Genomic DNA, 288,358 nt, shown 5'->3' on the forward strand with positions numbered 1-288,358 from the left:
CAGGAGACATTTTGTTAACCCACTAGGTTTTGAGAATGTCTGTTGCCATAGCATGGTCTAGTATCCTTTGGCTAATACAGAAAATTGTATTAGTCATTGGGTACTACACAGAAAAACCTAATATATGTCACATTGACGTAGCAAATGGGTGGCAGAGGTAAGAAAATTGACATTCAAGGTTAGGAAATGTTAATTCGTGTTATAAAGAGAAAAAATACTTAGTAAATTTTTTTAGTGTGATTAATGGAGTTTGGTTCTCATGGAAACCACTGACCTAACTTTTAATTTTTTTAGTGTTTGTTTATTTTTGAGTGAGAGAGACAGAGTGTAAGCAGGGGAGGGGCAGAGAGAGAGTGAGACACAGAATCCAGGGTCAGAGCTGTCAGCACAGAGCCTGACACAAGGCTCAAATTCACAGATCATGACCTCAACTGAAGTTGGACGCTTAACCAACTGAGCCACCCAAGCGCCCCTCTCGTGGAAAACATTGAAGGAAAGAAACTTAGTAATATGTGTTGTATATTATTTGGCTACGTTTGGCAAGGAATTAGAAGAGAAGGTGAAATCAGGAAGGGATTAAGCAGAAATGAAAGGGAATAAGTAGCACAAAACTCATGGTCTGGAAGAACTGGAAAAGCCAATTTCTTTTATACCCCAAACAGAAATAGATGGTGTTAAGAAAGTGTTGGAGTGGCAAAGAACCATTACAATTCAGTCTTGTCAGAGATCAGATTAACTGTGAAGCTTTTCCACAGAAATTCAAAAGAGTCTCCATTAAGAGAGTTTGGAGTATAATAAAGGAAAGAAAAAGAGCAGATATATCTTATAAAGTACTGCAGGGTAGGTACAGGTATAAGGAACTGATCAGAATCAAATAGACATGTTTTGGAAAGAAACCAGTAATCAAGGGGTGTCTGAATGGTTCAGTCTATTAAGCATCTGACCCTTGGTTTCAGCTCTGGTCATTGTCTCACAGTGTGTGGGATTGAGTGCCACTTCAGCTTCTGCACTGACAGTGTGGAGCCTGCTTAGGATTCTCTCTTTCCCACTCTCTCTTTCCCTCCCCCCTCAAAATAAATAAATAAACTTTTAAAAAATCAACAGTTGAGAAAAAAAGTTGTGGTTGTTCAAGGCTTAAAAAGACACTTGAATGCCATCTCACAGGAGTAACAACTATGCAGTACTCAAGGAGGGTGCAGTCCTCAATGCACAATTCAGATGTTGCCATAAAGGAAGATGTAAAAGGGAGAAAGGTCCAAGAAGGCAGGAGCTAGGAGCCACAGGTCACAGGGAACTCAGGAGTAGGGCCAGGGCCTCATCAAGGAATCCTACTTACCCCTAGGTCAGAGTTTCTCAGCCTTGTCACTATTGACCTTTGGGCCAGGTAGGTCTTTGTTGTCAGTTATGCATTTTAGGATGTTAATAGTATCCCACTTAAATGCTAGTAGTGTCTTTTCCCCAGTTGTGACAACCAAAAATGTCTCCAAACATTGCTAAATGTCCTCTGTTGCAAAATTGCTCCTCGTTGGAACCACTGTCCTAGGTTGGAAGAACTCCATAAGGTCTGTCAAGCAGAATTTTAGACTTGCCATTGACTGATGATGACTATGTGTTTCTTATTTTCTCCTTTCCAAATGAGAATTATGTTATGATTGTGGTTTCTCCTCTCCAATTTTATAATTGCATATTGGGTGTAGGGTGAAAACACAGATATTTGTCTATTTTTAGTTCATGTGTCTCCAGACCAAGGGAATCCACATTCATACAGAGATCCTGGACTCTTGAGTTTGATGCTCTAACTGGATGGGATGCTGACTTAACTCTCCTGGGGAGTATATTCTGTGTGTGGAAGGAAAAATGAAATGAATATTTGACGACCAGAAGGATCAACTGTGGCAGAGACAATACTATGCATTCAAAAATTCTATTTTACATTTCTTCTTTCTGGGCACATGGTAACTACCTTGCAGCTTGGTGCAACCTTGTGACTAGTTTTGACCTAGGAAATACTACTTGCCAAAAGCAAGAAATAAAATTTTATTGGGTAAAGACACTGGGACATGGGGGCTGTTTATTACTGTAGCATGGCCTACCTAGCTCAGATGTCACTCCCCTTGTGATGCTGCCATGACTCTCCATCCCTGAGACAGGTCCCCTTTTTATATGCTCCATGCTTCTTCTAACATGGTGTTTATCATGCTATATTGTCTTTGCTATTTATGTGCCCCCTTGTTGAGGACAGGGACCATATTTACCTTATTTACCATATGTATCATAGAGTCCGGCACTCAAATATTTGTGGAATGAACCAAAGATGATTACTAATCATAGATGAGGCTGAAATTCATTGAACAGATTATAGAGCCAGCTTTTCATAGTCCATGGAAACAGTAGGAGAGAAAAAGCCTTGGTTGCAGCAAACACTTAACACCTTTAAAGGCTGTGGAAGATGAGACATTTCATTATGTTCTCCATTTATCTCAATAGTCTTCATACCAGAACATGGAGACAAGCAGGAAATAAAATAACTCCCAAATCACTTTCATCCCAAGCACTGTTCTCGAAAATTCCATAAACAGACTTCAGACAGATTTAACTTTGTTGACCTTTCAGTTTCTGAGATGTGAAGGAGAGATTAAAACAAAGTGCTTAGAGCAGCAGCAAGACAATTTTCTCCACAAGAATGTGGTATGGGGTGTGTTCAAGTCAACCTGCACACCATAAAACTAAATGACTCAAGCATTCAAGGGAAGATCTATTGACAATTAATGACCCGAGGAATCATATCAAGAACCGATGTTTAACTGGATCATTACCAAAACCCACAGACCACGGGCCTTCCCATTGTGGTTGTGAGAAAGAAAAAACAGTTGGATGTATGTAGAATACCATGATGTTAATTATGTGATTAATATCAACGACTACACAGCACCCTGTGGTACAAGATGTGCTGGGTTATTTGATAAGAAGCAAGCAGTTCACTGTATTACTATTTCAGAGTAGATACACCAGATGCATATGGGTCTTGAAGATAAGGACAAAAATAGCCTGCATTTTCCTGGAAAGCTTTTATCCATTTAAGAAGGTGTCTGAAGAATTCCAGAGCCCCTCTCAATTTTAATGCTTAATGAAGAAGGTGGTAGATGAAAAATACTACTTGAAGACACACAGAAAGACATTAGACAGGCAAAAGGCCTAAATCACCTGGTTGAAATTTCTTTGAAATTATCCTTGACTTTGAAATTATCCTTGAATTATACTTAAATATATTAAATATAATAGTAGTCCAGGTAAGAGTGGGAACTGTCCCAGAAAAGATTTCCACTATTACCTTCTATCCATGTCATAACTACTATTGATAGTTAAGGCCTCTGTAAAGTTCTAAGAGAGAACTAAAGGGCTCTGTGGAAGTTTAACTCTAAGGAAACTTGTGAGGCAATATTTCAATATTACAAATTTCTCAGATTTCTCAGAAATCTCAGATTTTACTTTTGAAATCTGAGACAGGCATCAGGTCCCAGTAGGATCAATAGTTAGGAAATTAAGTCAGAAATGTTTTCCCTTTTTGGAGGCTAGTAGGAAGAGGAATCTGAGGGCTTTTTATGCTTTGCTTAACTCAGGCTCCAGTGGAGGCATTAGCTGATCTTCACAAGCCTCTCCTTTTTATTTTTTTTAAACTATAGCCAGTAACACTATATTAGGAACATGAAAGAAATAAAATGCCCACGGTTTTACAGGCAGACTTCTGTCAGCATGATACGACACCTCATCTATAGGACAGAATTTTGGCCCCAAAGTGGGGGATCAATTCTCTTCATACATATTCAGTGACAAAATACCCCTTACCTATGTGCTTACTAGTGCCAGCTTGTCACCTCAGACAGGCAGAGAGAAGCCAAAAGTCATCAGGGTGGGAGCAGATCAGGACCCTAAAACTTTAAGCTTCTCTGGGCTCCTCTTTCATGAGACAGGTATATGGCAATAAATTAGGGCAGTTAATCAGCTCATGTGCACTATTAAGGCTAATAACAATGGTGATGGGATGAAATATATAGGTAGTTTTGTATACACTGATCATTTTTTAAAATAAAAGGCCTAAATGTCTCTAAAATATAAAGTCTATTAATATTAAAAAGCTGAAACACTGCCATACCTGTTAAATAGGCATTGCCCATTGCCCAGTAGCTGCCTCCTTTCACCAATCACCTTGGCCCCTCTCCCTCAAAGCTTTTGCCTTTTCTTAAGCAGTAGATAAGAGTCTGATGAACTGAGCAGAGGTGTTAGTAGTTTCATGGGATTGACAAGACAAAAAATGGCGGGTTGGGCAAAATGGGTGAAGGGGAGTGGGAGATACAAGCTTTCCAATTATGAAATGTTTAAGTCACATAAAGATTATAGTCAATGATATTGTAATATAGGTATGTGGGGACAGATGGTAGCTATACTTGTGGTAAACATAGCATAATGTATAAAATTGCTGAATCACTGTGTTGTACACCTGAAACTAACATCGCATGTCACTTATAATCAAAAAAAAAAAAAAAAAAGGAATACCCACACAAAGGGACTTCAGTGCCCATAAAGAAGGAAAGACCCTTGTCTTTTGTTCAAGGATTCTGTGTGGACTCCCAAAAAACATTACTCTAGGAGTGATGATGAACTGAGAATAGACCAGACCTCACAAAGACCAAACTGTCATCGTCAATCAGCTCAAGTCCTGATTGGATTACAGTCATTCTAACCACATGCCAGGAGCAGAAGTAACTCCTCTGTGGGGGAATATAACATTATCCAATGCCTAAAATTAGCTCTATAATTTTTCAGACACACTTTCCGTCATACAATGAAAATAATTAAGCATGCAAAAAATACAAGAATTGACCAAAAATCAAGAGAACAACAGACAGTATAAACAAGCCCCCAGGATATCAAAATATTGTCATTATCAAACTTGAACATTAAAGAGATTGTAATAATGTATGTAAGATATTAAATAACAAGATGAAAAATTTCAGTGGAGAACTGGAAACAATGAACGAAATAAATGAAAATTGGGCAAGTAAAATATAAACTACACTCTGCAAATACTAACCAAAATAAAGGTGAAGCAATACCTATATCAGACAAAGTAGACTCAAAGGAAGGAAATGTTCATGAAGATGAAGGGGTGTATTTCATAATGACAAAAGGGTGAATTTAACAGAAATATATACTATCTATCTTAAATTTGTATACACCTAATAATATAGCCATGTCAAAATAAATGAAGCTAAACCTGACAGAATAAAATTGTCTTTATTCCTTTCAGTGACTGTATACATAGAAATTCCAGAAGAATCTAAAATTAAACCCTAAGAATTAGTGAATGAATTTATCAGAGTTATAAATATAAAATAAAAATACAAAGATCAATTGTATATCTATATAGTATATATACAATTATATATATATATATATATACTATTTAGAAAGTAAAATTTGAAAAATCACCACTTATAACAACATCAGAATGATCAAACATCTAGCAATATAAGCCAATGAAAGATGTGTAACCTCCCAACTGGAAATTATAAAACTTAATTGAGAAACAATAAGAAGATCTAAATAAGTAGAGATATACTAAATTTTTGGTTTGGAATGTTCAATATCATAAAGATATAAATCCTTTCCAAATTAATCTAGAGATTCAAAATAATCCCAATTTAAATTGCAGCAGAGTTATTTTTTGGTAAAAACTGATAAATTCCAAAGTTTATGTGCAAATGCTAGGAATAGCCAACGCAACTTTGAAGAAAAGAAAATTTGAGAACTTATACTGCTAGATACAAGACAGCTTACTATAGATCTAAGTGATGCTGGGGTAAGGATATTCAAAAGGCCAATTGAACAAAATAGAGAATCCAAAAATAGGCCTTCACATACAGAATTACTTGATTTATGGCAGAGGTGCCATTGAAGACAATGAGAAGGAACATTCTTTTAGATAAACTGTTCTAGGACAATTGAATATCGATGAAGATGAAAATTAATCTTAATCTTCTAGTTCATACCATTCATATTAATCAATTCCAAGTAGCTTATAGATTTAGATGTAAGAGTTAAAGCAATCAAGTTAATGGAAGATAACATAAGAAAATTGTCATGATCTTGGGGGTAAGCAAAGATTTCTTAAAGCACAAAAAAACATTGGCTAAAATGGGGGGAAAGGTGATAAATTGGGATACATTAATTTTGGGAATTTTTGGACATTAAAAGACAAAGGCAAATTACAGAATATAAGAAGATTTGCAATGCACAAAACTGACAAAGGACCTATTTCACATAAGAAGCTCTTACAAATCAGTAAAAGAAGGAAACTAATTTTTTTTTTAATTGAGCAATCGGAATGGACACTTTCCAAAAACTGTATGAAAAGGTGCTCCACCACATTCTTTCATTCATGAGTAAAACACAAACTAAAGCCACAGTAGGTTACCCATCATGCATAACCCACCTCTCAGAATGCAGAGGTTAAGAAGACAATAAATACCATTTATTTGCAAGGACGTAGAGCAGCTGGAAAACCCATGTGTGTTGCTATGGGAGTGTAGTTGTTACAAGCAACTATATGTTTGTAAATAACTACTAAAGCTGAGCATATGCAAACCTGTGACCCAGTAATTGGATTCCTAGGCATATTGCCAGCAAAACTGCATGAACATGTGCTTAAAAAATAGTGATGTTGTTCTTATTGCCAGAAACAAAAACTAATCAAGTGTCCATCAACAGTAAATGAATAAACTGGTGTTTTCAAACAATGGAATGTCATATGGCAATAAAAATGAACCCCTGTTACAAACAACATTAATAAATCTCACAATTGTAATGTGGAGTGAAAGAAGCTAGACAAGCATAATTCCATTAATTTAAAATTCAAAAACATGCTAATTGAATCCACAATTTTAGAAGCTAACGTGCGGTTACCTTTGGAGATGACTGAGAGGGTATAAAGGGGTTTCTGTCATTCTGGTAATAGAATATTTCCCCCCACCCCAGGTTGTGTATACAGAGATATGTTTACTTTCTTTGATTTATTGAATTTTGCACTTATAATGTGTGTCCTTTTCTGAATAGATACATACTTCAATGAAATTTTATTTAAAGGATAAATAATGATACACATTTTCATTTCAAATACTAGATGGTCTTTAACTTTTCTCCTAAAATATTCTCCAGTAATAGAACAGAAATACTTAAATAGAACAACTTAACAGATCTGAAAATATTCTCCAGTAACAGAAAATAGTGATTTTCTTTATGAAATGAGAGGTATACAAAGCCCTATGAAAATTTTGTGTCTGTAAAATCATAGAAGTCTATAAAAGATGCCAAGGAGTATGTGTCATTTTTAGCATTTATTTAATATACATACACGCTAAAGCTAGACTTCTAGTGTTGCGGCTACAGAAAACAGTCTTAAAAATGCAAAACTCTACCTATGACCTCTTTCTGAAGAATTCACTACAGAATGAGCTTCTTTCAACCTAAAGATCAATGTAGAAGTTTCAGCAAAAGGACTGATGGTGACCATTGAATGTATTTCATTATAGATCTAAGATCAAAACAAAAAGTGAAAACACCTGTGAAAGAATAATGAGTAAATGTTAAATACTTTGTCAAAGTAGAAATAATACAACTTTCCTAAATGGGAGAAGGCAAAAAATAAAAAGGGTAAAGTATTAACAGATTAAGCCATATGCATTGCTGATAATCAGCCATATTTGACCTACAAAAACAACAGGTTAGTATGGCTCCCTTGAATAAGAAAGACTCATAGATCACTACTTAGGTAATAGGTGAAGACTTACAATGTCATATAAAGCTGGTAAACCATATAATAATAGAAGCCCATATGAACCAAAAGAGGCTAAGAGCATTATAAAAGGTATTAGTATAAGCTAGCTACTGGAAAAACACACACAAAAAATCTTTGTAAGTAACACAGTCATTTTTTAAAGCAAAAAGACCATAAATATAACATATACAATTGCCTACAAATGTAAAAAAATACATGCTCAGGAATATAACATAAAATAATCTAACAGAATTGACTAAACATATCAGTCATATCATTAAATGTGAATAGGTTTAATTCACTTAAAAGAAAATGATTTTTACACTGGCTCATGAAAAGAAACTCAAAACCTATGCTATATGCTACAATATATATGGAGGCACAAATAAAACAAAGTGATTCAGAGAGCTAAAGCTAAAGGCATTGGCAAACAGAGTGACTATATATTAAGCACATAGAACAGTTGTTCCTGGCCCATAGTAAACAATGTTTAAGAGCCAGCTACCCTCTTCCTTCTCACCCTGCTTCCTGTTATTATTATTAATGTTTATTGTTGTTTTGTGTTTGGAAGATTCAGTTTGATGAATCCTAATCTGTTGCTGCCTCCCTGCCTCCCATCATCTTTCTAAGTTCAACCATTGTCAAGCAATTCAATCCAACATGGGTATTGATCATGCACTGTATAGAAGGGACTTATAGCAAATAAATAGTTGAATAATGTGGCTCTTGCCCTCAGAGAACTAACAATCTAATATCCAAGAGATATAATGCACACCAGTTTGTCTTGTAAAAAGATGGCTGAGGACGGGAGCCAGTGGCTAATGGCAATAACTCATGCACACTGTGGAGGAAGATGGGGATGCAGCCACATCAGTGGCTTCAGGAGACCTGAGGACTGACTCATGGGGACCTGAACGTAGCTGCCCTCCCTTTCCCAGCCAATTCCAATGTCCTCTCCAATCAGCCACATGGTTTCAAGCCTTAAGGACAGCTAGACATAAGTGAGTCTTGGGGTAGGGCTCTGTGGGGTTGGGCTAAGAGAACAGTTGAACTGGACTTTGCTGGGAGATCAGCATCTGAACCTGGAGAAAGAGCCAAAACAGAAGAACCTGGATACTCAAATCTGAGAATGGGGGCAGGAATAATTTTTAAAACATTCAGAGGATGGATCTAGGAGACCTAGAATTACAACAATGACAGTCTCCAAAGGAGAAAAAAGGACTGATGGAGAAGAAGTAATAATTACAAAAAAAAAAAAAAAAAAAAATGCTAGCTGAAAATTTCCTTGAGATGAAGAAAGGACTCATCTAGTTTCATGCTGTTTAAAGTAAAAGGCCAACATATTTACAAAACTTGCTTGGGGGCGCCTGGGTGGCTCAGTCGGTTGGGCATCTGACTTCAGCTCAGGTTATTATCTCATGATTCGTGGGTTCGAGCCCTGTGTCGGGCTCTGTGCTGACAGCTAGCTCAGAGCCTGGAGCCTGTTTCAGATTCTATAGTTCCCTCTCTCTTTGACCCTCCCCTGTTCACGCTGTCTCTCTCTTTCTCTCAGAAATAAATAAAAACATGAAAAAAAATTTTTTTTTAAAAATGTGCTTGAAGAGAAGACTGACCCAAGGTACTTGATAAAAACACAAATTGCTGAGTCCTGACCCAGATCAACAAAATGAGATTTTCTGGGGAACATGATAATGTTTACTAAAAAGCAACTCAAGAGATTCTTATTGTTAAGAAATCTGGAAAACAATGGACCTATTTTCAGTTCCTCAAACTTTAATGTGCATACAAATACCTAAGGTCTTACAAAAATGCAGATTATCGTTTAGTAGTTCTGGGCTGGCCCAAGGACTTAAACTTCCTACTAGTTTCTGGGTTATTTGGGGACCAGGACTACTATTTCTTGCCATAGTTAGAGATGAGATGCTTCCCAATCCATTTTTTGATGCATATCACTAATAATATCTTTAAAAAAATCTCTACATCAATCTCTAGAGAAACAGATATAAAAATGTTAAATAAATCATTAGCAAGTTGAATTCAGCAATATATCAAAGAAATAATATAGCCTCAGACCAAGCAGAGTTTATGCCAGGAATGCTAGGGTGAGACCATGTTTACTCTGTGTTGGGAAATCTATTCGTTTAATCCATTATGTCAACAAATTAGTCAAAAAAATTATACAATGATCCTGAAAAAGACATTTAAAATAAAAGAATTTACAAGATATTCCTATTTAAACTTCCAAGAAAAATAAAGTAGAAGGAAACTAAACATAGAAGACTATTTAGCAAATCTTACAACAAATCTTATTCTATTTAAATAGTTAAAGTTCAAAGTCATCTTAATTTAAATTCAGAAACTATACAGAAATATCTGCTATCATCAATTTTAACATTGTTCTAGAAGGTAAAGGAAATTCAGTGAGACAAGAATATGCTAATGATGTGATTGAAAATATAAGGAACTCAAATAAAAAGCACTAGAATAAACAAGAAATTTAGTAAAATGACTAGGATACCTACATACACACAAACACATATACAGAGAAGTCAATGGGTTTTCTTTGATCTAGGATAGAAAAGGAAAAAGTATTTCATTTAAAACAGAAACAAGGGGCGCCTGGGTCGCTCAGTCAGTTAAGTGACAGACTTCGGCTCAGGTCATGATCTCACAGTTCGTGGGTTCGAGCCCCGCGTCGGACTCTTGTGCTGACTGCCAGCTCAGAGTCTGGAGCCTGTTTCAGATTCTGTATCTCCTTCTCTCTCTGACCCTCCCTTGCTCACGCTGCCTCTCTCTCTCTCTCTGAAATAAATAAAACATTTAAAAAAAAAAACAAAAGCTACAGAATATATGGAAAGAAATTTAACCAAAAGATTGGACCTATTTTAACCAAAATTATAATATCTTTTTTGAAAGGCATAAATAGGACTTGAATAAATGGAAAGGCATACCATATTCTTGGATTTAAAAAATTAATATAAAAAAATGTCAGTTTTGTCAAAATTGGATAAATTCCAGACAATTCTAATTAGGATGCTGATGCAGCTTATTCTGTTTAATTTTTAAATTGAATTTAAAATATTAAAATTTAAATGTGATGTTCCAAATGGATTTTAAGCATGAAATGAGCATCCAGATGAACCTGAATTACCAGATATCAGAATATTTTATTCCTATATTATTCAGGATAAGTTAGATCATGGTGAGTAACAAATTAATCCCAAATCCTAGTTCCTTAATACAAGAAAATTTATTTCCTACTCATGCTACATGTCCAAAATGACTGGCCAGTGTCCTGCGTTATAGTCACTTGGGAATTCAAGGTAATCAAGACTTGTCTTCTTGTGGCTGCATCATTTGGGACTTGGCAGAAGAGACTACATGGAGAAATCTCTTACTCTGACTCTCTATCTCTCTCTCCTATGCTTCAGCCTAGAAGCGACACATCATTTCCACTCACAATCTATTGGCTAAATTGGTTTTCTCTTCGGGTTTAGGGGTGCCTGGAGGACCAGGCAGTGCAAGGTGTGGTTCATATAAACGCTGACATTCTAGGCTTCAACAAAATCAACGTGAACTAGCAGATTCCTCCACATCGCTCGCCGCCCCCCCCCCCCCCCCCCCCCCCCCCCCCCCCCCCCCCCCCCCCCCCCCCCCCCCCCCCCGCCAACCTCGCCCCGTGAATGGATCCGACTTCAGCCCGGCATAAATCGCTACAATAAATTTCCAAGCCTTAAAAACGCTTCTTGCCAAATACTTTGCTCGCTCGAAGGTGAGGCGCGCAACCGGGCAGGACTAGTGCGTAAAGGCCGCTCCCGGGAGAGTGCAGGCTTGCGCCATCCCGAGCCTCTACGCGGAGCACCGCTACCCATCCTCAGAAGCGTCGCAGGGTTCTGAGTGCCCCGCAGGAAAAGGGGGAGGGAGCGACGGTAGGCGGAGGGGTAGTAGCCCCCAGAAAGCCTCGAAAGATTCGATTCCCCGCGGAACCGTGTCTCCTAGGCACTCTGGCTGGACCGCGCTCCGAACCTCATGCCATCTCGGCTTCTTCAAATGATTTCGCACTCCCTGGAGAGTCTCTCCCACCTCTTCCCAACGCCTGACTCCAGCTCAGTCTTTTGAAATGGCCTTGGACTGACAGATGAAGCCTTGAAGCCCGCCGAAGGCAGGCTGGAGGTGGGGAGAGAGGGAAGACAGACGTGTCCCTCCAGTCCCTTTGCAAACCTGAGGGGGGTAAGGGAAGGAGCCCCCCCCCCCCCCGACGCCACCCGGTTCGGCTCTGGCCAGCAGGCCGGGGAGGCGCTGAGACAGAGGCTGCTAGGCGATGGATGCGAGGCCGCAGTGGGTGCTGGCCGAGAGCCCAGAGAGGCGCGTCTTGGACGACACACTGCTTATAGGTGGCTCCTGGGCTCACTAAGCTTCGCAGGGAGCCCAGCCCAGTCCCTGTTGCCTGTGCTGGGGCTCATCTGTAGAACTCAGCTGGAGCTTTTCATGGACCGAGGGGCCAAACCACCAGAGAGCCGGGGAAGGTGTCCCCAAAGCGTAAAGTCTATCACTGCTTCCTCAGGGGAAGCGGCCTACCCAGAGAAAGGAACTAGGTTATTTGGGGATATTTCCTAAACACGTTCTCAGAAAAGTTGTTTTCCCGGACACCTGGAACTGGGCATCGTTGCCTCTTCCTTCTAGGTAGCCGACAGAGAGAGCCCTGGTGCACTCGGGCTGGAGGGAGGCCCGGAGCGCAGCGCTGGCACGCCGCCACCACACTCGCCCGACTCCGACAGCCACAGGCAGGCGCCTCTGCAGAGCTGTCGCAGCGCTCCGGGCTGCTCTCCCTGGAAGTTGTTTGTCCATCACTACAGCTCTTTCGCAAATCCTTCTTTTCTCTAGTTCCAGCTGCAGACTCCGTTTGGCGCAATTACTCCGAGGCTACCTAGCGCCCCCTCGCGGAGTGCGTCCCCCCACCCACCTCCGGCTTAAAGACTCCCACAGCAGGTAGCAGCAAGAGGCGTGGTGGCTGCGTTGGTGGAGTGAGACAGTTGCCAACAGCTGGCTCAGCTGCTGCGCTGCGCACCGGGACTGGCGAGTACGCAGCCCAGGTACTGCCCCTTGCCGGTGACGTCTCTGCAGAGGGTTATAAAAACCTTGCACGCAGCCTGCCGAGGTTCTGCTAACTCCCGAGCCGAGCAGGACCCGAGCCAAAGAGGCGCCTGTGAAGCTGCGGACCGCCGCTGCGGCGGCGGCGGCGGCGGCGGCGCCAGCGCCAGCAGCAGCAGCAGCGCAGCGAAAGCAAAGGAAAAATCTCCAGCCAGATACGGGGCCCCAGAATCCTCAGAACTTTTACACGTCGCGTTGTGACGAACACCCCCTTTTGACCCCAGTCCTCCTGCAGAACAGGGCTTTGCATTTCCAGCTGCAAGCAGGGGAACAGGAGTTGCAAATAGCAGCAGGTGCAGAAAGGCGAGGGTCTCCTGCTTCCTGGAACAGTGGTCCGTGGGATTTCTTTCCTTTTCCTAGTCCCACGCAGGAGAGGCGCTATCTCCGGATTTTTGAACTCAAATGCTTCCTGAAGCTTGAAAGTGGAGGAATTCAGAGCTACGAGGAGCAGACAGACAGCGCATCGGAAAGCGTTTATCCTCTGAGTGCCAACTCTTCTGCTTGCAAGGAAAGAGTTCTGCCCAGAAAGAGCTTGCAGGCCTCCTGTCTTGGTTAAGCAGGACCCTGACCCCAGGCGTCAGCCTCAGGGCCTGCTGCAAAGACAGGGTGTGTGCAAAGAAGAGGGCTTAACCGCCTAGCAGAGGAATGGATAACGTTCTCCAGGTTGACTCAGATCTCTTCCCAAACATCTCCACCAACACTTCGGAGCCCAACCAGTTCGTGCAGCCGGCCTGGCAAATTGTCCTTTGGGCAGCTGCCTATACGGTCATCGTTGTGACCTCCGTTGTGGGCAACGTGGTGGTGATGTGGATCATCCTGGCCCACAAGCGAATGAGGACAGTGACGAACTATTTCCTGGTGAACCTGGCTTTCGCAGAGGCATCTATGGCTGCGTTCAACACGGTGGTGAACTTCACCTATGCTGTCCACAACGAATGGTATTATGGCCTGTTCTACTGCAAGTTCCACAACTTCTTCCCCATCGCTGCTGTCTTCGCCAGCATCTACTCCATGACGGCTGTGGCCTTCGATAGGTGAGCTTGCCCTTTTTGGAAAAGGGAGAAATTGTCCATACCAGTTGGCATTGCTGTGAGCTTCTGGGTTGCACTGTGCCTGGTTCAGTGGAGACTGGTCACCTGGACCCTGCGGTTATTATTGACAGCTAGTTGAATCAGTTGTTGATCTTATCTCATCATTTTCTTTTCTATATTCTCTTTCCTTTTGTCCCTCTTTTCACTCATTGTGAGTCTTCCTTTCTTCATACATCTCCTTTTTCCTTCATTTAATCCTATTTTCTTCATCCCTTTGGCACTCATCTTCTTGATAGGTTCCTTTCAACTACTGCTTTGTTTCTTTCTGTATATTCTTCCTCTCATTTACCCTGAAAGCCTGAAGAGTCTACCCTGGCCTTGACCAAGTGCTGGCCCTTGCCTAGGGCTTTGTAAATCCCTGCAAGCCTACTATTCTCCTGGGCAGCCTCTTGGTCTCTTCCAGTTTTAAGTGTGCCTAGGTAAAATTTCTCATTTTTCACTTTTTCCTGAAGATTCAGGGACTTTCTGCTCCCACCTCAGCTCTCCAATATTATATCTATGGGAAGAACATTTCATTAGAATCATAAAATACTCAGGATTCTAATTCAGCTCCATCTATGCTGCTTGGAGCTCTCATTCAGCAATGAGATGCAGCTAGACTGTTCGTCAGGAACTCCACAAATAAGGACCCAGGGAGCTTACCCAGGAGTTTTTCTAAATTTCTCTTGTCATGTAAGGTCAATGTTTTTAACCTGTATCCACAGAGAAACGTGCTTGGCAAAGGCAATTGAAAACTCTTTCCTGCACCCAACTAGGGTTTCAGAAGCTGATTGAAAAGGAAAATGTTGGCATTTTCAAACACTAGGGCTAGCGTTCTGGAACGAATGGCTCCTCAGGTGGCAGGATGGAAAATCCATTAGTAGAGCACATCTTCCTCTGTAGTGACATTTTTGTGAGTGTTATAGGCCTGTAATGTGTTTACCTATGTGTGCACAAATATTCAATGCTTATCTGGGATGGGGAAGTATATTTAAAACACCTGCCATTATGACTTTAAAATGGGTTCTTTGGATGGCCTTACTGAGATCAATGAATTATGAGAAACCGAAAGAAGGACCTAGGAGATAAATCCCCCCTAAAATTCCCAAACCACTAAATTATTTTAGCATAAAGATTGTTCATGATTTGCAATTGATTTGAGGTCTTTTTCAGCTTCTGTAGTCAATGAACACTTTAAAATCAGAGAAATGTAAGAAATCAGCTTTTGAAGTGGTGTCCAAATGCTGGTTTCTAAGTTCCATGTACATCTCCTTTATGCAACTCTGTGTGTTTGGTACATTGTGTGTAAGACAGGTTGTGATGAATCAATTTATATTCTAAATGTAGAAGGTAAACCAATTACTCAAAGTGGCAGTGAAATGAGCTCTTTTGTAAATTTATCTTTTATGCTACTTTAGTGTTCAGATACTAAGTTTGTTGAAAGTGAAGTATGCCCATAAATCTTTCTGCACTGACTTGCTCCTTTAACTGCCCAGCAGACCTCTTAAATTTAGAAAACCCATAGCATGACATATGAATGAATATAGGTGCAGTGAAGCCTCGTGTGATTTCATTCAGCCTTGATGAACTTTAAATTAGAGGGAAAGTTGGTATTTTAAATGCACTTGGGCCTTGTGTGAGCTCAAGGAAGATCTGTCAGTCAGTGAGCTCCTGAGCATTCAGTAGCTGATGGAGCATCAGCAGACAGCTCTCTTGCTTCGGCTTACCGAGAAATGACATGTTCCACAGCTGTGTTCTTTCCCCATGAACTTAGAAGTCTAGGGGCAGAAGTCAGATTGGGTAGGAAGACAGATTTTAGCTGCCTTGACCTTGGCATCTCAGGCTCCATTGTTCTTTTGAGGCAAACCATAGACAGGACCCTGCCACTGCATGACAGCTGCTTAATGAGGTCAAAGGAGCCCTGGTAACTGAGCTGAGGAAAATGACAGGAGCAAGAAATGCCCCCAAGTCCCTAATGTTCAGATTCAGCCCAGGGAGATTATCAACATCATACTCAAGGTTAGAATTCAAGGTAGAGTTTGGGATTATGCTCCAGGGCTCTGTCCCCAAGCCCTTCAAGTGCTTGTTCTAATTTTCTTTGCTCAGCCTCATGAGTACAGTGAAGGTAGGTCCACTGCATGCATGGTCATCCATTCTCTCCCAAAAATGTTTTAGAAAGGAAAGGGTCTGTAAGCTGTCAGCATATTAATTATCTCTCCTTTCTCCACCAAGGCAGTGCAAACTTTAATTATCTTTTTGTATGTTCCTTGAGTTTTTAACAGATAATTTGAGTCAAGTCTTAAAAAACAAAAGCAATATGGGTTTCCTTATTATAGAATTAAACCTTTTCATTGCAAAACCTCGGGAAATATGAAGAACACATACACAAAAGTACAAATCAACCATTACATCACCATACAAAAATAACACCTATTAACATTTTAATTTCTCTTTTATGACTATTACACTACATAACTGAGGTCAGATTCTGTATAATTTTGCAGCTTACTTTTTTCCATTGATAGTAATGGAAAACATTAATAACATTTTCCCATATTATTAAAAAGTTTTCAGTAACATAATCTTATACCAATATATGAATGTGCTATTATTACTTTAACCATCCTCCTACTGTTGGGTGTTTAGGTGATTTCTAAATATTTTTGCTTTATGGTTAATACACTAATAAACATTTCTGTATGATTATTTTGTTTTGCTTTCTTGATTATTTCCTTAGGATAGATTCCCAGAAGTGGAATTACTGGGTCAAATGAAATGAATTAAGAAAAAAAAACAAAACAAAACCCTTTCCTCCTACTTTGAAGGGATTATAAACTCTACGCAAAGCAAGGAACAGGTCTGTTCTGTCTTGTTTACTTTATCTCCTCGTGACAAGGCAGAGTGCTATGCACTGAACCGTCACTACACATTTGTTAAGTGAATGAATGAACAAAATAATACATCTTCCCAAAAGAACATTTAGAAAATACATAAAATTGTAAAGAAAATGTAAAAATTATCTACCATCCCACTACTGATAATAAACCTGTTAAAATTCTAGAATGCTAGCTTACACTGGCTTTTTCTATCTGTGTTATTTATGCCACATAAATTTTTATCCATTTTTAAGGATAAAATTTTGGATCATAATAAAAAGAGTTTCAGTAGTTGCTCTTTTTGTTTCATTCCTTAACATCATCTCATGTGCATTTTCCATTTCATGAAATAGTTTGCAAAATAGGATTTTTAATCTATTAAAAATGGATGCATTATATTGAATGGCTATAATCATTTATTTTACCATTTCCCTATTTTAAGATGTACATTGTTTCCATTTTTAATAATTACAAGTATCCTAGACTTAAATCTTTGAGAGCATTCCTTGTTCTCTCCTCAAAATAAACTCCTTCATATGGAATTGCTAGTTCACTGTCTCGGTAAACTTTGCCAAATTTCCTTCTAGAACCAAAATGTATATAGAGAGGGGAAAAAACTCTTTAGCTATAGATTGTAGTACTAATTTATTTTCTGATATCTTTCCATAGAATGGGGTATAAGACAGAGAGGGAAGGGAGGAAGGAGAGAAGAGGGAGAGGGAAGGAGAGAAAGAGAGAGAGAGAGAGAGAGAGTTTTCTTCTGAAGAAGGAATACTTATTAATTGAAGGCAATGATTATATAGAATAAAAGAGTTGCAGAGACAAATATACCTAAATAAGATCAGGCCTAATGCTAATTAAACTCCAAAACACATCAGGGATTTTACTTTTTGAAACTATACTTTTCCCACTTAAAATGAAATTTAAAAAATTTTCCCTATTACTGACTTATTCCACTTAGCATAATAAACTCTAGTTCCATCCACGTTGTTGCAAATGGCAAGATGTCATTCTTTTTGATCACCAAGTAATATTCTATTGTATATAAATATACTACATCTTTTTTATCCATTCATCAGTCAATGGACATTTGGGTTCTTTCCGTAATTTGACTATTGTTGACAGTTTTGCCTGAATTTAAATAAAAATTTAAAAAAAAGAAAAAAGTTTCCCTATAGAAAAATTAAAAGGAATGTGTGATATTTCATAAAATTGGAACTTGGGGGACACTGAGAAGGGACACCATCATTTTGCAGAAACCCATGATGTTTGTTGGTTCAGGTACTACAGCACAGCATTAAGAAGGGAGGAGGGAGGCCAGTTCCTAAGCCCCACAAGAGAGACTGTAGAGGCAAAAGGCAACCTGACTGGGAAATAAACACACAGTAACAGGAAGCTCACCAAAGCACTGGGCTGGTAACACTGCTTCTCTATCTGCAAGGGGCAGGTGTAATTTCAGCGAGTTGAAAGGAAAAGGTTTCTCACTCCTCAGACTGGTTCTGGATGTTGTGTTTGAGTGAAAGGAAGCATCTAAATTATGATGGTCTCTGAACAATATGACATATGATCAGGACCAAAAATACAGTTGCCCAGATAGGGGAAATGGTTGAAGGCAAAAGAAGGCATGAGCACTCTGCAGAGTAAAAGATGAATCAAAAGCAAAGACATGCATAAAAACTTGTGATGGTTCTGTGGTGTCTGTCCTACTCTTCCAGTCACACTCAGCTACAAGTTTAAATAGCCTGCTTCCCAGGTCTCTACCAGACCTGTAGTCTGTCCTTGAACCCCACCTTGTTGGCTAGACTTGGACCCCATTGTATATCTCAGGTCAATTCTTCACTGCCCAGAGGTCAGACATAGATTTTAGAATCCTTTGCACTAATTCAGATGAACCTTACAACCCATGACCAAGCGTTACTGAGAATGGTCATTCACTAGAAGCTTATCCATCACAACTGACCCTATCTCTTCAATTCCAGGACCTCAAATATCTGAGTTGACATGGATCAAAACTGACCTTGTTAACATCTTGGATGAGTTAATTAGGCTAAAGGATCTTTTCTGGAGAAATTCAATGCCCATCTACTCTCTGGAGCTGTCCTGCCACACTTGTCACATCCTGTCCCTACTCATGGGAGCTCCCAAGATCCTAAATGGTCAAGGACTTTGGTTTAAAAAAAAAAACTGGCAGAAATATAGGTTTAATTGAAGGAAAATGAAGAGTAATTCTCAATGTAAATGCACAAGACTTGGTTACTATTACTGATGTCAAATTAGTAAATGAATGATGATCCTGAGGTAGAAACACTCAGTTAAATCTGGACAAAGATCTTCAGTCCTTTGAAGGATAATGCCACCAGGTGCGGTGATGTTTCCTAACTCAAGGTCTCATGTCTTCCTTCAAGGGCCTTATGCTACATGTTGAGGCAAACAGAACTGATTTAGAGATAGCTACAACATAAGGTGTTAGAATGTTTTATATGATTGCACAGACAAATTCAATATGAGAGAAGAGGGAGACATTATGGCCAGCAGTGATGATTAAGGAAGACTTCAAAAAGTGGTCATTGACTTGCACCTTGAAGATTAGATAGAATTTTTTAGAGAGGATGATAAAGAAAGGTGACCTTCCAGGTAAAAGAAACTGTTTGGCAAAAGTATAGAGGCAAAAAGTTGCAAAATATTTGGGGAGACAGACTGCCTGACTTAATTGAAGTGAGTTCACAAGTAAATCAGAGAATGAATGGAGAGGTTAGCAGGAAGAAGATGAATACAATTTTTGTTGGATTTGATGTGAAAATGTAACAATTAGTTGGAAATGCCCAACAAGCAACTTCAGATATGGGACTACAGACTCAGAAGCCAGGGATGGAAATGTGGATTTAGGACTTTTCCAAACAGATGGCTTATTGGAATTTGAAAGTAAGAACATCTCTTTTATTTATACACATTTCCAGAGAAGAGACAAAGAGGCCAAAGATTCATGAGAATCAAGCATGGGGGTGGGGCGAGGGAGAGAGTGGTGATGGAAGAAGCAGAGAGGTAGTGGAGAAATCAGGATATGTGGAGTGACAAAGCTTAAGAGAGGTGACTTGTGGTTGGTTCTGTTCATCAGTGTCATTAGAATCCAAGGCTGATGAGGACATTGGTTTTGGTCATTAAAGAACATTGGTAGCTATGAAAATAGTATTAGCAGAATATGATAAGGAGAATAAAATTAGATGGCAATGAGGGGAATGCCCTCTTTCTCATCCATCCATCCATCCATCCATTACTGAACACCTACCATATACCAAGTTCTGAGGCAGTAAAACTTACATTTGCCCTTGTGCTCTCAGTCTTTGGGGATGATAAAGTCATGAATACCATTATAACCCAATGTAATTAATACCATGCTGAGGGAGTCTGGAGACAGAGGGAAGAACTGTCCTTGGGAATATTTGAAAGACTTACTTGTAAAATAAAGAAAAGGCAGAGAAGGAAGGAGTGGAATAAGGAGGACAGAAGGAGAAAAGAAACAACAAAGTACAGAACAAACAATGTGGAGTTTGTATTTTTTAAATTAATTTCAAGAATACTTGACTGGGAATTATAATGATTTATAAGTGTTTGTCACTTGGACACTAGAAAAGAGATTTCGTGTTAATAAAATTCATAATGATACTTTATGGTTCCATGCTCTCTAATCCATTGTCTCATCTAATCCATTGTCTCATCTAATCCTCAATAGCAATGGAGATTCTATTTCTGCCTTTGAAATTTTTTTAATGTTTTATTTATTTCTGAGAGAGAGACACAGAGCATGAGCAGGGGAGGGTCAGAGAGAGAGGAAGACACAATCCGAAGCAGGCTCCAGGCTTTGAGCTAGCTGTCAGCACAGAGCCCAACGCGAGGCTCAAACCAATGAACCATGAGATAATGACCTTGACCTGAGCTGAAGTCCAATACTTAACCAACTGAGTCACTCAGGCGCCCCTATTTCTGCCTTTGAAAGAGTATTAGAAACTATTTATTTTAGCATTGTCCTCTCACTCTTTACTCCCTCCTGGCTTGGAGACCCATGCAATTTGCATTCCTGTGCCTTAGACATCTGCCTACATACTCGCACTCAAGGTGGCTTTTGGAGGATATATCATCAAAAGAAAGCTGTCATTGAAGGCTGAAAAGCAACATAAGGGTCCTACTGTTCCAGAGAGGATGTTAGAGACTTTTGATAATTTTATTCTGAAACAAAAATTCAACCCCACAACCTTCTAGACAGGGCCATTATGAGAATATCAAATTCTGCTTAAATATTTTACTCAATCTGTCTCATTTGTTAAACACATCCCATTTTGATTCATTACAAAATTATTCCTTTTGTTTAACTGAAATCTGCTTTTGATTATGGGCTGCTCCTACTAATATAATGCCTCTTCTATGTGGCAGTCTTTTAGATATATCTCTCCTGAAGCTTTTCCATCCCTGGTTAACTGCCCTTCATCTCTCCATCCTTCTTAGTCTCTACTGGCTATTCCCATTTGTTGCTGGGCCTCTTAACTAACAGGTTAACTAATAACCAGAACTGCGCACTCCCCTATTAACATTACTCTGTCTGGTTTCACCTGTTATAGGGCTGGCATCCTACCTGGTTACTTTGTCCTCTTAGACTTAGCACAAGTACCAACTGCACTCTGCCTGAAAGTCTCAATGAAGTATCCTTCTTACCTATTCCCATGTTATTTATACAATTGTCTGTAACGTGTTGGTCTCTCCTATACCTCCCTGCCTGCTAGATTACAAGCATCATGAAAACAGGGACACTTTATACCTGTTCCCAGCAGCTATCCCATTCCAGGATACAGAGTAGGTATTCATTACAGTGTGTGAATAGTGGTTGACTTGACTGTATCTCTATTCTACACACATCAGCCAAAATCTGGAAACCAGACCAAATGCATCAGGCAGACCTCAAACACACCTACGATTCTGTTCCTTGAAGGAAAATAAAAATTGGGTCAATTGTATGCCTACAATGAAATTTTGCTACACTATAGAATGCTTGGTTCAGAACACCTGTTCGAACCTATTCTAGAATAACTAAGTATTCTAATTCACACTTGCCTCATCCACATTTCACTTGACTGGGCCCCATTGGATTCCTAACCCATACCCTGTCCCCAGTAGATACTGCACCCCAGGAGAACACCAAGGGAGGTATTTATCATTTCTATCTTACCTCCAGTGTATCCAGGAATACTGGAAACTCAGATTATTTCATGGACCCTTCTGAGAGCCAACTGTTGTCAGCCCCTTAGCTTTTTCTCTAATACCCCTATTAGCAACAGGAAGTGTACTCTCTGCTTTACCTGTCCTCTCTGAGTCAGAACAAGCAGAAGCCTAACCTCCAGTTAGCACTCCAAGTCCTAGATCCATAGCAGTTATCTGAACAGCTAGTCCCTACTATATTAAGTACCACGGACACAGGAAAATTCCAGTAGAGAGCCTGATAAAGTCATAGACCTGGAGGACAGACTGAGGAACTGGCTTATATTACCAAAACTTCTTCTCTTGCTACCTTGAGAAACTATTATTCCAACTCATTGGGAGGGGAGATATGAGGCTCCATAGATGAGGAATCCCCAGGGATGAAGAGATACTTTAGTGATGTCCTAAGACATAAATCTCAGCTTGAGTACTAATGAAGTGTATGAAGCTCTAGGAATTCTATCTAAGCAGACCTGAGCCTGATGCCTTCCTCCTCGCTTTTATAATTCTTTACTTGATCTACTTTCCAATTCAGTTTTATCACTATATTTAATATTTGTGACACTCTACATAATGGCCTTGTATGTGTTTTGTATAAGAATGTCCTTTAACAACATTACATCTAACCTTTGATAATGCAGTTTAGTAAAGAGCACAGGCTATGGTCCCCAGCCATGCTATGTGAATGTAGGCAAGACACTTAACCTCTCTGGGCCTCAGTTTTCCCATCTGACAAAAGGGATATAATAAAAGTTACCTTGTAGAGTATTGTTTCAGGGAGAGAGGGGGAAAGGGAAAGTATGGAAATGCATGGAAAGTTCCTGATCCATTGTCTGAAATCCAGTAAGAGCTCAGTTAATGGTTATATTGTGATCTATTATAAACCCTGACATGCCATTGGGTATGTAGAACTCCTTCTACATCAGGAATAACAGTAACAGGGTGAAGCATTTATATCCCTGCCTAAATTATAGTTTAAAATCCTCCTAATCCTACCAGAAGCCTAACATGTGGATATTGTATATCACAGTTCAGAAAAACTAAATCATTTTCATTTATACCATCTCCAAAACCACACATTCACTTCCCACATCCTGTGTGTCACAGAGTCATGACCCTCACATAGAGCAACATTTGACCGTGTAATGTCTGAGGGAAAAATGTCTATTGTCATAGTTAAAAACAAACAAACAAACAAACAAAACCCCAAAAACCAAAACCAAAACCAGAAAAAACCCTCCTACAGCTGCATGTGTTTTAGTTGATATTCAATTTCTTAAAATTGTGTTTCTTTAGCCTTTGAACACATCTTACAAATCTTGGAGGTTTTGCTATAAATCTAGTTAAAGTGTTAAACATTCATTTTCCCTTGTATTTTGACTAATATTCAGTTAGCTCTTAAACATGAGATGGAGTACTTCCTCCTAAATATTTTAACATTTTCTAATTTAATCAAATAATCTTACATATTTCCAATTAGTCAAAAATTTTTGCAAACTTAAAAATCAAATAATCTTAAAAATGTAAACTGTACTTATAAAGTTGATTATTAAGTTCTCTTAAATATTTCAAATGTAACACACAAATTTAATACATCCCATTTTCTTAGAACTTCAAATCCCTAACAGGATGACTTATAAGTAGGAGAAACAAAATCTTTCTCAGCACTCACATAGTTCTGGTAAATCTAATAAATCAAAACTTCTAAATTTAGTGTATTAAATTCTCTTAAAGCATTTCAACCTCCTAAGAATTGAACTTACAAGCTCAATAAATGAGGTTCTTATGAGCCTCTAAATATTGACTACAAAATTAATTAGTTAAATCCTCCTAAGTATTTCAATTAAAATTATAAATCTGGTGAGTCAAATTCTCTAATATATTAGATTCTCATTTCTAACATAGTAACAACAAATCACACACAACTAACATTCCAATCAGAAAATTCACTACCACACATACACTTCTTATATAGAAACACCATTTCTTCATTGTCAATTTGATTTTACAAAATGCCTTTCCTGGGTTACAAAGTTACACAAGCAGCAGTGGCAGAATCATCTTCTCCATTAGGGGCCTCGGAAGCGATGGAGATCAGAATCCAGGTGTGTCTTTCAGGAGCCCAAACCCTGAGCCCTTCTCATGGTGGAGCTCTGCCTTCTCAGTGCCCTAAGAAGCCACCCACACCTTACCACTGCAATCGAATAGTTCAATGTGCCCTGCATCTCCTTGGCTTCCTTCAAGTGTTACCCTTCTCCAATTTTCATGTTAACATTTTATCATCTGAATTACATACATAGAATCGTGCAGAACTTCATCCCACCCCAAATTTGCATTCAGTCACTTTGCTACCTGAGTAGAATTAGCTACATTCCATACCCTCTTATGTTTTTACCTTCTTAATAGACCGCCATTCATTCCAGACTGGCTCATTGCCATGGATAAAGTAACCAAAAAATCACCACCTGTCCTGGGTCTTCCAGTTTCTTTTTTGAGACTTTGAGATCATGAAAAGTGTGTGCCAGAATTCTTCTGGGTGTATCCTGTTTCTTCATAAATCATGAATCATCAAAAACTGTGGGCGCCTGGGTGGCTTAGTTGGTTAAGTGTCCAACTTCAGCTCAGGTCATGATCTCACGGTTTGTGAGTTCAAGCCCTCTGTTGGGCTCTGTGCTGACAGCTAGGAGCCTGGAGCCTGCTTCGGATTCTGTGTCCCCCTCTCTCTCTGCTCCTTCGCCACTCGCATTCTGTCTCTCTCTGTCTCTCAAAAATGAATGCAAAAAAAAAAAAAAACGTTAAAATTTTTTTAAAAATGAGTAGACCTATCTTAAAAAAAAAAAAAAAAAAAGGAAGAGTAGTGCCTGTTAGTTTTGACAAACTCAGGCTGTCAGCAAGCTTCAGATCTCTGGCCAGAGACATAGTGTTCATCCTATATAGAAGGTCAACATAGCAGCTTCCATTCCTCTTGGCATGAAGTCTTCGGTGGTAAGGCCTTTCTTCTTGGAGCCTGGAAGAGAACTGGCACCCTTGAATCCTCCAATTGGATCATGAGATGTTCTTTCTTCACATGGGTTTTCCCTCTGAGGACAGACTCTCATGACTTTTTTATAGCTCTGGAAGTGCTGAGTTCCTTTCTCTTCTCCTCCTTCTTCGTGCCCTAGATTTCAGATCATAAAAAATAAGTGGTGCTCTGTTCTTATAGCTTAACTCAGTGCCCTAAGCCATATATGGACTAATAAGTATCCGCCTTCATAAATCACACTTCTGCCTGAGCTCATGCAGGAAGGGTGAGCAGTTGTGCTAGCCAGCCCTCTGCTCTGTCTTAGAGTATAGTTGAGACACTAATTTTGAAAAGTCTCATGTGCCCATTTAGCGGCATTTGAGGATATAAGGAGCATAAGCTTAAATACTCACCTTGTACGATTTATTAATTTTATTTTACTGTGGAGAAATGTCCTCTTGAGTAATTAATATGCTCTCATAAGAGGATTGTTTTGACTCTGAAAATGTTTAAACAAAAGAAAGCCCCACACAGAGCTGCAATACTCTCCTAAATAGCCCCAGGGTGTTAGGGAGGGCCTAAAAATGCCTGAATTCGTGATGGGAATTAAAGGGAAGCAGTCCTGAGGGTGAAATGCAACTAGTTACCCCACAACTTAACTGAACTCTTCAAAGAGGAACTCTTGACAATAACCGAAACACCCTGTATCCAAATCCTTAAGACCAGGTCCTTTCTCTTTCCACCTGGAATGATGAAGGGGTCTGCAAGTTAATATGTTAAATAAAGACTCAGCTAGAATATGAGCCATATCACAGTCATCAGGAGTTTTCAGTGGCCCAATTAAGGCACTGCCAACCTAAAACTAGGCAAAATGCAAAGAAGGCAAAGATATTATCCTCTTCCCTTTCTGGCCATTTCCTTCAATAATGCTCTAAGTCTGCATGAAGACACTCCCAGAGCCCGCCTCACCAATGCATGGTTCCAAATTACTGCTCCGTTCTCTTCACAGCCCAATCCAGTTTAGTAAATTCAGTTGAATCAAGAGAAGAGTAGCCAATTAAAATCATACTAAAGTGGGAATGGCCCGGGTTTCTACCTTCCAGGTCCCATTTGTTTTTGTTTTTGTTTTGTTATTTTGGTTTTTTAAAATTTTTTAATGTTTTATTTATTTCTGAGAGAGAGGGCGATACAGAATCCGAAACAGGCTCCAGGCTCTGAGCTGGCTGTCAGTACAGAGCCCGAAGCAGGGCTCGAACCCACGAACCGTGAGATCATGACCTGAGCCAAAGTAGGACACTTAACCGACTGAGCCACCCAGGCGCCCCCCATTTGTTATGTAAAATGAGACTGCATCCATTCTAATTGCATACTCCTTTCCAGCTACCTCCTCATGAGCAGGAAAGAGTATAAAGAACCAAGACAAACAGTCTTGAGGACTGAGTCATATGTGCAAGGATTGCTGGGATTTAGGTACTTCAGGGTGTCCAGAGTTTGGCTTTTACAACATGGCCCCATGTGTCTACCAAGAAGACTGCTGGGAAGCACAAGGAACTGTTGTCATGAGCCCAGATTGCTGTTGAAAGACCTTCTCCTGCCACAACTGGAACTGTCTCAGTCCAGCGATCCCTGTGAACTCTGCATTTGTGTTTAGGTGGTGAAACAAGAGTAAATTTGCTTTGTTCTTCATACTTCTTTGCAAGTAACTAATTCTCTTTAATAAATATGTAGTATCTTTGCAGCTTGGATACTGTCATCAGAAGGGTCATGGTCTGAGCCAGTCCTAAGGGTCTGGTAAGTTGGGGTTAAGGGCAGCAGGGCAGTGAAGTCCTGTTTAGATGACCAAGATGATTCTTTACCTCTCCAGCATCTTCAGTGGATTTGTGTTGTTTATAATCCTGGGGTAGGGCCAGGCTTCCAAGAGCTGAGCTTTCTGCTAGCATCTGTCTGGACCCACACTTGATCTAAAGCTTGTATCCCTTTTTCTTTGTTTGTCTGTCCTTTCTTCCTTTCTCTCTACACCTGGATAAATAATCCCTTGCTTATATCCACTCAACTCCTCTTCAACAGTTTGGAAATTGCATAATTTCAATAAACGTCATGGTCTGAAAAATGAAGTTGGAGCAGAAAAAAAAAGCCATTGTGCATAAAACAATTGAAGAGTAGATTTACACAGCAATATTAAAAATGCAAAGTACTGGGGTGCCTGAGTGGCTCAGTTGGTTAAGTGTCCAACTTTGGCTCAGGTCATGATCTCACGGTTTATGAGTTTGAGCCCCGTGTCGGGCTCTGGGCTGACAGCTTGGAGCCTGGAGCCTGCTTCTGATTCTGTGTTTCCCTCTCTCTTCCCCTCTCCTGCTCATGTTCTGTCTCTCTCTCTCCCTCTCTCAAAAATAAACATTAAAAAATTTAAAAATGCAAATTACTATGATTCTGATTAAGCAAATGAGTCCAGAAGAGCTCTGAACATATTCTTTAAGGCTATTTATTTAGGTTTAAGTTTAAGCCACTTTTAAAAAATGGAATGTATTTGACATATAACACTGTGTAAAATTAAGGTATACTTATGCTGCTTTTTAAAGAAAAAGAACTGTTGAATATTATCTACACAACTGTAAATTCTCTTTTGATAACATTTAATATATATATTTCTGACACTGTAAACGATTATGTATTCACAAAGGAGAATTAGCACCTTACAGAAAATATAGTATGATGAAGAACAAAAGCAAAATCAGCCCTCATGTCACTATTGTCAATTCTTAGAAATTATTTCAGTACAGGATTTTCCCCTATGCATAGGATATTTTACATAATTATACTCCTATGGCATATTTTAAATTATTTTTAACATAATAAAGAACATTTCATGTTATTAAATGTTCTTCTAAAAGACCATGCTTCATGGCTACAAAGTATCATAATTTAAATAATCTCTCATTCTGAGGCTTTGTACTTGTTTCTAGCTTTTGCTACAATATATAATTTGTGTGATCAATATGTTCTAGCTATGCTCATATGTGTGTGTGAGTGTGTGACTATGAGGATAAATTCTTAGAAGAAAAGTTTGCTCAGAGTGCTAGACATTTAAGCTTTGGCTTCATTCTGCTTGCTTACTTCAGAAAGCTTTAGCAATTTAGTAACATGAATCAGAATATACAGACCATTACATAAAAGCAATTTCAGAAATATCCTTTCCTGTTTAAAAGATTTAAAATGTTATTTATGTTTGCATTTTTTACTAGGGAGGCTGAATATCTTTGTATATTTGTTATTCTTTTACATTTTACTTTTTTATGAGTAACCTATTCATAAAATAGCAAAATTGGAAAATTTTAAAGCTAAATCTTTATTTTTAAGTTACATAACGAATTGCAGGAACTGTGTTAAGGATTCAACCTTTTTTTTTATTGCCTAATTTCCTAGTTTTCAGCTGTTGTAGAACTCCTAGACTAGAGAATATTCTGTCGTATGCTTTGTTCTATTAGTACACTGCTAGATTTGCTTACTAATATTTTATTTATATTTTTTTACTCTTTATTTATTTATTTTGAGAGAGGGGGAGCATGAGTGTAAGCGGGGAGAGGAGCAGAGAGAGGGGGAGAGAGAGAATCCCAAGCTGACAGCACAGAGCCCTGCATCTGGCTTGATCTCACAAACTGTGGGATCATGACCTGAGCCAAAATCAAGAGGCAGACACTTAATTGGCTGAGCCTCCCAGGCACCCCTTATTTATATTTTTGAATCTTTGCTCTAAAGTGCAACTGTCATTTCATTTTTTGGTGCTGTCTTTGCAAGTTTTGGTTTCAGGGATATAAGGAAATAAACATTTTCTGAAATTTATTATGTTTTCTGAAATAAATGAACTTGGTGGCATGAAGTCTCCTTGGAAGATAATACTCTTTCTCTGTATAGCCATCACACAGTAGTACAGGGCATTCTCCAGGGCCTCCATGAGCAGCAAAAGAAAGAAGAAATAACCAATAGGTTATTAATTCAGAAAAACAGTCTACACAGTAGTTAACAGCTTTTACCCTCTCGGGTTAGGAGTCCCACCAGCCAATGATATAATAGCAGGGAAAGAACCCTAGCCACACACACACTTTTTGTGAGGACGATCAATGCAAAAGCCAGCCCCAGGGAGCAGGAAAGAGCCCAGCAGTGGAGCTCTGTGGCTAGGGCGAGACGCTGAGCCTCAAAGCTCATCTTTTTTTCTGACACAACACACAGCATCCCAAGAGAGATATATCCTTGTGGGCAGACACAGATTTTACAAAATCCAGAAAAATATACAGATAAGCCAAATAAAGCAGCACAGACTTTTTCAGTTTGGGTATGCATTCTATAAGATTTTTAACAAGACTGTGATTAATAAAATGGCTTATTTAAGGACCTCAATAATAAGCATTTAGCATATTAGAGGGAGAAATAAAAATTGCAATTTAAAAGAATTAAGCTTTATCTTTAAAATATCCAGTTTTAGAGGTGCCTGAGTGGCTTGTTTGGTTAAGTGTCTGACTTCAGCTCAGGTCATGCTCTCACGGTTTGTGAGTTCAAGCACCACGTTGGGCTCTGTGCTGACAGCTCAGAGCCTGGAGCCTGTTTCAGATTCTGTGTCTCCCTCTTTTTGCTCCTCCCCCACTCACACTCCGTCTCACTCTCTGTCTCTCAAAAATAAATGTTTTAAAAAATAAAGAAAATATACACAGTTTTATTTTTTTGCCAGATTCTCCCTTCCTATAAACAATATGAATAAGGCAAACAAGGAGATACTATCAAAGAAGTAACATAAATCTTATTTGGGGCTTAAAAATCATTATATAAACAGTTTATTGGTTTCTAACATGTTATTATTAATGTAAATTGATTGGGGGCACATTTCATTTCATCAGATATCAAACATAACAAAACAATCATTGTTATGTTCCATTAACACTGAACTCTCTCATGCTGTGTAGATGTAGATCTAAATATTTTATAGAGAGCCAGTACCATACATACTTATTTTTAAAGTTTTTATTTGAACTCCAGTTAGTTTACATACAGTGTAATATTATTTTAGGTTACAATATAGTGATTAAACACTTCCATACAACACCCAGTGCTCATCACAAGTGTGCCCCTTAGTCCCCATCACCTATTTCACCCATCTCCCCCCCCTCCTTCTGGTAACCATCAGTTTGTTCCCTATGGTTAAGAGTCTGTTTCTTGGTTTGCCTCTATCTCTCATTTTTTCCCCTTTGCTTGCTTGTTTGTTTTGTTTCTTAAATTCCACCTATAAGTGAGATATGCTATTGTCTTTCTTTGACTGACTTATTTTGCTTAGCATAATACTCTCAAAAGCTTCTGCATAGCTAAGGAAGCAATCAGCAAAACTGAAAGGCAACAAATGTAATGGGAAAAGATATTTGCAAATAACATAGCTGATAAAAAGTTAGTTTCCAAAATATATCAAGAAGTTATAAAACTCAACACCTAAAAAACAAATAATCCAATTAAAAAATTGACAGAAGACATGAATAGACATTTTTCCAGAAAAGAAATACAGAGGACCAAAGGGACATAAAACGATGCTCAACATCACTGGATATCAGGAAAAGGCAAGTCAAAACTACAATATGAGATATCACCTCACACCAGTCAGAATGGCTAAAATCAACAGCACAAGAAACAACAGGAGTTAGCGAGGATGTGGAGAAAGGGGAATCCTCTTTCACTGTTGGTAAGAATGCAAACTGATGCAGCCACTCTAGAAAACAGCATAGAGGTTCCTCAGAAAGTTAAAAATAGAACTACCTTACAATTCAACAATTGCACCACTAGGTATTTACCCAAAGAACACAAAAATAATAAATCAAAGGGACATATACACCCCAGTGTTTATAGCGGCATTATGTATAATAGCCAAATTACATAAATAGCCCATGTCCATCGACAGATGAAAGAAGAAGATATTATCTATATCTACAACTATATTTATATCCATATCTATATATATTGGAGTATTACACTCAGCCACAAAAAATCCTGCCATTTGCAATGACATGAATGGAGCTAGAGTATTATGCTAAGTGAAATACTATGCATTCTTTGGCTCCAGGGATACAATGGTCAGCAAGAATCAAACCTGATCTCTGCCCTCGAACAGATATTAATAAGGCATTAATCCACTGATTATTCAAATCAGTGTGCAATTACAAACTGTCCTAACAGCTATTAAAGAATATTAATATTATGAGAGAAGGAGCCAAGATGGAAGAACAGCATGGAAGTTTTTGGGTCTCGCGTCCATAAAGTACAGCCAGATCAACACTAAACCATCCTGCACACCTAGAAAACTGACCTGAGGATTAACACAACAATCTGCACAACCTGAACCACAGAACTCAGCAGGTACCCAGCATGGAGAGATGAATGGGGGAGAGAGAAGCTGTGAAGGGCAGGGAGCTATTTTTGCTTGCAGAAAGAGGACAGAGATGGGGGGAGAGTACTGGAAAAGCGCCCCCAAAAGCAGTTGGAGAGAAAGTGGAAAAGCGGAAACAGCAGCAGGGACTGAACTAAAAAGGGATAAAGGAGAACGGAGAGGGTTTAAATTCCATTAAGACTCTATAAACAGGGGGAGCACAGAGTCTGAAACTCGGCATGCAGCTCCATACCTGGCGGTGCTCTGGTGAGAAGGCGAATCCCCAGCAGAGTGAAGTCCCGGGGTCCTTGGGCCACACGAGGAGAGGCAGTTCCCCTGCTGGGAGGACTCCCCACAGGCAAAGGTCCCAGCAGATCCTGGAGAACAACCACATTCACAGGTGCTGGAACAAGGCTGTTAAGTATGAAGCCTGGTGCCAGATGTGTGTTGTGGTTTTCCATAATCCCTGAAACGCTGCTGCTACACGATCATGTGAAAATTTTCTGGGGTGGGCTGGCACCCAGCTGCAGTCTCTGGGCTTCGGCAGCAGCACCATCCCATTAACGTTCGTGGGTGCAGTCGGCTGGGGCCATTGCTCGATAACACCCTCCCACAGAGGGTCAGAAGTGTCAAAGCTGCAGGCCCTCTGAAGTAAGGGGTCAGGAAAAACAGCCGCATCTGAGATAAAACTCAGGAGGGAGGTGCCGCCTGGCAACCTGATGGCTTGGTCATGGACAGTGTAAAAGCGGGAATTGGATGGAAACCAGAGACAAAGGACGGGTGTGTGATTGCTGAGGAGGGAGAATAGATCTCGATACTAGAGACTGGGGTTCTGGGTGGCGCCATTTTCACGTCTCCTGCACATGCGCATACACACCTACAAGCACCACAGCAATCCACAGGATAAACTAAGCAACGCCATCTAGTGGAGAACGGAGCCATTACACTAAGCCCCGCCCAACGGGACTAACCTCGCTCTTCAGGAACACATGTTTCTTTGGCTGCTTCGTTTACAGCCTATAAAGTGCTTCACAGTTTGACTTCTAGGGGAAAATGATATAATTTCAAACGTATTTCAGTCTGTTTGCTGGTCCATCTATTCAATTTTCTTTTTTTTCTTTTTCATTTCTTTTTGTTTTCTGGAATGCAGAAAGAAAATTCTTATTTTCAACTTTTATTAACAATATTTCTTTAATTTTTTGTAGTATATTTTTTACTTTTTTATAAAATTTTCATTTTGTAAATTTTACTTCCATCATCTCATTTTATTCTATTTCATTGTATTAAGTTTTTCAAATTTTCAAATATTTTCCTTCCCCCACTTTCTTCTTGAATCTATCAAGCCCCTTTTAACACCCAAACCAAAATACAGCTAGGATCTATCATCATTTATTTGATTTGTGTGTGTGTGTTGTTTTTAATTTTTTAATTTTTACTTTTTTCATTTTAATTTTTTTACATTATTAATTTCTTTTCTTCCTTCAAAATGACAAAATGAAGGAATTCACCCCAAAATAAAGAGCAGGAAAAAATGAAAGCCAGGGACTTAACCAACACAGGTACACATGCAAGATGTCTGAACCAGATTTGAATCATGAAAATAAGAATATTAGCTGGAGTTGAAAATAGATTAGAATCCCTTTCTGTGGAGATAAAAGAAGTAAAAGCTAGTCAGTATGAAATAAAAAATGCTATAACTGAGTTGCAATCTCGAGTGGATGACACAGCACAAACTTGAGAAGAATAATGAAGGAGAAAAAAAGGCGGAGACTAAGGCAAAAGAGCATGATTTTAGAATTAGAGAAATCAGTGACTCATTAAAAAAGGAACACCATAATCACAGGGATCTTAGAAGATGAAGAGAGAGAAAAAGGGATAGAAGGGTTATGTGAGCAAATCATAGCAGAAAACTTTCCTAAGTTTCTGCTTTCCTGGGAAAAGACACAGACTTCAAAATCCAGGAAGCACAGAGAACTCCCATTATATTCAACAAAAACCAGCCATCAAAAAGGCATATCATAGTCAAATTCATAAAATACTCAGGCAAGGAAAGAATCATGAAAGCAGCAAGGGAAAAAAAAGTCCTTGACCTACAAAGGAAGACAGATCAGGTTTGCAGGAGACCTATCCACAGAAATTTGGCAGGCCAGAAAGGAGTGGCAGGATATATTCAATGTGCTGAACTGGAAGAATATGTAGCCAAGAATTTTTTATCCAGCAAGGCTGTCATTCAAAATAGAAGGAGAGATAAAAAGTGTCCCAGACAAACAAAAACTAAAGTAGTTCATGACCACTAAACCAGTCCTGCAAGAAATTTTAAAGGGGACCCTGAGAAAAGACGGACAGACAGACAGACAGATAGATAGATAAAGACCAAAAGCAACAAAAACTAGAAAGGACCAGAAAACACCACCAGACACTCCAATTCTACAAGAAATATAATGGCAATAAATTCATATCTTTCAGTACTCACTCTAAACATCCATGAACTAAATGCTCCAATCAAAAGACATAGGGTACCAGAATGGATGAGAAAACAAGATCCATCTATATGGTGTTTACAAGAGACCCACTTTAGACCTAAAGATACCTTCAGATTGAAAGTAAGGGGATGGAGAACCATCTATCATATTAATGGTAGACAAGAGAAAAACGGAGTAGCCATACTTATATCAATCAATCTAGGATTTAAAATAAAAACTGTCTTAAAATAAAGACTGTAACAAGAGACCTGCTTCAGATTCTATCTCCATCTATTTCTCTCTGCCCCTCCTCTGTTCATGTGCTGTCTCTCTCTCTCTCAAATATATATAAACTTAAAAAAAAAAAGACTGTAACAAGAGATGAAGGGTATTATATCACAATTAAGGGGTCTGTTCACAAGAGGACCTAACAATTAAACATTTATGCTCCAAATGTAGAAGCACCCAAATATATAAATCAATTAATCACAAACATAAGAAACTTATTGATAATGATACCATAATAGTAGGGGACTTCAACACCCCAGTTACAGCAATGGACAGATCGTCTAATCAGAAAATCAACAAGGAAACAATGGCTTTCAATGACACACTGGATCAGATGGACCTAACAGATATATTCAGAACATTTCATCCTAAAGCAACGGAATATACATTCTTCTCCAGTGCACATGGAACATTCTCCAGAAGCGACCACATACTGGAACACAAATCAGCCCTCAACAAGTATAAAAAGATGGAGATCATACCTTACATATTTTCAGACCACAATGATATGAAACCTAAAATAAACCACAAGAAAAAATTTGGAAAGGCAACAAATACTTGGAGACTAAAGAACATCTTACTAAAAAACAAATGGGCTAACCAAGAAATTAAAAAGGAAATTAAAAAGGACATGGAAGCCAATGAAAATGATAACACTACAGCCAAAAACCTCTGGGACTCAGCAAAGGCAGTCATAAGAGGAAAGTATATAGCGATCCAGGCCTTCCCAAAGAAGGAAGAAAGGTCTCAGATACACAACCTAACCTTACACCCTGAAGAGCTGTAAACAGGAAAACAAATAAAACCCCAAACCAGCAGAAGACAGGAAATAGTAAAAATTAGATCAGAAATCAATGCTATTGAAACAAACAAACAACAATAACAACAAAAAAACAAACAGTAGAACAAATCAATGAAACCAGAAGCTGGTTCTCTGAAAGAATAAACAAAATTGATAACCCCCTAGCCAGTATGATGAAAAAGAAAAAAGAAAGGACCCAAATAAATAAAATCAAGAATGAAAGAGGAGAGATCTCAACCAACACAGCAGAAATACAAACAATAATAAGAGAATATTAAGAGCAACTATATACCAATAAAATGGGCAATATGGAAGAAATGGACAAATTTCTAGAAACATATAAACTACCAAAACTGGAACAGGAAAAAATAGAAAATTTGAACAGACCTATAACTAGTAAAGAAATTGAATTAGTAATAAAAAATCTCCCAAAAAACAAGGCCAGATGGCTTTCCAGGGGAATCCTACCAAACATTTAAGGAAGAATTAACACTTATTCTCCCGAAGCTGTTCCAAAAACTAGAAATGGACGGAAAACTTCCAAGCTCTTTCTATGAAGCCAGCATTACCTTGATTCCAAAACCAGACAAAAACCCAACTAAAAAGGAGACCTATAGACCTATATCCCTGATGAACATTGATGCAAAAATCCTCAAACAAGCTATTAGCCAACCATATCCAACAAAACATTAAAAGAATTATTCACCATAACCAAGTGGGATTTATACCTGGGATTCAGGTCTGGTTCAATATCTGCAAAACAATCAATGTGACTCATCACATCAATAAAATAAAAGACAAGAACCACATGATCCTCTCAATAGATGCAAAGAAAGCATTTGACAAAATATAGCATTGTTTCTTGATAAAAACCTTCAAGAAAGTAGAGAAAGAAGGATCATATCTTGAGATCATAAAGTCCATATATGAAAGACCCACCACTAATATCAATGGGGAAAACTGAGAGCTTTCCCCCTAAGCTCAGGAACACGCAGGGATGTCCACTCTCGCCACTGTTATTCAACATAGTATTAGAAGTCTTAGCCTCAGAAATCAGACAACACAAAGGAATAAAAGGCATCCAAATCAGCCAGGAGGAGGTCAAACTTTCACCCTTCGCAGATGACATGAAACTCTATAAGGAAAACCCAAAAGATTCTACCAAAAAAACTTCTAGAATTGATCCATGAATTCAGCAAAGTCACAGGATATAAAATCAATACACAGAAATCAGATGCATTCCTAGACACCAACAATGAAACAACAGAAAGAGAAATCATGGAATCAATCCTATTTACAATTGCACCAAAAACCATTAAATACCTAGGAATAAATCTAACCAAAGAGGTGAAAAATCTATACACTGAAAACTACAGAAAGCTTCTGAAAGAAATGGAAGAAGTCACAAAAAAAATGGAAAAATATTCCATGCTCCTGGATGGGAAGAACAAATATTCTTAAAATGTCAATACTACCCAAAGCAATCTACATAGTCAAGGCAATCCTTATCAAAATAACACCAGCATTCTTCACAGAGCTAGAACAAACAGTTCTAAAATTTACATGGAACCAGAAAAGACCCCAGATAGCAAAAGCAATTTTGAAAAAGAAAACCAAAGCAGAAGGCATCATAATCCCGGACTTCAGGCTGTATTACAAAGCTGTAATCATGAAGACAGTGTGGTACTGGCTCAAAAATTGACACTCAGATCAATGGAACAAAATAGAGAACCCAGAAACGGACCCACAAATGTATGGCCAACTAACCTTTGACAAAGCAGGAAAGAATATCCAATGCAATAAAGATAGTCTCTTCAGCAAGTGGTGCTGGGAAAACTCAACTGCAACATGCAGAAAAATGAACCTGGACCACTTTCTTACACCATACACATAAATAAACTCAAAATGGATGAAAGACCTAAATGTAAGACAGGAAGCCATCAAAATCCTTGAGGAGAAAGAAGGCAAAAACCTCTTTGGCCTTGGCCACAGCAACTTCTTACTCAACATTTCTCCAGAGGCAAGGGGAAAAAAAGCAAAACTGAACTATTGGGATCTAATCAAAATAAAAAGCTTCTGAACAGCGAAGGAAACAAGCATCAAAACTAAAATGCAACAGATGGAATGGGAGAAGATATTTACTAACGACATATCAGATAAAGGGTTAGTATCCAAAATCTATGAAGAACTTCTCAAACTCAACACCCAAAAAACAAAGAATCCAGTGAAGAAATGGGCAAGACATGAATAGACACGTCTCCAAAGAAGACAACCAGATGGCCAACTGACACATGAAAAAATGCTCAACGTCACCATCATCAGGGAAATACAAATCAATACCACAATGAGATACCACTCACACCAGTCAGAATGGCTAACATTAACAACTCAGGCAACAACAGATGTTGGCAAGGATGCGAAGAAAGAGGCTCTTTTGCACTGCTGGTGGGAATGCAAACTGGTGCAGCTACTCTGGAAAACAGTATGGAGGTTCCTCAAAAAATTAAAAATAGAACTACTCTAAGACCCAGCAATTGCACTACTACTACTTAGCCAAAGGATACAAGTGCACTGTTTCAAAGGGACATATTATAGCAGCACTATCAAGAATAGCCAAAGTATGGAAAGAGCCCAAATGTCCATCGGTAGATGAATGGTATATATATATACATACATACACGATGGAGTATTACTTGGCAATCAAAAAGAATGAAATCTTGCCACTTGCAACTACATGGATGGAACTAGAGGGTATTATGCTAAGCAAAATTAGTCAGAGAAAGACAAATATCATATGACTTCACTCATATGCGGACTTTAAGATACAAAACATATGAACATAAGGGAAGGGAAGCAAAAATAATATAAAAACAAGAAGGGAGATAAAACATAAGAGACTCTCCAATACAGAGAACAGAGGGTTATTGGAGCGGCTTTGGGAGGGGGTATGGGCTAAATGGGTAGGAGGAATTAAGGATATCACTGAAATATTTGTTGTACTTATATGCTAACTAACTTGGATATAAATTAAAAGAATAAATTAAATAAGAAAATTTTCAAAAGAATATTAATGTTATGAAGTATATAAAAATTCACTTAGTCTGAATGTTTTGGGGCTGAGATCTAAAGGATGAGTAGGATTTAGGAAAAGCAGAATGGCAGACACTGGGTTGGTTACACAAAAGCCATTTATAGCCCCCTATCCTCTACTAGAGATATTGTCAATGTCACAGTCTTTCTTGCAGGGAGCATTGACCATATGACAAAGTTTTGGCCAGTGGGGTACAGGAGAAAGTCTCTAGATTGAGCTTCTCTGCTTGAATTAAAAGGCAATGTCTACATGGAAAAACACTTTATTTTTTTAAAACTCTTTGCTTTTTCCCCTTCTTCCTCTTTAGAACAGGGGCAAGAAACCTGGCTGTTAGCAGCACAATTTACCTATGAGAACAACCCTTACACACTGAGGATTGTGGTTAAGAAAGTTAGAAAGAACCGGGAGCCCTGGGCATATCACTGACCCACATACCAGCCCTAAACTACCTTACCTGGATTTTGTCTTCTTGTTATGAAAAACAATGATATCTTTATTTCTTTAATCCCATGGTAAACAGAGGGAGGTTGTGTGGAGGGTAAAGAGTTTAGAAATGTCAAATGCATTTATGAAGATGCTGGGCAGGAGGAAGTATGATGCATTAGAAAAACCAATGCTTTCCATTTACACTTTCCATTTTTCATATTACAAATTTATCCATGGATAAAATGAAAAGAAAATGGAAGGAACATAAAATTGTAATTCTTGAGCACTATGGTAATTTATTACCACTACAACTATTAATGGAGTCTCAGTAATAAAAGAAGCTGACTGCAGGCTGTGGGGCAGACAAAATAGGCAGAGAGTTGTTGGAAATGCTCACTATGAGTCTATCCTTTATTTCCTACTCAGCAGAGCAAGTGAGTGAGTGGCATTAACATAGGGATAATGTTGCATCCATTTCTGTTTACTTTCCATAATCTCAATATTTGATATTATATGAGGAATAAAAAAATTGATTATTCAATCAGTTAAGAAACAATGGGCTGGAGTATGTTTGTCTTTGTTGTTATTCTTAATTTTTTCCCCTTATTGAATTTGGTCAGGTTATATTTATTTCTTTTTTATTTTTAAAAATTCTTTCCTAGGCATTTTTCTTTTTTTTTATTTAATGTTTTTTTTTTTACTTATTTCTAGGAGAGAGAGAGAGAAAGCGTGAGCAGGGGAGGGTCAGAGAGAGAGGGAGTCACAGACTGAAACAGGCTCCAGGCTCTGAGCTGGCAGTCAGCACAGAGCCTGAAGCGGGGCTCGAACCCATGAACAGCGAGATCATGACCTAAGCGAAAGTCGGACGCTTAACCGACTAAGCCACCCAGGCGCCCCTCCTAGGCATTTTTCTAAGGAATTTGGGAAAGAAGTATTTCAAAGTGATCCCTCAATCTCGTATATAACTATAAATCCATATTTCTTTTTGAGGTCAATAAAATTAATGGCCGTATGGAGGATGTTCTAGAATGAAAAAAAAAACTGTTGGTAGGAATACCAAATAGCAAGTTATTATTATAATATTGAGGTAAAATATTATTAGAACTATGGGACTGGAGAAATCAGATTCCAGATATTTTAGGGTGGCATTGTAAAATGTTGGAGGCTCTTCAATGTTTGAAAGGGAGTTGGAGTTGGAAATGAAGGACAGAAAGGAATTGAGGCTTCTCTCAGTTTGTTACCTTGGGAGAACACATAGACGGATAGTCAAATCAGGAACAGAGGAGGGAGAGCAGGTTAGGAAAGAGTATCTACATACCAACTGTAGAACATCTACATATCCACTGCAGACATTTAATAACTATTTATTGAGTCTCTGTTGTAGCAGTTATCCATTGTCATAGTAGTAGTGTGTAACAAACAACTATAAGATCCCAGGGGTATAAAACGATAAGCAATTGCCTAGTTCATTAGTCTGCAACATTAAGTGATTTGGCCTAGGCTTGTCTGAATTTCGGATGTGTTCATTCACATGTCTGGGGCCAGTGAGCTGCCAACTGATTAAGCTGGCCTCAGCAGAAATGATGGGCAGCTCAGCTCTGCCCCATGTGTCTTTCATCCTTCCATAAACTAGCCAAGGTATGTCTTCATGGCAATGACAAAGATGCAAAAGATAAACAGACATATGCAAACACTTTTTCCAGTCTGTTTTTTGTGTCACATCCACTAATGCCCCACTGGGCAAAACAAGCCCTCAGAATTGATGAGATTCATGCTTAAGGAACCAAATTCCATCTGTTTAGGACAAAGATATAGCAAGGAATAAATAATTGATACCATTAGTGAAGTTAATCTGCATGTGAACTGTGTGCCAGACACTGTTCTGGACTCTAAAGATACAACAGAGAACAACAACAACAACAAAAGTCTTTATTCTCTATTTAGAGATATATACAACAAACAAACTAAAAAGTATGTAATTTTGAATACCATTAAGTTCTACAATGAAAAGGGTAAGAGGATGGAGAGTGGTGATAAGTAGTGTGGTATGATGATCTTGAAAGTAGAATTTCTAGGTACAAGGGCAGCGAGACTAAATAGCCCTGAGGCAAGAATGGGCTTGGCAATAAAACCTGGGTGAGATTGGATGGGAGTGAGTTGGGGTGGGGGGAAGGCCAATGAAATTAGATAAGAAGGCCATGTATATCACATGTATTAGTCAGGGTAGGCTGTGATGGGCTGCAGTAACAAGCAACCCTGCAAATCACAATGGCTTAATACACAGTTTATTTATCACTCACTCTAAGTCTACTACGGGTTCAATTTCTTTCCTGGGAAGCTCCCTGAAAACATTAATTGATCATAGGCTGTTTCCATCTTGTGACTCAGCCATCCCAAACTGAGCAGCTCAGTTGTTACATTAAAGGAAGAAAGAGGTGAGAGCCACATGAGATTTTAACCTGCCCCAGTCCAGAGGTGATATGGATCACCTGCCCTCAAAATCCATTAGCAATAACTAGTCATATGGTCAGGTCCAGCTGCATGTGCTCAGGAAAATATGGGAGAGCAAATGAATGTTCAGTGAGCATTAAAAGTTTATGCCACAGCAAGGTAAGTTTGTTTTTCATTCTATGTGTGATAATAAGTCATTAGAAGATAACAAGCAGGGAAGGAGCATGATCTTATCTGTACTTATCTATACTGGCAGTTATGTGGAGAATAGAGAGTAGAGAGGCAAATGTGGCAGAAGGGTGACCAGTTAGGAGCTCTCCTATAGTGACCACAGGAAGGAGATGATGGTGACTTAACCTAAGGTATAATGATAGGGGTGGTAAGTGATCAGATTTGGGATATATTTTGAAAGTAGGACAAACGATATATAGGTGGAATAGATGTGGGATAAAAGAGAAAGACAATTGAGAATCACTCCTGGGCTTGAGACTAAGCAACTTGGAGAATGGTGATTCCATTTACTAAGATGGGGGAAGAATGGAGAAGAAATAAGTTCAGAAGAAGAAATCAGGAGTGACTTTGGCCCTGAGAAGTTTGAAAAAGGTAGCAGACAGACAAGTGGAAATATTGAGTGAACTGACAGGTGATTTTTTTTTTTTACTTTATTTTACTTTCTTTTTAACTATGATATAATTGACATATAACATCATATTAGTTTCAGGTGTATAACACAATGATTTAATATTTTTATATATTGCAAAATGATCACCACAATAAATCTAGTGATATCTATTACCATTCGTAGTTACAAAACAATGTTTTTCTTGTGGTAAGAACTTTTAAGATCTACTCTCTTAGCAACTTTCAAATATTCAATACAGTATTAACTATAGTCACCAGCCTATATATTACATCCCTGTGCTTTATTTATTTTATAGGTGGAAGTCTGTACCTTTTGACTTCCTTCACTCATTTTGCCTATCCCTCATACCCTACCTCTGGCAACCACCAATCTGTTCTATGTATCTATGAGTTTGGATATCAGTTTTGTTTTTGTTTTAGTTCCACATATAAGTGAGAATATATGGTATTGGTCTTTCCCTGTCTGGCTAGTTTCAACTAGTATAATGCCCTTGAGGTCTGTCCATGTTGTCACAAATGACAATATTTCATTTTTTTTATTGCTGAATAAAATGTGTGTGTGTGTGTGTGTGTGTGTGTGTGTCCTCTATATCTATTCATCCACTGATGGACACTTAGGTTGTTTCCACATCTTGGCTATTCTAGATAATCCTGCAATTAACATGCGGGTACATATATCTTTCCAAATTAATGTGTTCATTTTCTTTGTATAAACGCCCAGAAGAAGCTGAGTCATATGTAGTTCTATTTTTAATTATTTTGAGGTATCTCTGCATTGTTTTCCATTGTGGCTGCACCAATTTACATTTCCACCAACAGTGCATCAGGGTTCCTTTTTCTCCACATCCTCACCAATATTTGTTATGTATTGTCTTTTTGATAACAGCAATTCTAACAGGTACAAGATGATATGGTGCTTTTGATTTGCATTTTCCTGATGGTAAGTGATGTTGAGTATCTTTTCATGTACGAGTTGGCCACCTGTAGGTCTTCCTTAGACTAACAGTTGATTTTTAAATATGAACTTCAGAAAGAGAGGTAAGGGCTGGGATACAAATGTGGGAGTCATTAGCATATACTTTGGGGCTGTATACAAACACCTAGTGGAAAGAGTGCCAGAGAAGACTGCCACTGATTGAGCCCTAGGGAACTCCAAATTTAGAAAAGCAAGAAAGAAGAGTAGGAAGTAGCAAATATGACCAAGAAGCAATAGCTAGTGAGTTAGGAGAACTAGTAAGTGAGGTATTTTGGATAAGAAAGCTTTTCAGGAAGGAAAAAGTACCTCCAGTGTCATAAATTGCCGAGAGGTTAAGCAAGATGAGGGTCAAGGATTTGACAAGATGAGATCAGCGTTGACCTTGATGAAAGCAGCTTTAGTAAAGTGGTGGAGATTGACTGGGATAGGCTGACAGAAGACTATGAAGGGAAAATAGAGTTATAAATGGGAGAAGAGGAAAAGCTTCATAAGCAGAAGGGACATAAGTTTAAGGAAGGATTTTTTTAAGGGGAAAGAAATTACAGCATATGTGTATTGTGATAAGAATGGGGGCAATTTAAAGAGAAATTTATGATAGTCATGAGTGGAGAACAAAGGAGCAAAGTTTTTGAATGTGCAAATAGGGATGTGTCCAGGTTTGGCCTTCAAAAGAAGGTGAGACCATATACAGTGGCCAAAAGATAAATGGACCTATGGGTAGAGGAAAAGACAGCATGGTAGATCTAATGATAAAACCACATAGTTCATTTTTATTGCTTCTATGTTCCACAGAAAATAAAAATCAAGGTCATCAGCTGACAGATGGAGGAAGTGTTAGGGGTAGAGAAGAGGGGAGAAGCTCTGAAATAGTCTTGTTGCAGAGCTGACGAGTGAGGTAACTATAAAATACTTTATAACTGTTGAGCAATATGGAAAGGCCACTAGAGATTTGTAAGTTGACAGAAAGTTTAAAGATAAGCCAACATAATGTATGTTTTTCTATAATGTAGGCTTAGAGATTATTAGCATTAGGTTTTGTCATATGGATGAAATGGAAAGAGGAGGAAAATGGAGTCAAGGGTATATGCAAGGAGAGACCACGGGAGTGAACCATGGGTCCTAGCTAGAGGAATAGAGAAGCAAGGATAGGAGGGGTGATAGATAATAAAAAGTGGTAAGGTCAAGGGGCTGGAGATCCTAATAAGTACTAACAATTGTTGGACTTGGAGTACAAGAGGGCATGAACTGAAAGGTTCACTAGGAGGTGATAGAGAGTAAGAGATTTGAAGAAGAAATTATGAAAATTATATAGTTGCTGGTGATGACGAAGTCCAGGTAATGATTCACCATGAGAGTGGAAGGTTGGAGGAAAGTGGAGGAAAACATAACAGGAAGTGAAGAAGTCAAGGAAGTGAGTCAGGGAGTTGGATTGATCATGTTTGTGTATATCACAGTCACCAAACTGAAGACAGGGACAGTAATGGGAACACAGTGAGCTAAAATTTCCTATGGATGAAGGGGAATGAGCAGTAGATGAGTCAGGGAGTGGCTGCAACATGTGTAGTCCATTGGCATGTATCAAAGATGCATGGGGCTTAAAAGATGAAGAAGGAATAATGGTCTGGAAGTGGAGTGATGACAGTGTGTATATCTGTTCCTGGTCTGGCTCTGTGGTGCGTGGACTCTGGAGGAAGTACAACCCACTTAAGACCACGACAGTAATGGAAGTGATATTCTGAAACAGCCAAGTTGCAAGTAGCAAAAGGTGAAAGGAACCTTTGAAGAAGAGGTGAGGATTTTGTTGATGACAGACTATGTGTTCCATGGGGATGGCAGAGTGGGAGGGTGCATCGGACTAGGAAAATGTTTTGAACCATATTGGAGATAAGAGCCAGGGTGGTAGCACTTAACTAGAGAAGCTCAGACCTCCGATGGTGGTTAGACACAAAGAAGTAGAGAGCGACGGGATTGGTCATGGCATCATTATGAGGAAGGTGCACAGTGTTCCTAATTAGAGCTTTCCCCTTGGTACTGAACACTGAGACATCTTGTAGTGGGCTCTTGAAAGTCTAGGGGCTTTTAGAGATTTTTCCCAGAAATTTCATGTTCTTGGGAGTAGAGTGTTTACCAGAACTATAGAATATGTTACGGGGGGCTTGCTTGATGCCCTTAGTAAGAACAGGTCCAGCGGGGTTTTGAAGGAGATTGAAGGGAGTAAAATCCAATGCATAGATGATAGCATTGGCCTGCAGAAAAGAGACTTCTTCAAATGAAAGGGGCAGCAGAATCTGACATGCGCACATCGGACTCAATGCTCTACTTTTTTACAATAAATATTTTGTAATGTCCCCTTTACAATATAGAAATAAAATTCATAGATATTATAATCTATATATATACACATTTTCAAGGAAAAAAATCAATACAATGTCCTAAGTGTATTACAAAAGAGAAATAAGAAAAGAGGCAGTTTATAATAAATTAATATGTATTTCAATACAGAAATTCTCAGGCATACAATATGAGGATACAAGATGAGTATGGTAGGCTTACGCCTTTATTTGAAGTAAAGAAAATGTGACAGCAACAGATGCAGGCAGATGCAGCAGTGGGTTTCTTTTTTAAATTTTTGTTTGTTTGTTTTGGCAATTCAAATATGGTGAGCCACACTTCTGTCAGTGTCACAATGTTTTAAATGGGAAAAGGGGATCAATTCTTGGTAATGAACAAAGATAAAGACAATCTTCCCTAATTTATATGGCAGTTTCCTAGAAAATCCAGGATATCTTTTTAAGTTCAAAAATACTCTCTATGTTATAGGCACAATAAAAGTCCCCCAAAGAAGTCCACATCCTAATCCCTGGAACCTGTGAATAAGTCACCTTCCATGGCATCAGTGATTTTGCAGTGCGATTAAGTTAAGGATCTTGAGCTCAGGAGTTTGTCCAGGGCAATGTGGTTGTAGTCAGAAGAGTCTTACAAAGAAAAAGGGAGGTTACAAAGAACCTTCTTACAAAGAAGATAGGTTGAGAGAGCTGAAGATGCTACAGTACTAGTTTTGAAACTGGAGGAATAAGCTGTGAGGCAAGGAATGCAGGCAGCGCCTAGAAGCTGGACCGGACAAGGGAATGAATCCTTCCCTGGAGTCCCCAGGAGGAACAGCCCTGCTGACATCCTGATTTTAGCACAGCAAATCCCACTTCAGACGTCTGATCTCTAGAACTGTAAAATAATAAATTTGTATCGCTTTAAGTAATAGGAAATTAATTTACTTTATATAAAACTCAAAGCTAGGTTCTGGATTTGGGTAATTATAAATAGGTTTTTTACCTGCATGATTGTCTGGAAAGGCAGTCAATAATCATTTGGAGTGTGGGACAGTATTCCTTTATGCAGGACCAGACCACCCACTGTAGGACAGCCAACATTCCTAGCCCCCACATCTAAATGCCAGCAGCATTATGGAGTCATTGGGACACCCAAAACAAATACTCAGTTTGCAAAAGAAAGTACCCATTATCTAGAACAAGGAAAGTTGGGCATTCATATCTGAGGACTTCTTTGAACTAGAAACACAGTTTCAAAGATCCTTTCAGGGGCGCCTGGGTGGCTTAGTTGGTTAAGCGTCCGACTTTCGCTTAGGTCATGATCTCGCGGTTCGTGGGTTCGGGCCCCGCGTCGGGCTCTGTGCTGACTGCCAGCTCAGAGCCTGGAGCCTGTTTCAGTCTGTGTCTCCCTCTCTCTCTGACCCTGCCCTGCTCACGCTGTCTCTCTCTCTCTCTCTCCTAGAAATAAATAAAACATTAAAAAAAAAAAAAGATACTTTCATGGACTTTTAGTTACTTGGCACACAGTCACCTCAAAGCAGACACTGTTTCAGAGTAAAGGTCAACAAACTGTCAGAATCCTGACTGATCAATAAAGACTCTTTAATGATTTCTTAAAAGACTTAAAAGTCCCTCCTCCTCCCCTGCCCTTGAAATGGTCTGAGAACAGAACTTCCACTGGATGACAGATGCCATCCCAACCCAGAACTTCTAGTTTCCCAGGGAAGTGTCTTTAATGGAATCCCTAACCATTTATAAAAATTCACACGTGGGGAGAATTAATTCAGTTTAAATGGAAAAGAGTCATTCTTCTTTCAGTCTCCATTGCTATGGATTATGGAGAAAAAAAGGAATCTTCTTTTATATAATACCTCTTCCTCCCTCAACAGCATTTGTTATCTTGCAAAGATGATGCATAGTTAGCAACTGTTTGCAGAAGAAAAATGTTATCAAAAAATACATGATAGACCTCGGTGTTACATGGATGCAACAGCATCAATGCCTCTCAAAGGTCCATTGGGGGATTCTCAGCATAACTCGGAAAGAAAGAATCACAGAATTCAGAAGGGGTGATCTACATGTTGGAAGCCAAGACACGGAAGTCTTTGGGTTGGTAGTGTAGCACGAGAGTGGGTGAGGAGTCAAGACAAGAGAGTGATAGCTTTGTTCCTGAGTTCCTGAGCCATAGTGCTGTAATTAGCCCTCACCAGAGAGACTAGGCACCAGCATATTGTTTAGCACATCAGGCGTCTGTCCTGCTGGAAGGTCACATGGCTCCAAAGAATGGAGCAGGTGAAGACAGCTCATTACAGAACTGTTCTTTGCATAAGAACAGGAAGGTCTAATTTCTGCCTTTCTCTCTACTTAAGAATATAGTTTGATCATTACCAAGTCAGAGGATGTTCAATTTGGTGAAGGAGAAGTATGATGAATATTTCTTCAAATTAAAAGAGTAGATAATTATTGTATAATTAGACAAGACTTCACTTTATGATTTCCTCCGTGCTCACCCCTATGCAAAGGTTAGAAAAATAATTGTTTTCTGCTGGTTTTGCCTGGCTCATTATGGAGACGTCAGCTGCTAAATCAACCTCTAAGTCATCCCCATCCCTCCTTCATTTTTCACACTCCTTGAGTTCAACTAAATCAGAAGCCAGCTTCCTAAGTGAAAAGTGACCTTTACTTATTATTCATGATTTAATAAATAACCCAAAGAGAGCAGTAAAACAACTCAGAACAATAAAGCATAGTAGATAACAACAAAAGCAAAAATAAACAAGTGGAACTATATCATACTAACAAGCTTTTGCACCAAAATGAAACCATCAACAAAATAAAAAGGCAACCTCCTGGATGGGAGAAAATATTTGCAAACCATATAATATGAGCTAATATCCAAAATGTATTTTTAAAACTCATTCAACTCAATAGCAAAAACAAAAACAATCTGATTTAAAAATAGAAAATCTGAAGACATTCAGATGGCCAACAGGCACATGAAAAGATGCTCAACATCACTAATCATCAAGGAAATACAAATCAAAGCCACCATGAGATATTACCTCACACCAGTCAGAATGACTAGTATCAAAAAGATAAATAGCAAGTGTTGGCAAGGATGTGGAAAGAAAGAGAAATTCACGTGCTGTTGGTGGGAATGTAAATTGGTGCAGGCAGTATGTAAAACAGTATGGAGGTTCCTCGACAAATTTAAAATGGAGCTACATATGATCTAGCAATTCCACTTCTGGGTATTTATCTGAAGAAAATAAAAACACTAATTTGAAAAGATATGTGCACCCTCATGTTCATTGTAGCATTGTTACTCTTGCCAAGATATGGACCTAAGTTTCCTCAACTGATGAATGGATAAAGAAAATATGGTATACATACACAATGCAGTATTATTTAGTCCTAAAGAAGAATGAAATATTGCCATTTGCAACAATGAGGATGGATCTTGAGGGCACTAGGCTAAGTGAAATAAGTCAGACAGGGAAAGACAAATACCATATGATCTCTCTTATATGTGAAATCTAAAAAACAAAACAAAAAAAACCCAAGCTCATGGGTCCAGAGAATAGATATTGGTTGCCAGAGGCTGGGAATAGGGGATAGAAGAAATGGGTGAACTGTTTTTTTTTTTTTTTAGTTTACCAATTATTTAATTTTTTAAAAAATGTGCTTATTGATTAAAGGCGGGTTTCATATACCAGATTTCTTTTTATCAAGACATTTCAAGAAAGCAATGGGCTCTACATCAAACCTGAAGGTATAGAACCAGACTTTTTTCCACCCAAGCAAAGCTGCTATCTTTTAGTTGTGGCTGGTTCATTGATTGCTAATGCTTTACGAATGAGATCAAATAAGACCCAAGGTCTTTATTACACCAAGATATATGCCCCTGTGCATTTCAGTGATTTGGTGATCTTAATAAATAAAATAAAATAAAATTTTTATAAAATAATAAAATAGAAAGTAAAAGTGTGGTGGAAGTACAGTGGGACAGACTCCAGAATCATTCATTATCAACTTTGTCAACAGATATTTGGTGGCTGTAACTTCACAATTAATCTAGCAGACAGTCAATAACTCCTTTTTCAGACTCTGTGCTGACAATATAATATTCAGCAAAGTAGACAAAATTACAGAAATTTGCAATAGTATTGGATACTAATGGTAACAGCTGAGTATATGCCAGTGTATGAGGGCAGATTTCACTGGATTTTGAAGATGTTTCTAAAAACATACCAGAAAGACAATTTCAGCACAGTGTTATTTTAGTGAAGAGAAGTGAATCCCATTCTGTTATGTTTCTACTGAAATGCCTAAGACTAGGATCTAGGTAGGGTGAGGAAGATGTCATTGAAGTAAAGCCATTGTAGATTCTTATTGTTGATTAAATAATTACAGAAATATAAATTAAAGAGTATTTTACTTCACACTTATATATATGTTTTCCTGGTTACAAAGGAGAGCTATTTTAGAAAATCTGGAAAACATATAACCAAGGAAAAGTCTCATAATTATAGCACCCAGGAATAACCATGCTACTCTATTTACATTTCATCATTGGAACTCAGCTATCATACTTTCAATTTTATAATCTGCTTTTTACTTTAACTAAATAAATTCTTAACCAATATGATTTTTAATTCCTGATCACAAAGCACCTCATTTGTATTAGTTTTCATTTGCTACAGTAATAAATTACCACAACCTTAATGGCTTGAAACAATACAAAAGTATTCTCTTACAGTTCTGAGGGTTAGAAATGGGATATGGCCTAAAATCAAGGCATTGGCAGGGCTCAGTTCTTTTCTGGTACCCTAGCGAAGAATCTTTCTCCTTGCCTTTTCCAGCTTCTACAAATCAACTGTATTCCTTGGCTTATTGCCCCTCCTCCATCTTCAAAGCTAGTATCACTCAGTCTCTGACTGTTCTGTTGTCCTGCCTCCTAGGGACCACAGCTAAAAAAAGACTCTGCTTTTAAGAGCCCATGTGATTAAGTGGAGCCCATCTGATAATCCAGGATAATCTTCCTCATTTTAAGGTCCTTAATTTAATCACATCTGCATAGTCCCTTTATCATGTAAGACAATGAATTCATTCACAGGCTTCTGGGATTATAACTCGGACATCTTAAGGGCAGAGAGAGCATTTTTCTGCCTGCCACACTATTTATGGTCATAATTCATTAAACCAATTCCCTTTTGTTGGACATCGATTTCAAGATTTTTAAAAATAATAAAAAACAACTATTCTTCCACATAAGTCTGGGCAAACTGTGTATTTCCATAGGGCAAATTTCTAAAATTGGAATTTCAAGTCAAAGGTTATTTTTCCAAATGCCAAAGCTCTTGACATGCTGTTGAATTTACTTCTTAAGAGTAGTCTAAATTCATCTCTCTCCAGTGCCATATGAAATGCCTGATTTTGCACTTTGGCAATCGGAGACTATGTAGGTAAACTTTAATTTTTGACAAATTGATGAGTGAAAGATTGTACCACATTATTGTACCAACTGCATTTCTTTGCTTACTAATAAGCCTAACTTTTTTTCCATATTTCTGTTGGCCATTTGTATTTCTTACAAAATGAAACTAGCCTAATTAACTAGCCTAATTAACTTGTTTGCCCATTTTTATATTGTGACTTATTTCTTAAATTGGTGCTCTATGTTAATGATATTAACTATTTTTAATATAACATACAAACATATTTCAACTTTGGTATTTACTTCTTAATATCTTTAAAAACACTTTTTGACATTTAGAAGTTTTACATAATCTATTAATCATTTTTTGTCACTAGTTTTAAGTTTAGGAAGTTCTCTATCACTTCAAGATTAGGTATTTATTCATATTTCCTTTCAGTTTTCTTAAGGGATGCGTTAATAAAATTTTTTTTCCAGATAGCTTATCAATTATGCCTAAAGGATTTGTTTTTCCATACATGTATAATGTCATAAGTATTTGATACTAAATTCTTATATGTAGTAGAATCTGTTTCTAGGCAGTTTGTTATAGTTATTTGACCTATATTTTAATCCTTGTGTTGACACCACTGTTTTAACTAGGAGGACTTGATTCTAATATCTGATTGGGCAAGAAGATGCCTCCTACCACCAACTACTTTATACAGGCCATGCTCCTCTCTGTTTCTGATTTGTTGCACTTTTTTGCCAGTTTAGTCTCCCAGATGAACTTTAGAATACTAAGTCATGGTCCGAGAAACATTTCACTGTAAATTTTGTTGGAATTGAATTAAAATAGAAAATGATTGACAGCTAATTCATTCCCTTTACCTCTGTTAAGTATTCAATGAATTCATTATACAAATGCCCTGCACATTTAACTGGATTGTTCCTATAGTTTATCTTTTTGTTGCTACTATGGAAAAATGTTTTTATCACATATATGCTTATTTATAAGTGTGAATATATGAGAATCTGTTATCTCATATCTATTTCATAACCGCATTACCTCAACTCAAACTACCACAAGCGAAAAGCATATTTTGTTATAAGAACACTAAGGCATCTCACATAACCCAAAGCCAGGACTGCAGCTTCATCTCAGAATGAACTAAAACTGGGCTTTCCTGTCTCTTGGCTCTGGACCTCACCATATGCCTGTTTCATCTTTCATTCTATCTCCCAGCAAATAGCATACCTCAACTTGAACCAAATAAAAGAGGATATAACCTCCAAAAGCATTCAAATGTTACATTTTGCAACTGCAACCACTCATAATCTCTAGCTCACTGCCTTGGTGTGCTCTTATTCCCTCACTCTTGCTCTGTCTCTTCCAAAATGCCTTGCGAAGAGACTATCAGTCAGATTGGTTGCAGTTTCTTTTCCTGGAAGAGTCAGTGATGCCCCAGAGGCCAAAGGCCAATGACAGAATATGTTGGTGCAGGGGAGGGGCGCCTGGGTGGCTTAGTCGATTAAGCGTCCGACTTTCGCTTAGGTCATGATCTCGCGGTTCGTGGGTTCGAGCCCCGTGTCGGGCTCTGTGCTGACTGCCAGCTCAGAGCCTGGAGCCTGTTTCAGTCTGTGACTCCCTCTCTCAACAGTCAAGTAAGTGCTCATTGCAATCCTCTTGAATTCTCAAGTTATGTAATAATGTTATCGTATTGAATTGCTTAAAACACATATAATATTAAACTATAGTAGTAATAGTGGGCATCTGAACCAAAATAAAAACACCTTTATAACTTTATCATTCTATATTTTATTTGTTGATTTGTGATGCTTTTTTGTCATGTAAAGGAAAGATCTACTCTAGTTTCTAAGATTGCCTCAAAAACGGATGTTGAGGGGTGCCTGACTGGCTCATTCAGGAGCATGTGACTCTTGATCCTGGGGTTGTAAGTTCAAGCCCCATATTGGATGTAGAGATTACTTAAAAAAATGGATGTTGAATTTTACTGAATCCATTTCTGGTCTTTAACCTGATGGCCACACGTTTTTCTCCCATAACCTAATGATGTGACATTTTCTTATTAATAAAGCAGTGTGCTTATGATTACATGTTTTGGATTGTCCAACCGTCCCTACTCCCAGTGTTGGGAAAAATATCCCTTTAGAGAATGCTCATTTGTATGACTTTTTAATTAAGGGGTAAAGATGAAAGGGATACTTGGGTCCTCCATAATAGATGTTAACTGTGTGAATTGGCTCATTAAAGTATCGAGTTTTTCTTCTTGTTAAAAAGTCATTCAGAGAGGTATGAGCTTGATGGAGAGTTCACTATATAACAGAGGGACAAGGAGCTGGGGAGGAGACCTTGACAGATGTGGACTATCTTCCTGATTCCACTGGTGGTCACTTGTGATATTAGGAGCAGAAGACTAAGGGACAGAGATCAGGAGGCAAAAAAATTCAATGGTGAGTGGCAGAGTTAGCCTGGGCATACCTTGTGTCATAAGAACTCATTTTCTAGGGACAGAGAAATCAAAGGCCCCTCCCAGCCTACCCAAGCATCCTGATATTCCATTCCAGAGAACGGACTATAGGACACCAGCCTCAAGTGAGGATCATCCCTTGATTCTCTATCTATAGTTTGTAGTAAGCAGATAGATCCTTGTTCCCCTTGCCCTTTCAGGATCTTTTATTCAAAAAGGACAAGAAGGGGTACTTATGGCCAATTTATGCTGAGACATTTCTTAGTAGTTTTCCTTATGGAAATCTAGGGAATTGGAACCCTAGTCTAGCTTCTGACAAGTCACTTTGGAAGATAATAAGACGAATATTAGTTCTCATGCAGTTCATCCAGCGTTCCTGCTGGTGCTAGGTCCACTGCATCCACCGCTCCAATTCAACACACCTACCATAACAGGAAGAGCCATGAAATCTCTGAACAGGATTGGTGCTAGTTCAGTATCAGATTGTCATGGTCCCAGCCTCATGCCTTGGCTTTAGTCTACCCACTAATTAGTTCTATAAAGTATTGATGGAGCTTAAGACTAAGCATTGTCAAGAGCCTCTGCAGAGGCCAAGTCCAGGCATGAGCTAGACCAATGGGAGTGGGTTCGGTGGACCAGGAGCCCAACAGACAAGGCCTTCCTGAAACCCTAGGAGCCACATCAACTACGGTCAGAGATAATTCTGCTTAGACCATGATATGTTATCTACCATTGTACTTGTGAATCGGTATTGCAGATATTTTATGTAGCTCTTTTGAGTTGAAGGAAAGCCCATGAGGGCAGACTGACGATTCATTAAGATTGTACCTCATGAAATGAATTTGGAGGTTGGCCTCTTTTTCTTTGTGTTTATATATCGTAGGAATCATATAATCTTTTTTAAAATAAAAGTTTACCTATTAAACGCCCAGTTTTTCCACAAATAATTTCCAAGATTATTGCCCTTTTTAGATCACCAGTTTATGCCTGATCTGTCTTTCTACATCCATTTTTTAATTTTTTATGGGTATGTGTTTTTAGCGAAAGGTAAGAGGACAGTTGTTTACACCACTTCGTGAAGCACTCCAAAGAAACAGAAGAACAATCATTTGTACAAAGTATAAACTGATTAACCTACATGGAGAGACTTAAATGATTCGCTTTATTTTTTTAAGTTTATCTATTTATTTTTGAGAAAGAGCATGGAAAGGGCAGAGAGCAGGGCGGGAAGGAGTAAAAGAAACTCAAGCAGGCTGCACACTGTCAGCACAGAGCCTGACACAGGGCTCGAACTCACGAACTGTGAGATTGTAACCAAAGCCGAAATCAAGAGTCAGACACTTAACTGAGTGATTCCCCCAGGTGTCCCTTAAATTATTCATTTTAAATCTCATTGAATAGAATAAATAAGGTCATGAAGAGTAATAGCACAATACTGGGATAAGAATCTCTCTTTCTCTCTGTCTCACTTCCCTTGTTATTAAGACATCTACATTTTATATTAAATCAACAATCTTCTTCAAAATAAATCATAAAATACTTTGAGTGAAAGCAAAGTTGAATATCATACTTTTAACATACCTGTGCACCAGCTTTCTGAGAATAAGTCATTAGGAAGTTCACTGTTCTGGTCTCCACGTTTCTTTTTCCTGGTTATTGATAAAGATTTAAGTAAAAATTATGAGGACTGATGGATGTGGGGGGGAGGGGGGGATGGGCACGGAGGAGGGCACTTTGGGGATGAGCACTGAGTGTTATGTAGAAACTAATTTGACAATAAACTATTTGTAAAAAAAAAAAAAAAAAAAGATTTAAGTAAAAATTAAATAAATAAATAAACCTGGCAATATTTTCCCTAGCAAGCAATCAATGTAGAATTACATTTAATAGAATACATGTAAATGAAACATTAAATTGATTATTAGGGATATATAACTGCCTTTATTTTAGAATTTGTACGTTTTATCTGCTAGAAGCTGATTCACATTTTCATTCATATAAAATATTTATAGGTCCTAAAGAACGCGAGCTTAAAGGAAGCACAAAAAAGTCTCATGTTAGGACAAGGAATCAATAGCAGCTGCAACAGACAAATCCTGAATTCTCAGTAGTTCAGCACAATGGTTATTGCTTGCTCTCCCAAAGTCTGATGTTTTATCAGTAGAGGCTCTCCTCCATCTGATGACTCAGGAATCAAATCTTTCTCCATCTGTGACACTGCCATTTTAACATATGAATTCCAAGGTTACCAGACAGGTTAAGAGGGAAAGTAGAAGTGGTATACCAGCAATTAACTGTCTTCTCTTAGAAATAACACATGTTGCTTCCACTCCCATTCTGTTGGCCAGACTTAACCACACAAACTTGCCTAGCTGCAGTGGGACTGAGAATTATAATCTCTAAGAGAACTAGGACAGAGAAAATAACTGGATATGGGAGGGCATCAGCAGTGTCTCCTACAAGTGAAAAATACATAGTGCTTCATATTCAGATGTAAATTTAATCCTAGCATGAAACTTTAACAACCTTGAAATATCAACAAAATTTCTCTGAGTCATCCATCTTTAAAGGAAATGGTAACATAACATTGAGGCACACACAAAAAAAGAAGGCCATAGGGGAAGGGAAGGGTAAAAAATAGTTTCAAACAGAGAGTGAGGCAAAGCATGAGACTCTTAAATACAGACAACAAACTGAAGGTTGGTGGAGGGGTGGGGGAAAGGGGAAAATAGGTGATGGGCATTGAGGAGGGCCCTTGTTGGGATGAGCACTGGGTGTTATAGGTAAGCAATAACCCATGGGAATCTATTCCTGAGACCAAGAGAACACTGTACACACTGTATGTTAGCCAACTTGACAATAAATTATATTAAGGGAAAAAAAAGTCAGCACCCTGAGTGTCACCCAGACATAAATAGTGCACACATAAAAATATGCTAAACATATAATCATATTGACCTTCAATTACAGGAAACTGTCTCCTTAACCAAGAAAGTCATGAAATGTAATTAAATATGTCTGAGATAAAACAGAGCTCAAACAAACCTACTCCCTTTGATATAGCCTCCACTTCTAGCTGAAGTTCTCCTTTCCATGGGTATGTTTCATTGTTCTCATCCCATGGCTTTCTTCCCTAAAATAAGAGAACTAAATATTTTCATCTGAAGGCACAGGCTTTCTTCTGGTATTATTTGGAAATCCAGGACCATGGGTCATCGGCTTGAATTAGTTAAGGTATGTTGTATGTGTGCTTCTACCACACCTAAAACTTCTGTCAATTTTTCTTAAAGACATATTTAGGTGGGGTCATGAAAACATATAATACTTTGAAATGACTTTGACCTTCATGAATCCGATTACTTAAACTTTTTATAGCATGACTGTCTTCCGCATTTGTAGATGTCACAAAAGAATATTTTATTCTAAAAGGCACTTTCAGAAGAACATTGTTTGGCTCATTTTCTGCAAATAGATTTCCAATATGTTCCTAAGTGATATTAATGGGAAGATTTCCAACATTCCTTTTTTTTTTTTTTTAAAGGATAATATATACTTACTAGAGTCTTGGTTGGGCTTCTCTGCTTCAGTTTTGACAAATTCATCTAATATTCACTCAGGATTAGTGATTACCTGATTCATCTACTTGTTCCTTTTTTTTTTTAATTTTTTAATGTTTTATTTATTTCTGAGAGAGAGAGAGAGACAGCGTGAGCAGGGGAGGGTAATAGACAGAGAGAGGCACAGAATCTCAAACAGGCTCCAAGCTCTGAGCTAGCTGTCAGCACAGAGCCCGATGCCGGGCTTCAACCCACAAACCGTGAGATCATGACCTGAGCCAAAGTCGGACACCTAACGGACTGAGCCACCCAGGCGCCCCATCACCCACTTGTTCTTGACCCAATACTGCCAATGTTTTTCTCTACAGCTGGTGAGAAGATATGCCTCAATTCCAAAAGCTGAATTTATACAGAGTGTCCATCATTTTATTTGAAAATTTTTCCCAGATTATAGTTTTTTAAGGAAGTCTATATAGTTGTTTATATGCTGCTAATCTTTTAGGTTTATTTTCTTTTAGTAAAAGTGTTTTATACATTAACTCTTCTTGTCCCAATGAATATGCTTCTGTTTTTCATGATTTTTTGTTGTTGGCTCTTTACTGTTTTACTGTTTTTTTTAACCCCCATCCTTTATTATATGGACTAAATTTTCTTTAACTTTGTTTTCTCTAGTGATTTGAAAGTTTTATGCTCTGTTGTTATTTTTCTAGTAGTTAATTTTACATTTTTTAAAAAAACATTCTTGAAACTATTTTTATTGATGTCAATGCCAGAACCAAAGCTGTATTTATTGGCTAAGTCTATGGACTTTTTTAAGTTGCATTTTTGATTTCCTTTTGTCTTTATCCCACTCTCTCAGCTTTTGTTATTATTATTATACGGAATTTTTTCTGGGTTCAAACCATGTTACTGAGGACCTCAGTAGGGGTAGGGGTCAAGCGGCTGGGAGGAGAGTGAGATCCAATGTCCTCAGCCTGGTTAGGATCTCTCCAGCCCCGCTGTAGTAGTTAAAAGCTATATATGGAATTTTATTTCATATTTTATGTTGTATTTTATGCTGTATATTTTGTCCTTTAAGAGCTATTTTTAACATTTGTGTTAAGCCTTATAATAATATCACAACTATTATTAAGCTTAATTTCCTATTTAAGTTGTTGCGGTATTAACCATAACTCTTTTAGTGAACAACTTCTCTTTTTTATGCTAATCTGAGCTGTTTCTCTCCACTTGAATAATATCTCTGAGTGGTGTTCAAGGGTTTATTGTTGTTATTATCTCAAGGGATGGTATGGCTGGTATGATTTCTCAACTTGTTATATTTCTGATTTTGGTTCTTTTGGCTTAACAAATAAATACCACCTTAGGTAGACAATTCTTTGACTATAAGATTTCTCCTCCCCTAGTTTTATAAATGTGGCCCCTTTATTTTCTGGCATTATAGTAGGGGAGAATTATGAGGTCAGCATGATTTTTTCCTCTATAGGCAAAATATTTATCTTCTTGATGGACTGGTGGAATTCTTTCTTTACTCTTGAAATAAGAAAAAAATATCAGAATATCTCTAGGTAGAGAATATATGAATATTCTCTAAGTAAAATATCTCACATCCATTGATTCTGCCAAGTATAAGCAGCCCCAGATCTTTACTCAATTCAGAAACATTTTTCTTCTATTACATCTTAAATCATTATTTCTGTTCAAATTGTTTAGCTCTCCTGTTCAAGATTCCCAATTTCTTCATACTTTCTATCTTCTCCTTTTCTGTTTCATTCCAGAACAATGTCTAAAGCTGGCTTATATATTGCTAACTTGCTTTTCTGAAATTTATTTATTCTAATGTTGAGTTTAATTCTATAGTTGCATTTAAAAAAATATTTTAATGTTTTATTTATTTCTGAGAGAGACAGCGTGAGCAGGGAAGGGTCAGAGAAAGAGAGGGAGACACAGAATCTGAAACAGGCTCCATGCTCTGAGCTAACTGTCAGCATAGAGCCCGATGCAGGGCTCGAACCCACAAGCCGTGAGATCATGACCTGAGCCGAAGTAAAAGTCTGATGCTTAACCGACTGAGCCACCCAGGTGCCCCTGTAGCTGCATTTTTAACTCCTTCGAAACTGCTTCTCCTCCAGCAGGCAGCTCTAAAGAAAAAAATACATATTTTTTAAGGGCTAATAAAAAGATATTCTAGGTTTCTTTTTTTTAACCTTGATCTGAGAACAGTTTAATCTAATTTTAAGGTTAAGATGCCACTAATATAGTCCCTAAGTTTTCTTGATAACTTTGTTTTTATAAAGCTAACAGTCTATATGACCTTAATTTCTTTACTAGGATATTGGTCCAGTATGTATTTTATAATTATATATTTGTTCATATAGAACAATATATTTTATTACTAGTGACATATTATTTAAATCCAGACCCTAAATATGATATTTGTAATACTTTGTTTCATCAAATCTAAGATAATATTGATTATAAGGCAAATTATTTTATATACCGCTAAAGAAAAAAACACTGCTGTAAAACATAATTCAGTTTTTTATCTTTTAGCATTTTATATTATCCTTAAAAAAAAGTACTATTTTGGATGTATTTGTACTTGACTTTTAAATAATATATCACTGTTATGCCTATATGAAGAGATGACTATGAGCAAAATAATGTTTAAAGTATTTCTAAAATTTCTTCTCACTATTTGATTCTTCTGAATCACATTTTACCTCAGAAAAATGAAAAATGGTTTCTCATGTCAATCAACTCTTTTATCATTCCTGCCTCCCCTACCTCCCGCCCCTAACCCAGCTATACCTTTTCTTATCTCAGCTGTAATTTCTCTGGTCTCATCCTTAATCTGCTCCATAGAGTTCATGTTATCTTGAATAGTTTTTAAAAGCCCAAAGCAGTTGTACTATAAAATTTGTTTCTGTGTGGCTCAGTCAAGTGAGTATCCAACTCTTAATATCGGCTCAGGGTTGTGGGATCGAGCTCCGCATCAGGCTCCACACTGAGTGGAGAAAAATGTTTCTGCACTCAAATGCTCTATCACTGAAAAGAATTTGTTTTGGAACCTGTAGTAAATTGCTATTTCAAACTGTGTTCCTCTCCTGCCTTTTAAGTGTTATGTTCTCTTCCTCTTATAATAGGCACTTGTAAGTCATTAGTTCTAAGTTTGATTATTTTCTTCTATTTATTCATCCTTTTTTAAAAAAAATGTTTTATTTATTTCTGAGAGAGAGAGAGAGAGAGACAGAGAGCAAGGGGTAGGGCAGAGAGAGAGGGAGACACAGAATCCAAAGCAGGCTTCAGGCTCTGAGCTGTCAGCACAGAGCCCAATGCGGGCTTGAGCCCAAAACTCAAAAACTGTGAGATGATGACCTGAGCCAGAGCCAGAGCTTAACTGACTGAGCCACTCAGGCACCCCTTCATTCATCCTATAATATAGAGAGGTCTTCTAAGATTAGGTTTTACTGTAAACTCCATATGTATGTACATTGTTGCTGTTGTTGTTGTTTTTAATGTTTATGTATTTTGAGAGAGAGAGAGCGCTTGTGCTCATGGGAGCCCGTGAGGGAAGGGCAGAGAGAAAGGGAGACAGAGAATCGAAGCAGGCTCCAGGCTGTGAGCACAGAGCCTGAAGCAGAGCTCCAACTCAGTAACAGTGAGATCATGATCTGAGCCAAAGGCAGAGGCTTAACCAACTGAGCCACCCAGGCGTCAGCCCTAGTGTTGTAGTTTTTTAACTTGGTTCCCCTCACTGTCCACATAATTGCTGACAGAAGTCTCATTTCAGATAATAAGGTCAAGTTTCATTTGATACTCATATTTTCTAGCCAATTTTTTACTGTTTTGAGGTCTTTTATTTAGTGCAAATGTATTGCCAGGAGGCGACATCCAGTCTCACTGCCTGTTTTATCTTTTCATGAGCAGCAATGATTCCTGCATAGTCAGACATTCTTTCTAATTTTTTACTTACCTACCATAGTGAATGGTATGTTTCTTTGGCATATAGTAAATGCTCAATATATAGTTCTACCAGTATTCAGTAGAATTCCCAGAATGCACCACAACTCTGTCAGGCTTAGCTCCTAACAGTTGCCAACCTGACCTTCTTAGATATAAGCACTCCCAGTCACACAGCTTTGTGGGTAATTACAGTCCCAGAATTCATGCAAGAAAACAGTAATTAATGCCACGGAAAATGTACTTAAAATGGCTCCAGTTATTCTAGAAGTCAAATCTAGGTTGTCTTCCCTTTTTCTGGTAGTAAGACTCCATGTTTGAAAGGAAAAGATCTGCAGTAGACGTAGCTTTAGAGAGTCTCCTACCACCCTTCCCCTTTCCCCTGCCTGTAAGCTTCCTCAGAACCTTGACTTTTAGAAATTCTTTGTTTCCTGGCATTGAGGAATACTCAGAGTTTCCAGTTTTATAAACTAGTTCCTTTCTCTTTTCTCTCCTGAATTACTTCTCAGTAAGTTGGAGGAGACAAAAATCACAATTCATTTAATTTTTTAAATAAAAAATACCACAACAGTTAACAATTATCTAAACCTAACTGGGTTCAGTACTTACCAGTTGACCTTTTATTGACATGCCCTCCCCATCTGAGTTCCTTACTTTGCTCTGTGTCTCAGTTGGCAGGAGTACTTAATACTTTAAATAATGCAAACGGGGAAGGCATGTTTTGGAATCTGCTTTCGGAGGCCTTGAAGATCTAGAATTAATCACCAAGCTGGACTAGAAATCAGGTCTCCTATTCCTTGGCCTTTCCAACCAAATTAGGTACTTTACTTCTTCCTCTCCATCAAAAAGTACCAATAAAAAGTTACTTATCACAGCTGGTGGTTGGAAGAATTAAGTGCGATAATACATCTAAAGCGCTCAGTACAACACCATTAGAAGATGGTGAAATTACTATCTCAGTTTTACAAATGAAGAAGCCGAGGCTCCGAGATTGAGATAACTTGTTGATAGCTGATCCCAGGCAGAGCCAGAGCTGGGATACGGGACCATCTGAGTTCAAAGCAGAGCCTCAACTCTAATAACCACACAGCAAGCATCTCACTGACCAGGTTCCTCTCTGGAGTTCTGCTTCCTCTGCTATCCTGGGCATGTTAATTTGAGTAATACTCAGCTTTCAGGGCCCAGCTGCCAAATTAGATTATGATGCCAACAGTCAGCTGACTCTCTGTGCTCCACCACATACTCAGCAGGCATTTCAACAAAAATTAATTGGTGAAAATATATGGCAATTGCCCAAAGCTGACAAAAACAACTTCTAACCCTGCTGTTAAAACTAATGGATTCTAAGGTTCAAATTTTGCTTGAGGCCTGGGATAGAGCCCCTCTTAGGGCCGTTTCTATTTTTGCCATTTATCTAACTAAGTATATATCTTATCTTGGAAAATAGCTGTCTTGTTGCTGCCTCTTATAGTAATCCCTTTTATTAAATCAGACCCTGGGAATACACAATATGCATGCTCTGCCTATGAAGAAGACACAGGACAAGAGGCAGTTAGTAAATCTTGGAAATCTCTCCATGCTCACTTTGCTTAACAGAAACTATACTGATCAGTTATCTGGAATAATGCCTTCCCCAGGCCTTTGCCCATCTGAAGCTCTCTGAGATATTAACCTGAAATGAATTGGATCCCAAAGTGGTGAGGAGTGTTGGAAAACCAACTTGGGTCACAGGTGGACCCTCATATTCTCCCTGTCCTCAACTATCTCTATGATCTTAGATAAATTCTCAACATAGCTAGGCTCCATTTTTCCCAATATCAAATACGGTTTAGAGCTGACCTATGAGATTATGATGAGAATTGCACAAATCCACGTGTCTATATACAAGTTCTTTGAGAAGCAAGGTCTGACTAAAGATCATTTCCACGGGGACTTGGACTCAGAATGTTCTCACCTCCCTGTCTCTAGGTAGAAGGGCTATAAATTGCTTCACTGCTGTGAATTTTTTCTCAGTAATGAGAAGATTTTCATTCAGGTTTCTTCCCACATCTTCCTAATAATGTCCAGTAGCCAAAACTGAAAGAACAGAATAAGATATTTAAATTGCTTAAGACCCGCCTCTTCCTGAGTAAAAGAAATACAGACGGTACACTTATCATTTTTTCCTTTTTCTGTTTTTTGTCTTTGTTTTTTTGTTTTGTTTGTTTGTTTGTTTTGAGGCACAAGTCCAGCAAGGTGTGAGGGCAGTGTACCCGTGTGCCTAGCCTCTGCCCTGGGGCAGGGGTGGGGTTTCCATTGATGCTGTTGTCATGGAGCTGGCCCGGGGCTATCTGGGAGCTGCCTGTGCTATTTATCTGCCCTTCTTTAGCACATTGTATGTAAACAGTGGGGAACCAGGTGGATTCAGTTCTCCCTTTTCTGTTCTTTCCAATCCATTCTCTGATCCCACTAAGTCCAAGCCTTGTCTGTAAGTCTTTACCTTGCCTGTGAAATGTTTATCTGTGGGACCTGAGTCTCTGGGGAGTGTAGGAAAAGAGACGTGTGGGTACCTTATCTGGTGGTTTAGTGGCCCTTGCTTCCACAAGTGGATGAGGAGGACTGCAGGGGGCAGGTGGTGCAAAGGAAAATGGAAGGAAAGGTGATTTGTTCAGGCTTGGAGTGGAGTCTAGTTTCAGTTACCACTTTGCTCCAAGAAGTATTCTTTCCTAGTTATCCCTCCCCAAACTTCATCCTGCCACTACCACAAACTGGAGTAAAAGCGGAGAAGATTATCCTTCCCAGCCTCAGTTTCCAACCACCATTGATTCAGGGCAGTGCTGAGAAGCATTAGAGAGATGAGTCCTTTGGAGAGATGAATGAAGCATCCGGTCCGCCATCCCACCGCCACCATGGGAAAGCAGGAGGTATCAGCCGGACCCACAGCCAGCTTTCACAGTTTCTTGTTCATCTTAAGTTCATAGAAAAACAATGTTTCCTCTAAATCCTTTAGGAATAAAGTAAACTTGAATGGGCTTAACAAGACACAATGTAGAAATATAAGTAGGAACAGAGGTTGGCAAACTTTCTGGAAAAGGTCAACGTGTCAGGTTCCTAAGGCTTTTTTAACAAGTTGCCACAGACTGGGTGGCTTAAAACAACAGAACATTATTTTCTCACAGGCCAGAAGTCAGAAACCAGAGGTCAGAAGTCTAAAATCAAAGTGTTACCAGGGTTATATTCCCTGCAAAGGCTCCAGAAGAGAATCCTTATTTGTCCCTTCCAGTTTCGAGTTACTCCAAGTAGTCCTTGGCTTGCAGCTGTATACTGTCAATCTCTGCTTCCTGGGGATAATGCCTTCTCCTCCATTTCTGTGCCTTCTCTTCTGTCTCTTCTATAAACCCTTGAAATTGGATTTGATGCCCACCCCAGTAATCCAGAATGAACTTATCTTAATATCCTTAATCTCATCTGCAGACTCTTTTTCCAAAAAAGGTAACATGCAGAAGATCTGGGTATCAGGGCATGGATATATGTTTGGGGGGGCGGGGGGGGGCGCTACCTTTCAACCTACTAAAGTCAGACAGTAAATATTTTAGGGTTTATGGGCTCTAATTGTTGTAACTACTTTATGTCTCAATGTTATCAGACTAAAGTGATTCCACTTCTTGGTGAGTTACAGAGACTACACCAGGTGGAGTTGCCACACAAAGTTATCTTTATTTGTCAAGTAAGGAGATCACTGGGAATAACGTCCAAAGCCATCACTCCCTGGGAAGGGGTCAGAAGGCTCCTTTTATTAAGGCTTGGGATGCATATTCAGAGGGGGATGGGATTTTAACATTATAATGAAGCCTAGGTAACTATCAGGTACTTTCTGACTCATCTGCACCAGTATCTTCCTCAGTGTTTCTTCTCCTGTTCCAGCAATTAGTTAGTTTCTAGAAGATGAAATTGACAGTCAGGCAGATGCCTCTATAAATTTCCTAAGTTCAAGGGGTCAATCCTTAGTTCAGAGGGTCTATGGGTCTTGCCGGTGACACCAACTACTAGGCTCTTGCCATTGTAGCTAGAATGAAAGCAGCCACAGATAATACATAAATAAACAAGTGTGGCTGTTTTAGAGGAAATTTTAATTTATGGACACTGAAATTCAAATTTCATAGACTTTTCACACACTATGAAATGTTCCCCTTTTTATTTTTTATCAGCCATCTAAAAATGTAAAACCTGTTTTTCACCCATAGGTCATATAAAAAATGGGCCAGATTTGGCCCATGGACTATAATTTGCCCATCTTAGGTTACTGCAATTGAATATATTTTAAATCAACTGGATTTCTTTTCAAAGTTCTCTAGTAACCTTCTAATAAGGCCAACTATCTTTTCTGTCTTTGTTATTCTTAAGATTTCTATGTCTTTTGACACATGTTGTGACCCTCTCCTTTCCAAAACTCTCCCTCCAGCCATGTGGATATGATAAAATGTAAATGTGGTTTCATGAGAAATACAGGGGAGAGTAATACGGTGACTTCCCATGGCAGGAAGGTGATGGTCTTGACCTTGACTATGTGTATCTGAGCTCTGTGACCTGTCAGAACAGGATATTGTAACCTCTGTGGAAGGAATAGAACCTTCCACAGATAAGTGGGGTCAGATGAGCTAGAGATGGGGTGAAATGAATTGGGCTGTTGACAGGAGCTAATGACATTAGTGAGGGAGATGGAGGCAGAGAGAGGGGAGAAACCAGGTAGAGGGGATGTAAGCAAAGAGAAGGGAGATGGGAAAAGGAAGAGCAAGAAGAGATATAGAAAGATGAAATGAGGTTGCTTATGGCAAGAGAGGAAATTAAACCTAGAGGATGCTAAGTGAGCTTGAGGCTTACGAGGCCATACCTGGAAAGAGGGCAATTAGAGCTGAAGAGAATTCAGACATATTAGGAGCTGAAATCCCAAGAATGAAAAGAGCATCCCTGAAGGATGAGAATGAGGCAGGCAAGGAGGCTTGGGGAAAGTTCCTGAGTGTTTTTGGTTTTGTTTTTATTATTTTTTAAATGGAAGTCAAGGTGTAACAACTTTCTAAAATAAATAAAGTTGTATTTACCCTGTATCTTCCTTTGGTATGGAGAAGTGGGGTCAGAGATGACCTTGCTCTGTGTGAATTTGGGCGATCCAAGGAATGGGGAGAGCCCAGAGCACTGAGGAGGAGGGAGACTTCCCCAGGCTGCCCGCCATGACTGAGGTGCTAAGTGGACTGGATGCAGCCTCTGAAGCCGGCAGCGCACAGTGAGCCAGAAGGAGTGATGGGTATAGAACAGGAGCTGCACAAGGCTTTGAAGAGTGCTTTAGGGGACTCCTCTGACAGCAGCTGGAATGCAGGGCAGGTGGACAGGGAGAGACTGGGGCAAGAAGACCAGAGAACACAGGACAATTAGGGGCCTCTGGCCACTGTCCAGGCAGGATGCACGAGCACCTGTCCTACAGTGGTGATGAAAGGGAAGAGACAAATGGGAAACTCTTGTCAGAGAGAGGCACCATAGCTGGGTGGCTGACAATCTGGCATTTCTCACTCAGCTATGTTGGGTTTGGTCCTGAATCCCCAATGTTTTTTGCTTGGCTGATTATCTCCCTGGGGCCAAACTTCCAATTAGAAATCTCCTGGAGCGAGTGGCTTCAGTAATGCAATCTTCCCTTGTGACATGCTCAGTCTGAAAGGTCTAACTACTCCCTTGTGGTCCCCCTCAGGGGTGTTGTTATTTGGAGGTTTTCAGGAACAGGATGTTCCTGCCTCAGCAGTGATAGTGTGACCCTGATCATTGGGATCCGAGGGGAAGCCAGGGGCCTGGGAGAGAGGCAGCACTGGGCTCAGCCATCCATGGGGCCAGAGACTGCTCTGGGCACTAGCAGGGGGCACCTGAGCGAGCACCTGAGGGATCATAGCAAGTCCCCCACCCCTGCCCTTCAATTAACCCATTAGCCAACAGGCTCAGCCTTTCTTGAAATCTTATAGGGAGGCCAGCTTCTTACCAAGGCTGATGATGTCCTTATAGAGCAGGGACATCCCAGTGGCTTTCTTTGTATGAAACCCTGAATGAAGCTGAATAGTGCTGTCCACAGCCAGCAACTCCAGTAAAAGACGAAATGGGTCTGGTTATACTATTTACAGGACACTGACAACCTGGAATTAAAGTGAGGAGGGAGAGACGATGTGCAAGAAGTCAAATTCTTGCACCTAAGAGTTAAAATTGTCTCCTCCATTTTGTTTCCTAGGCTGTTCTACCTGGATCTTTGGCTCTGACAAGCTAAAAGAGTTAGCAGCCATGTGGGAGGAAATGGGAAGTGTGTTGGGTGGATTTCAGGCATCTTGGTGTTGCTTCTTCCCCTATGGTCACCACTACTCTAAGAATTAAGAGATTCGTTTTAATTTTTTTTTTCCTCATTCAAACAATGAATCCTAGTTTCTTAGATTTGGAAGAGACATCTGAGCATAGCCAGGCAGCACTGGTATGTGACATATGGGGGTCAGCGACCCTCAAGGGGGACAAGCACTTGTCCTGGGTGAGTTACCCCATTTCAGTGTCAGGAGGGCTATCGTCCTAGCAGCGATCTTTCATAATGTCCCACTGAGGTATGGATGACTTCAGAAGATTCCTGTTGACCTCTGCTTCCATCCTGTGCCATGGCGTCTTTTAGATTCAGTCAGGGCGATCATGACTGTGGTGCCATTCCCGGCCTGCTTTCCTGCTGAACTTTTGCCAAAAACAAACAAACAAACAAACAAACTCTTACAAGGGGTTTTGGCCCCATCTTTCTTTGGGATTAACGGTCATTGACCCACCTACTGAGGATGGTAGAGTGTGGTATTTAGGCTCTTCTCTGAGGGAGCACCAGTCACTATCCCCTTAGAAAGCAACTACCCTAATGGGAATAGATGTGAGGTGATTAGGAGAGCTGTGGTTGATAGGTGTGTTTAGTGGTATTCATCAATCATTTACTGAGCATTAATTGAACACCTACTATGTACCAACTGCTGAGCTTGCTGTTTTCAGAATTAGAAGGAGTCAGACCTCTGACACTTCAACTCTTGGACTTTTGTCTGAACTGGCAGGCGGGATGCCTTTCCAAGCTTCCCATAGCACTTCAGACATGCATTTATTAAAGTTTTTATTTCACTGTATTGTAATGAAGTGCTACCATGCTTCTCTTTTTCACTAAAAAACAAACTCTTTAAGGGCAACTCAGTGTTGGGGCGCCTGGGTGGCTTAGTCGATTAAGCGTCCGACTTTCGCTTAGGTCATGATCTCGCGGTTCGTGGGTTCGAGCCCCGCGTCGGGCTCTGTGCTGACTGCCAGCTCAGAGCCTGGAGCCTGTTTCAGTCTGTGACTCCCTCTCTCTCTGACCCTCCTCTGCTCACGCTGTCTCTCTCTCTCTCTCTCCTAGAAATAAATAAAAAAAAAAAAAAAAAAAAAAAAAAGGGCAACTCAGTGTCATTCATCTTTGTGAATCTTATCCCTGGTGAAATGCCTGGCATTTCATAGATGCTTAGCAAATGTACTTTGTAGGGATAGATGAAGAAAGGAATGAAAGTGGGTCTAAGCCCATTGTGATATGATCACTTGATAGTTGTCACTGAAATGTTCTCACTGAGGGTCTAGAGAAATATCAGCCCTGTGGCCATTTGAGATCCCAACAATGCTGGGAAGGACAATTGAAATGTCAGCTGGTTTGGGCCATGTGCCAAGCATCTCAGGGTTATGTTTGGTGGGAGTGCTTTCCAGCTAAGTTCTGGGAAGGAACATGGTATTTATTTAAGTGTTGGCACCTACTTAGACAAACAGGAACACGTTCTGCCACCTCACTTCATTTGGAACTGGAATTCTGTTCTCTTTTCGATGGATGAAACAATGCATGGCATTGCAAAACATTTCAGATTCGTTGGCTTCCCCAGCAGCTTAGTCTGCATCAGTGCAGAAGCACACAGCAGATCATGTTTCTGTGTTAACAAGCCTGCAGAACCTGCCTTGGGATGAAAAATTGAGACTACAAAGGAAGTGATAGGGAAATTTTTCAGGGCCATTATCTCAGTGCCATCACCTTTAACACATTTCATGTTAAAATATTGCCTGGAAGGTCATCAGAACTAAAAATAACACTGTCTGTTTGTATAGTGGTTTATAGTTTAAAAAATACTATACAGTAATCATCATACTTTTTTTTTCCTGCAACCAGAACTCCACTTTATAGATGAGGAAAATGTCAGCGTTTAGTGACTTCCCACATGAACCAGTAGAGTTCATGGGGTTATTAGCATCAAAAAATTAAAAAATCCTCACCTCAAATTTGACATCACCCAATTCCACTGAAACTACCTCGCCACTGTGATCAGTAATCTCCTAAAAGCCAAATATCACAGATTTTTCCATTTTTATCTTGCAAGATCCCTCTGTAGCAAATGACCATGTAGACTGCTCCCTACTTCTTAAGGCTGTCTCCTTTAGTTTCTGTGATGGTCCTCCCTCCTGGATTTTCTCCTTCATCCCAATGTCCACCATCTAATCTCATTTACTGGCTTCTCTGTCCCTGTGTACCCTGTGAATGCTGATGTTCTCCAAAATTTGGTCTTTGGTCCTTTTCTCTTTGTATTCCACACACCTAGGGGATTCATCCAGCTTATGGCTACAATCATCCACCCTATAATGTTAGCTCCCAAATCTCTGTTGCCAACCCAGGTCTCCCATCTGAATTCAAAATATATATCCTACATGCTTTCTCTATTCCTCCACCTGGGCATGCAATAAGAACTTCAAATTCCACAAAATAGATTGTTATAATGTTGCAGGATTGGATCCATGCATTCAGCAGGAAATCCTTCTTCATTTATTCAAGTTTCCATTATTTCCTACAGTAAAGGGATATTTAGTAGTTTTCTTTATGGAGTATCTATATATTTCAATAAGTGTTTATTTCTTAGTGTTGTATATTTTTATGGCCCTTGTGATGTGATCTTATTTCCATTATGGTTTATAAATCGTTATGCTGGTACATAGGAAAGCTGTTGATATTTACGCATTTGTTTTGAAACCACCTCCTGAAATCCCTAATTTACGTCTGTTTTCTGTTGATTTTCCTTGATTTTGTAGACGGACTGTCATCTGCACATCATGATAGTTTTCTCTTATTTTACATCATTTTATGCCTTATTCCTTTTTCTTATCTTAATTGCATTGGGTAACATGCTTAGAACAATGTTACTACTGCTAATAATGGTCATTTGTGTGGTTTCCGACTTTAACAGACCACTTCTATTTTTCATCAGTCAGTTAAATGTCCTTTCATCATTAAATTAAATATATACGCTTTATATTACTAATGGCATATTATTCTGTTGCTATTTCACATTAGAAAATGATATTAAATTTTTATTAAATATCTTTTAGTTATCCAAAGAAATTATTATATGTTTTCTCTCCTTTGATCTAGTTATATGATAAGCAATATTAATAGAGTTCTTAGTATCGAATTTATCTTTGTAGTATATTTTTTCTAGAAAAAGCCCATTTCAGTTAAGAACTTAAACTTTTATTCAGCTCAGAGGACTACATTATAAATTTATTAATTACTGCTTCTCCTTCTATAATTCCCATTATATTATATTTTATCTCCTAAACCTACACCCTCACATCTCTTACATTTTTGCATATTATAGTCATCTCTGTATTTTCCCTCTGGGTTTTTGGAGAATTTCTCAAACTAGACTTTTGAGTCGTTGATATGATTTTTGGTACTATCAAATCTGTTATTCACAGCTACCACTTGCAAATAAAAATTTGAAACTTATACTATATCTCACTAAAAATATGAATCCATTTTGTTTTGCTTCTCATTCTATCTCACTTTTTGGAGTGAGATAGCAGCTTCCTTCAGAGGACAGCATTTGCTCTGAGTCTTGAGATTCATTTCCTTCTTTCAAATTGCTGAACTTTTCACATATCTGCTAATGTTTCTATTTTCCCAACTCTCCTGAGAAAGTACTATTCAGGGTTGTGAGTTATAGTGGTTTTGTTGGAAATGCTTATTTAAAATCTCAAGTCCAAGGAGAAGAGAAAAGAGAAGTCTGCAGCCAGAGACATCCAGATAAGAGAAATGCATGTGGCACTGAGGGATTCCTTCCAGTGCATAGTGAAGCCCATGGTGGTCTCAGAACCCCACAGGCTATGCCCACACTTTAGTAATCATATCACCTCCCAAGACTGGGAGGGCTCTATCTAGCAGCTCCCACTGTATTTTCTTAACACTATGAAGGACCATTCCCTTTGTTCCAGTAATGGCTCCATGGAGTCCTGGTCCTGCTGCTCAAAAAGTTAGGAGCATTTGTGCCAAGTTCGATTTCCCCTTGACCATGGAAACTAGTAGAGTAATTATGACTGCAGGCGCTTCATTGTTGAACAGTTGGAGAATATTCCTCTTCTCCTGTTGTCATAGGTTCTGGCCTTATAATACTCCCTCTACACCCTGCTCATGGCCTCACCTGTTTGAAGGCCCCTTGAACTTGGAAATTAGTGGGATTGTTCTCTTTGCTTCATGCACCTACCACCTGGATCAGCTTCTCCATCATATGTACAGAAGTCAAAGAAGAAATTAGCACAATATTTTTATAATATCTTAAGCAGTATAATGCTGTGACTAAGTGTTTGGTCTCTAGAGGCAGACCCCGTGGGTTCAAATACCAGCTATGCCATGAGCTGTGGGACTGATGGAGTTGCTGTTGTTTTTTCATCTGTAGTAGAAGATAATAATAGCCCATCAGCGTGGATAATGATAGCACCTCCCTCATGGAGTACTATGATGCTAAGCATTCCAGACAATGCTCACACTCAGTAATTCTGAGTCAATGTTAACTAATACAAAAAGTGTCAACACTTGGAATTTGAGGAAGGCATCCTTCCCTGATTGCTCTCCTTTTTATATTTGTTTGTATATTTCCATGAAAACTTTAGAAAGAGAAGAGTTAAATGTGTAGGCTCAAAATTCCATCTTGTACCAGAAATTCTAAAGTAATTGTTCTGAAATGAAAAGTGATCAGTTCACTCACTGATTGAAATTTTAAAGGGTTGTCCATATCAAAGAGGGTAAAATTAAAGTTTGTTGGTGGAATTCACAAGGTTACCTGAGATCTAGACCACATTCTGGCCTTTTCTCTAACCTAGTCCTTTCTTGCAACCCAGGCTCCAGCCCAACCAAACCTCCTAGCTTATCATGGTATTTCACTGCAGTGCCTTTGCTCTTACAGGGCTTTCTACCTGGAAGCCCTCCACCCTTCCCCTTCTCCACACCCCTGTGCACCTTATTTACTCTATTGCAATTCTGAAGGCTCACTGCAGATATCTTCTCTGTGAAGTGCAGAATTGCAGCAACGGACTCCTCCTGGGAATCCACACTGTACCCAGTGCAGGTTTTTCTACAATATGCCTGTGAGGTTTTGCTCTCAACTGCCATGATTATTGGAATCAACTTGGGAGCTTATTAAAAAATGCAAATGATGGTCCTGGAAGATTCTAATTCTTTAGATTAGGAGTGGGGCCCAGGAATCCATATGTTTATAAAACAACTGAGGACCAGCCAAATTTGGGTTATAATACATCCTCTCTGTTAACATGCTTTCTCTCTGATGAATCTACCCTCCTTCGTAGTTAGCATGCCTTCCTCTCTGCAATTGGCCATGAATTCCATTACAGCAGGCACCATGTCCTACCTGTCTTGTGTCCCCAGCCCCTTACACAGCTCCAGGCCTTCAGAAAAGGGTTGGTTGCATGAATGAATAAGTGAATTGCCTCTTCCCTAAATGCTTGAGCTGCCAGCCTCTTAGGTGTTTCCATTCTTTGTTGTTCATTGCTTTTACCCACCCCTATTTGACTTTCAAGGGCTTAGGAGCTTAAAAGTAAGACAGGAATCATTGTTTTTAGTTTGGCAACATATACCAGACTTGTTTGCCAAACTTACTGTGAACCCTCTCTCTTCTTGAGAAAGGAGGCCCAGGAGATCAGAAAGGCTATATTATAACAGCCATCTCCTGAGACCTAAATGTCTGGCAACTTCAAGGTTGGAGGACTGGCATGAAAAATGAAAAAACTGAACAGCCAGAAAGCATGAGCCAGCACTTTGAATGGGCTTAACAGTGTGCTCGACAGGACATGGGAAAAAGATGAGGACGCTGATATCGAGCCCATCTCCCCTCCAGTAGCCTCCACCTCCTGTGTTACTTTAGGCAAGTCATAAACCACTCTGAACCTCAGTGTCCTCATCCATAAAAGAGGGATAAAAATGGGTTATAAAAGTGCTGTTATGAGAATAAAATGAAGCAGTATATATGGAAGCACCAAGTATAATATACTAAATGTTGCAGCAGAACAATGGAGAGCAGCCACGGGCCTGGGCTTGGACTTCTGCGGTGAGACTAGCAGACGGTGCAGTATGCAGCTGCAAGAAACTATGGAGTCCGGTCTAGCAAGCAGACCACAGCTGCAGAAGATATGAAACCAAACCATTGAGATAGACCAAGCAAGCTGCCTTCTCTGGATATCCAAGAATACTCATGGAGAGATGGTAGAACACATTTCCATTACATATAAGTGCTCTTCAGGGAAAGGCCCATACTTCATTCATCTGTGTTGTCCCAATGTCTAGGAAAGTGCTTGATAGAGGACCAAAAAGTATTTGTACACTGAACAGTGGGAGGGCAAAGGCACAGCTTGACACCATTTCTCCCTTGTTCTTTCCTATTTCTTTGGTCCTTCAGACTATGTGTGGATGGGAATAAGTTGTTTACTGAAGATGGTACAAGCCATTTAGTCCCTGCCCTGGCCTCCATGCCAGGATGTGGTTAAGCCATCCCAGACAAAGCTCTGTCTCCTCTGATAATTTCTAAGGTATCCAGAATCCACACATTCCTTGCCCGCTAGCATTGAGACTTTGAGCTTCCTGCTTTCAAATAAAATCATCAGTGTTGCAAAGTACTTCTATTAAGGAGGGAGTCTTGTTAGAGAGGCAAGTCCTGTTTAATGTAGCAAGGAAAGGTTATCATTTAAAGCTCTCACTGTTTTCTAAGGAGGATGCGTTAGCTTTGTTCTGCTGGACCCAGTAGATGTGGATTTGCAACCTAGGGCACAGGAGGAGGGGGAATTCATATATTAAAGGGAGAATGACTTGAGACTTCTAGGGTAATCCAAGAGGAAATGAGAGAAAGAGAGGGCCACCAAGATGATGTGAGTTACCCAGAGTCCCTCTTGTGATCTCTAAATCCCTGTTCTCAGTAGACTCACCAACCAGAAAAGAGAGAATTTGGCATCCAGCTGACTGAGGAGAAGAAAAGAGATAGTCTATGTGCTGAAGAACTAGTCACAACAGGAACCGTGAGAAGAAAGACTATGAGAATCTCCAAGTATCATGCATGGATAGGGCTGAGATTGTAAAACTGACAGGTTGATCCAAATTAATCTGGACCACAGAAGAGCAGAGCAGGGTCTTCTCAAGTGACTCCTGAGTCCTCTGAATTTGCCATCCTTCTTGCCAACCCCATGAAGAAGGCATAATTAACATGCAATGTGGCCCTGTCCTCAAAGAGCTTCCTGTCTTATTGTGCAGACAAGACATAAAGCCATCGGACAACAGGCCTTCAGGCTCCATTTGACTTTCAGTAAAGAGTGATAGAGGTGATTAGAGAAAGGCCTTGGGAAGGGCTTCTTGAGGGTCACCCTGAGTTGCCGTCTTACAAGGGAGATGCCTGATGGGTTTGGCAGAATACGGGAACGCCCTTTTCCGGAGCTCCCTGTGAGAACCTCCTAAAACAGACCAGCCAGGAAGTACCCAGGCAGACAAAAGCAGCTCTGTCCACTGCCCATGTAAAGCACACGCCTCACAGAATCTGCCTGTAACCTTTGCAAGCAAATCTGTCTTCCTTTTTCTTTATGATGACTTTTTAAAATCATTTCTCCAAACGGACATTTACCTGCCTCTGCTCTTTTCCCAAAACAAAATAAAAACAAGCAACAACAAAGCAAAACCCTTTTATGCCACTTCTTGCATCCGACTGCCACTTTCCTTTGCCCTCAGCCTTTCTGAATTACCATGAGTGGGAGGAAGGCATGCCTTGACCACCCACACAGCCCCTGCTCCTAATAAATAGATGTCTACACACAATACTGAGGAAAGCAGGCTACTTTAGACAAACCAAGTGTTGCTGGAGGGGAGCTGGGTGAGGGGATGGGCCAAAAGTGTGATGGGCATTAAGGAGGGCATTTGCTGGGATGAGCACTGGGTATTATATGTAAGTGATGAATCACTGGATCCTACTCCTGAAACCAGTACTACACTGTATGTTAACCAATGTGAATTTAAATAAATTATAATTTAAAAATAATAAATAAAATACAACAAAATTTTAAAAAAGGAAAGAAAGAAATTCAAAGTTGTAACCTCCAACTTTCCTTTTCCACTGTGGCCTGGAAAGGTAGAGATAATCTTACGGTATCCAAAGAATAACCCTCCGTATTATAGGACTTCAATTTTCGTTTTAATGGAAACATGTTGATTTAAAAGGAATAGAAACAGATTTCTGAACTATATGTTTTCTCTCCCCATTAACAACCTGGACTTGCATCTAGAATTAATAAGCCACATTTTAATTCTTGCTTGTTGGGGGGTGTTGATGAGGAATGTTGTGTTACCTGATGTCTGAAAGTATTTACCTCTCGACGTCACTGTTTTCCCCTTCTGAATGAGATGTTAGTATCTTGGCTGTGTCTCAAATAAACTTACAATTAAGGCTCCTATTTCTCCCCCAGTGGAGCCTCTCAAATCCCTTATCTTCAGCTCAACAGGAAGGAGATTACTTTGTTACCAGAATATTGAACACTGATGCTTTACTTGTTTATATATGGGAGGAATAAAGCTCTGAAATATTCGGTTTCATGTACAATAGTTCCTGATTCTCTGTGGGCAGGGGGTGGGGGCACCGAATGTGGCCAAAGTGCGTTGGAAGATGATGCTTTACACAACTTCCCTGAGCAAGGAGGAAAGGACACCTAAGCCCTTGGGTCAGACAGAAGTAACTGGACCCATAGCTACACCTGCGTGACCTCAGTGGGGAAGCCAGCTGCACAGATTCTCCTTTGCGGTTCTCATTTTAGCAGAAAAATTACAGAAGCTGGCATCAGGCAACCCAGATTTGAATCTTGCCAGATCCCTGCCTCCAGCCTAATAGGCCAATCCAGACACTCCCTTTGCCCTTGTGACCTTGGACAAATAATTTAATTGCGTTGTGCCTCAGTTTCCTAATGAGTAAAATATGGACAGTAGCACCTGGGTGACAAAGCCATCTATAGGAAATAAAAGCCATGAAGAGTCCAGCATGATGCTGGGTAGCCCATTTGTTAGACATCCCCTACAAAATGTTTTAAAAAATGCTCATTTCATTTCTCTTTCCTTAAGAAGGCTAAATTAATACTTTAACTGTTTAGCACAGGGGTGGGCGAACGACAGCTGATGGGCCTAACCCATCCAGCCATCTGCTTTTATATATGAAGGATCACTGAGACACAGCCCTGCACACGCATTTACATGTTGCCTGTAGCTGCTGTCAGTCTGTGAAGGCAGAGCTGAGTAGTTACAATAAAGACCATGTGGCCAGCAAAGTCAAACATCTTGATTGTTTGACCCTTTAAGAAAACATTTGCCCCCACCACCTTACCTGGGTATTAGAAAAACAGTGGCTCTGGTGTTTATCAAGTGTGAGGCATGAAATGGGAAGTAAACATCCTGAACCGGTCTCCCCATCCATCCAGGGATGATGGTATTGCCAGCCTCAGAGGGCTGGGGTGAGCATTCAGCAATAGAAAATACATAAAGCGTCCTAGCACTGTGTCTCATTTTTCCTATTCCTCTTTCAATTGATAAATGTAGAGGAAGACAAAAATCATCATTGTGAAGCAAGAAGAGGCCTTAGAAGCAATTTGCTTCAGCCTGGGAGCTCTTCAAAATACTGATTTCTGGGCCTCCTCCCAGAAATTCTGATTTAGTAGACCTAAAGAGGGGTGATGGCATCTAACTTTTGTTTACAGTTCCTTGGGCCACTGATGAGCCGTCTGGTGTGGGAAGCAGTGATCTAGTCCACTGTGACACTCTGCAGGTGGGGAGGCCAGTCAGCAAGCACGGAGCCACTGTAGCCTCCAAGGCCCCTGGTCCTGGGTGAGAGGGTGTCACAGTGGCTTGGAGAAAAGGGACATCCTGCCCTCTGCTCATCCCTCCCATTGGAGCAAGAAGGCACAGTGAATGGACTTCGCAATGCCTGCAGAGGTTTCATTCAGACTCTTAGCAGCTTCTGTTCTTCTTAAGGCCTGAGCTATAGGACCCTGAGGACATAGAATGCAAGGGACTGTGGTTTTTATTACTTAGCATCATTCTTCTGCCTATCACGACTGAGAACATGTCCTGGGAGGTCGTGAAGACTGGAGGCAGAAGGTCTAAGATGATCCCACCCATAGCTGTCATGTACCAAGAGTGGACTGGACCCTTCAAAGTGTACCCCTGGTCACCCTGCTTCTTACCTTAAGAACATACAATGGCTTCCCATTCCCATCTGGGTAAAGACACCTCCCCACCCCGCTCACAGCTCTGCTCACTTGCTACCTGGAGATTCAAAGTGCTTAGTAACAATATGAAATTGGGTGCATTACTTAATCTCTCTGTGACTCAGTTTCCTCATATGTGAAATGTGGGTCATAATAGTATCTATCTGTTTGGGTTGTTATGAAGATTAAATGAGTTCATAGATGTAAAGCTCTTAAAAATAGTACCTGGTACAGAGTACGCACCCAGTGGTATTAGCCATTATCATTCTCTTGCACCCCTCCCTCTCACTCCCTGTGCTCCTGTACCTTGAACATACCAGTCATTTTCCCACCACAGGGCCTTTGAATGTGCTATTCTCCATGCCTCTCTAGAATGGCTCAACTCCCATGTCCTTCTTCACCTACCAAATCCAACTCATCTTATAGGTCTCAGTTGAAATGTTACTTCCTCAGGGAGTAACCTGACCCCCAAGGCTGTCCCTATCTCCCTTGTTACATAATATTACCACCCTCTTCTTACTACAGCTATAATTGAATATTTATTCATAGGTTTAGTGGTTTACCATCTTTCACCCTCATAAGACTAGAGCTCCCTAAAGCCAGAGGTTGTATTTATGATCCCTGCCTCTGCACCCCCAACCCCCTGCCATAAGGCCTGGCTTATTCTAGTTTCTGTTACTTACAAGTGCCAAGTTCTGGTATCAGTTGGAATTCACATCAGCTAAGAGTAACTGAGGCCTGATTGCTATGTTTAAACACACAAAGGTTTATTCTATTACATAAAATAATCCCAGAGGGAGGCAGGCTGACATTCTAAGGATGCCAGAGGCAGGCAAATGCTAAAAAGTCAGTAGCCACAGGATAGGGACAATGGCTCTGTGAAACCATCAGACACTACTCTTTTTGCTCTCCCACACATGGCTTCCATGCTTATGCCACCTCATGGTCCGAAGTGACGCTGAGGTGCCAATCACTGCACCCGTGTGTAAGGCAGCAAGGAGGAAGAAAGGAGAATGGGGAAAAGCACTCTGTCCTAGAACTCTTACACAACCTGCCACTTACATCTGTTTGGCCAGAACTTACGTGACTCAAATTAAGGTTTTGTTACTGAGGAAGAGAGAGAGAACAAAGTTTGGGTTGGCCCACCAGCTGGCTCTGCTCTAGATAATGAGCAGGAATCTCATTGGATGATTGACCCAGAGGATGATGACCTGGATATCTGATATAAAAGGCACTGTGCTCAGAGAGACTCTGAAGACGGCACAACCTTCCCAGAGGAGGAGTGGATGGTCTCTGACCCAATGGATACCCAGAAGTAAACAGCTATAAATGAATGAGACTTGACAGCAAAGACATGTTGGTACTAGTAGAAATCAAACCATTATTATCCCAGGTGTTTTAATGGACTCCTCCATCCCTTCCTGGACCTCATCCCATCTCAGCCTCACATCCTCACCAACCCTCCCTTAAAGATGGAGCCTAAGAGAGATAAGCAAGAGTGCGGGGAGGGGGGAGGTTTGAGGATGGAGAAGTAATTTTCTGCACATTATCTGATATCAGAACATTTCTACATGTTGCCCCCACCATGTTAAAACAACAACAACAACATATCAAATCTGCTGAAGCAAAGTGTCCCATTTTATTTCAGGTGGGGAACAAGGCTTGACAGTGAGATTCTAGGAGCTACTTAAAATATAAACCATCCACTTCCTTTTAAGACAATAGCTCCTGGAGTGGCCCATGGCCATAGCTGTCAGTTAGTCAGTCACTCAAGGGGATTGCAACCACTCAGATTGAATAGTCAAAAAAAAAAAAAAAAAAAAAAGGAAAAAAAGAAAAGAAGAAAGAAGCAAGTAAGCAAATGTTGGGAAGAGAGACCTCAAAGGCTGTCTGGGTAGTCATGAAACAAACAAAGCCATTAAAGCTGTTTAAACAAATGTCTTTAATCTGTTTGAGACACCTGTCGCCTAGGCACAGAAAAGGTCCCAGAAGGTCAGAGCCCTTCAAGCTCAGTGGGAGGGAGAGAATCCTTTCACACACACACCTCCCCAGGGCATTGCAAAACTGGGCATAAGTCATTGTCTTTTCTGTTTGCAGTTAATATTATCAGGAAAATCCCATTTTAGTGAATTTCATCAGCCCTCCAAATTGCTTTTGGGTAATAGAGGTTGGTACTAATGAGTCTGTTGCTAGAAATCACTTTCCTGATCTTCTAAATCTGGGCATGAGATGGAAGTGCCAGTGTCTCCTCCCTACAGTGAACATCCATTGCCAAGGCTGGACCCCAGTCTGCTCCTCACAAGTGCTTCCCTGTGACCCCGGCAGGTGCGGGGGGGGGGGCTAGTCTAGACGGTGGACACAGGAGGACCTGTCTGTCCTCTTTCCCTTTCACCTAAAAATGTTCAGGTGGCCACCTCTAGTGGAGAAGAGCAGGGGCAGAGTTCTTGGGCATGAAGCCGTGTTGGTACCCAAGAGCAGCTTTAGTTCTCTCCATGCTGCACTAGCTCCTTCCTCCTATTTGCTGACCTGGACAGGTGACACTTTTCTAATTTTATGTAGTCTTGCATAAAAGCAGCTTCAAGATAGCCCCCCACCTTCCCTCAACCCAATTTCTTCCTCTTAGCCCTTCTAGTACAGAAATTCCAGAGCTACCACTTAGCCTTCATTTTTCATGCCACCTCTCTGGGCCTCTAATCCTCCCTGCCCTACTAGCCCTACATAGTCACTGAGGTCCCATGTGCCAGCAGCATGCAAGAAACATGGACATGTCACCTGATCCATGGCCTGAGTTGCTTCTCATAATGAGTTGTGGTTGACCTAACCATTTCTCCTAAGGGACCATAGAAACTGGCAGTTAGGACATCCTTATCTGTTGAGGTCCCTGCCTGAGCCAGTGTGGGCACCACAGGTTCAGCCAGGCATTCCCTTCTGCTGTCATCCACCCCTATTTGTCCATGATCTCACTAAAGCTCTGAAGGTGACATAACACACCTGGATGAGCTGCCTTTTTTCCTGTCTTACCGGGGCCTATTTGGGGGGCCTGATTGGGGAGTCTTCCTAACTATGCCTCTGTAATGATTACTAGCCCTTAATGTTTTATTTTCTTATTTTCTCTTCGCCATGAGCATATGAGATGAAAAAACTAAATCCTTGTTATGAATTTGACCCTTGGTGATGGGAGTGAGGGGACTCTGAGAGCCGCTGGCTGAGAGGTCCTGTGAGGTGGGACGGGGGGAAGGGGGGAAGCCCTTCGGGAGCTGGGAGCAGCAGCCCTGCTCCACCTTCAGGGCCAAGACTCACAGCCAAACTTGCACTCAGACCTCACAGAACATCTACAGAAACTGCTCACCAATAAGGTACCACGACTCAGAGAGGAGATGGTTTGCCAGAAACTTACACCAGTTAGTGCAGAAAAATTTATAAAACTAGAATTCAGTTCTTTCTGACTCCTAGTCCAAGGAGATTTTGTTTTTGTTGCTCTGAAGCACCAGTAAGTGAAATGCCGAGTCCTCCGCTGTGGGCTGTATGGAAAGGAGTGGGGGCCAAGCCCCTTGGAGTCAGATCCACACATCCCAAGGGAACAACCACCACTCAGAAGGCCAGAGAGGAAGGCTGGGCTGAGCATTCTGGAAATGCAAGGTGGTGGGCTGTGCCCTGTCAGATGGTGTGCCTGGGCCCCTCTCCACAAGCCCCTGTCCTGCCCACTCCTACCTTCTCCACACGCCTCGTTCTTGCTTGAGAAGGTGCTTCTTCCCGTGCAGTCCCCACATTCACAGCCTGTGCTCTGTCCTCTGACAGTACCCGGCTACTTCCTGCTATTACGGTAGCTCTCTGGTGGGCCTCTAATGACCATTCTCAGAAATGACAATTGTTTAAAAAAAAAAAAAAAGCAGTGACACAGGATGATGCTGCTTGGAGGGGAAGGCTGGGGGGCAGGGAGAGTGTGAATAGGGCTCCCCTTCCACAGGGAAGGTGGGTCTTGGGGTCCCCTGCAGGGGAGACGGTTCATTCCAGCAAACCCTAGAGAAGGTCTGATGTGTAGTTGGCTGAAGTGTAGTGCCCCTTGTCAGTCTGTGACGTCATGTTTCAGCAATTGTCATGCTTAAATGTCTCAGAGGAATTCACACATGGGAACTGTGGGGAATGAATAATACTGCTCCCCTTTATATTTTTCCCATGAAATACTACTTAAGTTGTAAATTGAGCACTTCCATTCTACACAACAGCTAGTAAGCTGATGCCACTGCCTCATCAGTCTTTTGCCGTTTGAATACCTGTGGGTACCTGACCCTGGATCCAGGCAGTCATGCTGACCCCAGGACAGTGTATGCAGTGTGTCTATTGTACCTGGTAGCTGGATTTAAGCTGGGCACTGAGTCTCTGACAAGATGCTATGTTGCCTCTGGGAATGTGCGTCAACAAAGATGGCCTTACTTCACAAGGAGAAAGCTGACACTGAGAAATCACTTTGAGAGAGATTAAAGAGCTGAAAAGAAGTAAGAGCAAGCAAGGGGGCGAGGAAAAGAGGTATGTTCTGTACTGAGAACTCCTTGAGAAGAAGGAAGTCTTAATTCAGGCGGCAGGGTTTCCAGAATCTGGCACTGCAGACCAAGGAAGCCCACCATCCCAGCAGGACAGGCCACGGGGTGGTCTGTAAACACCAGCCCGAGGAATATTTGTTTTCTGGAAAGCATGTTTCTCTCTCTTGGGTCCTTGCTCTGTTTGACAGCCTTGGTCTCAGCATCCTCCATATGTTCCTTTGGAGGCTAGCATTCTCTCTGGGCACTTTCATCAACAGAGACTACAGGACCATGTACTTCCTCACTCAATCCTCTTTCCTTATTTTCCCGTCAACATCTGGAGGGACCAAACTCAGAGGCCAACATTTGCTTGTTTAATTGTGGGGGGGAGGGGGCTTAAGTCAATTAATGGGTGATCACTACAGGCATATATTGTGCCCAGCCAGGGATTCATAAGAATACAAGATGTATTACCTGCTCCTTCCTGAGAAGCATCTAATAAAATGTTAAAAGTGATTATAAACAAGCCATCTCTTTTCAGGTCAGCAGACTTTTGTATACGCTGTTGCCTCCTCCTAGAAAGTATGTTGCATACAGCTCTCTGTAGATGTACACACCAACTCATTCTTCAGGGTCAAATTTAAATACCACCTCCACTGAGAAACTTCCCTGGCCTCATTGCCCAGGCCAAAATGGCAGCCTGGCTGCCCCATGCTTTCTACACATTGTAACTTTCCTTCAGCACACAGGCATTGTGTCTTCACTATAATATAACTGTGTGCCTCTCCCACCAGACAGACTTTTTCAAAACAGGGACACACTGAACCCTTACCTGACACATAGAAAGGACTCCATGTGTTTATTGAATGAATGTATAAAAAAGCAATCAGGAAAAAGTATGAATATATAGGTTTATATATGCAGAGAAAAGAAGACTTACATCCATTATTAGCAGGAGGTATGAGAGTCTTGGATAGTGCCATGATATAAAGCAAAGCAGAGGCACGTGGGTGGCTCAGTTGGTTAAGTATCCAACTTCAGCTCAGGTCATGATCTCACCATTTGTGGGTTCGAGCCCCATGTCAGGCTCTGTGCTGACGGCTCAGAGCCTGGAGCCTGCTTAAGATTCTGTGTCTTCCTCTCTCTCTGCCCCTCCCTCATGCTCTGTCTCTCTGTCTATCTCAAAAAATAAACATTAAAAAAATTTTAATAAAAGAAAATAAAAACAAAGCAAAAGGCAAGGCTGGGAGGGGCACAAAGCAATACAAAGGCTCTGAAGCAAGACTGCCAAGTTCAAACCCAGCTCCACTACTTGGTGGATGAGTTACCTGACCTCTCTGAGGCTGTTTACTTATTTGGAAAATGAGGGTCATAACAGTGGCCTGCCTTGAGTTGGTGAAAGATAAAATGAGTTAATACACAGAAAGCACATAGAATGGAGCCTGGCACTTCTCAAGTACTCAGTATGTTAGCTAGGTGTTTCTCTCACAGAACAGAAGTGGGAGAGAGGTTTTCCCTTTATCTCCTCCTGCAGTGTTTGAAATTTTACACCAAATAATTTGACAATAAAAATAAAATAAAATAAAAACAAGACATCAGAACGTCCGCTTTCAGCTAAATGACAGACTAGATACCTTGATTGGATGATCTTTAAAAAATTCTGGATACAATACCACATGTGCGTGCATACACACACACACACACACACACACACACAAACTTCTTAAATCCATTCATTATCTTGCAAGAAAATCAGGAATACTGAGGTTAAAATTTAAATGAGGGCAGCCATTCTAATTATTGGACAAAGTAGTAAAGCTAGCTTTTGTCTTGAGGGTATTTGATCTTGACTTTGACTCACAAGGTAAGGTACAGGGACAAGACTCAAACCCTAAGACCAGACCATCGTGGGTTGTCTAACAGGGTAACTTTGCTTAAAGTTGAGATGCAAAGGGCTACACTCTCAGTGTAAAAAAGACCTGCAAATAAATGCCTACCCTGCCAAGGACTCCAAGAAAAATTGTTCATTTCTAACTGTGGTGCAGAGTAAACAGAAAAAAAAATATTTTGAAAGTTTGCAGCAGAAAAGGAGTCCACACATGGAATGCAGGCCAAATTCAGATCAGTCAGTTGATCTAAAAAAAAAAATCTCACACAGAAATCTAATTCTCAGTGGTCCCAGCCTGGAAATGTTCCCAAGTTCTTCGCAGAAACTATTGCAAATCTGTGACGGAAACTACCTTCAACCCAAGCATCAATGAATTCTCACAGATAAAGTTCCACGGAAAATAATGAAGTCAAAATGAGACAGATAATGAAACAAATCAATGTGAGTGAGAACCTTTAGAAGCAGACCCACAGAGACTTTAGTCATGGGAGTTAATAGAGACAGAATATAAACTATGTGTATAATGTATAAAGAAATAAAAAAGAAGCTTTAAAAAAAAGTTTGAAAATATGAAGACCAAGGTAATAATATAAAGAATGACCAAGAAATATCACTTTCATTAAAATGTACATATGTTCCTTACCATGGAATACTACATGGCAATGAGAAACAATGAAATCTGGCCATGTGTAGCAACATGGATGGGCCTTGAGGGTGTTATGCTGAGCGAAATAAGTCAGGCAAAGAAGGACAAATAACATATGTATGCACATATAGGAGGATTAGGAGGAACTTAACAGAGGAACAAGGGGGAGAAGAAGGGAGGAAATGGTGGAGAAAAGGGAGAGAGGCAAACTATGAGAGACTCTTGAATGCTGACAAAAACTGAGGACTGATGGATGTGGGGGGGAGGAGGGATGGGCATGGAGGAGGACACTTGTGGGGATGAGCACTGGGTGTTATGTGGAAACTAATTTGACAATAAACTATTTGTAAAAAAAAAAAAAATGTACATATGTTCCTTACAAGAGCAAATACTTCTTCTTGATCAAGAGAGCAGGTATAGTGTTTGTTTATTTTGTATTAGGTATGGAAGAAAAAAATTGGACTGTTACATGCACTTTCTTGGAAAGTTGAAAGGAAAGGAGGATGCCCAATTTCTTTTAACATTTAATACTTACTAACAACAGAGATACTATAATTTTACTCAAGTAATCAAATACATTTTTTGTAACAGAAAAAAAAAAAAAAGAATGACCAAGCATGTTGAAATATAAGCAAGTCTTATTATTAAGAAAAATAATAAGAGTTGAATATAAATTAATCAACAGGTCTAACAGCAGATTATAGATGCTGAAGAAAGAATCAGTGAACTGGAAGATTGATCCAAACTATCCAGAATGCAGCACAAAGACACGAAAAGATAGATTTAAGAGACAAAACTAAGTTGTCTTAAGTTAGTAAATTAGTTGTGTCTGTTTCTTTTTAATGATTTACCAAATTTAGATACTGAAAAATTGCAGTCCATCCCAATTTCATACCAGCCCATTTTGAGACAAAGTACAAATTATTTACTAAAAAAGTAGAGATCTATCAAGAGAGTCTTCCCACAAGTCAAAATATTTCTAAAGGCAATTCAAGAATTCCAAAATTAAATTGTGAACACTTTAGAGCTTCTATTGCTTACTTTATGCAGTACCTCTCCTGCCCCTATAGGGAAAACTTTCAATGTTTTTTTGTTTACTATATTTATATTCAAAAATTACAAATTTCTAAAAGTTTCAGAAGCTTGTATTTTGGGATACCCCATTATATTTGCATTATGGGTGCCTGGGTGGCACAGTCAGTTGAGCAGCAGCCTCCTGAATTGGCTCATGTCATGATCTCATGGCCATTCATGAGATCAAGCCCTGCCTTGAGCTCCATGATGATAGTGCAGAGCCTGATTAGGACCCTCTCTCTCCCTCTCTCTGCCCCTCCCCAGCTTGTGCACATGTACCCACGTGCCCATGTTCTTTCTCTGTCTCTACCAAAAATAAACATTTAAAAAATATATTTAGAGTTGAAGATATTCAACTAATCTTAAACAAAATGCAGCCCAAACTGAGAGGACTCAGGTGCAAAAAGTTTAGTACTGTTACATAGGTTAATTCACTAAACAGTTTGTCAAAGGCTTAAACACTTCCAAAACCCTATTGAAGTATATTTTTATATTCATCATCAAATTTACCACCAAAAGAAGAAAAATAACTATTCAGTTACTCTGCACCTGCAACAATATTTGTAAATTTCAACAATGTCAGCTTTGATTTCAGTTGATAAAGTATCGGACCTTGTTTGACAAATTATATATCTCATAATCTATTCCAAGTACATTTCTGTTCGATATGTTTCTTAATTTAGTAAGGACATTATGTTTGCCACATTGTATTCATATTTGTATAAAAACAAAACAATTTATCTTCACTGTTGAAATTTGAAATAAACTTATGATAATATTCACAATGCCAGTTATTTCTACTTCCAAAAACTTTGACTCCATGAATTAGATTACAAAAGAACCATAATTGAGATTACCTGATTTCCTATTTGAAAAATCTGATGACAGTCATATAAAATTAGAATCATTTAGCTATTTGCCAAGTTCTTCTGCCAACTGAGCCAAGATTCTAATAGCTACCACTTGAACTTTCGTACATGCACAAGAAAAATTAGAACTGAAAATGAGTGGAATTAATTTAGAACACTTATTTATTCTAAATGAAAAGTCATGCTTTACAGAGTAATGGGCAAAGACACCATTTTCACTGCATATGTTAAATCAACATCTTTGGACACATTGGCTTAAAATAACTAAGTTCTTGGTGGAGATGCTGCTGCTTCTTCAGCAGATTTATGTCCTCAGATTTTCATATGATAGAAGGTAAATGTCTACAATCCCTTTGTGCAGGTTATATATTCATCATAAATTTCAATGAAAAGCAGAAATCAACCCTATAATTTGTCATGAAACATACACTTGTTTGTTTACAAATTATTGTTGCTATCAAAGAATTTTTTTAACTAAGAAAGCACTATCAGCCAATCAGTCAATAAAATAAATGGTTGTGGACTTGCACGTACAACAAAAGGTAAAATCACTGTAGCAAGAGTGTCCAAATTACTCTATACGGTAGAATTATTTAGCCTCCATTCTGCTTATGTTAGTGATAATTTTCCAGGCCTCATATCAGCCCTGCCACCCATGGTCTGATGACCTGGGCATTACAAGGCTGCAGGCAGAAGACACAGCATAACTGACTGTTTAACAGGTAGTTGATGGGACCAGCAACATCGAACAATAGTCCCACCACTACCTAAGTCCAAGTACACTTCACTTCACCAATGATTGTCCTGCCTGATGTACTTGAGTGGGAGATATTATCAGGGCTGGGATTAGGTAAGGCAGGGGAAGCACTCACCTTGGGTGCAAAATTTAACTTTGGCACAAATGATTCAGCAATCAAAATAAAATATTCTAATGCAATATTTTAAAATATAAAAAATTAATGCAAAAAATGTATGCTGAGAAAAATATCAAAAAAGAGCCAGCTCTGTATTTATACAAGTCTGGCAATGACTGCCTCACTCAACATGATCCTGCCTTTATCTAGTGAAGAAAGGATGCCTGTGGGAGAAGAGGGGGTACCCTGGGGGAGGAGGAGATGGGAACATGACATTCTCCGAATCCCCTCCCCTCACTCTCCTTCTGTCTCAGGTACTCCTGCTTTAAGTTTTCATGCAAATCTGGCCCAACTCTACAGGAAGAAGCCTTCAGGATATTGTACTTGGTTTGGATCTTTACTGCTTTTTTCCCCACAGTTCACTTCAGGCCTTAGTCATACATACTTTTATGGTAGCCCTAACTGGAGACTATATCTGAATCACCTTTGGACCACAGGAACCCTTTGGTCAAACATGGGGCAGGACAGCTCGGACATCAGTTAGCTACATTCCCCCCTTCAGTTAACTCTAAATTTTTCCAGGCTCTCAGTTCCAATTGTTTTTGCATCTGTTTATTATGGTTTTATTGACTGTGCCATTGCTGTCAGCTAACCCTTTTTGAAATGAGTCCAGCAACAGTGATGTGAATCTATGTTGGGTTTGGAAGCCAAAAATTCATGCTGCTTAGAATTGTGCATAACATAGCAGTGAGGACTCAAGGGGCTTTGTCATTAACAAAAATGCTTTGGTAGTATGTGAACTCCAGGTCACCTCTGTTGGCTGTTCAAAGGCCTTTTTGATTATAGTTGTGTGAAGCTTGAGCTCAGTTGAATGGACAAAGTTGGTGGTCAAGTGATCTGGCTAAATGAGGATTTTGATGATTAAAGAAATGTCCTAGAAGAGAACCCCAACTGATGCCCTAACAGGTGCTTCCTGAGATGTAAGGGGGTGAGAAGTAGGAGGGGAAAGGACAGAGCAACCTCTTGTTCAGAGGAAGAGCTGGACAGTGACACCATGTAGAAAGACTGAATTCTCTACATAGTAGTCAATGTGGAAGTTAGTCAACAAATACTTACTGATAATTTTCCTAAGGATTTAATGTCAAGAGATAGGAAATTCTGAAGACCTAGGTCCAGTGAGTCCTTCCTGCAAGATGATCCTGGATGTCTGCATGACAGAAAACACTGGAATAATTATGCCCACATAATAGTCTCACATATGTTCAGACTGGGAAGAATGAAGGTATAGTAAGAATATAGTTCCCCTATTACATTTATTTCTATTCAATAGCCATTTATCGAGCCCCTGCTATGTACCAAGAAATTTGTATATTCATTTATTCAATTAAGCTTTCCCTGAATATTTACTATGTCCTAAACACTAAGGTAAGCCAAGGAAACAAGCTTAAATAAGTCACAGCAGCTGCCATCTCCAAAGAATCTGTCAAGGATGAATTGAGACAAGGTAGATAGGCAAATAAATTGAAATGTGGTCCATACAAGGTTAGAAATCTTCATAGCAGGAAAGGCAGGGCACCTAAACCCAGTCATAGGACATAATAAATGGGCCAACCCATGAAAATAAGTAGGAGCCATCCAGGAGGAGATTAAGGAGCAAAACCATCACGGGTTAGTGATGATTGTTCTCTGACAAGGGGCTGGATTCTGGGTCATGAATGGTAGCTGACCACTTTACTGACTCCTTGTGGGCATTAACATCTATCCATCCAGTTTCAGTCTTACAGTCCACAGTCTGCCAAAGGTAAAGAGTTTTTCTGAAGAGTACACCAGGTTTTCCTATGGTTCTAATTCCTCCTGCTCTTCACTTCCCATAAACCAGTCCAAAGGTCAGCAAACGACGGCCCGGGCTCAAGCCCGGCCACCACCAGTTTTGTAAGTTATGTCTTATTGGCACACAGTCATGCCCTATAGTTGCCTTGTCTGTTTTCACACTACAAAGGTAGAGGTGAGTAGTTATGACAGAAACTATATGGGCCACAAGGCTTAGAATATTTACCATCTGGCCCTTTTACAGAAAAAAGTTGCCAACCTTTGAACAAGACAATAGCAGCCATGCTCAAAGCTGCCACTATTCCTCATCATTGGAACCCAGGAAGATGTAGTCCCTTGACAGAAGCTTGTACCATCCCAGGAGGGAGGGAGTGGGGGTAAGGCATGGCAGGGACTGGACCTGGAGGAAGGGCCTTGGAGGTCTGATATCTTGGCAGAGGAAAGACATCCTCCCTGCCAGGTGATTTAGGGCTGGTATAAGAGGACATTATGTGGATCCTGGGGCTTGTCAGAAGATTGGAATTCTTTTTCACAATATTATTTCACTCTGCCTTTTAAAAAAAAATGTGCAGTCTTATATTTTGCCAGGTTTCAGGGACTCTACAGAGAGTTCTTTCCATAAAGCATGATCATACAAGAGAAAGATAGCACCTCAAGTGTTTCAGCTCGGAGGCCACATACAATTCAAATCAGAGCCGCTGGCCCTCCATGGGACTGGAGCAACCTGATGTGGAAAACATAATCCACACCCCACACAGCCTCCGGACCCCTGTCTCTGGCAGCCTAATGATTAATGCGTAAACCAGGAAGATGTTTCATTGACTGCCTTCCGGTCTCTTGAGCACAGTGCAGTCAATAAATATTTATTGAATGCATTTTCCTAAGGCTTGGAGCACTTGCTCAATGATAACTCATAACTGAATAAGCAAGAGTTGTTCAGGGGGTTTACAAACAACTATATTAGTGTATGTTAATGGAGTCTAAGCTCGGAATGGTCAGCAGGAAAGAAAATATGCATTGATGAGCAGACAAGTTACCTGAGTGGTACTAGATTTGGGGTAAGAAAGAAGCATGTCTCTTAAGCCCCAGAAGTAAGTATTGCCAAAGAAAGAAAGAAGGAAGGGGAGAAAAAATGAAAGGAAAGACATTTCTAAATGGCTCTATTTTGAACAAATGAAAATACATACATTTTTTAAGGCCAATCTTTTGTAATCTCTGGCTTTATATGGGTAATGCTTTCATCTGTCACTGAAATGGCTCCTACACTCAAGAAATGGCAGAGTTAACTGAAATGGGCTCCCAAGTTGTAACTTTTGCAATAAAGATAAAATATGACTTTCTGCAACCCATTTGGAGCTATAGCACCAATATGCTGATGCAGTTCCCCTTAAGCCCCAGTCACATTAGATTCTGAATGGTGTATCGCCAATGCGGGGTCGGGGATGGGTCATAAGGTATATTTATTTAAGACTGAATGTTTATACTGAGTTAAATGCAAATTAAAATCTTGCGTTTGAGATCATATTAAAAAGGGGACAATGTAATTAGCACACTGTCCTCTGTGGAGCCTCCTCAAGCCCCTGTGAGGCCTGAGAAAGGCAAAGCTACAGTGAGAGCAGGAGCCTGGATGGTGCTGGAAAGGAAAGACATCTTCATGGCTACGTGTCCAGCTTTGTAGGAGAAAGATCTTGCCTCTGGGAAGTGATCCAATGGGAAATCCTAAATTAATGCAAACACTCAAAAGAGATTCTGGCCTTGACTATCCAGGTCCAGCCCTTCACCAAATTGGAAAGGATAATAGTGGTTGTACAGTTCACCTCCGTTGGCTCTGTTTCTGGGTTCCCTATCCACTATCACCCCATGACCAAAGAGAAAACCAATGCGTCATTGCCTTCAGGCAGCAAGAAAGTCCTTCAGGACAGAAATCAAGACTTCTCAGGGTTCTTTTCTGGAGACCACCTCGAGGATGGAAAGTCATCAGGTCTACTATGCAGTGGGCCTCACTTGGAAGCAGTTGTGGCCTCTTGGGGTCACCTAAAGAAGACAGACAATGCTTGATTCACAGTTTAAGAGTCGTCTTTGCCCCTTTGGTGCTCTAGACAACAGCTGAATGATTAGCTTGACAGCCATCAACCCAACTGAGGAAACTTGCCCAAAGATTTATAGATTATTACTCACCCCCACCAAAATATCTAGTCCAAGTCTCCTCCTATTCTCCTCTCACCTGACTTCTGGACTGCCTGCCCACTTTCCAAAAGAGGCAGAAGGAAAATATCCTGGGGGTTTCCTTCCTGAAGGTTATCACTTTTCTGATCATATGTGTAAAGGTTGACAAGAGGTACCCTAATATCCAGCCTCTGCACACTGAACACCTTCAGGGGGCATTACTATAAAAGACCAAAGAAGAAAGCCTAGGTCCCTAGCAAGAAAATGTGGAGAAAAGTATTTTATCTTATTTTTTAAATTAAAAAAAAAATTTTATTTATTTATTTATTTATTTTTGAGAGTAAGAGAGACAGAGCATGAGCAGGGGAGGGGCAGAGAGAGAGGGAGACACAGAATCTGAAACAGGCTCCGGGCTCTGAGCTGTCAGCACAGAGCCTGATGTGGGGCTCAAACTCACCAACTGTGAGATCATGACGCTTAACCAACTGAGCCACCCAGGCGCCCCAGAAAAGGTGCCTTCACATGACTGTTAAGTCAGACGCTTAACCAGTTGTGCCACCCAGGCTCCCCAGTAAAGTTTAGGATTATGGGGCACCTGGGTTAAGCGTCCAACTCTCGGTTTCAGCTCAGGTCATGATCTCCAGTTTTGTGGATTCAAGCCCAGCATTGGGCTTAGTGCTGGCAGTGTGGAGCCCACTTGGGATTCTCTCTCTCTGCCCCTCACTTACTCACACATTCTCTGTCTCTCTCAAAATAAATAAATAAACTTAGAAAAAAGTTTAGAATTATGTTGGACACTCAAAAAAGCCTTCACAAAAACTGAGCCATCAAGCTTCCGGGACAGGGAGTCAGATTTATAATCATAACAGAGAAGAGAGGAAGGCTCTGAGTGTTTCTGGCCCTTTAAGCTGGATGCTCAGCAGACTTGTCCCAAATCCAGCAAGCACATCTCTTTAAGCCCCTCCAACAGTCCCGCTGCCATACCAACTTGATTACCTCCTCACCCTCCATAAGGCTCTAAGGTATTTATCAGATTACCACTTAAGGTCACATATCCCACTGTCATGTTTTGTGGCTGCTTATTTATGCGCCTACTCTCCCTGGAGAAATCAGAAGCATGGAGCCAAGAAGGAAAAGCTGTGTTCCACATGCAGCAGGTGCCCAGTGTGAATTTGTAGAGCACATACTGAATGAAATTGCTTTACTTATAACCGTGGCCCCAGTTCTGGCCTACAGATCCTAGGAGTTCAGAGAGTATAGAAAAAGAATTATGTGGAATTATGTGCAGACAGCTGACAGCTGCGATTCCATTTGTCTGCTAATTTCTGAAGTTTCCATTGACCATTCTGTCCCACAGCAGCTAGAAATACCTGCATGTCAAAAAATCATATGTGAGGCTTTGTCAGATAATATTTAAGACCCAAAGGCAGTGTGAGATATAACTTCTACTTTGACAAAAATAATTTAAGGGATGGATCCATAAATTTTGCAAGAAAAACGCACAGGGCAAGATGCCTTTTAAAATGGAAGATGCAGAATTGATGTGATTGTAATTGGTATGAAATGATGATTGGAATATTTATTACTCCTAAGATCTCTGCTACATTTCAGAGGTGGCACAAATTCAAACATGTGGACACATTCATTCAACTGGCACCATTCAGTGCTCCATCCCAGATGAGAGGAGATGGAGGGGTGACTCCAAGTCCTGAGTCACCGTTCACTTTGCTTCCCTTCTTCCTGCAGATGACACTTCATCTACCCTGGACTATATAACATGCTTACGTGTGTCTGTTTCAGCAGATGGAAACTTTGTCCTCATGAAGCATATATTGCAAGCCACACATTGACTTGTAGATGTTCAAAGAACTTGAACTTGAAGATTTCTCCAGGGGCTGATGTTTTGCTGTTAGGCTACTGCTTTCTCACATACACATTCATTTCCCTTCAAATAGTAGACACCAATATGAGGTTGCTAGCCTTTTAAATTGCCCCATAAAGACTTTAAAAACCATTATTTCTGTCAACATTATTTCTTACTCCAAAAAGGATTGAAGGTAGTCATATTGAATACATTTACAACACTGTTCTTGTCCTTCTAATTCTACTGTATGCCACTGATATATACTTGGGTATAGACCATGAGCATTCTATGATGAAAACTTCTCTTCTGGAATGTTGCTAGATAGGCTCTAAAATACTTAAGAACCTGGTTGACTTTTCTTATGGATTTTAAAGTTTTATGTCCTAAGAGTCACAAAACTGAAGGATAGAATATGCCAAAAGGGATCAGAAAATAGTTATAAAAATCATCAGAAGTCAAAGGTTTCCCTGGAATCTTTCATTGATAGAACAATGCTAATCGCTAATGCAAATTTTGGTGACCAAATCAAAAATTTGTCCTTTCTTCTCTGTTCCAGGTACATGGCCATCATTCATCCCCTCCAGCCCCGGCTGTCAGCCACAGCCACCAAGGTGGTCATCTGTGTCATCTGGGTCCTGGCTCTCCTGCTGGCCTTCCCTCAGGGCTACTACTCAACCACGGAGACCATGCCCAACAGAGTGGTGTGCATGATTGAATGGCCGGAGCATCCCAACAAGATTTATGAGAAAGTGTGAGTAGGGGTGACTCCCCAGTATCTCCTTTGCCTTTTTGTATTTCTTTTTTCTTTCCATGTTCTTTTGTTGGTTAGGATTTAGTGTCCATCTATAAGCATTTCTCATAATTACTCTTGATGTCAAGTTGATGTATCCATAAGTATCAAGGGACTATTATGTCCCAAATACTACTGTGGACTTTGAATGAAAATTAGAAAAATGTTAAGACCTGGATCCTGTTATAGCCTACCCTCCAGGTGTTCTTCCATGTCCTCCTGCCGTTTACCAGCAACCCTGCCCTGCCAGTATCTGCATTGCTTTGCCTGAGAGCTTTTTCCCTCACCTATAGAACACTACTCTACCCTCCTGCTCAGCATGCCAGAAGGTGGGGGAATTATCCCCCGTGCCCAGCAGCTCCTAACAATTGATAGGAGTTGGTATGTGAACACCCCAGCTCCCTCATTCCACAGGTGGGATGTCTCTGAGGTGTGTGTTTTACACAATATCCAAGGTTTTGTCTTGGGATTCAGCTCCAGTCACCGGCAGCTGGCTCAGTGACACACCTTTCCCTATATCACCACCCCACTCCCTACTAGTATCTCTTTCTCCTCCTAAGCAAGTCACTTGCACTTGAATCTTTATCTCAGGATATGCCTCTGGGGAAAACCAAGCCAAACCACCTATCTTCTAGGGTTTCCTAGGTAGAAAAATTTCCAGGTGCATTCAAATGCATGGGAAGGCAAGGCCAGTGCACTGAGACCTTATGAATTACAAGTTTCCTACAAGGCAGGTGAGGGGCAATGTGACATTTATATTACTATCAGTTTTCTGTACTCAGAGCACATGGATAATGTGGGTCCTTTTGAAAGTTCTCTATAATCTTCTCATCTTGGGTTTATTATGTGAATCATAAAAGAACACTGGTGTTAATAATCAGATGATCTATGTTTTAATAACAAGATTGTCATTACCAGCTATATGACTCTGGGCAAAAGTCACAGTTTTCCCTCATTGTTAAAATGGTTTATGATAAAACACTGCTTCCCACAAACAACGATTGTGAAGAGCAAACAAGATAATGTATCCTCACCTTGTAAGCATATAAATGCCATACAAAAAGCCAGATACTATTATCAAGCCAAATTCATCAGGGAGCAATATAATCATTATAGGCCTTTAATCTCATTAGATGGTAACATAAGATACTACCTGTTGGCCCTCAAGATTTGAGGGTCCAAAAGCCTGTTGCATAGAGTTAGACTGCTGCAACTGTCCTGGGGAGCATGGAAATGTGGCTTGCCAGAAAGCAATACATAAAGCTCAGACTTCGCCTTCCAGACACAGGCAGTGGGATTTAATCGATCAAGCAGTGGGGGGATTAATGCTCAGCCTAGAAGGAGACATTGAAAATTATTCTTTCAAGTGAAACTACAAGCCTGAGCAGGGTCTCAGCAGGAGAAAGAACATAGCTTTGCAAGCTGTACAGGGTCTGTGAATGTGTTCAAACCAGAAGGTTCCCTGAAAAGGGAAAAATAAAGCCCTCTGAATTAAAGCCCATTAGAAAATGCTTAGAAACTCCCTTCGACTGTGTGGACTGTCGCTCGGCTCTTGATTCTCATGGTCTTTTCCAAGTCTGGTCACCTTTCTAAAGTTTTGTTTCAAAATATAGTTCATTTATCTTCCAAAAAATTCAAAGTTAATGTGGAAATAAAGGTTTATTTTTCCACAGATCTCTGGTGTTTTGTCCAAGAAACAGTAGAGTTTACAGTTTTGCTTTTGAACATTTTGCTGTTTTATGCTTATTAATGACTAGAAAGCCTTTTGAGGCTCAACAAAGTGTGCCAGATTGTCTTATTTCCTTGCTTTGAGAATTAAGGGTAGTGTGTGGTTAGATTTGCCATCATTGTTTATTTACTGCATGATTTTTAAACTTCTTTTCTATTTATTTATTCTATTAAGTTTAAAATTTTAATTCCAGTATAGTTAACATATAGTGTTATGTTAGTTTCAGGTATACACAGCATAACACTCAACAATTATATATGTTACTCAGTGCTCATCATGATAAGTGCTCACATATTTCACCCATCTGCCCAGCCACCTCCCCTCACCTACCCTCAGTTTGTTCACTCTAGTTAAGAGTCTGCTCCTTGGTTTGTCCCCCTCTCTTTTTTTTCACTTTGCTCATTTGTTTTGTTTCTTAAATTCCATATATGAGTAAAGGTGAATGGATAAAGATGTGAAGTACACACACACACACACACACAGGAAAATTATCTGGCCACTAGAAATAATGAAATCTTGCCATTTGCAACAGCACAGATGGAGCTAAAGAGTATAATCCTAAGTGAAATAAGTCAGAGAAAGACAATACCATATGTTTAATTCATGATTTTAACCTTAAAAAAATGAGTCTGGAGAAAAGCATCAGATTTTATCTATTCAAGATGTGTAAAATGTTTATGGAAGCAGTAGTAAGTTGAAAGAATCCGTATTTGCCATCCACGTACAGGCTATGAGGTAAAGTGAACATATCTCAAGTGCATAGTATGCTTTATGTAAGCCAATTTTCTTTTTGTCAATATCCTTCACAATGCATTATGATATATTTTTAGGGAATTTAAGTTTTACTAGCTCTAAATTAAGTACTCCCTTATATTCTCTTCTACTAGAGCTGATTGCCATTTCCAAAGCACACAATAATCCCAAATTTGAAACCAGAAAGAAACTTCGTTTAAGGAAGTGTAATAATTAGGATAAGAACACGGGCTCTGGAGTAAAATGAAGGATCAACTCCCAGCCATATCGCTCTCTAGTTGAGTCATCACAGTCAAGTTATTTAAGCCTCTAAGCCTAATGGAACATTCCACATACCAGCTATGGTGAGAAGTAAATAAGGCACATGCTTAGCCCAGTGCCAGGCACATGAGAAGAGTCTGGTGAGTGTTAACTATTGCCATCAGCATCATTCATTGATCTGGATGCATGGACAGATGACTGGCAGCAGACAGTCCAGTGGGCAGATGCCTAGGCCCAAATTGCCTGATGAAAAATCTGTGCCAGCTAATCACATAAAAGGGTTTTGTGAAAAATTTTAAATTGCCTGATTTGCCTTCTGGCTGCATGGTGAAACCCCAGTCCTGATCATTGGTCATTCAGATTCTTTATTAATACATGTATTAAATTAAGCACTATTAAAGAAAGGCAATCCAATAAAGGAAAGGCAAAACTTTTGAACATGCACTTCACAAAAAGAAATGTCCAAATGACCAATAATATGTGAGGAGGCACACAACTTCATTCATCACCAATGAAATACAAACTAAAACCATAGTGACATTGTACTGCATATCTATTAGACCACCAAGTGTTAAGAAGTCAGACTCAACTAAGAATTTAGAAGTTTTGGTGAAATTAGAAAACAATGAGAACCTTTGTAGACTGCTAGAGGAAATATACATTGATAAAGCCATGCTCGAAAATGTTTTGTAGTATCTAGAAAAGCAGAAGCTATCCATATACTATAACCCCATAGTTTCACTCAGGGGCATTGCCCTAGAGAAATTCATGCATGTATGCACCCAGACACATCTAGCATATAGAGCATATCAGCATTGTTCTTAATTCCTGGAATTGGAGATATTCCAAATGTCCATCAACAGGATGGGTAAAAATTGTGGTACAAGCATGTACAGGATATTTCTTAATTAATGAACAAAATGTAGCTCCATGCAACTTACAAACAAAGTTTTAAAACAAACAAAATTAAAGTACATCTTCAAGGGCACATCAATAGGTGTAAAACTATAAATGCAAACAAAGACGTAGTTAACATAAAAGTAAAGACAAGTTTATCTCTCATGGGAGGAAAGGGGTGTGATCAAGAGGAGACACTTAGAGGGGAGGAGCCAAGATGGCAGAACATCATGGAAGGTTTTTTTGTGTCTCAAGCCCATGAAATACAGACAGATCAACACTAACCTATCCTGCACACCTAGGAAACTGATTTAAGGATTAACACAACAATCTGCACAATCTGAACCACGGAACTCAGCAGGTACACAGTGCAGAGAGGTGGAACTGAGGGAGAGAGTAGCCATGAAGGGCAGAAAGCTGTTTTTGCTTGCAGAGAGAGGATGGAGACAGGGGAGAGAGTATGGGAAAAGCATCCCCCACCCCCAAAGCAGCTGGAGAGAAAGTTGAAAAGTGGCAACAACCACAGGGACTGAACTAAAAGGGGAGAAAGAAAAAGGAGAGGGTTTAAATTCCACTAAGACTCTATCAACAGGGGGAGCGCATAGTCTGAAACTCCACAGCTCGATACCTGGCAGTGCTCTAGTGAGAAGGGCGAATCCTCAGGAGCAGAGTAAAGTCTGGGGGTCCTTGGGCCACACAAGGAGAGGCCATTCCCCTGCTGGGAGGACTTCCCACAGGCAAGGGTCCCAGGAAATCCTGGAGAACAACTACACTCATGGGTACTGGAACAAGGTCATTTAGGGTGAAGCCTAGTGCCAGATGTGTGTTGATTTTCCATAATCCCTGAAATCCTGCTTCTACATGATCTTATGAACTTTCTCTGGGACAGGCTGGCACCTAGCTGCAGTCTCTGGGCATCAGCAGCAGCATGGTCTTGCAAACGTTCCTGGGAGCGGCCAAACCCAGCTATTGCTCGGTAAGACCCTCCTGCAGAGGGGCAGAATGCGTCAAAGCCACAGTTCCTCTGAAGTAAGGGGTCAGGAAAAACAGCTGCATCTGAGATAAAACTCAGGAGGGAGGTGCTGCCTGGCAACCTGAGGCTTGGTCACAGACTATAAAAGCAGGGAGTGGATGGAAGCCGAAGACAAAGGATGGGTATGCGATTGCTGGTCAGGGAGAACAGAGTTCCAATACTAAAGGCCACATATCTGGGTGACGCCATTTTCACCCCTCCTGCGCATGCACATACAAACCTACAAGCGCCACAACAATCCACCCCCGTAAGCTAAGCAGCACCATCTAGTGGAAAACAGAGCCATTATACTAGCCCCGCTTAACTGGGCCAAACTTCCTCTTTAGGAACACAAGTCTCTCTGCCTTCTTAGTTGACAGACGATAAAGTGCTTCACAGTTTGACTTCTAGAAGAAAACGGTGTAATTTCAATTGTATTTCAGTCTGTTCGCTGGTCCATCTATTCAATTTTCTTTGTTTTTTTCTTTTTTGTTTGCTTTCTTTTTCTTGAATACAGAAAGAGAAAAAAATTTTTTTTATTTTCAAGTTTTATTAAAACAATTTTTCTTAAATTTTTTACTATATTTTTTATTTTTTGTAAATTTTTAAAATTCTATTTTACTTCCATTATTTCATTTTATTCTATTTCATTGTATTCATTTTTTTCAAATTTCCAAAGTTTTCCTTTTTTTGTCTTTTTTCCCTTTTTTCTCTAATCTATCAAGCTCCTTTCAACATCCAGATGAAAACACACCTAGGATCTAGCATTGTTTATTTGATTTGTCTGTGTTTGTTGTTTCTAATTTTTTAATTTTAATTTTTTTACCTCATTAATTCCTTTTCTTCTTTCAAAATGAAAAAACGAAGGAATTCACCCCAAAAGAAAGAGCAGGAAGAAACAATGGCTAGGGACTTAACCAACACAGATGCAGGGAAGATCTTTCAACCAGAATTTAGAATTATGATAATAAGAATACTAGCTGGGGTAGAAAATAGATTAGAATCCCTTTCTGTGGAGATAAAAGAAGTAAAACCTAGTCAGGATGAAATAAAAAATGCTATAACTGAGCTACAATCTTGAATGGATGCCACAGCGGCAAGGATGGATGAGGCAGAGCCACAAAGTGATATAGAGGACAAACTTGTAGAGAATAATGAAGCAGGAAAAAAGAGGGAGACTAAGGCCAAAGAGCACAATATAAGGATTAGAGAAATCAGAGACTCATTAAAAAGGAACAACATCAGAATCACACGAGTCCCAGAAGATGAAGAGAGAGAGAAAGGGGTAGAAGAGTTATGGGAGCAAATCATAGCAGAAAACTTTCCTAACCTGGGGAAAGACACAGACATCAAAATTCAGGAAGCACAGGGGACCCTCATTAGATTCAACAAAAACCAACCATCAACAAAGCATATCATAGTCAAACTCACAAAATACTCAGGCAAGGAAAGAATCATGAAACCAGCAAGGGAAGACAGATTAGGTTTGCAGCAGACCTAGCCACAGAAACTTGGCAGGCCAGCAAGGAGTGGCAGGATATATTCAATGTGCTGAATTGGAAAAAGATGCAGCCAAGAATTCTTTATCCAGCAAGGCTGTCATTCAAAATAGAAGGAGAGGTTAAAAGTTTCCCAGACAAACAAAAACTAAAGGAGTCATGACCACTAAACCAGCCCTGCAAGAAACTTTAAGGGGGACTCTCTGAGGGGAGAAAAGATGAAATACATACATACATACATACATACATACATACATACATACATACCAAAAGCAATAAAGACTAGAAAGGACCAGAGAACACCACCAGACACTCCACTTCTACTAGAAAAATAATGGCAATAAACTCATATCTTTCAGTACTCACTCCAAATGTCAATGGACTAAATGCTCCAATCAAAAGACATAGAGTAACAGAATGGATATGAAGAGACACTTAGAGGTGCTTCTGAGGGGCAGGCACTATTATATTTCTTGAGCTAGGTAGTAGTAGCATGAGTGTTTGCTTATAAAAATTACTCATAACACCAGGTAATTTTGTTCATCCACTTTTTCTGGAATGTATGTTCATATTTTTTTAACTTAAAATTAAATGCTATTCAAAGGATTTTGCTTTCATGAGCTCTCAAGAAACTGCTCTCATTGGGATAAGCCCAAGAGTTCCTTCATAAGAAACTACCTTTTGAGGTGTGGGACTTTGCCTGGAATGATATTATTCATAAGCATTTACCTTTGAATAAGCCAAAGTGTGGATGGACCCTACTTCATTCTCATGTTTACTTGACCTTGTGAATTTTGTCTTGCTGACTTTTATGCTTCAATCCACCTGGAATTTTCCTAATTCATTCAAGAGAATATAGGACAAATGCTGTCCCTGGTGGGAGTGACTAATTTTCACCAGAAAATAAGCCTCAGACAGTCTCCACAGCCTTCATCCCTTCCTGCTATGTTCATAAGCATGTACCTTTGGGCTACAAAATGTTACAGATAGACTTGGTCAATTTCCTGGAAAATCATTTAAAACTTTATTTTGCATTTTAAAATACAAATAAATCATGGAGTATACTGAAAAGTCTTATAATTTCTTTAATCACCCATATGCCCATCATTTATGAAAGGCTCTAACATTTTGATGAATATTCTTCCAGTCTTTTATTCAATCTCTAGGGAACTACTGTTCTTAGTTTCTTTTGAAGTGTTTTACATACACACAAGTCAACACAAATATAGATCGTTTCCTCCCTATAACACAAAATGTAGCTTATTATGCACATTGTTCTATACCTTATTTTTTAAAATTTATTTATTTTGAGAGAGAGACAGAGAACGTGCGTAGAGGAGGGACAGAGAGACAGGCACAGAATCTGAAGTCAGATCCAGGCTCCAAGCTGTCAGCACAGAGCCTGACATGGGGTTTGAACCCATAAACCGTGAGATCATGACCTGAGCTGAAGTCGGACACTTAACCAAATGAGCCACCCAGATGCCCCTGTACCCTATTTTCTAAATTTAATACATCTTAGAGATATTTCCATATCAGTTCATGAAGAGGTTAATATTCTTTTTCTCAGCCACATAGTACTCCATGCTACAAATGTACAGTGTTATTTAAGCCATCATTTTTGGTGGACTTTGGATTTTCTCCAGCCTTTTGCTGGTACAGAGTGCTGCCATGAATAACTTCATATATATCATGTAAGGTTATCCATAGCCAAAAAAATCCCAAAAATGGAACTGCTGAGTCAAAGATACATAACATTTTAATTTTGACATTTGCTCTCTGCATGGGATTATACTAATTTACATTCTCACCAGTAGTGTAGGAGAGTCCCTGTTTCTCTACAGCACTACCAACAGAGTACTATATTTTCAAGCATTTAGATTTTTCCCCATTATAGTTAAAATTTGCATTTCTCTTATTATGAGTAGGGTTGAATATCTTTTCATAACATGGGGGAATTTACATATACATCTTAATATCTACTTATTTCACTTACCATATTATAAATGATTTCCTGTGTCATTAAACATGTATCTAGAAACTTATATAAAAATATATACCCACATGTTTAAATGTGTGCATGTGTGCATAAATAATAATTTTGTTAACTAATCTGCTCTTTGGAAATTAATTATTCCAGTGGGTTCTTTTGTCTGGCTTAAGATAAAACACCTAGTTTTATTTTGTTTAAGTTTATTAACTTATTTTGAGAAAGAGAGCACATGTAGGGGAGGGGCAGAGAGAGAGGGTGAGAGAAATTTCCCACTGCCAGTGCAGAGCCCAATGCAGGACTAGAACTCACAAACCATGAAATCATGACCTGAGCTGAAGTCAGACACTTAACAGACTGAGCCACCCAGGTACCCCCAAAACCCTAAGTTTTAAAACAAGCTGATTCTAGCTACATTCCTAGATCCTTTCAGGGACTACTTCAGTGTTGTCTGCCATTCTGCTTATTTCTACAGTGCATGGTTATAGAAAATATCCTTATGTTGAAACATTTATGAAAGTGAAGATATGGGCTCATTATTAATGCAATAATATCATCATTGGTAATGGAATCCTGCCATAATTTGCAAGCTGGCAGCTTTGCTGCGGCTGTTCTGGTGAACTGTGACACTGCCCAGAAAGTCCTATGAAGGGGGAGTGGATTGACTGGCTTCATGGATGACCAAAAGTGACTCCTTCTGGTCAAGAAAAATGCACATGAAAGGACAATAAAGTATAAAAGAGAACCAATTGGCTTTGCAAAATGCATCAACTTTCCCATTCTATTAAAAGGCAGAGGAGTTGGGGTGCCTGGGTGGCTCAGTCGGTTAAGCATCCTACTTTGGCTCAGGTCATGATCTCACAGTTTGTGAGTTCAAGGCCTGCGTTGGGCTCTGTGCTGACAGTTCCGAGCCTGGAGCCTGCTTCAGATCCTGTGTCTCATTCTCTCTCTTCCCCTCCCCCACTTGCACTCTGTTTCTCTCTTTCAAAATAAATAAATGTAAAAAAAAATTTTTTTAACACAGAGGAATGTGCCATAGCTTTCAAAGTCATTCAGAGCCAAACCCATACTTGAGGATGCTATACAGGCTGTCAGTTTGCAGCGGTCCCAGAAGGTTGCAGGGCAATACCCCTGAGGACAAGAAAGATGAATGAGCCAACATTTCTTTATCAGAAGGCCCACCACCACAGCCAAGAAAAAGTCGGTAATGAGGATGAAAAATGAGAAAGACATCCAAAAGAATGAGATTGAGACAGCCAGGGGAATTTCAGTTTTCCTGAATCATTGATTAATATCGGTTATGTATCATTTTCTATTAATTAAACTTGTATGTACCTAACTTTGCAGTAGAGTGCTAGTAAGAAGTAAGACATGCCTATCTGAACTCCAAATATTACCAGTAGTGCTGGGAAAGGAAGTTATACCAGAAAATAGCATCATTCATGACTCTAATTACTTAGGAAATTTGTGGAAGTGGACATGAATGTGTATATATTAATTCTATTATAATTCTCTATAAGTACTTCTTGTAACAAAGACAATATGTGCTGTTACTTTTTGCAGCATTTTGTCTTTTATAAGCCCATCATCAAAAATTAGCTGAAATTTTTATGTTTACACAGATCTTTAATTTCATCAACAATACTGAAAACTGAAAATCAACTAATTGACAGAATAAGAGTGGGGAAAGGGAATATCAGAAAACGTACCTGCAGCATTACTTCTCAATTTTTCCACCTCTTTGATTATTTCACAAATAAACGAAAGAAAAGAAATGGGGATCCTTTGCCAAGCTCCTCCAGGTCTTGGCCAAAGGAGTGTGAGCATATTTGTGTTTCCAGGACTGATTGTTTATGCTAGCTGTTATGATTAATCTCATCCCCTGACACCTGCTACATTTATAGATACAGCTGAGGGCCCCTGGTATTGTCTCAGCTATTGATGAAAAGCAGCTAAACCAAGAATGAAAAGTACATTGACACTTCAGGGGAAGATGGTAGCATGAAAACAATCCCTCAACCTTGACTTCATAAAGAAATTAGAGTGAGCAAAGTAAGGAAGAAGGGGGCAGGGGGAAAGACTGCATTAATGCAGAAACTAGGAAGGTTGCCATACAAATGCCAGAAATTTCACTCAGTTTCTGGTAGATACTGTGCAGAAAGAGCCAAAGAGGAGGCAGCCACCAAGGATTGTCATGGGCAAGACATAAAATAGCAGCCCCTAATTAGGAGAGGAAAGTGTAAGCCTGAGAAAGATGGAAACATCCCTCCCCTTCCTGAGTTTGAGATTCCTTTGGGCTGCCACCATCAGCTTCCAGAAGCAGCTGCTCTTAGAGAACAAGCACACACAGGCCAGAGAGTGTAATTGACAGTAAGATAAAAATGGATGATTTCCTACAAAACTGTAAATATCAAATTGATGCAGCTTGAATGGAGAGGAATGAAAATACCACTCAAGAATTACATTTATAAAAGGCACTGGGACCAAAAGTTTTGCAAAGACATTCTTTAAAATACCCTATAAGCTCTTTAAGAGTTCAGAACCATATGGAGAACTTGGTAATTTGCTATATGCATTTGGCACAATGTAATTGTAAAAACTGACAGAGAACTTCAAAAACAAACCTTCAGGCCAATTCCATTTACAAACATAAATGCAAACAACCTAATTAAAAGTCACCCCAAATATTCAAAATTTTATTAAAATAACAATAGTTTGGTTTTGAGCATGACTTTTTTCCAGCAAATAAGGTTAGAAGTTATCAGGAACGCTATTACATTTCATTCAATTAATTGGTCAAAGGAAAATATATATCAGTTTCAAATATCAAAATAAATTTGTTAAAATGTAATGTCTACTAAAGAAAAAAAAGTAGTTTATATCAGCAAGAATTCTTGAGAAAATAAATGAATAGCAGATTTCCTTTACAACAGAAATAAAATAAAAACACTTTGAATATGTAAGAAATAGGAGTTATATGAAGAAATGAAAAACATCATGCTATTTTAGACTTTACTGATTGGCATAGGAGAATATTTGAGAAATACATTTCACTTGATTCAAACCCTAGAAAGTATCTAAGGGCGTATAGGAAACAGTCTCCTTTCTATCTTTTTTATCCTATTTGTACACCAGTATTCATCACAGCATTACTCACAATAGTCAAAAGGTGGAAACACCCTTCTGTCTTTAATTCCATAAAACTATCAGCTTTCCACAAACTTCCCACAAGCATATTTAGGTAACTGATAAAGCAAATCATTTGAAAGAATAAATGGGTAAAATTAATTCAAGAAAAAATTGGGAGGGGGTGCCTGGGTGGCTCAGTTGGTTAAGCATCTGACTCTTGGTTTCAGCTCAGGTCATGATATCATGGCTTTGTGGGTTCAAGCCCCACATTGGGCTCTCTGCTGGCAGTGCAGAGCCTTCTTGGGATTCTCTCTCTCTCACTCTCTCTCTAGCTGCTGTTCCCCTACTCATGCTGTCTCTTTCTCTCTCAAAATAAATAGATAAAACTTAAAAAAATTAAAAGAAAAAGATTGAACAAGAAGAATTCATTTTTATATCAGCGAGGTAATGAAAAACAATAAGAAGTGACCAGCTCTCCCAGATATGAAAATACTCATTTCTGGGGATAGAACTAATCAATAGAAAAACAGAACAGAAATCACATACCCATACATATACACAGAAACCCAAGACCATAAAATGTTGTGTTTACTATATGCTACAGATGACATGTCCTATCTGTAAGGATTATTCCATAAATTTGGAGGGAAACCTGATCAACCAAAATTCTGTGGCATTCTCTAACTCAAATGATTTTATAGGCAACTATGTAACCCACCCCTACCTACAACTTGGAGACAGTCACAATATATATTAGCATATTGAAGCCTTTGAGACACTTTCCATTCAAAAACATTTTAAATTTATCTTTATAGGAAATACATTCAGGTGGTTAAAAAAAAAAACAGTTGATGTAAAAGGGTAATCAGGAAAAGATTTCTCCTTCTAGCTACTGGTCTTACTTTCTTGTGAGCTTTCTAAAGTTTCTTTATGCTTATCATTAAAAGTTTGTGTATATAATCTTGTTTTGTTTCTTGCACAAATATATAATATACCTTAATCTTGCTTTTTTGATTAACAATTTATCTCAGATATCCTTTTTCACCATATGGAGCAAGCATTCTCATTTTCTATGGCTGCATAGTATTCCTCCATGTGGATAAAACATCAATTATTTATCTGCTATGATTTTCATGTATATTTGGACTGCTCCTAGTGTTTAACTATTTCAAGTTATATTGTAATAAACTGGCTCCACCCTGATTAAGTATTGCAGTAAAGAAAACTGACAGTTTTGCTTAAACCTTGTTGCCCAAGTTTATTTGAAGACAGAATCCATTTTTTGATTAATCCCATTAATATCTCACAGAAATATTGTCCATAAAACATATTGTGGGGAAACTCTGGGCTAATCATAAAGCTGTATTCCTGTCTCACAACTTAAGACCAGTGTAAATTCCATGTAAGTTGGAATGGAGAAGGGCCTTTCCTAACACCAAAGGCAAATCCAAAATGAAAGAGATTGCTAGTTTGAATACAGATATAGATATATTTCTTAAATACTATATATCAAGAAACTCCATGAGGAAGTTCTGCAAATGACAAATTAAGAGAAAAATATATGAGATAAACCATTAACATAATTAACATAAAGAAGCTCTGACTAATCAAGAAGAATAAGGTTTTTTAAATAAAAAAATTAGTAACTCATAAAAGGATATGAAAAACTGTATTCCAAATTTCTCTTTATTTGATTGGCCCAGATTAAATTTAAAGAAAATGCTAAATATTAACAAGGTTATGGAGAAGATGAGCACTATCTTCAGGAGGACAGTCTGACAATACCAATCAAGGTTTTTAAATATACACTTGAGAGTGAAACTATATAGTATTTGACTCTGACTGAATTATTTCACTTAGCATTATACTCTCTAGCTCCATCCATGTTGCAAATGACAAGATTTCATTCTTTTTATGGCTGAATAATATTCATTGTATATATATTTATATGTACTACATTTTCTTTATCCATTCATCAAATGATGGACATTTGAAAGCAGAGGGAAAAACAGAGAGAGAGAGAGAGAGAGAGAGAGAGACCAAAAAACAGATTCTTAACTAGAGAGAACAAACTGAGGGGAAGGCAATGAGGGGATGAGCTAAATAGGTGATGGGGATTAAGGAGTGCACTTGTCATGATGAGCATCAGATGATGTATGGAATGTGGAATCACTATATTGTACACCTGAAACTAATATAATACTTTATGTTAACTAACTGAAATTAAAATTAAAAACTTTTAAAAAATTAAATATACACTTGATTTGAATCAGCGATTATACTCAGAAAGTCAGAAGGGCATGAATGTACATGCAAGATATTGATATCACCATGGTTTATAAGTTTGTAAAATTAGAAACAAATGCCCAGTCATAGAGGACTAATTAAATCATAAACAGATCATCCACACAAAGAAAAACTGTGCAGCCATTAAAAGTAACATTGCACAAGGTTGCCATCTGTTTTCTCTTCTAGGATTTTGATGGTTTCCTGTCTGACATGCCAGTCCTTCATCCATTTTGAATTTATTTTTGTGTATGGCATAAGAAAGTGCTCCAGTTTCATTCTTCTGCATGTCACTATCCAATTTTCCCAGCACCATTTGCTGAAGAGGTTGTCTTTTTTTCCATTGGATGTTCTTTCCTGCTTTGTCAAAGATTAGTTGGCCATATATTTGTGGGTCCATTTCTGGGTTCTGTATTTTGATCCATTGATTTATGTGACATCTCTTTTTGTGACAATACCATACTGTCCTCATGAATACTGCTTTGTAATACAGCTTGAAGTCTGGGATTGTGATGTCTCCAGGTTTGGTTTTCTTTGTCAGCATTACTTTGACTGTTCGGGGTCTTTTGTGACTCCATACAAATCATAGAATTGTTTGTACTAGTTCTGGTGTTATTTTGATAGGAATTGCATTGAGGAAGTTCCATACTCTTCCACAGTGGCTGCACCAGTTTGCATTCCCACCAACAGTGCAAGAGAGCTCCTTTTTTCCACATCCTCACCAACAATTGTTGTTTCTTGTGTTTTTTGAGTCTAGCTATTATGACAGGTGCGAGATGATATCTCATTGTGGTTTTCATTTCCATTTCCCCAATGATGAGGGATGTTGAACATCTTTTCATGTGTCTCTTGGCTATCTGTATGTCTTGGAGAAATGTCTGTTTATGTCTTCTGCCCATTTTTAAATTAGATTATTTGTTTTCTTGGTGTTGAGTTGCGTAAATTCCTTATATATTTTGGATACTACCCCCTACCAGATATGTCAGTATCTTCTCCCATTCAGTAGTTGTCTTTTAGCTTTGTTGATTGTTCCTCTGTTGTACAGAAGATTTCTATTTTTATATAGTCCCAATACTTTATTATTGTTTTTGTTTCCCTTGCCTCAGGAGACACAACTAGAAAAAGTTGCTACAGCTGAGCCGATGTCACAGAAATTACTGCCTGTGCTCTCTTCCAGGATTTCTAATGGTTTCAAGTCTCACATTGAGGTCTTTAATTCATTCTGAATTTATTTTTGTGTATTGTGTAAGAAAGTGGTCCAGTTTCTTTCTTTTATTTTATTTTTATTTTTTATTTTTTCATGTAGCTGTCAAGTTTTCCCAACACCATTTATTGAAGAGATTATTTTTTCATACTTCATTTTCTTCTTGCCTTCTTTGTGGAAGATTAATTACCATATCATTGTCTATTTCTGGGTTCTCTATTCTGGGTTTATTTCTGGGCTGTCTATTCTGTTCCACTGACCTCTCTATTTTTATACTGGGAACACACTGTTTTGATTACTACAGCTTTATAGTATATCTTGAAATCCAGAATTGTGATACCTCTAGTTCTGTTCCTCTTTCTCAAGATTGCTTTGGATATTTGGGGTCTTTTTTGGTTCCATACAAATGTTAGGAATAAATAATCCAGTTCGGTGAAAAATGCTGCTGGTATTTTCATAAAGATTGCACTGTATCTGTAAATTGCTTTGGGCAGTATGGCCATTTTAGCAATATTTGTTCTTCCAGTCCATGAGCATGGAATATCTTTCCATTCATTTGTGTCATCTTCAATTTCTTTCATCAGTATTTTACAGTTTTCAGAGTACAGGTCTTTCACCTCTTTTGTTAAGTTTATTCCTAATTATTTTATCATTTTTGGTGCAATTGTAAATGGGATTGTTTTTCTTAACATCTCTTTCTGCAACTTCATTATTAGTGCATAGAAAAACAATGGATTTCTGTACCTTGATCTTGTATCCTACAACCTTACTGAATTCATTTATCAGTTCTAGTAATTTTTTGGTGGACTCTTCAGCGTTTTTCTATACATAATATCATGTCATTGGCAAAGAGTGAAAGTTTTTCTTCGTCCTTACCAATTTGATTTGAATGCCTTTTATTTTTTTCTTGTCTGATTGCTGTGACTAACATCTACCACTATGTTGAATAAAAGTGGTGATAGTGGACACCCTTGTCCTGTTCCTGACCTTAGGGGAAAAACTCTGTTTTTTATTATTGAGTATGATGTTAGCTATAGGCTTTTCATACTTGGCATTTACTATGTTGACATATGTTCTCTCTAAACATACTTTGTTGAGAGTTTTTATCATGAATAGATGTACTCTGTCAAATGCTTTTTCTGCATCTATTTAGATGATCATGTGATTTTTATCCTTTCTCTTGTGGATGTGATGTACCACATTGATTGATTTGTGAATACTGAACCACCTTTGCATCCCGGGAATAAATCCCTTTTGATCATGGTGAAGGATAATTTTGATATATTGTTGGAATTGGTTTGCTAATATTTTATTGAGAATTCTTGCAACTATGTTCATCAGAGACGTTGGCCTCTAGGTCTCTCTCTCTCTCTCTCTCTCTCTGTAGTGCCTTTATTTGGTTTTGCTACCAGGAAAATGTTGGCCTCATAGAATGAATTTGGAAGTTTTCCTTATTCTTCTATTTTTTTTGGAATAGTTTGAGAAGCATAGATATCAACTCTTCTTAAACGTTGATAGAATTCACCTGTGAAGCCATCTGGTCCTGGACTTTTGTTTGTTGGGAGTCTTTTTTATTACTAATGCAATTTCATTTTTGGTAACTGGTCTGTTCAAATTTTCTATTTCTTCCTGATTCAGTTTGGGGAAGTTATGTTTCTAGGAACTTATCCATTTCTTCCAGGTTATACAATTTGTTGGCATATAATTTTCATAATATTCTCTTACAATGCTTTGTATTTCTCTAGTGTTAGTTGTTATTTTCCCTCTTTCATTTCTAATTTTGTTTATCTGAGTTCTCTTTCTTTTTTACTTGATGAGTCTAGCTAAAGGTTTATCAATTTTATTGATTTTTTCAAAGAATAAGCTCGTTGTTTCATTGATTTAGGGTTTGTTTTTGTTTTTTATTTTATTTCTGCCCTAATCTTCATTATTCCTTCTTTATTGGTTTTGGATTTTGTTTGTTCTTTTTCTAACTCCTTCAGGTATAAAGTTTGGCTATTTATTTGATATTTTTCTTGTTTCTTGAAGTAGTCCTATATTGCTATAAGCTTCCCCTCTTAGAAAAAACCTTTGCTGAATCCCAAAGATTTTGGGCTACTATGTTTTCATTTGCTCTTGTCTCCATGCATTTTTTATGTCTTCTTTGATTTCTTGGTTGACCTATTCATTGTTTAGTATTGTGTTGTTTAACCTCCATGTGTTTCTAGATTTCTATGTGTTCTTTCCAGATTTTTTTCTTGTAATTGATTTCCAGTTTCATAGCATAGTGTTTGGGAAAGATGCATGGTATGCCTTCAATCTTTTAAAATTTGTTGGCACTTCTTTTGTGGCCTAATATGTGATCTATTATGGAGGATATTCCATATACACTTGAAAAGAATGCATATTCTGATGTTTTAGGATGGAATGTTCTGAATATATATGTTAGATCCAACTGGTCCAATGTGTCATTCAAAGGCATTGTTTCCTTGATACTTTTCTAGATAATCGGATGATCTATCCATTGGTGTAAGTTGAGTGTTAAAGTTCCCTACTATTACTGTATTATTATCAATTACTTTCTTCCTTTATGTTTGTTATAAGCTGCTTTATATATTTGGGTGCTCCCATATTGGGTGAGTAAATATTTAGGATTGTTGTATCTTCTTGTTGAATTATTCCCTTTATGATTATATAGTGTCCTTCTTTGTCACTTTGCCTTTGTTTTAAAGTTTATTTGGTTCAATATAAGTGTTGCTACCTAGGCTTTCTTTTCACCTCCATTTGCATGATAAATGCCTTCCCCCCTTCACTACCAATCTGCATGTATCTTTAGGTTTGAAATGGGTCTCTTTTTTTTTTTTTTTTTACAAATAGTTTATTGTCAAATTAGTTTCTACATAACACTCAGTGCTCATCCCCAAAGTGCCCTCCTCCNCCCCAACATCCATCAGTCCTCAGTTTTTGTCAGCATTCAAGAGTCTCTCATGGTTTGCCTCTCTCCCTTTCCCCCACCATTTCCGCCCTTCTTCTCCCCCTTGTTCCTCCGTCAAGTTCCTCTAATCCTCCTATACGTGCAAACATATGATATTTGTCCATGAAATGGGTCTCTTATAGGCAGTATATAATGGGTCTTGCACTTTTACCTATTCTGTCACTCTATGTCTTTTGATTGGTGTGTTTAGTCCACTTACATTCAAAGTAATTTTTGATAGGTGTGTACTTACTGCCACTTTGTTACTATTTTACAGTTGTTTTTGTAGTTCTTCTCTTTTCCTTTCTTCTCTTGCTCTCTTTTCTCACTGCTGGCTTTCTTTAGTGATATACTTGGATTCCTTTCTCTATTTTTTGCATATTATGGGTTTTTGATTTGTGGTTACTAGCTGAGAAATATAAAGGGAATCATTTCTAACTTTGGATGTAATACCCTACTTTAAGCCCAATATAGTTAATTACTTATCCTTAAATCATCCCTAGAATTGTCAAAGAAATGTAAAAACCCATTTCAGCTCCAGAAATGAGTGCAGGGTGTTACCCAATGGACAGGGTTGAAGTTTTTCAGGTAGCTGAGGACCTGAGACCTGACAGAGGGAAGGTACAGCCAGATGGAAGAAGAACAACCCACATGGGAAAACAAGTGTCAGAAAGCTGCCCCAGTGCAGAAGGCTGCATGGTGATGCTAAGAAAGAGCTTTAGAGAATGGAGAAGGCTGGACCTTGAACTTTGCAATTCTGGAATGTGCAGTAGGCCTCAGGGTAAGAAACTGCCAGCTCAGGGGCCAGTGCCCAGCTTCCCAATGGCTTCAACAGTTGGGGTCATGAACCCTGATGACCAGAGAAGGACAAGGCTCTGAGTATCTCTAATCTGCCATCTACAATGGAGAGGGAGCAGGGAAGAAAAAAATCATAGCAAACCAAACTTCCTTCTCCTTTCATCTGTCATGGGAGAATGGTATTAGAAACCAAGTTCTAGGCTTTAGATGTGTAACTGTTATTTTTAAATGATTTAAAAAACATTTGGGGCGCCTGGGTGGCTCAGTCGGTTGAGCATCTGGCTTTGGCTCAGGTCATGATCTCACGGTTCATGGGTTGGAGCCCCGTGTTGGGCTCTGTGCTGACAGCCAGCTCAGAGCCTGGAGCCTATTTTGGATTCTGTGTCTCCTTCTCTCTCTGACCCTCCCCTGTTCATGCTGTCTCTCTCTCAGAAATAAATAAAACATAAAAAACTTTTTTAAAAAATTCAAATTTTCTCAGATTTTGTTTCTCATGCTGTAACTATTGATAGGTAGAACCCACATGAACAAAGCCTCTTTGGGATCCTCAGTAATTTTTTGAGTGTAAAATGGTCCTAAGACCAAAGAGGTTGAGAACAACTGATATAGTGTTTTCTTAAAAGTGTTTTCTCTTCCATTTTATAACTATGGTTTATAAACAATGATTTACAATCATCTCTATATACTTGTGTTTTGTTAATCATCACCAGTTTATTAGCTCTAGGGCTTCCTGATTTTGAATTCTTATTTTGATTCATCTTTCATTGTCCTAGGGCATGTCTTTTGGTATTTTCTTTGCAGAAAAGAGTACTTTCCTGCATATTTGAAAGTACCTTTCTCTTGCATATACACACAAATAGCAGCTTGACTGGGTGTATATTGGTAGAATATCCTTTGTCTTTTTAACTTTTGCAAAGGTCACTCTTTTGTTGTTGGAAGTCAAAATGGTTTCTTCTTTTGGGACTAGCCTGAAATGTATTCCAAGATATTTATCAGATTATATATTAATATAGGAAATCCAAACAGGATTGAAACTATATTTGCCCATAACAGAATTGTCACTGTAAAGTTTCTGGCCAACATATATTTTAGATATACATTTTTTAAACTTTATTATAATTATAATTACAATTATAATTAGTACTCTTTTGACTGCAAATAATAGAAGCTGACTTTGCATAGTGTATCAATTAGACCTTAAAACAAACTATTCCAAAACTTAGTGATTTAAAGTAACAACTATTCATGTAGGTCATGATTTTGTGAATTGGTTGCCCGATCTGGTTTGTGTCAACTCATCTGAACTCTGTAGGACTCTATCATATGTCTTCAGGCAGCTGTGGGTCATCTGGCTGCTGGATAACCCAGAAACCCTTACTTACATATTTGGCACTTAGAAGATTGCCAGCCAAGGTGACAGAGGTGACTGAACCATGAGTTTCTCATCATCCAGCAGGAACACTAAGGTTTATTCACATGGTGGCTGGATTCCAAAAACAGCAAAAGAGGATAAGCCCCACTGCACCAGTGCTTTTCAAATCTCTGCTTGCCCTGCATTTGTTAACATGCTGTTGGCCAAACCATATGGCAGAAAATATGCTCATGTCTTTACTTTTAGTTGCTGAAGAGAGCCTGGCATTTATTTCTAAGGTAAACTTGCAGAATTATGATGATGATTTACCCAACATGGGCCAAGAGCTCACTCCCAAAGTAATGCACAGTAGAACCAATATTTACCAGCTATGTGACTTTGGGACAATTGCTTCATTATGCTTCTGAGCCTCATTTTTGCCATATGAAAGTTGGGAATAATAATAGTACGTACATCATGAGTTATTGGAGGATTGGATGATATACTGCATGTAAAGCCCTTAGCACAGTGTCTGCCAACTAGTAATCATCCAATAAATGCAGATGACCACTATTTCTTAAGTTGCTTTATTTAATTATTATTACAAATATGAAAATCTTACAGCAACATTGCTGGGAAAACTTGTAGAAAAAAGATACAACATCTTTCTTTATTCCTTTATCTTTAACATTCTGATCTCTTTCATTCAAAAAACCTTTTTTTTTAGTAACTAGGATCTCTTGCAATCTCACTTCTATTCCTAATATATGTGATACCTTTATTTTCACCTTGTTTTCCTTTTTCCAAGTTATTCTCAGAAAATAATCAAGTTGTCCTCTGCCAAATTCAATTCTCTACCTTGTCCAATATGTTGTTTACTGTTTTTTTTTTTTTTTTTTTAATTCAGCAACCATGATTCTCATCATGACTGACTGGATTTAACTGTTGGAACTCATTTAATGGAAGTTTCCTTTTGTTTCTTAAAGATGGCATCTTATTAAATATTTCTGAGTACAAAAATTAGCTATTTAACCAGTATCCTTTTTTCCCTTGTAGTTATCCATTTCAGGGAATACTTACTCATATCACCAAGGATGTTTAGTGAATTAGGGCTTGCATCTCTGAATCACAAAATTACTTCATTGTTCCCATAAACTTTCTTTTCTGATTTATTCTTCTTAAAAGAGGAGAGCTATGGTTACTCGGCGTGATTTACCTTTCATTCATTCACTTAAAAAATATTTACGAACACTTAGTTTATGGCAGAAACTATGCTGGAAATAAAACAATGGCCAAGATGCACTCCCTGCCCTCAATGCTCTTAGAGTCTACTAGGAAATCAGAGAGGTAAAGGAGCGTGTAAATACCATGGTGGGTGGTAGGTGTTACAGGAAAAAGTCTACAGTGCTAGGAGAGAAAAAAGAAGGGTATTTTTAATCTGGGGTCATGAAATGTTCAACAGACCAAGAAGGTAACTGGTTGAGTCCTGGAGGTTGAGTCTGAGTTAGTCAGACAGCATGTGGTGGGGATGGGGTGGGGCTGAAAGTATTCAAGGTTCAGTGGAAGAAAGAATTCCAGGTTGAAACAATAAAATGCTGTAAAAGAGAGATCATATGTTATGCTGAAAAAACTGAACTTAAAAAATGATAATCGCTAACATTCTTTAAGCACTTATGGTATTCCAGGCACTCTACTAAGAATTTTACATGCCTCATCTCATTTCATCCTCATAGCAGCTCAATAAGGTAGGTAAATTGTCCAAGATTTGCCACATAGTGAGTGGCATAACTAGGATTTGAACCAAGGAATTCTAGCTGTGGAACTTACTCAGTAGCTAGTATATATTATCCTGCCTCTCTGAAGAAATTCAGTGTATTTGAGTGAAGTGTGTGTGTGTGTTTGTGTGTGTCTATGGTGTGGGTGCAGCAGGATGAGGAATAAATGAAGAAATACCGGCTAGAGATCATGTAGACCCACTGAGGAACTTAGACTTTACCCTGACAACAGTGGGGAGTAAATTCTGGAACAGTAAAGCCTGAAGCAAGAGGTGGTTATGAGACATCTTGTGAGATGCATCCCAGTGGGCATATGAGTCTAACTCATGAGTGAAGTCTGAGTTATAAATATAAAACTGTGAACCATGAGCTCATAGATGGTTCTACAATCTTTGAGATACATGAGTCACCTGGGGAGAGCTAATCAGGGAAGTTCAGGACAAAAGAGAAAGTCAGTAGAATAGGAAGACCCAGCCTAGGGGACTGTGAATCAGTGGCCAGCAGGGTAGGAAAGGAACTCAGGATGTCGAATCACGGTATCATGGAATGAAAGAAACCTGTGAACTGAAAATCAAGTCAGTCTGGTTCTGCTAACCTCTCCAGTGTTCAGCATCTGGAGAAGCATCAGATAAGAATATGAGTGGTTTGGGGCGCCTGGGTGGCTTAGTCGGTTAAGCGTCCGAGTTTTGCTTAGGTCATGATCTCGCGGTTTGTGGGTTTGAGCCCCGCGTCGGGCTCTGTGCTGACTGCCAGCTCAGAGCCTGTGCCTCCCTCTCTCTCTGACCCTCCCCTGCTCACGCTGTCTCTCTCTCTCTCTCTCCTAGAAATAAATAAAAATATTTAAAAAAAAAAAAAGAATATGAGTGGTTCATTCATCCAGGGCCAAAATGCTATCCAGTGAATATCGTACAGGATGGAAAGGGTAAGGGAATTAGTGGCAGCTGAAAAGGAGTGATTATAATTGATGGACAAGGAAGGGAATAAAAGTTGAAGAGGCTGAAGGATAGGAAGAAAGTGACAGGCTCAATTTATTTGAGTTCCCATTGTGATGGAACCGTGACAGTGGAGCTTCTTTGGCAAGTGAGGCAGGAGGATGCACACGGTGTGTATGAAGGAGATATTTGAAATCCATATCTCAAAAGAGGTGCACACATTTGTACAGGTGTGACCAGGAAGCCAATAACCAATAACTGAAATTGAGGACACAGATAAGGAACCTGAGAGCTGAAATGCCTCAGTGCTGGGCAGTCTTCCTCAGGAGAAAGAAGTCACCACAATGAGACAGAGGCAAGATAGAAGAGAAAGCCTCCAGCTAGAGCCCTGTCCTCAGTGACAAGGGAAGTGTGACCTGGAGATTGGAGGATGACAGCAAAGTTTGTGGCTGGATACATGTCCCTACTATCAAAGAGATAGTATTTGATAGGACAGAAGAGGAAGTAGTCTGGAAGTGGCAGTGAGGAGCAGGAGAACCCTCACCCACCTCCTGGCTCTGAGGGGAACAAATGTGAGAATGAGAAGAAAAACAGAGAACAGAGGTACAGAGAGCACATGTTCTCAGGGGCCAGCCAGGGTTCTAGTGAGGCTGGATGTGAAGGAACATTCCTAAAACTATGAGGCTAGATGGGAGTTTACTTGCCACAAAGGAGGAGTTCAAAGGCAGAGCAGGAGAGTTTCATAGGGAAGTGAGAGAGACTAGATTAGCTAATGGGATGTACCCAGAAGTAGGGAGACGAGAGCCAACTCACAGAGCGACCTTAATGGTTGGGAGCAAGGTCGACAGGGATGTGGTTCAGGGACAATGCTTGGAGTCTTTTACCAGATGAGAATCCCTCAGTTCAGGCCTTGTGATCCCCCAAAGTTTGGCCAATATGGAGGTAGTTATTTCCAGAGGTTTCCCTTCATATTACTCATAGGACAGCTGCTCCCTTGGGTTCCTCAGAAGTATTTCTAGAAGATTTAAGGATGTTTATTATGGTAAACAAAAACAACTTCAATGTCCCATAACAGGTAATGGTGTGCTCATGTATTGGAATACTCAGCAGCTGCTAAAATGTTTAGGACAGCGGCACCTGGGTGGCTCAGTTGGTTGGGCATCTGACCCTTAATCTCAGCTCAGTGAGATCACAATTTATGAGATTATGACCCGCATCTGGCTCCGTGCTGACAGCAAGAAGCCTGCTTGGGATTCTCTCTTCCCCTCTCTCTCTGCTCCACCTCCACTCATTCTCTCTCTCTCAAAATCAATAAACTTTATAAAAGTCTTTTAAAAAATAAATGAATTATTTAAGACAAATTTGTAATAACATAGTGCAATGCTCATGTTACAGTAACATAAAATGGAAACCGAACTGCAGGATGATGATGACAAATATGCAGAACTAAACACTGGAAGCAATCTATGCATAGTTTTGCTTTTTGAAAATGGAATATGTCAAACTATATTTTTGGGGGGTAATAAAGATCCTAGCACTTCTTTCTCTCTGCAAACTTCCCTGCATTTCCATGATTTTCACATTTTCTATGGTATGTTTACTACCTAGTTAACAGAACATGTGGCATATTCAGTAGTGTGCTCCCAGCTTCCAACTGTGCACATCTCTTCCCAGTTCCATGTTCAGTGACATCATGGTGTGGCTTGAAATTGGCCACGGCAAATATATTTACACCATAGAGTGCTACCAATTAAGGATTTTTCTTTACAGAGAGCTAAGTGTTACCAACATACCACTAGCTGTCATCACCAACCAGGGACACCTGATGAAAATTTGGTTAGACCAAGGAGCAGGCAAAGATTTGAGAAACTGAATGCTCCATGTCTCTAACCTGATGCAGATCCCTAGAGAGGAGAGAAACAACTTGTTCATGTCCTAGCTGAGCAATAGGAAGAAATGCAATCTGTCTCTCAGATTTAGTAGGTACATAATGGCCTCTAAATCAAATGCCTCCCACCCAGGGCATAAATAGTAGTTGGCTGCTTGTCCCAAATTGGGAGTGAGAAAGGCTACTTACAACTGGCTTGGCCCCCCATAAACTTGACTCTTGCCCCCATGTGATGATCTATCACTGCCCTTGCTTTTCTCATGTTGAGTTTCATGATTTTGTCATTTACTCTAAAAGATCCAGGTTAGCTCTTATCCTGGGTGTGCTATTTATTAGGTGAGGGGATGTTTGTGTCAAATCTCCAAATACTCATATACTCATACACTTCAAAGAACAGAAATAGTTTCATCACCTACAGTAAAAAAAAAATCAATGAAGCAGTGGCATTGCTGAAAACCCAGAGTGCAAAGAAAAGTTACAGAATTATTTCATCTAGTTCTCTGGCTGTGAAACGTTTTCTGTTGGTGATACCATGTACCTACTCAGAACAAAAGATTCTAAAGAACCACCTCCCTCTCCTTACTTGCCCACATTCATCACACCCACGAAAAGTTAGCTGGCTTTTTAATTGTGGTCAGAAAGTATCTAGTTCCATTTTTCCTGCTCCAAGTGGGCATGGGAGTGGAAGTGGAGAACGTGAGCTATTCTTTCAGAAGTATATGTGGTAAAGAGAAGGAGAGAAGATAAGACAGCCTTATGAGGCAACATGGCAAGGGGATATTTTTAGGGTACAAGACTTGAACACATTATCTGATTGACAGGACAGAAGTGTTGTAAGATAGAAGTAGATGTTGATGGATGAAGCAGTTATGAAGGTGTGCTAAAATGGGGCTCTGAGCCCAAGTGGAGGTTTGGCCCTGGAGCATAGAGGAACACTATCTTCCTCTGAAATGGGAGAGAACAATAAGAGAATGTACGAAGGTATGGAGAGAAGTTGGAAGTTCTTGGTTGGAAGTTCTTGATATTCTCTGTAAAGTGGAAGGCAAAGTCATCTACACTACACAAAGAAGTGAGAAGGTTCTGGAATGTATAACATAAACAATGTAAGACAGATTAATGAGGCCCCAACTGAAACAGCTTTGCACCCAAGCATGCAGGATAATGAACGAACCACACATATTTTGCAGTGTCCTACACAGTACAAAGCATCATTCAAACAAAATAGCCTGTACAATAGGAGGTGCAGTTACTGTATCCAATTTCATATGAAGAACACAGCCCAGAGAGATGAAGAAATTTACCCACATGCATGCAGTTAGTAACTGGTCAAGCCAGGAGTCAAATCCAGATCTAAATCCAATTCCTGTGGACTTTCATGCTACCAAGGTATTTTCAAACTGGATTCTCAGATGCACTGGGAGTTCTGAAGAGCCTCCATTGACTGGATGATATTTGGAGAGAAATAAAGGGTCTTGCCTCCTAAAACCTCACTTCAACTAGAGTATCACACTTCCTTTCAAGTATCTCACTCTCCACATCAACCCTGCTGTTCCAAGGTGTTCAAGAGCAGCACAGAGAAAGGGATGGTGCCTAGCGAAAAGGAGAGGCATTTGGGATTTAAAATCAACTGCTCTCCCCAGGGCCCAGAAGAATAACGTGCCATCTGATTGCACATAAGAGGAAGCTTCATAGATGAAGAGGATGTGACCTTGTACATATCCCTTCACCCACCCACAACTCCCAACTCTGCTTGACCCCAAGCCTTAGAAACTATCAGGTAGCTGCCCCAATAAATTAATGCCAAACCTAAGGCACTTATCACAACAAAATCTTATTTCTCACACACAGCATGTGTCCTGGATCCTGCTCTTCACAGTCCTAGGTCCTGGGTAATGAAGGTTCTGGCATCTTGTAGCTGCACCACGTGGAGCATTTCCAAAGGCACCAGAGAAGAGTCAGAGGGGTCAGACAAGGTGACCTGAGTGGAAGTGATGTGCCACTTCTGCTCATATTCCTGTTTGCCAGAGCACACTCACAGGGCCCCAGGTGACTACAAAGGAGTTCAACATGAAGGGGAACCCACAGATATTGAATGAGCACCAATTGTCCTGACTCAGAAGCCCCTGCCCTAAGAGAGAGCCCAGCTTTTTAACCTGAGCATTCAAGGTCTCCCCCAGTGTGACCAGAGTGAATCTATCCAACAGACCTCATGTGCCTCCATTTCTGCAAAACGGATCCACTCATTCCAATGCCTAAACCTCAGTCCCTGGTTTCTTACCCATGAAACACCCTCCCTTTCTGCTTATCTAAACTCTATCCTCTCTCAAGACTCAGATCAAATATCACCTCTTCCATGAAGTTATCTCAGATTCCTCACCCTTTGTTAAGTTCCCTCCTCAAATAGCTGAGATGTTACAAATCAAACAGAAAATGGAAGCCATAACTGCACAAAGACTTAGAATTACCAACTACCAAATGCAAGGCATCTGGTGCTACAGATGGGTACTGAATGGCTGCAAGACTCCTACCTATTCTTCCCAGATGTTAAGGTCTTTCGTCTCTAATACCTGCACCATAGCCTTTTGTCAGTGCCTTTAGCCAGCTCAGTCTTGAATTTGTTGAGAATTCCACGGGGAGATTAAGAGTAGATCAGATTCACTCTGCTCCAAGTTTAATTATGGAGAAAATCTAGCTAAGAGAGCAAAGCTTACAGCTGTCACTGACAAACCTTCTGGTCCCTTCCATTGCCTAATCTCCAACTCCTAAGATCTGTGAGATCTACAGTGCATAGATAGTGCATAAAAATAGAAAATAAAATCTTCAGTATTCAGGTAAATCCTTTTTCTGCTCTGTGGAAAGTTATACAAGAGGAAATGGGGGATTAATTTGTGAGGGAGAAGAAAGTCAGAATTAAACATCTGTAGGTTGTTGTGAATTGTAAATATGAAATTGCAACACATTCACCCTTTCTTTTGTCCTCTCCTCCTGTGCACTTTTAAGGGACCCCATGCCCAGATACACAGTCTAATTCTGTTGTTGCATACCACCCATTGTTGGTGTGATTTGTTGCTCACTAAGGTATTAAAAACAAATTTAGCTTACTACACACAAAAAAATAACTTGGCCTGTAGATGACAAGGACTAGTTGAAGACTCCTGATCAGGAATTTTCTCATTTTGATAGCTTTAATTCCATTTCTCCATTTATGAGCAACTCTAGATAGCTTTAATGTAAAACTATCAAGATAAATTTGGTTTCCACTTAATTCTTGGAAGGAATCCTCCAGACAGAGGTAGTCACACTGACATGGCAGTTTCTGGCAGACAGTCGGTGATAGGGAGTGTTGCTCTGTGAGATTAGTCTCATGAACCATGTTATGGAGGACCTTATATATTAGCCCAGGGAGGAGGGCTCTGATCTTCCTGGTCAGACAGTGCCAAATGGTCTTTGGAGACCTCCTCACCCCACCCAGGAGTTGGGGTAGGTGCGGGATAGGTGTACTCAACCAGTGTGGAGTGATAGATGAGCTTCAGTGGCTGGATGTAGTTGGTTCAGTCTTTCTGAGTTTAAGAGGCTGTGTTTCAGAGCTACTTGATCCAGCATTGGATTCTATTGGTCTCTTGGTTTTCTGTAACTCTTTTGAAAATTGATTAAACTGTCCTGTCTCTTTTTGAAACATTCCTCCAACTTACCAACAAGAGATCTTTAAAAAAACAAACAAGCACTTAAAATTCTTTTTAAATGTTTTTATCTTATTATTGAGAGAAGGAGAGAGAGTGTGAGTAGGGGAGAGGCAGAGAGAGAGGGAGACACAGAGTCCAAAGCAGGCTCTAGGCTCTGAGCTGTTGGCACAGAGCCCAATGCGGGGCTTGAACTCATGGACCATGAGACCATGACCCGAGCTAAAGTCAGATGCTTAACTGACTGAGCCACCCAGGTGTCTCCCAACAAGAGTTTTTGATGATGAAGATGATGATGATAACGCATAAGGAAAATAATCTTTTTTATTTATAACCCCTAATTACTGTCCAAAGAGAGTGAATCCTGTTAACCTTTAGGGACCTTGTTTTCTGAGCACCATAATCAGTTGCAAACATGAGTCTGGATATTAAAGCTGGTGGTATTGCATTCAGCATAATCAAAGGTGGGGTGGTATTTTAAGTTGGGAAGGAACAGAAGAGTTGGGAACCAGTTAGGCCTGGGGGAAGGTACTGCACATGTGGACATTTAGTGTTTGCTACAATGCGTGTGACTTAAATACTCTTCTATCACCTTGTAAGATCAGGGAGGTCTTTGCCACTGTGTGTATGTGTGTGTGTGCATACGTGTGTGTGTGTGCGCACGCGTGCTTTTGAGAGAACTAGAAAGTGTGCTTAGTTCTGCATCTACATTCAGTTGGAACAAAAACAAATGTCATGGGTAAAGTTTCAGTTTTGCAAGATTAGAAGAGTTCTGGAGATAGATGTTGGTGATGGTTGAATAAGATGATAAATATTATGTTGTGTATATTTTACCACAATTTAAAAAAAAAATTAAAACACCACATGCTGATGCTACACTCCATCTCCATGTTTAAATTTCTCCTAATAATCCTAAGAGGTAGATGATATTGTCCTTACTTAATAGATGAAAATAATTTGTAAATTGTGGCTTATAAAACTTATGTAACCTGTCCACAGTCATACATTAGTGAGTGAAACAATGACTTCTTCCCCATGTGTCTTCCTTCTGCACAACTGCCAACATCAAGGAGCTCCTGGAGGGGACAGCGCAGCCCATGCAGCAGTCAGGTGTCAGAGCCAAGCAAGAAAAGGCAAATGGATTCTTCTCTTTTGGAATACAATTCAAAATTCACCTCAGATTATGAACTGTGCCCAAGTCTTCCATTCATCACCAAAAGTAATATAAAAGAAATATAATACAAGAGACCATGTCAAAATAGAAAATGGACACGGGCTTAGAACTTACACAGACTTAAGATAGACTCTTGACCCTGTCTCACTAATAGTCACTTTAGCAAGTTTGATTTTTTTTTTAAGTTCTAAGTATTACTTTCCTTGTTTGTAAAGTGGGAATAATAATATTTCCTTTAATGGATAATTGAGAGGATTGGAAATGAGGTAGTTTAAGCGTCCAGCAGACAATTGTGAATGGGAGCTGTTGTTGTTGTTGTTGTTGTTGTTGTCCTTGTCATTCATGGACCCTGCTATCAAATTGCTTATGATCTCTTAGAATATGAAATCTGGGGAGGACTGGAATATCATCTAATTCAGCTTCTTATAAAATGGAGAGATTGAAGTTCAGAGTGGTTGGATAATTTCCCAAGGTCACCATTGAGTAATGGCACAGTTAGGACTGGAAGCCCAGTGGGAAATTATTTTTCTACCTCCAAGCACAAAAGAAATGGAAGATTACAATAAGTAATTCTATCAAACACTGAAATGTGTGAAAAATCAGAAGGAGGAAGAATTGATGCAAACTAGAGCCAGGAAAGAAGGTTGGGCCTTCATCGGAACTTGCAGGAAGAGTGGAATGCTAACAGACAGAGGGGATGCACATGCTGAGTTTACATTCTAGCAGAGGGGAGCAAAAAGAATAACAACAAATAAGTAAATTATAAAACATGTTAGAAGGTGAAAAGCGCTATGGGAAAAACAAAGCAGAGTGGAGTGAATGGAATGAGAGAACAGGGGAGGGGAAAGTAGGGTCCCACTTTGCAGTAGGATGGTCGTATCATTGAAAAGTGAACTTTGAGCAGAACTGAAGGAGGTGGGGAGTACATTTGTTTTAGCAAATCCATACGATAAGTCCTCACACTGTCCCTCTAGATAAAGAGGTGCAATGCAGACAATTAGATGAACAATAATGATGAAGATTTGATGGAGGTGAGGGTGGTGATAAGCTGCTGTATTTGGTGTATTCATTTTAAGCCAGACTTTGTAAGTCATTTAATGCTATGCTTTCTAGAAATGTCTTTTTTATATATATATATATATTCATAAAACCCTTAGAATGCACTATGGTTGGGGGACGGGATGGGACATGCAGTGGTGGTGACAAATCCAAGGCCTCCAACCCTAGTCTCCCTTCACCAAGGCCTCAATTTCCAGCTCCTAAATTAAGAATTTAACTTCTTTGGGCTTGGCCTCACATTCTTAATCTGTCAGTTAAGACAGTGACAGCTTCTGTTCCTAGCAGTGTGTTCATGTGGTCATACAGTTCATTTCTCTAAAACTTGCCAAAGTAAGATCTTCAACATATGGTTTCATTTGATGAAAGGGTTCTACTTATTTTTTTTTAAGTTTAAACCCATTGCCGTAGTGTCTGTGGTCTCTTACCAATCTGCAGATGCCCTCAAGCAGGAACAACTGATTTTCTGAAGGAGGCTCTGAACCAGCCAATGTTTCACCATAATCTCAACAGTGTGCCTGTTTTCAGAGAGATAAGACAAGGGGAGACAAGTAAAGGGTTAGGGCAAAGAAACAGGGTCTGCACATTGATATGATCACATTTGAGCAGAGTCCTGGAGGAGATGAGAAAGAACTGTGTGTACACTGAAGAGATGGCATTCCACACAGAGGACACAGCAAGTGCATAGAGCAGAGGAAGGGAAATTTTTGGCATAGTCCAGGAACCAGAAGAAAGTCAGCATTTGCAGGAGTGGAATGAGCAATAGGAGTAGTAAGGCAGGTTGGAGGGAGCAACTGCATGGACTCCACCTTCCTCCCAATTTTATTGAGATACAATTAACATGTACCATTGTATTAGTTTAAGATGTACAACATAATGATTTGATATATACTTATTTTGCCAAATGATCACCACAGAAAGTTTAGTTAATGTCTATCACCTCACATAGTTATAATTTTGTATGTGTGTGTGATGAGAACATTTAAGATTTTACTCTCTTGGCAACTTTCAAACACACAAAACAGTATTGTTAACTAAAGTCATCATGCTGTACATGACATCCCAAGGGTTAATTTATCTTACAACAGAAAGTCTGTACCTTTGGACCACCTTCATCTATTTCTCCCACTCCCAGCTCCCCTGTCTCTAGCAACCACTGATCTATACTCTGTTTCTATGGGTTAAATTTGTTTAGATTCCTTGGGGTATTTGGGTGGCTCAGTCAGTTGAGCATCCGACGTCAGCTCAGGTCATGATCTCACATCTTGTGGGTTCAAGCCCCACATCCAGGTCTGTGTTGACAGCTCAGAGCCTGGAGCCTGCCTCAGACTCTGTCTGTGTGTCTGTCTGTCTGTCTGTCTGTCTCTCTCTCTGCTCCTCCCCCATTTGTACTCTCTCTCTCTCTCAAAAATAAACAAAACTTAAAATTTTTTTAATTTATAAATTTGTTTAGATTCTACATGTGAGATCATATGCTCTGTGTCTTTCTCTGATTTACTTCACTTAGCACAATGCCTTCATAGTCCATCTACATTGTTGTTTCAAATGGCAGCACTGCCTTCTATTAGAGGGTCTTAGCAGAGAAATGGCATGGATGAATTACATTTCATTAAGATCATGCAGAATGCAGTGCTGAACTAGGGACTCAAAGGCAGAAGCAAGAAGAACATGACAGTCATTCTGGAGAAGGATAGCAGTGGCTTGGGCCAAGATGCTGCCTTTGGAGATGGTGAGCAATGATCTGATTCCTGATATATTTTTCAAGAGAGAACTAGCATATGAAAAATCTTACATCTATGCATTAGGTGAGCCATGATGTGTCTGCTGTATAAAGTGGTGGTGGATGTGATCTTTGGAAGAGCTCTAACCAGTGGCCTCATCTAAAACTTGGTACCAAGCCCCCGGCCTTGTGTGCTAGGCCAAAGAGAGAACCATGTGATGAGCCTCTAAGATAGCTCACTGAGCCTGTGCCGCCTTATGTGGGTGCATTAAAACTGGAAACCACTAAAATCAGATGGAAAATTGCCCCTATATGCCCTGAGAGCTCAATGCTCTTGGTGGGAAACTGCTAGACTAGCTTAAAGATGGGAGTAGCACATGCAAAGAGAGGGAGAAAGCTGAAAGCAGCTGGAGCAGACAATTACAGGGAAAGGAGAGAAGATGTGAAATGCAAAGAGAAGGAAATCTCAGAAAAGGAAGGAAAGTAGCCTGGACAAGGGATTGAAAGGGGGCAGTGAAGTTTGAGGGGTGCAGGTTATACCAGAAATCCTATCTTTTCAATGTGTCTGCTGGGAACTGACCCAGCTACCCCACCATTGACCCACACATGGCAACTAAGGTCTACAGCCCAGGAGTCTTCTGATGGAAGAAGGAAGGAACAGATGTCTCTCCACCCCCACATCCCAGCCTCATGGTCAGTACCCCCACTAGGACTGTTTCAGTCAGTCAGCAGGGGGAACAGAATGAACACACTTATAAATCTATTCAACAAATAGCTATTAAGCATCTACCCTGGAGATGCAACAGTGAACAAAACAAAAATTATCCCCATCCTCCAGGTGCTTAAAATCAAGTGGCAAAGACATCAAATAAGCACACAGCTACAGAAACAATAGGTCATCAACTGTGATGAGCACTTTGAAAGACGAGCCCAGGCCTCCATGAGAGCAAATTAAAAGGCTGGAGGTTTCAAGAAAGATGCCAGAGGGGCTGTTTTGGAAAGGAGTTGGTGCCTGAAGAGGGCGGAAAGAGGACCTCATTCCAAGCTGGGAGCACTGCAAGGAAAGGCATTAAGGCTGGAGGCAGTAAGACAGGGACAAGATCCAGTGCCAGCAAGGGTGGCTGGAGCGGGGTGCAGGGGAGAGTGGCCTGGGGTGGCACTCCCCAGCATTGATAGTCACTTTGAGGGTTTGGGTTTCACCTGTCCACCTGTCACCAGAGGGGTAGGTTGGAGCCTCACACCGCAGGACCACGTTCCAAGGCACAGGTCAGCTAGAGAAGCAAGGACCCAGATGAGGCAGGACTGCAGATGAGAGAAGCTCATTCCACCACAGAAGAGAATTTTCCTTGGAAGGATTTCAAAAACAATCCCGGGATGCCTGTCACTGGGGGGTGGGGGGTGGGGGGGGGTCAAGTTCCTTAGAGGTTCTCTATGTAACTCAGTAGCAAAGTGCTACATGAAAATACCACAAACAGCAAGTAGGCGATTGGAATCCTAAATCTGCTAGTACTGGTGACAGATATTTAAGTAACATCCTCCAGAGGAATAAGACTAGTTTAAAGAACCAGGTCTCAGCAGGGGAGAAGCGCTAAGGAAGGGCAAGGAGATGAGCAGAAGTCCAATTATTTACTGTTTAAAATGGCAAGGGGTGGAGAAACAGGCACCCTCCTACACTGTTGGTGGGAATGTAAACTGGTACAGCCCCTCTGGAAAACAGTGTGGAGGTTTCTCAGGAAACTAACAATAGAACTCCCCTATGACCCAGCAATAGCACTGCTAGGAATTTACCCAAGGGATACAGAAGTGCTGATGCATAGGAGCACATGGACCCCAATGTTCATAGCAGCACTCTCCACAATAGCCAAAACATGGAAAGAGCCTAAGCGTCCATCAACGGACGAATGGATCAAGAAGATATTGTTTATCTATACCATGGAATACTACATGGCAATGAGAAACAATGAAATCTGGCCATGTGTAGCAACATGGATGGACCTTGAGGGGGTTATGCTGAGTGAAATAAGTCAGGCAGAGAAGGACAAATATCATATGTTTGCACGTTTAGGAGGATTAGGAGGAACTTAACTGAGGAACAAGGGGGAGAAGAAGGGGGGAAATGGTGGGGAAAAGGGAGAGAGGCAAACCATGAGAGACTCTTGAATGCTGACAAAAACTGAGGACTGATGGATGTGGGGGTAAGGGGGGATGGGCATGGAGGAGGACACTTGTGGGGATAAGCACTGGGTGTTATGTGGAAACTAATTTGACAATAAACTATTTGTAAAAAATAATAATAATAATAAAATAAAAGCAGTGTGAAGTTAAAAAAAAAGAATAAAAAAATAAATAAAATGGCAAGGGGTGGAAGAGTCCATGACAACCTGGAGATACAGCTGGGGAAGTGTTGACTAACACAAAAGAGAGTTTAATCACATGTCTTTGTTTGAAGTTGTTTGTGACTGATAGGGCGTCTTCAGGCAAAGGTTTTAATTAGTTTCAATTCAAATTTACACTTCTGCAGCTCTTCTCAATAGTAAACCCTATCAAATGTGTGTGCTGAATGATGATCATTCTCTGCAACCATCTATTAACAGTGTATTCCAAATACACCAGAGAGATAAGCATTGTTTTGCAGAGGCAAGTTTGCAAAGGCTTGTCCTTGGTAGTCCTTAGGGAAGAATTACTGGTATCTTTTTTTTCCTGGATCTGTGACCAAGCTGTCTTACTTTCTCAGTCTAGACCAGCACTGCCCAATAGAAACATAATGTTAACTTAAATTCAAGACACATATACCATTAAAAAATTTTCCAGTAGTCACATTTTTTTAAGTAAAAAGAAACAGGTGAAGTTAATTTTAATAGTATATGTTTTGAACCTAATGTATCCATAGTATTACCATTTCCACATGAAATCAATTTAAAATGTATTAATGGACTATTTTATATTCTTTGAATGTGGATATGGATGTGTGTGTGTGTGTGTGTGTGTGTGTGTGTTCCTCAAAATCCAGTGTATATTTTACTCTTACACTATAGCTCAATCCAACTAACTGGTCCCGTGTGGCCAATGGCTACCATATTGGACAAGATGGGTCTAGACAGTGATGGTTTCTTCTATCAGATTGAAGATTTTCATATTTTACATGTTACAGTGACAATGACTCTGCCTCTTGCATGTTGCATGCTGAATTGATGATTTCTTCTGCCTGGAAAAGATGATCCTAGAGTATCTGAATCTGCCATGATCATCACAAACTCAAATGAACAAAGTTGAATGAAACATTCCTTTCCTTTTGAAAATTCCCCATTTCTGATCCTCTTCCTTCTTTTTAGCCTCCATTTTCATTCAGTGTTTTAGTCCTGTTTATTCTTCCTATGAAGCATCTCTCATATCTGTCCTTCCCCTATACTTCCAGTACAGAATAGGGCTGAAATACTCTCACACATGGTTCCCTTCTCTCACACATGGACCACTGAAACAGTGATGTAATCTCCATGCTTCCTCCTGGGAATTCAGTGAAACGAACTGGGCACATGAGACTCCCCAGTGTGGTTTCTCATTTATTCATTCACCAAATATTTACTGAATGTCCACCATGTACCAAGTGCTGTGTTTAGTCTGAGAATAATTCACACTTTTTAAAACTGGCATGGTAATCTTCCAAGAGTCAGTGATAACTAATTTAAAAACTTATTTTAACAGATACAAACTGTATCATGGAGTAGAATATGAAATATACATGAAATTTTGAGATAAAACAAGAGGCTTCACATAAATGTCTAGGCTTGACATGCATAGCTTTGGGCTATGCCCTCAGAATCCCAGGAGGTTACAAGTTCCCAGTTCCTGTGCTGCAAGAAGCAACTTTGATTAAAAGTCTAAGACCAGTAATTGTTCTTCCTTCTCCATTTGCCCTCTCCTCAACCCAAACAACACAGAACTGTCAGAATGAGCTAGCCACAGACCAGTTTTGTAATCATTCTGTGTTTAACTAAAGGGCTCTTGATCCCCAGAAGTTTGAGTTTTAGGGAGACAAATCTAACATCTCTGAAACTATTAGTTCACAATTAAATTCTCAACTGGGTAGTACCAACTAGTAGTGCCCATGTACATGGTATGTTCTCTGAAAAAATGTTGTGCATGTTGATGGTGTGGACAGAATATTCTAAAAGGATCAGAAAAGTGATTTTATGGGATGAAAAAAATCTATGAAGTCTTCATAGAGGAGGTGGCACTTCAGTAAGATATAAAGAAACGGTCAGGAATTTAGCCACCTGGGGAGTAGTGACAGTGGTAGAGGCCAGAAAGACTGACTCCAACAATGACTGACTCCAGCCAGGTCACTTCATCACCTCCATGAATTGCCTCAATCATTCATGTGCCTTGGAATTCTTTCACAAGAATTGCCCAGATTGTACCCATCAAGGCAAAATTCAAATCCCACCTCCTAGAGGAGGTCCTCCCAGATGCTTGCAGTTAATTCCAGTAAGAATTAGCTGACTCCCAATCTTAGTGTCCTACAGTATAAGTAATAGACATATTACAACCTTTTTTGCAATAATGGGGAATAATGACTTCCTCCCATTCTGTGATCTGTGGGCATCAGCTTAATTACTTCAACCCCAGATTCTGACAATCTTCTCTGCACTTTGTGATGCAGCAGCCTGCCTGAGGTGATGCAGATGCTTAGGAAAGGTTTCTCTCTCCCTCTGGAACTACCATAGCACTAAGATCTGCCACTAACATTTGCAGGCCAAAATTAAGAGTGCAGCCTCTGTATCATGTCTAAATACTAACAAGTTATAAATCAAGCTAATAAAACATTAATTAAAATCTCTATCCTCTTATCTTAAAAAGTTCTACCTTAATACGGACCTGGAAGCCAAGTTTGAACCTTTTAATCCTTGAAGTTCTTTGTGGGACCACGGTCTCTCAGGACAACCCAACCTCTAGCTTTCAGCCTGGTCCACTTCCCCTCGCACTCTTGCCTCTGCCCCCTACCCACATGACACCCCAGTCTCTGCCTCCAAGTTCTGTCCACCCCCAGGCTCCATGAGCAGCTGCTCCTTGGCCACCCCAGACAACACAAGCAGCATTGTCCATCCTTGGGGAGACTGTCCCAAAGCAAGAGGCCCACACAGGTCCTAGAAGTAGGCTCTAGGGAATTCCAGGGTCCCAAGTACATCAGCATGACAAGGGTAAAGAGGTCTTCTGTGGGCATGTGTTCTTGACCCCAAGAAAGGCATAGACTCTTCAATCTGTGCAGCTGGGCCTGGTCACACAAGGGCCTAAGTGTCCTAAAGCATAGGGCACAAGATGGTGACCCCCTCTTGCCTGGGCATAAGGGTGGAACCAGCAGCACTAATGTGCTTTCCCTTTATACAATTTCACATCATTTATTATACAGTCTTATCCTGTTTCCTGAGTGTACATCATATTTCTCTACTCAGTGATAATTTCCTCTAGGGCAGGCTTGGCGCTTCTTTTGTATTCCTCCCAGCACCTGTGGTGAGATGGGTTGAGGGACTGATGCATTGATTGACATGCCATTGTTCTCTCAAGCAGTCTGCCAGTGGCCTGGAATCAGGGCACTTTCCCAGTTGGCTTTGTGAAGAGGATTCCTCCCTGAATCTTCCTGACTAATCCATCCATTCTCATGGCACATCTCCTGTTTTCTTATTCAGCCCTACCCACAGGTTCCCTCTTCAGGTATTACACTTTAGGAAGTGTTTCTTCTGTGAGTGCTAATCCATCAGCTAATTGGGTTAGGTAATAATTACATCAACAACAATAACACCCGGGTGCCTTATTCCTTATTCTAACTTTCCTAAGTACTTCACATTGGTTATTTCTACCTATCCTCCCCAAAGCTTCAAAGGGAGAGATGCTTCTATTAGTCCTGTCTGAAGTATGAAAGAAGAAAACACTCAAGTTCACAGGATTGGTGAGGAAAAAAGCCAGAACTGAAGTTCTGGTCTTCTGTCCTCCAGAATAAACTGTTTTCTTCTCTAAATCAAGTGATGACTCTAGACACCACATCAGTTTCCTGAGCCACCTAATAATGTTCTTGTATGGTGGGTAATGCAACATATTTGTAACGTTCTGAGTTAAAAAGACTACAAAATGTAGCTATAACTGGCCAAATGGGCCCAGTGATTGTGTGAATATTAAAAGTCAAAATGAATAGCTGTTTCTGAGCATACCAATGGTGACAGGTGCTCAAGGAAAGAGATGATTGTTGTATGTTTGGGAGTGTGTTTTCATGTATGTGCTCTGTGTGTGTTCAGCCTTTTGGAGATCCAATCCAGGGACTGGTGACTGAGCACTATATTTTTCCTCCTCAGAACATTCAAAGAGACATTCAGAGTTACAGCCATTTGAAATGTGCCTTATACTCTTATAAATATTTATAACAACTTAATTAGTAAGTTCTAATTGCATTTCGATTTCTAATTTCAGTAAGAATTATCTCTGTCACAATCTTAATATCCTGAAGTGTAAGTAATAGACATGTAACAATCTTTTGCAAGATTGGAGAGTAGCTACTTCCTTCTGTGCTGTGAGCTGTCAGCATCAGCCTAATTACTTCAAATCCTGCTTCTGGCAACCTTCTCTGCACCTTGTGATGGTAGCAGCCTGCCCGAGATGACACGGCTGCTTAGGAAATGAAGTGGTTTCTCCACTTTCAGTCTTCTTCCCTCCAGATAACCCGAGACAACCATTGTATCCATCTTCCAGAAGGTTGCTACAACTGGGACATCTCCCTGAAGAATAATCTCTCAGGGATGGATAGAAATGATTTACTCTATAATGAACAAAAATGTGTTAGGTCTAGAAGCACAGTCTGCACTTCTCCTGAGTTATAAATAAATCTCATTTGAACATAGAGGGAGAGCCAGGGTAACATTCCAAAGAGAAAATGAGTACGGAATGTGTGAAAACAAAGAAGAAAAAAATCACAAGGCATTCTTGGCAATAAGTTGTCCACAGTGACTAGAGATACTACTGGTACCACTGGTGGAAATGGTCAATGAGGGATGAGGCAGGAAAGGCTGGCTGGACAGCTGGGGACCAGCAGTGGAGGACAGGAAGTACAGGGCAGGTGGTAGCACTGGCTCAAGGGACAAGTTCAACATTTGAACTTTAGCCAGGAGAAAAGTAATCCAGGTTAGGAAAGAGACATCTGGAAAGAATAGGGAAGATAGGTTGGAGGGGGAGAGACTAGACACAAAGATACATGCTAAGGAGACTTATTACAATAGCCCTTCAACTATGATGGACAACCTACAGCAGTAATCATGTGTTGAGACAGAAAGGGAGAAAGGGAGTAAAAAGCTATCACATGGAGGAGGTGTGGGACTCACTTGGGTCACTCTGGAGAGCAAACTAGGATCAATGAATGCAAGTGACCTGAAGGCATGTGATGTGGCTTCCATGTAAAGATAACTTCAGGAATAATTACTACTGAGAAGGAATGGTACAGGCTGCCTTGTGAAGTGGTGAGTTCCCTGCCATTGGTGGGGCCTCAAGCACAAACAGGATTTTGATGCTTTGATAGATTTGCCAGAGAGCTTGTAGATGTATGGTTCAACATCTATGTTCACTTCGTGTGAACTTTAGAATTATTTTGTCATATTTTTTCCCTTACAATTCTGAGAATCTTCAGGATTTATGATGAAATAGATTAAAAAGATGGTGGGAAGGGAAAGTAAAACTAGGGATAAAGAGCTCTCAATTACAAGAAGGAAGTCATGGTGCTGAGCATTGTGCACACAGCATAATTATCAGAAAAGAACAAATGAGTTATAATTTGCTTTTCTGATGTCCAAAGAAGATCTTTAGTTCCCCTGAATACATTCCTACCAGGGTCCTGGTTACACCTCTGTGCTGTCTCCATGAGGTTGGAAATGGTATGGATGTTGTGACTGAAACAGGCTGGGGTAGAACATGAGAAGGCAAACCAAGATGACATTGGATATTTTGCCTGGACGAAGAGGATCTTAATATAAAGGAGAAATAATAAAACAGGCAAGGGGGAACTAACAGAAATTAATTTTTTTATTTTAAATTATATTAGGTTTTTGTCAAGCCCTTATGTGAGCCCAGTATTATGCTAGGCACTTTATTTTTTATGTATTTAGTTATTTTTTAAATTACTTTAATTTATTTACTTAAATTCAAGTTAGTTAACATACAGTGTAGTGTTGGTTTCAGGAATAGAACCCAGGGATTCATCTCTTACATATAATATCCAGTGCTCATCCCAACAAGTGCCCTCCTTAATGTCCATCACCCTTTTAGCCCATTCCCCCACCCATCTCCCCTCCAGCAAGCCTAAATTTGTTCTCTGTATTTAAGAGTCTCTTATGGTCTACCTCCCTCTTTGTTTTTATCTTACTTTCCCATTCCCTATGTTAATCTATTTGTTTCTTATATTACACATATGAGTGAAATTATATGATATTTGTCTTTTTCTGACTGACTTATTTCACTTAGCATAATATATTCTAGTTCCATCCACATCGTTGCAAGTGGCAAGATTTCATTTTTGATCTCTGAGATCTCTGAGATATATATATCACATCTTCTTTATCCATCCACAAGTCAATGGGCATTTGGACTCTTTCCATAATTTGGCTATTGTTGATAGCACTGCTATAAATATTGGGGGTACATATGCCCCTTTGAATCAGCATTTCTGTATCCTTTGGATAAATACCTAGTAGATAAGTGAATTCAGCAAAGTCACAGGATATAAAATCAACATACAGGAATCAGTTGCATTCCTATACACCAAGAATGAAGCAGTGTAAAGAGAAATCAAAGAATTGATCTCATTTACAATTTACCAAAAACCACAAGATATGTAGGAATAAATCTAACCAAAGAGGTAAAATATCTGTACACTGAAAACTATAGACCGCTTATGAATGAAAATTCAGAAGACACAAAGAAATGGAAAAATATTCCATGCTCATGGATTGGAAGAACAAATATTGTTAAAATGTCTGTACTACCCAAAGCAATCTACACATTCAATGAAACCCCTATCAAATTAACACAAGCATTCTTTTGTTCACAGAGCTAGAACAAACAATTCTAAAATTTGTATGCAACCCAAACAGCCAAAGTACTGTTGAAAAAGAAAACCAAAGCTGGAGGCATCACAATTCTGGACTTCAAGCTCTATTACAAAACTGTAATCACCATGACAGGATGGTACTGGCACAAAAACAGATACTCAGATCAATGGAACAGAAATGGACCTACAACTGTACGGCCAACTAATCTTTGACAAATCAGGAAAGAGTATCCAATGGAAAAAAGACAGTCACTTCAGCAAATGGTGCTGGGAAAACTGAACAGCGACATGTAGAAGAATGAAACCAGACCACTTTTTTATACCACACACAAAAATAAATTTAAAATGTATGAAAGACCTAAATGTGAATCAGGAAACCATCAAAATCCTAGAAAAGAAAATATTCCAGGCACTTTAAATGAGCAATCTCATTCACCTCTCAGAAACTCCTGTGAGGAGAACTATAACATAATCTGCATTTTATAGATACATAAACAGATTTGGAAACTTTAGAGATTTACTCAAGGTCACACCACTTGCAAATTCATGCAAAATCCATTACCCTCAACCTAAATGAGACAATAACCAAGAATCCAAATGGCACCTGGACAGGGACACTGAATTTAACTCTGGGCTCCTAATTTAATTATTGAGTTTTGTATTCATGATCATCATAACTTGACAGCGTTGAGCCACCGTTCTTCCCTCCATGATTCCTCTGAATTTTCAGTGGACTCAGGCTGCCAAGAATTTAGCAGGTGAATAAACAGAGCAGGGACTGAGTCTGCATTGTTCATCGCTGTACCCCCAGTATTCCAAACCTGTTCCACAGTAAATGCACAGAAAATGGCAAATGGGTGAAGGAATGAACGAATGCACATGCTCACCTATTGACTAGAGGGCTCTGCCTTGAGATGACCTCTTAAGATCCCTGGCTGAGTTGCTTGTGTATTTGTTGTTGCCATGTCAATCATTGGATATTTGTGGATTTTTGTAGCACTGTGTCAGCCATTTACCAACAGTCTCTTCTTCCTTCTAGCCCCTTCTGAAAGAGATTCATCTTATAGGAAGAAAAATTCATAGCAGAACCATCTGACCTCTCAGGGGAGATGTCCTAGTCACTGTAATTTGGTTGGCAGAAAAAGCAGTCTCTGGTGTCAAAAGACCTGAGTTTGAATCCTGTCAGTATTACTTCCCAAAGTCTTCCCTCAGAGCCTCAGTCTATCAGTAAAACTGAAATAATAACAGGTGTGTGGTGAGAACTATGTGAAATTACTTGTATAAAGCATCTGGAATCTAGTAGGCACCTTGTATATGCTAGTTCTCTCTCCTCTTCCTATTGAGGAAAATAGTCAATAAACAAAAGAGTTACCTTTCCAAGACTTAAAGTTTTCTATGAGAGCTGGGGAGGCCTCAGAGGTGACAACCCAACCCATCACTGTAGAGATAAGGAAGAGATGCAGAGACAAGCCACAGCTAGCCCAGTGTTGGACCAGTGATCATCAAGGCCAGCAAAGCAAGCCCTTATCACCACACTAGTCATGCCCAGTTAGTCCCTTTAGCTGCACTTGGAATTGCCACTTAGGGAGGCTGGACTCTCAGTTTTCACAGATGGCCTCTCCCATGTTTGGAGAAGCGTTTGCTCTGTATTAATGCCAGCCTTCCAGCGGAGGCAGCTTAGATGGCCTTCCTCATTCTATCACCTTCTAATTGACTTCAAGAGGCAAACCAGACATGGAGCTCCCAGAAGCCGGATCGACCAGGCTGTGCTTTTACTCCATTAGCCTTTCAGCAGACAAAGAGCTTTATAATATGTGTAAGGCTGCCTGGGATGGGGGTGGGGGACATTTGGAAGGTGAAACTATCAGGGAAAACTGCAGGTAATAGATTCTCCCAGGACGTTCTGAGTAAAGAGCACCAGCTGCCACTGGGCTCAGAAGCATCCATCATGTGACAAGGTCTCTTCCCAGACACTGCCTGGCAGGGGAGTATGAGTATTTCATGGAATCCAACCCAAATGGTCCAGTCCCTTCTTTTCAGATATGAGAAACTGAGGTCTAGCAAGAAGAGACTGCTCAAAGTTACATAGGAAATTAGGAGGGACAGAACAGCAGAGCAGATACAAGCACAAAGCTGCATCTGCCACTCACTTGCTGTGTTAAAATCTCCTTCCCACCATGTTTGTGCATTTATCCATTTATCCTAGTAATTATGTTGGCTTTTGCTTTATACCCATAGTATAACATAGTGGAGCTATGTTGTACAGATACAAATAGTGACAACTTTCTGGTAGTTTTATTGAGACTCTCTTGCTTCCTAATGTTGGGCTTTAGAATATTAGATATTCCTAATTTGTGCCTCAATGTCTTTGTCTAATGTTAACATAGTGCCTCTTATTGGGATATTTTCTTCTGTCCTTTTCCTTTCAGTCTTTCTGTATTCTTAAGTTTTATGTGTATTTTTATGAAGAGCATTTAGCTGAAATCATTGTTGTTGTTATTGTTGTTGTTATTGCTGTTTTAAAAATATAATCTTACCATCCCAACCTTTCAGCCAGTGAATTTAGTCTCTTTACATTTATCATGATCAGTGACAAATTTTTATTTATTTCTACCTTTTTATTTTCCTAGAACATTTATTACATATATTTTTATTTTTATAAATTAATGTATATGGTATATATATAAGTAATGGGACATATTAATAATTTGAAACATGAGAATCTAGCACTCATCTTATAAATTAGAGCATTATTAAGCCACAGAAATCCTCCTTCCTCCCCTCCCATACATGGTCTGTATGCACTCCTAAACAACAGATTGCTTAGTTTTGCTTGATTTTCACCTTAATAAAAATGGTGTCCTACTTCATATAGTTTTCATGATTAGCTTAAAATTTTTGCTTACCCTTTTGTTTCTGAGATTCATCTGTTACTGTATGTAGCTGTGGTTCATTAGTTTTAACTGCTGCATACTATTCCATGTGTAAGGACTCCGTAATTTATTTATCCATTCTTTTACTTGTCATCACTTGGGTGGTTACTCATTTTTTGTATGATTCCTGAGTTGCAAGTAGAAGGGTTTCTCTAGGGCACGAATCTTAAAGTGAAATCAACTGGGGTTTGTACTGGGTTTGTACGTGTTCAACTTTATAAGATAACACCCATAAGATCATTGTTTTCCAAAGTGACTGCCAATGCACATTCACCAGCAGTGAATAAGAGCTCCTATCGTTCCATGTCCTTGCTAACATTTGGTATTGTTGGACTTCTTTATTTTTGCTTATCTAGTAAATGTGAAATGCAATCTTTTTGTGGTCTTAATTTGCATTTTCCTGAGGAAGGACATAGTTGTTTCAGGAGCAGGGAGTGATCAGGAACAGGGAGTGATCAGCTGCATAGAATGCTTTTTCTAGATGTAATGGTTTAATGGGTCACCCCTCTCAAAGATGTCTGCATTTTAATGTGGGACAATGTCTGCACTCAAAGGAATGGATCTTAAGTAGTGTATAAACAGCCCTATCACAGGCCAGTAAGAGAAGGGACAACTAGGAAGAGGAGCAGATTCACAGTACCCTCACATCTAGGGTGACCAACCATTCTGATTTGCCTAGAACTTAAGGGTTTCCTCGGATGCAGGACTTTTTGTTTTTAAACCAGAAAAATCCCAAGCAAGTCAAGACAAGCTTGTCATGTACCCATACTATATGTAGATGTTTTCCAACCCTATTCATCCTAAAACATTTTATTCCATGCAAGGAGCCTAACTGTCACACACACACACACACACACACACACACACACACACACACACTCACAAAACAGGCCTGGCCTCCATATGTCAGATGGCAGCATATAGGCTGCAATCTGAAGCTACCTTCTCATCTAAAAACATTGCTCCAAGGGACTGTCCCTGTTCTCAGTGAATAAGGTGAGTGAAGGAATTTTATTTCTCACTTCAAAAGAAAAATCTGGATCACACTGCATTTTATGCCAGTGCGTTTCTTAGTAGCTGTTTTTCCAAAAATCCCTGTTTCCCCCAGCTGGGAAAATGTGATATCTCGAAAACACATCTCAAAAATGATACAGACCCCAGGGCCAGTCTTCTGGAAGAATCAGCCACATGCTAGGGAGCCACGTTATACAGACATATAGTCCAAATTCTGCCTCCCCCACAAGGCCTGGGTACACCCAGGAGCTCCTGATGGATGCCTGTGTCTCAAAGCAGGCTAAAGGGGCTCTTGCTAGAGGTGGAGTTTCAGGGAATAAAGATGACAGGAACCACCACTGTCAGTTTTTCTCCCTTGCAGCAAGTTATGACAGCACAAGTTAACACCTGTGTTAACGGTTTCTCATCTTGCAGATAGGGTTGGTGCTTCTTGTGAGCCGGGCTGGTGTTGCAGGAGGGCATGCGCACAATTGCCCTTGTTGTGAAAGTAGTTTGATACTTCCGTCCATTCGGTAAATAGTGTAGCATGATAAATGGTTTTAAAAAATAGTAATTAATTAGTGATCTAAATTCTAATATGTGTGGTTTATCTCAGACATTGTATGTGCAATATAATTCAAGAAATTTGTTGTTGTGGGCAGCTGGGTGGCTCAGTTAGCTAAGCATCCAACTTCGGCTCAGGTCATGATCTCACAGTTCATGAGTTCGAGTCCCAGGTTGGGCTCTGTGCTGGCAGCTCAGAGCCTGGATCCTGTTTCACATTCTGTGTCTCCCTCTTTCTCTGCCCTTCTGCTCATGCTCTGTCTCAAAAATAAATAAGCATTTAAAAAAAGAAAAAGAAAGAAATTTGTTGTTGTTGTTTGCTCTGTAGAGCACAGAAAGGCAAGAGGCCACTGTAAATATCCCTTATTTACTTCAGGGCTTGTGAAGTTGCCTTCAGGTTCAAAGCCCTAGGAATAGAAAGGGCTTCCCAGGTGGGTCCAGAAGAACTTATTCTGCAATTGTCTCCCCCCACCACCCCCCCCCTCCCTGCCTGGCAGAAAACAGTCCTTCGGGTGGGTTTGGGAGACTTGCTTTATTTGGTCTGTGTCTCTTAGTCTGATATGAGGCCATAGAAAAGAGATCTGCCCAGAATCCCATTAAATGGCTGAGTGTCTTAAATGAAGAATGAGTGTCTCAGGAAGTGGCAGGGGGATTCCCTTCTCTGTCCTACCTCTCCCTGAGTGGTCTCCAGACAGAGAAGCCTATGCCCACCTGCCCTCCCCACAGGCTGACCGCTCTCTCCCCGCGAGACCAGTTTGGTGGGTGCCCACCTAACTCTGGGCAAGGAAAGCCCCTGGAGCACCCTCACCTATGAGCAACCACCATGCCCTCATTCTTCAGTCCCTCTTGTTTCTTTCTCACTTTGGCCTTCATCCCATTTAGTAACGGGGCTCACACCAGTTGCTGCCCTTCTGGCCAGCAACAACATCAGGTGCACCCCCTTGTTGCATGCACTCCTTGGAGGTGGTCAGACAGAAGATGCAGGGATCCAGCCTGGTGGAGGCACCAGGCCTCCCACGCCCTCTCAGAAATAAAGTCACCCTCTGACTTTAGGTACCAGTGGGCACTTCCACACACAGGATACAAGCCAGGCTGCCAGGATGGAGGTCACCTCAACACCCAGACAGGGTCATCTGAGAGCAGGGCTGCAATGCCCTGGGAGCCTGGAGGGGGAAATGAAATCAATGGATGGTAGTTCATCTGGATGGTGAGTATAGGCAACAGCACAGAATGATGGTCCTTGATGGTCCTTGGCCAGATTCTCAGCGATTTCCAGACACCCAGTATAAATGCCGGTGGCTAGTGAAGTTTTCTCTTTTAATGTAGTGAGGGATTTTAATTTAAAGGTCTGCCTCTTCTGTAGAAATTATGCCCTTACATCTTTCCATAGTTAAAATGTAACGTACTGAATATAGTAATGATGCCAGGAGTCAGCAGATTAGCTGAGTTTCCTTTGAGTTAGCTTAGATTGGCTTACCTTAGGTTAGTATTTTAATGTCCTTACTTGACACAACAGGAGACTGGGGGGGAAAAAAACTACATCAGTCCCTAAGTTTTGTTTAAATTTTTTCCATGAGATGTAGATGTCTGTGAGCCACAGATCTTGAGAACTTGGGCAAAAGTGTCCTGAAGTCGACCTCACCTTGCTAAACCCTCTTCAGGACAATAGCTGTGTGCCAGGCACTTACAAGCTGCGGGTGTCCTGAGGGCAGGCACATTCATACCCCTGACAGATCCCCACTGTGAAGGACATTGCACAGCATTTCAGCCTCTCGGAGTGTGATGCCAACAGGCCCTGCTCAGCCAACAACTCTCACAGCACCCCATCTGATTATGTGATCGGCAGCCTGTCGATTTGGTCAGCACTAGCATCCAGTCTGCTGACCAGTCATCCTCTCCCAGGAAGTGGCTTACAAATCAGATTCCTGAGAGCATGGTTAGCATGCCCAAGCCTCTGAGGCTGTTTATGCTGACAAACGAGGGTTCTGGGTCCCAAAGCCTGGGGCCAGCCCCTGCGCTGGAGAGCCCTCATCAAGGTGAATGCCTCTTGTGGGTCTCTTGCAGCCAACAAGCCAGCAGTCCCCAGAGACACCTTAGTGTGCCACAGGCACCCATTTTCTTTCAAACTGCAGTAAAGTTCACTGCAAATCTGTCTAGGGAAGAATTTGGACAACTGCTCTAAGCTAGACTTAAATTAGGATTTATACTGTTTTAAGCAGATGGCTTTGGGTTCCCTCTTTGAGCACGGTTCTCTTCACGTGTAGGTGGGGCCACCTGCCTCAGAACACTGAGGCACTTGTTAAAACTCAGGTCCCAGGCCCTCCCTCAGAATCTCTGCAGTGGGGCCCAGGAATCAGCTTTTTTTTTTTTTTTTTTTTAATTTTTATTTATTTCTAGGAGAGAGAGAGACAGCGTGAGCAGGGGAGGGTCAGAGAGAGAGGGAGATACAGAATCTGAAACAGGCTCCAGGCTCTGAGCTGGCAGTCAGCACAGAGCCCGACGCGGGGCTCGAACCCACGAACCGCGAGATCATGACCTAAGCGAAAGTCGGACGCTTAACCAACTAAGCCACCCAGGCGCCCCTGGAATCAGCTTTTTAGAAACAAGCTGTGATTTTTTTGTTTTATACAATATCTGAGAACAGCGACCATAGAGATGGAAGGCAGCCAATGGGATTTCACATGGTAGGAAAAAATCTCTAGGCTTTCTCCTTCTAGATCCAGGAAGCCAACTTATTTCCTATCTTTAAAAACACTTTTTGTTATTGTCCAGTTAGCACCAAAACAGGTTTTGACCCAAAAAAAAACAGGTTTTGACCCAAGGACTGAACTCAGAGAGAGTCTGGAATAAACCTGGGTTGTCTCAGGGCTCCCACAACAGAATACCATATACTGGGCAGCTACAACCACCAACACTTATTTCTCACAGTTCTAAAGGCTGGGAAGTAGAATCTCAAATTGCCCACCAATTCTGTTCCTGGCGAGAACCAGGAGAGCTGCTTTCTTGCTGTATCCATGCTTGGTGCAGAGAGATAGATCATCTCTCTTCTTAGAAGGTCACTAATCCTATCATGAGGGCTCTACTCTCAGGACCTAATTACCTCCCAAAGATTCTGCCAAACATCCCATCCCATTGGGGGTTAGGGTTCTAATGTGTGAATTTGGGGGACAGAAACATTCAGTTCACGGCAGGGGTCTTGCTGAAGAGCCATAGTGAAAAGCAAAGAGGTTTTGAGGTTGGATTCCCCTTCCCACTCCTGATTTTCTGGGACTAGAGAGGGAGGAATGCAGTGAGTGGCCTCCTCCATCCACCTGCCTGTGGTTCCCCCAGGTGGACAGTGGTAGTCTCAGGGTTCTGCTTTTCACTGAAAAAGTCAGCAGAACACACGTGACATCTATGTGACTCGGTGAACCAGGAGGGGTCCCGTGAATTGCATCACTATGAGGAGGGACACAGAATGGGATAGCCATGAGGGTGTTAAAGAGTCTCTTAACCCTTCAAGGTCTCACCAAGTCCTTTAATCTGTGGTACCCTGGAGCTTCTTGGGACCCCATTTCCACAGTGTGAGGGAAGAATGGTAGAGTGGAAAAAGAGAAAGGGAGATTAAAATCCCTGCTCAAACTGCATGTTAGTACTGTGATATCAGTCCACCTCAAATTTAAGTGGAAAACTGAGGTAATGAAACTCCATCTTAACAGAATTGGTGCGGTCATTAAACAGGGTAATGTGGTAACTTGCTGGCCTGCAGTAGGTGCTAAACCAAGGGGAGCTCAAAAAATGAGTTCACCAAGGCATTCCTCTCAACGCTTTCCACAGTGTCCATGGCCCATCTGCAGCCTCTGCACTCCCAGCTCATATTTTTACATTTTCTCCCCTAACATACCTGCACATCCCAGGAAAGCCAGCAAAAATCAGGAAACCTGGCTAAACATATTGATGTCACAAGCTGCCTTCCTGTGGCTGCCCTCCTCAGGTCTCTGTTCCTTTCCTGCACCTTGACTCAGCAGATGATTCATGTCAACCCCATTGAGAAGACATAAACTGGACCCTTCCTTCCTCCCTTCCCTCTCTCCCCTCCACTTGAGTCCTAGTCCTGCTCCTTCTGAGCTATCCCCAGCTAACCCCCTCTTTATAGTACCATTGACTCCTGTCCTCACTCACAAATCCATACAGTGCTTTCCCCAGACTAAACATTGGCCTCCTGGCTGCCACACCGCTCCCACCTCTCAGCACAAACATCTATGCAATGCTTATTTTATTTTTAATTGTAATTATATTTTTCATTGACATATTCCTTTGTTCCTGCTATCTGCTTTTGTCCCCGTACTGACACTGAACTTGCTCATGAGCAACCTCATGATTGTCAAATCCAGTGGTCTATTCTCATTTCTTTTCCACTGTGGGAAGAGCATAAGAGACAACAAGGTGGGTGAGAACAGGAGGGAACATTTCCTGAGCAGCCACTAGAGTCCAAGCACTGATCTGGGCACCAGTTAACAAGTAAGAGCGGAAGTTGCAGATTATGTTAGAGAGAGCTTTAAGGATCCCGCTAAGGAGTTCATGCTTACTAGTAGGCAACGACCAGTTGGACGATAAAGCTCGTGTCTATGGAATGAAGAACTGTACAAGGCATCAAGTAATCAAAAACTAAGTTAAGGGAAAGTGGTCTGGAAGATCAGAGGAATGGGAGGAGTTACGAAGACCAGAGAAGCTACCCTTGAAGAAGGCTAGGACTCAGGTTGGTGCCAAAAGGAGCACATCCCAGGAGCATAAATGAGATCAGTGAAGGTACCCCGTGGGGCACTGCTTTCCTCTGCATGTGGCTGTGACCCAACTCCTTCTCTTCACAGTGCCGTGGAGCAGGGGCCATGGATTTTAAGAGGCCGGTAGTAAATACTGCAGGCTTTGCAAGACCTGGGGTCTCTGTCAAAGCCCCTCCCTTCAGCCACTGCAGCACAAAAGTTACTAACATATTTAAAGCAATGGGCATGGCTGTGTTCCAAGAGAATTTTAGGGTCCCTGAAATCTGAATTTCATATAATTTTCACATGACATGAAATAATCTTCTTTTGATCTTTTAAATCATTTACAAATGTAAAAATCTTTCTTAACTCACAAACCCTATGAAAACAGGTGGTGACCTGACTTGACTGGTGGGCAGTAGTTTGTGGCCTGTGCCATGGAGGACTAAAGCATGGGGCCCGTGGCGTCAGGGGACCTGGGTTCATGCCTGACCATTCCCCTCCACCACCACGACTCACCACTTATGCAGAAGCTAACTCCTTGTGTCTCAGCTTCCTCACCTGCAGAGTAGAGATAAAGATAGGAGCATCTAATTCCTCTGGTGCCTGTGCAAAGTAAGTGAGCAGGAAGTCTTGAACCCATGAAACTTCCCCAGAGGCACAGAGGAGGACCAGAGTGCAGAGCATAGGTGTGGTTGGAAAAAAACTTGAGACTCAGAGTCATGAGTTTTAGGGTCTAGTTTGAGATCTGCTGCATGATCTTTCAAGGCCAGTTTCTTAGTTTCTTTTTATGTAGAATTGCAATGATTTTACCCACTCTGGTGGGGATTGGTTGGGGGCGAGAGGGTGGGAAGTAGGCGAGGGGAAAATGACAAAATAAATATGGTTGCACTTGGAAAAGTTAAGGAGGCTTTGTAGTACCCAGTACCCAGATCTCAGTTTCGAATTTTGTTCTTTAACGAAAAGGAACCAACACACACACATACACACACACAAACAATGTTGGAGGTCAGGAGACATGGAGGGGCAATCCGAAGAGCTCACAATGGCTGAAGATGGAGCAATCGGAACAACAAAAAAAAAGTAGCATCAGATTATAATCCAAGGTATAGAGTACATATACATGGGTTCACATTGATATAAAGGATTGAATAAACAAGTAGGTGAGGAAGAATAGACAAATATTCTATTGGTCCCATATTATCCCATGAAGAAAAATTCCAAATAATTTATGGAGATACTCCACTGTCAAGGAGGGGAAACATAACTGCCTATCCTCAAGGGTGGGCTATGCATAGTGGCTTTCTTCCAAAGAGTGTAGTATGGAAAGGGACAGGGAGTAGCTTTAGGGTGGATAAGCCTGACAAATGCTGCCTCAGTCAAGTGACCCAAGCCAACATCAATAGTGATAAGCCATACTGATAGCATGTACCCTTGATATCATGTGATGAGAATGGCACCTTACCTCTGGGGTCTTCCTCCAAAAAACCCATATCCCCCATCTTGTAATGAGAAAAACATTAGACAAATTCTAGCTAAGGGACACTCTACAAAATACCTAACCAGTATCCTCAAAACTGTCAAAGTCATCAAAAACAAGCAGTCTTGAACTTTGTTTAATAACAAAGCACTGGTCTTAGTAGGAAGCCTAGTTTAATAGGCAAAAGTAATAAAAATAGGAACTCTATTAAAAAGTAGCCAAAAATGGTTGTCCACAGCAATAATCACAAACAAGTCTTCATCTTCTCTCACCTCTGCTCTCATACCCGTCACTGCCCCCCTCAAGCCCTCCCCAATCAGAATCTCCTTCCCACATCAAGTCCACACAGACTTTCTGTCTCCATGACACAGATCAGCTTAGCTTTTATTCCAGCAATAAAGACCCCTTTTTTGTAAGAGGAAAAGACTACATAAAAGATGGTGCAGAAATTACTAAATTCTCTTTGGCCGGCTTGGAGAGGCATGAAAATCTGTCAATACTCCCACACTAAAAATGTTTGTTCTTTCACATACAATCCACAGCCGACTTCAAATTGATTAATGTAATCTCCTTGACTATTTCTTGTGAGACACATAAATTGCATTACTCAATTTGTTAATGGAAACTACAAACTGGCGGCCTGTGTGGCTCATGGTGTAATGGTCTATTGTCTATGCTAAGAGACTTTTGGCCGAGGAACAGAAAGTAGAGTGTTTGTATTTCCCACATGTTTCAGCCAACTGAGACCCTCTTTGGGCTCAGGGTTCAAGACAAGAAAAGGCAGTGGAAATACGAGAATGAATTCAGGTATAAACCAGAATCCAAGACTTGTCCACATTCCAACTTACTCATGTAGACAAAATTGAATGCTAGGTCTGATGTTCTTAGCTATGCTATTTTTCAATAAATCACCTGCCATTATGAAATGCTGTGGATAATTTTTGTGTTTGATGTATGTGTTCATTCTTTAAAAACTATGGTTTCCCTGTTCTGCGTGGCATTTATCCATTCTTCTTCTGAGCTCATCTGAGCAGAAAGAGGAAAAAATGCAAAGGGTTGCAAATAAAAAAGGACAGATCTGTTTTCTATTCCCATTTCAACGCTGAGTGACTTGAACAAGGCAATTACCTTCCCTGTACCTTAATTTTTCGATTTAAAATGGGGTTAGGGGTGCCTGGGTGGCTTAGTCGGTTAAGCGTCCGACTTTCGCTTAGGTCATGATCTCGTGGTTCGTGGGTTCGAGCCCCGCGTCGGGCTCTGTGCTGACTGCCAGCTCAGAGCCTGAAGCCTGTTTCAGTCTGTGACTCCCTGTCTCTCTGACCCTCCCCTGCTCATGCTGTCTCTCTCTCTCTCTCTCCTAGAAATAAATTTAAAAAAAAAATTTTTAAATAAAAAAATAAAAAAAATAAAATGGGGTTAGCAATCACTGTGTCTTGCCCCAAGTCCCAGAGGTAATGACACAAAGACATATCCACTTGGCAGAAACACCTTTACAATGAAGCTACTGCACACAGATAATGTGAAATTTCTACATCTTTTACAAACCAACAGCTGTTCACACTGCACCACACTTGTTACTAGATTTTATTTATTTATTAATTTATTTTTTCTTGCTTGAAAGTGGAAATTTATTTTTTTTTTACAAATAGTTTATTGTCAAATTTGTTTCCATATAACACCCAGTGCTCATCCCCACAAGTTCCCTCCTCCATGCCCATCTCCTCCCTCCCCCTCAAATTTTATCAGAAGATTTCACCCAAAGAAAAGGAAAATGATCACTAACTGGTTATTTGTTAGCAGGTGTTATTGCTAAGATTTGCCTTGTGAAGAGGAGATACTTTACAGACACAGCATGAGGGCCATGAGACTGGGAACTTAGTCCAGACAGGGTGGACAAGCTATTATGACTAGGACTGTTTTCATTATTTTAAGTGTTCCTCAGATCCCAGGGACTAGAAGGAGTGTAAAAACTGGCCAACACCCATATTTATGGTGCAACTTACTTCTATCAGGAAATGTTTACTGATACCAGTTGGCACTGATTGAAGCCGTTTTAAAACAATGCCCCACTAAATAAATAAATAAATAAATGCTCAACAGAATGATAAAGTACAAGCATCAGTTCTGCTGCATGTATCTAAGTCCCTCTCAACTCTGATTTCATTACAGGCTGCAGTAGCCAGGGCAAAAGAGCATCCCAGATCTGTCCCTGGTTACTCATCCAGCAAGGAGGATTCCACTGCAGTGATAGTCTGCCAACCTCAAGCAGAGCACATTAACTATCTGGAAGGGTTGAGGGTGGGTGTGCTATATCAGCAAAATATCAGTGCCCACTGATACTTGTAAAAAAAATGTCACAGACAAAATGCAGTCTTGTTCTCAATGGGATTGTAATAAACCAAGGAGGCTCGCAAACCTTGTGCTAAATTGGTATACACTGGACTAAGGTACATACTGGAAAATGGCATCAAGACACTGTTATGGATTGGGGGGTGAGGTGTGCCCTGTGCAATGAATACAAGCACATAAAATGCACAATACTTTATCGCCCCTGTTATGAGAAAATGCCAATAACCTCAATGAAATGCTGATTGGTCCAGGTGCTGGTGTCAGTTTGGAGCCACCGGTATGGGATTGTCTGCTCAGATGTCGCTATCTGGGCTGTCTAGCTTGGTTGGCGCTTCCAAAACCATTAAGGGGATTCCAGGGATATATACATGATTTGATGTCATCTGCAAGACCGAGAAGATTGGCCAGGGAATAGAATACAGACTCAGTGGCTCCCTCTCTGTCTCCCTGCCTACTGAGACAGAGTCTCTTTCTCCCCCACATTCCCTACCCCACCAAAGTAAGAACCTTCACCCAACACGGAATCTTCCTGGCCACCACTCTCTCAGACCAGCCCCTTTGGCCCCACTCCAGCAACAACTCTTCCTCCTTCCTTTCCTCAAAGCCCCACTGACATGAAGTTATTGAGGCTGTTTACGGAACATGAGAGGAGTAATTATAGAAACTAGAGAATTACAGCACAAGACAGGATAGTACTTCCTTGAATCTGCCCTCAGATACCACTATTCTTTGTACTCTGTTGAGCAGTCCTCACCACGGGCAAACTCTTGTTGGCTGTGCCCTTTTACTAATCCCTGCTTCCAATCATGGGGCTCAGGAATCCTCACTCTTGCTTTCTCTCTCTTTCCCCTCCACTCCCTCTCATGCTTAATCTCTCATCTTTCTCTTTCTTGTTACTTGTGCTCTTGATATTCTCTTCCATAGAGACAGGTTTAGCATGTGTCTCCCTACCTCAAATTAAACTTTTAGCCTATCTTTTCTTGTCCCCAAACACAGTACGGTCCTCGGCTAAACCAAGGGCAGTCTGATTTATGCTCTTCTTTCAGCATTATGAAGTCTGCAGAGGCTTTGTAGTTCAGGGTTTATTGTGCTCTTTAACATATAACCCAGTGAAATTTTCAGGCAGGAGTATAGTCCTCCTGTCTCTACCCCATTCTCATGAGCAGACTGGAAGGAGGAGGGGGTTGGGTAAGGCAGCTTGGTTTCCTTCTGCTGGAGTCCATTGTTTACACATCTCTTCTTAGAGCATTTCCAAACTCTGGAGCCATTCCTGGCAACACATCCTGTTTGGGGCCTTTCTCTGTGTCTGAGAGAGCTGACCAAGAGAAACTCTGAAACCAAGACATCATGAGAACCTGTGCAGGGATGGGCCAGCGGATTTGCCACATGATCTCTTCTGGGAAGCTGAAAGCCTGGCTGCAAATAACTGAAACTATCCCCTGACCCTCTTCTTAAGAAATTTGCAGGTCTAGAAATATTTTGTATTGGAGACCTGAGTAAAATAATATGAGTTGTGCTGCCATGGATAAATGATGTACTATAAAGCCACAGAAACTGAGATCGTCTGGAGCTGGCACCGGAAAGAAAGATAAAGGAAACCGAAAAAAAGCTCAAAACAGAGCCAAGGATACATGTTAGTGGTATAAGGTATAAATGCAATTTCAAATCAGCAAGGAAAGGACACAATATCTAATAGCTGGGAAAGCTGTAGACAATTACTGAAGAAAACAATGTGGTAGCTTCTATCATAATACTAATCATAATAAATCCCTGATGGACTGAATAGCTGCAATGCAAATAATCAAATAAATAAACTGGAAGAAAACAGGGGAGAATATTTTCATGACTTCAGTATTGAAAAGGTAATTCTAAGTATAATATGATAGACAGAAGCCATAAAGAGTTCTCGCAAATTAGTAAGGACTGTATGAACACTCCCATGTAAAATTGAGCGAATTATACAAGCAGTCAATTTGGAAAAGAAGAAATGACAATGACAAAAAGCATAATTATAAAATTTCAACTTATAATGAATCAACACTATTAAAAGTAAGCTATCGTGTTGTCAAAGACTAACAGACATCCCAATGCCCAGTGCCACCGTGCAGGAAACAGGGAAAGCCCAGAAGAGGCCATGAATTAGCAGATACTTTCTGAAGAGGGACAATATACACCAAACCTTGAAGAATATTTTAATTCTGGCTAATTAATGCTTGGGAAATGAGAATGAGAGTGAAGATATGTATTGAAGATGTTAATTACAGTATCAGTTAAATATCAACAAATTTTTTATATAACTCAAATGTCCCAATTAGAAGACAGGCTGAATACCCATGTACTTCCATAACATAGGGCACCACCACACTTGTTAGAAACACTGTTATAGAATAGATTTATTGACATAAAAAGATGATTATGACACAGTGTTATTTTTGAAGTAATATACTTACGTATGTACAAATAAGAGCATGCATGTCCAGATCAGTATAGGAAGATGCAACTTTATGAGAATTTATTTCTAGGTCATGGGATCACAAGAGCTTCTAAAAGTTTTCCTTTAATGCTTGTCTATATTTTCAAATCCACAATGAATATATAGTGCTTGCAGCAAGAAAACTATTAATTACAAAATCAGGGTGCTTGGGTGGCTCAATCAGTCAGTTAAGCATCTGATTCTTGATTTCAACTCAGGTCATGTTCTTATGGGATCAAACCCCAAGACGGGGCTTAAGATTCTCTCTCTCTCATTCTGGCCCTACCCTGTGTGCTCATTCTCATTCTCTCTCTCTCTCTCTCTCAAAAAAAAAAAAAAAGAAGAAGAAGAAAAGAAAAAGAAAAAAATGAAGAAGTAGGAAATGCTCAGGCCTGGGGCTCTGTGCCTACAGGACATGCATTCAAGCAGATGCTCGACCCCCCTGTAGAGGGTGCCCTCAGGGGGGCTTCTTGCTGGATGTGGGTGTCAGGTGAGAATTCTAATGTCCTTCCAAGCCTGAAATGACATCTTTCTATGAAGCATTTCCTTGGGGCCAGTTCTGCAAGGGTGATTAAAGAGGAACACCACTGGGCTCTGTCTCCAAGGACCATACCATCTAATGAAGCAGATAAAATATAAAAAGGAGCCTGGAGAAGAACACATCAAAATCCTGACTTGTGTGGTTTGGACAGTGACTGCAGAAAAACATACGCTTTATTCCCTGTTTTGTTCACTGGCAGAAGCTGAGCCACTGGGGGTAGGAACTTGGGGGACCTAATTTTTCCATGAATTAAATGAATACACTTGAGCATCTGCCTTGATTAGTCAGCATACCCTGAAAGAGGATGACTCGGGGGCATTTCTGCCCCAAGCTTATGCCTGGATGCAGTTGATGGAAGTATGATCCCAGCCCCTCTCTGAAGGACAGTGAGAAGAACATGTCCTCACATCACTATATCCAAGGGTGGACTGGTCACAAGCAGGGGAGTGTACATGGGGGCTTTGTTATCCCATGCAGATGTCTTCCTCTGGCCTCTGCCTGCTCCCTGCCTTTTGTGACCCAGCAGTTTAGGAATGGAGTCCCCACTTACTGCCTGCACACCTCACTCCCCATCAGCTGGCCCACCTGCTCTAGCCATCGCTGACCACCCCACAAAAATGGAATCTGCCCATGACCTCCTATTTCCAAAACTGCAGAGCAAGTTCCTGTACTCATCCCACCCTCTGCCCTCCCAACACTCCTCCCACAGGTAGGCTCCACCAGCCCCTGGACTCTCTCTCCCCACCCCACCCCCACCCCTCACCCTCCTCCTTCCCTTCTACCCTCATGTGGGCCTCTACCCTCCTCTCTCCTCTCATCTTCTCAGGGTTTGGGAACACCCAAGGGCTCCAAATCTAATCTCCACCCAGGCCTCTTGTCCTAGCTCCAGCCAGATCCAGACACTCAACTGCCTGCTCTGAAGGTCAGCATGTCCAAACATCAACTTGCTGACCTCCCTAACAAGCCTCCTCCTCCTCCCGGAGGCTGCCCTCCTGCCCATACCTGCAACAGTCAGCCTCACTCTCCCCCATTCACACAGGCCATAGATCCAGCTGAACTGCCCAGTGGCAGCCAAGGCCACCAGCTTTTCCTCCCAGCCACAGCATCCCTTGGGGCCTTCCTCTCCTCCCCATCCATCCAGTCTGCCATGGCTCTAGCTCAGGTCACTGTCGCTTCCAGCCTGGAACCTCACACAGCATCCTAAAGGCTGGTGCCTCTAGCCTTGCCTGCCTCCATCCAAGCCCCCCTGTTTAAAACCATTTTGTGGTTTCCCATCAACTTCAGAATTCATTATAAACTCCCCAGTGTGTCATAAAATACACTTCATGATTTGGCCTCTGTCTACCTTTCTGGCCAAGTCTCCTGATACTTCCTCACACAGCCATGTTCCATTCAGTCCGAGTCACAGCATAGCATGGCATCGTGCCAATATCCTCCCTTGGTGACTTTGCACTTGCTGTTTTCACTACTAATAGTGTCCACCTCCTGCACATATATCAGGGCCTGGCCAAGCACACCTCCTCCAGGAAGCTTCCCTAATTGGATTGGTTGAGAGTCTCACTTCTGCACTCCCATTACTCTCCATGCACTTAGTAACGGAATGCCTACTGTGTTCAGGGTAATTTTAAAAATTATTTACATATGTATATATTTTTTATATTTCACATATATTTATAAAGGCCCCTAACACCTGTCTCAGTGTCTCCACTCCACTTAAAGAGGTAACCGCTGTCAGTCACTTCCTTTTTCTTTGGCAGTCACTTCCTATGTCACATTCTTTGGCACTTCTCTGTGTCCCCCCAAGACTGAGCTCCTGGTGATGAGAACAGAGGCTTGGACATTTCACACAGGGCCACAGAATTTATGAATTAGTAGATTACAGTTTCTTTCTGTCTCCAATAGGACTCCAAGGGCTTTGGGATTTGGTCTAACGTCTAGAAGTGAAAGTGAATGAAGAAATAAATGGATTTTTTTTCATTTACTGCAAAGAAACCACATTTATCTGTAAAGAAGACAATTTTTTTGAAGGAAGTGAAAAGTCCAGCAGGAATCTAGCACTGTACTCGAAGAAACAGCCTGAGGGCGGCTCAAGGAAGGGCAGGAAGGGGGTGCTGCTCAGCTCGTGTCTGTTGAGGGGTGGTCCCACAAGTCCGAGATGCCAAGATGGCTCCAGGGACAGGTGTGTTCCTGGTCACCTCAAGTTGGCAGGACCATTCCAGGAGGTGGGTTCAGCTTGTTGCCCATGAGCTAGGATGTAATGAAAGCTACCGGGCCATAGGTTCTCAGTTTAAGGAGGAACGACATCAGTGGCAGCTTCCAGGAGCAGTAGGCTCAACGACGATGACTGTCAGCCCCAGCCACAAGGAGAACCCCCTGGAGAGTTTCTGAAACTCGGACGCCAGGCAGCACTGCAGGCCAGCCTTAAATCAGAAGCTGAGGCTGGAACCCACACATTGGAATTTTTCAGCACTCCCCAGGCGATTCCAGTGTGCAGCCAAGATTGAGAGCTCTGTGCTTCAAACTGGAACTTGCACATGAATCACCAGGAAGTCTTGTTGAAGCGCACATTTTCTGATTTGGTGCATCAGGGGTGAGGTCTGAGAATCTGCGTCTCTGACAATGGAGCTGGCTTTATAGCTAGTGAGCAGCACGTCACAGGGGGTATTCAAGAAGTAAGGGGCTGATTACAGGTGTGGAAATTGTAGAGAAGGTTAGCGCATTGAATGAGGGTGAACGCATGAACACATCAGTGCTTATCCACCTTTCTGTGACAGCTGAAATCTCCCACCACCACCACCTAACAACCTGATCCACAGAAAGCCACGTATAAACCCAGCAAAGCAGAGTTGCTTATTAGAGTGAGAGCAGGAATCCCAGACCTCTGCCCTCTCGGTCCCCATCCTCCCCCACCTCAGGGCGCCTAGAGCCTCCATGAAGTGCATTAGAAGACGCACTGGATACTATTTAATAAAACCAACTATCTGATTTCAAATGCTGAGGATTATTTCAGAGACTGGAGCTGTTGGTGCTTGAACAACGAGCGACTCCAGATAGTAAGACGTTAGTAAACCTGGATTAGTGAGCATTACAGCATTAAGGACAGGCGAATCCGCAGGATTTGGGGTGACAGTCTGTATTCAGCAAGTTTATCCTATAAAGTATGCCCCTTCTAGAGGGGTGACCTGGAGGGAACAAAGATGGGAGACTGTTGCATGCACTTGACTTCTTAGAGTACCGGGAAGTCCACTGGCAGAATTTAATGATCTGAATCCATGGACATAGCTCATCAAGTGGGAACCATGCCACTCCTACTGTCACAGCCTCTTGCTGTCACTCCTGGTCCTTTCTCTGGTTCACTTCAGATGCATCCCTGACCCCTCTTCTGTTCTCCCAAGGAAGAAATTAACTCTTAAGAGCTGATAAAACCCTGCCTGGCAGGAACCTAGGAAATACCAGATTGGAGAGTCAAAACATAGCGTGAAGCTGCACATAGGATTACACGAAGTTCCACTGACTGGTTCTCTAAAATAATGATTTTGGCAAAAATTAAAAAATTACGAAACAGGATTATCTCCAATTAACTACAAGAATATGGTCAAGCTTCTCCAAGAAGGTATCAAGAGGAAGAAACATATTTATTTTCATATTTTCTAATGATGGAATTTCATTCATTTGACCTAGAGTCATTTAGAAATTTAAAAAAAAAATGTTTTAATGGAGAGTCATTTAGAATTTTTAATAATTCGGACATTGTTTGGATTGAGTATCTGCAATTCTTTTTTTAATGTGTTTTTTTTTTAATTTTTGAGAGGAAGAGTACAAGTTGGGGAGGAGCAGAGAAAGAGGGGTACAGAGGGTCAGAAGTGGGCACTGTACTGATAGCAGAGAGTCCGATGCAGGGCTCAAACTCATAAACAGCGATCATGACCTAAGCCAAAGTCAGATGCTTAACCCACTGAGTCACCCAGGCACCCCAAGTATTTGCCATTTCTATGGAAAAGGGATTTATTTGAGCAAGATTTAGGAGGATACATGTAACCTTTGATCCCATCCAAGAATTGAACCTACAGGTTTGGGGATTTTTATGATTTTAGAAGGGGAGATTGTTGAGGGGCTCCTGGAGGGAGCAGAAAACTACTCATCTGGAGATGTTAAGACCCCAGCATCACTAGAATTTTCTCATGAGTTTTTAAAATTTATTGTGATAAAATATATGGAACATAAAATTTACCATTTTATATTTACTGTATTGTTGCAACCATCACCACAATCCATTTCCAGAAATTTTCCATTATCCCAGGTTCTGTACCTATTATCCCAATCCCTCGCCCCAGCCCCTGGTAACATTTATACCACTTTCTGTCTCTATGAATTTGCCTATTCTAGATATTTCATTTAAGTGGAATAATCCAATATTTGTCCTCTCATGTCTGGCTTATCCACTTAACATGTTTGCGAGGTTCATCCATGTTGTGGTATGTATTAGAAATTTATTCCTTTTCATGGCTGAATAATATTCCATTGCAAGTGTACACCATATTTGGTTTATCCACTCAATTTTTGAGGGACATTTGGGTTGCTTCCACCTTTTGGCTATGGTGAATAGTGCTGCTATGAAAATTGGTGTGTAGGTATCTGTTTGAGCCACTGCTTCCAAATCTTCTGGGTATATATCTAGAAGTGGAATTGCTGGGTCATATTTTTTTTTTTTTTATTTCTAGGAGAGAGAGAGAGAGAGACAGTGCGAGCAGGGGAGGGTCAGAGAGAGAGGGAGTCACAGACTGAAACAGGCTCCAGGCTCTGAGCTGGCAGTCAGCACAGAGCCCAACGCGGGGCTTGAACCCACAAACTGCGAGATCATGACCTAAGCGAAAGTCGGACGCTTAACCGACTAAGCCACCCAGGCGCCCCTGCTGGGTCATATTCTTATGTTATTTTTAATTATCTCCGTTCTGGAATGGACAAATTAATGCCCTACCTGACTATAGTACTTTTTAACTGAAATTAATTTCATACTTTTTATTGTTTACAAATAAGTAAGAAAACTGCTTTTCCTTCTTTAAAAAAAAATAGAGGCTGATAATTTACGTTAACTGATTCAGCTTGGCATTTTCCTAATGGTCTGATCTGTGATTTTCCACAGGGTACTTTGTTTTAAAGTGTAGATTTTATATTCTATTCAAGTATGGTGAGGCCAACAGATGAGGACATGATTGCCATTGAAAAGACAGTTTATTACTCATAGTTCCCAGGACAAAGGGACAAATACGCCATGCAGGGCTACAGGCAGAGAGAGAGCATAGGGGACTTCAGGAAAGCTTTTATTGTGTGTTCCAGAGAAGGAATGGGTGAGGCAGGGTAAACAGGCCTAGAATTGGCTAGTTTGAGTCATTTCCATAAGATCTGCGCCCCTGTCTGAAGTGGCTCTGGTGTGATCATGGCAGCTGGATAGCATCCCACAGTGTAGGAGCCCCTGAGAAAACAAATGGGTGGGGAGTAGAGGCCCTGGGTTGGTTAGCTTGTATATGAAAGGCACACCAGCAGAGTTATCTCTAGGAATTAACTAAGGCAAGGCACAGTCCTTTCCAGGTCAACAAGACCCTAGAACTCAAAGCATCAGATACAGAAACTAAAAGATATGGTTACCACACACTTTAGTGAAGTCATAAAATCTCAGACAATGGGGTTCCAACAGGCTTGCAGACTTGGACCTGAAACAGTGCTTCTCAGGGCTAACCATATGCCAGAATAACTCGGGAAATTTTCTCAGCCGTGGTTTCCTGCTTCTACAGTCAGGGTCAATTAAATGTGTCTCTGAGCAATGATCATTTTAAAAGCTCCCCTGGTGATTCTCATGTGATTCTGGGCTTGAGAACCATTGGTTTAGGACAGTGTTTCTCAAAGTCTGAATCTGGACCAGAAGCAGCATGAACTGGGAATTTGTTATAAAAGCAGATTCTCAGGCCCACCTCAGATCTGCTAGGTGGGAAAGTCTAGGTGAGGTCCAGCACTTTGTGTTCGTACAAGCCCCCCAAGTGAGTCTGAAGCTGGCTCAAGTTTGGGAACCACTGGTCCAGCGTTAAGAGCACAGGTGACTGGACTACAGTGTCCTCCCATCAGGTCCCTGACTCCCATATGGATGTTCGGCCCTCTGAGGCACTGGCCCCACAAAGCTCAATTCATGTGTTTTGATCACCAGCCACGTATTTGTTTGCATAAGGCAGGACTATTCTTCCAGGGAAGAGAAGCAGGTGCAGCCTAAAGTTTCCCAGGGTCTCCCTCTCCCCTTATCTCCAAGTGGTAACTACAGCAATCAGGGGGAGAGGCTGAGATCAGGCAGGAAACTCAGTATGCACTCATTGCCATGGTGACTGGAGAACCCAGAGGCTCCCAGAGGAGGTAACAATCAAGGGGAACCTTAACAGCCTGTTGAGGCTATTGGAGTAGCCTGTCTGCCAAAATGTATATGCTCAGCACCCTGCTTGGCTGAAGCTGTTGTGCATTATTTAAGAGCTCTTCAAGTGTCTTCCAAGTTGCAAATTTTAATATTCAGAGGAAGCTGAATAAGTAAAACTGTGGGGCTTTGCAAAGAAATAACTGAAAACACAGTACCGATAAAGAGAAATTAAGTGAATAAGTGGGTTTTCTTTATTGGAAAAAAAATCATTTCAGAGAACAAGCATGAACAGAGTCATCATTGGATGACTTTTCTCCAGTGACAAAAAGCTGGTTCTGGGGTCACAGTCCTGCCTTCTTATCCCAGCTCCTCTTTTTACCAGCTGTGAATTTGGGAAAGTTAACTAAATTCTAAACTTCAGTTTCCTCATCTACAGAATGGGATTATGATAGTACCTGCTGAATAATTTGTTTTGAGGACTAAATAAGAATAATAGTAGTTAAGTGCATGGTACTGTGCTCTTCACTAAATAAAATCTAATGACCATTTAGGCTATTAATACTATCATTAACATTATTATCAACATAGTGATCTAGAGTGAATTCCCTAAAATATTAGCCATTCCCACTATTATTACTACTACTAAGAGACTGAGCTTCTCCATTAAATTCACAACAGGAGAAAAGGGCTGTAACTAGCCAGATGTACGAAGGACTCCCTGAGAAAAATGTCCCTTCTCTAGGGGCGCCTGGGTGGCTTAGTCAGTTAAGCGTCCGACTTTCACTTAGGTCATGATCTCGCGGTTCGTGGGTTCGGGACCCGCGTCGGGCTCTGTGCTGACTGCCAGCTCAGAGCCTGGAGCCTGTTTCAGTCTGTGACTCCCTCTCTCTCTGACCCTCCACTGCTAACGCTCTCTCTCTCTCTCCTAGAAATAAATAAAACATTTAAAAAAAAAATGTCCCTTCTCAAAATTCAAACAATTATTTTAGCATCCTACTTAGAAGGACACTTGCTTTAAACAGAATAGAATAAGTTACATTGTTGCAACAAACATCAAAACCTCAGTAGTTTATCAACAATAGCCAAATTATGGAAAGAGCCCAAATGTCCACTGACTAATGAATGGATAAAGAAGATGTGGTACATATTTACAACTCAGCCATCAAAAAGAATGAAATGTTACCATTTACAATGATGTTAACGGAACAACAGTGTATTATAGTGTATTGTGCTAAGTGAATAAATAAGTGAAATAAGTGAAAAAAGTCCGTCAAAGAAAGAAAAATATCATATGATTTCACTCATATGTGGAATTCAAGAACAAAACAGATGAACATAGGGGAAGGGAAGGAAAAATAAAATAGGATAAAAACAGAGAGGGAGGCAAACTATAAGAGACTCTTAATTACAGAGAACTGAGGGTTGCTGGAGAGAAGAAAGGTTGGGGATGAGCTAAATGGGTGATAGGTACTAAGAAGGGCACTTGTGATGAGCACTGGGTATTGTATGTAAGTGATGAATCACTGAATCCTACACCTGAAACCAATACTACACTATGTGTTAACTTGAATTTATTTTTTTAAATTTTTTTAATGTTTTATTTATTTCTAAGAGAGAGAGAGAGACAGCGTGAGCAGGGGAGGGTCAGAGAGAGAGGGAGTCACAGACCGAAACAGGCTCCAGGCTCTGAGCTGGCAGTCAGCACAGAGCCCGACGCGGGGCTCGAACCCACGAACCGCGAGATCATGACCTGAGCGAAAGTCGGACGCTTAACCGACTAAGCCACCCAGGCGCCCCTGTGTTAACTTGAATTTAGATAGAATCTTGGAGAAAAAATTCTCAGTGGTTTAATACTGCAAAAGCTTATTTCCTGCCCATGTCCCAGTCAAACTCAAATCAGTTGGTACCTGTCTTGCAAGTTGTAACTCAGGGCCCCAGGAAGCTTCCATCTGCAGATATATGTTTAAGGGCCAGACTTAGAACTCGCTTATATTTCGTGGTTTTCACCCACTAATCCTAGGTCTAGGATAAATTTTCTCTCCTCCAAGCTAATTATTCTTATACCTGTGAATCCACTTGGCCTGTAGAATGAATGAGAGCTCACCAACCACCTAGTGGTTCTCACCTGAATGTACAAGTTTGTCTACACTCCTGCACAAAAACCCAGCCTACATATAATCTGACTGGAATGAACCGAGCAGTACAAACACCTCCCTCATTCTAGAGAATATACTTCTATTAATGCAGAGTAAGATTGCCTTTTTCTGGAGACAGAATGTAAGGAATATTGAACTTACCATCAACTAAAATTGTCATAAGTATACAACAGATTCAGTTCCTTTTCATCAATGTTTATTCTTCTCTACAATCTCTCATAACAGGAAGCTCTATTATGGAAAAAGTCCACAAGAAAAACCTAAACTGAAGAGATTTGTCTTCTCTAGTTTATCTATTCATACATCAACCAACCTTCCAATGCAGGTGGCAAGCCTCCCTGCTGTGCTTTATCATCCAAGCTCATTAATGACAAAAGCTGAGAAAGGTAATTGGTAGCCTTGACCACCCCTGTTAGACTTAGACTGACCCCTCCCATCCTTCCTGCTGCAGGTACCACATCTGCGTAACTGTGCTGATCTACTTCCTCCCCTTGCTGGTGATCGGCTATGCGTACACTGTAGTGGGAATCACACTGTGGGCCAGCGAGATCCCTGGGGACTCCTCTGACCGCTACCAGGAGCAGGTCTCTGCCAAGCGCAAGGTAAGCAAAGGGCAAGCCCAGGGCCAGGCTGGCAAACATACAAGCCTCAGGGAGGCAGTAGGCACAAAACATCCCTGGGTCTGTGGGACAGTGGAGGGGAGCGGAGGACATGTGGGACAGAGGAGGGAGGGGATCTTTCTTCGTTGTATTTGTAACCAAGGCCTGCCTGTATAGGCAAGAGCCACTTCTTTCCTGCCTGAAGAGCAATGGCAACCTGTCAAGCCATTAAGACACACACACACACACACACACACACACACACACACACACACACACATTTAACTACAAAAGCCTCGAAGAGTTCTTAAGTCCTCTTTTATTATTAATTTTTGACAAAATAATACACTTATTTGGTTCAAACATCAAAAAGTATTAAAAGGAACAAAATGTGATAGAGAACAGAAACAGTGGGTTACATCACTCACTATTTATAAAAAGCTTTTAAACCCCGTTTAACCATCAGATGCTCCCTAGCTGCAGCTGTCCAGATCCGTCCCTGCCCCTCCCTCCCTGTTACTGCCATGGTCCCTCCTCTCCGCCGCCCCCTACCCCCTGCCCTTGCTGCTTCCTCCTCCTTCCCAGGTCTCCTCCCACTGAACACCCATCCCCCTGGGTCATTGTCTGCTCTCCCTTGGCTGCTCCAGCCACTGCCCAGAGGGATGATATAACACAGAGGTTCTCAAACATGAGTGTGTTTCAGAGTCATCCGAAGGGCTTGTCAAACCAGAATTCTGGGTCTCTCCCCCAGGGTTTCTGATTCGGTAAGTGTGGGATGGGGTCCAAGAATTCTCATTTCTGAAAAGTTCCCCAATGGTGGTTACGAAGCTGGTCCCAGAGCCACACTCTGAGAACTACTGACATAAAGTCCTTCAATACCGCATAGAAATGGTCCTGTCTCCTCCTCGAAGGGGGTTATCAGAGACCCTTCCCACTGCATACTGCACTGTGTGCATTGAGGGCATGGGAGGAGAGAAAAAGTAGCCGTGAGAAAAGGTGGCTGTGGCGCTGACCTCACCTGCCCCACCCTCTTGCCAGGTGGTCAAGATGATGATCGTCGTGGTGTGCACCTTTGCCATCTGCTGGCTGCCGTTCCACATCTTCTTCCTCCTGCCCTACATCAACCCTGATCTCTACCTGGAGAAGTTTATTCAGCAGGTCTATCTGGCCATCATGTGGCTGGCCATGAGCTCCACCATGTACAACCCCATCATCTACTGCTGCCTCAATGACAGGTGAGGACCTCATCCCCACTCTCTCTCCGGGGGCAACAAGATCATCTGTCTCTATAGCGGCCAAGCAGCCAGCCTAAATGAGCAAAACCTTTGTGAGACAAGAGGGGGTGAGAGGGACTATAGCAAAAACTGACCACACTACTCCATCCCTACTAATTACTGCCATGCAGCTTTATGAGCCCAAAGTGGACTTTGTTTTTCTTCTCCAAGAGGAACCAGATATCCATACTTTTGTGTGAAGTCTTCCGACCTTTGAACAATAGCAACTAAGTTAGTGGGGGTGGAGGTGCACATTAAAAAAAAAAAACAAAACTCTGTAATTGATACATATAAACAGGCCTGCAAACTGGATCTGGTTCATGGCCTGCGAGTTTGTTCCCTCTGCCCTAAGGATGCATGCACAGGGGGCTGTGAATGCAGAGAGAGAGCTGGGGGGAGCCAGAGAGAGTACACACAGAGAAGGAAGGATGGCCGTAGAATACCATTCTCCACCAGGCATCTCTTCCCTTCACTAGTCTCTCACTTTCCTCTTCTATCTCATCGTACAATTTGCACAGCTTCACCCAGTTTCTTCCAGCAGGCCAGGGTAAGCAAAGAGGAATAAGGACTGGAAAGGCCCTTACTCAGTCACACCGATCAGGAGAGTTGTTCTGGCAGAAGCAGCCAAACTCAGACAAGCAAGAGAAGAGAGACCCCATCAGGAATGGTGGTCATCAGGGCACCTGGGTGGCTCCGTTGGTTAAGCATTCAACTCTTGATTACAGTTCAGGTCATGATCTCACAGTTCATGAGATCAAGCCCCACATTGGGCTCTGTACTGACAGGGTAGAGCCTGATTGGGATTCTTTCTCTCCCTCTCTCTCTCTGCCCCTCCACTGCTGTGCTCACTCTCTCAAAATAAATAAATAAACATTAAAAATATATTTTATAATAAAAAGGAATGGTGGTCAGCAATAGGGAATTTAGCTCGGTGTCCAGAGTCCTGAGAGACGGGGCTGGGATGCCATGGTGGCAGCCCAGTCTACCACCTGGAGCACCACTGCAAGCTCTGTGTGTGGCGGGGGGGGGGGGGGGAGAGGGGGGAGGAGGAATAAAATGCTTGGCACAGTCTTTATAGCTTTCAATCATCAGCCTATAAAATGCCTTCTGTGAACGATACACTCAGGTACTGTGAATTTAGTGGCAGCCATTCTCTTGAACATTCCACATGCTCTTTGTTAGTTTAACTCTGATTCATTCTCCTTCAAAGAGCCTGATGACCTGCCCAAACACTCTTGTGTTAAATATCCCAGTTTGTCTTTAAGTAAAGGCTGATTCTCCCTGTTTATCACACAGGGAAACTGAGACACATTGAAGGGATGTGATTGAAGTCATCCTCAGTCAGCAGTCTACTTGAGAGAAAGGAGTCCTGACAGGTGCTTTTACTGCCTGGTGACTAGCACAGTACCATACAAAGAGTAAACACTTGGTGAATGCTTTTGTTAATGTTGAATTGATCCAAAGTCAGCTGACCCCGTACCAATGGAGGCAGCATATTTCAGTGGTCACCCTCAGTGAACACATGCATCTCACATGAACCTGGGGTCTAGTCCTGTATTGGACCTTGATGACTGACATTCATTCACATCTTTTTGGCCTTAACATTCCCAGCTGTCAGTATAAAAAATAATAACGAGGCATCTGGGTGCTCAGTCAGTTGAGTGTCTAACTCTTGATTTCAGCTCACAATTCATGGATTTGAGCCCCACATCTAGCTCTGCACTGACAGCATGGAGCCTGCTTGGGATTCTCTCTTTCCTTCTCTCTCTGTCCCTCCTGCGCTAGCGCTTTCTCTCTCTCTCTCTCAAAATAAACTTTAAATAATACTAATAATAATAACAGAGAGTCACACTTGGGCATGTCCATGTGTTAAAACGCTGATACAGTGGGGAGAACACCTTCTGGAATCAGGCTGTCCCCAAGGGTCACCTCTCCCATCTGCTCTCTCTCTCCAGGTTCCGCCTGGGATTCAAGCATGCCTTCCGGTGCTGCCCCTTTATCAGTGCCGGTGACTACGAGGGGCTTGAGATGAAATCCACCCGGTACCTCCAAACCCAGGGCAGCATGTATAAAGTCAGCCGCCTGGAGACCACAGTCTCCACGGTGGTGGGGGCCCACGAGGAGGAGCTGGAAGATGGTCCCAAGACCACACCCTCATCTGTGGACCTGACGTCCAACGGCTCCTCTCGCAGCGACTCCAAGACCATGACAGAGAGCTTCAGCTTCTACTCCAACATGCTCTCCTAGACCGCAGATCTTCAGCAGGGGCAGCCACCACCATCTCTGTCTTGCTTCACTTCATGCATGGATAATGTCTTGATTTAGAAACCATCAGAAATACCCTACCACTGGGGTTTGTAAAAAAGGGCAGAATGTTTTAGGGAAAACATCCTATCCTGAGTTTAAAAAAGAGAAAAACTGGATTCTTCCATGAGTTTGATATCCCCCATGCTGTGTGACCCAAGGCAAATCACTGAACTTCTCTGGGCTTGTAAAATGGCACGGTTGGACTTGATTTTCCCTAAATCTCTTCCATGATTCTAAAATTAACTTTGGTTGTATGTGGGGGTTCACTTAGGGATGAATCCTGCAGCACCTGGATTTACCTGGAGCCCCCGTCTTACTTCAGTGAAGTCCACAGTCGTGCTCAGATTATTCTCCTTTAGCTGGTGGAGCATATCACATCAGCCTTTACTCGTCAGAGTAAACAAAAGAAGGGACCACATAAAATCCAAATGAAAGATTTAACTCCATCTTCTAAGCATCCATGAAAAAGAAGCAAGGATGCCTTCCTTTAAGGACCTCAGTATTTTAGTGCATCAACACCTCTTTAGATTGAGAGCCTCAGGTCCATCTGCATTATATCCCCAGGGACTGTCCTGAGCAACCAGTATGGCAGAATATGTCCACCGACACCAGCTAATGTCTGCTACTGACCAATAGTCAGGAGGCCTATGCCATACTTAATCTATCTGAGCTTCCCCTCCCTTATTTGTAAAATATGGGGCTGAGCTAGATAACCTGAGTATTCCTTTTAACATTCAGTAGTTTAAGGATTGTATGAGTTTTTTTGTTTTAACATGATAGTCTCAAAAAGAATAGTCTCAAACATCTAGTGACTTACTACCCAGTTCCTGGAGAGCAGCAACTGCTAAAACGTGCCAATATCCATATCAAACATTCTCTGATTTATCCTAAAACCATGAGTATTTTTCTTCTTCTGGAATGTTTTGGTCTTTGACAGACCAAAGACATGACAAACCTTGCATCTCTCCATCAGGTGTTAGCAGGCCAAGTTCCACAGGTGGAGATGCCATCAAGGAAGAGAAACATGTGGGCTCCCTGCTCTGGGCTTTTGGGGTATCTGAGGGCAGGGGTGCTAATGCAGTCTTAGCTTTATTCTAGCATGAGGCATGCACTCAGATGTCCAGTGAGAAAGGAGGCTGGACCCTGCAGCTCCACTTGTGGGAAGAGGCCACCTTGTATCTTCCTTTCAGATTCTCTGAATCTCCCTTTCTGCCCCCATGGCTTAACTGGCCTCCTGTCTGAAAGGGGTGGGATAACCCACAAGGCAGTCAGTCTACCAAGAGCCATGAATTCAATCCTTCTGGTCTCAGTAAAGCTTTGAGGTTTCCAGCAGGTGAGCACACAATTTCTTGATGTCTCAGATTGTGCTTTGTCCAGATGTGGCTGAAAGCAGAAGTCTCATGCAACATCTATGAATGTCTTCCTTGTGGTTTGAAGAATGGATGCATGTGTGCTGCATTTGTGGTGTTGATGGAGACCACTGCTGCCTACAGGCTCTATAGCCTTTACTAGCCATGCAGGCTATAACCCTACCAGGACATTAGCAGCCCTGAGAAAGTTGTATAGCAACAGAATATGCCAGAATAACCCATTAGCCATATTCTGCAAAGAAGCATGGGGAGGATTAAATAAATTAAATAAAGCTAGCTCAGGGCAGATATATGAATGAAAGACATAAATTAGGGGCAAAAAAATGATCAATGCCCAAAGCATTAGTCATACTTCCAATAAAATCTGTACCATGTTATTCATTCCAGAGGGGTATATAAGGAACCAACATGATTATGAAAAATACCAAGAAGAAATGTGTCTAGGAGTTGGGAACATCCTCTCTATTGAAGAGGTGAGAGAAGAATTCAACAAGGATTTGTTGATTACCTGCTCTGTGCTTAGCCCTAAGCTGGGGAGCAGGAAACTCCTTCTAATCTTGAGGAACCTACCAGACTGGTTTGTGGCTAGCCCACCTGTCCCCAGCGGGTTGAGACTACCCATCAGGCATGGAGGCAGCTGAGAAGCACATTCTCCCCAGGAGTTAAAAGACCCACCCTCAACGTGGAAAATCAAGCTAAAAGCTGGCACCTTCAGAGAGACTTCTGCAATGAGTTCACTGAGATCATTGCAAAGGGAGCCACCAAGGAAATTGGAAGGATGTGGTTGGACAGCATCAGCACCACACATAATATGAGAGAATATTGGATGGTCCTGACTGGTTCAGATATGGCAGAACATTCTACTGAGAAAGCCCAGCAAGCCTTCCTGTAACCCACTCTCCACTGAACTTATTAAAATGTTGTCAGCTCCCATGTGTGAGAAACACCATGATTTGCACTGTGCATGGGTCTCATTTTTATAGAAATGTGCCACCCTGTGTTTATCTCCAGAGTGTTTTTCCTTGGTGTAGTGTTCAGTAGTAATAGAATATAAGACATCATGGGGCCATCTTTGTTATGTTACTTCCAAAACGTGGGATCCAGTTGCTGTCAATGTGTTATTTGTGCTGTGCCAATCCTCATCCTCTTCATTTCATCACAGAAAGGAGTTGAGACATAGATCACAGACTCAGTCAAATCACAGGATTTGAGGGGTGGGTGGGAGACCTTTCTGGGAGGAACTGAAGGGCAGGAATCCTTGTCCTCCCCACTCCCACCGGGATTTGAAAACACTGGAATGTCCTTTCTTTTGGAAAGACTAAGAGGACTCCTGGGAAAAGGGAACTCAGGAGCTGGCCTCATTGACCTGGTTTTTGAGAAGAGTCTATAAGTAGACAGGGGTTGTTCCTGAAATTTCTGTTATCCAGCCTGGGATCCTAGAAAGAATTTCCATACAGAAATAAAGTATATGTTTGACCATCTCATGCCTCTGTCTCATCGCTGGGGAACCTCAGCACCTTACAGTATGCTGTATGGGGTGGTCTGATTAACCCTACTAACTTGCATAGTCAGAAGGATGGAACCTAATACCCAATAGACTTTTACTGTGACAAAATGGGTTGGCAAATTGTGGGGGCTGTTTGCAGGTAGGGATCTGGGAAGGTAAGGTGGGATTGTGTGAAGTGCCCAACAATGTCACCTGTGAACAGAGCTGTGTCCATGAAGATCCTCCCAGAACAGACACCAAGACAGAGTTAGAAATACAAGAGATTTATTGGAGGGACACCTGGGAAAGATAGAGGGGAGAGGAAGCAAAAGCCTGCAAGAGAAGCCTGAAGCATAGCACAGATCGGACATCTGTGATGAAAGGGGGTGGGAAGGATGGGCAGGTAGAGCCTCAGACCATGGTGCAGCTGTGATGGCTCAGCTGGCCCAACAACACCACAGGTTGCCCATAGAGGGGCACCTGGGTGGCTCAGTTGGTTGAGCATTGGATTCTTGTTGTCAGCTCAGGTCATGAGGTCACAGTTCATGAGATCAAGCTCTATGTGAGGCTCTGTGCTGACAGTACAGAGCCTGCTTGGGATTCTCTCTCTCCTTTCCTCTCTGCCCCTCCCCCACTCATGCTTGCTCCCTCTCTCTCTCTCTCAAAATAAATAAATAAACATTAAAAAAAAAAAGGTGTCCCATGGCATAAATGGACAGGTCTGGCACCCCTGCCACACATGGTCACTGGAAACTCACCTGGGAGAGAGCGGGCTACATCTGAGCCTACAGTAAGTCCTGAGGCACTGCAGTGGGAGGCTGCTAGCTGATTCCCCCCACCCCCAGTTCTTTTTTGAAGGGACATAAGAGCTGGGACTCCCATGATTGCCACCAGAGCTTTGGTCCTGCCCCCTGTGTTTAAAAACACTGCCAGGAAACCAATGGCAGAATTCAAAACCTTAATGGTAATGTCTGTGAACCTTGGCAACCTGTCTCCTACTTCCTGGGGCCACCGTGTACCACCTCACCTCTCAGGCACCTCTCTCAAAAGAGTGAGGGGAGCTGTCAGTGGACTTGCAATGACAAAGGTTGTATAGACGTTGAAAGAGGGACTTTTGAGGAGAATATGGACAGTTACCCAACATATAGAGCATCAGATGCAAATACTAAAAATGTTTCCATTTAAATCAAAACACTTTAAACTGATATTCTTGTAGAAGCTTCTGGGGATCCACAAACCGCTTCAAGATTTCCGCAAGTCATATATAAGACATTGCCTGTGTGTGTTTGTGTGCGTGTATGTAATAAGAGGTGCAAAACCTGAATCCTGCCTAAAGAAATAAGCCGCCCTCTGTTCTCCAGAGAAGGAGAGAAATGATAGTGTTTATAGGACAAGGGATGAGCAGCCTTGAGACCATCAGAGCACAGTGACAGGTATACACCACCCTGGAGAACCAGAGCAGCTCCTGGGAACTGGAAACTGCTTTGGAACAAAGTCATAATTCACCACAGATGCTCAGACGAGTTAAAGCTGTAAAAAATCATTAAAGATGTCCATGGCAGTAAAAACACCAAATTTTATGATTTAGGGGTGTACTCATCCTTCTCTATGGGAAGACGAGTATTTGTTAGGTGAAGAAGGACTAACCTGAGTCATGTGCAAACAAATCACACCAGCTATGGAGTATGGATTTTCCCGTGGAAAGAAAAGATGTTTCATTTAGTCCTGTAGGCACATGTGGCCCCCATACACATTGCAGATGCTTGGCTTTTGGAGCTACAGCTGCCTGTGGTGATACACCCCCCAGGGACTGTCTCAATCCCTTTTACTGAGTATGAGTGTATGTGAGGGTACATGAGTGCACAGATCTCCTCAGCTCTGGAAGCTTAGGGGGGGATTTCAGTCAAGACCCCAGGCAGAGGTGGGTGAGGTGGGGACACACCAGGCATGTTCCCCTCATTCATCTTCAAAGGTGAGGGGGGCATCTGGCTGTAGAAACTGCTTTCCTGACCCCCATAGTATGCTGAGATGCCCTCATTTATCTGTATCCAGTTCAGGAAAACAGGGAGGAAGGGGAATGAGGCCAATTAAAGGGAATATCTCAACTCACCAAATTCAACATAAAGCGGGAGCAACTTTTGATCCTGGCCTCCCTCTCAAGCAGCACAGCCAGGAAGAAGAACAGGCTGTTGATTAGAAGCAAGGCCAACGGGGTATCAGCATTGACATGAGCTTGATGGGAGGCTGCCCCTTCCCTGTCACTCTCACATGGCGTGGTAGCAGTACACATCACACCAGCTCCAGAGATTTTCATGCAGACACATCCAAACCCAGGTGCTCTGCACTGCGTGCACCTGTGTCCTTTCTCTCTTCCTGCCTCTTTTTATTTCCAGTTTCCTTTTGTTCTCCATGCTTTACTCCAACATTGTTCCCATCCGTGGAAGCCCTCTCCTGGCACTCTCCCTGCTGAAATCTCTAGGTTTCTTTTTTAATTTTTTAATGTTTATTTTTGAGAGGAGAGAGAGAGAGAGAGGGAGGGAGGGACAGAGAGTATGAGTGGGGGAGGGGTAGGAAGAGAGGGAGACACAGAATCTAAGGAGGCTCCAGGCTCTGAGCTGCCAGCACAGAGTCCGACACGGAGCTCGAACTCACAAAGCACGATGAAATATCTAGGTTTTAATGCCACTACTCTGGATGCCTTCCTGGTGCACTCATCAATAAAGAGAGGATTTGGTGTGATAGTGAGAATGACCATCCCTCACAAATCCCCTTTCCCATCTCCCCAAATTCCCCTGTGCCCACTCCATGTACCCACCCACCCACACTTTCCTCTCATCCCCTCACCCCACCTCCCACTCATCCACTTTCCTTAATTGAGATGCTCTCAGAAAAGGACTCCTGAATTAGTCCCTATACTTAAAAGAAGCAGCCAACATAATAGACCCAGCCTCCAGGCTGGGAGGGAAGAACAGCAAATTCCAGGGCTGCCTAGTTCCAGTGTCATCATCTAATCATGGCAACATACGGATTTGGAGAACACTGGTGCATGAAGAGACCACCAGACACAGTGAAGAAGAAGGGCAAGGCAGTGCATGCTCACTGCCCACAAAGCTCTTTCTGAACTAGGTTGCTCCTTGCTGATCTATGCCCATTGCCCTCTTGTTCCTTAACCACCACCTGGAGAGGTATTTGTTTTGGCAGAAGAGTCCTATGGGGCAATAACTATTTCTTAAAGATGGCAGCCACCTGAATTGGTCCATATGGTCAAAAACAGATGCCGTGAAGGATGATTATGATCATGGTTCTGCTTTGGTCTCAGAAATTTGAGGACAACCCAAACACTTTCTCAAAGCAGGAAGCAGACCTTTTCAGTTTATTTTATACCTGTCAAGATTTGGCAGCTGATAATTCAACCTCATCCCATTAAACATTTGCCTGGCCCCCCTGACATAGCAAGTGCCCTGCTGGGGATTTGGGAATATAAATTTCAGTAGCACTTGGTCTCTACCCTCGAGTCCAGAGGGACAGACAGATGTTCACCATAGCCCAGTGGGAGGAACAACAAATCAGAGATGCTAGAAAGCACACTTGATGCCACACCTCACCAAATGTCACTAAAAGATCACAAAGTCTTAAGCCCAGTGTATTCCTTGGTGACAGTGCACACAAAATCACACAGGAAATGTTCGCCCGTTGCAATGACTCACTTCCAAAACCCCTCAAGTTTTTAAGGTCGTGAAGTTTCACTCCCTTATCAGATGCATCTTCCTTTCTACTGTTAATTTTAAATCCTCCCAAATCAAACGCCAGTCCCTCAGCAGTCCCAGTAGAATATGACTACCACCACCTCTAGCCCCACCTCTGGCCAGATTCCTCATTGGTGCCACAGGACTGCTCTCTGCTGCCCTCTGGAGCACTCTATTAAAAATGCACAGGTTAAAGATTCAAATGAATGAAGTACCCAACACTAAGGTTTTATGTTTATATATATATCCAGCTTGTAGGGAACTCACTTTGAAGTGGCCTAGGAATCAATGCCATGAGCATGATTTTCCTGTGCTTCCATGATTTTCTTGGTTACAGATTTGAAGAAAGGAAGACACACATTAGAATATATGGGGCCTGGAAAAAGGGACTTGTCATTATGGACATACAGTCACATGTGCTTCTGCTCCCACCAGGACAACTCCCAGTCTTATCGTGGGAGCCAATGGTGGGGCTCCACAATGAAGACCCCACATTCCTAATCATGGTGTATATTCTGCCAACTCCCAGATGCCTCATAAGGGTCCTCATGTTCCAGTGGGAGCTGTCATAGTGGTGGGTGAAGATCAATGGATGGCTATGCCTACCACCCAGAGATATGCAGAAAGCAGGGCACAGTCTCTGAGCAGCCCACCTAGAGATGCCATGCAAGGTCCTCTCTTTAAGAAACAGTAAGGTTCTCTGCTTCTCATGTTGCTGCTGATGCCAAATTGTGGCTGGGCAAGCTCAGATGCCCATCTAGGGCAATACCTGATTGGTAATTAGGAATAAATAGGAAGCATTTCTTTTGCATCAGATACTTTAGGTTTATCAGGGCCACTCTTGGCTTCAATCTACACTGGCGTTGGATTTGGAACTGGATGCCTTGGATCAGAAGCATCAAGCCCCAGCAACTTCTTACCCCTACCAGATTATTGTCATGAATCTTTGCAGATTTCCCACACAGAAGTCAGTTCCCATGTCTCCTAAGGGACTGGGAATAAATTCTCAAAAGGGTGACCAGAGTAGGCAGAATAGGATGACCCACACCCTATTCTGTGTGTTCTGGGAGACATCTCATACTGCACTGGCTTCAGGGTCCAATGGCATGAACAAGACATGATTCTGTAAGCTAATTTTTCAAAAAGAAGAGGACATTGAGCTTTTGCACCAGCATAAACCTACTCTCAACTATCCCGAAGGCAGGATGAGTGAATAGCCCTTGACTTTTTCTATATATCCCCCTAAAGCTTGAGACCCATTGGCTCTGGGTTATTCATGTTACCTGGATTGCATCTGTTTACAAAATAGTGCGGGAGAAGGGGAACAGAATATGATATCCCTGATGTCTTTGTTTGATAGAGGAAAAGGGCATGTGAGTGAAAGTAGAAATGTGTGCTCTAGATAAGTTAGAGGGTTTGAAAAGCAGAACAGAATTGCTTCCTTCCCTCTCCCAACTCAAATGTAATAATAAAGACAATAACAATGATAACAAGTATTACACTCTGGATCTCTTGTGCCAAGTATTTCATGTACATTATCAAGTTTCATCTTCACATGCCATGAAATCAATATTATTATTGGCCTTAATTTAATAGGAGAACAATGAGGCATAGAGAATAACTTACTTGAGATCCCATTGCTAGAACTGACTCTCAGAGCTGCCCAATTACAAAGCCAACAGTCTTTTATTAAATAAAATTTTTTAATGTTTATTTATTTATTTTTAACATTTTATTTATTTTTGAGAGAGAGAGAGACAGCATGAGCAGGGGAGGGTCAGAGAGAGAGGGAGACAGAGAATCCGAAGCAGGCTCCAAGCTCTGAGCTAGTTGTCAGCACAGAGCCCAATGCGGGACTCAAACCCATAAACCGTGAGATCATGACCTGAGCTGAAGTCGGACGCTTAACCGACTGAGCCACCCAGGCGCCCCAATGTTTTATTTTTGAGAGAGAGAGAGAGAAGCAGACTGAAAGCAGAGGAGGGGCAGAGAGAGGGGGAGATACAGAATCGCAAGCAGGTTCCAGGCTCTGAGCTGTCAGCACAGAGCCCAACACAGGGCTCAAACCCACAAACTGTGAGATCATAACTTGAGCCAAAGTTGGTCGCTTAACTGACTGAGCCACCAGGCACACTCCGCCCTAAGCCCACAGTCTTAAGCAAGACCCTCTGCTGTCTGTCATTCACTGTATTCCTAGGCCTCTCTCCTTTAAAAAGTGCCACAGCCCAAGCTGGAAGAAATAGCCCAAATACACGGCCAAAGTGCTAATTCAAGAGATGGTGCTTCTAGGAGCAGCAAACTTCCATAGTCCTATTAAATCATCAGAAAAACATTTCAAAGGGTAAATTGTCCTCATATTCTCTGTAGTCATTCTTACAATTATGTGTGGTATGTGGCCAGGTTCTAACTCTGATTTGAAGACTGCTTATCAAGGATTTCCAGCTGTAATTAATCTTGGCACATTTAGCCTTGGGTGCACAGAATTCCCTAGATATGCATTTCTCTGGAGGATAAAGGGATGAGGAAGGATAACACCTTACGTTTACAACTAACAACTTAAAAATCTGTGTCCTATCAGGCCAGACTATCAGCTAGGTATTGGAGGTAGAGGTAGGGACCACTGGACTGGTCATGAAAATGGTGCACAAGGGGAGGGTTCCCTGGGGCCAGCCTGAACCAGATCGTTGCCCACAGGATTGCTGAGTCATGAAAGAAAGATGAATTCAATACCCAAGTAAAGGAAGTAGAAGTTGGAAACTGGAGGGACGAAGTAAACTGTTTCAAACCCTAAGGGGCATTAAACATCACTTAGGAAATTTATCAAGAGCTAGATTCCTAACTTCATTTCCAGAGATCCTGACTTAGTAGATCCGCATTTTAACAGACATGTCAGTTATTGTGATGCAGGTGGCCCATGGAACCACTGGGCAAGACAAAACTTAAACGGAAAACAGATTGGAAAGTCATTGAGAAGGGGTTTTGACAGGAAAGGATGAATTATAAGCAGGTGAATGGAGGGGGGTCCTAACACACAGTCTTGCCTCACTTAGTCAAAGTAGGCTCTCAAAGAACTGGGATAAAGAAGGAGTTGAGAGCTAGGCTCCAGGGTCAGTGCCACAGAGGGGAGAGGGACAATGGGTAGAGATGTAAGAGGGGGTTACAACTCAATCCACTTTTCACCTTTGGCCCGTCTGAGTCCCCATTCCCAGTGTTTCCTTCTAGCATTCCAAAACTGTCCCTCTAGCACAAAGTAGCTTACTATCCTCCACCAACCTCCTGTCCCTGTTTTGGTCTTCTTTCAGTCAAGTTTGCAAAATCAGAATTAAAGTACAGAATTTTTACTTCCCAGATTTCTAGACATGTGCCATAGCTGCCAACTTCTGGGAGGCCCCAGTGTTGAACTGTGTCCAGCTCAGGATGGAACTGTTTTCCCTGAATTCTAAAACAATTCCCAGACCATTTTATGGGAAAGCACTTTATTTTTATACAATCTCAACATTCATTCCAATTTTATGATTTTTTTCAATTATTTACAACTTTCCCCTTATGTTCAACCCAGATTCATATCCAAGCAAAGGAAGGAGTCTAGATGTCAGAGCAACGTGGTTTATGTGCTCAATGTGTGTGGGGGGGGTGGGGGTGGGGGGAGGTGTTGATATATAAGTAAGACAAAAGCGGCAGATGTTGGATATATTTTCTTTTTACAAGTAAAGATACTATAAACCATAGCTATCTCCAATTTTATCCCTTTTTAGATAATAGACAATGTGATGTGCTCCTGCATTGTGAATGCAGAGGCAGCACCTGGCATGTGGTTGAGAGCTGGGATATAGTATCTCTGGATGCCCTTTCTTGGCTACATAGTCAGAGCAGGGTTAATAGTGAGCTTCCCTGAAACTCACCCTTTCAACAAACATTTACTGAATTCCTAGAAATGTTTCCTCACAGATGATGAGTAATTTCCAAAGAAGCCACACTGGTGCTTTGCTACTAGATGATCCTGTGACAAGCAATATGAAGCTTCCTTCAGGTCTGGCCATGCCTAGTTCTTCATTCATTCCTGGAACTCCCACAACACACCAGACCCTGTGCTGGGCATCAGGGAGGCAATGAGTGAAAAAAGGCATGGGTCCTATTGACAAGCAGCTTTCAGGCTAATGGAAAGACATGCTGATCAAATAATCCCATGAAAGAAGGCATAATTAAAAACTGAGATAAGAGCTATTAGAGAAAGATTCTGTTACATAGTAACTGGACCCAGCACCTAAGAGCATGGGTTCTCTGAGAAAGTGAGGCCCTACGGAGTAAGAGTAACCCAGACAAAGAAGAGAGAAAGAGTATTCCAAGTATGTGAATGGCCTGGAGAAAGGTCTGTGATGGATGGGATTATAGCATATTTGAGGGACTGAAAGCACAAGACCCATGAGCCTGGCTGGAAGAAGAAGACACAGAGGAAGGCAAGGCTGGAAGAGAAGGAGGCAGAGGACCTTGGACACCCTTATGGGCCTTGATAAGCATTATGGTCTTCAGCCTTATAGCAAAGCAAGCCAGCAAAAGATTTAGGAGGTGATAGGATCAATCTGCTTTTGGAAGACCACTCTAGCCGCAGGAAGACCAATTAGGAGGCGATTGCTATGGTTCAAATAAGAAGAGATGGGCACAAGGGGATGGATTTGAGAAATCTGTAGCCTATATGAGAAATATTTATTTATTGATGGGCTTCACTGGTTATGGAGAAAGAAGAGGTCTCGAGGGTGAATTTGGTGATTCTTACTCATGTGATTAGTTTAATGCTAGTGCCATTTACTGAAAGAAGGAACACTGGGATATCAGCTTGGGAAAAGAGGGCAGGCAGAAATATTACATGTTTGATCTTAAACATGTTCAGTGTGAGGTAACTTAGAGACAGCAAAGGAGATATCCAGCAAGCAGTTGGATATGCAGATTTGGAGCTCAGGGAGCAGACTGGGCCAAGGACGTTGATTTCCAAGTCAATTATAGATGAAACTTGATGCCATGAGCATGAATAAGCTTGCCAAGTATTATAGTATTGGGTACTCAACTGCAACATTTAATAGCTGGGGAGAAAAGGAGTTACATTGTGCTGAGAGAAAGAAAACAACAACAGGGCAATATGGTATCTAGGAAGCCAACAATGAAAGAGAATGTTTCAAGGAAAGGATTCTGTGATGTTGAATTCTGTGAACAAATTGAAGAAGAGGGAACATAGAAAATGCCCAGAGGGTTTAGTTGATGAAAAGATCTGTGGTGGCTACAGCAAGAGTTGTTTAAGTGGGGTCCTGAGATGAACAAATCGCAGTGAGCTGAGGAAGAAATGTTTGATGAAGAAATAGAGACCCAGACCTTAAGGCTAGTTTAGAGGAAGAGGAAGAGAAGGTGGTAACTAGAGGGAATGTGGATCCAAGGAAGGTATTTTTAATTTGTATTCGTTGTTTAATAGAAGAGACTTGGACATAATTCAATGCCTACAAGAATGATCTTTTTTTTAATGTTTATTTTTTGAGAGAGAGAGACAGAACGCGAGTGGGGGAGGGTCAGAGAGAGAGAGGGAAACAGAATCCGAGGCAGGCTCCAGGCCCCGATGCGGGGCTCAAACCCACCTGAGATCATGACCTGAGCTGAAGTTGGACGCTCAATCAAATGAGCCACCTAGGGGTCCCAAGAATGATCTTTTTGAGGAGCACTCAATGCATAGGAGAGAGAAGAGAAAATTGGTAGCAAACAATTTCTGGAAAAGCAGGAGGGTGGCATGCAGAGAGCACAGCTGGAAGATGGGGGACAAAGAGAGAGGGTAGGTTAGGAGATTTGAAAGCAGGATATCAGAAAAATTTCTCTAGCTGATTGCTTCAATTTTCTCTAAGAAACAGAAAGCAGGGTCATCACTGGTAATGGGGCAAGAAGTTGGGGAACAGGGTTAAAAGCTAATGGTTGGGGAGGCATATAGAAGATTTCAAATAGTCATTGCAGACTGTCCAGAAACTCTGTTTCAGTCATTCTGGAGTGGGGCCTACAAATCTACAGCTGATTCTGAAACATGTGTTTCAGGGACCAAGCTTTGGGAAACACCAGCCTGGGGACATGTACCCTTTTAAGTTCCCATATGAAGCGCACCATCAAGAATGGAAGAAAGAATGGTTTCCAAGAAGACTGTACGTGACAATCTGTATAATTCTATGTCTTCAGATGGCTCCACTCTCCCAAGAGGGCTATTTGACCAAGGCAGCTCTGAAGCCATTCTTGACCTTATATGAAATTTAATCTTAATTTAGTTCTAAGGCAACTCAACATTAATTTGAACTTGGTCTTCTAATAAACAGGGTTGTAATTCATCTATAAACCATGTCCCATTCTACTTAACCCTCGTGTTCCCAGAATTACTGTAAGTTACAACATAGTCATTATCTAGTTTATGAGAATTCCAAGGTATAAGCCTCATCAAAAGGTAACAATACATGAGTTTGCACACAATCTAAAATCTGAATACCTAACTATAAATTTCAAGCAAAATAGATCAGAACCAGCTTTACCCAATTTAATTTTGGAAGAAGAATAATTGTACAAGTTTTGAAAAAGCATTATAGGGGCACATGAGTGGCTCAGTCGGTTAAGCGTCCAACTTCAGCTCAGGTCATGATCTCATGGTTTGTGGGTTTGAGCCCCACGTCAGGCTCTGTGCTGACAGCTAGCTCAGAGCCTGGAGCCTGTTTCAGATTCTTTATCTCCCTCTCTCTCTGACACGCCTCTGTTCACACTGTCTCTCTCTCTCTCTCTCTCTCAAAAATAAATAAAACATTAAAAAAAATTTTTTTAAAGAAAAAGCATTATAACTATGCAAAGATCATCTTGCCACATAAATCATTTCTGTCCATGATTTCAAGCCTGAGGATGGAGAAGTGACCTCTACAAAGAGGTTTCCAGTCATTAATGAACTGTTCATTCTTTGCTTGGCCAACACCTATTGATCCCTCAAATCTCTGATTAAATGATACTTCTTTGTAAATGTTTCTCCACACCTCCAACATTAATAGGCCTCCCCCTCAAACAGATCTCCATCAGTATTTTCTCTCATACCATCTTGTTCTTTTTCTTCATGACACTATCTCCACTTGCAAATATTTATTATTTATGTGATATTTTTAAGTTTGTATCACTGTTAGACTGTAAGTCCTGTGAGGAGCTCAAGTTCGTTTTATCATATGATGTACACCCATTTCTTAGCACAGTATCAGCACAAAGGGCTGATTTTAGATTACGTGGTTTAGCTCAATAAAGGTCTATTGAATAAATAAATAAATAAATGTACATTAGGAGTCAACCTTACCCTGTCCTTGCTGGTTTCCAGAGCAACATGCAGTGAGTTCAGCTGACAGTGTGACATCCAGGCAAGCGAATCTAACGCAGTAGCTCTCAAACCTTTGTGACTATCACTTAGTCAAAGAAAGCTATGCCAATAAACAAAGAACCATGACGATAACACAAGCATATTTTGAGGGAATCATACAGACATTAACTTTAGCAATACTTTGATGCAAATGTAAGTCATAACACGTTGTAGGATTAACCAAACAGCCTCAAAAAGGATAAATTAATACTTTAAAAATCAAGAAGAGTTGCATTCAATTGCCATCCCATAAACTTGGGATACTGCTAATGATAAACAGGTAACAAGCCACTCCACTCTCTGGTCTTTACAGCATTGTCAGGCACAGTGAAGTAACCAGACTTATTGGCAGAATGCTGAATTAGAATCCTCAGGAAATTCTAGCAAGTATTAACATGAGTTTCTTGAGAAACAAATTTTAGTAACTCTCAATAATACACCTAGTAGTTACTAGTAAACAACTTACTAAGTCTGCATAATTGCCTGCCATTTGCCTATAAGAACCTGGGTTTTTGGATTTATTCCCTGCTCATCTAAAGGCTCCTCAAGGCTTACCGGATGACTAATTATATCTTGAGTACTACTGGTCTAGGAGGCGTGCAATCCAGCCACTTCTCTACTTCTCCTCTGTTCTGTCCTTTGATCCAGTGGGAACATCAGACAGCCGCACACTTGGACCACGTTAGCTGTGGCTCCTGTTGGTCACCTTCACTGAGTCATGTTAATGTCATGCTTTTGGTTAGACTTGTTCTAAGAAACAATTAAATGAAATCCACTTCTGTATTTGCCATAAAAGTCACTGTGAATATTATCTATGTTTTTATTATATAAATTGTATATAATCTATATATAATCATGATTAGGATGACAGAGTTTACTATGTGCCACTCACAGTTCTAAGGGCTTAGTATGTTTTGCTTCATTTAGTCTTCACATATCCCTAAGGAGGAAGGTAGTATCATTAATCCATTTACCCACAATGTCACACCATACTCCGTAATCTCCACTTGAGAATTTCTTTTGGAATTTATTGCCAAAAAAATTTTTATCTTTATTGGGAAACTGGTATACCTCCTACTTCCTGATCATAAATACTATAATATTTATTGCTTCCTTTGATCCCTGGATTCCAAAAATGTTCAGTAGAATTTGGGTCTTCAACACAGGCTGGTATCATCTTATCATAGGTACATTACTTACACTTATTTGTCTGTGTACTGACTTTCTACTTCCATTTTATTTGCTTTGTTGTATATGTCCTTGCTACTAATTGCTTCAGAACTTTTTGGAAACAAGAAAAGTAGAAATCAACCTAGTTAAACAAAAATACATACTTTGAGTTTAACCTGAGAGAATTATGTCTGAGGAATCGGTGAATGCAGATTGAGAACACAACTCCACCGCTAGGGATAAATATGAAACAATTCTGGAAGTCAAATATTTTTTCCCAAACCTCCTACAATATAGTGGCTATTCATATATTTTGAGAAAAATGGAGTTATTAGATACCATCCAGGGAGACCCCTGAATGAAAAACCTTTTGGCCAGAACATCAGAGGCCTTTAGAGAGAATGGGAACACCTGTATTACAGAAACTATGCCAGGAGTAGGTATCTTTGTGAATAATCATCTGTTATGTGCCTCTTACTGTAATATGAATACATTATTAAAAGAAAATATTTATAGAATAACTTGACCTTAAACATGCATGTGTTGCAAGGGATCAGGGTAACTCTCACACTCTGTTTTCTCTGGCAAATAAGTATAACTGTCCATAAAAGCCAACATATGAGAAAACCCTTTAAAAAAAACAATGCAGTCAGAATAAACAAGGCATAGCACTACTCTCTTTTTATCTAAGAAGCGTTTGGTATTGCAGTTTGCCTCAGCAATGGGTCTAGAAATGCCAAGTGTTTATTTTAGCAGCTATGATGACCATGGAAATATGTTCTTCTCCTCCTTAAGACTCTTAAAATTCTTGGGGAGAGATGGTTTAAAGTTTAATAATAAATGTAGTTATTATCCAGATTTCATCAGAAAAAAATAAACACAAAATAATTGAGAGAGAAGGACATCAAAACCTCCTGCACTTCTTTTTGTGACTCCAGTTATATTTTCTTAGCCAGTTCATGCTGCAGTTCAGAGCAAACCTTCTAGAATTCTGGACATCAACTCTATGATCAATGCAATGACTCTAACTGTTCTCAGAAACAGTGCTTGCAATCTGAATTTTGAATGCTCAGAATCTCTAGCTTTATCAGTGTTCCAAAGGAGTTCTGATTCCTCCCTCTGAAAGTTTATGCTTCAGATGATCAGTCTGATTTATCACAAATTTGTATCATTTTTCAAGAACTGATGTGTTCAATTTACTTCCTCTTAAACCTCTGGGCTCAGAATGCTTGACTAGGCTCTGGGAATGTGCATCTGATTTAAAGAATTTCTTATCTAATAGATACTCTATCTTTTTTCCTTCTCCCACAAAGCAAAAAACACCCTTAATTGAATAAAGAGATGTAATAAATGTCTGCATCCAGGAAGAATTACCAAAAGCTTTGTTCATTGCACCTCTTCCCTTTAGACCAGTAGTTCTCAACTGTAATGTGCATATGAATATGTACTGTGCAAGAAGCCTGGGGTGCTGCTTAGAGTGCAGCATCTGAGCCAGCAGGTTTGGAGCAGGGCTGAAATTTGTGACGCTGACGAGCTCCCAGATACTGCTGGTGGTGGTGCTGACCCACAACCCTTGGAGTAGCCAGGACCTGCAGAATCTAGACCAGTGTGCCACAGATGTAATTTAAATATCCTAGTAGCCACATTAAAAAATTTTAAGGTACAAGTGGACATAATCTAACAATATATTTTATTTACCCCAAAATATCCAAATATTATCAGTTCAACAGGTAATCAATATAAAAATTACTAGATATTTTGCACTTTTTTCATTATAAGTCTTCAAAATCATGTATTTTACATTTAGAGCACATCTTAAATTACACTAGCCACATTTTAAGTGTTCAGTGGCCACACATGACTAGTGGCTACTACATTGAACAGCATAGGTCCAGAGAGTCTCCCTGTCTTCTCAGGAGAAATTCTGTCCAGAACTCTTCAGTGTTACAAAATTCTGTGGGTGTCAGGCTGTGAGACCACACCAGATGACAGTCGTTAGGGTGATGGCATCATCTGAGTTGAGAATGGCAGTTCTAATTTGGGAATGAGCTTATTAAAAACCAGCAGAGCCTCCCTAGGCGGTAAGAGCCTCTCCTGTTTAGGGCACAGATAATCCTTAGCATTGTATCCTTTGTCTTGGCACTTCCTGGTTGTGAGTTAATAGACGAGCCTTGAGCCATGTGTGAGCAAGCACCAGACAGCACAGGACCCAGAATCCTCACTTAGGAGACTGAGTTTTATTCTAAGAGCATTGGGGAACCATTACAAGATTTTAAGTAGAGAAATACAGTACAATCAGGTTTTCATCTGGGAAAAATTTTTTAGCAGTAACAGAAAAGTGTTCTGGAGGAAGACAAGATTGAACGCAAGGAAGGTAGTCAGGAAAGTTTTTCAGAAATCCAGGCTAAAGATGATAATGGTCTGAGTTAAGAAACTAGTTCAGTGGCTGGAGGAGGGAAAAGGAATAAAGAGGATTTTATTGATATGTCTTGGTGGTAGACAGGAGAATCCAGGATGATGCCCGGGTGTATCCGGCAAGGCCCCAGGAGGAAAGCACACTCAAATCAGGAGACTGGGAAGAAGACTAATAAGGGCATTGTTTACAGCAGTGCAGGGGGTGTAGCTCTGCAGCTGGAGCTGATGCCGCCCCCAGCCCTGAAGGCACAGGGGAGGGAGCAGTTACTGGACCCAGAAGAGGAGATTGTAGGACCAGGGCCACCAAGACAGCAGCAGTGACCTCAGGTGGGACAACACAGCCAGTCAGAGACAAGCCAGCAAAACCAGTCTAGAGTGAAAGCTATGTGTATTTTAGATTTCTGTAGAAACTGCCAAATGGCTGTTTTGTCTGTTCCTAGTCATTCTATAGACTCTCCCAGCAACAGTATAGAAGAATTTCTCTTTTTCTTACTTCTTAGAAACAATGTATATTATCAATCTTTTAAAAAAAATTGCCTACTCTAAAATGAGCAAATCAGAGAACTCGAGATGCTGGTGAGGATGTGGAGAAATGGGCACGCTCCTACACTGTTGGTGGAAGTGTAAACTGGTACAGCCCCTCTGGAAAACAGTGTGGAGGTTCCTCAGGAAACTAACAATAGAACTCCCCTATGACCCAGCAATAGCACTGCTAGGAATTTACCCAAGAGATACAGAAATGCTGAGGCATAGGAGCACATGTACCCCAATGTTCATAGCAGCACTCTCAACAATAGCTAAAACATGGAAAGAGCCTAAGTGTCCATCAACAGATGAATGGATCAAGAAGATGTGGTTTATCTATACCATGGAATACTCCATGGCAATGAGAAACAATGAAATCTGGCCATGTGTAGCAACATGGATGGACCTTGAGGGTGTTATGCTGAGCGAAATAAGTCAGGCAGAGAAGGACAAATATCATATGTTTGCACGTATAGGAGGATTAGGAGGAATTTGACCCAGGAACAAGGGGGAGAAGAAGGGCAGAAATGGTGGGGGAAAGGGAGAGAGGCAGACCATGAGAGACTCTTGAATGCTGACAAAAACTGAGGACTGATGAATGTGGGGGGAAGGGGGGATGGGCATGGAGGAGGACACTTGTGGGGATGAGCACTGAGTGTTATGTGGAAACTAATTTGACTAAACTATTTGTAAAAAAAAAAAAATTGCCTACTGTAATGGTTAATTTTATGCGTTAATTTGGTGAGGCCATGGTACTCAAATATTTGTTTAAATCCCAGTCTAGGGGCGCCTGGGTGGCTTAGTCGGTTAAGCGTCCAACTTTCGCTGAGGTCATGATCTCGCGGTTCGTGGGTTTGAGCTCCGCGTCGGGCTCTGTGCTGACTGCCAGCTCAGAGCCTGGAGCCTGTTTCAGAGTCTGTGACTCCCTCTCTCTCTGACCCTCCCCTGCTCACACTGTCTCTCTCTCTCTCCTAGAAATAAATAAAACATTAAAAAAAATTTTTTTAAATAAATAAATAAATCCCAGTCTAGATAGATGTTGCTCTAAAAGTATTTTTTTAGATGAAATTGACTTTGAAATCAGTAGATCTTGAGTGCAGCAGATGACCCTTAGTAATGTGAGCAAGACTTCCAATCAGTTGGAGACCTTAGGAGAAAAAGACTGAGGTCTCCCAAGGAAGAGGGAATTCTGCCTTCAGACTGCAGCTGCAACATTAGTTCTTGTCTGGGTCTCCAGCCTGCCCACACGCCCTGCCAGCCTCCACATATCACATGAGCCAATCCCTTAAAGTGATCTATTACACACACACACACACACACACACACACACATATTTACACAGCCTATTGGTTCTCTTTTCCTAGAGAACCTTGACTAACACACCTCTTCAGCTAGAAATTACATCTCAGCATAGTTTCAATCTGCAATTTTCTGATTATTAGTGAAGTTCACATTATTTATAGGTTGGGTTTTTTTTTTTTACCATTTTCATTCCTTTCTCTGTGTTTTTCTTTTCTTTTTTTTTTTTTACAAATAGTTTATTGTCAAGTTGGTTTCCATATAACACCCAGTGCTCTTTTTCTGTGTTTTTCTACTGAGCATTTTGATGTTTTCTTGTAGGAGCTCTCTCTCTATATATATGTTGATTTGTATCTTGATTTTGTAAGTTGCAATTTTTCTCACCATCTGCTCTCTGTCACTGACCTGGTAAACTCTGTTGCCTCTAAGCTTAGAAGTGCTCCAGAGTCCATGAGGAAGAATGGTTCTTACCCCTCTACCCATCCATGCCCAAGACTGTTCAGAGTTGCAATTTTTATCTAGGCTCATTTCTCCATCATTTGATTACATCTACCTTCTGTCTTTTAAAAATGTTCAAAGCCTACAATTTACAGTGCTTTTGTGGATGCATTTCTCATACTTTTTCTGACATTTCAGCCGGATCTGGGGAGGGCGGGAGCTGAGGGGAGTGAGTGGCCAGCTGCCCATATTGAACCAAAAACTGGGGGAATCACTTAACAATAAAAGCAGGCTAAGAGTTTTCAAAGTCTCTAGGACTCAGCTGGTTATATATTTTTAAACCCATTCAATTAACAGAGCCCAAAGCCATACAATTACCCTTAACTTGCCATGAAGAAAGAACAGAACAGTAGCACACTCTTTTAAAAGTGCCAGTAAGTGCCTAATAGGTGGGATGCTATACAAGGAAACTACAGGAATACACCTTTGGAAACCCAAAAGTTTACCACAGAGAGGTAGCAATAGAACCACGAGGGGAGTTAAAATAATATATAATTATGCATACAATTAAGACTATTTTTCTTGGGGCATCTGGGTGGCTCAATTGGTTAAACGGCTGACTTCAGCTCAGGTCATGATCTCACAGTTCATGGGTTCGAGCCCCATGTCGGGCTCTGTGCTGACAGCCAGCTCAGAGCCTGGAGCCTGCTTTGGATTCTGTGTCTCCCTCTCTCTCTGACCCTCCCCTGCTCATGCTGTCTCTCTCTCTCTCAGAAATAAATAAAACATTAAAAAAAAAAGACTATTTTTCTTGTGGTTTTCATGAAACAAAAAAATGAGAAAATACTACTTTTTACATTATACATGATTTACAAACAAGAATTCAACATGCATGAACTCAGAACTCCCTCTTTGAACAACATGGAACAATTGGGAAAACCATTCACAGACACTGAGAGACAAACAGCAGGTTTCCAAACCCTGCCTGGCCTGGGGAAAACAGCATTTATGGGTGACAGTGGATATAGACAAAAGATTTGTTTCCTAAGTTAGAAACAGATGGCCAATTCCACTTTCTCTATCCCCTAACAAACCCAGTATATGACAGAATTCCAGCATGGTTGTTCTATATGCCTACCTCCCATCCCAATCCACCAGCTCCCCTCCATTTTCCTTTAGGAAAACCTTGGGGGAGCTGCCAGGCATATTGCCCTGGCCTTTCTCTAACAAAAGGGTAGGTGCACAACCCAAGCTTGCCCCAGGAATTTACAGTGCAAAATGAAAATGCACTGATATAAGGTTAATATACAAAACTCAATCACTTTCCTATATGCCAGTAATGAACAAGTGAAATTTCATGTTGAGAACACAATACCATTTACATTAGCATCCTCCCAAATTAAATATTTATATATAAATCTAACAAAATATGTATAAGATTTGTATGAGGAAAACTACAAATCTCTAATGACAAAATCAATATTCATGGCAAGGAAGACTCAATATTGTCAAGGTGTAAGTTCTTCCCAACTTAATCTACAGACTTGATGCAGTCCCCATCAAAATTCCAGCAAGTTATTTTGTGAATCCTAAAAATTAATTCTAAAGTTTCTATAGAGAAGTAAAGAACCCATAACAGCCAACACAATATTAAAGAAGAACAAAGTTGAAGGACTGACACTATCCAATTTTAAGACTTACTATAAAGACACAACAATCAAGACAGTGAATTATTGGCAAAAGAATAGACAAATGGATCAATAGAGTGTCCAGATATAGATCTCCCCAAATATAACCAACCTGCCCTTTGACAAAGGAACAAAGACAATATAATGGAGCAAAGATAGTCTTTTGAACAAATAATGCTGGAAAACTGGACATCACATGCAAAAAAATTTAATCTAGACATAGACCTTATCTTCACAAAAATTAACTCAAAATGGATCACAGATTTATCTTTTTTTAGTATTTAATTCAAACCTATATTTGTAGTTTCTAAAATGTGGATCCACAGATCACTTCCTTGTTACACATGTGTACTAATGAAAACAAAAGGCAAAAAGAATCGCTACCATGCCTACAAAAAGAATGACTCCCTTTCTAACATTTTAAAAATGTAAACTGCAAAACCATAAAACTCCTAGAAGATAAAATAGATGACCTTGGGTATGGCAATGACTCTTTTTAGGCACAATCCATGAAAGAAATAATTGATAAGCAGGACTTCATTACAATTAAAAATGTCTGCTCTGCAAAAGGCAATGTCAAAAGAATGAGAAGACAAGCCACAGACTGGTTGAAAATATTTGCAAGACACATCCGATAAAGGACTGTTATCCCAAATAGATGATTAAAACTCAACAACAAGAACTCTATTTAAAAATGAGCCAAACACCAGAGTCGAGACCCTACCATAGAAGATGCACAGGTGGCAAATAAGCAAATGAAATGATGTTCCATATCATACGTCATCAGGGAAATGCAAACCGAAACAAGTGACTAGTACATACCTACTAGAATGGTCAATATCCAGACACTGACAGCACCAAATGCTGAGGAGGATGTGGAGTGACAGGAACTCTCATTCATTGCTGGTGGGAATGCAAAATGAAACACCCACTTTAGAAGTCATTTTGGCAAGGTTTCGGGGGGTTTTTTGTTTATTTATTTATTTTTTTACAAAACTAAACACACTCCTATCATATGATTCAGTACTTACCAAATGGAGTTGAAAACTTCTGTCATACAAAAACCTGTCCATGCATGTTTAGAGCAACATTATTCATAACTGCCCAAACTTGGAAGCAACCAGATGTCTTTCAGTGGATGAAGAGATAAATAAACTGTTGTATATCCAGACAATGAAATATCATTCAGCACTGAAAAGAAATTCAGCACTAGCCCAGCACTAGGGAACCTGGGTGGCTCAGTGACTTAAGCGTACAACTCTTTTCAGCTCAGGTCATGAGGTCAAGCCCCGTGAAGGGCTTCATGCTGACAGTGTGGAGCCTGCTTCAGATTCTCTCTCTCCTTCTCTGAGCTTCCCCCAAGTGCATTCTCTCTCTCTCTCAATAAATAAATATTTAAAAATAAACAAATAAATAGAAATGGGCTATCAAGCCATGAAAAGATAGAAAAGAGGCTAAAATACATATTATTATATAGTGAAAAAGAAGCCAATCAGAAAATACTAAATATTGCATGATTTCACTATATGACTATCTAGAAAGGGCAAAACTATGGAGACAGTAAAATCATCAATGGTTGCCAGGGGTTTGGTGAGAGGACATGTGGAGTGATGAATAGATGGAAGACAGAAAATTTTTAGGGCAGTGAAAATCCTCCATATGATGGCATAATGATGGAGACATGCTGTTATACATTTACACATGTTATACAGAACAAACATCACCAAGAGTGAACCCTAATGTACCCAGGGGAGTTTGGGCAATTATGATGTGTCAGTGTAGGTTTATCAGTTGTAACAAATGCACCACTCCGGTGGGGTATGCTGATAATGGGGGAGGTTATACACATGTGAGGTCAGGGGTATATGAGAAATTGCTGTGCCTTTTATCAATATGGCTATGAACATAAAACTGCTCTAAACAAATTAATGTCTTACTGAAACGAAAATGCAGAGTCCCTTATTCAATGATTATTAAGAATTTCAAGATGGCAACAGCGGAGCATTAAGTAAAGTCAGGACTCTTCAGAACGTTGCATGCCCATGAAGCCAGCCCTCTTTGTCCCACTGGATTCTTGAGAGGAGAGTCACAGTATGAGAAACAGGGAAGCTGAGTCACATCCTCAGCAGAACTGCGTGGGGACGCCCAATCATTCCTGCAAGTAGACCACAGGGACTGCCCTGGTTTCTGCTCTTTGCTTTCCAAGGCTTTGTTGTCCTGTTCTCCAGCGTTGCCTGTAATTCTGTGAACTCTCATTTCCTTCCAATAACTTCTTTGGTTTTGTTTTGCTTTATTTTTCTTTGTAAGTTTCTGTGGCTTGCATTAAGAGAGCCTAATTGACCAGAAAGTTAACAAGTCATTTCCATTTATTCAGCATGGTTTTTGTTTTTTGTGGGGGGGTTTGTTTTGTTTTGGCTTTTTAGGGGTTTTTTTGTGTTTGTTTTTTTTTTTTTTTTTTTTGCTTTTTACGAAGCTCGATTCTAAGCATAGGAAATAAGGCAGTGAAAGTAAGATTCTTGCTCTCACTGAGCCTCCTTAACATAATACAAACAATAAGTAAGTCATAAGTAAATAATTTATTTATTTATTTAGAACCATGTAGGTACTATGGAGAAAATAAGTGGGACAACGTGATACAGCATATGTTAGAAGAGAGTCAGCAGCCTCGTTCAGGGCCTTCACATTTGATACTCCCTCTGCCTGGAGCACTGTTTCCCAGACATTTCCTGCGCTCATTCTCTCACTTTATCCAGCTTCAACTGTCACCTGCTCAAGGAGACTCCCCTAACTTATCTGACCCAAGATGGTGCTTCCTTCTATCCCTCCTTGCCCTGTTTATAATTTTCTTCACAGCCTTTGTCATCACCTCCACATTATATATTTATATATTGACTTACTAACTGTTCTACTCTCCCCCTGTAGATATATGATTCCATTGCTTCCTTTGGTTCATTGCTGTATCACTGCACTGATACAGCGCTGGCAACGAGTGGGTGTTCAACAATATTTGTGGAATGAATTAGTGAAATAATGAATGACTCAGGGTGGTGAGAGAAGGTCTCTGAGGAAGAAACTTGAAGGCTGAAAACCTAAATGAGAAGGAGATGGCTCTGTGTAGAATGTTTTAAACAAAGGTAGCAGCAAGTGTAAAAACACTGAGATGCAAACAAGCTTCCTGTGTTTAAAAAACAGAAAGAAAGGCATCTTGGCACCCAACTCTCCCTCATCTGAGATGAAAAGAAGCTTAAAGATAACTATGGTAGATCAAACCACCTGGACATGGCTAACAGTATAGATCTGTCCATTGTAGTCCTCTGTTCACAAGGCAGAGGGAGGCCATCCACAACTCTCCAGTGGCATTTTCAGGGTCTCCTGACTACCCAGGCTGAGGGGTGGCATCTGGATATAAGGTTAAGGGTCTGGCTGTGGGCTGCCAGTCTGGCAGCTGGAGGCTGGCTGGACACAAGGAAGATGAAATAATGAACACCTGCTATTCAAGCAGTTGCTGCCAGAAACTGACAGCACTTCAAGTATAGAGGATGCTATTTGAGGGGCATGGCAGCAGGGTTTAGAAAGTGGTGGATCATCAAAGAAATCAGAGACAGAGAGATCGACAGAATGTCTGTGGTTCATGATGGAGCTTCTGAAATCTGAAATCAGCTCTAAGTTGGGGCCTGTTTTGTGAGACAGAAATTGTCTTATACCTGACTATACCATCAATGGGACTAGCTAGTACTATGCACACATGCGGCCAATTCTCTCCCCATCAATCATTACATAAGTCTATTTTCAGTCATAGCACACTGCTGCTGCTGAGTCCTGAAACTGACCCCAAACTCCTCTCTGTGCAGTGCTCCAGGCAGCCACCTCTAACTGAGTGGAGTTGACATGTAATATGGGTTTGCCAATCCTGATGTACAGTCTGATGCCCAGAAGTCACCAAGACAGGATTTTAAATACCTGGGCAATAACTTTTAAAAGTGCAGTTTTTTAGGGTATCTGGCTGGCTCAGCTGGTAGAACGTGTGACTCTTGATCTTGGGGTGTGAGTTTGAGCTGCACATTGGGTACAGAGATTACTTAAAAATAACATCTTAAAAAAAAAAGTGGAGTCTTTCAACCTATAGATCTGAAACCTCATGGGGGATTTTAAAGTTTTTTCTTGAAGTATAACAAACATAAAGAAAAGTTGCACAGTTTGTAAGGTTATAGCTAGATGATTTGTCACTAAGTGAACATACCCATGCAACAACTTCACAGGTCAAGAAACAGAGTATGCCAGCACCTAGGACCTCCCCGACACCTCACTCAATCACTTCGTCATTCCCATCTCCAAGGGGCCACTATCCTGAATTCAAGCATAGGTAAGTCCTGCCTGTTTCCAACTTCATATAAATAAAAACATAAAGTATGTATGGTCTTGTACTTGGCTTCTTTCAGTCACCCTTTTTGTGAGATTATCAATGCTACTTTGGGAGGGCAGGAGGTGTTACTGTTAGAACACGTGGGGCCTTCAAGGCCACCCTAAGAACCTGAGATTTCATTCCAAGAAAAATGAAAAGCCAGGATGTTTGTTTTGAGCAGAGACATAACCCTGACTTAAGTTTCTAATCACTTTGGCTGCAGTGTTAAGAACAGCCACTAGGGGTGCATGGTGAACAAGAGGAGACCAGTGGGAAGGTTTCTGCAATAACCCAGAAAGTGAAGAGGGCTGGGACCACAGTGAGATCAGCAGTGGTGGAAAGGAGTGGTCTGCTTTTAGTTATATTTGGCAGGTAGAGCCAATTGAATTTGCTAGTGAATTGGAGGTCGGTGTGAGAGAAAGAGAGGAGACGATAAGAACTCCAAACTTCCTGACCTGAGTAACAAGAATAGAGCTGCCATCCTGTGAGATGGGGAAGGTTGCAGAAAGGGCATATTTGGGTCAGAGAATCAAAAGTTCTGTTTGAGACATGTCAAATTTGAGATGCCTAATAGTCATCCACGTGGAAACATCATATAGGCAGTTAGTTATATGAATATGGAGTTCAAGGGAGAAGTCAGAGCAGAGTTATCAAGTTGAAAAGCATCAGCATAATAGATGCTATTTATAGCCATAGGACTATCTGAGATCACCAAGGAAGTGAGAAAAGACAACCATGAGGCTGGCATTTGAGCTGAGTCCAAAGGCTGACTGCAATCTCATAAGCAGGAAAGAAAAAAAAGACATATTAATGATAAAGTAGCCAATGTTTTTTTAAGTTTATTTATTTTGAGAGGAGGAGAGAGAGAGAGAGAGAGAGAGGTGGAGAGAGAGGGAGAGAGAGAACCCCAAGCAGGCTCCTGGCTGTGCCCCACCCTCAAAGTGGGGCTCAATCTCACAACCATGAGATCATGATCTGAGACAAAGTAAAGAGTCAGACACAACCAACTGAACCACACAGATGCCCCTAAAGTAGCCAATGTTTTTAAAACGAAGCACTTTACATAGATTATTTCACTGTGGTGTCCACAACATACCTTTGAACTCTGACCTCTAATGTCTCAAGTCACATACATAACCCAGCAGCTGAGTTGGCCCAAGCCATCCTACTGGAGGAAACCAAGGAGCTCTGGCTCATACATCAAACACAATGTTTGTTTGAAGGAAAATGAGCAGATTCTTCCAATATGTCTCTCAACTCTTGATTAGAAGTTATCATCATGTGTTCTGAGTAAGTTGAATCCCTGTCTCCTCACACCCTTGCTTCACCCCTTACCTGCTCAGGAAGGTGACACTTGACTACCCAGGAGAAGAGCTGTACCATGATGGCCAGCTGTATATGTCAAGTTGACAAGGCCAAAGTACCCAGTTATGCAATCAAACACTAATCTAGGTGTTGCTGTGAAGGTATTTTGAAGTTGTGGCTAAATCTGTAATCAGTCAATTTAGGGAGATTATTCTTGATTATGTGGATGGCCCTCATTCAATCAGATAAAAGGCCTTAAGAACAAAACGGGGGTTTCCCTGAAGAAGTCATCTCCTTGAAGATGCAGCATTAGCTCCTGCCCAAGAGTTTCCAACCTGCTGGCCAGCCACACAATTCAGACTTGCTAGCCCCGACAATAACATAAGCCAATTTGTTGAAATACATCTCTTTATATATGCATACACACACACACACCCTAGTAGCTCTGTTTCTCTGGAGAACCCTGACTGATAGATACATGTACCCTGCTAGCTCCTGAATTTGTTCAGAAGAATTATCCTGAGCTCTTTACCCATAACCAGGGTGAGCAGGGGCAGGAACTGCCAGCTGCCAGACCAGTTATTTCAAGTATGATCCTTCAGCAGACAAACGCTTCATTAATGAGATGGCTGGATGCAGAGACGCCAGACTGGGTACAACTACTCATCATTGTCTGCGAAGTTTCTCCTCAAACTGCTTGAAATCCTTTCACAATAAGGTCTTAGTGATCTCTTGGGACAGCATGGAGACAGTCCACCATGGCTGGCCTATCTTTAAGACTCCAAATGTTTTAAGGAGGAAAACTATCCTCATTTCCTATTACATGGCTGTGGCTCTATCTCCATGTTATTATGTAGCTTAAGGTTAGAATTCCAAGGATGGAAATTGGTAGATTAGGGGTGCCTGGATGGCTCAGTCAGTTAAGCATGTGACTCTTGATTTAGGCTCAGATCATGACCTCAGTTTGTGGGATCAAGCCTGAGTCAGGCTATGGGCTGACAGCATGAAGCCTTCTTGGGATTCTCTCTCTCTCTCTCTCTCTCTCTCTCTCAAAATAAATAACATTTTAAAAAACAAATAAACATTAAAAAAAAAAAAGAAATTAGTAGATTAGGTTCAATGTTCACTTTAGGAATTTTCCAGAGAGTTGCAGAGCCCTAATGCAGCTTGGCAATTTCCCTCCTAGGAAGGCATCAGATCTCCTGTGGGTGTGTCAACACCCTGCAGTCAGAGACCACCAGAAACATGTCTATAGTTGAATATGTTGGGTTTGCATCACATTGCAGCAAGGGAGAATATATGCCACAGACTATCATGGGGCCTCTTGGTAAGAGAGTGTTAAAAATAACTTATTACAGAATTGGGGCTTTGGTTTGGTGATTTGGGGAGGGTTTAAAGAGACAGAGATTCACTCAGTGTCAGAAAACTGTCAGAAAGCACATTCAATTTTGTGACTGGGTATCTCAATATATCTTATCAACAGGGAGCATGGACTGGAGCAGAGACGCAGCTACGCTGAAGAAAGAGGCAGCAATCACTCATTAGCGGGGCAAGGAGGGGTTTGGTAATATATAGGTGGCCCAGTGGCCTTGTTCTTGTCTGAGCTCATATAAAATTATTAAATGGCCTTGTTTTGTTTCATGGCATCTCAGTCACGGAGTGGCCCTGCCTGATGTCGGTGTTCTGTAAATTGTTTACGTCCAACAGACAAACACAAGCCAGCCATGGATGCCTGGCTACATCCTAATATCAAGGCCAATAGGGTCAGGCCACTTTCCAGATGTCAGGGATGCTTTTTTTCTTCCTTAGGTAAGATGAACACCTTAAAAATACTATAATTCTATAATTGCAGAGTCTCTGGTCTTCAGGAGCCCAAAACATCAAACATTTAAGCGGAAGAAAGATGCCTCTGTACAATGTGAGGAGAACTAATGAAGAGACCTCCATTGTCTCTGTGGTAAACACATACCACGTGAGCACACTGTTGATGTGTCAGGCGCATCCTGCCTGGGATACAGACAATTAGATGGTTGCCCTCCAGAAACTATTTTGTTCTTTTTCAAATGGTGTCATTTTGGGGGCGCTTGGGTGGCTCAGTTGGTTAAGCATCTGACTCTTGATCTTGGCTCAGGTCATGATCTCAAGGTTTGTGAGTTTGAGCCCTACATCGGGTTCTGTGCTGATGGCAGAGAGCCTTCTTGGGATTCTGTCTCTCCTTCTCTCTGCCCCTCCCCAGCTTGTGCACACTCTCTATCACTCTCTCTCAAATAAATAAACTTTAAAAAAATGGTGTCATGGGGCGCCTGGTTGGCTTAGTCAGTTAAGCGTCCGACTTTCGCTTAGGTCATGATCTCGCGGTTCGTGGGTTCGGGCCCCGCGGCGGGCTCTGTGCTGACTGCCAGCTCGGAGCCTGGAGCCTGTTTCAGTCTGTGACTCCCTCTCTCTCTGACCCTCCCCTGCTCACGCTGTCTCTCTCTCTCTCTGTCCTAGAAATAAATAAAACATTAAAAAAAAAAAGAGGTTCTTAGAATCCTTCATCGTTTAAAAAATGGTGTCATTTTGTGATTGATGCCAGAAACTGTTTACTCTGCAGAGACTAAAGTTCTGCAGAATAAATATCCAGTATCACCATCCAGGGCCAAATTACTACAAGTGGAGGTGTTTGCTTCTGTAAAGATGCCCACCAAGTGTTTATAATATTGATGAATGTATTTGTTCACAGAGAGCATGCTAAGGAAGAGGTGTGGCCATTGTGTAGTTGCAAGTGTACAATGTGTGAGACATGAATAGGGCAAGATGAAGGGAAACAGTGGGCTAAAAGAGAGCACCCAGTTCTGCCATAATGCTTTTCAGAAATATGATACTAAAATTAACAATTACAGCAGCAGCAGATGAATGGACCAATTTCACCAAAACCTATAATCATTATTCAGCAAATACTTATCAAGAGTCTATTATGAGCTAGTCATTACTCTATATATAGGAAATATACTAGTGAACAAGACAGAAAACATTCCTCTTCTTAGGAAGCTTTCATATATGATGTATCATGTAGTAAGTGCTATGAAGGAAAGTAAGTTAACCCAAAGGCATAGAGCTGTGCTCTGGTAGCCCCCAAGGCTATATCTTGCCAGCTACCTATTTTCACAAATAAAGTTTTATTGGAGCACAGCCACAGCCATTTATTTTCTATTGTCTGATGTGAGAAACAAAGGCAAAAGAAAAAATTAATTTCCTTACAACTCACAGCCCATTGACAAGTCCTTGAGACAGGCAGAGTGACCTTCCTCTAGGAGCTCAGCTGCCTCAATGATGACACTTTGCTAAGAGCAAAAGGCAATCTTAGCTTAACATTATCTTGATCTCCAAGATCCTGTAAGTCTACTTTAACATATGAAAATTCCTTTGGAAACTTGCTTTATCTCTGCCCCCGCCAAGTATATGTTAGCAATTATCCTCCAAGCATAGAGCCACTAATATACATCTGAAGGGTCTCACGACTAAGTCTTTACTAGACAACAATAAATGACCTTTTCCAAAAATAGCTAGCCCCTCAAGGTCCTGAAAACCTTGCTTCCAAAATTCCTTACAGACTTGTGCTGTCCCTAAACCCTCTCAACTTGAAAGTATATAATTGGTCACCCATCATAACCACAGTGCAGCTCTTTCTACCCACAGATCCTGTCCCCAAGCTGTAATAAAAACACCTTTTTGCACCGAAGCCATCTCAAGAATTCTTTCTTGGCCTTGGGGTCCAAACCCCAACCTTTCCACATCATTGTCTATGACTGCTTTCACTCAACAGTGGCAGAGCTGAGACATTGCAACAGGGAAGATGTGTCCCACAAAGCCCCATGTGTTGGCAGCACACGGTCTCTTAGGGAAGGGAAAGTCCAAAATCTCCTGGGGGGCTGGCTCAATTACTATAGGCTAACTACTGTAACAAGTTAACCCCAAAATGTATGGTGGCACAGATACAACAGAAATTTACTTCTTAATCACATAATAGTAGTGGGCATGTGAATAGATTGGCAGGTCTTTCAGGGACCCAGAATTAATAAGGCTTTTCTTTCTTCAACACGTGTCTTCCAAGGTCATTCTGGGGATTTTCTCCATTCCAACCAGCCAGAAGGAACAAATGCATGGTGTATCTCTTCATGAGAGGTTTTTATGCACCATGCCCAGAAAAGGTTATATCACTTCCACTAACAATCCATTGGCTACAACCCAGCCAATGGCTACACTCAATTGCAAGGGTTACTGAGATTTTGTACTATGTCCCTTCTGTCCATTCTGCACAATGAAGGAATGATTTGGAATGAGTGAGATGACAGCAGACTATCTCTGCCTCAGACAGGAAACAGTTTTCAATTTCCAGCAAGAGTTAGCAATTAATTATTGTTTTATTGTGCATTTATGTGACACTGAAGTTGATGTATATTTTTTATGTTTCTTAGGCACTTATAATCTCTCTTCTTTGAATTTCCTATCTTTGTATTCTTTGTTCATCATTCAGTTGAGGTCATGGAATTTTTAAAATCATTTTTATGAGGACCTAAATGATTACAAACCATAATCTCCAAGGCAACTGGAGGCTCAGTCGGTTAAGTGTCTGACTTCTGCTCAGGTCATGATCTCACGGTCCATGAGTTTGAGTCCCTCATGGGGCTCTATGCTGTCATGACAGCTCAGAGCCTGGAGCCTGCCTCAGATCCCATGTCTTCCTCTCTCTCTGTCCTTCCCCCACCTCAAAAAATAAATAAAAACATTTAAAAAAATTTTTTTAAATCATAATGTCCATTTGTTGTTTTTCTTTTCATCTTTACATAGTTTTTGGAAGGTGGAAGATTTTTAATTTTATGCAACTAAATCTGTGTTTTCCCTTTGTTGTTCATTCTATCATTTCCTACTTGGAAACCTCTTATCTATTCAGAGATTAAATACATATTCACCAGTTTTCTTCAAGTTTTGTAAGGCTTTACATGTACTTTTTTTTCAAATTTTGAGATATGATTGACATTACAGCACTGTAAAGTTAAGGTGTAACCATATACTTGTAAGTCAGGTTCTAAGTGTACTACTTTTGAAAATAACCAATTTTCTCAATGCCAGTTATTAAATAATTAATCTAGTTCTTAATGATTTGTGATGATCTATTTACTACATTTTAAGCTATTTTGTGTTCTAGAGTATGAATGTCTTGAACCAGTACCATAACATTTCAATTGTTTTATTTTTATCGTCTTTTCATATGTTATGTTCATACCTAGTAAGGTAAGTCCTCCCCATATAATTCCTTTTCCAAGTATTTCTGAGCTGTATTTACTCATTTATTTTTTATAGCTGTATTTTTTCTCACTATAAAAATAATAAATATAGATTATTTCAAATATGAAAATAGAAAATCTTTAGCTCACTTTTATAATTATTGTGTCAAATTCTTTATAAATTCCTATATAGTAATTATGTTTATGTTATATCCATAGTTTAATTTGAGAAATTAGTATCTTCAAGCCCTGAAAACGTTCTTCATTTGTTCTTTCTCTGCTTTTCAGGAACACTTTTTAGTTTGCTTCCTATGCATCTAGTACATTTCTTATTAATTTTAATCTGAGGTATTTTAAATATATAATAGTATTTAAATATAATATTTTTCCTATCCTATTTTTAACTGGTTTTGCTGGTATGTTGTAAAACTATTATGTTGTAACTGGTCATATCATTTTTCAATTGATTTTCTTAAATTTTACAGAGAATCATGTCAGCTAAAAATAATGATTTATTTTTGTGAATAAACTTACATTTCTTCTTCTTTTATCTTCCTTTTCAGTCCTTGCCTCACTGTATCCCTAGAACAGTGTTGCCCAGTCCATGGTCCCCAGAACTAAGCATCCCAAGATGCTTGGAAAGTGCTGGTACTTTATCTTCCTCTTACAGGTTCACAACTTACACTTGAGTATTGGGGGCTATGAAAAGTCATATGGTAAAGAAAATTAATTAAACTCATTTAACACTGAGATGCCTGGTGGCTCAGTTGGTTAAGTGTCCAACTCTTCATTTCAGCTCAGTTCAGTATCTCATGGTTTGAGGGATCGAGCCCCGCACTGGGCTCTGCACTGACAGCATGGAGTTTGCTTGGGTTTCTCTCTTCCTCTCTCTCTGCCCCTCCTCCGTTTGTGCTTGCTTGTTCTCTCTCTCTCTCTCTCTCTCTCTCAAAATAAATAAACATTTTTTAAAAATAAAAATAAATAGGGGCGCCTGGGTGGCTTAGTCGGTTAAGCGTCCGACTTTCGCTTAGGTCATGATCTTGCAGTTCGTGGGTTCGGGCCCCGCGTCGGGCTCTGTGCTGACTGCCAGCTCAGAGCCTGGAGCCTGTTTCAGTCTGTGACTCCCTCTCTCTCTGACCCTCCCCTGCTCACGCTGTCTCTCTCTCTCTCTCTCCTAGAAATAAATAAAAAAATATTAAAAAAAAATAAAAATAAAAATAAAAAAATAAAAATAAATAAACTTATTTAACCCTGCATAACTAATGTATCTAGTGCCCCAGAAGATGTCCATTAGTATACCTCAGGACAATGGCAATCAAAGTCTCAAATATCCTCATTCTGCAACTTAACTTTTCCTATCTAGAAATTCTACAATCATCTCTGCTTGTAAACCTGTGTTCGTGGACTGAAGTTAGAGTAATTCTGATAACAACTTCCAAACAATATGGAAAAATGGCTCTGATTAAAACAAAAGGCATTCTTTATTAATGTGATATATTGTAATAGTTAACTCTGTTTATGTTTTCTTTTTTTCTTAGAGACTTGCCAGAAGTTTATGTAATTGATTGTTCTTTTAAGAGAGTCTGCTCTTTGATTTATCAATTCTATGATTTTTGTGGATATTAATTCATTAATTTCCACTTTTATCTTCACTATAGTTTTTCTCCTGCTCTCCTTGAATGTTCTTTGCCATCATTTTTTTCTAATTTGGGGAGTTAGGCCCTTAGTTCATCTGTTTTCATGTTTTCAACTACACATCAAAATGTATGGGATTTAGCTAAATGCCAAAATGCTTCCATTGCTAGAGAAAAGAAAGAGGGAAAAGGATTAACTCACTAGATTTCAGGCTCCTTGCTTTTCCCATAGAATGAAATGCATTAAACTTTGCATCAAAAAAGCTAATATAGATAAGAATAGAGAACGACTGACTTTTGAAAAATTAGGAGGTATGGCGAACCACAATGCCCACGTTCCCTTCAGCTCTGGGCAAGTCAAAGTCCTGTAACAGACAGAGACGAGCTCAGCTGACATGAATATGCATCAGTAAGGGCTCTTTTGGAAATAAAGGTTGGTCTTTCATTCAGCTCAGATTTGTCTTACGATTTTAGAGGCTGTCTTCATTCGGGTTCCTCAAGAAGCCAATCCTGAGGCTAGTAATCCCAAGTGGTTTATTTGGGAAGCAATCCCAGGAAACATTGTAGAGAGCAGTGGAGAGGTGAACCAAGGAAGGGAGGAAGCCAATACAAGGAGGAGCATTTATCAAGCAAGTTACATCTATGGGCCACTGGGGCTTGATTCCACTCTGGGGGGTGGTGTACGTCACATGCCTTAGTTGTCCCAACCCAGTGGGGACAGGGTGGGGTGTTTTTAGATACCTAGCAGTTGGTTAAGAGCTGCTGAGGGTAGGGGCCACTTGCAGCTTACACAGGAAAGCCCATAGGTAAGGAAATACTGATGCTGGCAGTCAGAAGTCAGACCCATGTGGGTTAAGTGATAAGGGTAAGTGGGGGGGGGGGAGGGGGAACAGATGAAGGTGGAGACTGAGGGGACAGGAGTGTCCTGACAGCTGCCACAGGGGCACAAGAGTTCCTTCCGTTCAGGCTGTAATAAATGCCTTCCTGGGCTTGATAACAGTGCAGGCAGTCACTGATGGGCTCATTTGCTTTATGGGAGACATAAACCTTTAAAAGGGATTTGTTTCCAGTCTAGATGAAAGCATGACCTGCTCTCATCAGCAGAGAAGCAGCCTCTGAAATGCAGTTGAGAAGGAACAAGGTTGAGCTCTTCGATGCTGTCCAGGAATGGCAAAGCTGCATGGGTGCTGGGAATGAAGAAAGTCCCTCTTCAAAGTTAGGAGACATCGGAGATCTCTGGAGTTGCTAAAGAGATTCCAACTTCAGGGGGTTGAAAGAACAGATGAGACCAACTACAGAGGAGACCAATTACACCTTCATGACAACCACACTATCTTAATAACTGCTCCACTCTTCCAGAGACCGTTCGTGTTACAAGATCCTAAACCATAGTCCAGGGAAACCATCATCTCTCCTATTTCTAAGTCAATTTAGATGAACTTCAGTCAATTTCTGCACCTATAAATAAGGGTGGAAATAAAAACTGCTACACCCACGGAGTAGTTGTGACAACTGATTAAATGTAGGTAAAACCTTTTGACTAATAAACACTTGCTAACAAAAGCAAGTGGTTCTCACAAGAATTTGCTCAGCGTAATTACTGTGGCACTCCCTCTCCAAAACACAATGCAAATGCAATATAAATAAAAGGGATTTGACCCTATTTTTCATTGCTGATTTCCCAAGAGTGGAGAATAATAAAATCTACACTCTAGTCAGCTCTGTTATACTGATGAATTTACTCTCCACAGTGATATTTTGAAAATTAAAATGTATTCCCATCAACATTGTGCCCTTTTAATAAATACAATTCTCTTCCATTTCATTAGTTGAATTTTGAAAGCTAACTACTACAGCTACAGTAGAACAGTCTCCAGTAGTACTGGCCTTTATTCTGCTGCACGGGACTCTGAATAGACACTATCCAAAATGCTTTTCCTCTGCATGAAGTATTTCACCTAGGTCACCAGCACCTGTCTATTTTTTTGATGAACGGCTTCCTCAATGAGCACCCTCACACACCAATTTGCAATTCTATGTTTTCCTCATTTCTGACTGCAAACAACTATCTTCTCATATAAGTCTTTTCTTGACTTCAGCTTAAATTAAGAGGCCACACAAACATTATACTGGTCTCAGTTTCTGCGCCACTCACATCTGTCCACGTGCCTTGTTCCTGGCCCCACCAACAGCTCAGGTTTTGGAGACAGGTCACTGCTGCTGCCACCACAGACAACAGATTCAGAAGCTCGCCACACAGGACTCCCCCTACAAACCAGCCTGCTGCTTGGAGAAGCCAGTGACACAAGCTAGAAGCATGGTGGAGTGACACTTCATGGGTGTGGGAGACAGGGTGGGAGGCAGAGCTGAGGGATCATTTCTTTTCCCTTTTTCCCCCAGATGGATTATTTGCAGACTGTGTACATAGAAAATAACCTATGAAACCAAGCAATTATCTGTGCTTGTTATGACTCTGTGATCAGCTAAGTAACATACCACCTTGTATTTTTTTCTGTCTTTCTTGCTTTCAAATTGTGATTTTACAAAAAGCACAGAACATAAAATCTACCATTTTAGCTAATTTTAATTGTACAGTGCAATAGTATTGACTATATGCACATTATTGTGCAAAGGAACTCTAGAATTTTTCATTTGCAAAACTGAAACTTTATACCCTTTGAACAACTCCCCTTTTCCCTCCTCCCCGGCCCCTGGCCCCACAACTCTAGTTTCTAAGAATGACTACTTTAGATCCCTCATATAAGTGGAATCATAAAGTATTTGTCATTTTGTGACAGACTTATTTCACCTAGTAAGACAGGATTTTCTTCTTTTTTAAGGCTGAATAATATCCACTGTGTGCATAGATCACAGTTTCTATATTCGTTCATATGTGGATGGACATTAGGTTGTTTCCACCTCCTGGGTATCATGAATCATGCTGCCGTGAACATGGGCTTGCAAATATTCCTTTGAGATAGTGTTTTCAATTCTGGGGAGTATATATCCACACTTCCTTGTATTTGAGCTGCCCCTTTCCCTGCCTTGTTCCCCCTTTTCCCTCACTCCTGATTCCCAGGGTTTGTCCTGTGCTGTGCTGGTAAGTGTTCAACAGCTGGCTCTCCAAGTGTCATCTTGTCATAAATGTTGGCTAATATTTCATTTAAATTAATGAGTAACATGGAAACGGAACTACAAAGCCATATGCCTGCACTCCATTAATTTATCAATGGCAAGAGACACTTCTTTGTTATACTGGATAGTCATTTTTGAATACCAGAAGACCATTTCAATTTCATGCTGTATTCACAATGTACTGGCTACAGATATGACATGCTTTTAAGTTTAATTTGTATTACTAACTTCTTTCTTCCATCTCTTAACTCTAGACTCTGGACAGTCAACAAGACAAATCAAGCCCTGATTTGTACCATTTGCCTATTTATGTAGGGTAAATACTCCCACCATGACTGATTTCAGGCTGCTAATATAATGTCACTGGAAGTGCAACTGGAAGGAGATGCACAGTTAATACACCATTATTTGGTACTCTTACCATTTCAATATAATAAACATAAATAACCTCAAGAATATAGATAATAGGAAAATTCAGTCAAATAATTAGGAAGTGGTGAGTTCAGAGTATTTATTACTATTGTCTTTATATAATTTCTTTAATTGGAAATTTACATAACTTTTCATCATGCCAGTGTTGAACAACAATCCCTGAAAATTAAACAATCAGCTCCTGTGAGACAGTCAGTACGAGCTAGTTTGCACCCCTGAACAAAGTATTAGGCCATAAGCTTTTGCCTCAGCTTCTGCCTTCTAAGAAATGTAGACCATGAAAGATACCCTCAAAACAATTGTGAAGTGTTTAACTGTTTATTAGTTTTGCTGTTTCTTAGCCATTTATGTTCCTCATGAAAAGGAAAAGAGAGAGAAGACAGAAGAGAAAGAAGGAAGAATGAAGGAATTCCTCTAACTACAGCCACAGAAGCCCTGTGAGTAGCAGATATCCAAATGCCAGCCCCAACACAGGGTTATATGCAGGTTCTCCCTGAAGGGCATTTACCCACTTGGTACCCTATTAAGAGGCTCCACATGATCTCTTCCTTCTTGCCTCTTCTCTTACCATCAGTGCTACATTTTGTCACCTGGTAGCATCTTGCTACTGAAACACCTGTTGTAAGGAACATCTTGGGTATGAAACTAGCTAGATGATGCAAAACCAGATAACATCCATGAGATTGACTTGACCAATGGAAAAATCATGAATCTTTGCTCAAATTATGTCCACAAATTCTTTGGTAAGCCTTTGATGAGGTGGAGCCTAATTCTGCTCCCCCTGAACGTGGAATGAGCTTAGTGACTTACTTCTAACTAACAGAATAAACAGAAATGAGGTATGACTTTGGAGACCAAATCATAAAAGACATTGTGGCTTCCATCTTGGCTGGTCTCTTGGGTTGCTCCTTTGGGGGAAGGATGACACCATGTTATGAGGACACTCAAGCAGCCTGTAGAGAAGTGTATATGGCAAGGAACTGAGTCCTCCTACCAAAAACCACTGAGGAACTGAAGCCTTTTACCAATAACCATGTGAATGAGCCACCTTGAAGTTCAATCCTCCACATCCAGTCACACCTTCCTATGACTGCAGCCCCTGCCAATATCTGGACTGCAACCACATGAGAGATCTGAGCCAATGCCACCCAGCTAAGCTGTTCTTGAACTTGACTGTATTAAATTCGTAGATTTTGTAACTAGGACTTCTGCATCTATATTCACAGAGAGCTGCAAACCCCTATGCAGCCCACGTGTTCTAAAGGCCTCCTACCTCTGTCAGTGTCCAAAATCCCACTGCTTGACTTTGCCACCAGTTGCTGGTTGCCTGTTTCCACACCTGCATTCAATAATTTAGCCTACTGCTCACCCTATTGCTCACTCCAGACTGGACAAACCAGCAAACTTTTATGCTACCAGGTGAGCTGAAGCACACCTTCTTCAGAGAGGTCTAAATTCCTTCGAAATTTGTCCTTTCTTGGGTACTCTCTCTCTCAGTTCTAGAGTATCATGTAGTTTTCTTATATCTTATAGTGACTCTTTAATTATAGTCAATAATTCTTATATTAAACTCCCATTTAACCCAGTGTGTGATTTATATCACCTGAAATGTCCTGGATTGCTACACTTGAGAATGTCACTAACATCTCTTCCTTGGACCTGGAGAAGGCTGGGAATTCAGGCCATCACTGAGAGGTGGGTCAGGAGGAAAATCAGTTCTGCCTGCAGCAGGGGTCTTCAAGGCATCCTTCCAAGCCTGCACCTACTGTTGACATGAAGCTTCTGCCACACTACAACCCTCTGACATGGGCACAAATGCAAGGTGGTGTGAATATTGGCCCAGTGCCCCACTGACTCCACATCATTTCTCTTCCATCCTCATACAAAAATCTTGCATCCCGGGGCGCCTGGGTGACTTAGTCGGTTAAGCGTCCGACTTTCGCTTAGGTCATGATCTCGCGGTTCGTGGGTTCGAGCCCCGCGTCGGGCTCTGTGCTGACTGCCAGCTCAGAGCCTGGAGCCTATTTCAGAGTCTGTGTCTCCCTCTCTCTCTGACCCTCCCCTGCTCACGCCGTCTCTCTCTCTCTATCCTAGAAATAAATAAAAATATTAAAAAAAAAATCTTGCATCCCTTCTAGCTCACACCATAGGTTTTTATCTCCCTCTGGATTAGAGGCAATAGGCCATCTTCTTACATCTGTCATCCACTGGTCACCCAAATTTGCCCAGTTGCTCTGGCTGATTACTCCAGTAAATCTTTCTTTCTTCACTTCTCTGTGCACATCCTTTCTTTTCCTCCTGTCTTGTAACATGTCCTATACCATAAAACAGAACAGTGGTTGAGGATGTGAGTTCTATAGCCCAAGTGTGTTATTCAAGTACCAACTCTATGTCTATCTCTGTGACTTTAGATATGCTACTTCACCTCTCTGTGCCTCAATGCCTTTTACATATTGTGGGGATGAAATAGTAGTATCCATGTCATGGAACTGGTAGAGGATTAAATGAGTTACTACATGTAAAGTGCTTAGAAGATTTCTTTGTCCGTAAGCATCTAGTACATTTAGCTAATATTATGATTCATTTTATAATCATCTTTACAGGAATATTTTTCATCCAGATGAATCTCACACATTAGTCTTACAGCTTGACCATCTTAGCTACATAGATCCCTCACCCCACTCTGATTTAGGCACTGTATTAGTCTGCTCACAGGTGTCCATTACAAAATATCATAGAGTAGGTGGCTTAAACTATAGAAATTTATTTTCTCACAGTTCTGAAGGCTGGAAGTCCATGGGATCAAGGTTTCTAATGAGAGCTCTCTTCCTGACTTGTACATAGCCACCTTCTCACTGTTTTCTCACGTGGCTTTTCCTCTGTGTGTATGTGGAGGGACAGAGAGCTCTTCGGTATCTCTTCTTCTTATACGGACTCCAATCCTTAGGACCCTACCACTATGACCTCATTTTGCCTTAATTACCTCTTTAAAGGCCCTATTTCCAAATATAGTCACATCATGGGTTGGAGCTTGAATATATGGATTTGGGGGAATACTACTCAGTCACTAACATGCACATATTTCCAGGGTCACAGTCTGAAAATGTCATCATCTGGAAACTTTAATACAAGCCATAATTTCCTCTCCTGCCAGCTCTCTGATGCCCTTACTCTCACCACATATGTTCTCTGACTTCCCCAGATTCCTCCATTTCTATCATCAGCTCCTCAGCTGTCTGCTACTCATATACTTCTTTTTCCCTCTTCTCTTGGACCCCATAACTGATGCCCCGTAAGCCTCTGATCCGAGTATTTCAAGATGTTTATCAAGTCACCATTTCTAAGCTCTCTCCAAGAAATGTGTTTGAGAATTCAAAGATGTACTTCACAGCCACATCGGTCTCTCCAAGTGTTGAAGGGATGCCCAGCGAAAAGTCAGCCATTCTAGAAGGAGGCCCTCTAGGACAGTCAGAGAGGTGCAGCACTCTGGTAATCTATATGTTCTCTCTTAACTTTCTGCTGGGATAGCAGCACAAGAAAATGAGCCAAAGAGAGAAGTGGTCTTTATCATGTTATATAGCCAGTGAATGTGAATAGAATGGACTAATTCTTGATGCTTCTTAATTGTCTCGTCGCTATGAAAATTATGATCACGCTGTTTATCTGCCCTCCTCCCACCTTCTTTTCATCCTTGATCAGCTTCTATCAGCTTCAGTTTCCTCTCATTAAAAACGTAAAGACAGATACCTCTTAGGAGACAAAAGAAAGTTATATCAGATAATATATATAAAAAAATATTAGCCCAGGCTGAAACATAATAGACCCTCAATGAATGCTAGTTCTTGTCCCACTTCTTAACCATTGCTAGAGCATTTGCATTTCTTGTATTTATTTTATATATTATAAAGAACATATACGAACATTACATTAGATAAGAATATAAAAGGAAAAATCATTAACAATTCCACCTTAACACACCTATGCCCCATTTTATGTATTCCCTTCCACCATTTGATTACATGATTATTTTTAGAGCATTGCAATCAAGAGTATCCATAAAATTTCACATCATTATGTTTCTATGTTGATATTATCTCCATCATTAAAATTTTCATGACTGCATAATATTTCATCAAGGGAATATAGTATGATTTAATTAACCATCATATCATTGAATAGTTAAGTTGGTTCCAATGTTTTATTATAAAGGAATGCAATAAACATTTCTGTGCCTAGTAATTCGTTTCCTTATTTGAGGTTATTTCCTTCTGACTTATTTCTGGAAGTGGAATTTCCATGTGAAAGAATTTAAATAGTTTTAGAGCTCCTGATGCATTTTGCCAAGTTGCCTTCTTAAGCATTTCTGCAGCCTCCACTGTCACTAGTAGTGTATAAGTGGGAGTAGAGACACTTGTTATTCTCCCATTTAAAGTGCTTAGGTACCTTAAGAATTTAGACCAGGAGTGGCCAAATCCTTCAGGCTACTTGATCTGAAGGAGAAGGTAGTGTATATATAGCTTCATTATGATGTAGGATTTTCTCTAAAGTCCTACTCTCCAAAGATATCTCATCTTCTTGCCTCTTTCTATTACTAGAGCCAACTTTTCTGCATCAATCTTGAATTCTCATTATCACCAGATGCAGGCACTCTTGTTGATCATGTAAACATAACAGTTTTGAACATTCAACTTTATGGTTACTCATTAAAAAGGTTCAGTTTTACTAGGCTAAAGTCCAGAGGAAGAGAGATATCAGAATGGGCAGGTAGAAAAAAACCTTCCCATTCAATGGAGCTTCCCACTTTTGTGGGGTCTCCAGAATCCAGGAACAGGTCTTTAACTTGCAAGACCTAAAATTCAATTTTGTCTTATGCCTTGCCTTAGGGGAAGGCCATAAAAATTGATTCACTCAAACCAAATCAAACAATGTGGTGGCTTTTGTTAATGATTACAGCAAGCAAATAATGTACAGATTTGAGATGTTGTTCTCCTAAAAGAAACTGGGACATTCAGTCTGAAGGGATAGAGATGAAGTAGGAGTTACCCATTTGGTAACTTGCTAAGATGGAGAAACCAGGGTGCTAAAGATTGATGAGTAGAAACATGGGATATTTCCAGAACACCAGAACCAGATCACATGGCCATCTGTAGACCAGTCACCAGCAGAGAATAGGATTAACTCATTGGTTTAGACAGCCATTATTTGTTTCTTAGGGATGTGCACAGTACCCTAGGAATAAATTGAAATTCAATCACAAATGAAGAAATAGAGCAACTGGTGGGAGATTACACACACTGTTTGCCACAGCCAAGCACACAAAGCACGGTGATGAACACAATAGACATAGTCTCTGCCCTAATGGAATTTATAGTTTAATGATGGAGGCAGGCAGGAAACAACTCTTAAATATATTACCCCACGTTGCATTAATCACTATGAATGGAAAGTTGGGTTTTATGGGACAAAAACCTCATTGAGATTAGAAGGTAAGGTAACCTCCATCATTCATTACTTCCATCTTCCCATCTCTCATTGCATGGCAGCAGGCTTGGTTTCCCAAGCCACCTGTTTCAGACAAGGTCCCCCTGGTTTGAGTCCAATGTGGTAGAGAGAATAATGCTCCCCCAAAGATGTCCATGCCCTAGTCCCTAGAACCTATGAAATGCTATCTTTACAAAAGAGACTTTGTAGATGTTGATGAAGTTAGGGATCTTGAGATGGAAAGATTATCCTGGATTACCCAGATGGATCCAATGTAATTAAAAGGTTCTTATAAGAGGAAGGCAGAGAAGGAGATGTGATGACAGAAGCAGAGTAATGCGCTACAAGCCAAAGAATGTGGGCAAATCTAAAAGCTGAAAAGGGCCAGGAGCAGATTCTCCCCTACTGTCTCCAGAAAGAACTCAGTTCTGCTGACATCTGATTTTAACCCCATAAGACCCTGTTTCCAACCTCCAGAACTGTAAGATGATAAATGATATTGTTTTAAGCCACTAACGTTGTGGTAGTATGTTACAGCAGCAGTAGGAAACCAATACACCCAATCAGTCCCAAGACTCTTCACACATATGTGCACCTACAATTACCTACAGATGAAAGCCAGAGAAAGCATATCACCTGGGAACTTGGAAGAAGAGGTTCATGTCAATCATTTTGAACAGCTTTTATCTAACAATAGATGACATAAAAAGAATTGCTATAACATTTGTATGAATCCTTCTTTCTCCGTCTAAAGAGATGTAAGGGGAGGCTTGGTGCTTTACAAGTGTTCTCTGAAAACACAATCTGAGGAGACAGTTATATTTGTCCCTCTGCACTGAATTTCCCAAGTGTTCATCCTCTGGTGTACATGACAGAGAAACTGATTTAAGGTCATAATTTTCCTCTCAGAGAAACAGAACAACAGCTAACAGTATTTTTCCAGCAATTCTCTAGAACTGATGCCAGTGCTGGACACAATCCATCTCCAGAGGAGGATTCTGACCTGTAACTCTCCTGTGAATTAATCTTGACACTTCCCTTGTGAACTTAATGAAGATCAAGAGGTGGATGCCAAGAAAGTCCTTGTAGAACTCAGGAAAAAAATCTAGTGAGAAAAAGGCAACCAACCACCAACATTTGGGGACAGAAAGTAGTAGAGCACAAGTCTAAAAGGCAGTAAAATAAATGGAACATTTAAATAAAAAAAATTTTAAACTCCTAGTATGAAGAAGTACAAAATCCCAATGAGCAAACTCTTCTATAGAAGGCCCAAAATGTCATTTTATGGAATTTAAACAGCAAGCAAAAGCTTTTATCTCCTCTCCATCCCTTCTTGCCCAGCCCTATGCCACTGCTTTGGCATGGGCTCTTGAGTTCTCTTGACTCAATGAGGAAATAGCTTTATAACTCATCTCTCTGTCTCATCACTTTCCAGCCTACTTCCCACAGTGTTGCCAGAGTAGATTTCAAAAACATGCATCTTACCAAATCACTTCCCTGCTAAAAACAATTTGTTGACTCCCAATACCAGCACACCTGGCAGGAAATGGCACATATAACCCTGTCTGAGCCAGTCCAGCTCTCATTCAAACTGTTCATTACCTTCAGCCCACAGGTAGGTCAACCATATTGAACTGTCTGAGCACATCATATTGTTTCAAGACTTCACACACTCACACATGCTCTGCCACCTATCAGGAACATCCTTTCTGCCACCCTACCCTAAATCCACCTAGCAAATTCCAATTCACTGGTGCTTACCTCTATGGTAGCAATTATCTGGGTGTATTATTATTTTATTTTCCTTCTGAACCTGACCATGAGCTTCCTGAAGACTCTGGTTTATTCACTGTTTTGCCATGACAGCCAACACAGAGTCAGGTATTCAGTAAATGTTTACTGAAAGCAAACTAGTGAAAAGTTGTTTAGCTGCATGTAATAGACATAAGCAAATATTTGTGGTAATTATTTTTTCCTCACATACTTAAGAAGTCTAGAGGTTGGAATATCAGCTCATGAGAGCAAAACTTTCCAAAGTTTCCAAAGTCTGCTTTCCCAGCAGACTTCTATTTACTTCTCGATGGCCAGAACCATGTCACGTGACCGCCCTTAGCTGCAACTAAGGGCAATGTTTGTTCACTGGTCACATTGTCATTTTGAACAAAATCTGTTTTTTCTTAGAAACAAAGAGTGAGTATTGCACTGAATGTTAACTAATTAGAATTTAAATAAAATTTTGAAAAAAAAGAAAGAATGAATGAATATTGGGCACATAATGAACATAGAATGCATGCATGGGAGCATGCCTGAGAAACTGCACCTTATTAAGCCTCTTAAGACAGTAATTCCTTGGGGCGCCTGGGTGGCTTAGTCGGTTAAGCGTCCGACTTTCGCTTAGGTCATGATCTCGCAGTTCGTGGGTTCAAGCCCCACGTCGGGCTCTGTGCTGACTGCCAGCTCAGAGCCTGGAGCCTGTTTCAGTCTGTGACTCCCTCTCTCTCTGACCCTCCCCTGCTCACGCTGTCTCTCTCTCTCTCTCTCTCTCCTAGAAATAAAACATTAAAAAAATTACTTTAAAAAAAGAAAAAAAAAAAGACAGTAATTCCTTTGCAAAGGGTATACTCAAAGCTTCTTACGGTTATGGTGCCCAATCCGGGAACAAGGACAGAAAACAATTACTCTGATGTCTCTCCCCTTGTTGCAGAACTTTTGAAAATGCAGATGCCCATACCAAACCCTTGTGTCACAGAATCAGAAACTCAGAGGCTGGGCATCTAAAAAGCAGGTCCAGCAGGTATAGCTGTGTACAGCTGATACAACCACATGGAACAGCCCTGATGACATATGTGGCTTTTGAAAACTCTACAAGCATTTTCACTACATGGCCAGTGTTCAACCTCTGCTTTAGACTCTTGCCCTTTGGTTTATGCCACAAAGTCAAACCTCAGATGGGAAGATGGAAGTACAACACAGTGGTTAAGTGCGTGATTTCTGAGGTCAATCTGTCCTAGCTCCTCCCCTCACTAGCTGAGCAATCTTAAGGAAATTACTTGACGTCTCTATGCATTTTCTCATCCTAAAAATGGGATAATGGTAGTATGACCAGGTTGTTCAGAGGATCAAATAAAGATGACACCTAAACAGAAATTGAACTGGGGGCTGACATTCAATTGGTATTAGCTACTGATATAATTACCCTAGATCTGTCAGCAAAGAGTGAAGAACTTTCAATTGTTTTTTAAAGATATCTTTTATAAGGTTAAAGAAGTTTCTTTGTATTTCCTTGTATTAAAAACTGAGAGGTTTTAATCACAAACGAGGGTTGCATTTTTTCAAATGCTTTTCTGCATCTACTGAAATGGCTATTTGATTTTTCTCTTTTATTCTGTGAACATGATTGTTGCACTGACTTTTTTGAATGTTCGATCAAACCTGAATTCTCATAACTAAACCCTACTTGGTCACGAAATATTATCCTTTTTTTATATTGTTGGATTTGATTTCCTAATTGTCAAGAATTTTTGTGGCTCTATTCAGAAGGTTATTAATCTGCATTATTTTTTCTGTAACGTCTGTCTGTCTGGTTTGGGTATCAGAGTAATGCAGACCTCATAAAATGGGTTGGAAAATATTCTCTCCTCTTCTAACTTCTGAGAGAGTTTATACACAATTGACGTTATTTTTCCCTTAAATATTTTCTAGAAATCACCATTTGGCCATACAGCTTCCTTTGTAGAAATATTTATAGTTATATATTTAATTTATTGAGACATATAGGACTAGTTATTTTATTCCATTCAAAATAAAACTCTCGGGGTACCTGGGTGGCTCAGTCAGTTAAGCGTCTGACTTTGGCTCAGGTCATGATCTCGTGGTTTGTGGGTTCAAGCCCCGTGTCGGGCTCTGTGCTGACAGCTAGCTCAGAGCCTGGAGCCTGTCTTCAGATTCTGTGACTCCCTCTCTCTGTCCTTCCCCTGCTCACGCTGTCTCTATCTCTCTCTCAAAAATAAATAAAACATAAATAAATAAACAAACAAACAAACAAACTCTCAGCATCTCTAAAGATACACCACAGTCCTGCTTTCAGTCTTCCTCATAGGGAACACTCACAGTTAGACACAACCACTTGGCTAAGTCTTGCCCCCATGGAGGCACGCTGCCTGCTGCAACAATGCTCATCTAGGTCCTCTGCTTAGAGTCCAGACAAGTTAAGGAGAAACCCCAATCAGGGATGGGCTTTCCCACCTCTTGGCTCATATGGGGAAAAGATTAACATGGACACTGAAAGTAGGTCCACTTGGGCCCCAACTGGGGCCACAGGTGCAACTAAGCATGCTAGATATTGCACAACTCTAGGGACCCCACTTGCATTAGAGGTACCATAATTTGCATATTTGTAACAATGGTTTCCAAGCAGATGTCAGGGAAGCATCTCATCTGACCAGTGAGGCCCATGGCAGCCTTGAAGAGTCTTCTGTGGCTGAGACTACAAACAGGGTCAACCAACGCAATCATACGATCATTCAACAAATACATATTGTGTGCCTCCTATGTGTCAGACACTGTTCTACGAGGTGGAGTTTTCCTGATGCATGTGTTAGGAAAATAATTCCACCTCAGAGTAAACCCAGATATGTTACTGAGTCAAAAGCACAAGTCAAAAAACTTTGAAGATAAAACAGAAGTCTTCAAAAATGGTTATGCTCTCCTACCCCAAACTTGGACCTCCAGACCCTTGCAAGGTAACATAATCCTTCTTTATTTCCTGTAAAGGAAAATTTCCTTAAGAGGATAATCATCTGCAAAAACAATAGCAAAAGTTTATGGAAGTCAGCCATCAATGGTAGCATGAACATTTTTATTCAAGTACATAGGGAACATTTGCCAAAACTGAAAATATACTAGGGCATTATTTTATACTGAAAATGAGTCCCAATCAACTTCAAATGTTTGAAATCATATAGAATATATCCTCTAACCACAGGAAAATAAAATAAAAAGAATTAATAAAAGATAGTGAGAAGAATCACAAATTAAGCCATGTGTTTCTAAAACACAAAAGCATGAGGTCAAAAAAGAAATCAAAACAGAAATTAGAAATTATTCTAAATGAAATGATAATTACAATATAACATATCAAAATATTTAGGATGCAGCTAAAATAGTACTTAATAGAAAATAAAGAGCTTTAAATATTTGCATTTTTAAAAGGCTGACAAAATGATGATCTAAGTATATATTTTAAAAGTTAAAAAATTAGCAAATTAAAATATATACAAAGCAGGATCTGTCTGGTACATTGCAAGTACTATATACATGTTAACTGTTATTATTATTGCCTAGCTTAGAAGGAAAAAAATGGGTGCTACATATGTTACATGGTTTACCAAAACTTACCAGATTCTCTGTTTTGGAATTTGGATTTAAAGCCCTATATAGCAATAAAATAGCATGTATATTTTTTTTTAATTAATTGACGCAAGGAACAATGGTTAAGATATATAACAAAGCTCAACTGTCTGAGGTGGACTCCAGGATCTATGGCTGGAAAACTACATGACTGTTTCAATTATCTGTCACTGCATAACACTCAGCAGTTTAAAACAACACTATTTTATCTGTGTACATTTTGCAGGCTGGGAATTCAGGCAGTACTCAACAAGCAAGAGTCTTGTGGTATTCCCACGGCTCCTGCAAAATGACCTTCCCCACCGGACAGGGCTTAGGTAGGGCTGCGGGCTGGCACATTGTGGTTCTCCTCCTCATGGCCTCTCTCTCCACACAGTCCCTGTTACTATATGACCTCCCTCTCCAGGAGGATACCCTGGACTTCTTTCTTTACATGGGAGTCAAGGTACTAGGAGAATAAAAACAGATACTGCAGGGTGCCTGGGTGGCTCAGTTGGTTAAGCATCTGACTCTTGGATTCGGTTGGGGTCATGATCTCAACGGTTTGTGGGTTCAAGCTCTGCACTGGCAGTGCAGAGCCTTCTTGGGATTCTCTCTCCCTCCCTCTCTCCCCCTCCCCAGCTCATGCTCTCTCTCAGAATAAATAAATAAACTTAAAAAAAAAAACATATACTTAAAGGCATCCTAAGGCCACCATCAGGAGGTACACCATATGCTTCATTGAACTGCATTGGTCAAAGCAGGTCATAGACCAGTTCAATTCAAGAAGAGAAATAGACCCCACTTCTTGCTAGAAGTGACAAAGTCATATCGGAAAAGGAGGAGGGATTGTTGTCAACATCTTTGAAAATAGTACACCTCAGGGACCTTGAACAATTTACTCATTCTTTCTGTGCCTCAGTTCCCTATCTGTAGAGGAGCTGTAGAGGAGCTAATACTAGTTCCTAGGTAAAGGGTTGTTATGAAAATTAAGTGAGAATAAAATACAACACACTTAGATGGTTCTAGTAAGGTGATTCTCAAATTTGCTGTGTATAAGAAGCACTGAGGTGGGGAGGGGACGCTTATTAAAAAGAGATTCCCAGGGTGCCTGGGTGGCTCAGTTGGTTAAGTGTCCAACTTTGGCTCACATCATGATTTTACAGTTTGTGGGTTTGAGCTTTGCATCAGGCTCTGTGCTCACAGCTCAGAGCCTGGAGCCTGAAGCCTACTTCAGATTCTGTGTCTCCCTCTCTCTGTCCCTCCCCCATTCAAGCTCTGTCTTTTTCTCTCTCAAAAATAAATAAACATAAAAAATTTTTAATTTAAATTTAAATTAGAAAAAATAAAAAGAGATTCCTGGACCCTATGTTCCAGAATCTCTGACTGAGCAGGTTCTGAGGAGGGCCCTCAAATTTTCATTTTTTACCAAATTTGCAGGTGATGCTGACGTTGCTGGCATTCAACCACACATTAAATAGCAGTGGGGTAGTATATAATAAGCACTCAATAACTGTCAGCTATTTTTATTTTAAAAGGAAAAAAAGGGGGGAAAAAGTTGTAGACAGTTTTGCTATTTAGGCCCTGAAGGCACTTTTTTTTCTCCCTGCTGAAGAAGATAGTTTACGTGTGAAAACAAACACCGGAACCCAGGACAAGAGGCATAAGGAGACTTGAAGGGCTGTGGTTCGCTGAAGGCGGTCCATAAGGAAGGCCACCCTGAGAGAGTGGGTTGGGAGCTCTGCAGTGAAGGAGGATAGAAACAGACAAGCGGAGTGTCTTCTAGGTAAGGGGAACACGCGATTAGGGGTTCATCAATCACATTCACTGTATGAGCTGTTTAACTGACTGAATTATTTTTTAAAATCAGGCAGTGTGGCAGAACTATACAGGCATAAAAGAATATTCATTTTGACCCAATCTCCAGGCCTCCACAGCCCCATTTTTCTCATCTAGATTCAGGATGCCAAGCTTTGTCAGCTCCATGGTATCATCAGCCAGCCTGGGCCTCTTCAGGTTGCCATGGTAACAGAATACCCTCATCCCTCTGTTTTTTTCCTCACAAAGTATTAAAAAGAATGAAATGCCATGACACCAAGATTACTCCCACTTCCCAGCTGAATTTCTTTAGAACCTGCATGTTCTCAAGAGCAGATTCACAATTCATCGGGGTTGGGCCCTCTTTTTTGGGTATCCCTTTTCAGAAACCCATCCCACTGTGTTCTGAAGTGATATATAACCTCGTATTTCAGGGAGGCATTGACTTTTGTAGACTGAGCCCCATGTTCCCTGTGGCTTTGAGTGTACCTCAGTTTTCTCAATGAGAAAGAAGTGTCCACAGTTTTAATACCAAATTTATTCCAGCCCTATGCCATATCACCCTGCTCAATAAAAAGTCCTAGGCAATGAAAAGGGAAACACAATTTGCCTTCATTTCTGATACTGTAAGGATTGACTGGGTTTTTAAAGAGGCGGTTCTCATGTTTCATTCCATTTTAAGAGAATCCTCAAAGTTGTGTTATTTAGATCACGTATACCAGTGGTTCTCACATTTGAACCTGCATCAGAATCACCTTGAAAGATTGTTGAAACACTGATTGCTGGGATTTCTGATCCAGTAGGTATGGAACAGAGTCTGAGAATTTATACTTCAAACGAGCTCCTAGGCGATGTTGATGCTGCTGGGGTAGGGACCTCACTTTGAGAACCATCGATGGTCCCTGAGGCTGGTAGGTAAGGCTATGAGTGACCAACTATTGGCAAACTCCTGGAATGTACCTCTGGAAAGGTACAGGGTGTGGGGCAGGAGAGGTGTGGGCAGGGAAAGGGCTCTCAAATACTTGCAGATGGAAGATGTCGGCTGCACGATATCTTTTCCTCCCTTACTAAATAATAGGTCACCTGAGGCAAGTCATAAAAGCTCTCTAAGCCTCAATTTGACCTTTAAAAAATAATAGTAATATACCCTTACTTAACCTTGCAAAGTTATTGTTCCAATTAAATATGATAAAGTGTGTGAGGCTGCTCAGTCAGCAGGAACTGCCATACAAATATAAATTGTTAAGAGCTTGGCTGCCAAGACTAATTATTTTTATAAACTCTTAAAGTGAAATTGTATTCATCCTTCAAAGCTATCTCAAAGGTTATCTCCTCAGGGGTATGGTCCCTAATCCCCACAGAGATACCTGATCATTTTCTTACCAAAATGGTCATGTTACCTAATTTATACCTCTCTCTTGACAATTTTTGTCGGGTTTAAATTCGATGTTACATGCCTGTCTCCCCCATAAATTCTGAGCTCCTTGAAGACAGGGTACTTGGTCTTTTTTTGTTTTTACCTTTCTGTGCCCCACACTCCAGCTTCATTCTTAGTACAGTGTCATGCCCTCTTAAGCATTTAATAAATACTTGTTTGAACTAATAAGCAAAGGAATGAAAAGCTTAAGATTACATATCCCTGATTACAGCTAAGATTATAACATATACAGTGTCTACCTATATTCACCCACACGAACTCACTATCCAAATATATATATAAAACACATACGCTATATATAATATATAATATTTAATATGTCATAGTATAAAATATATATAAACACATAAACACACCATATGTGCAAATAATAAAGAGTGAGCTCAAGAAAATTGTGGCCACCATGGCTGGCCTGAGCTAAACTTCCTGATCCAGCATGGCTCTCTCAATTGCCATGGTTCAGGCCCCTGCAAGGTAGACTCTTTGGAAGATGGAAGCAAGCTTGACAGTGAGTAACTCCCATCCCCAAACCAGATGGTTGACCTCTACCAGGACCAGCTTCTAAGAAAAGAAGCAATAGGACAGAGCTATCAGACCTCAGATCTCCCTGATGACTCTCAGTGCTATGCTGTGGGCATTGGCCTTGACCATGTAAGCCTAAGTAGGCTCAGAGAAACTAGAATTCATGAGGATCTGTAGTTTTCAGCTGTCTTAGCCACTAGAATTCTGCAACTGCAGGATCCTACCTCACCTGCCCTTCTTTTTTGAGAAGACCTTTTTGAGGATCCTACCACCGACCCTTCTTATAACTAAGAAGTTATAAGAGAAGACTGAGTGGAAAATAAAGAATAAAACATTGTAGTTATCGTGAAGCCCATCCAGGAATTATTAGATGCCTTCAACTAACCAGAAAGCTCCCACACCTTATTGGCATTTTGGCTGGTAGAGAGGGAAAGCCTGATGAAGCCCTCCCACGAGCAAGTGCAGATGATGAATAACCTTGCCAATAACCTTGGCCTCAAGCTCAGTAGGGAGCACCAGATCAATTACACAGACTTGAACATAACAGGGATTGATTCTTTGTCTCCATATCTGGAAACATCTCCCAGGGAGCATGTCTGTCTGGTTTATCTGGTTTTCTGATGGAAAACCTAGGCAATGCTGGCTAGCTACAGAAGTTTAAGATGAAGTAGAAGAGACAAGTCCTTCAAATGCCCCAGCTAGGAAACTTAGCCAAATGAAGCCACTGGCTGGACCAAGGAAGGGTAGACCAAGGGCAGTAACAGTGGGCAAAAAAGCACCTCTCATCCTTGCCCACAGCCTTATGCAGGGGTGACCTTCAAGGTCTTTCTTCCTACAGAAGTAAGGAGTATACATATGCATAAGTCTTCTGCGGATTTGGTTTTTATGAAACTGTATCCAAATTTCCGACACACAAAGACCTAGCCATGGACAGGATGGCCCAATGCCTCTGGCAACCTGACCTAAGCATCTAGATGGACTTCTTCCCTCTCACCCCCACTGCCATTCTCTTTAATTCTCAGCTATTTCTGAATGTGACCCAGACAAAATAAGACAATAGGAGAGCACTTCGATGGTGACCATGAGAAGGAAGTTTATCCAGCCAAAAATGAACAGAAAATATTTAAACAAAACTTTCAAATCTGATTTACATTTTTAAAATATTTTAATTAACTCCATTTTTTATCACCTAAAGTTGAACACTACTTTGTTATCATGATATAAATATTCCCAGAAATACATTTCCTCATTTAAAGACCTCAGAAAATTGAATACCTAGGAAGGCTGCCATTTGTAACTGTCACTCAACCCTTCTAAGTTCAGCAAGATAAATGAGTTATGGAGAATTTTCTTTATGTTCTCTACCTTCAGTGTCTGCTCACCTAAAATAATTCTTGCTATGTGCTATAAAGTATGAAGAAAGAAAATATTCTGGTTATTTTTTAAAGTGCATTTCTGGTGATATTTAGTATAAAAATCTCTATAAGATTGTCTCCCAAAAATGTGTTGACTGGAGCTCTGAGTGATTTTTTAAATCATCCTCAGTGTCCTGGGTCCTGACACTTATCCAACTTTGGTGGATGTGTTCACTGAAGCTTTGACTGCCATCTTATGTCATTTAAGGAAATAGCCAGCCAGATGCACAAAGCCTTGTGGGTTGTCAGAACCTTGATATTTTCATTGTATGAAGCAATTTGAAAATTGTGTCTTCAAACCAACTAGAAAGCTATTTCTGAATGTGACCCAGACAAAATAAGACAACAGGAGAATACTTCCATGGTGACCATGAGAAGGAAGTTTATCCAGTCCAAGGGACTTTTTGATCAGCTACACCCTACTTGGCCCATAAGAAATAAGGAAGAGAAATAAAATGCATAAAGGATGGATAAAATGAGCAGTATTTACTGGTGGAGTGTCTGAGAGGAAAGCAAGGATTTGATAACTACTTAATACTTTTACTGTTAGAGCATTTGTAACTATTCAAAGTCATTTTACATGTTTTATTTCTTTGTGATTTTCTAGCAGGAGAGCAGGAATGCTTGTTATCATTCATGTTGTTATTGCTATCCTAATTGCTATTTGGGCTTAATAGAGACCAAGGTCAGGGCCAGAAGAATCTGATAAATCACGTAGTGTACCTCAGAGCAAGGGCTTCATCCTTAAAGTCTTTTCTGTTTGATGCTTCCATTTTACACATTATGAAACATGATTTTCCCAAGATCCCTCTTAGTGAGCACAACTAAAGACAGAACATGGTTGGAAAGTGAGGAAGATAAGGGACTGGGTAAGAAGTCGGGCATAAAGTAGGTAGAGCAAATGGCTCAGCATGTGGGCTGTGAACAGAGGTGACCCAAGCATGGTGGAGACCATCACATGAAGCCAAACAGCCCGCTGACCTCACAACCAGCTGGACAGTAGATGACTGGGTTGTCTAGATCTAACCAGAAGATTCTAAGAAACATGGGGTTTACTGGGAAATGAGTGATGTGACACCAGCAAGCACCCTTCTGTGGTACCCAACCCAGACTAGAGTATATTAGGGAAAACTCTTTTGGTGGCAGACAGAAATTTTTCATCACTGTAGAAAGTTATAATAGACAGTGCTAGTCTAGGCCATGTTTGAAATTATCTATGCAATAAACAATAAGAGGGCCTTGAAGACAGTGGTATGGTTGTGAGCTAAGTCCTCACTTTGTGGGGCTAACAGATCTGCTTGCAGGACTCCCCAGGTAGACTTCTAACTGGCCCACAGGGTCAGCACTTGCTCACACAAGGGTAAGCAGCTAAAAAGGAGCCTACCTAGCAAACGCTGGCACTGGCAAAACATCTTTTCCTTTTGCAGACAATGCAATTCTAATTCAAAAGTCTTTTTAGAATCCCTGTATTGCTGCCCACCCCACATCCAACCTCACCCATTCCTAAAAGGTTTTAGAAGGTCAGTAGCAATACCAAGAGGGGTAGAGAAGAGATAAGAAGCTCCTCAAGGAAGATCCTGCTCTTGCACCTACCTTGGGACATGAACCTTTTCTCCCGGAGGCTTGTGTTTTCTTCTCTAAGAATGAGGAAAAATGGTATCAGAGTTCCATTACCCACCTATTTGGAGTCTGGGTTGGGGACCACAAATGGGTGCTTGCTAGCATAGCACCAGCCATTTTTTTCATTAAGCCCTACATTTCTTAGAATCTTCTGGCTAGATCTTTACATCCTGTGGAATATACATCTCTCCTTATATACCAGTCAGCTGCCCCATGTGATTTTATCCAAGTTTTGCAAACTCTTAGGCTTACCAGATCCAAGCGGGTGCTAAGACATCAAAGCCAAAAATAGTTATGGTTTGTGATATTACTATGAAGGCTGGAGTCAGAATGAAGCAAGGTGATATTAGAAGGAAGGAAGGAAGGAAGGAAGGAAGGAAGGAAGGAAGGAAGGAAGGAAGGAAGGAAGGGGGAGGGAGGTAGGAAGGAGGGAGTTGGGGAGAGGGAGAGGGAGGGAGGGAGGACGGAAGGAAGGAAGGAAGGAAGGAAGGAGGGATGGAGGGAGGGAGAGAAGGAGAAAGGAGGGAGGGAGGGAGGGAGGATGGAAGGAAGGAAGGAAGGAAGGAAGGAAGGAAGGAAGGAAGGAAGGATTCAGATGTGAATATTTCAGAAGAGTCAGGTAACAAATCAAGGTCCAGGACAAAGGATGGAGCATGGAAAAAAACTCCAGAGATGAGTGGTCTAAATACCAAGGAGGGCACCAAAACAAAGAGCCAGGGACCCCCACAGAACTGTGTCCTGGATCCAGTCTATCAGGGTGGTCATCTGCACATAGCACCTCTTCTAAGTCTGATGGCCACATCGCCCTTTGGCCATAACAATAGATCACATCCTGGACCCAATATACACAGTTAAGGAGACCAGAAGCTACATCAGGAGCTTTTCTTTGCTCTCCATATCCCCTCTGCCCATTCCACCATAGTCATGTTCCTTCAAGAATATATAGCACAAACCCCCAACCTATAACTAGGTAATTTGGTCACCTCATTTACTTGGAATATAGCTGAAAGCTAAGTTGGAGAAAACATAACACTAAAGGCCTCCAAACAACCAAAATAATGGTGTTAACATTAATGTACTCTACCTACAGGATTAGTCTTCAAGCTCTCATTGAGAATTTATCAATCTTATTTGACACCACACAATAACAAGCTTACCTGTCTGGATCACCAGTCCACAGCAAACAGAATGCAAAAAATAGGATAATTAGGAGAGATCCAACATTATAACAAGCAGTCAGCTCTCAAAGCACAAGCTGAGGCCACTGGTACAGCGTTAAACTGTTCCACTTTAGAACAGTACCTCCTGGTACTGGTAAGTAATGCACAAAATGACTAAGCTGTGTCCAGTTTTTTTCTGCTTAGATCACATATTTGTCATACACAGTAAATCAGAGATTACAGATACTGTTTTATATGCTAAGCTGTATCACTTTTTTTGTTTTGTTTTGGGTTCTTTCTGCTAATCTTGAAGAAAGGAAAATCAAGCTGTTTTCCTCTGTTCTGGAGGAAGCCTGCCCTAAGCTCTTCTCTGGGGAGCAAAAATGGTTCACTCTTGGACTGTGACATTACAGAGAGTGCAGTGGTCACCTGGGGGAACTGTAGCAAGCAGCACTGACCAGCTGCTTTGTGCAAGGGCCAAAACACTGGCTGGGGCTCCAGACCTGGAGGAGGTAGCAGCCCAGCGTCTGGAGAACTCTGAAGCTGATACTGCAAAATGATGACCCCGTCATAGGAGTAGAATACACATCACCAGGGGGCTGTAGGGAAGGGATGTGGGGAGTTATCATTTAATAGGTATAGAATTCTATTCAAGATGATGAAAACATTCTGGAAATGGAGAGTGGTGATGGTTGTACAGATTTAAGAATACAACTGATTCCACTAAATTGTACACTTAAAATGGTCAAAGTGGTAAATTTGATGTTATGTATATTTTACCACAATAAAATGAATGAATGAATGAATGAATGAATGAACGAATGAGTGAATGAATGAAAAATAAAATGGTGGTTCAGCCAAGGGGCTACAGACGGGGGGCAGGGGGGATAGAAATCTCCAGGGAGGAGCTCTGCAAGGTACTTTGGATTTTCCTTTCTGTATTGTAATCACTGCCTCTTCTCACCACATCTGTGAAAGCCTGCCCTAAGCTCTTCTCTGGGGAGCAAAAATGGGTCACTCTTGGACTGTGACATTACAGAGAGTGCAGTGGTCACCTGGGGGAACTGTAACAAGCAGCACTGACCAGCTGCTTTGTGCAAGGGCCAAAACACTGGCTGGGGCTGCAGGTAGGAGGGAAGGGCTGTGGAGGGCATGAGGGATTCCCTGGAGCCTCACAGGAACAGCAAGGAGATTCCTTCATAGACGGGACCCCCATCGGCCCACAGGCTGTGAGCCAGGGACTGAAAGCTGCACCACTGGCCACTATCCTAACCTCTTCCCTGGCCTCACCGAGCCAGGGCTCCACTACCAGCCCCACTAGCAGTCTCTCAGGGGAAACCTTGAACTTGAATCCAACTTTGCCTAGTCCTCCTGCAGCTAAGACATTCTGGTCAGCTTCCCCCTTCTCCCAACCCACCCTCTCCCCCTCATTTCCCAGCTCTTTCTGAGTCCTCACCTCTCTTACTCTTGGGGTCCTCACTGAAGCCAGCTTTGCCAGAGCCCCAGGAAGGGTCACAGTGTTGCACTGTGGCTGTCCCCTCTTCCTCAGACACAGAACGCCTCCTGCTGGTCCAGAGTTCCATTCAGTACAACCTCCTCAGTCTGCTGGTCACCAGGGTCTAAAGCCCTCACTGCCTGGCTGCCATAGCCTTTTTCCACCTAGTCCTGGGTGCTCTATGGGACAGCATGGAGCTACCTGGCCTCTGGTACTACACTCTGTGGCCCCTCCTGGGCATGGCTGAAGGCTCTAACACCACCCATGGGTGCTGCTCAATCACTTCCCTTCTGATAGAGGACCCAATGGATGCAGCTAAACACAAGGTGCCTGCATCAGTTACAGTCCCTAAACAGAAATGACACGTGCAACTTTGGACAATTTGTGTACTAAAGTGACTATTTACAAAGGTGCAGGCAAGGAGCAGGAAACTCAACAAGGAATAGAGTGGTATGGTATCCCAAAATCAGAAATAGCCTCCATCTCACCCCTCAGCAGGAAGGGGTGAGGGAAGGTGTGACTAAAGGAACCCAAAGATGGGTGGCTAAGTAGTGAGGCAGTTGCAAAGAGCTGAGACCTTGGGTCAAGGTACAAAGCAGCCTGTGGCGATCCCGCAGGGAGAAGGGAAACGTACACTGGCCTCCCTCTCCTTCCAATCTCCTGTGGGGCTCCTTACTGACTGAACCCAACCAGCAGCTGGAGGGCAAGCTGCCCAGTGATGTAGGGCTTGCCAGCTGGCTTCCCAGGATACAGGGAAGTGTGGAGGAGGGTCCTGCACAGGGCCCTTCCCTCTGTTGGTAGCACAACATCACTCCCCCGTGTGGTTCTGACTAATGTGCACCCAGAGGGCTTGGTGCCAGGGTAGGAGGGGGAGACAGGACCAGGGTAATCTATGCTTTGCAGAATTTCAAACCCAGATGTCTAGATACAAACATAACGACAGAAGAAAGGAGACAAAGCAGATTAAAGATTCTGGCCAGGGGAGCCTGGGTGGCTTAGTCGGTTAAGCATCCGACTTTCGCTTAGGTCATGATCTCGCGGTTCGTGGGTTCGAGCCCCGTGTCGGGCTCTGTGCTGACTGCCAGCTCAGAGCCTGGAGCCTGTTTCAGTCTGTGACTCCCTCTCTCTCTGACCCTCCCCTGCTCACGCTGTCTCTCTCTCTCTCTCTCCTAGAAATAAATAAAACATTAAAAAAAAAAAAAAGATTCTGGCCATATTCCAATGCCCCCGCATGGGGTTCAGCTCGCTCTGTTGTTCCTTACCCACTCACTCACTGGCTGAGTCAAAAACATAGCTAACAACACAATTTTTAAAAATCAATCTATAAAGACATATATATGCAATTTATAGAAAAAGAAATACAAATGACTTACAAACATATGAAAAGATGCTCAATCTTATTTATTATTTATGAATTACCAAGGTACTATCTTTTTAACCTCTCATAGTGGCAAAGATTAAAACATTTGGTGATACACAATATCTGCATGGTTATGAAGAAACTGTTGGTAGCAATATAAATTGGTACAATTTCTTTGGAGGATCATAAATTTAAACTTTACATACTGGTTAATTTAGCAATCTTACTTCTAGAAAAGTATTCTATCTTCCCACGTACAAGTAAAAAACTGAACAAAAATATTCACTGCAACATTGTTTGAAAAGCAAGGATTGGAAAAATCTAAATTATTTACCAAAAGAAAAATGACTAAATAAAGTACATACAGTGGAATACTGCATAACAGACTTAAAAATAGGTGCCTGTGGGTGCACGTGGGTGGCTCAGTCAGTTGAGCTACTGGCTCTTGGTTTTAGCTCAGGTCATGTTTTCACTGTTCGTGGGATCAGGCCCCTTCTCAGGCTCTGCATTGACACCACAGAGCCTAATTGGGATTCTCTCTCTCTCTCTCTCTCTCTCTCTCTTTCTCTTTCTGTCCCTCCCTGGCTCACATTCACTCTCTCTCACAAAATAAAGATTTTTTAAAAATAGGTGCAGGCATGTGCTGGTAAGAAAACATCTCTAAGATATATTACCATGGAAAAAGCAAGGTACAAAAGTATGGGCACGATATGGCCCTATCTGTGGAGGCTTTCTGGATTTGGAGGTGGGGGTGTTTTGGGGATGGAGTCAGAATCAGCTGGAATAGATGCATGAAGAAAGTAAGTTCATTCTTTCCCACCACTTCTGCTTAAACTTCACTGTGGATTTGTTCTGGCTCTATTCTAGGATGACATTGCTTACAAATCTCATAGCTTTCTAGCCACACCTAGATAATTTTGAAAGCCCATAGTCACATTCACTTATAAGGACTTCCTCATTTTAGTAATTTAACCATTCAGTGTAACAACTAAAACTCCAGTCTTGTCCAGTGTACAATTTCTGCTTCCCTGTGAGTCTAGGCCTGTTGTCTGCAGGTGGGTGCTGCTGGGGAGGAAGGGGGGTAGTGGCATGTGTGGGGGTGGATTTGGTTGTTTTACTCTTCCCCACTCACCTCTCCAAACCACTTGCTGGCCATGGTTTCTTACCCTGCCCCCACCCTGCCTTGAGATGTAGAGGAAGAGGGCCTGGAGAGAGAGGGCGGTTTCTGTGGCTGGCGCAGAGATCACGAAGCTAGTTTCTTAGAGTGGGACAGAGGCAGAGCTTCTAGATGCTTGCCTTACAGAAAGCTGTTATCAGTTCTGACTTTTCTCTTTTTCCCTTCTTTTTGGATCTTCTCCCACCGGGGACCCATGGGTGCAGAGCCCTTACAACAGGAGCCGCCTCTTATCTGGCTATGGACAAACCCTCCCTCAGGCCCACAGGCTCATTGTGGTGGGATCACATGGCTCCACCAGGAAATCCTCTTGGGTGGGACCAAGACAACCCAGGATCCTCCCCAAACCCAACAAAATCCACTTCTGGTACTCCCAAAATATGCACCTTTGCCCCACGGCTACCGAAAACGCATCTCAACTCCAGGGAAGCTACCCGTCTTCACTGAACTCCCTGGCAAACAGTTTCAAAACAGCCATCTCCAGGTAGAAACAGATACTACCTTTATTTCTAACAAACGCCAGGAAACAGTCCAGCTCTCTGGGAGGTGGCCTTGAAGCCCCGCTCACTTGGCCAAGCGCACCGACAACACTCCCCAAAAACATCTCTCAGCTCCTACTGAGTCTCTACTCTCAGTCTCTACTCTTATTGGCCAGAAGAACAGTTGTTAATGTAGCCAATGTTCTCTTACAATCTCAGATTAGTACAACCTACCAAGGCTGTAAAACCAGTGCAGGTAAAAGGCTTCTACAATGTTGTTGCAGGCCTTTGGGCCTCACTCAACAGGGAGAAAGAGTACCATTTCAACATCTTTTGCATATACATATACCCATGGGTATTTTTTTTTAAGTTCTGGAAGGATTATACAATAAATAATCCACAGTAATCAACTGAGGGTAAACTAGGGGACCAGGATGAGAGGGAAATTAACTTTTCATTGTACCTTTTAAATTCTATCCTTTTATATTTCAATCACTTTTATGCTGTTATGCATTACTTTTAAAGCTAAACAGAAGTCTACTTAATACCTTTTTAAAAAAATTTTTTAACATTTATTCATTTTGAGAGAGAGATGGACTGTGAGTGGAGGAGGGGCAGAGAGAGAGGGAGACACAGAATTCAAAGCAGGCTCCAGGCTCTGAGCTGTCAGCACAGAGCCTGACACAGGGCTCCAACCCACAAGTGGTGAGATCATGACCTGAGCCGAAGTTAGACTCAACCGGCTGAACCACCCAGGCGCCCCTAATTAATACCTTTTTAAAATATGAAGGAGATTTGTATACATCAAGATCAAAAAGACCTCATTTGATACAAGGGCAAGTGAAACACCAGTTACAAAGTATATAGAAGAGGGGTGCCTGGGTGGCTCAGTTGGTTAAGCATCCGACTTCAGCTCAGGTCACGATCTCACAGTTTGTGGGTTCGAGTCCTGCGTCAGGCTCTGTGCTGACAGCTCAGAGCCTGGAGCCTGCTGTGGATTCTGTGTCTCCCTCTCTCTCTGCCCCTCCTCTGTTCACACTGCCTCTCTCTCTCTCTCTCTCTCAAAAATAAATAAAACATTTAAAAAAAATTTTTTAAACAAAACAACAACAAAAAGCATATAGAAGAAATTATCTCATTTATAAATAGCAACCAAAGATGGGTACCTGGGTGGCTCAGGAAGTTAAGCATCCGACTTCAGCTCAGGTCATGATCTCGCAGTTCATGGGTTCTAGCCCCACATCGGGCTCTGTGCTGACAGCTCAGAGCCTTAAGACTGCTTCAGATTCTGTGTCTCACTCTCTCTGCATCTCCCCTGTTCATGCTCGCTCTCTCTCTCTCTCTCTCAAAAATAAACATTAAAAAATTAATAGGAAAACAAATAGCAACCAAAGAGAGAAAATACAAGACATGAGTAAAATCTGTAAAAAGTAAACTTTTAAATTCTACTGAGGGATATAAAAGAATAACTGAATAAATGGAAAAGCACATTCTGTTCTCAAAAGAATAATTTAAAGATGTCAGTTCTTCCTAAATTAAACTATAAATTTATACGATCTCAGTTTTAAAAAATGGGTTTTGGGCCTACACAAGCTGACTATAAAGTTCATATAAAAAATAACAATGAAAGATGGGCCAGGAAAACTCTTTTAGATCCTGCAGATAGCAGAATATTTTGTAGTGTTCTTGTAATGAAATCATTTGGGAGACTCCTGAGCAAACACAGCTATTGAAACACCACCAAAAGACAGTGAAATACTAAACAAATATATAAACTGAAAATCCAAAGAAGATAGTCGTAACAAAGAAAACTATAAACTGAGTGCCTTTATCAAGTAGACAGAATTAAAAATGAGAAGGGATTGTCCCTACAATTCCTGACAAAGCCTCAAGACACAGAGGAACAATGTTCTGAGGAAAGTAGAAATCAGGCAAGAGGCTGAAAACATGTGATTGAAAGTCTGTTTACAGGGAAGTTAGTATCCCCTGGGTACCTTCTCCAAGGCTGCCAAGATAATGTCCCCTACTCTCCCACCGGACGCCATTGATTTATTCTCTGGGAAAACAGAAGTTGAAAATTAAACTGATTCTCAACCTAGCATCTAGCCTATACCCAGCCAAACTATCAAGTCAACATGAGGCTATAAATAAATAAAGATACTTTAGGACATGCAAGGACTCAGGGAACATACTGTCCTTAAAAAAGTAAGTGCCTGTGATACTGTGATTTATAATAAGAAAATATGTACTTGGTTTTCATCTCTGTTCCTAGCACAGAGTTTCTAAATCCCTTATTTAGGGATTATTTAGGTGAGAGCAGGATCTAATTCTAATTCTAGTTCTAATAAGGTGATTCATGGTGGGCTCCTGGATGGGGGCTAGTCACCAGAAAGACCAAGCCATGATTAGAAGCTTGAAATTTTCAGTCCCACCCCCATCCTCCAGAGAGGAGAGAGGGACTGAGAATGGAGTTCATAATTGATCAGGCCTATGTGAGGAAGCCTCCATAAAATCTCAATAGTAGGAGTTCTGAGAACTTCCAGGTGGGTGAACATACAGACATACGGGAGGGTGACACACCCCAACTCCATGAAGAGAGAGCTGCTGCACTCAAGACCCTCCCAGACCTGGCCCTCTTCATCTGGCCTTTCATCTGTATACTCTACCATATCCTTTAATAAACTGGCAGACATAACCACTTCCCTGAGTTCTGTGAGCCACTCTAGCAAATTTATCAGTCCAGAGGAGGGGCCGTGGGAACCTCAGATTTGTAGCTGATTGGTCAGAAGCACAAGTGACCACCTGGGCTTGCAATTAGCCTCTGAAGTGAGGGGTAGTCTTGTAGGACTGAACCGCTACCTGTGGGATTTGACGCTATTTCTTGGTAGAGTGTCAGAACTATAGGATGCCCAGCCAGTGTTGGAGAATTGCTTGGTGGGGAAACCCTCTCCACATCAGACATGAAAAGGGCTATAAGTATGATAGTGTGTGAGAATGAAAGAATTACACCAGAGGAAGGACTGAGGATTTTCCTCAAATGGTGTTTCTCAAACTTTTCCTGAGCATAAGAAACACCTGAGGATCTTACTAAACAGTACATTCTGATTCAGATGGTTTGAGAGTCCACATTCCTAACGGATCCTGGTGATATTGCTGCAGCTGGTGCCTGGACCATACTTTGAGTAGCAAAATACCACAACATCAGTTTTCAAAGTGTAGCCAAGGGACTGACCCTGAGGTCCTTTTAGGGATCACTGAGGTCTTTGCTTTTCTAACTACATCTGTTTTGAGACCAGATTTTCTTCATACACTTCAACTAGAACAATGCATTGCAACAGGATGAGCATCTGGCTGTCTTCTACTAAGCCAGACATTAAGTAAATTTGCAAAACAAAAAGTAAAACAATTCCTCTCTTCTCAGTAATGGTTTTGTTTTTTAAAAAAACTATACTTTTGATAAAGAATGTTCTTATGTTAGTATGCTATGTGTTTATTACTATTATTCTGAAATGAAGTATTGAATATTTTAAAGATCTTTCAGCTTTAGTTTCTAATATGGTAAATACTGATAGGTATAACCACATCAACAAATGTTCTTTGGGGTCCCCAGTAAAACGCATAAAAGTCTCCTGAGATCACTATGTTTGAGATCAGCTATGCTAGAGATTATATTCCAGGAGTAAGACAAAAGATCTAGAGAGTGGAGACTAACACAAGAAAGATGAGAGGAAGTCCATGATGACAGCTGTACTAGTTTCTTCTTGCTGATGAAACAAATCACCACATATTTAGCGACTTAGCATGACACAAGTTTATTATGACACAGTTTCTGCAGAAGTCCCAGCACAGCATGGCTTAGCTGGCTCTCTGCTTATCACAGACCAAAATCAAAATGTCACAGCCTGTATTTCTTTCTGGAGGCCCTGGAGAGGACTCTGCTTCCAAGCTTGCTGAGGCTGTTGGCAGAGTACAGTTCTCTTTGGCTGCAGGACTGAAGCCCCTGATCTCTTTGGTTCAATCTCAGTTTCTAGACCACCCTCCAGACCATTCCATACCTCATGGTTTCCTTCCCTCATCTGGAGGGCCTGGAAGGGCAGGTCAAATCCCTGCCACACTTCAAATCTTTCTGACTTCCTCATGCCCCGTCTTTACTGCCATATCTCTTCTTCTGCCTCCCTCTTCTTATTTGAGGGCTTATATGGCTACATTGGGCCCACCAGGATAATCTCCCTATGTTACAGTCAGCCAATTAGTGACCTGAATACACCTACAAAGTCCCCCACAGTAGTACCTTAAGTTATGTTTGCCTGAATAACCTGTGGATGGGAATCTTGGGGACCATCTTTACAATTCTGCCTACCACAACAGCAAAGGGAAAGTTCCAGATGACAGCAGATGGCTGGTCTAGGCCCCAACGGTTCTGCATTGAAACAGGCAGACTGAGGACATAAAATAAAATAAAGAAAACAGAGACGTTTAAGCATATGAAAAATTTTAATGAAAGGCATGATACATAGATGTGAGAGTGTCTGGATAAACTCAGTAAGAAGCTTGTAGAAAGCCAGGCAAATGAAAAAGCAATGTGCTTATTACTACAGAACAAACTGAGGAATTTAAAAAGAAAAGAGGCTTGGGGCACCTGGGTGGCTCAGTTGTTTAAGCATCTGACTCCTGATTTTGGCTCAAGTCATGATTTCAAAGTTTGTGAGATCAAGCCCCGCGTCAGGCTCTGTACTGACAGGGTGGTGCCTGCTTGGGATTCTCTTTCTCCCTCCTTCCGCCCCTAACCCTGCTCGTTTTGTCTCTCTCTCCCTCTCCCTTTCTCTCCCTCAAAATAAATAAATAAGTAAATAAACTTTAAAAAATAAAAGAAAAAGAAAAGAGACTTAAGAATCACAAATGTCTTGGCATAGCAGTGAACAATTTTTGCACACTCATAATATAAGCACTGACTATTGACTTAACAACAAAAATATATAACTATGATGGGAGAGAAATAAGGAGAAAACATAGAAAGGAAGTCAATTGATAATTTTAATTGTTTAAAGATAAAAACTAGAATGGCTGCAGGTGGTTGTCTCTGAAAAACAGGACTGGAAGGGTGTGGAAAGACATGGCTATTTCTCATTATAGGACTATCCCTACCCATCTACTCTTCACTTTGCTTAGCTCCACCCTGAGCCCCAGGAGGCTGGCCTTGGGGTTCCCTTGCCCCTCATTCTGCTTGAACTCAGTCAGTGGAAGGCACTGCAGAGATCAAAGGGTGGAAGGGGGGAGGAGGCTCCTGAAATCTCCCTGCTCCTGGGGGGGGGGGGAACTGGGGTTCTGAGCAAAGGATACAATTTCTCCTTCACATTCTGGCTCTCACCAGCTCTCTCAAAATGTCCCCTCACTTTGTCCCTTTAGGCCCCGGGATGAGAATTGCTTCTCAATGCCCCTTGTGCCCCTTAATCTTGCCCACACCTCTGAAAACTGTCCCTTTACCAAAGTCTCTTCAACTTCCTGAGTGCCTTTGTTTCTGCCAGTAATTGATACAAACTCTATATTATGTGACTTTTTAAAACTTTATACATGACCAAATAATATTCTAAAAAAAATTAATGGTCATTTTCTTAAAAAATGTCAAAATCATGAATAACAAATTGAAGATCTGATGCAGATTAAAGAAGACAAAAAATATATGGATACTAGATAAAAGAAATGATCCTGGATTGCATCTGGACAAGAAAAAAAAAACTATGAAAATTACTTTAAAGGACATTATTGAGACAATTGAGAAAATTTAAATAAATCCATAGATCAGATAATAGCATTGCAGTGATTTTAAATTTCATGATGTTTATCATTGTCTCATGGTTATGTAACTGATTGCCCTTGTTCTTCTTTTTTTTTTTAAGTTTATTTATTTTGAGAGAGACAGAGACAGAGCAATTGGGGAAGGGGCAGAGACAGAGAGAGAGAGAGAGAGAGAGAGAGAGAATCCCAAGCAGGCTCCACACTGACAGTGCAGAGCCCAACGTGAGGCTCGAACTCACAAAACCATGAAATCATAACCTGAGCCGAAACCAAGAGTTGGATGCTCAACCAACTGAGCCACCCAGGCTCCTCTGACCTTTTTATTTTTTTTAAGTTTATTTATTTATTTTGATAGAGAGAACAAGCATGGAAGGGGAAGAGAGAGAGAATTCCAAGCAGGCTCCACACCGTCAGCACAGAGCCTGACTTGGGGCTCGAACTCACGAACTGTGAGATCATGACCTGAGCAGAAACCAAGAGTCCGACGCTCAACCGAGTCACCCAGGCGCCCCATGAATGTCCCTGTTCTTAGAAAATAGTTACTGAAGTATTTAGGAGTAAAGAGGTGTTATGTTTGTAATCTACTTTTTTTTGAGAGAGAGAGAGAGAAAGGCAGAGGGAGAGAAAGAGAGGGAGAGAGAATGTTAAGCAGGCTCCACGCTCAGCACAGAGCTTGACACGGAGCTTGATACCATGACCCTGGAATCATGACCTGAGCCAAAATCAAGAGTTGGACACTCAGCCAGCCAAGCCACCCAGGTGCCCCATGCAACCTACTCTTAAATGGTGCCAAATAAAAATTACAAAATAATAATGTATGTGATAAAGAGAGAGAGAAAGCAAATGTGAATCCAGGTGAAGAGAACATAGTTCTTTGTCCTAGTCTTGCAACTCAAGTTTGAAGTTACTTCAAAATGTAAAGTTTCAAAAAATATATATCGGTTATTTTGACAAAAGCTATAAATACACAACTTGGTACTGATACTATAAATCAGTGGAACAGAACAGAGAATCCATAAATACATATACCCAAACATGTATGAGACTTAATCCATTTACACTGTGGCATTTCAAAACACTGTGTGCTGTGGGCAGGAATGGGGATATATTATTTTTTAAATAGCACATGGAAAACTGAGTAGCCATCCAGACAAGAAGTAATGAAGTCTCCCCATGTCACTTCATGGTCCAAAATAAATGTCAGATGGATCAAAAACTTAAGCATAAAAGAAAATAAAAAATCCTAGAAAAAGAAAAATCATGAGAGGAGCAGACTTAGCGGGAGGCTAAGTGCCTTTGCAGGTGGCTTCCGGGGTTCCTAACAACAGGGCCAGTCCCCTGACAGGGCCTTTGCATGGAGAACAAATGAATCAGAGAGCAAGCAGGGGCGGGGGCAGCAGTGGCAGCTTCTGCTGGTCGGGGCAGCTCCAGCAGCAGTGAGGAGCACCCAACAGAGGCGGTGGGGCCTGGTTCAGGGGTCCTGGCTCAGGGGACAGCCACGGTGTCCTCACCAGACAGCCCTAAGGGGGACCCTGGCTGTGGTGTTGATCACCCAACCTCCCATCCCACTTTCCAGGCCTGCTTCCTCAGCCTGCTGCCAATTCTGGGAGCTAGTCGACATTAAATTCCTTTTCTGTTTAAAATCACCCAGGTTTGTTTCTGTTGCTTACAATTTAGAATATTAACCACACACATGCGTGCACACACATATAAATAGTGTGTGTGTGCTTATATACTTACAATACATATATTATATGATATGGCTTGGTTTTTCCTTTTGCCTTAAAATTATATATGCATGAATATAAGCATGTGTACAAAACTGCCAGGCTAACATGGCAAATGGGCAACAGTGGACACCTATGGGGATATTTCATGGTGGAGATGGACTAAAGGGAATTTCCACTTCTGAATCTATCTTCAATGTTGTTTAGGATTTTTTTATAGTAATCATAGATTTATATACTACTTTCTTAAACTATAAATATTTTAACACAATCTTTTCCAAACAAATCTTTTACTTGACTTGAACCACAGAGTGGGGACACCGAGGCCTTCACAGTGAAGCAGGCAGACACCGTCCTCCCTCACAGAGCAGACAACCTAAAGGGGACACAGACAGGGCAGCAGGCACTGATTCCACAGTGAGAGTACCCTTAAGATGAGGAGAGATGGGCCACCTGGGAGCACAGAGGAAGGGCACCCACCCTCACCTACAGGGCAACCAGGAAAATTTTCCCAGCCTTAGACTTTGGGCCGGCAAACAGGAGAGGAGAGAACGAGCAGCAGGCAGAGGGAACAGCACTTCCCAAGCACAGAGACCATGGCTCTCTCAGGAAATATCGTGGCTGGAGCACCAGGAGGGCAGGGAAGAGAAACAAGCATGGAGAGGCAGGCAAGGTCCGTCACAAAGACCTTGTGAAGAAATATCTTGTAAAGTCTTCTTAAGCAAGTTAGACTTTACCCTGAGGGCCACTAGGTAGTTACAGAGGACTCTGAGCAGAAAAGGCTGGTCAGACCTGGCCTTTGTCATGATCAGTCATCGATGTCTTCCCTCCAGTTTATATCAGCCGTGAAGCAGGGCATTGTTCTGGTCAGCGGAGCACATCCGCAAAGTTTCCTCTTATCTTTCAGAACACTAGGCAGTGTTTTCCCAATGTCAATGGAGAAGCATCCAGCCATCTCTCCCAGCTGGTGACTCCAGGCTGTCAGCCTTAGTAGGTAGGCACCTTCCTCAGGGCTGTTTATAGCATCATTCCTAAACCACTAGCTATATAAACTGATAAGAGTCAAACCCCAGGAAAATCTCAGCCCTTTCCAGAAGTTTAACAAAGAGGAATCCCCTGGAGAAATCCTCTGAGGGCAGGCCCATTCAGCCACCCAAGGCCCCGGAAGCCCCAGGCGACATTCATGAACTTTAAGGCACACCACCTTCAATTCCTCACTCATCCTTGTCAGCACACATACTGATTTGCTGGTACCTGCTGGCATATTTGCTCTCCTCTCCCATCTCCCAGTGCCACCCCAGTTTAGGTTTCCTCTTGTCTTGTTTCCAACTGTCTGGTATAGGCCACAGTCTATGTGTCATGCTCTGAGCTTGAGGGTTTCCCACGACAATGAGCTCTTGGGCATTTTCTTGCCAGTTCGGTTATGTCGACATTTTTATCTATTAGGACACACATTCTGACTTAAAGACCTTTTCATTTTTACAAAGGGCTTCGTGAAATCACTGTGATTCATGTCACTCACAGTTAAGAATGACAATTAGGAGAAAACACAATTTGGCTTCTTGCTTTGAGCTGCACCATATATAGCAACAGGGCATGAGGAGGAAACCTGAAATTATCCCTAAGATTTTCAGCCAACATTCACCACGTGAGTAGTTTCCTATTTCAAAGCCCCAAAGGCACAAAGTTTGTTTTTGCAGGCAAGGCAAATAAGCAATACAATTGCCCATTATTTTGAAATATAGTTTCACAGTTGTTTATTCTGAAAGGACACATTTCTTTAAAATGCACTGAGAGTCTTTAGATTCATTATCTTTGGTATAATTTAAACAATCGAACTTCCATCTCTGCTTTGTGCTCCTCTGGTGTGGCATCCCTGAGGTGAGGACAGAGGATTTCTGCAACTCTCCCTGCCCTGGGGAGCCCTGATCAGTCTCTATTTATCGTCTCTAATAAGGCAGAGATGTGCTAATTAGCAGCTCCTCTAGAAAACACCATAAAATGACGGGCGTAGATACCTTTTTAAAAGCATATCTTTCCCTACTGGCTGGACTAGACTCAATTAGGGGTGGAAAGCAAAAGGGGTTTATTGTCTGTCTTGGGTAAAAGCTCTCTAGCATCTCCAAAGAGGTGCTTCACATTGACATTAATAAGCACAGTGAGTACGTCTCAGGCTAAGAAACCTGGGATTGTCAGCACATCAAGATGAACCTTTTTCTCAGAAGCAGACTCTCACTAATGAAGTTCAATGTCTGATGTGCAGACACATTCCATTTACGGTGTTCCCTTCGTGTGTCTTTGGAAGAGCCCTCATTTCTTATTTAGAGCTTTTGTTACCATAGGTGAGCGATGTTCAGAATAAAAAAGGGCTTCATTGTTCAGTAAGCATTGCTGAAGACTGGTGCTGCAGTTGGCAAAAGTTGTATGTAGTAACAATGCCTTACGTAGGCTTGGTCCTCTGTGCCCCACACAGTGCTGAGAGCTTCATTAGTGGTATTCTATGACCCTCCATATGGTGTAGTGACCGTTACTGTCACTGAGGCTTAGAAATATTATTGTGCCTACAGTTTCACAGTTTAGAGTTCCAAAGAGATGCTGTGGCTATGACTTCTGGTTATTTAAATTTAGATTAAGTAAAATTAAAACTAATTAGAATTTAAATAAAAACTTGAGGGGGCGGAGCTAAGATGACAGAGAAGTAGGGAGACCAGGATTTCCCTCGACCCTCAAACACAACAGTATTGAGGTCAGAGCACTTGGAATAGCAGGAATACCAGCTGCAGAGTAACAGAAAAATCTCCACAGGTGACAGGGACAGCTTGGTGGGACAGAAGTGCATGTATGCAAATTGGGGAAGATAAAACAGGTGATGTAGGTACAGGAGAGGGGACCCCTTCTGTGGAGAGACAAAAGGGAAAGAAAGGCTGTGGAAGTGTGGTATTGTGTCTGGACAAGAGAAAAAACTCTAGACCACAGACTGGGGAAAAAGAAACACAGAGAGTCCCAGTTTCTACTTTGCAAACAACCATAGGTGCTAAAGATCAGAATTTTCAGGAGTGCAGGACATTCTCCAGACTGGAGCCACAGCCATGGTATATGCACCTTAAGGGGGAGGGAAGCCAGTCCCAGGTTTTGGTAGTGATCTTGGGGCGCAATGGGAGACAACAATGCTCCCTCCTCCGGTACTGTAGGAAGAACATTTATTGCACCCCCAAGGACAAAAAGTCCCTGCAGGGGCCAGCCAGAGACCTTTTATCAGCAGGGCAGAGTGGAACTACCCCAGAATCTGGTCCTACCAGTGTGGGATCCCTTATGGCATCAGGGTTTGAATCTCAGCCAAGCACCTAGGAGGCACGGGAGACTGTGAAGCAGGACAAGCCACTTGCACAGGCTACTCTGTGAAGGCTGCCTGAATAGCATGGTTTGAGACACCGGTCGGGGGAGGAGAGATTGGGGTGTGGCCATTTTTCTTCCCAAAACCAACATGGTGGGGCTTCAGGTAACAGAACAGTGGCCAGGAGTGGGCAGGATCTGCTTATACCAAACCCAACCCCTCCGTGTCTGGCAACTGCTTATATACCAGAGTGAGACTGACACTGACCGAACCAGACCGCCTCTCCTCCAGACCAGCACAGCCACTAGTCCCAGGCACCAACAGACAACTGACGTGCGGTTTTGTAAAGTAGTCTGGTGGCTTTTGCTGTTTGTTTTCTCTTTTCTTTCCTTCTCTTTTCCCTTCTTTTTCTTTCTACCCTCTTCTTTCTCCCCCTCCCCTTTGGAATCAGGCTCATAGATGGACTTGATTTTTGGTAAATTCTTATCATATATATCATATATATATATCATATAGAAAGAGAGAGAGAGATCTTTTTTTCTTTCTTTCTCTGATCTGGTTGTTTGTTTAATTAAGCATTTTTACTCTATTCTTTTTATACCTTTTTCTGTATCTCCTTCCTCTTTATTTTCTTCCTTCTGTCTGGAATGAGCCTTATGGTCTCTTTGATTCTCTGCCTGGTCTTTTTTTTCACCCCTTTCATTTTTCTCTTTGTATGGGATGAGGTTCCTCCTCCCTTTTCCTTTTTTCCACGGTTACTTCAATGAACAAATTAAAGCACACCTGATGGAAGTTCCAATCAATCTACCACCATGAGCAGTGGGATAGAACAGCCAAAGATATAACACAGTGCACACAAAACATTCTGAAAACATTTCTGGGAGTGCCAGGCCCTGGACAGCATATGACCCTTTATTAGTATAGTAGTACTTGCAGGTACAGGACACATAACAAACTATTAACACAAGTAAAATACAGAAACCTAGCCAAAGTGACAAAATGGAACAATTCCCCCCAAAAGAAATTCCATTAAAAAATGACAGCCAGAAAACTGCTCAAAACAGATATAAACAATATATCTGAACAAGACTATAGAATAACAGTCATAAGACTAATAGCTGGGCTTGAAAAAAGCATAGAAGACAGCAGAGAATCTGTTACTGCAGAGATCAAAGACCTAAGAAATAGTCATGATGAATTAAGAAATGCTATAAATGAGATGCAAAATAAACTAAATGCAGTGACATCAAGGATGGAAGAAGTACAGGAGAGAATAGTTGAAATAGAAGATAAAATTATGAAAAATGATGAAGCTAAAAAAAAAGACGGAAAGGAAATTAATAGACCACGAAGGGAGAATTAGAGACCTAAGTGAGTCAATGAAACAAAATAATATCCGTATCAATGGAGTTCTAGAAGAAGAAGAGAGAAAGAGGCAGAAGGTTTATTTGAACAAATTATAGCTGAGCACTTCCCTAATCTGGAGAAGGAACCCAAGGCATCCAAGTCCAAGAAGCACAAAGAACTCCCTTCAAAATCAACAAAAACAGGCCTACACCAGGACACACCATAGTGAAATTGGCAAAATACAAAGATAAAGAGAGAAATGTGAAAGCAGCTAGGGACAAATGGGCATTAACCTATAAGGGCAGACACATAAGGGTAGTAGCAGACCTGTCCACTAAAATTTGGCAGGCTAGAAGAGAGTGGCAAGAAATATTCAATGTGCCGAATAGGAAAAATATGGCCAAGAATCCTTTATCCAGCAATGCTGTTATTCAGAATAGAAGGACAGACAAAGGCTTTCCCAGACAAACAAAAACTAAAGGAGTTCATGGCCACTAAACCAGCCCTGCAAGAGATCCTAAGGGAGACTCTGTGAGTGAAAAGCAGCAAAGACTACAAAGGACCAAAGACATCACCACAAGCATGAAACCTACAGATTACCAATGACACAAAATCCATATCTTTCAGTAATAACTCTAAATGTAAATGGACTAAATGTTCCAATCAAAAGACATAGGGTATCAGAATGGATTAAAAAAAAAAATCCATCTTTATGCTGCCTATAAGAAACTCATTTTAGATCTGAGGACACTTGCAGATCATGAGGGAATAGAGAACCATATACCATGCTACTGGACAGCAAAAGAAAGCTGGAGTAGCTATACTTATATCAGACAAACTAGATTTTGAACCAAAGACTATAACAAGAGATGAAGAAGGGCATTATATCATAATTAAGGGGTCTATCCACCAAGAGCTAACGATTGCAAATGTTTATGCCCCCAACATATTAGCACCTTCAAATATATAAACCAATTAATCACAAACATAAAGAAATATATATATAACAATGCCATGTTTATAGGGAAATTTAATACTCCACTTACAGCAATAGACAGATCATCCAAGTGGAAAATCAATAAGGAAAAAATGGATCTGAATGACACATTGGACCAGATGGACTTAACAGATATATGCAGAACTTTTCATCCAAAAGCAGCAGAATACACATTGTTCTCAAATGCACATGGAACATTCTCCAAAGTAGATCACATACTGGGTCACAAAACAGCCCTCAACAAATATAAAAGAATTGAGATCATACCATGTATATTTTCAGATCACAATGCTACAAAACTTGAAGGCAACCATAAGAAAACATTTGGAGAGCCCCAAATACATGGAGATTAAAGAACATCATACTAAAGAATGAATGGGTCAACCAGGAAGTTAAAAAATATATGGAAGCAAATGAAAATGAAAACATGACAGTCCAAATCCTTTGGGATGCAGCAAAGGAAGCCCTGAGAGGAAAATACATTGTAATTCAGGCCTATCTCAAGAAGAAAAGTCCCAAGTACATAATCTCACCTCATATCTAAAAGAACTAGAAAGGCAGCAACAAAGAAAGCCCAAAGCTAGCAGAAGATAAATAATAAAGACTAGAGCCAGAAATAAACAATATATAATCCAAACAAAACAGAATAGATCAATGAATCTAAGAGCTGGTTTTTGAAACAATAAAAAAAAATCGATAAAACCCTAGCCAGACTACTCAAAAAGAAAATAAAGAGAACCCAAATAGATAAAATCACAGATTAAAGAAGAGAGATCACAACCAGCACCACAGAAATACAAACAATTATTATAAAATATTATTAAAAATGTTATACCAACAAACTGGACAATCTGGAAGAAATGGACAAATTCCTAGACACTCACATGCTATCAAAACTCAAAAGGTAAGAAATAGAAAATTTGAACAGACAAAAAAACCAGTCAAGAAATTAAACTGGTTATCAAACTTCCCCAACAAATAAGAGTCCTGGGCCTGAGGGGTTCCCAGGGGACTTCTACCAAACATTTAAAGCAGAATAAATACCTATGCTGTTCAAACTGTTCCAAAAAATAAAAATGGAAGGAAAGCTTCCAGACTCATTCTGTGAAGGCAGCATTACCTTGATTCCCCAAACTAAATACCTCACTAAAAAGGAGAATTATAGGCCAATATCCGTGATAAATATGGATACAAAAATTTTCAACAAGATACAAGCTAAATGAATTCAACAGTACATTAAAAGAATTATTCACCACAATCAAGTGGGAGTCATTCTTTGGCTGTAGGGCTGGTTCAATATTCACATATCAATCAATGTGATATATCAGATTAATAGAAGAAAGAAAAAGAAAGAAAAAGAACCATATCATCCAGTCAATAGATGCAGAAAAAGCATCGACAAAATATAGCTTCCCTTCTTGATAAAAACTCTCAAGAAAGTCAAGATAGAAGAAATATACATCATAAAAGCCATATATGAACGACCCACGGCTGATATCATCCTCAATGGGAAAAGCTGAGAGCTTTCTCCCTAAGATCAGGAACATGACAGGGATATCCACTCTCACTGCTGTTGTTCAACATAGTGTTGGAAGTCCTATCTTCAGCAATAAGACAACAAAACAAAATAAAAGGTATCCAGGGGCACCTGGGTGCCTCAGTCAGTTAAGTGTGCGCCTTCAGCTCAGGTCATGATCTCATAGTTCATGAGTTCAAGCCCCACATCAGGCTCTGTGCTGACAGCTGAGAGTCTGGAGCCTACTTCACATTCTGTGTCTCCTCTGTGTTCCTCCCCTGCTCATGCTCTATCTTTCTCTCAAAAATAAATAAACATTTAAAAAATGTTTTTAAAAAAGGCATCCAAACTGAAGAAGTCATACTTTCATTCTTTGCAGATGACATGATACTCTACATAGAAAACCCAAAAGACTAAAAATTCCTAGAACTGATACATGAATTCAGCAAAGTCACAGGATATAAAATCAATGTACAGAAATCAGTTGCATTTCTATACACCAATAACAAAGCAACAGAAAGAGGTATCAGGGAATCGATCCCATTTACAATTGCACCAAGAACCATAAAATACCTAGGAATAAGCCTAACCAAAGAGGTAAAAGATCTATATGGTGAATATTATAGAAAGCTTATGAAAGAAGAAAAGAAGACACAAAGAAATGGAAAAAACATTCCATACTCATGTATTTTAATGAGTTATTTTATAAACTCAAATATTTTAAAAATGTAAATACTATCCAAAGCAATCTACACACTCAATACATCCCAATCAAAATAGCACCAGCTTTCTTCACAGAGCAGAACAATCAATCCTAAAATTTGTATGGAACTGCAAAAGACTCCAAACAGTCAATGTTGGAGGGTGAGGTGGGGGAAGCAAAGCTGGAGGCATCATAATCCTGTACTTTAGCCTGTATTATAAAGCTGTAATCATTAAGACAGCATGGTATTGGCACAAAAACAGACACAAGACCAATGGAATAGAATAGAGAACCCAGAAATGGACCCAAATATGTATAGCAAACTAATCTTTTCAAAGCAGGAAAGGCTATCCAATGGAAAAAAGAGTTTCTTTAGCAAATGGTACTAGCAGACCTGGACAGTAACATGTAGAAGAATGAAACTGGACCAGTTTCTTATACCAAAAACAAAAATAAATTCAAAATGGATGAAAGACCTAAATGTGACAGGATACCATCAAAATTCTACAGGAGAGAACAGGCAGCAACCTCTTTGACCTCAGCCACATCAACTTCTTACTTGACATGTGTCCAGAGGCAAGAGAAACAAAAGCAAACATGAACTATTGGGACCTCATCAAGGTAAAACGCTTCTGCAGAGCAAAGGACACAATCAAGAAAAGGGAACCGACATAATGAGAGAAGATATCTGCAAATGACATATTGGATAAAGGGTTAGTATCCAAAATTTATAAAGAACTTAACCAAACTCAACACCCAAAAAACAAATAATCCAGTGAAGAAATGGGCAGAAGACATGAACACTTTTCCAAAGAAGACATCCAGATGGCAAACAGACACACAAAAAGATGCTCAACAGTGTTCATAATTAGGGAAATACAAATCAAAACCACAATGAGATAAAACCTCACACTTGTCCGAGTGGCTAAAATGAAAAACTCAGGGAGCAAAAGATGTTGGCAAGGATGTGGAGAAAGGGGAACCCTCTTGCACTGTTGGTAGGAATGCAAACTGGTGCAGACACTCTGGAAAACAGTGTGGAGGTTCCTCAACAAATTAAAAATAGAACTATCCTACAACCCAGCAATTACACTACTAGGTATTTATCCAAAGGATACAGGAGTGCTGATTCCAAGGGGCACATGTACCTCAATAGTTTATAGCAGCACTATCCACAATAGTCAAAGTATGGAAAGAGCCCAAACATCCAGCAACTGATGAATGGATAGTATACACAATGAAATACTACTCAGCAATGAAAAAAAATGAAAGCCTATCATTTGCGACATGATGGATGGAACTGGAGGGTATTTTATGCTAAGCAAAATAAGTTGGTCAGAAAAAGATAGATATCATATGATTTCACTCATATGTGGAATTTGAGAAACTTAGGTAACCATAGGGGAAGGCAAGGAAAAATAAAATACAGACAGGGAGGCAAACCATAAAAGACTCTTAAATACAGAGAATAAACTGAGGGTTGATGGGGGTGGGAGGATTGTGGAAATGGGTAATAGGCATTGAGAAAGGCACTTGTTGGGATGAGCATTGGGTATTGTATGTAAGTTATGTATCACGGGAATCTACTCCTGAAGTCAAGACTACACCACATGTTAGCTAACTTGACAATACATACATACATACATACGTAAATAAACAACAAAATAAAAACTTGAAACAATTAAATTAAAATTTTAGTTCCTCAGTCATACTACCCACATGCGTGGTAGCCGCATGTTGCTGGTAGATGGCTACAGCATGGATATAGAACATTTCCATCATCACAGAAAGTTCTCTTGGACAGTACAGCACAGAAGGGACTGACAAGGAATAGGATGAAAGAAGCCTAGATCCCACAATGACCTCAATGGACACTGGATATCACTAGTGTTTGAAGGCATCTGAATGGGACAGGATGAACAGTGGGTCAACAGGACCATAGTACTAAGAGCACTGGTTAAGGTTCATGCTACCCTACCTAGTGGAGAAATGAGCCCTATCAGTTTGTGTCTGGGACTGCTTTCTCTCTTTTCACAACTAACCAGTGCCCTCTACTGACTGGCACATTCTTCTTGATATATTTGATCAGGTCTAATTGAGTCTGGGAACAATTCAGCCTCTGAGATTCCTGACTCAGACGTTCCACTTTCAGAAGGCAATCTTCCTAGCTTATTTCCAAGTTCCTGGGAAGATCTACCATCGCTCACATACTAGAGCATATTATTTTGAGCAAATGGTTTTGATCATACACTTCTGAGCAGAGCCTCATACTTGTTTCCTTTGTATTTCACCAGATCTTACGAACAGGGACAACACATTCCTGAGGTTCAGGTAGTCTGCAGTGAAAGAGCAGCAAGAATTATATACTGCAATTGATACACTGCTTGGAAAGAGTCTGGAAGCTTCTGGGCCAGAATCTAGAGGAAGAGTGTAACTGTCATTTCTCAGGAAACTCCGGGGAAATTCCTAAAACAGTTACAACCTTAACCTGATCTGGCAGAAAAGAACACATATACCAAATGGTGGTCTAACGGTGGCTGCCTTCACCAACGACTCATGGAGTCCGCCTCCCCCTGCCGGTTATGGCCCAGGATCGTAGGAGCCTCTGAATTCCTAGGTCACCTGCAGGCTTTATGCCAGCACTCCAAGACCACTTCTTACCATAACAGTGGCTACTTTATAAATGATGAATCAGTTCAAAAGACACGCATGCAGGATCCCGGAGTCAAGTGTTGTGCATTGTAAAGTTCTGATATACCGGAGATCACCAACATACTGAATAGATTCAACAAACAGCTGTGCAGACTGTCTCACTGGGGCCTTCCTTTGGTTTGAATCTCTCTCTACACCTTTCTGTGCCCAGTCCTTTCCATGATGCAGGACCTTCACCAGATGACCTACAAAATCTGGTTTCCCCTTTTTTTTTGTTTTGTTTTGTTTTGTTTTGTTTTGGGAAATGATAGGTAGCATGAGCTGGGGAGGAGAAGAGAGAGAAAATCTCAAGCAGGATCCACATCCTGCAAAGAATCCAACACTGCAGGGCTTGATCTCACAACCATTGAGATCATGACCTCAACTGAAATCAAGAGTTAGAAGCACAACAGACTAAGCCATCCAGGCCCCCCACCCCCACCCCTTACTTCTTAAAGAGTGGTGGCTGTTTTCCTTCACTTCCTCTATTCCAGACATTCTACATACTGTATCTCCCCCTGCTCTTAGGAGGGAGATTTACAATTTCCTGGAGACTAGTCTGTGGACCAGTGATGGGAAGAAAATTACTTGGGGAATTTGAAAAAATAATAGAGATTCTTGGAGCCCCTTATATTCGAATTTATTAGGCCTGAGGGGTCTTAGAAATAGGCATTTTAAACAAATGCCACAGATAAATCTGAAAAACAATCGAGTGTTTAAATCAGCTCCCTGCTGCTCTCCTTAACTACTACTTTACACATCACCCAAGTCTTCCTTAAAAACCAAAATTTAGAAGGGGAGAATGGGCAGATAGTATTTTTGTTTTTAATTTTTATTTATTTCTAGGATAGAGAGAGACAGCGTGAACAGGGGAGGGTCAGAGAGAGAGGGAGATACAGACTCTGAAACAGGCTCCAGGCTCTGAGCTGGCAGTCAGCACAGAGCCCGACATGGGGCTCGAACCCACGAACCGTGAGATCATGACCTAAGTGAAAGTCGGACGCTTAAACGACTAAGCCACCCAGGCGCCCCAATAGCTGGGAATTTTAAATCTTACCACATTAAAAGAAAAAAAGCTTCGTGGGAAAGTTTTTGATAATAAGTTGTTTCAGCTGCCTGTCGCACTTTTGCTGTTTTTATAAGTATCAGTCTATCTACGTTTGTGAAAAGTGTTTGTAAATCAAGCCAAACTGNACAGGCTCCAGGCTCTGAGCTGGCAGTCAGCACAGAGCCCGACGCGGGGCTCGAACCCACAAACCGCGAGATCATGACCTAAGCAAAAGTCGGACGCTTAACCGACTAAGCCACCCAGGCGCCCCGGGCAGATAGTATTTAATGGCTACAGCTGCAGTTTCAGAATATGAAAAATATTTTGACAATGGCTGGTGGTGATAGTTGCACAACAGTGTGAATATACTTAATGCCACAGAACTGTATACTTAAAAATAGTTAAAACAGTAAATGTCAGGTGATGTGTATTTTGCCATAATTTAAAAACTAAAAAAAGGGATGGGTACAGATATATGCTAGAATATAAGCACACCCTGAAAATATTATCTAAGTGAAAGACGCCAGACACAAAATATCATATATCATATGATTCCATTAATATGAAAATATTTTTCATAAAATTGAGTGTGGAGATAGCTGCACATATCTGTAAATATACAAAACACTACTGAAATGTACACTTTAAATGGGAGAATTGTATAGTATGTGCATTATATCTCATTAAAGCTGTTAAAAAAATTTTAACTGATTTTAAAACTACGATCACATTTGTAAACTTCTGAAGAACTTAAGTGGCACCCCATAAATCCTGGAATCACATTCTGGTGACACACTGGAAAAATTTTTTTAAAAAGCAAATAAATCAAAGGACTGAGGTTCAGAACAGCTGGCAAGGAAAATCAGAAAGATCTGTGACGGGGCATGGTGGTCCTGTAGTCACAGCAGCAAGGACAAGGTCAAGATTATAAAACACACTATGCTGAAATTCCTCAGAAACCTTTATTATGGTCCTCATCATTCATTAAGCAACCAATACAAACCATTGTCTTTTTCTCAGCCTCAAACAGCAGAGGCTGCATCCAAGCCTAAATGGAAGACACAAGTAGTGGAAGACCTTGTAGAGAAAAGCTAACAGGTGAGATCTCTGCTTATCCCGGCTTAGGTGAAGGTAGAACAGGAAAAGCATATAGGTACAATATTCCAAATGCTCCGTTCTTCAAAGCTGAGGCCTGCAGGAGAGGGGCTGGCTGAAGGACACAGGTGAAGACTCACAAAACTGCCCAGCTCAGCAATCAATCCAAAGTTCCTTTAAAAAACAAAAAAACAGAAAAACAAAAAAAACAAGAGCAATATGTAAAGCAAGGTGCCTCAAGAACTGGATGAGTGTCACAAACTGGGCAAAGTCAGAGTGGAAGCTGTTCTGGTACTGGCAATTCTCTAAGACCAAATTACTCATTTTGGGAATGTCCATCCAAAAGATCTCAAAGGAAGAACATGTCACCACAGAAAGCAGGCATCTGAGAGTGAAGCATACTGGTCTAGAGAGTTAGAATGAAACATGGGGAAAGAGCAAAGAAGTTGTTGTGTCTATTAATGAGCATTTGGGGATTCCATACAAAGTGTGAGTGAATCAGAATAAAGGAGAAGTTTTCTAAGCAAAAAGTTCATAATCTTTTGAGAAACTTCCAGTTCAAGATGGGAGACTGAGCCCACAAATTTGTATGCCCTCGCATCCAAGATTCCATTCAGAAGGAAATAAGGTTTTAAAAAGGTATAAATCCACAATAAAGAATGGGGACTGTCAGCAGTTAAGAGATTTCAACAAAAACCTGAATAATAGAAATTTCACTGAAGTATATTTATAAATAGACAGAAAAACAAATCAGCCTAGAATGAATAGAGAGGGCAGCAGAGGTGGGAGCCTATCTGCCTAAGAGACCCTTGGGGAGGCTCCAGCCAGACTCAAGAAAGAGACATAGACCAGAAAGGGTTAATGACCTGAGGGTCTACATAAGAAACAGCTGGCCTCATCTCCCTACAATCCTCCTAGCATGTAGCATTACCAGAAGACAAAATGGGAAAAAATCAGGGGGCTCTCTTCCAATAAACTAAATGAACTACCTGGAGAACTAGAGAAGCCTCTGAAAATGCCAGCTCCCCACAGTAAGGCTTTCGGGGCCCCAGCTTCACATCTGGTCCCATGCCAGCACACCCTAAAGTAAAAGTGTTAGGCAAAACCCACCTTCCCATACACACACAGCCTCCAAAGAGCCTTCTTACTACCTCATTCCTAAACAGAATGAAAATTATTGGGCAGACTAAAGAGTGAAAGGAAAAACTAAAATTTATTAAAAAAAAAAAAAAAGCCCTAGAATAAAACATATAATTCAGAAAAGAACACAAGAAAACAAAGCAAAAATACCTCTAAGTTAAAAAAAAAAAAAAAGAAAGAAAGAAACACCTTCTATGATAAAGGCAAATTCCTGCTGAGATCAACTGATAAACCCGACTGAAATATTTTTTAAAAGAAAATCCTTCAAGCACTGAAGAGGCATCAATAAAAGTGAAATCTAAAATCTAGAGAAGGCAAGAACACAAAGTAAACCTGGCCTCCAAATCTGCTTTTGCCCTAAGGTCATTTGCAGTCCAAAAGATAGAGCTGAGAAATTCTGGCTGAGCCAATCAAGAGTCAAATCTATGAGTCTGCCCAAGTGGGAAGGTCTGAATTTTTTAAAAGCTCTAATCCCAAGAGGCGACGCCCTCAGAGTAATGCTGGACTAGAATTAAATCAGCCCCTTCACAGACTTGCCATCACGGTTCGCGTAGATTACCACAGAGAACCAAGAATCCTCAAGTCTTGGATCTGGATTAAGGAGATCCTGAACTTACACCCTCCCCTACGTGCCTTGCAGCAGTAAATGAAAATCTTTGGAGAAAGTTCTCATCATACAGGCCTCAAACTATCCAAAGAATAATTTCTTCAAGTACAATGACCAATACATGAAAAAAACTAGGCATAAAGAGGGAAAAAGACCATGAAACAATATCAACAGAAGCAAGTCACAAAAAAAAATAAATCAGCCTCAGAAAGACTCTGGACATTAGACTGGACAGAGACTATAAAACAATTGCACTTACTTTGTTTAAACAAATAAAAGACGAGCTTCAAACCACCTGGAGCACATACAAATAACAAATGGAATTCACAGAACTAAAAATATAAAAACTAAAACAGAAAACTTTAAAGGAGACATGATCACTAGAGAGAATAAACTGGGAGGTCAGAAAAAAACTACACAGAATGTAGCTTGGAGAGGAAAATTATGACTGAGGTTTAACACATATTTAATGGAAATCTGAATAAGAAAGGAGAGAGAAAGAACAAAGCAGAGCCATTATCTGAAAATATACAAGCGAGACTTCTCCAGCACTGACAAAAGACATCAATCCTTAGATTTAAGAAGCCTAAGCAGCAGATACATAGAGGGAAATCGGCACCTAGAAACATCCAAGTGAAACTACAGAAATATCAAAGACAAATACAAAATCTTAAAAGTAACCAAAACAAGGACAAATTAGCTTCAAAAGGTTAACAGTGATTTCTTAACAGAAACAATGGAAACCAAAACACAGTAGAATGGGAGCTTCAACATTATAAAAGGAACTTTCCACCTAAAATTCTGTATTCAGCAAGATACCTTTAAGAACCAAAGTAAAATACAGGAATGTAACCACTCTGGAAAACAGTACGGAGGTTCCTCAAAAAATTAAAAACAAAACTACCCTATGACCCAGCAATTGCATTACCAGGTATTTATCCAAAGGATACAGGAGTGCTGATTCAAAGGGGCACACACATCCCAGTGTTTATAGCAGCGCTATCCACAATTGTCAAAGTATGGAAAGAGCCCAAATGTCCATCGACTGATGAATGGATAAACAAGATGTGGTGTACATACACAATGGAGTATTACTCAGTGATGAAAAAGAATGAAATCTTGCCATTTGCAACAACGAAATGGAACTAGAGGAGTTCAAGCCCTGATTCTGGCTTGGCTCTGGCTCTTTATTAACAGGGAAGAGCCTGCTTGGAATTCTTTCTCTCTCTCTCTGACTCTGCCATGCTTACCTACTCTCCTTCTTTCTCAAAAAAATAAATAAATAAGTAACTTAAAAAAAAAAAATTGGGTATTTGGTTCCTGATAGAAAAAATGAAACAAGCCTTAAAATAAGGGCAAAATAATTTTTTAAAAAACACATAAAATAGGACAAATAGGAAGCACAAAATTATATGGTAGATTTAAACCCATATATATCACTAATTATATTAAACATAAGTGAACTAAGTGCTCCAGCCAAAGACTGTCAGTCTAAAGTTTTAAAAATAAAAAATAATACAATTATATCATTTATAAATATTTAAAAGCAAAAATTAAAAAATGAAAAAATACATATTATTCAAATACTAACAAAAGAAATTATAGGTTTTAATTAAACAAAATAGTCTTTAAGGCAAAAAGCACTATCAAAAGTAACTATGGTCAATTTATAAATATAAAATGCTTGCACACTTAACTGCTAAGAGCCTACTGTAGACTAATAACACAGTTGATTAGCACATATTTTGTATGCTATATGCATTATATCTGTTTTATCACGATACAGTCACCTAGGAAAAATGTTATTAATAAATAAGAAAGAAAAAATATATTTACAGTGCTGAACTGTAAAAAAATCCACATATACTAGAACAGCTCAAAATTGTACCGTTTAGGGTACCTACTTGGCTCTGTAAGTACAGCATGTGACTCTTAATCTCAGGGTCATGAATTCAAGCCCCACACGGGGCATGGAGCCTACTTTTTTTAAAATGCCCATTTGGGGTATCTGGCTGGCTCAGTCAGAAGAGCAAATGACTCTTGATCTTGGGGTTGTGAGTTCAAGCCCCATGTTGGGTACAGAGAGTACTAAAAAGGAAATAAAAATAAACTTTATAAACAAACAGGGGTGGCTTGGGTGGCTCACTAGGTTAAGCATCTAACTCTTGGTTTCAGCTCAGGTCATGATTTCACAGGTTTGTGGGTTCAAGCCCCACATCAGGCTCTGTGCAGACACCACTCAGAGCCTGCTAGGATTCTCTCTCCGGTTTCCTCTGAACTTCTTGCACATACATGCTCTCTCTCTCAAAATAAACATACTTAAAACAAACAAACTTATAAAGATACCAGTAACAAGAGCATCAGAACTATTAAGTACTTAGAGGAAAATATCTAACAAAATACGTCAAGATTTCTTCCCAGAAAATAAAAAACTTAATTTAAAAAACATTAAAGGGGCACCTGGGTGGCTCAGTCAGTTAAACATCTAACTCTTGGTTTTGGCTCAGGTCATGATCTCATGGTTTCATGAGTTCAAGTCTCGCATCAGGCTCTGCCCCGACAGTGTGGAGCCTGCTTGGGATTCTCTCTCTCCCCTCTCTGTGCCTCTCCCCTACTCATACTATGTCAGTCTCTCTCAAAAATGGATTTTACAAAAAGTTTTTTAAACATTAAAGATCTAAATAAATCGAAAAACACACCATGTTCATGGACTGGAATATTCACTATTATAAAGATATAGTTTCTCTCCCTAAGTAATCTACAGATTCAATACAACCCCTATGAATACCCTTTTTATGTGGAATTTGTCAAGCAGATCCTAAAATACACATGAAAGTGCACAGAACTCAAAATAGTCAAGACACTTAAAGGTGGGAAGATTTGTTCTTTCAAATAAAGCTCCATAATTGAGACAGTGTGGTACAGGCATAGGAATAGGCACAACAGAAAGTCCATAAACAGCCCTGACTTCTAACAAAAGTAGCACTACAAAGAAAATGATATAAAAGTGTCTATCTAAATAATAAGAAAAAAATAAATTTGACCCTACTTGATACACAAAAAGTCAACTACAGTTTTATGAAAGACAAGAAAACTACAAAAATTTTTGCATATAGGAGAATGTATTCATGACCTTGGGGTAGGGGAAAAAGTCTTAAACAGGAAACAAACAACATTACATAGAAAGAAAGAAAATTAATACATTTGACTATGGATTTTTTAATGTTTTATTTATTTTTGAGAAAGCACAAGCAAGGGAGGGCCAGAAAGACAGGGACAAAAGATCTGAAGCAGTCTCTGTGCTGACAGCAGCGAGCCTGATTTGGGACCTGAACTCACTAACCACAAAATCATGACCTAAGCCTGAGTCAGGCACTCAACTGACAGAGTCACCCAGGCCCCCCACATTGGACTATCTTTAAATAAGAGCTCATTTAGGGTGCCTGGGTGGCTTAGTCAGTTAAGCATCTGACTCTTGATTTCAGTTCAGGCCATGATCTCGTGGTTAGTGTGTTCGAGCTCTGCATTGGGCTCTTTGCTGACAGCTCAGATCCTGGAAGCCTGCTTTGGACTCTGTGACTCCTGCTCTCTGTCCCTCCCCCATGCGCACTGTCTCTCTTTCTCAAAAATAAACAAAATTTTTAAAAAAAATTTTTAATGGTTCAATTGTAATACTGTCACACAATTGTGCGCCATATAGCACAGAAAACAAACAAGCAATATGTACAACCACAGAGATGATCTGGTTACATTTTTAGAAAGTTCAAAAAACTATAAAACTAAATCCTACCATTTAAGGATACATGCTTATGTGCTAAAACTATAAAGAAAATCAAGTAAGTAAGTACCAAAAAGATAGGATACTGTCAAGTCAGGAAAGAGGATAGGAAGATCTATCACAAAGAAGGAATATATATACGGAGCTTCTGGGGGCTGACACTATTCTATCTCTTCACCTAGCTGGTGGTTACAATGGTGTTATTTTATTATTTATTATTATTATTTATTGTCTTTGCATTTGTTATCTGTGTTCAGAAGGAAAGGCTTAGAATATACATATATCAATGCCTTTGCATACAACATCCAGAAAATTACCCAAGAAACTAATAACACTTGCCTCCAGGGAAGGCATGTCTAAGAGGGATTAAAGGACAAGAAGGGTAGCGAAACACTGTCCACATTACTGTTTTTCAACTATTTGAAGGGCAGGTAAAGCATGGGAGATTTAACTCTGACAAGAAAATATGTTATCAGTCTTGACAATGTCAAAGTATAAATATAAATGACACCAATTAAGAGCCAGAAGTGGTTTAAAAAATGGGAAAGGAAGAGATAGATCCACTAATAGTCATACCTTCCAAAGTGGAGAATTGACCAAAAAAATAGATACTTTAGTATTATGTAAACTGTAAAGGTAACAAAGGAACTGAAAATAATGATATAATTACCAAAAATCAGAAAGGGGGGAGAGGGATTTATGCAGCAGTACAGGTTACCCAAATCCTCATTTATCACAGCAGAAAGTTAATAGATAATATCTACAGGATATCAAGGATGAAGCATAATATTTAGAAACATAAGTGACCACTTTGGGGCGCCTGGGTGGCTTAGTCGGTTGAGTGTCCGACTTTCGCTTAGGTCATGATCTCGCGGTTCGTGGGTTCGATCCCCGTGTCGGGCTCTGTGCTGACTGCCAGCTCAGAGCCTGGAGCCTGTTTCAGTCTGTGACTCCCTCTCTCTCTGACCCTCCCCTGCTCACGCTGTCTTTCTCTCTCTCTCCTAGAAATAAATAAGACATTAAAAAAAAAAAATGAAACATAAGTGACCACTTAAAAAGCTAAAAAAAAAAAAAAAGAAAGAAAGAAGCAAAAGGGCGTGGAGCAGCAGATGCATTTCAATTATAAGCCATTAGATAACTATTTGATTTTTAAGCATGGATATATATTGCCTTGATTAAAAAAGAAAAAATAATAATTTTCTACTTAGAAAACATACATCTAAGGACATAAGAACATTTATTTTATCAAGTACAAAATAATACAATACTGACTGAATCTACAAGAGCTAAAATGGCCAAAATCCAGATCTATTAATGTAGAGAGAACAGAGGAATGCAATTACTATTATTGGATCAGAAGACGAAAATGAATACATCCACTACTCAATAAATGACCATTTATGAAAAAATCCAAGCTAAGGGGCACCTAGGTGGCTCATTCAGTTAAGTGTCCTAACTCAGTTTAAGCTCAGTTCATTTTCTCACAGTTCCCCAAGGCGGGCTCTGCACTGACAGCATAGAGCCTGCTTGGGATTCTCTCTCTGCCCCTCCCCTGCTTGTGTGTGTACTCTCTCAAGTGCACCCACTCGCTGTCTCCCAAAATAAATAAATAAGCTTAAATGAACAAATAAATAAGAAATAAGAATAAAAATCCAAGCTAAGTACTATGCCATGGTAGAGGATAGAGGGGAAAACTGCATAGATCTCTCCACTTCTATTCCGTAGCACCCTCCAATTCATTATCCACAGGTCTGTAGTGTTATCTCTTTAAGATACAAATCTGATTATATACCCTGAAAAACTGGTCACTAAAAGTGAGCTGGTAAAGTAGGTTCTAAACATTTCTGGAGATGTTGGGCAGTCAGTCACAAGAAGCTGCCTTCCTTAGGTAGGCAGTTAACAAGTCACTAAGAAAAATGAGTAAGCAAAAAAAGGGTTAAGATGTATAAATTGAAAGAATACTCAATAATCTAGACTTGAAGCTAGCTATGGGAATGTATCTTGAAACACACTTAAAAGAATGTATCAAAAGGGTGAGAGACCCAAATTGATATGACATAGAACAAAAGAGAAAAATAGTGAAATAAATAAGCCCAGAAAGGAATTGTGAAGGTAATGAGGCTTGAAGGAGATAATGAGAACACCATGGTACTGTAAGGGCAAGAATGAACTAAAAGTGCATGGCTTTCACATAATCAATCAGAATATGTGCAGGGAAGAATTAAACTGATCAGATTTAGGAATTAAGTAGAAGTAATAGCTCTGAAAGAAGATAGCTAAAATAAAATATCTCTACTTAAGATAAAAATATTTTTATTTTAAAACATTTTAAATATTTAAACATCTCTGCTTAAAATATTTTTATTTTAAAATATTTAAAACATTTAAATATCTCTATTTAAAATCAAACATTTTCTATTTCAATGACAAGACTTAGTACACAAGTGATCCAGAATTCTTAACAATAAACAGTCAAGTACACAATGTCCCAGTGGTAAAACAATAACTTTAGGGCACCTGGGTGGCTCAGTTGGTTAAGAGTCCGACTCTTGATTTTGGCTCAGCCCATGATGAGCCCCATGTCAAGCTGACAGTACAGAGCCTGCTTGGGATTCACTCTCTTTCCCCCTATCACTCACACACACATGCTCTCTATCTCAAAATAAATATTTAAAAAACATTTTTTAATAACGTTATACAAACTGTTGAAGAAGGAAAATGAACAAGAAACAATCCTTTAAATGTTGGCAATTGTTTCTTATCTCTAGCACTATGATAATGGGAAGATTATATCTAGGAATAGAGATTAAAGTACGAATCAAACTTCTCCATGCACCTAACTCCACTGGAATCCTTACATTACCTCTCATTTTTTATAATTAGCAATTTTCAAGAAAAAGTTCTAATGACCCAAGAGAATTAAAATTGCTGGATCTCATCAGATGTAACATATTAGTTTTTCCCATCTTAATGGTAAGTAGAAAGAATTATCCTATACAGACAAGGAAGAACCAAGTAGCAGTTTTATAAAGTTCTGAACTCAGCTCATTAGCATGGGAGACAGGTGGATATGATTATCCATCCATAGAGAACTCACCTTCCAGAAAAGCAAATTCATCCACGGCTTCTATTGCATTATCTGAAACACAATGTAAAGGGACACTTGACTAACTCTGGTCATTTGGACATCAACCTCTTAAAAAAACCACAACCCACATAGTGAAGAGCATGAGGCTTTATGCAAATGAGGGTATTTATAAAATTTGTTCCTTACTTTCCTGAATCCATTTCTACTCCACCACTAAATCTTACATATCAGCTGTCTCTCTACAAAAGTAGAAAAGACTACATAAACTCTGTTCAGTAAGGGGAAACCCTTTGCACTGAAAGTCATCAAAGAAGAGTATGGCAAAATAGAAAGTGGCATTAAGATATACAAAAGCTTACACACGTACAGAGGTTACAAACTAAAAAGAGGCAGAAATCAAACCCCCAGTTTCTAGGGGAGAAAGAAGTGTCAAGTCTGATACAACACAGCAGACAGTATAAAGGGGTATAGTCAGCTTTAACAACACATAGACTGCTTTCATTCCCTACCCGACCACCTATACAGCCACCCAAAGCACTGGCACTCTAAAAGTAGGACTTTCTGTCACTGTGGCAGTCCAAAGGGATGTGGCACCTTTCATCTTACAGTGATGGCTTCCCCCAGCCCCACTTATTTGCCCCCAGATACCAAATACCACAGTGACACTGTACCCAAATCTCTCCTCTGCAGGGTTTTCCTCTTTCCTTGTTGAGCACAGCAGTAGGCATCTTTTGCAATGGTCTCCACAAATAGTTCCTGTGAGGCACAAGGGAAGAGTTGTATCAATGGGTTCTAGCGCAATTACTGTGAGCTCTTCCATTTGACTGGTGGGAAGGAGGTAAGGTGCTCAGGAGCATGGAAAGGCTCTCATTCCCCCTACCGTGGAAGGGCATGACACGTTCCTCCTCCCTCACTTGTAAATTCTCCCGACTCATTCACTTGGGACTCCCACAAGCTGTGTTATACACTGGAAATGCAATTTAAAGTCGTTGCACGTGTCCTTATGAAGAGGCAGGTGTGTCAACAAAACAATACAACTACTGAAGGTAAGTGCCTCTTTCCCCTTGTGTTCCTTTCTACACTCTTATCTCAGAGTCTGGCCCCGGCCGCTCACCTCCTCATCCTTCCAACACTCAGTCCAGACCCTCTTCTTCCCCCGCTTCGCCTCCACCCCAAGCCTCCCAAGCCGCCGCTAAGCCCCGCCTCCCGGAAGGTTCCCCCTTCCATACCCCGCCCCTCGCCACCTCCCCGCCCAGCAACCCCGTGTGGCCTTCGCGCTCCCGCCGCACCGCTGCTCGTGCCAGAATGAAGATGGCTTCCTGTCCCGCGAGGGTCACGTCGGGGTCCGCCTTCACCAAGGCCTTCACTCTCGCTAACGGCAACCTCGAGAGACGAGCTCCGGGCGCAATTGTCGGGGCTTGCGGCGGCGGGGCCGCTGCCTCCCCACTGGGCCCCTCCTCCTCCCGGGGTGTCCCATTTCCAGCCGCCGCCGCCATCCGGGCTTCAAGCGTGCTGCGCGCGGCCGCCGACTGTGCGCGCGCATGAGACGCCGGCCCCTTTCCCGCGCGCGCCGAAGGCCACGCCCCTTTTGGGCGCGTGGCTCCGCCCCTTACGCGGCTGGACGCTCCCGGGACTCCCGGTGCTGGGCGTGGCAGCTGTATATGTGAAGCCGCCGCCGCCACCTCTCTCGCACTCTTCTCTCCGTCCTGGTGAGCACGTCGGGCCTAGTTGAGCCCAGGCACAGTCCCTTACTGGCCGAATGTGGTTGGGCCCGGGTGTTGCGTGGAGGAGCATCCTTTGTCTGAAGAAACCCAGACCTGGCTCTCAAGAATGTCTCAGTCAAGCGGTAAGAGAGTGCTAGCCCAGGCTGAGAAGGGCAGGTGCCCGTGCGAGGCCTGAACGTTCCAGAGGGCACAGCGTAAGGGGAAAAGAGTACCGAGAAAGGCGCGAAATCTGGACCAGTAACGAGGAGAACAAGATTCTCTAAAAGGAGGTAGGACCTTGGCAGGCAGAAATGGAAGAGTTTCAGTCCTGACAGGAAATCACAGGAAAAAAAGCCCTGAGGCTGGAAACTATGAAGTTGTGGTGATCACAAGCCGTACACGCTTCTTCAGTCGCGAGTTGCACCAGAACGCTGGCTCTCAGAAACTTTTTGTTCACAAGCTTCCTTTACACTCAGAAATTACTGAGTACCAAAAAGAGCTTTTGTTTTTGTGGGATTTTTTTTTAATGTTTTATTTATTTTTGAGAGAGAGAGAGACAGCATGAGCAGGGGCGGGTCAGAGAGAGAGGGAGACACAGAATCTGAAACAGGCTCCAGGCTCTGAGCTAGCTGTCAGCACAGAGCCCGACGCGGGGCTCGAACCCACGAACCGTGAGATCATAACCTGAGCCGAAATTGGACGCTCAACCGACTGAGCCACCCAGGTGCCCCAAGAGCTTTTGTTTTTGTAGGTTATATTGATATTTATTGTATTCGAAATTAAAACAGTTTAGAATAGTTAATACATTACACATTAACATAACTTTTTTTATGACAAGTAAACATTTTTTATGACAAGCAAAAAGTCATAAAAGAAGCTTCCAAAAAAGAAGTTTAATGAGGAAAATCTCTTCCATGTATGGCTTTAATAGAAGACAGTTGGATTCTCCAGCTGCTTCTGTATGTTACCATTTTTCACATAGATCTGGAAACTCCTCTGCATCTTGAGAAAATGAGAATGAAAAGGGCAAATAACATCTTAGTATTATTAAGAAAATAGTTTTGACTTCACAGACACCTGCGAAGAGTCTCTCAGAACACACACCACACCCATTAGTCCCCACACCAAAGTTTGAAATCTGCTGACATAAAAGATCAGTTCATATTTGCAATAACAGTTTTAATCTAAGTCAGTTGTTATAATGGCTCACATTTATTAGCATTTACTATGTGCATGGTTCAAAGTGCTTTACATTTATGTATTTATGTATTGAGGAATGATTTTTTAATACCCTTTTTGAAGTAGGTAATATTTTAACTTTTATTTTACAGTTGAGGAAGTTAGAGCACAAAGTGGCTACTTTATCCACAGCAGAATGTACTCAAGCCAAGATGCAGTTGAATTAGATAACATCTACTGTCTTCAGTCATCAATGATGTAGTAAACTCTATGTGACTGGATGAGCAGAGGCTCCCGTAGAGCAGAAGAGGCTTGGTCAAGAGAAAAACCTTCAGGGGCGCCTGGGTGACCCAGTCGGTTAAGTGTCCAACTTAATCTCGGATCACAGTCTCACAGTTTGTGGGATTGAGCCCTGCATCAGGCTCTGTGCTGACAGCTCAGAGCCTGGAGCCTGCTTCTGATTCTGTGTCTCCCTCTCTCTCTGCCCGTCTCCCACTCACACTCTATGTCTCTCTCTCTCTCTCTCAAAAATAAACATTAAAAAAAGAGAGAGAGAAACCTTCAGAAAGGATTCTCTGTCACTGCAAATTTCACTATAACGTCCTTTAGGATCTCAGTACAGAGTCCACCTTCAGATTACACTTGTAGACACTCTTCCACGGGGAAAACTCCACACAAAATTCGTAAAAGCACAGCCAGATTCTTGTGTCTGAGTTAACATAATAAATGAATTGACTGCTGTGGGGACAGAAATTAGTTCAGAGTTCCTGAAGGGTAGAGTCAAATTGGCTTTTGGAGGATTCTTTTTACCTCTTTCTTCCCAGTTTTCTCTGTTATCCATATTTTCCCTACCTTTCTTCCACTACCTCCTCTTCCTTTCCCTTTCCTTTCCTCATTTCCTCTTTTTTTCCCACCTCATCAGTTGTGTATTTTACCAGTTGGCCCAGCTCTATTCTCCTTTCCTTGCTTTTACCATCATGCAAGTTATCATCTACCATTCTCAGGCAAGAAATCTATCCATTTGTATGGAAAATACATACATAGGTATGTATTTGGTGGAAATACATTTCACTTCTGAATTATTTTTTTTTTTTTAATAATTACATGTTGGGGCACCTGGGTGGCTCAGTCAAACATCCAACTTCAGCTCAGGTCATGATCTCACAGTACATGACTTCAAACCCACATCGGGCTCTGCACTAACAATGCAGAACATGCTTGGGAATCACCCTTTCTCTCTCAAAATAAATAAACTACAAAAATAAAATAATTGCATGTGTGTTGTATGTTGTTAAAACTCAACTGAATAAATTTTAAAGATCTTACTCCCTTTATTCAATACTTCATGAATTGAGCAGCATCCAATCTAACAGGTAGAAAAGAGCTCAGGGGCACCTAGGTGGCTCAGTCAGTTAAGTATTGGACTTCAGCTCAGGTCATGATCTCAGTTCATAAGTTCAAGCCCCACATTGGGCTTTGTGCTGACAGCTCAGAGCCTGGAGCCTGCTTCCCTCTGCGCCTTCCCCACTAACACTCTGTCTCTATCTCAAAAATGATAAATAAACATTAAAATTTTAAATTAAAAAAAAGTTCAGAGGAGGTGTACAAAATGAAAGACTTATGGGGGAAGGAAGCAGGAACAGGGAAGTTGTGCTACGCACAAAAGCAGATTGGTTATTGCACAGCCACCTTCCTTTAGGAGATGGCAGGAATCTGTCAGACATATTACCTAACTAGCGTTGATCAGACAGTTCCAGATTAATTTAAGATTCCATTTCTGGGAGAACCTGAAGTGTAGAAGTTTGATGGCATAGGGCTTAGCACTAGTGACTCCATTTTGGGTCTTTTGTTTTTAATACTGTGTTAAAGAGCAAGATTCAACTGAGTAAATTTAAAGATCTTACTGGCTTTATTCAGCAACTTATGAGTTGGGTAGCACCCAACCTAGCAGATAGAAAGCAGCTATGAAGAGCTGTACAAGGCGAGAGATTTTTATAGATCAAAATGAACAGGAGTAATGAAGTTATACTGGACATTTAATGATTGATTAAAGCAGGGTTAGTTTCCTTATATTGAGCAAAGCGTAGTCTTAGAGCCAAGTTAGAAAATTTGTGCTCAGCAGGCAAGCAGCAATGGGCTTCTAGAAAAGTCCTCCTTTTCTAAAAGAACCAAGCATAAAAATGTTAAGTTTTGGCTTGCTGACATGGGGCTTACCATGAGCAGCTCCATCTTGAGCCTAATCTGGTTGCTTTAACATGTACATGTATGTAAAATACACACATTTGTAAGGTCAAATGTTAAATAAACCATAGGGAAGACAGGGTAAAAAAAATTAAGGTAAAAAATCCATAGGAATGTTGAAAAGGGAAAAATAAAGAGAAAGAAAACATTATCATGAACTTGGCCATAGAAACCTTGGGATGCAGGAATTGCTTAAGCACTTGAAAGTCAACTCACCAGAAAGAGAAAGCATATATAGAAAAAGAAAAGAGATAAATCAAAGGAAAAGTTTTAAATCTTTAAAAGATACAAAGGAATAGTTTACTCTTAATTCAGTATTTAAATAAATTGTTTAGTCAGTGTTCTCAATCCTTCCTTTCCAACTCTGATTGAAATGATAATAATTCAGAGGAGAGTTAAGATGGTGGAGCAGCAGGGAGACCCTGAGCTTGTCTCATCCCTGAAACGCAGCTGGATCAGAACCAAGCCATTTTGAACATGTAGGAAACTGATCTGAGGATTAACACAACAATCTGCATAACTTGAGCCACAGAACTTGGCAGGTGCATGGTGTTAAGAGATGATCTGGGGGGAGAGAAAAGCCGTGGAGGGTAGGAAGCTGTTTTTGTGGAGAGAGGACAGAGAAAGAGAAAGGGGGAGAGTGCAGCACATCAGAAGTGCAAGAAAAGCACTCCCTCCAAAAGTAGCTGGAGAGAAAGAGTGAAAACGCTCTTAGGGGACTGAACAAGAAATCTGTTCTCCAAAACCATTGATGGGAAGAAAGGAGAGGGTTTCAATGCTACCAGGATTTTATTAACAGTGGAGTCCAGAGTCTGAGGTTTTGGAGCTCTGCTGGCAGTGCTCTGGCGAGGAAGCAGGGCGAATCCCCAGGAGCAGGCAGGGGTCTGAGGGGTCCATGTGCCACGCAGGGAGAAGCTGTTCCCCTGCTTGGAGTGCTCTTCCCCTACTTGGAGTGACTTATAGAGGCCATACAGACTCCCCATAGGCAAAGGTCCCAGCGGACTCCGGAGAGCAGTCACGTTTGCTAGTATTGGGACAAAGAGTCCAGAATGTGATGAAACCTGACACTGGCTGTGTGTTGTGGTTTGCCATAATCTATGATCCTCTGCTGCTGTGCAATCACACAAGTGTTTCCTAGGACAATCTGGCACCCAGCCATTGCTCAGCAAGACCCTACCCTAGAGAGCTGGCCCGGGTCCAAATCACAGGGGTCTCTGAAATGTGGGGTTTTGAAACACAACCCCATCTGAGATAAAACTCTGGAGGGAGGTACCACCCGGCAGGCTGACAGCTTGGACAGAGACAGGGTAGAGGCAGGGAGTAGATGGAAGCCTAAGACAAAAGAGGAGTGCTTGATCGCAAGTGGGGGAGAGCAGGAAGTTCCTCTGCAAGAGACCAGGGAACTGGGTGAAGCCATTTCCACCTGTCCCGCCAATGCACATGCCTGCCACACTGATCCACCCCAGTAAGCTAAGCAGTGCCACCTAGTGGAGAACAGAGCCATTACACCAAGCCCTACCAAATACGCCTTCCAAGCACATCCCCTACAAAATAAGGACAAGTCACACCACCTACTTAGTGTATGGACTATAAAAGGCTTCATAGTTTCAGTACTAAGGGAAACAATGTAATTTTATTCTGGTGTCATTCTGTTTGCTAGTCCATTTATTCATTTTCTTTGCTTCTGTTTTTGCTCAAATTGGTTTTTTTTCTTTCTTTCACTTTTTTGTCATTCTTGGATATGGATACAGAAAGAAAATTTTATTTTTATTTTTAGATATTTTTTACTTTATTTTTTATTTTTTAACTTTTTATTCTATTTTATTTTCTTTATTTCATTTTATTCCATTTTCATTTTATATTTAAATTTTTTTTTCTTACCTTTTTTTTTCTTTCACTTTTTTCTCTATTCTATCAAGGTTCCTTCAACAAGCAAATCAAAACACACCTAGGATCTAGCTACCTTTATTTGACGTTTTGTTTGTTTTTAATTTTTTAATTTTAATTTTTTCTTCCTCAAAAATGAAAAAAATGGAAGAATTTGCCCCAAAAGAAAGAACAGAGAAAAATGATAGCCGGGAGCTTAATCAATACAGATATAACCAAGATGTTTGAACTAGAATTTAGAGCCATGATAATAAGAATGCTAGCTGGGATTGAAAAACCATAGAATCCCTTTCAATGGAGATAAAACAAATAAAATCTAGTCAGGATGAAATTAAAATTCTATAACCTAGATGCAATCGTGAATGGTGCCACGACAGCAAGGATAGACAAAGCAGTGAATTAGCAATTTAGAAGATTTAGAAGATAAAATTATGGAGAATAATGAAGCAGGGGGACAAAAGGGAAACAAAGGCAAAAGATCATGATACAAGACTTAGAGAAATCAGTGACTTTTTAAAAAGGAATAACACCTGAATCATAGGAGTCCCAGAAGATGAAGAGTGAGAAAAAGGGGTGAAGGTTTATATGAGAAAATTATAGCAGAAAACTGTCCTAATCTGGGCAAGAATGCAGACATCAAAATCCAAGGAGCACAGAGAACTCCCACCAGATTGAACAAAAACTGACCATCACAAGGCATATCATTGTCAAATTCACAAAATACACAGACAAGGAGATAATTATGAAAGCAGCAAAGGAAAAAAGTCCATAACCTATAAGGGATGATAAGATAAGGTTCACAGCAGACCTATCCACAGAAACTTGGCAGGCCAGAAGAGTGGCAAGATATATTCAATATCCAGAATCGGAAAATATGCAGCCAAGAATTGTTTATCCAGCAAGGCTGTCATTCAAAACAGAAGGAGAGATAAAGAGTTTCCCAGACAAACAAAAACTAAAGGATTTCATGACCACTTAACCAGCCCTACAAAAAATTTTAAGGGAGACTCTTTGAGTGGAGAAAAAATGAAACAAACCAAAAAAAAAACCAAAATCAACAAAAACTAGAAAGGACCAAAGAACACCACCACTCTATAAGCAACACAATGGTACTAAAGTCATATCTTTCAGTACTCACTCTAAATGTCAATGAACTAAACATTCCAATCAAAAGACATAAGGATTCAGAATGAATAACAAAACAAGACCTATCTTTAGACCTAAGATGCCTACAGATTGAAAGTAACGGGGTGGAGAACTATCTATCATGATAATGGTCATCGAAAGAAAGCTGGAGTAACCATACTTATATCAGACAAACTGGATTTAAAAAAAACTGTAACAAGACATGAACAATGGCATTATATCATAATTAAGGGGTCTATCCACCAAGAATATATAACAATTATAAATATGCCCCCAATGTGATAACACCCAAATATACAAATCAATTCATCACAAACATAAAGAAACTCACTGATAATACCATAATAGTAGAGGACTTCAACACCCCACTTACAGCAATGGACAGATCATCTAAGCAGAAAATGAATAAGGAAAAAGTGTTTTTGAGTGACACACTCGACCAGTTGGACTTAACAGATATATTCAAACATTACATCCGAAAGCAGCAGAATACACATTCTTCTCAAGTGCACATGAACATTCTCCAGAATAGATCACATACTGGGACACAAATCATCCCTCAACACATTCAAAAAGACTGAGGATATACTGTGCATATTTCCAGACCACAATGCTATGAAACTCAAAATCAACCACAAGAAAAAATTTGGAAAGACTATGAATACTTGGAGATTAAAGAAAACTCTACTAAAGAATGACTGGGTTAGCCAAGAATTTAAAGAGGAAATTAAAGAGTACATGGAAGCCAATGAAAATGAAAACACGACAGCCCAAAACCTCTGGGATGCAGCAAAGGTGATCATAAGAGGGAAGTATATGCAATCCAGGCCTTCCTAAAGAAGGAATAAAGGTCTCAAATACACACTTTACCTTACACTTAAAATATATGGAAAAAGAACAGCAAATAAAGCCCAAAACCAGCAGAAGAAGGGAAATAATAAAGATTAGAGCAGAAATCAATGACATCAAAAATTTTTTAAAAACAGTAAAACAGATCAGTGAAGCCAGGAGCTGGTTCTTTGAAACAATTAACAAAATTGATAAACCACTAGGCAGTTTGTTCAAAAAGAAAAAGGAAAAACCTAAACAAATAAAATCATAAATGAAAGAGGAGAGATCACAATCAACACCACAGAAATAAAAACAATAATGAGAGTATATTGTAAGCAATTATATGCCAAAAAGTTGGGCAATCTGGAAGAAAGGGACAAATTTCTAGAAACATAAACTACCAAAACTGAAACAGGAAGAAATAGAAAATTTGAACAGACCAATAACCAGAAAAGAAGTTGAATCAGTAATCAAAAATTTCCCAAGAAACAAGAGTCCAGGGCTGGATGGCTTTCCAGGGTATTTCTACCAAACATTTAAAGAAGAGTAAACACCTATTTTTCTGAAGCTGTTTCAAAAAATAGAAATGAAAGGAAAACTTCCAAACTCATTCTATGAGGCTAGCATTACCTTGATTCCAAACCCAAAGACCCCACTAAAAAGGAGAACCACAGACCAATTTCCCTAATGAACATGGATGCAAAAATTCTCAACAAGATACAGGAAGAGAACTATTCACCACAATCAAGTGGGATTTATTCGTGGGATGCAGGACTGGTTCAATATCCACAAAGCCTAGTTCAATATCCACAAATAAATCAACATGATACATTATATTAATAAAAGAAAGGATATGAACCACGTGATCCTCTCAATAAATTCAGAGAAAACTTTTGAGAAAATATAGAATCCCTTCTTGATAAAAGCCCTCAAGAAAGTAGGGATAGAAGGATCATACCCCAAGATAATAAAAGCCACTTACAAAATACCCACTGTTAATATCATCCTCAATAGGGAGAAACTGAGAGCTTCCTCCTAAGATCAGGAACATGACAAGGATATCCACTCTCACCACTGTTACTTAACAGAGTGTTGGAAGTCCCAGCTTCAGCAATCGACAACACAAAGAAATAAAAGGTATCCAAATCATCAAGGATGAATTTAAACTTTCACCCTTCACAGACAACATGATACTCTACGTGAAAAATCTAAAAAACTCCACCAAAAAACTGCTAGAACTGAACAACGAATTCAACAAAGTCACAGGATATAAAATCCACATACAGAAATTGGTTGCATTTCTATACACCAATAATTTGCTGAAATAATAAGCAGCAAAAAAAGATATCAAGGAATCAATCCAATTTACAATTGCGCCAAAAACCATAACATTCCTACGAACAAATCCTGGAATAAACCAAAGAGACGAAAAATCTATACACTGAAAACTATAGAAAGCTTATGAAAGAAATGGAAGAAGACACACACAAAAAAGGAAATACATTCCATATTCATGAATTGGAAGAACAAATAGTGTTAAAATGTCAACACTACCCAAAGCAATCTACATATTCAATGCAATCCCCATCAAAATAATACCAGCATTCTTCACAGAGCTAGAACAAACAATCCTAAAATTTGTATGGATCAGAAAAGATCCCAAATAGCTGAGCAATCCTAAAAAAGAAAACCAAAGCCAGAAGCATCACAATTCCGGACTTCAAGCTGTAATACAAAGCTGTAATCATCAAGACAGTATAGTATTGGCACAAAAACAGAGATGTAGGCCAATGGATAGAATAGAAAACCCAGAAATGGACCTCAAAATGGATGGCCAACCAATCTTTGACAAAGCTGGAAAGACTATCCAATGGAAAAAAAGTCTCTTTAGCAACTGGTGCTGGGAGTACTGAACAGTGACATGCAAAAGAATGAAACTGGACCACCTTCTTATACCATACACAAAAATAAACTCAAAATGTATTAAAGACCTAAATGTGAGACAGGAAACCATCAAAATCCTAGAGGAGAAAATAAGCAACAACCTCTCTGACCTCAGCTGCAGCAACTTCTTATTTGACATGTGTCCAGAGGCAAGGGTAACAAAAGCAAAAATGAACTATTGAGACCTCATCAAGATAAAAAGCTTCTGCACAGTGAAGGAAAAAACAAAAAATGGCAACTGACTGAATAGGAGAAGATATTTGCAAATGACATATTAAAGGGTTAGTATCCAAAATCTATAAAGAACTTATCAACCTCAATACCCAGTAAACAAATAACCCAGTGAAAAATGGGCAAAAGACATGAACACTTTTCCAAAGAAGACATCCAGATGGTTAACAGACATGAAAAAATACTCAACATCACTCATCATCAGGGAAATACAAATCAAAGCCACAATGACATACCACCTCACATCTGCCAGAATAGCTAAAAACTTAACAATTCAGGCAACAACAGATGTTGGCAAGGATGTGGAGAAAGAACCCTTTTTGCATTGTTAGGGGGAATGCAAACTGGTGTAGCCACTCTGGAAAACAGTATGGGGGTTCCTCAAAAAATTAAGACTCTGCCTTACAACCCAGCAATTGCACTACTAGGTATTTATCCGAAGGATATAGGAGTGCTGATTTGAAGGGGCACATGCACCCCATAGTGTATAGCAGCACTGTCAACAAAAGCCAAAGTATGGAAAGAGCCCAAATGTCCATCGACTGATGAATGGGCAAAAAAAAAAAAAAAAAAAAAAAGAATATTACTTGGTAATGAAAAGGAATGAAATCTTGCCATTTACAACAATGTGGGTGGAACTACAGTGTATTATGCTAAGCCAGATAAGTCAGTCAGAGAAAGACAAATATATGATTTCATTCCCATGTGGAATTTGAGAAACAAAACAGATGAACATGAAAATAAGATAAAAAGAGAAAAGGAGACAAACCATAAGACACTCTTAAATACAGAGAACAAACTGAGGGTTGCTGGTGGGATGTTGGGTGGGGGGAAGGGTCAAAGTTGTGAGGGCCAATAAGGAGAACACTTGTTTGGATGAGCACTGGGTACTATATGTAAGTGATGAATCGTTAAATTCTATTCCTGAAATTATTATTACACTATGTGTTAACTAACAGATTCAAGTAAAAAAAAATGAAAACAAAAATAAAACGACAAAAAAATAGAAATGTTAAAAACTCATATTTGGACTCCTTTCTAACCTCTCTAGTCCCATTTCATCTGTGTGCTCAAGCCACACAGATTTTGTTTCCAGCTCTATAGCAATTCTGCCATGAAAGCTTTTCTCATCTTCCTTCAAATTGCAAAAGCCTTCCCCCACCAACTCATCTTCCCACAGAAGAGGTTAAGTTATTCATACCACTGAGCACCTGTCCCTCAGAGTGTTGATCACAGGTTGCAATCCTGCATTTACCTATGTGATTATTTGATCAACAGTTGACTCCTCTCTTACCCCCACCCTCCCCATACTATAAGCTCCTTTAGGGGAGTGTGTCTACTTTTGTTCATTGAGTCTGTGGTACAGTGCCTAGCACTTAGTAGGAGCTTACTAGATAGTGAATGAATGATCATTACCTGTGGCTCATCTGGAATTGCCATCCCCTGAGAAAGTATGTCAGAACCTGGAGAGAGAATTGTTATTTGAAAATGTCTACCAAGGGTTCTAGTACAGTTGGCCCTTGAGCAATGTGGGGGTTAGAGGCACCGATCTCCCTGCACAGTTGGAAATCCATACAAGCAGCACCTGTACACAAGGTTTCTACAAGGTTTGCCTCAGCCATACTAAAGACTGTGAACCCATGTGCCTTCCTGGGGCAAGATGATAATACACATCAAAGCCCAGCAATCTATGGTTTGTGGGTCAACTCCAGCCTGCCACCTCTTTATTGTGAATAAGACCATGTGTTTATGTATTTTCTATATAATCTAAAGGTGACTTTAGCAAAGGTTTGTCATTATGGGAAGAAAAGCATGATGTTACAGGATTGCCCTTATTAAAATTTATAATATTCTTATGTAATCTTGTGACCAGGAAGAATTAATCAGTGAACCAATTAATAAATCAATAAGTGATAATTAAGATGGAAATTATCTACAAATGGAGAAAATAAGTAATTGGGCCTAGTACAAAGATGGCACAAAAGGTGTCCAGTAAGAAGTTCCCCCAGGGGCGCCTGGGTGGCTTAGTCAGTTAAGCGTCTGACTTTCGCTTAGGTCATGATCTCGCGGTTCGTGGGTTCAAGCCCCACATCGGGCTCTGTGCTGACTGCCAGCTCAGAGCCTGGAGCCTGTTTCAGAGTCTGTATCTCCCTCTCTCTCTCTGACCCTCCCCTGCTCACGCTGTCTCTCTCTCTCTCCTAGAAATAAAATTAAAATATTAAAAAAAAAAAAGAAGTTCCCCCAAACATATATTTTGAATGAAGTAAGGTAAGGTAAAAATTCAAGAACAGAAGATACCTATTTGGCTATTGAGAAATTTGGTGAGAGGTCCCTCAAGTATGTGTAAATTAAAGAAGTAAAGTCATGCTTTATTTGTAGATATTTGAACTCTACAACTACACGAAACAAATAAGAACAGATATAAAGTCATCTTAAGGAAATAGAGTAAGTCTGAAAGTTTAAGCAAAGAAAAAGATTTAAAGGGCCATCAAGGCAGGGCTAGTTGACAATGAAAGCATAGAAAAAGTGGCATCATGATGGTCAACATCAGCAGAGTCCTTTTAAGAAATGTCCACTAGAGATGGCCTCTCAGCTAATGGCTGTGAATATTCTGGTGCCATAGGTATGGCCTTAGTTATAGTAAAAAAAAAAAAAAAAAAAAGACAATGTCAGGCTTTCTCAGCTTAATGTCATTATAAATCTGAATCCTCTAACTTGTTCCCCTCATTTGAATTCCATGCTCAAGAAGCAACCCTCTGATAAGTTGCCTTCCTCAGAGGTCTGTCTTCAGTGAAAGAATGTGCCAGCCATGTGAAGACAAATATTCCAGACACAGAAGTGGTTCTAATCCTCTTGTGACTTGATAAGTAGACATTCTGGTTTCATGCATCAGCTCTGAGCTTAATTAATAAGAGAGCAATGAGGTGGATCCACATTCAATATGCTGACAGATCTAGCTTCTAAACCTGTGGGGTGGGGACCAGACCCTTGGCAAAGGAAATGCCACCCTGTGAGGTATCTGGGGAGATAACCAATTACTCATCCTCTCATGTCCCTGCATTGCCTTTGCAATGAAATTCTTCTAAGCTTTGTATCAGCCTGCTGACTCTAAGAGCATTGGTTTATAGGGAAGCAACCAGATGTGGATTGGCAGATATCTGATCCTGATTAGAGAAAGGATACTAGAATGAATTCAGAGCAGATATGACTCTTTTCACTAACCAGCTAAAGCAGCTCCTAATGTAATTGGTGCCTGGACATGTTATTTGACCTTAGTCCACTTTTAGTTAATTTTTATTAATAAACTGCCATTTGTATCTCTGGGTTGTGATTATTAAGTATCTTTTCATATCTGTCAATTCTCTCCTCTATAAAATGAGGATAATACTTCTCATTGATTTACTAATCATTCATTCAACAAATATTTATTGAGTGCCCACCTTGTGAGAGGCACCATGCCAGGCACTGGTGATACTGGGGAAATAGAGATGATATTGGGGAAATTGGCTTCTAATGGGGAAGATATAAGTTAAATCAGTTGTGTTAGTCTGACTAAGATGCTAGGACAAAATAAGGTAGACTGGGAGGCTTAAACAACAGAAATTTATTTCTTACAGTTTTGGAGGCTGTGAAGTCCAAAATCAAGTTGTTGGTTGATTTGTTTCCTAGTGAGAGCTCTCTTCCTGTCTTATAGACAGCAACCTTTTCACTGTGTGCACATGACCTCTTCTTTGTGCATGCACAGAGAGGGAGACCTCTTTGGTTTTTTGTCTTATAAGGACACTAATCCTATTGGATCAGGGCCCCACTCTTGTGACTTCCTTTAATTACTTCTGTTAAAAACCCTATCTCCAAATATAGTCACCTCAATAAAGACTATATCCAAATAAGGTCACATTTTGAGGTACTAGAGGTTAGGACTTCAACATATAAATTTGGAAAGATATACATCAATACCAACTGAATCCACCATGCCTACACCTTGACTTCAGATGTCTAGCCTCCAGACCCAGCCTATGGTACTTTGTTATGGCAGTCCTAGGAACCTAATACACTAGTGTTCTAGGGTCCAACCTCAGTATCAATATCCTCTCTACCAATTTACTCAAATAAACAGCAATTCTTAAGGCCTGCCCTTTTATACCAGGACTCTTGAAGTCCTCACGTGGATCAGCCTTTCTCTCCACTATAGCTGTCCCTTCATTGTTAATGTACTCCCCTTACTGTCCATATGCCCACCATCTCCTTGGGAACTAGGGATGAAATTAGTAAAACTCAACGTTTTGAAAATATGAAACCTTGGATTTTTTTTTTTTTTGCTTTTCTTTCTTTTTTTTTTTTCTTCTTTCTTGTTTTGTTGTTGTCAAATGATCCTTCATTGAAATATTTTCTCTTTGTAGTTCTTAACCAGCTGGGCATTCCACTGCACCACTACTGATGTCATGAAGGTGGCAGCCATCAACATTACAGCACAGACTGGGTGGTCCCCAGAATTTCTTTAATGTTTCCAGAGAGTTCTCCAGCTAAAGATCGGTGCCACATCTGTCAGACAATGTTGACAATCTCATCAAAAGTGGTATTTCCACTGTGCTTAATGTTTTTCTGCTTCTGTCTCTTGGGGTTCCTTGAGGGCTTTGATAATCAGGGCAAAGGCAGAAGATACCACTTCAGTCTGGGCCTATCTGTTCTGAATGATCAGTTTCACAGTAAAAAAAAAAAAAACTCAGACCCTTCCAATCACCTGTTGCTTTGGTGATATCAATACCAATCTTTTTTGAAAACAGACCCAATGGGACGATCTTTGGAGCCAGGACAGATGTGGCAACAACTTCGCCATTGGTGCACCTCAGGTATATGACTTTGATTTCGTTGGAGTCGAACTTAGGCAGCATGGTGGAGGCCACTGGTGTTGGATGAACCTAGATTCAGGACAACCAAAGACTATTGCACCCTCACCTCCTCTGAGCCAAAAGTCAAAAGTACTTTTCTTTATTTCTGAAACTAAGATGGTACCAGGAAATAGTAGAAAGGAAATATTAATATAAAAATTACTAACTATAATGGGGATTGACTATTAAGGAGTAAAGAGAAGTCTAGGGGTCCCTTGGTGGCTTTGTTGCTTAAGACAACTCTTTTTTTTTTTTTTTTTTTTTTTTTTTTAGTATTTTTATTTATTTCTAGGAGAGAGAGAGAGAAAGAGACAGCATGAGCAGGGGAGGGTCAGAGAGAGAGGGAGTCACAGACTGAAACAGGCTCCAGGCTCTGAGCTGGCAGTCAGCACAGAGCCTGACGCGGGGCTCGAACCCACGAACCGCGAGATCATGACCTAAGCGAAAGCCGGACACTTAACCGACTAAGCCACCCAGGCGCACCGCTTAAGACAACTCTTGATTTCAGCTCAGGTCTTGATCTCAGGGTTGCAAGTTCAAGCCCTGCCTTGGGCTCTGCACTGGACATAAGCCGACTTTAAAAAAAAAAATCTAAAGAATAGAGGAATAGCATGCATAGGGAGGAGCCACTACCCTAAGGGCTGGATAAAAATAACCCAACGGTGGAAGGAACGCGGAAGATTACCCTTACCACCAAAGCTGATCTCAAAACCTTGTTGGAGAAAGGGCATATCCATGACTTTACTGAGCAGTGAAGTCACTGAAGTGCCTGCTGGAAAGACTTGCTGGCAATTCACCTTTTGGGTGCTTTGGGAAGATGCCTTTGATGAAGTGTTGCACACTGTCTGCCACTGTGTGCTACAAAAGTCTGCTCCAAAACAAAGCTCACAGGAACCAGGAATGCCCCCTTTTTCCTCCATTTCCCTCTACTGATAAAGCATAACATCATATCATCTCAGAAGGAATGTTCCAACATCACTAACAAGCAGTGAAGTTGGATTTGAAGCTGAGAGGCAACTGACTGATAACAGCACATTAATCCTAGTTAAATCAAATCCTATGCCTAGTCTACACTGACACTCAATGCGTGAATAGAGAAAACAATATCAATAACAAAAACCAAACTGACTGGTCTCACTAGTCTGGTCAGTCTCAAGTGGGTATCAGGGCAGCCAGCAATCCTACCACATTTCACTGGCGTGCTCCTTCACCTCCTCTTCCAGATGGTGATTCCTCACTCTCATCTCCTCAAACTTGTATCACCTTCTCACCATTCATTCACTATGCCACTGACCTCACATCCTTTCTCATGGAGAAAACAGAAGCACTGAGGAGAAAGCTTCTGCCCACTCACCACACCTACATGCCTGGTAGCACCTGTACCCACATATTCTGCCTTCCTACCTGCTACCAGGCTGAGATGCCCAGGCCTATCTCCATGGCCAGCCCCACAACCTCTCTCTATTAGATTTCCATCCCTTCATTCCTACTCAAGAAAACTGTTCTCGCTCCTACAACATCAACTTTTTCTCCCTTTGCTGAACCATTCCTATCAGCATACACTTTTTAAAAAATTTGAACTTTTCACCCCATACATCTCTCCAACTTCTGCCTCATTTCTTTGCTCTTATTCACAGCAAAACTATAACTTAGTCTATATAAAAGTCTATAACTTTTAAACTTAGTCTATATTCTTTTTTTTTTCCCTCTTCTCAGTCCCTCTTGCACTTACTCCAATGAGGTCTTTATTACCACCAGTCCACTACGAGCATTTTGAAGACCACCAGTGACCAGGGGCACCCCTGGTGTGCAGAGCCCTGGAAAGGTATTTTTTCAGGGTCCTTGTCTATCTAAACAATTTGACTTTAAAATGTATTTCAAACCAAAATGGGAGGCATCACAATCCCAGACTTTAGCCTCTACTACAAAGCTGTCATCATCAAGACAGTATGGTATTGGCACAAAAACAGACACATAGACCAATGGAATAGAATAGAGAACCCAGAATTGGACCCACAAATGCATGGCCAATTAATCTTTGACAAAGCAGGAAAGAGTATCCAGTGGAAAAAAGACAGCCTCTTTAACAGATGGTGCTGGGAGAACTAGACAGCAACATGCAGAAGAATGAAACTAGATCACTTTCTCACACCATACACAAAAATAAACTCAGAATGGGTAAAGGACCTGAATGTCAGACAGGAAACCATCAAAACCCTAGAGGAGAAAGCAGGAAACAATCTCCTTGACCTCAACCGCAGCAATTTCTTACTTGACACATCCCCAAAGGCAAGGGAATCAAGAGAAAAAATGAACTATTGGGACCTCATCAAGATAAAAAGCTTCTGTACAGCAAAGGAAACAATCAATAAAACTAATAGGCAACTGATGGAATAGGAAAATATAGTTGCAAAGGACATATCAGATAAAGGGCTAGTATCCAAAATCTATAAGGGACTCACCAAATTCCATACCCAAAAAACAAATAATCCAGTGAAGAAATGGGCAGAAGACATGAATAGACACTTCTCCAAAGAGGACATCCAGATGGCCAACAGACACATGAAACGATGCTCAGCGTCCCTCAGCATCAGGGAAATGCAGATCAAAACCACACTGAGATACCACCTCACACAGGTCAGAGTCGTTAAACTGAACAAATCAGGGGACTCTAGATGCTGGCGAGGATGTGGAGAAATGGGCACCCTCCTACACTGTTGGTGGGAATGTAAACTGGTGCAGCCCCTCTGGAAAACAGTGTGGAGGTTCCTCAAAAAAATTAGCACTAGAACTCCCCTATGACCCAGCAAAAGCACTGCTAGGAATTTACCCAAGGGATACAGGAGCTGATGCATAGGGGCACATGTACCCCAATATTCATAGCAGCACTTTCAACAATAGCCAAATCATGGAAAAGAGCCTCAGTGTCCATCAATGGACGAATGGATCAAGAAGCTGTGGTTTATCTATACAATGGAATACTACATGACAATGAGAAAGAATGAAATCTGGCCATATGTAGCAACATGGATGGAACTCGAGGGTGTTATGCTAAGTGAAATAAGTCAGGCAGAGAAGGACAGATACCATACGTTTTCACTCATATGTGGAACAGGAGAAACTTAATAGAGGGCCATGGGGGAGGGGAAGGGAAATAAATAGTTAAGGAGAGGGAGTGAGGCAAACCATAAGAGACTCTTAAATACTGAAAACTAACTGAAGGTTGATGGGGGTGAGCAATAGGGAAAATGGGGTGATGGGCATGGAGGAGGGCACTTGTTGGGATGAGCACTGAGTGTTATATGGAAACCAGCTTGACAATAAACTATAAAAAATAAATTAAAATACATTTAAAAAATAAAATGTATTTCAAAATGTATTGGCCCATGGGAGATGTTGACACTAATTAATGAAGATTTAGAATCATCAGTAGCAAAGAGGCACTTAGATATTTGTTTATTGTTTTATCACTACCTGTGAAGATTCTTGATAGACTCCAGGCACCAAGTGCTTCTGTTCAGATGCAGGAAACATCTTTGTGCTCTTTTGGCTAATGTTCTATCCCTCTCAGCAAGAAAAAGACAGCAACACTATTACTGCTCAGTGACACGCTTTGAAACCTGTTTGTGTTGAAATAAGATAATTTGGGGGTTGGGTTTTTTGTTTGTTTTTCTTTTGTGCCTCTGCAGTTCTCTAATACCATTTATTTAATGCTGATTGCCTCATTACTTATGACATTGCATCATCCATCATGACAGCTGTGCATGCTGGCTTCCAACCACTCTATCAAAGGCTATCTCTGTGATTCATTGATGATGACCAAAAAATTCAAGGCTTATCCAGAAAATGCAGGAAAATGTGAATGATAATCCATTTTCTGATTATGTTAAATTTTGATTGGAATTTTACAGTGTTAACATCAAACAACATGTCTTCAAACCACGTATTCTCTTTAATTCCTTAGACCATAATCACTGCATGTTTAGAATCCAGGGTTGCCCGTACTCCTGCTCCCACATACCACTACCAACAGAGAGGAAAGGCAGGGAGACATGGAGAGAGCAAGAAAAACAGTCTCATTCACATAAGGAATGTCCATTCCTTGTTGGGTGTAATTTCAGACAGACTTGGAAAAGCACAGCATGACCATACCATGTGGAGGCAAGAGAAGACATCAGTTGGAAGAACCTGTTGGCATTGCAGAGCAACAGTCTCAAAAGCACTCAGAGGAGATTTGCATAGTCAACCCCGAAGGCCTTCCTGATAGGTGATGCAGAGCGTGACAAGGTCAGGGAGTGACAACTGCAAGTGGCAAGTTTTAGACAGAGTAAAGGATACCTGCCATTATCCCACATCTTTGAGTGCTAAAAATCAGAGATGGCACTATGGCTGGAACACAGATGGATAAGAGCTGAGGCATGGGCCTACACATATAGCCCATTGCCAACAAGTCCAATTGTTGGCAATGGATCCTCAGTAGCCCAGTGTCATGAATTTGCTTTGTGTCTGATATGAGAGTCACCCTAAATCAATGTGTCAGTGCCAACCAGGTGACCCAACCACACAATCCCACACCAGCCAGCAGAAGTGATCCAATTGCCAGGTTGCCTTCTCAGATGAGGGACAAGCCAAGAACTCTCAGATGACTCTTTTTTTTTTTTCTTTGTATTTATTTATTATTTTTTTTTTTACAAATAGTTTATTGTCAAATTAGTTTCCACATAACACCCAGTGCTCATCCCCACAAGTGTCCTCCTCCATGCCCATCCCTCCTTCCCCCCACATCCATCAGTCCTCAGTTTTTGTCAGCATTCAAGAGTCTCTCATGGTTTGCCTCTCTCCCTTTCCCCTACCATTTCCCCCCTTCTTCTCCCAGTTGGTCCTCTGTTAAGTTCCTCCTAGTCCTCCTATACGTGCACACATATGATATTTGTCAGATGACTCTTGACATAAATCTTGGAGTACCTTGAGGCAACAAGTCCACCTTGCACATAGAGTGCAGATTCAGAGAGTGCTCCAAAGAGGCGAGAACAAGGAATGAGGTTCACATAGGTCCCTATCTAAAGACAGAGACTGTTCTTTATTCCCCATCACCTGGGAGGTCTGCCATGTCTAATCCAGCTCTACTGGAATCGGAAATCAGCTAACCCTCTTATATTTTGCCACTTCCATTTTTTCCCTCGCTTCCCTCCCAGAGATACTCATTTTTGCTCTGGGCTTGGCTTTACCCATGATTACTTTAAGGCCCAGACACAAAATCCCTCAGTGTCAAGAATTATTTTATATAGGGGCGTCTGGGTGGCTCCGTCAGTTGAACACCCAACTCTTGATTTTGGCTCAGGCCATGATCCCAGGGTCATGGGATCAAGCCCCATATCAGGTTCTGTGCTAAGTGTGGAGCCTGCTTAGGATTCTCCCTCTCTCCCTCTGCTCCTCTCTCCTTCTCATGCACATTCTCTTTCTCTCTCTCAAATAAAAATTTCTTTAAAAAACCTTACTTTTTATAATCTTTGGAGAGACAATAATTCATCAGAAAGTTTGTTCTTCCAAAGATGCAAAGATACAGAATATCCTAGCTTTAAGGGATTTAAGACATTCATAAAATCATACATTCAGACCTAGAGGTCTGAATTAGTTTTAGACCAATTCTTTCTTTCTGAATTCTCTTTCCAAGCCTCCTCTCATGGTTTCTGTAACATCCAGTGCCCAAATTTCCCTCTTATCCTTTTCGACACTCCTAATTCCCCTTTGAAGGCTAGTCTTTCCAGGACTAAATCTTCATTCTTTTGCTCACACTAGATCCCCAAGTGATCTCATCCAGACTCATAGCTTTAAAAATCATCTATATGATGCTGGTTATTCCCAAATTTATATTTCCAGCCCCATACTCTCCACTGAGTTTCAAGTTCATTTACCCAGCTGTCTATTCTTTGTCACTAGTATATCTCACAAACATCTCAAACTTTAAGTGTTTAAAAATGGACTAGAAATTTTACCTATCACCCATATCAACAAGTTTCTCCTCTAGCTTTCCAACCAAATGAAATGACTCCACTATCCACACAGATGCCTGAGCCTGAAACCTGAGAGTCCTTCTTACCTACCTTTCCTTCTCTCACTCACATCTAGTTTGTTATTAAATTATTTCCATTTCCCCCACCTTTCCTCAAGTGCATCTACTTCTCTTCATTTCCAGTGCCAACATTCTTAATCCAAGCCACAAAAATCTCTCCTCTGGACCCCTCCAGTAATGTGCTAACTGGTTTTCCCTATTTCTCATTCATTTCAATCCATTCTCCATGTAGCGACTGGAAGATCCTTCCCTTCAAGATGTGAACTTAAATATTAAATCTTCCAACGGCTCACACTGTAGTCCAAGCTCCTACAACTGCTTACGATAGTTCTGTCCTTCTAACCTCATCACATACATCCCCCCTTGCTCACTGTGTTCCAGCCTTGCTGGCCTTTCATTGCCTCGAATTCATCAAGCTTTTTCCACCCTCATGGTCTTTACCTACTGGGACTTCTTCCTGGAATGCTCTACCACTAATTTCTTTAAGTGATGGCTTGCTGTGGTTTTAAACAGGTCCACAAATTCTTAGACTTTAACCTATCAAAAGGTCTAATTCCCCTGAGCCTTAACAACTTTCTTCTCATGAATAACATGCTGTAGAATTGACTCTTTGTAAGTTCTAATACTAGTTAAAAAAAGATGATACAGCTTCCAAGCTAATTCTCTCTTGGGAGGCTCACCCTTGGAACCTGGCCACCTTAGAACCCATAACCAAGACCAATGACCACATGGAGAGGCCACATGCAGGTTGTCTCAGTTGACAGCCCCAGCTAAGATCCCTGGCAACAGCCAGCATCAACCACTAGACATGTAAATGAGAGAGCCTTCAGATGAGTCCTGTTCCTAGCTTCTAAGCTGCCCCAGCTGATGCTAGGTAGAGCAGAGACACACTGTCCCCATGAAACTCTGCCTAAATTGCAGATCCATGAGCAAAAAAATTACTGTCATTGTTTAAGCCACTAAGCTTTCTGGTGGTTCATTACATAGCATTGCATATCTGGAACACAGCTGATACTGTCCTCTTTTCAGAACTGCCCTCTCCGACCATTCTAAGTGTCCTTTGGCTCCATCCATAAAAATGATCATTATTATTAACCTCAATGCCTAGCCTAGGGCCAGGCACACAAGAGGTGCTCAGTAAATATTTATTGTATGATTGGATAAGTGAGTAAATCCTCTTGTCACATTTGAAGTTATCAGTCACTGATAAGATAGAGGTTTATTTAATCATTTGCAAGGTGGTGACATCAAACAGCAATTCAAATGGAGGAAGGGATCATTATGGAGCATGTTTTCTGAGAACTACTGTGCATGAGGGTAGACAGACTTCATGACCACCTGTCAGGGCCCTAGATGACCAGAAGTCATGTGGGTCTGGGAAGGTAGGTGGGGTCATCCCAACCACACTAGTCCTCATGTCAATTCAGAAGACAGCCTTCCTTATCTGTTGTTGAGAAAGGAAGGGATTGTGATGTCTGTCATGCCTGCCAGCATTTATCTTTCTCAGAGGTAGACATATTCTTGACTTGGGAAAGAGAAGACAGAAAGATTGAGGCGGAGAAGTTTCAGAGAATCAATCTTGCAGAAGATGCTGCACTTCGGCAGAGTTGATAATGACATGTCAGACGAGTGACTTTCAGGCTGGTTCCTGGGGCTCCCATTCATTGCGTTCTGCTCTGATGTGTGGTTTCCTTGGTGACAGGATGACTGCTGGGTGGACAGCAGCTTTGGGGCCACCTGACTAGCTCTGATGCTAACAGGCCTTGACAACTCTGATTGGGATGAAAAGATTTAGGGTTCCTACTGGGTTTCTTAAATTAAACCTTCCCTCCTGGAGGGAGTTTGTTTATAAATGTTGCATTAGATTAGGAAAATTTTCCTGTGAGGATGGAGTTCCTTTACAAGAGAGGTTGTTGGGGCTGCTGACAGAATTTCTGAGGTCAGGATTCTCAAAGCAGTCCAGCCAGGCAAGGATATACCCTGGTCTGCTTCCCAAGTAATGCCTCTGAGGGTGTGTACCAGTCAGTCTCCACTGTAAAACAAGAACCACTTCAGTTATTTTAACAGAGGGAATTTAATCCAGGCAATAGGCAAGGCAGGTATTGAAGGAAGCTGAAAAGGAATAAAGGGAATATCAAGATAAACAAGGGCTATCACTGTAGGAAGTGGTTCCACTTCTGGGGCTGGAGAGCAAAGGAAATTAGATTGGGATTCTAATCACTTAAAGGTTTGGAACAAGGGCCTGCAGAACTGAGACCCAGACCTCTAGCAACGGGTGACTGTCCAGTATCTCCGAGACCAGTGCTGGAAGTATAGAAAAAAAACAAAACAAAACTGGAAACTGGAACACATTGTCATTGGAAGGAAGTGTCATGGTAAGGCAAAGAGTCATTGCTGGAGTGATGCTTAGAGGGACAAGAAGCAGCAAGGAAGGAGCAAGCCCACTCTTGGACACTTATGGACAGATCCTAACCTGGAGCTAGCCGGCTACAGAGAATTGTTTGCAGAGTCCCAGCCCTAGCATCACAGAGTATAGAGGGGTGGTTCCAAGCTGAGTCATGGCAGCTTCATAACCAGCACTGGGAGGCTGAAGAAGACAGTCACAGTGGGTGACCAGATGGAACACCTTGCCAGGAACATCCACACCTACCCTTTCACTGTGGAAATCATCTAGCATTTCCTTAGCTCTTGGCACATTACAGATGGCTTTGTACATGGTCTTATTTAAAGGTAGATAACGGTAACTGCCTGCGTGTTCTGGCACTGTGGAGAATGGAAACTGTCCCTAGTGTCCAGCATTGGTCTCTTCCACTCCAGCCTTGAACCTGAGCTCTTGCTTGTTGGGGCTGGAATAGTTTGATGTACCATGACCTGTGTTTCCCTCATCCAGTGCACCTTCCAGATCCGGAAATTTTTAACTTGTTCCTCTGGAGCAGCTTGACAGGTCACAAAGCAGGACAGTCACCTTGCTCACCAGCCCTGTTTCGGCTGGAACAGCCCCACACCATTTGCTTCTCACATTGGGTTTCCAGGTCAGCTTGAATTTGAAGAGGAGGCTCTATGGGGAACAACCGTTTGGAAAACCTGACCCTGGAGGAGAATCCTTTAACCTGCTGGCCTCCAAGTGAGGCAGCGAGGCTCACGTCTGATGCTCTCCTCTTCTGAGATGCCCTCTGCCCCCACCAACCTCAGGCAGGTGTCAGTCCCTGTTTGTCCTTTATAGAGGCTAACTTTCCCCCCAAGTCCTGTAAGAGTATTCTTTCAAAGGCATACTGGTGGGAGGTCTGCTGAGTGCTCCATTTCTGGGTACACGGGTGGTGCCTGTTTGTATATAGGTGAAGTTTGAAGTACTGTTTTTTGTTCATTTGTTGGTGTGTTTTTTCACAAGAAACCTTTTAACCCAACCTAGAGGAAGGAAAGGGAAGGGAGTGACTCAGTAAAAAGGAAGGAGTGCTATTTTTCCTTTCCCAGATGGGCTCCAGATCCACACCTGACCTTAACACTTGAAAAAGTATAAACACAGGCAGCTTGCCTACATTCCCACCCTTTCCTCCTACCCTCAACTCTACCCAGTGGGCAGTGAACAAGCACCTCAACCTCAACCTACATGTCTAAATTCTATCCAAAGGCTTGCTAAAAACAGCTGCCCTTGGTTGTCCCTGAGGCCTAGGTGAGCTTGCCATAGATATGACACATGGGAAAGAGGCTCTTGTAGCCCTGGAAGAGGCTGGGGCATTTGGGCAGGGAATTTTGGATTCCGGGTACTCAAGGGATAAGACAGTCAGAAAGGACTGACCCTGGCTGACACAGACTTGGTCCTCGGACTTCTCATTCTGTGGGGAGGGACTGACCCTCACTGGGGTCAAAACAGGGCTCCTAAAATCACAGTCCAAGACTGCAGCCTGAGAGAACAAAAGAGGCTGCCCAGGCAAGTGAAGCCTGGGGGGGGGGGGGGCAGTCACCATACAGCCAGCCTTCTGGAGTCCCCACCCAAGAAAGCACTCCCTAGCCAGTTTGAGAAGCAACAGAAGTCAAGGTACGGGGCCAGTGCTCTATAACAGCATCCTGTGGCAGAGAGGGCAAGAATGGCTGCAGTTTGCAGGCTGGCCAGGATACCATTTGCTTAGACAGAAGCCTGGGGGAGCTCCACTCAGGCTCACATAGCCCCCAGCATTCCAGCAACACATGTGAAGGAGGCAGGCTTCCAGAGGTGAACACTGGGCCCTCTGCCCTGTCTTGGTGGATGAAAGGGGCAAGAGGGAGCCAGGGAAAGAGATAGCCGGTTATATCAACATGGATGGAACTTGAGGGTGTTATGCTGAGCGAAATAAGTCAGGCAGAGAAGGACAAATACCATATGTTTGCACGTATAGGAGGATTAGGAGGAACTTAACAGAGGACCATGGGGGAGAAGAAGGGAAAAAATAGTGGGGGAGAGGGAGGGAGGTAAACCATGAGAGACTCTTGAATGCTGAGAACAAACTGAGGGCCGATGGGGGTGGGAGGTAGAGAAGGGGAGTGATGGGCATGGAGGAGGGCATTTGTGGGTATGAGCGCTAGGTGTTATATGGAAACCAACTTGACAATAAACTGTTTTTTAAAATTCTAGAAAATCTCAAATGTGATGTTTCTTCATTTTGTTGCACTTGCCAATTTTAGGCTTCTTTCCAGCTCTGCCCACCACCATCCCCCCTCCTATACTCAGACTTCTTGAGTTTAATACCCTTCATTTTAATACGTAATACATTGCTTTCTTTAAACCTTTTCCTATGGAGAAATTCAGACAAATGTAGAAGCAGATGGAAGAGTATGGTAAACCCCACCCCTCCATACGCCCTTCATCAAGGCTCAGCACCATCAGCTCAGAGTCAATCTTATTCTGGCCAAACTCCCACCTATATCTCCCCTCCTGTATTATATATCCCCTCCCTGCCCAAGTATCATTGATTTCATCAATTAATATTTCAGTATATGTCTCTTAAAAATGATTCTTTTAAAAAATATAACCTCGATGCTCTTACCACATCTAGATTTTAAAAATGCCTTATCATCAAATATGCAGCCAGCCCATGTGTAGCAACATGGATGGACCTTGAGGGTGTTATGCTGAGCGAAATAAGTCAGGCAGAGAAGGACAAATATCATATGTTTGCACGTATAGGAGGATTAGGAGGAACTTGACGGAGGAACAAGGGGGAGAAGAAGGGCAGAAATGGTGGGGGAAAGGGAGAGAGGCAAACCATGAGAGACTCTTGAATGCTGACAAAAACTGAGGACTGATGGATGTGGGGGGGAGGAGGGATGGGCATGGAGGAGGGCACTTGTGGGGATGAGAACTGAGTGTTATGTGGAAACTAATTTGACAATAAACTATTTGTAAAAAAAAAAAAACAAACAAATAAAAAAAACAAATATGGAGCCAGCGTTTTCATTTACATATCTACTAAATACCACTTATGGTGTTTTGGGAAGGGCACTGGCAGAAGCACAATCCATGCCAGGACAGCAGTGGACCTGACCATGGCCCAGACCAGGTGGGTGTCAAAGGTTTGAATGTGGGAGGAAATGGTGAGAGATGTTGCATGGGGACTCCAGGTGAGTATCAAGCAGAGGGAGATGGAATCCTCCCCCACTCCTTCTCAGCCCAATGGAAAGGCAGGGGGTGGGGGGACTCGAGGAAAAAAGAGGTTGTAAGAGAGAATAGCCAAGTGAATTTTTCTCCTTGAATGCTGGGTAGTTTTTATTATCAGTGAAGAGAAGTGTACAATGTGACCTTGGCAGGTTTGGAGGATACGATTGAATTTCCTCAGGAAGTAATCAATGTGCTGGGGAGGAGACAGGGCAGGAAGAAGTGTCGTATTTGGTTAGTGAATAAGTGTCAAGATCTAACGCTGCCCCTTTGGAGAGGGAGATATAAAGGGAAAAAGCATGTAGACTTTGCCCTCACACCAACCTCGGCTTAAAGCCTGCAGCTGCCAGTTCCTAGCTGTGTGACCTGGGGTAAGCTACTTACTCTTTCTGAGTCTATTCTCTCATCTTAAAATATAAAAGGCCCTTAAAAGAATATATCCAGGAACACATGTGAAATGCCTCATCAACACTTAGCCAGAAAGAGCACAGCTGCCTGCTGGTTCTTCCCCATCCTTTTTTCCCTTGATGTCTAGATGCAGTCACTCAGGTAGCTGAGGAGGCCAGGCTCTGAGAGGGCTCACTATGACAGAGATTCTCAGTCTCTGTCTACCAGGCTGTGTGGTCCAGAGGGCTTTCACACTGGTAGAATCTCCAGCCTTTCTCTTCCACTCAAGATAACATTCCAGAATGCAAGTGAGGCTGGAGAGATGTCATCCGGGACTGAGATGTTATGGGATAGCTGAGGACAGCAGTGGTGGCTGGCCAGTGGAGAGGGCATGAGAGACAGCAGGTCTGAGGCACCAGGGCGATCAGATAACTCTGGAAGCTCTGTGAAGGGGAAGCCATGTTTAAGATCTAGCATCGGAGCCTCAAGAGGGTGTGACCTGCACAGTCTTACCCAGTCCCGTGCCTAGAAGGGCCTGCACTTGGCTTAATGTTTTACTGTCACCACCCTGAAATTGTTAAAATCTTAACAAGGACCCCACATGTTCATTTCGCATTGGGTCCCACAAATCATGTGGCCAGTCCTACTTGGCACCAACCTGCTCACTGTGTGAATTCCTGCAGCATCACCAGGGAAGAAGAGAAAGCAGACCCCAGCTGATACAGCCTGGTGGACTGGGAGAGCAGCTGTTGATGTGGAAATAGTAAAGTTGAGGGACCATCACAGGGTTCCAGTGATCACCCATGCCATCTAGGATGGGTGGGGAAGGAAGCAAAGCCAGCAAGGGACTGATGCATTAGAAGAAAAAGAAAGAGTCTAGAGTCTGCAGGTCTTACAGACACCACTAGTTGGAGAAGAAGTAGTGACTGAGCCAGGATGAGTGATTTTATTATGTACTTATAATAAAACCTACCCAGCACTCAAGCTGGGGCCTGAAGATTTCAGAGATGGAGCAGATGGTATGGCTGGGCTGCAGCCTCGGAAAGCAGAGCTTAGTGGAGGACAAGGCAAGCTGCAGCTGTAGATGTTGGGGTCAGGATGGTGATGTGAAAGTGTGAAGAGAATGGGGGTAATGTGTCAGTTGGTTGTATGATAATCAGGTGGAGCACAGTCCTTGACATTCAGAAATCTAGGCAGCAGGCAGCACTGGGGAAGTTAGTAAGCAAACGGAGCCCAGCACTATGCAGAGGTTCTGGGAAAAAACTGGAGAGGGGGATGCCTGAGCCCCAATAGGTTTCTAGTACCAAGACTGATGGGAAAAAAAAGAGGAAGACCAATAATAGGAATGGGACACCAGATAAAAGCCAGGCAGCCTGCCCGGGAAGACAGTGAAAAGGCTGGCATCTCCATTTCCGCTACTCCTCCCCTGGGCACCTGCTTGGCACATCCCCTTCCCAACACTTTGGTCTCCCTTAACAGCAGGAGGCTCCTGAAAGGCAGATGCTTTCTCTCTTACACCCACTTAGCCCTAATGCAAAGGACGCAGTTGGCACATGGTAGATGCTGAATAAATGCAGTCTGATTGGCTGGGCATTAAGTAGTTGGACCGCTAGATGGCACTCAGCTCAATAGTGAGAGAGAAGCTGGGTTGCAGAGTGGAAAGCCTGCAGATTCTGGTGCCAGTCTGCCTGGGTTCTAACCCTACCTGGGCTATGTGTTAAATGAGCAATCTTGGCCAAGTTATTTAACCTCTGTACCTGAGTTTCCTCACTATAAAAATAAATTTTAACTTTTAAAATCTTACAATGTACCTTTGAATATATGTATATAAAGCACTTAGAACAGTGCTTAACACCTAATAAGTGTGCTGGACAAGTCATGCACTTGTTATTATTATGACCCATAAATAACATTTTGCATGTGTATATGTTGCAGCTGTAAGAGGCCTGCAGAGATATGCCTCCTTCACCTGCTGACACCAGAGGCTAAGATAACACCAGAAGGCAGCAGCCCCTTCCTCCTTCCCTAGTTAACATTCCTAAAATATCTGCAAGGAGGACCCAAGTACGCAGGGAGGCCACGGAGTTCTGACACAGGTGGCACGTCCGCGAAGAAAAGGCAGTGTGTCCACCCAGAGGCCGGGAACTGGCCTCTACCCAAATGCCAGCACCTCTGGGCGACGGGTGCCACCTGGAGGCCGTCTCAAGATCTGTGGGGATGCCTCAGGCACTTAGGAAGGTGGCAGAGTCCATTCATTCTATTTTATCCTTTTTTTTTTTTTAATTGAGCCACTGCTGTGTGTTAGACTATGATAACATGGGTAGAAATAAAGCTAATGTCTCATCTCCCATGACATTTGTGGCTTACTGGAGAAGACAGAGTCCCCCAAAAGAATTCAATGTGCATCGCTAAGGGTTGGGAAAGAGATGGATGCAAAGAAGGGAATAACCAAAGTGGTCATCACCAAGGTGTTGACCGTTAGTGCCAGGAGCCGTTCAAGGCACTAAAAATAAAGGAACAAAACAAGCTCCTGCTCCTGAGGAGCTCATCATGGGAAGGACAGACAGGCAAACTTAGAGGTAGAGAACAGACCTAAGAATGAGCCTGCTGGGGTCAGAGATGTGCAGAGCAAGGTCAGAGACATCCTCCAGGAAAATGTATTACTTAAGTTGAATTTTGAAGAATGGGCAGGATTTCTCCAAGTTGGGAGGTAAGGTCAGGGTATCTTTTGTGAAACTGGGGAAGCAAAAAGAAAAGACATGGGTTGGAGGGTGGCAAGTTTCTGTGCCTAAACTACAAGGAATGTGGAGAGAGGTGCTAGAAAAGGAGTTTGGAGCCAGATCATGAAGGGCTCCATTTGATGAGTGAAGAAGTTTGGATCAGAGCCAGAGGGCAACAGGGACCACCCAAGGTTCTACAGCAGAGACCTGTGGTGTGGAAAGCTCACCCTGAAACGCAGAAGTGAGGGCAGGCGAGGATACTAGCAGCTCAAACTCTCAGGTGCCAGGGACAAGCTTAGCACTTGGCACCCTCCAAATACACCTATGGGGTAAGTATTATTATTATTCTAATTTTACCAATGGAAAAAAAAAAACAACAGGTATCCATCAAGTGCTGGCTGCATGGAAGCCAGGTTCAAGCTCATGGGCCAGCTGTGGGGCCTGAACTCTTCTACCGACTAGGATCAGAGACAGCTGTGCCAGGTGGCAGTGGGCTAGCGCCAAGACCCCGCTCAGTGGGTGGAATCAAGACTATGTAATGACTGTCCAGTCTGCAGGATGAAGAACAGCCAAGAGCTGATGGCCAGATTATTGGGAAAAGTTCGCTTCTGAGATAATAAATTGTTAGACCTGCAAAAAAACCTTATTGCTCATCCAGAACAACTCCCTGTTTTGCCCTCTATTCAGGCATGGAATCAATCCACCAAAATCTGAGCCACCTCCTCCTTCCACATCCCCCTCCCCCCCACACTCCCTAGAAATCAGGAACCCTATAAGTTCCTAAGTACAAGCGTCCTTGGGATCTCAGCCTTGTGCTTACTTACCAACACCACTTAATCTGTTGGCTCCTCTCACACTACGTGAACTATTTTTTCTCTCTCTTTTTCTACTGAAGAAAACATGCACGTGTTCCCAAAACATGGGTATGTACTATAATTTCTTCCATCTAAACATTTTTTTAATTTAAGAATCCCTTTGACCCCAAACCTCTCCCACTGCCACCATTCTATTACATCAATTCTCTTCAAAAGCGTTTATACTCAGACTGCACTTTCCCTCCTCCGAATATTTCTTGAGCCCACTTCAATCAGTTTCATTTCCCTAAGGCCACCAGAATTCCTCTTGTTGAGGTTACTAATCACTCCACATTGCAATCTCAAGTCAGTTGAGAGTGCTCATCTTGGTGACCCATCAGCAGCATCTGACACAGTTTTGAGTCTTCCCTCAATGCCTTAAAGCTGTCTACACTTTTCTCTAGCTGCATTCACTTGCTAGTGATCTTACCTGGCCTCCCGCTCACAACTCCCAAGTGTATTAAATATCCAGCCTGACTTTTCCCCAGAAATCAGATCTGTGCATCCAACTGCTGATTCAACGTCTGCACTTGGATGCCTGATGCCGGGTATGAATTCAAACTCAGTGTGTCCAAAAACAAGCTCCGAACTTTCCCCTCAAAACCTATTCCTCCTACACTCCCTCTCATCTCAATAAATGAAAAACTCCATCTTGCAGTTGCTCAGAGTAAATCTTTTCATCCTGTTATCTGAATTTGTGAGGATAAATTTGGTTATGCTGCAATAACATAGAACCCCCAAATCTCAGTGGTACAACACAACAAATGTTTATTTTGTTGCTCTTGTCCAGCCTAAGTTTGTTGGAGCTCTATGCATCACGGTCACTTAGGGACCCGACCAAATATTTCCACGGTCTTTGAGGCAGGAGAAGGCATGTTACAAGGTCTTGCTCTCACTTCTATGCCATACACATCTCTTCTGCTCATATCCTGTTGTCCTAAGCAAGCCGTGTGGCCACACCTAGCTTAAAGGGGGGTTAAAAATACAAACCTATGTGCCAAAAAAGAAAACAGCCTAAATGCCATGCACATCCCCCACCCTCCTCCAGCCCTCTCTTCTTCAGTACTGCACATGCAAACCACCAGCAGCCCTGGCCTTATTTTCAAAAATAATCTAGTCTGACCTCTTCCAACACCTCCACCAACGCACCACCATCCTTCACCTGGGTCATTGCAATAGCTCCCTTACTGAACTTTCTGCCTCTACCCTTGCTCCCCTTAGTCTATTCTCAGCACAGAGAATCACCTGAGTGATTCTTTTAAACATGTCACCCCTCTTCTCAGACGCTTCCAGTGTTTCCCAACTGAGGGAGGGTAATAGAGTCCTTACAATAATTCATGAGCCTATGTAACCTGCTCGCCCCATTCCACTTTCCAAACTTAATCTTCTATAGCCTCCTCCTTCTGTCTCTCCTGTCCAGCCCTACTGGGCCCCAGGACATTCTGGGATACCGAGCACGCTCAGTCTCAACATCTTTACACCTATTGGCTCTTTGCACCCCCAAATACTTTCACCAGATAACCATATGTCTTTCTCCTTCAGATCTCTGCTCAAATGTCTCCTATTCATAGAGGCCTTCCCTGATCACCTTTAAAATCACACACACACACACACACACACACACACACACACACACACACCAGCAGCATTCCCCGTGCCCTACCCCAACACTGCTTTACTTCTCTTCATAGAACTTGTCACTGCGGGCATATTACATATTTGGTTTAATCTGTTTATTATATGTACCACCAACTAGAATATATGTTTTATGCAAGCTGGAATTTTGTTTTATTATTGCTGCATTTCCAGTACCTGCAACATAAATGTGTTCAACTTGAGGAAGTGAGGCCCAAAGCTGTTCAACGCAGAGCTTGAAATAAACTGTTGATCTCTGGACCTTCCATCTATGGCTCTTCCCTATATACCATGAAGCATCTCGAAAAGCCATATTTGGGTCTAAATTGCCTGGGAAATGAAGAGCTGCTCACTTACCCAAATCAAAACTAACACCAGGGCTTGGGAAGTCAGACTTGATTTCTCTTTGCACTTTGCATTGAAAGTCCCTCTCTGCAGGAAGTAGGTGTATGCTGTGGATGGACAAAGCCACTCCATACTCCATCGCATATGCTGAGGCTTTTGTTTAGAGGAGCCATGTGGACACCCAGGAAGGCAGACTCAATCAGCAGTGATATAATATCCGTGATTGGTACCTAAGGGTTTACCAGATGATGATGACTCCTCCTCCTCTTCCTCCTCCTTCTTCTCATAATGGATATAAAATAAGACTTAATACAAGAAGTGTTTATGGGGAGAAAGTTGTGTTGCCCAAAATACTACAAGGGCTAGAGCTCCTCCAGTGACTGCATCCCCAGTACCTGCTCTGGTCTCAGCTCCAACCCCAGCCTTACCTCTGGCCTCCTCCTCAGACCCAGAAGCAGGACCTCGACTTCGTGCCAGCACAGCCTGGCCTCAGTGTGCACTGTAGTGCTGACCAGCTGCCTCTCCCCAGGTCCTTCTGCAGCACACAGTTGCCATGCCTCATCACAGTGTCCTCCATCACAGACAGCTCCAAGGAGCAGCACAGCAAGCGACAGCCTCATTGTCCAGATGCTGCTGGGAACCATGCGCACAGGCTTATGTTGGAACCAGAAGCCACCAACTCCTTCACAGCACCACCCAGTTTGTAGAAGGAAAGGACTTTGCTAGGAATGTGTATAGGTTGCCCAAGAAAGTATCACCAAATGTGCTCAACTTGGGCTGATGTAGAATGTCACAAGGCACCCCCTACGCTCAGGGGGCCCCCAACCTCATGCCCCCACCATGGACTTGGCTCCAAAATGGCCCTATGAGCATCAAAACTACATTGGCACTTTCACAGAGCCTCTGGGAAAGCCATGGTGTGATATTCAGGCTTCAGACAGTGAAGTGTGTGTGCATAACACCAAATGCACCGTAGTTAACCTGATCATGAACCTGTTCCAGGCCCAAAGGGTTATTCGAAACACACTGCTAGTAACTGCCCCCTCCCTTCATCATTATTTACTCTTTCTGTCTATTCATGATTCCCATCAGAATAAAAACATAGTGTAACTCCTCCCACCTTGAGAACTAACCTGTTGACCCTGTACCCCCGCTTACACATCTGCGTCATTTTTCTGCTGCTCTCT

The 288,358-nt window shown here is 40.9% G+C and overlaps 2 protein-coding genes and 2 long non-coding RNA genes across 4 annotated transcripts; 1 reads left to right on the forward strand and 3 right to left on the reverse strand.

The window, feature by feature from the left end:
* The first annotated feature begins 13,630 nt into the window (after positions 1-13,630).
* TACR1 (tachykinin receptor 1) lies at positions 13,631-163,553 on the forward strand. Its single transcript, XM_039240100.1, has 5 exons — positions 13,631-14,019; positions 93,336-93,530; positions 159,818-159,968; positions 161,004-161,200; positions 163,195-163,553. The coding sequence occupies exons 1-5, from the start codon at positions 13,631-13,633 to the stop codon at positions 163,484-163,486; spliced, it is 1,224 nt and encodes a 407-aa protein (XP_039096031.1). The 3' UTR covers positions 163,487-163,553.
* LOC120236986 lies at positions 29,002-32,649 on the reverse strand. Its single transcript, XR_005529825.1, has 3 exons — positions 32,551-32,649; positions 31,833-31,956; positions 29,002-29,125 (listed from the first exon to the last, which is right to left on the reverse strand). It is a non-coding gene; the product is annotated as an uncharacterized LOC120236986 (long non-coding RNA).
* LOC120236987 lies at positions 156,027-185,984 on the reverse strand. Its single transcript, XR_005529826.1, has 2 exons — positions 185,912-185,984; positions 156,027-156,286 (listed from the first exon to the last, which is right to left on the reverse strand). It is a non-coding gene; the product is annotated as an uncharacterized LOC120236987 (long non-coding RNA).
* Positions 185,985-244,712: 58,728 nt separating this feature from the next.
* Positions 244,713-255,013, reverse strand: POLE4 (DNA polymerase epsilon 4, accessory subunit). Its single transcript, XM_039240131.1, has 4 exons — positions 254,767-255,013; positions 254,149-254,233; positions 253,487-253,528; positions 244,713-245,038 (listed from the first exon to the last, which is right to left on the reverse strand). Exons 1-4 carry the CDS (start codon positions 254,971-254,973, stop codon positions 245,025-245,027), a joined length of 348 nt encoding a protein of 115 aa, XP_039096062.1. The 5' UTR covers positions 254,974-255,013; the 3' UTR covers positions 244,713-245,024.
* Between the last annotated feature and the right edge of the window lie 33,345 nt (positions 255,014-288,358).

This window comes from Hyaena hyaena, unplaced genomic scaffold (genome assembly GCF_003009895.1).
Source record: "Hyaena hyaena isolate Hyena2069 unplaced genomic scaffold, ASM300989v1 scaffold_168, whole genome shotgun sequence".
Taxonomy (NCBI): Eukaryota; Metazoa; Chordata; class Mammalia; order Carnivora; family Hyaenidae; genus Hyaena; species Hyaena hyaena.

Bases quoted from the DNA above. Each gene is read 5' to 3' on its own strand.
- POLE4 (XM_039240131.1), bottom strand. From the start codon at position 254,973: ATGGCGGCGGCGGCTGGAAATGGGACACCCCGGGAGGAGGAGGGGCCC. The intron at 254,234-254,766 runs GTGCGGCGGGAG...TGTGCCTCACAG, and splicing joins TCATTCTGGCACGAGCAGCG to GAACTATTTGTGGAGACCAT. The intron at 253,529-254,148 runs GTACAGTGTCAC...ATTGTGTTTCAG, and splicing joins CCTGCAGAGGAGAGATTTGG to ATAATGCAATAGAAGCCGTG.
- TACR1 (XM_039240100.1), top strand. From the start codon at position 13,631: ATGGATAACGTTCTCCAGGTTGACTCAGATCTCTTCCCAAACATCTCC. The intron at 14,020-93,335 runs GTGAGCTTGCCC...TCTCTGTTCCAG, and splicing joins ACGGCTGTGGCCTTCGATAG to GTACATGGCCATCATTCATC. The intron at 159,969-161,003 runs GTAAGCAAAGGG...CCCTCTTGCCAG, and splicing joins AGGTCTCTGCCAAGCGCAAG to GTGGTCAAGATGATGATCGT.